We start from the raw sequence: 252,555 nt of genomic DNA on the forward strand, positions 1-252,555 counted from the left end.
CAGCAAAAATCCACTTTGCCTCTGTATTCACAGGTGCAAGCACTGAAGTGTTATGTAGTGCACAGAGCCCTTAACCCCTCCTCCAGCAGTGAGTGGGGTTGTAAATTTAACTTCATACAAATGCTGATGTGTTAGGCTGGATTAAGACCACAGGTCTCAGTACCTCTCAGGGTCAACTCAACATCTAACATGAAGCAGCTTCAGTCTACTTCTGCACAAGGCTCCCATGAGCAGTCCTGCCCTGGAATATATAGAAATACATATGGAATATAAAGAAATAAAGCAACAATGATGGCAAGTGTAGATTTTATACCAAACCATATCTCACAGTTTCCAGCTACTGTTACCCAGTTCAGGACAGAGCAGCAATGTCCCATGCAGCACTCCACAGCTCCAAGGCAGAAAAAAATGTAGCGTTTCCCTTCATAGCCACACTACAAACCAGCTCTCCTGGGCCAGGACTGCTGCTCTGCTCATGGCTCTACTCCCAGGAACATTCATGCAGACGAGGACAACTTTGCTGGACTATTTCTCATCCAGATGACTCTGGAATTTCTAAATAAGTATGGCTTAGTGTGCAGGATTACCGCCTAGTCTCAGCATCTTCTTTCATTTTAGCTTGCATTCTACTCTGAAAATGGGCAACCCTGAGATGCTGACAGGAACGACCTAGTGAAACAGAGAAGTGAAAACGAGCCCATGGCACCAAAGAGGTGCCTGGGGGAATAAAACCCAGAGGATACTGTATAGGTCTACAGGTTATCGCTTTTTTCTTGCCCTCCTCACAGCATTTCCCAGGTAAATCCTCAGCTACCAGCCCATAACATAATAAGCTTCTTTTTTTTTTTTTTTTTTTTAACACATTTTCTCATATTATTCTCATATTAACTTTGGCCACAATGAAGACTATTTTCCCTGAAGACCATTTTTTTCCTTCAATGATAAATATATTGAACTGAGTTTAAGCATTTCCAGTGAAAATATTTTTTTATTCTATTGTAGAATATCTTTGTTATATCACTTTCCAAGAAGCACTTCAGAAATGGAGCAAGGTACTATTGTTTCACCTGGTTTTTAAGCTTCAAGACAGAAAAATTACTGTGTTTGAAAGTGCTCAGCCAATTAGTTTGCAGTGTCACCATCACTACTTTTTGATGTGTATACAAATACAAGAAAAAAAAAAATCTTCAGCATCTTCAACCTTTTGCAGTTTCTAACTTTCTCTTAGCATGGACTTAGTGACTGCTGCTTCTGCCATTAGAACACTCAGAAGTCACTAGATCTCTGGAATTTTTTAAAATTTAAAAGAATTAAAAATTGCCATGTCAAGGTTTTTGCTTTCTTAGACTTCCCCATTGTTACATCCTGTTAGGAAAAGCAAAGCCAATAAAACAAATGGATTTTTATAGAAATATTCTTTAAATTGTGTTGAGAAACAAAATTCTGACAACACTGACATTTTTACCTAATCCTATGTTTCAATGAGAAGGAAAAAAAAAAAAAAATTGACGAACCATACTATTCTTGGATCTATGACTGTATTCCCAGAATTTAGGAATAACATTCCAGTAATTTTTTTCCCCCTTGATCTACACTTTTTTAGATATGGGAACAGCCTTTCCATCTCATGTGCAGCAGTGTGAGAAAACACCTAAACATACACTCATAGAGATAAAAATAAACAAGTTAACATTCTTTAGCTTGAAAAGTTTGCTATTCTCCAACCATTAAAATTCATTAAATATAAGGTACAATATTTTTAGAAGGAATTAGACATCCTTCTAGATAGAGCACTGAGGAAGGAGGTTCCTCATTGCTATAATGATTGATAGTGATAGCAATTAGAAACTATAATGGTGTTCTACACAAAATGTCACCTTTTTGAAATTATATTCTTTATCTGAAAGAAAAACTCATGCTCTCATGAAACCTAATGTCCTCATAGTGAAAAATTGTCCTCTTTTGTTCAATTGGAATCTCCCCAGGAGTAACCTGTGACCATTGCCCCTCTTCTTGAGGTGACTCCACTATCTTTGTAGCCCCCCCTTTAAGTACTGGAACATTGTAATAAGGTCTCCCCTAAGCCTTCTCTTCTCAAGGCTGAACAAACCCAGTTTTCTCAGTCTCTCCTCATACGGCAGGTGCTCCAATCCTCTGATCATTCTCATGGATCTTCTCTGGACTCTCTCCAGCCTGTACACATCCTTTTTGTACAGCGGGGACCAAAACTGAACACAATACCCCAGGTGCAGCCTAACAAGGGTGAGATGACTCTCTAAATTCAAAGTTTAGAGGCAGCTCTTGAATAAGACTTGCTTGCTTACTCTGAGCATCATGGAGCTCATGTTTCTGAGAAAGTGCCTTCATTTTTTGTGACCTTTTTCCAGGAATAATTTTTTGCTATATATGAAACAATGCATCACTATCACCTAGACTTTCCCTTACTTTCCCATCCATCTACAGAAGCCAACACAGAATTGTGGCATTGCTTAGCAAAAAGACAGGACTGAAGACAAAGTAGTACAAGAAGGGATAACAGTGTCACATTCAGTGTAATGGGCCTTGTAAGAGAGGCACTGGCCTTCCCTTAGGCAGACAGTCTGTCAGATCTATTCTTAGTCCTTGGGAAGTCCCTGGCTGATTGCTGAGATTTACTTGCAAAACCATACTGGGGCATTAAGGCTGGACAACAGATGAGTTTTTTATCAGCACAGAAAGAAAATTTTACTTCATAGTTCTCCATCTACAAAGCTCAGTGCAAGTTTAGATGTCAATGAAATAATTTTAAATAAATATGTTTATATGTGCAAATAGACTAAATAGGATACAATATGTTCAGGAAGGAAGTGTGGTTTGATAGCTGATTTTAAAGCCAGTTTTAGAGACCATAAGGAAAACATGCATTTAATTAACTCATTTTTACAATCTAAACAGAGTTAATTGGAGAAGTATGAACAACTGTCTATCAGTCAGAAAAAACATGCATAGAGCTGGTAGCCCATGTTTTCTTATACTGTAATTATGGCAATACACAAAAAAGGAAACAAAAACTTAGCCCCAAATCTGCAGACATCTGACCCAAAGCAGAACGTGTCAGCAGTCTTTCCCAAAGCAAAACATACTATTTCTTTAAGTACTAACACAAATACAAGAATTATTGTCTTCTTTGCAAACTTGAAAAATACCAATAGAAAAACTTGCTCAAGTCAACTCCTCTCAAAACTAAGGTATAGAAAATATTTAAGTACATTCACGCAGTGTGTGATGCCTGCATGCGGATACTTCAAACTCACAACACACTATCTGGTCAAAAGCCTAAGATGAGGAGTTAGTTATCCCTCTGCCTAAAAAAAGCCATATTTTCTCAGCCATTGGAAAAGCAAAGGAGACCATTTTCAGAGAACAGTAAACTTTCATCATGACTTTCCAAGGTTTTAATTATCTTGAGTAAACATACTGATTTTTATCTTCTTCGTATCAGGACTTTTAAATCCATGATGTACTATAGAGTAACATGTCAGTCTGAAGCTTAGCCTTCAACTCCAAGGGCAGATAAATTAACACTGGCACTGTTCATTTTAAGTGTCTTAAGTGGTCTATAAGGTTTAATATAGAGAAGATTGTGAAAGCACAAGGGCTAAACACCAAGGGACACTGGAGAAGAACCAAGAACTGTGACCTTCTGGATGTCTGACTTTGCAGACACAATTGTTTCAGTGGTTTTCTATTTCACACCTCTGGTTTTTGGTTGTTTGTTTTGGATTTTTTTGTCTGCTTCTGTCTGAAATTTTAATTAAGACAAGCTTTCCAAATGCTACTGCTTGGAGGTCACAGGAGAGCCTCCTTAGAACTCCTCAGATATCTCAATTTTATGTGTAGTGTGAAAGTAATGCCTTATACAATAACTCACAGCTAACTGCAGCTCTTCAAGGCCCCTTACAGATATGATGATCGTCAATAACCTCGTATCCTATGGCTTGGTATCAATTCTCTTCTCAGAGCTGACAGGAAGTATTGCTGAACAATTCTGGATGAATCAGTTTTACTTCTCTATTTTAATGTTTTATTATGAGTTTTGCCTATGTGTCTCAGCCCAGCCCCTGAGCCCTGCTGCCCAACCACTAGCAGATTATTACTGCCTCCTTCCATGGTTTGCTTGTTAAAAAGGTTTAAAAGCTAAAACACACATCTGAAAGCCACATAGTTTGTGTAGAAGAGCTAAAGAAAAAAAAAAAAAAGCAGGGAAGTTGTGAATTAAATATTCAAATCAATTGCCTTTTTGCCCTGTTTCTCTGGGTGAATTAACTTCCTTTTACTGAAGGGAGAATGTTCTTCCTCAGCTGTGCCTGCACTGAAGATGCTCCAGCCACCTACAGCAGTCACCAATCAACCAAAGCTCCTTGGGTTGCTCTCTTCTCCACAGTCACCAATCAGGTTTGTAGATAAGACCACCAATGGACAAAATCTAGAATTGGTCCTTGAAAAACCAGGAATGAAACTCTAACCAAGTTTGGGGTACATAAATACACACAGAGAGCGTTTGGAGTAAATTTTCTAAGTATCACCTCAAAAACTTGAGCTTTTGCTAGCTGGCTGAGGAAATTAAAATGCCAGATAGGATATGAGAGAACAGAGAATAGAAGCCACTACAGGAACTCTCAATACACTTACTTCTCATTAATAATTTTGATGATGATGATCTAATAACAATTTTGGCACATTTTATTGAAAAGTGGATTCTACGGGGTTCTAAGCAACCTTGGCTTTTATATATTGTGCCTAGCATTTTTCTCTAGCTAAGCTCAACTGCAATCCTCTGAGCTGACCCCAATTTCAAGTGTATTACTGCCCACAAGAATGTGCAGCCCCCCTTAATTTGACAGATGCAAATTTATACTTGTTAGTTATGGGTCATCTCTCTCAGGTTGGCACTGAACAACAAGAAAGCAATAAAGTGAGGAAATGTGTCTCATTCAGTATAAATACTTTGTAAAGCTACAGCTTCACAAATTCCTTTCTTCGGATAAATTGGGATAGTGTAAGCAATGGATGACTGTAAACAGAATCCCTCAAAGTCTAGGATGACTGAAAGATACCACAAGTGATGACGCATTTTGCTTTTAATCCCCTTCATCTGTATTCAGACATTTCTATTTGCACTGGCTTAATGGCAGCTTACTAAAAAGCACTGAGATACATACAACATCTGTGCAAGTAATACAACCACCGTGCAGACTAAAATATGGGTCCTGTTGTGGAAGGCTCTTCTATATATAAAGCAAAAATGGTAATGTGCCCATTACCTTAAGACTAGTTTAATGCAGAGTTGCCTGTGATCTATGGACATTTGCTTGCTTTTAATTTAGATCACACATGCTCACACTTAAAACCTGAGGAACAAGTGAGTGGAAATTTCTAGCACTGTGGGCTACAATGCAACAACAGATGGCTTTCTCAAAGAATAGCTCCCCACAGAATGTTTGGATTCATGAGGCAAGAACTGTGTTTTAACAGTTACTGATATAGCTGAGGATTTATCCCAAAATGCTGGATATCAAGGAAGGTCAGACCATACTGGAAGAATCTTGATTTCTGTTCTATTTTGCATTTTGTAAATTTATCCCTTTTGCTGAACTCCTGTAGGTGGTGGTGTTGGTACAACAGGTTACACAGAATTATTGAGGCCTCCCAGGGCAATGCCCAGCCCCCCAGAAGACCTTATTCTTCAAGGCATGCTGGCTTATTGCCAGGTTATACTTCCTCTAAGGATGGTACTCCTTATTCTTAAGATCTAAAATAAAATAATTAAATCACATTAAAAAACACATTTGCTCAAGAAACAGTAACCCTTGTGGTGTCAGAAGAGGTAAGGAGCAGAGTAGAAGCAGGATCTGTAACCAAAAGAGCCCCCATTGATTCTGCTACTCTTGAAGTTTAGCTTAACTTTCTTAAAATGATGAACATGTAATGTTGCTTTTTTAATACCTCTGTCCTCTGCCCTTTGTCTAAAAAACAAAAATCCACAAGAATTTGTGTCATCTAGATCCGCTTTTTGCCAAAATGTGGAAAAAACCCCACCAGATATTTTTAACTTAATAAAAATTACTTTTTATTGAAAAACAGAGAAACAGATGTTAGGGCTTTACTGAAGTGCAGATATGATTCATTTTGATGGAAAAGGTAATTGTAAAACTAGTAGTTCTGTTCTTTGCTCAGATAACTCCAGTTACTCAGTGTGGAGACAAACACAGAAAATGTGTTTATATAGAAATATTATAATGCAAAGCCACCTTTTCTACTTAAAAACACCATGAAACTGCTTACTAGTAACTGTTGTATGACAAATTGAACTAAGCTTCAAGTCCAGGCCATTAAAATAATAAGAAATGTCATTCCAGAGGAAAAAGCTACAACCAGTGATCCAAACTGCCATACAGATGGAAAAGGACTTCAAGAATTCCTTAACTCCTTGGGCAAGAGGAAACCCCAAAAAGAAAACCTCTTGGACAACAAGCCAACCTCAAAACCCCTTACAAAGCTTTAACAAGTGTCTCTCAGTCAGAGATGCTTGGAAAGAGAATAAATGAAAATATGGCTGGGGTAGAGTGTAGAAAGCAGGAGTCCAGGAGAGCTGACACCAGCACCCCCAGCTGAGAGGCAGATTCACTGCCAGGATCTGAGTTCAGCTCTGGGCAGTTCTCTCTCTTGCTCTTGTCACACCTGGTGACTCTCCAAGCCAGCAGTGATGCAGTGAATGCCATTTCAGGTCCCCTTTAGATTTGGCTGTCATGGGTGAGTCCATCCAGGGCAGCAGGCTGCTCCACCTCTCTTTCTTTACCTGAATGATAATCGTGGTTTCTGCTGTTTGCTTTGCTTAGCATTGCAAGTCTTGGTAGCTGCTGCATGCTGGCAATTACTTGTTCCAGCTAAATTTTTAATTTAGCAGGAAAATCCATTTTATTTGCCTTTCCTACTCCTACACCCTACACCCCCATCATCTGGGCAAGTTCAACTGAACTATTAAATGTCAAACATGGTAAAGATGAGGCAGCTCCACTGCCAGGCAGAATGAATCAAATGTCTCAGTTGCACTAGAGTAGGCTGGGAAATCTCTGTTAAAAGCCCACGCAGTAAATTTAGAGATGCTCTTTCCCCCTACTAATCAAATCAGTAGTTTGACAGCATAATGTCTGTGCCAGAATAATTCAAGAAAAAAGAATCATCCTCAGATACATTTTCATGAGACCTGAAGATTCACAGGACAAAAAAAAAGAAAACAGAGCCAAGTAACTACACGAAGCAGTAAATCATTATTTTAGGGAGTGTTAAGTAACTGTTAGATTTCCAAATCTCTGCCTCACACAGAAAAGGACTGCAAAGTCTATTTCTGGTAGCTTACCTACACTTTTGTAAAATCTAGTTCTTGTGCCTTAGCTGATAGAATAAAGCACAAAGAATGCAAATCTGGAAGAAAAGTGAGCTTAAATGTCAGATTTAGGCACATATCTCTGCCTGCCTGCCTGCCCCTCCCCAAAAAATTCCATTATTGAGGGGTTTTTTTAACTTTTGTACACATATCAGAAGCAAGCCTGGCACTCCCCCTGCTTAGAAGTGCCACATTCCTCATTGCAAATATGAGGTTATGGCCCACAAATGCTTACCCTCTTTAATAAATAGTTCAGCTCTGATTGGTGGTAATTCAAAATCTCTTTCAGAGAGAGAGTTTTCATAGTGAGCATAAAATAATGCAATCTGGTGCTCAGGGACCTGACACCAACATCACAAATGGTACTCAGCTAAGCCATCTGAGTCAACTCTCCTTCTGAATTACTGGAAGAGCTCCCCCTCTAGAAGCAGTAAAGAGCAATAAAAGAAATATTATTCTGTGCTTACCCTGAAGGTTATTGTGATAGCAAGTTTCACAAGCCCTAAATTCAGTTCTACAAAATGATGTCTCCTGAGGTGAGTTGCTATTAAGAAAATACTACAGAGTGTCTGCTGGAAAAGGAAGTCTTAGTTTGACATTCCTTGGGATCCTTGAATTCTTTTCACCCTAGATTGAAACACTGCCTAGGAAAGATTATAACACACATGCTTGTCACTACTAGTACTGAACTGCTGGATCCCTAAGACTTTCTGGGAAGCTGTACCCTATCCATTACAAGTAAACCATTCAGTAATTTCTCTTTCATAACCTTAGCCTTCTCTAAAGAAACAAATTAAATCATAGTTCAAACGTAAGCCAAACAAATCACTTGAAATATGAACTACCATAGATCATGCTGCTGTCACCAAAATTATTTAGCATTTACCCTTTTCCTTCTGTCTCATTAAGCCTGTTCTGTCTTAATAAGCATAAGACTATGATAAATTCTAAGAATAGCAGAACAATAGGAAAATAATATCCACAGATATATTCATGCATTCCCGGTTGTAATTTTTTCTGGCTTTCTTTATTCCCCTCTGGCTACTTTTCCAGGAACTTGAAGATGAGTGGTTACTACTCATGGAAACCCTGAGCTTCTGTTATTTGCAGAAACACTCACAGACTCTATGTAGAAATAAATTGTGCCTAAGGAAAACAATATTTTAATAATTTAGGGGGAAATTTTGGGGAGAAAAAAACAACACAGTAAATATATATCTAGGTAAGGAAGAGGCTCAGTCTGGTGTCTGTAGGCAGCTAACTACAGAGTGGACCACCACAGGATTTATTGAGCAAATAATCCATGATTATGAATTCACAGGTGCAATAAAAAAAATGCGTTTTACAAATTGAGTGGATACCTATGAACGATATCATTTACTGGGAATTAAATTCCAGTATTGGGTGGGGCTAGGTGCAGAAAGGAAAAATAAAACAAACACAACATAACAGAGCTAGGTGTAAAAAGTTCCCTGCAAACAATTTTCACGACCAATCACTCAGCTTCTAAACAAGTGGTGCAGACTTCATACATATTCACTTAGCCACAAACATGTTGTGTGACAATTATAATCAGGAAAGGGAGAATGCATCAGTTGAAAGTATTAAGGGAACAAATAAAGGAAAGCAAATCACTTCATCTCTGGTTTGCTAGATTGAACCTAATCCATCCAAATAGGCATGAAGTTGTAACCCTCCAGTGTCTGACTCTGAAGGGGCCCATGTGACTTTCTCCTGTCCTACCAATTTCAAGGTTCAGAAGCCTCCTCCTTTGCACACACCTGCACAACCTTCTCAAAAATGGAGACACTACTGGCAATCATAACAAAGATAATTAAAAACTTGTGAGCACCTGTACCTGGCTGTCTTCTGGGCTCTTAGGCATCATGAATACAAGAAACAGAAGCAGCACAGGAAAATACGAGTATCCACGGCCACTGTCCATTTTCCTTAAGGATATAATCTCTTTTGTACCACAGAATTTTCCTCGCTTGGTTTGACTACCATTTTCCAGTCACTACGGAATTACTGTCATGCTTTGAGCACAAATGTCTGACCAGCTTCTAAGCCAAAATAATATTAATCTCGAAGTTTCAGAAACATTAAGGCTAAAAAGCTCAAGTAGAGAAAGATGTCATGCTCTCCCATGAACAAGAAATGAAAAGAAGTCATAATTTACATTTACATTCTAATTTATACTTAGAATATGTTCAACAAAAAGAATGTTGTAAATTTTGCATTATATGTCGAAATGGACATTTTTTCCCCTCAAGTAAATAAAGTGTTAACTGACTACAGTTTTCATAAGCTTTGTGAATATATCTGTGGGGCTTGGATCCAGTTTCGAAATAGCTATAAATTACTGTAATTTGGCACCAATATTTTGTAAAGACAGAGGACATGTACAAATTTTATTTGCTGCAATAACCATTCAAGATTATTTTATTTAAGTGGCACCTATAATCTAAAACCTGCAGGTTCGATGTAAAAGACACCTGCCAAATAGAGTCTGATTTTGCCTTCCTGGGATGTGAGCCAGGAAAGCTCTACATGAGGGGGAGTTATGACCCAGTTTTGATGACCTTCGTGCACTAAAGAACAGAGCACACTTAGTGCTACCAGCTCTCATCATTTCAGCCTTGACTAATACTTTGTCAGAGACAGTAAACTATAGTTTCAATATAACTCAGTATTTAATGACAATTTGGAACAAATTCGCGAAATCTGCTTTCAAAGAGAAAAGATGAGTGATCTAGAATTATCAGCAACCACTTGCTAAACCAGGTTTCCCACTTTCCTGATACTATAAAACAACAGGAATGACAAATTGAACTTGGAGTCTGCCAAAGATCAGTGATACAAAGTCACAGTAATTTGGAAAGCAATTCAAAGCATTTGGATTAGATTCCACCAAATGTTGTTCAATAATGAGATTCATTTGGCTAAAGAGCAATGTTTCCTGTGGCAGAGGTACGGGTACCCCGGGGTGTTCTGGTTTTTTCTGGTTTTATCTTGTTTTGGTTATTTTTGAGGAAATCATTAGAGTCCATTTGGAGGTTATCCCCACTTCTTCAGACAAGGAAGCCCCTGGTGAGGTTCAGGACTTCCAGAGCTTAATGTCACCTTCGAGTCCTGCTGTCAAAGCTGGGCACAGACCTCAGCACCAACACTTTCCTCCCCTCCAGCCTTGCTTCTTGAACAGGGAATGCAGACACAGGCTGCAAACTAAAGAGTTGATTGCAAAATCAAAGAGTTGGTTTTGTCTACAACAGCAATATTTGACCTGGTCGTGGAAACTAAGACAATACAGGCCCCTCGTGTGGAGCCCTGTTAATCAGTTTTTAAAGTGTCATACTACTGATGGTAGTTGAAGCCAAGATGCCTACAGAACTTCTGTTGATTAAAGAGAGTCTTACAAGTGCTCTCACACACCAGTGGTCTCTAAACTAATTTAGCCCCATCCGTAGCACTTTCACATTGGTGGTGACTGCCCTTGTTCACAGAGAGTTATCACTTCTGAGGCAACAGCTGAATTCAGCAGCTTGCAGGCCTCCCTCCCACAGGTATCTATCTCATCATGGAGGTGATGATGAACTCAGAGGTGCAGAAGCAGGAAGGAGCTGCTGATACCAGTGCCTGACAGCTGTTGGGAGAATTTCAACTTTACACACAGAGCACACAACAACAGTCTTTCACCCCTCCCTTACATCAGCACATTTCTGGTCACAGAGGGCTGTGAGAGCACCATAGAACATCAAGGCATAAATATGTTGAAATGATTGCTCCATCACCCAACATCACAGGAAACATTTGCCCTAATTGTATAGATTCAAGTGCTTTGAAATGAGTCACTGTGAGACTAAAAGGAATCCACGTGTCAAGTCGATTGAGTTTGTATTTGGTTTTCTTTCCCCTCCTTTCATCTTCTTTAACATACATATGTTCAGCTGCTTGAGCCTGTGCCTTGCAGAAAGTGGCTATTACATGGTGAAGCCTCACCAACTGGATGAGACTGAAAGCCTGTGTGAGGAAGGTGGAAATGAGCTATGAAGGTGTCAAATTTGTGCCTGGAGCTGGAATATGTTAGTCTGAAGATGGTATGTTTGGTGAGAACACTTAAAAGCCTGACTGTTAGATTGCCATCAAGTGAGCAATGAGATTTTTTTTCTATTAACTGAGGTATGGAAGAACTCAAAAATAGTCTGTATTTGAAATATATGGAGTAATGGTGATATAGCCGGGGTTTGGTACTGGACTAAAAATTAGGTTGGCTCATCTTCCAAAAAAATGTAGTAAGTACAGTTAGAAGACTGGAAGGCTGCTGCCAATACAGCTCTGCTGGAAGAGCTGAGGAACTTCCTGAGTACTTTTGTCTAAAGCAAACAAGAGGCTTTCCAGGAAGTTCTGAGTAATCATCCAACCTTGTGGATAGCTCAGCAGCTACAGAGGGAAGAAACTGTCCTGAAATGGAGAGACAAAGATTTAAATAAACAAGAAAACACACCAGCCTGCTTGAGGAAAGTAAGAAGGAACAGACTTAAATGTGCCTCAGGAATTTCATCAAAGAGCAACTAATCCAGCGAGGCTCATAAGAGAACACCAAAATATTAACAAAAGCCCAGAGTTCTTAAAAGACAGCCTACTGACTCCCACAGACAATTTCCTCTGGCAGTTTCCACCAATGAGCCTCCCCTCCCTCCAGAATTTCAAGTTCTCCCTGACTGAGTGTGGGCCTCTTACAGCTTTTGCCAAATAAACCAGCCCCTGTTTTTAAAGACAAATAGGGGTATCTAGAGATAGGGGTGTCTTGTAGAGAACTACAGGAGACCACTCTGTCTCTAAGAATCATAACATAGAAGAATTAAGACCCTACAACCTAGATGATTTAGGCAGGGATCTCATCTCCACCCACAAACATCAAATCAACTCCTGATAACAATACTGCTCCACGAGCAGTTTTTCCACCCAAAGCAAATCAAGCAGTGATAACAATGCTATGACCTTTCCAGACAGGCAATCCGTCTTTTTATACTTTGGATTCTTCTGCACTAGGAGGCATCAAAGGGACTAAAATAAAGAAACAGAGAGAAGAAAGAGGAGAAAAAAAAAAAAGAAGAAAAAAAAAAAAAAAAAAAAAAAAAAAAAGAGAGAGAGATTTGCAGATCCAGAGAAAATGAGCCTCTTCATGTCTATGAATGGACACTGTGGGAATCTTAACAATGAACACCTCTGAAATTTAGTTACAACATGGATTTTTATGTTTATTTTATGTATATGCATCTATATAAATACCTGCAAACAAGTGTCTATTCATGTGCCACAGCTGCCTCCTTAGCTTTTAAAACTGTCTGTCTTCAGGTCTGTGTAAATGCCTCTACACAACAAAGGAGGTGAAATTAAATTCCTGGAAATTCAAAGGGGGCCACAGAAACAGCCACACACACCTCATTACAGCCTCATTACAGGTGTCTGCTGTTACTCTATCATTACATAAATTATAATAGCAATGTTGTAGGCTAGCAATAGTTTTAGGGTCACAGATACCACAACAAATAATCTGTTCTGAGGCCACCTCTAGCATTCCTCACTTAGCTATGAATATTTCCATGAAGACCCCATGGTAGAAACCTTAAGTGATGCTCTATATAGATCCCAGCTGATTGAGTTGCCCAGAAAGAGATTTGCCACACTTTAAGCTAATTTTGCCTTGTGTGCAGAAAAAAACCCCAAACCCAAAGAACACACTCTGTCTCTGAGATAGCCTTCTTTAATCTTTCATATCAGCACAGAGGTTTTCAGTGGTTTCTTATATCCAACTCAATCCTCTCGCTGAAGAATCAGACCCAGAGATGAAAGAAAAAGTGGATTACAAAGAAGAATTTAAATAGTTGTGTTCTGGCCCTTTTATAAATAAATACTTATGTTTGTGCAATGTGTAAAAATTTTTTTTTATTTTAAAGTGGTAAACAATATCACTGATTTTTGGTTTTTTAAGTCTGTATATTTTTAAAGATAAACTGATTCAGAAGGATACATAGTCCCTTGTTCAAGAGTGCCAGAAAACAGTTTTCAGGTAGATTGTTTGTTTTCTTTATTTTTAGACTTCTAAGGCTAGGTTTGCAAACAGATGCATAGATGACTACCCCAGCCCCATCCTTTCCTACAGCAGAAAAAATAAACAACCAAGGTTGAGGAGTTCTTCAGAGCAAACATCGAAACACTGGAGACAATAGGATTTTTATTTCAGATTCCTAACCAGGGCCAAGCTTGCAATCTGCAAAACATTCATTCCTGTGCTAAGGAGGAGGAAAGGACAGCTGTGTGTTAACTTCAATCTCCTCTGTGAAAACACAAACCTAATTTTGTGCCCTTTGATCCATGGGTGATAAAGAGCAGAATGACTCAAGACACCACTTTTTTCCACTATAGCTTAAAAAAAAAAAAAAACGCAGCAGAAAATAGTTACAATCTGCATGAATACTAACACCATAGCAGATGCAAGCATTTGCTAAATGTAACACTGGCCTTTCTGACCCTTCTAAAGTTGTATATGGGTTTACAGTCATAAAAATGCCCTCTTTTTGCACAAAAGTCAGATTCTACTCACAGGAGTTAACCTGAGGAAAAAACACTTCAGATTGTAACATAGGTCTGATTTTGGAATGGCAAATGCTGATATAATGTAGGAGAGTAAGCAAACCCAGTGATGTTGCTCCAGTACAAAACTGAAATCTGACTGGGCATCTTCCTTTGGACTCTTATGTCCTCTGCCTTATGCCACTAATTTGATAAACTGGCAGTCAGATAGTCAATGTCATGCTTAAAGCTACAAGAAAAGGAACAATGCCAAGACAGTTAGTTTCCTTCTCTCCAACTCGAGCTGGGATACCAAAACCTGTGATATCACAATCAGAACAGACTATGATCCACTAACAGCAAATAGCTTCATGGTGCAGCATCAGAGGGTATCAAGCTACACTCACTGTCAGGGCAGAACAGGGGGCAATGCTGTTCACAGTGTAGTTCTGTGAATCCCTACCTTCCAGTGCATGTCCATGTGACAGTGAGGATGAGCCAGGCATACTATCCTGGTCTGAGCACCAAGAGCATATACACCTTCTTCTCTGATGAAGCTTTTGATAGTATAAACACCACCTTGTATTTTATCTAGAAAATCTATTATTCAAGGATCACGAAGCATTTCTGCACACTAATCATACCCTGCAGTACCTGTGTACACTGTAAGGCATTACTATGCCCACTGTACAGGATAAGAAACAGTTCCAGAGAAGATAAATGCAATATTCTCAAAAACGTCTCTTCATTTTGGAAACCTTGGGGACTAGGCATACCCTATCTACAAATCATGCTGTAAGTGAAGTACCAGGTGCCTTGCTACCTTTGCTCCAATAGCAGTTTTAAAAGTGGTCACAGCACCAAGCCTGCTTGAGTTCAAGAAGCATTTGGATGACAACTTCAGGCACATGGGGTGGCTCTGAGGGTGCCCTACGCAGGGATAGGAGTTGAACTTGATGATCCTGATGGGTCCCTTTCAACTTGGCATATTCTATGATTCTGTGATTCTATGACTTATAAGAAAAAAAGATCCAGACTCTTCGTATGATGAGTCCTTCAAATTAAAGGACATTCTTTGACGCGTTAACAGTATGACTGCACTGAGAATGTATGCTGAGTCAGTGACAGAGCTGGAAATGAAATTTTTGGGTCCTCACTGCTTAGGAAACTAAATAGTTGTTTTTTCCTCTCCTGTCTGCTTTGGTAGGCATATGGATTTTATTTGTCATCTATGCTGACTGCCTGTATGACCCAACAGCTGGCAAACTGAGGCCACATTAGAAACTGAGTCCATAGTTTTGTCATTTTGATTTAATATGTTCATATAGAATTTGGAAAATAGATACAACACTGTTTTTCTCCTTCTCAAACGTATTTTAAAATATATTTGTGAGGCACAAAAAGTCTGTGCACAGGTAAGTGCATGTCTGCAACATATGCCATTTCCAACATCTGCTTTGGACTTTTCATTTCTATTGCTTTAGACACCCATTTCTACTAGACCTCTGACAAAGGCTATGAATAGGGTAGAAATATACAGTTCGGTAGAGGATCACCCAACAGGCCAAGGAAAAATCTGCTATTATGTAAAATCCTGCTACAGACTGCACAGAACAAAGTTTAATATTAATTCTTAAAAACTAAGCTTGCAGGTCTAGCATTTAAGGGACACTTTAGTGGCAAACAACCAGCAGCAAAAATTAATATCCCCACAGTACATTAGGAAGGAATGGTTAAGATTTTTTTTCTTTTAAGCTTACTTTCAGATCCTTTTTAACAATGCACACTAGGTTAGGAACAAATCTACTAGGACAGTGTGAGGATTTTTTATAATGAGTACATACCCCCTAGATTAACCCTTCACATAAGTGAGTCCAACCCTGATGAAAATGAACCCTGACAACTGTGCTCTATGCTCTGAAAAAACGGTCTGTGTTTAGAAAAACAGGACACCTGGTTACACAAGTGTAAGCAATGGCTTTACCCTTACAAAGTACATCCTGGAAAAGGAATATGCAAACTAACACAACCTAAGGGACCCCTCCATCACATTATGGGCCATTTACAGAGGGTCAGCTTCTGAAAAATGTTTTCCGATTGACATTTACCCTGAAAATCAGAATAACACACAGCTGCACACAGAATCTTCCAATGGCAAGCAGTCAGAAAAGGGCCTCTCTGTCTACCCTGATTACTTGAAAAGCGGAAAATGCTGCTTCTATCCACTCTCCTTTGCCTCTCCTTCATTTCTACTTGAGCCTGAGGCTTCAGTGCTTCAAAGACACAGAGTGGTTTCTCAAAGGGCAGTCAGTGCCACTCTATTAGGGTGAAGCTTTTAGCTAGTGGCAAGAGGAGTAATTCCTTCCATCACCTATGGTTCTGCTGGAGAGGAAGGCTTGACAGAGAAGTGCCTGGACACCAGCCATGAGCAGCAGGGGGAGAATTCCTTCACAGGAGGCGGGACACTGGATTTGGGTGAAAGTTGTCCCTACAATAGACAGCCCTGTCTGCAGTAATGATTCTTGGGGGAATGGAAGGCACACAGTGTGGGTAGAGATTCTATGTCCTGCAGGATTCCCTGAAGGCTGTGAGGGATATCAGAAGTGGAGATGATGGTGTCCCTGCTGCTCTCCTCATCCACCCAGGGGCACAACCTCTGCAGTCAGAACACTGCAAGTGGCACGGGGCTCACCCACTATGCTGGCTCCTGTTGCTTGTGTTAAAGATCATTTTGTCACTAGTGTCACCAAGGCAGGTAATTTCTGAAAGAGCAGACCATTTCCTAGCAAGGGGCTTGTTACTGTCTACATTGTGAGTTTCTCCGAGTGACCCATGATTTAAAACAGATGACATTAAATTCAGCTGAACATCTGACAAAAATCAAAGCCTGCAGCAGCAGTAAGGCTGCAATGGCATTAAGTAACTGGATAGCAGGATAACATGGTATGATTGCATCCTCACTTTTCTTGTTTCCTGTGCTGTAAGCATGCTGCAAAACTTTTTTTTTCTTTCTTTTTTTAAGCTTACTTCAAATACGAAGCATTGCTCCCCCACTGACCTGCATGTTCCCTTATTATGTACACTAGGCTGGGGAAAAATCTCACTAAAAGATCAGAATTCACTCATTATTTGTAATCTGGTAGCATTTTGTATCTCCTGCAAATGTCAACAGCTATGTAAGACTGCAGAAAACTAAGATGCTTGTACCATAGTTATTAAGATTATTGGAGAGAGAGGGCACAACTTTTGCACCCAGTGCAAGTTTCAGAGCCTGAGGCGAGACTTCTCTAAGAGCAAATGAGACTTGATACAGAATTGGACAAAAGTTGTAAAGAGGAAAATGAGGGAGAGTGCAGGCAGTCCATCATCTTCAAAATACACTAATATCCTGACATAATGCAAGTGCAACAGTTTAGGTGAAAATATCCTGTTCCACTAAGCCAGGCACTTAAAAAGCCAGCAATTACCAAAGATTTTTCAGTTATTAGCCTAGTTAAGATAACCGAGCTTCCACAGTCCTGAGCATCATTTTATAAACCTCTCTTCCATGATCCTTTCTGAGTTGCTACATACTCCCAGAATCCACCATCTGCTTCTAAAGTGGTAAATGGAAGCTGAAAAGGGAAACAAACTAAGAGATCCTAGAGTCTGGAGTGTATACTTGCACTGCATCACTGACCAAGCTTTTTTCCCCTTCCTACAGCACTATCCACTTTATGACATGCTTCACACAACTAAAAGGATAAGGACAACTCTGTCAATTTTACCAAAACATAACTGGGGACAGTGGGTGAGGGACCAGAAAGTATTAGTCATCCTTAGTCCAGTCATTTTGAACCCCACACTATGCTGAAGAAGAGGCTGAGGTCTCAGTATTTTCCACTCTCAGTTGTGTGAATGAATTAATTTTAATTAATATCACACAAAACTGCAACAACAAATTGTTCTTTTTCTTTTTAAAGTGTGCAGTTAAAAAATAATTGTGCTCTAAGAGCAGAGGACATTTAAATGTTCTTTCAGTTTTGACTGTCATTTCTTACTATGCCTCAGAACAGGGGTACCATTTTACTAAGCATGCTTTGACTTTTTCTCCCTGGACCAGATGTGTGACATGAATCTGACATTCCATCTCGGAAAGTCAGCAGCATTTAGAGTTATCATCTATATTTAAATGATGGATCAGATCCAGAAACTGAAACAGTAGATTTAGAGATGTGTGTAGCAATCTTCATTTCACATTATGGAAAATAGAAACACAATGACATTGAGTCACTCAGTGAAGGTCACCCAGCACATTAGCTGCATCCCCTCCTACTCATCTCTTTGATCACACTGAAGCACAGCTAAACAACAGTCTGGGTCACAGTGCCTGACCCACTGGAAAAGTTACCTACCACAACACACACTTCATCTGAGGCATTTGGGATCTGGGTCCTTAGTAACAAATAATCTCTCCCAACAGGAAGCACCGGGGAGGGGGAGTGAAGTGACCTAGGCTGTAGTCAAGACTTGTCAGCCTGATGCCTATTGACTCATTTAACATCCTGTCACCACCAGCATCATTGAAAGCCTGCCATTATTTTCAGCAGAGTAGACCTACACCCTTCATCCACCATAGCCATGTCCTGATACTTTTCCATCATCCCATAACACTTTCAAACTGGAGCACTGAGTGCAAATTACTCCTAACTTGGCACAAACAAATTCAATTATTTTATTTATGTAGAGAAAAATCGCCCATACTGATGCAGGTGGCTCAAGTCGATTTCCATGACAAAAATCCCACATAGAACCCTTAGAAATAGCTAAGTTAGTCTTCTTTCACAGGTGTTTTATTCACTGTGAATTTTTGTGAAAACAGTATGATAAACTCCCAGCCTGATAGACTAACAGAGGGATAACTTGCAGAAATTGTTTATTTCTGCACTGTTATCTAGTTGTAGTAATATTACCTTTCATTGCTTCCTCAGTGATGCTTAGATTTGTATCCTTCTGTGGCAGCAAACATCTTTTTTTATAGACATGGCTCTGCACCTAGGCTGGACCATACTTGGCTGTTACCTAGTCGTGTATGATGGGGAATTGTCAAACAACAGATCAGTTGGCAAAAGGGGTAAAGGGAAAGTAGAAAAGAATGCAAGTCAATAATTTATATCAAGGAATACACATGTGACTGCATCCTACTAGCTTTAATTTTCTTTTCTGACTTAAAAAATATATATAATGAGGGGCAGATGCTCTGCCAAGGATACAATTATTTTCACCATCTGAGAATCTGAGTCAGTAGGAGAAATTTAATAAAACAGGTTTGAAGTCAATTAATCACAGGTCCCATTACTCCACAGGAACAGCTATGCAGTGACCCTGCTACTGTCTGTACACTGAGAACTATTATCATAAAAGTCTGCCAGAAGAACGTAATAGGAATAATGTACCTATCTGCTGAGTTTTGTCCATGCTAAAATTATTTTCTGGCTACTTTCTTGCCTTCTTTACATGCAAAAAACTTTGCAATATGAACATGGATCTTGAGTTTTGTAGTTGTGCTTATTGAAACTGAAAAAAAAAAAGAAATTTTCAGTGCATTATCACTCCAGATACTTATAAAGCCAGTATTTCTTTTACAGACTGACTGTCAGAGCAGTGCTGAGAAAATGCAGATGTTAACATTAAACACCTATTGCTTATATATCCTTCCTGTCATAACCACCCGACTTAATGAGTTTCACCACAGATGAGGGAGACAAAACCCTTAAAATACAACTCAAGAGAGACTACTTCAAGGCATTTTCTAATGACTTTTAATGTGATTAGAACAATGCTCAATCCACTACCCTCATAATGTTCTTTCCAAGGAAATCCATCAGGAAGTTCCATGTTAAGACCACAGTATTTGTTTGTTAACCCCTCAGAATGTTAAAGGAAAACATTATTAATATTTATGGTCTGCATATGATCTTTCATAATCCAGAAAAAAAGTGAGAACGAGCAGTATGCCATCTGCTATTATTGAGGACCTTTTTCTTTTAGTGAAAAGGTACAAAAAAGTTGGACCAACAAAAGAAGGGAAGGGGAGAATGTTTCTGATCAATTAAGTAACTGGACTTGCAATTAGAGTAGCTCAGCTTCACATCTATCTTCACTCAATATGCCTCTGATGCAAACTCAGATACTAATTCTCTGTTGCTCCCCACTCATCCAAACTCTTCTCATGCATTATTGTTTTTGATTGGCACAGTCTTATTTGGTCACTGAGGCCTTCCTCATCCAATAGTGTCTTCATCAGGACCTGCTGTGCTCACCTGCATACTATTTGTTAATTGCCTTTTGCCAATTCATAATTCCCAAGACACTTTCTTCTCTTTAAACACCCACAAGGCATTTTTAAGGATGCTTCCTTTTGTTTTGACAGGGGTGAGGCTTTTTTCTTTCATTTCCCTTTTAATTTTTTAAAAGCCTAGGCCTGAAATAAACAAAGGGAGGTCTCCAGGGGAGCATCAGCCAACACCTCTTAGTCTTCCAGGATCACAGGTTATCCCAGAAGCAAGACATGAGTTATTGAATCTTGAGTCTTCTTCTGGGTGCTGATGCACCCTGGGTTCCTTTAGGGAGAGCTCCACTTCACTCATTCAGCCTCCTCAATACCCCTCATTTGTAGCCCCTGTGTAAAGACAACACTGGTGCCTGCTGGCTGGGGCACCTACAATAGAGGAAAACTGCCAGAACTCCTGACAATAAGACAGGTTTTAGTGCCTGATATTTTGGAGGATTACTTTAAAGGAAAAAAAAAAAAGCACTACAAACTATTTTAAAATAATGCTCAGTTCTTCTGTAATTCATCACTCAGCACAGGAAGCCTGAGAGACACCCTGCCTTATGAGGGGACTGCCTCTTTCTTATCGATGGTCATAACATCACAATGTGTCTGCAGCAAGTTTGGGTGTGGAAATTGTACAGGCATGACATAAATCACCTCAGATTTCCTAGCAATAACATGACCCCAAGGCAATATATTCAGTAAATTAAAAATAAATTACATGATGGTCTGATGCGACTTCAGCAGCCTCCATGTAAGACCTCGCCTGAGGGAGGAATGTGCCTTCTAGCTTTCCATAACAACTGCCTTTTTTAGAATGAGTTAATTATCTACAGATACTGTGTGTTTGGAAGACATAAACCAAGACCAGCTGATTTCCAAACAACTTGAAAATGCATGTCTATGGCTTGCCTGATACTGGTGCACAGTATACAAGTCTTGGTGACACCACTGCTTACAGCAGCCTTATTGAGGGGACAATAAGGATGGCACTGTAAAAAACTCTCAAAGAGTTTGGGGATGCTCACATTACCTAGGTGAGAGCTCACAAGTGAATAGTGAACTCAAAAACACTCCCAATCACACTTGCAGGAGGCATAAACCCCATTTGCATTAATTTCCAACAGTGTCATGGGGATTTCCAAGACTCTGAGCTCCTTCAAAACAGAGATCTCACCTTCCAAAGCAGCATGTAGGGTTTTCTGTTTGCATCTTTCAGCAAAGGAGATTGTGTACGTCAGCTAAAGAAATGATGGTGTATTAAAGATGAGCATTCAATAAGCCTGCTACTACATAATTAGTTTATTAGAGTGGAGGTAATTTGAACTGAGGATTTAAAATCATAGTTGGTGTCTGCATTTCTAAAACAGTCAAAATCTTACTTTCATAACTTCTGCTAATTTAGGTCAGAATGACAGCTTTAATTTTTCAATAGAAAATTAGTTCTGCTTTTTATAAAAGCATATCCAACAAACCTTCTAGAACGTAAACTACTTATGGAGCAAAACCAAAGGCAAGGAAAGTTTGGACTTCTGAGATTTCATATGTGAGCATTCAGTTCATTTCCATATCTGGTTTCTCAAACCAGGTCAGAGCTTCCTAAAAAGTAGAGGTCAGCTGTAAGAGAGACATATGAACTGAGTTGTGGAACTGAGATTTGCATGCAAAGTCTGCCCATAGCACTGTTCCTCATCTCATGCTTGCAGCTGAGCAAAAAAAAAAAAATCCACATATCAGCATCATACACCTGCTCTTCTTTAGTATGCATAAATAAATGTACATCTGGATTTTGATTTCACAGAAAACCCAGAAAACAAAGGATCATGAATTCATATGCTTACATTCTTTTTTTCTAAGATAGCTTACAGAGCCCCCAAAACAATATGGTGTATCTTCTAACAAAATTCAGGTGGTGTGCTAGGCTATGCAAAGTTGAAAAAGCTGAGGAAAAGCAAATAAGGTTCCACTTCCTCAGACCAAGGATAGATGTCAGTTCTACTTCCCATTTATTTTCCAAGGTTGTCTTAAAATTATTATGGATTCCTTTTTCAAATGTGATGTATTTCTCTGTTTCTAAGCTTTTATAGCAGTACCAAATTTTGAAGGGACCAAATTCAAAGTGCAGATTTTATTTGCTAAAAGTGGATAAGCCAGTAAACCTAAAGAAGGGTGTTTTCATTATTCTCATGACAGTTAATACATATCTTCATATAGATACATATATGGCAAACCAAAAACTCTTCCTTAAAAGCATAATTCACCTATACTCTGAAAATTCTCTATTAATATAGAGACAGTGGGGAAAAATTAAAGTTGTTAACATAGGGGTCAACTAGTAAAATATATTTTCCTGGTTTATGTTTTGATTTGGTTTTTTAATGTTGATTTTTCCCCTCTCATTAAATAATGAAAAAGAGTGAAGATTAAGCCCTTCCTGGGTCATATTCTTGAAATGCATCCTTTTCACTGAATCACAGAATGATAGGGGTCAGAAGGGACCTCTGAATGTCATCTAGTCCAGCCCTCTTGCTAGAACAGGACCCCCTAGAGCAGATTACACAGGAAAACATCCAGATGGGGCATGAATGTCTCCAGGGATGGAGACACGAAAATCTCCCTGATTAATTTGTTCCAGTGCTCTGTTACCCTCAGGTATTTTCTCATGCTCAAATAAAATCTCCTGTGTGTCAGTGTGTGACCATTACCCCTTGTTCTGTCACTGGACACCATAGAGAAGAGGGAAAAAAGAGGGGAAAAAAAGAGGGGGAAAAAAGAGGGGGAAAAAAAGAGGGGGGAAAAAAAGAGGGGGGAAAAAAAAGAGGGGGGAAAAAAAGAGGGGGGAAAAAAAAGAGGAGGGAAAAAAAAGAGGAGGGAAAAAAAAAGAGGGGGGAAAAAAAGAGGGGGGGAAAAAAGAGGGGGGGAAAAAAAGAGGGGGGGAAAAAAAGAGGGGGGAAAAAAAGAGGGGGGAAAAAAGAGGGGGGAAAAAAGAGGAGGGAAAAAAAGAGGGGAAAAAAAGGGGGGAAAAAAAAGAGGGGGGAAAAAAAAGAGGGGGGAAAAAAAGAGGGGGGAAAAAAAGAGGGGGGAAAAAAAGAGGGGGAAAAAAGAGGGGGGGGAAAAAAGAGGGGGGGAAAAAAGAGGGGAAAAAAAGGGGGGAAAAAAAAGAGGGGGAAAAAAAAGAGGGGGGAAAAAAAAGAGGGGGGAAAAAAAAGAGGGGGGAAAAAAAAGAGGGGGGAAAAAAAGAGGGGGGAAAAAAAGAGGAGGGAAAAAAAAGAGGGGAAAAAAAAAGAGGGGGAAAAAAAGGGGGGAAAAAAAAGAGGGGGAAAAAAAGAGGGGGGAAAAAGAGGGGGGAAAAAGAGGGGGAAAAAAGAGGGGGAAAAAAAGAGGGGGGAAAAAAGAGGGGGGAAAAAAAAGAGGGGGGAAAAAAAAGAGGGGGGGAAAAAAAAGAGGGGGGAAAAAAAAGAGGGGGGAAAAAAGAGGGGGGAAAAAAAGAGGGGGAAAAAAAGAGGGGGGAAAAAAAGAGGGGGGGAAAAAAGAGGGGGGAAAAAAGAGGGGGGAAAAAAAGAGGGGGGAAAAAAAAGAGGGGGAAAAAAAAGAGGGGGGAAAAAAAGAGGGGGGGAAAAAAAGAGGGGGGGAAAAAAGAGGGGGGGAAAAAGAGGGGGGGAAAAAAAGAGGGGGGAAAAAAAAAAGAGGGGGGAAAAAAGAGGGGGGAAAAAAAGAGGGGGGAAAAAAGAGGGGGAAAAAAAGAGGGGGGAAAAAAGAGGGGGGGGGAAAAAAAGAGGGGGGGAAAAAAAGAGGGGGGAAAAAAAGAGGGGGGAAAAGAGGGGGGGAAAAAGAGGCGGGGAAAAAAGAGGGGGGAAAAAGAGGGGGGGAAAAAAGAGGGGGGGAAAAAAGAGGGGGGGAAAAAAGAGGGGGGGAAAAAAGAGGGGGGGAAAAAAGAGGGGGGGAAAAAAGAGGGGGGGAAAAAGAGGGGGGGAAAAAGAGGGGGGGAAAAAGAGGGGGGGAAAAAAGAGGGGGGGAAAAAGAGGGGGGGAAAAAAGAGGGGGAGAAAAAAGAGGGGCGAGAAAAAAGAGGGGGAGAAAAAAGAGGGAAAAAGGAAACTGAGAAATACCACCTCGAAACGAGGTGGTATAGGCAGTCTATACAGTCAGCAAGTTGTATGAACAGACTTAGTAAGTCATTAAGTTTGACAAGGACCACATGATTGTTGCAGCTCACTAGGACCCAAGATTTAAATTGCTTATGAAAACTGAGAAAATTGGCAAAGTGTTTTGGTTCAGATTTGTAGAACCCCTCTTGCTTCTGCCTAGTATTTTAAGTACAAGTAGTGTTTTAAGTAGTAGGAATACCTCCTGAAAAACAGGCGTTACACAACGCGTGCACAGGAAAATCACACAATTCATATTGGAGGATGTGGGAACTCTCTAGCCTTAAGATGTACACAAAACCCACGTTCAGTAGCTTCTATGAATTCAACTCAACAATTCAACTTAAATGTTTCTGAGTGAAGAAATTCTTAAGCCCCAAAGGGCAAAGCTTTGAAATAAAACCTACAAATAAAGCTTACAGCAACAAAATGGGCACAGATCTGCTGTCCCTCCAGTAAGCGTGCACTCATACAACTTTTTTTTTCTTTTTAATACCGTATAGTTCTGAGTCTCTGCTATGAGAAAAAAGCAATTTTCCACCACTTGGCCAAAGCAAGAGAAAAATCAAAATGAGTAAATTTGACTTTCTGCACCAGTGGGCTCAAACCAATTCTTACCTCCTGCCTCAACAGTTTTTATAGGTGTTTGAAGGAGAAGGAAGAATGGAGTTCACGAAAGAAATAAAAGGGAAGAAACAGTTGACAGAGCTTGGAGACTCTAAGCACAATTTTGCTTCATAGTTTACTTTCAGGTTGATAAATTTAGCATCCAGATCATGAATTAAAAAAAAAAACCACAAAAACACACAAAAAAAGCAAACAAAAACCCAAACAAAAAAACAAAAAACCACCACACCCAAACAAACAAAACCAAACGACATATAAAGGCATCCATGTGAAGGATACTACCTTGCTAGCAGAATTAGGATCTGTTGCTTTAAGTGCTGGACAAACAAGTATTACCCTAAAGACTCTCAGGACTCAGTCTCTCTCAGTGCATGAGAAGTTGTTATAGCAGGAATACTACACCAGCCACTGGACTTCAGGCTTTAACTACATCTGACTCATTGCTATGTGAGAGGCCTCTAAAACAAGTAAAAGAATTTAAGTGTCCTATTTGAAGTGCTCTCTCCAACCAGACACCTGGGAAACATGGATTGCAGTCAGGCGGAACAAACATCTGGATGTTTGAGAAGAAGTGTCTGCAGATTGCATCCAGAAAATCAGGAAAAGAGAAAGAAAATGAAGCAGGGGGAAAGGGTGAAGAAAAGGGAGCCTGAGACAGCACCAACCACTGTTCTTCTTCCTGTGGTTCTGTACTAGCAAAGCAGCTGAAGTGTCTTCACCCTGCCACAGCTGAACCTGTCACACCTACAGCTGCTTTGATGCTGACAGATTATTGCTTGTTGGCACTGGTTAGATCAGTGCCTCCCTGTGTCAATTAAGATCACTCTGATATTAGTGTGTGCATAGATGAGCCCATCTTTCCTGTGCTCGTGGCTCTGTACTAACACCTGTTGATTCTTGTAAAACAGGGGCTCTGCAGGGTAGAGATTAACTTAACAGTGCCTAGTAGAGTGCAGCCCTTATCCCTGGCCATTATCACTACCACATATCAGAAAAGTGGATTATACTTCCTTTTCTGTGCAGACTTACTGTCTTTTTACCTGAGGCAAAAGAGAGGCTGGTCTCCCTACTCAATCACAACAGGACACCTCAGTGATTTTCATTTTAGCAGCCTAAAGAAAGTTCTTGAAAGCAACCTTGATCCCACTGAACTCAGGGCTTTCAGAGGACTATCATCTCATTCAGAGGACAGAGTGCAGTCAGTTGTATGCTATAATACTAAGGAGGCAGTGGGTATATTCTTTCCTCCCTCCTTCCCCCAGGCAAACTACTGCTTGTTCTAAGAGTAGTCAGCCTCTGGAAATGGTTTATCTTCTTAAAAAATGTCATAGTCCCTGGCTGATAATTTCTCCAGGAAGAACAAAAATTAATACACAGCAACAGCTTTTCTACCCAAGCTGCACAAGATTAACAGCTGTTTACAGTCCCTCAGATTTATTTTAAGGCTCCTTCAGTCAGTGACTTTTCATAATGCAACAAGTCTGCAGGACACACCATCCAGCTGTCCAGCTGCATCCAAGTCCACTGTTTATTTCACCAGACCATTTTGAAATATGGCAAAACCCATCCTTGTAGCATACAGAACTTATGGGTGTTCTTTAACACAACCCTCAACAGAAATCCTCTTGCAGAAAACAGAAATTCCCTGTATTCAGATCCAATCTGCTTAAGTCATCTAGCTGTAAAGCTGTTTTCAGTACTGCGAAAATCCAAACACTCAAGTCAGGCTGATGGAGCTTTAGAAGTCATTACTTTTGAATGTTGGGGAATGGCAGAAACCTTTGTCTCTGGTTGCCCTGTGGACTGGAATATCAGTTTCTGAAAGATGAGACATTCTCAGATTATTCCCAGAGGCTGGAGCACCTCTTCTATGAAGGCTGGCTGAGAGTGTTGGGGTTGTTCTCTCTGGAGAAGAGATGGCTCTGGGAAGATCTTATAGCAGCCTTCCAGTATCTGAAAGGGGTCTACAGGAAAGGTGGAGAGGGATATTTTACAAGGGCATGGAGAGATAGGACAAGGGGCAATAGTTTCAGGGTGGAAGAGGGTAGGTTTAGGTTAGACATAAGGAATAAATTCTTGACTGTGAGGGTGTCAAGACACTGGCACAGGTTGCCCAAGGAAGTTGTGGATGAGCCCTCCCTAGAAGTGTTCAAGGCATGGAGCTTTGAGCAACCTGGTCTAGTGGGAGGTGTCCCTGCCCATGCAGGGGATTGGAACTGGGTGATCTTTAAGGTCCTGTCCAATTCAAAGAGTTCTATGGTTACAACAAATTTGGAGACCTGAAGCTTCATGCCCAAAACCAGCCCAAAAATCTTAAGACCTGACAATATTGCAGCTTCATACTGGTAAATGGTGTTTAACAATGCCAATGTCAGCCTTCAGCAGAGGTATCAGTAACTTCCACAAGGACACAGTCATGAAGATCGCAAAGCCCTTACTCTCCTGTGCCCAAGAGAAACTACTTTTCTGAGTGGCTTTTTGTTTGTTTGTTTTTAAATTATTTCAAAAGCAGCAGGGAGACATAAATGAAAAACTGTAGACATCTCAAGTTTTGTTGCTGTAAGAACTGAATGTAGGGAATTTTTTTATATATTCTTTATCTCTAAGTTGGCTTTATTCTTAGAACAATTCCAAACACCTTCTTTATTTGTTCAAAGGAGATAGAAAAGCCTAACTCAAAGCTGAGTTTGAGGCTGCCCTGCATTTATCACCACTGTGATGCAAGCAGGACTTTACAGTGAATGGTTTCCATTTCACCCCAGAGATATGCTATGTCTGCTCTGTTGATAAGTTGAATATGCAGTCTTGTCTTCCCTAACATTTTTCTATCCATCATCTGGCAGCATGTAAACTGTACATTCAGTGAATTGTGTAATTTCATCAGGAATAATGCTTTACTTAACTGTGGTTTGGATCATTCTCATTTTAGCAACATAACCCAGAGATAAAATAAAAACTGATGGGGTATTAGCTGTAGGTAAGAAGGGAAGGGAGAGTACTTACCAGTTTCCAAACATGAGAAAAAGGGAAACTGGTACTACAACATGGAAGTGTGAAGATACTGACAGACTTTTTGTCAGAACTGAGAAAACAAGTAGTGTGCTTATGGGGTTCACAGATCCACTGGTGAAAGGAATTTCAGGGAACCATGCTAAGGCAAAAGCAAGGACACACAGCCCCTTGTGTGACGGGGAGAACAGTCTTCCAAATAAAGAAGAATAAACAAGAGACACTAGTGAAAGTTTGAGACACATACCCTGAACAAGGGTTAAACACCAGCCCTCTTCAGTACACCACAAGAACTTGAGGTGTCATGCCATAGTTAGAATTTATTGATCCTAAAACTGTTGAGGGTGGTACGTGTGGTTCTTGTGGGTAAAAATGTAGAGACAAGACAAACCCCTAGAACATATGAAGTCTGTTGGGTTTTTTTCATATATAACCTCTTATATCCTCATATATATCCTGATAAATCCACTCATCTTCTCTGGGCTTGGGAAGGACTGGCCAGCAGAAGGTACACTCATATATACAACTGGAAGGGCTTCCATTCCAACCTGTTCCCTCTCAGAGCAGTCTGTTGGTTGTTCTAGCACACATGCACTGCTCATACTGCTTTTTCAGCCATGATTTGTTTACAGCCTGCTGTATGACTTTGGATAACCTCTCTTTTCAGGAGTGTTGTCTTCAGAGATTTACAAGACTCAAGACCACATTACAGAAACAATATAGGATGCAGAAGACAGCACAAAGCTACAAATCCTGTTTTGACTACATAAACTATAGGACCTGCAGTAGAACTTGTTGCTGTTAATCACCTCTTTGATAGGATCATAAAATTCTAAATACACAAATACTTATTATAATAAAGAGTGTTCAGAGACATAAATAATGGGTCTCTAATTCCAATACTAATATAGACATTAAAAAGAGGAAAGTTAGTTCACACCTGGAGAAGCTCTAGAAGCCTTCTGTAGCTGTCCTTTGTCCTCATCTTCAACTTACAGTTCTTCATCTTGCTTCTACAAGATCTTTAAAGTGGCTTGTAAATGCTACTGCAAATAAAAGTGTAGTACAATTCCAGGTCCTATAAAACTTCCTCAGATTTTCAAATCCTAAAACAAGTTACATCTATTACCTGGCTCTCTTGCCATAATTTTATCCATCTTTAAATTCTTCAAGGCAAGAATTCCCTCTCACATATGTTACTTAAAGACAGGCAACCCCTAGGGAAGCAGCTATGTATACTGGTGGTGAAGCCACAGGTGAGTTAAATTGTTTCAGAGTCAGTATGGTGCAGTATAAGATGGGAAATGAGGACACCTGTGCTGGGTTCTCATCTCTGCTATTGATTCACTAAGATCCTTGGCCATGCAATTCCTTATCTATGTGCTCCCACTTCCCCTCCATCTCTAAGACTTCTGTCTTTATTCATAGTCATCTTTGTACAGTGCTTTCAGTGCTTTAGAAATACAAAATACCATTATTCCAGAGATGACAGGAAAAAAATCAGGCTCCTCTGTCATTTCAGTAAAAGCCAAAGCTCCTTTGAATCCAAAGAAAAAAAGGATTTTAACCTTTCACTCAAATTTACTTCTGCAGTCTGCATGACAATAAAGCTATGAATTCAGTATGTGTCTCAGCTTTTTGAAAGACCAGGACCTTTACTTATAAAGACTGGCCAGTAAAAATGTCTAGAAAAATGTATGTATAAAAGCAGGCTACTCTTTTTCTGTAATAGAAGAATCTCTTGACCTGAAAAGGGTTTTTCACCCTGAGCAGCTATTTTGCTTATTTCTACAAATCACTTCATAGCTTATTTCTTTTTCTGCTGAACTTCCTTCTTGCTATGGAAGTGTATGATTAGAGAGAAACTTCCAGCTTCATTCAAGATTTTAAAATAAAGAATCTATAATTATTTGACTGAATTCAATATGGATATAAGATGACTCTTTTTTTCCCCTCAGGAAAAGCATCTTCCCCATTTAATTTAAGTTAAACAGGAAAAATCTTAAAAGAGAACATCATGATGTAGACTGTTCACAAATCCTTTGAGTTGTTGTGCTGCCTATTCACTAAGGAAGTCTTGGGATCCAGTCCAGTTATTTTGCAGCCCTCAATTACTTCGCAACTGCTCTTCAGTCACATCCTTGCTGCTATTTTGTTGAGACTATCAAGCAAGACTGGAAGGCAGACAGCATCACATTTTCTCCTCAGGGTGAGGATGTGGCATATTGCAGAGCTAACCTCATTCAGACCTGCAGCAGACATGGGATGATTGGCAGAGACCATCTCTATACATCACTGACACTTCTGATACATAGAATCATAGAATCTGCTGGGTTGGAAGGGACCTCTGAGATCATCAAGTCCACCACAGCTGATGTAGTTCCAAACCCTTGAGAGTCAGTGAGAATGTATCACTGGTCACAAAGTTGGATTGGGCTACAGTATCTTTTAGAAGGCTAGGAGAAAACAAGCAAACAAACAAACCACAACACATATGGACAAAGAAGAAAGCTCTCGTTTATAGTTATTGCCTTAGTCCTAACATTCCTAGTGCATTCCTAGGCATTAATTTACTTGACAGGCAAGATCAGCCCAAGTATTGGTAGAATAGGCTATAGCCCAGGTTCATAAGCTGTTGAAGACTAATGTGGTCATGCTTCCACTGCTTTTACTAGTATAAACACCAGACTTGTGGCTGCCATCCCACAAAGAACAGTCTGTGTGTAAGGCAATGGAAATTGCTGGGGGAAAGAGGAGGAGGAAAGAGCTTTTCTCCCTCTAGCACCACTTCATAGATTCACCATACCACCCTCCTCAGCAGGAGCAGGAAGCCTTCCTATCTGTTCCAGCTCTTCTGTTTCTTACTTGTCATACTCTTCAATTTATCTTTGTGGAAGAAAAATTAAATGTTGCCTCTAGAGATGAAAGCTTAAAATCATCTCTGAATACATTTGTGGATTATAGAAAATGATGGTAGTCTTCTTTGAATGTTGTTAAAGGAGCAACATGGCACAGAGGTGGAAAGAGGCCATTCACAGACTTCATAAGCTAGGGAAAAATTCTCTTTGGATCCCAAAATATGTAACATTATAAAAGGGATCAAGCAAATGGAGAATCTGCTGATAACTTCTCTCTTTCACATAAAAAAAAGAGTACAAGCCTTCAAATGTTTTGTAGCTGCACCACAATACAGAAGCCATTTTGCTTCTACAGTAAAAAGACCATGAGAAAGCAATAGATCTTCCTTCCTGAAACCAGCCATAGAATTTCTGGGGAATGAGAGGAAGAACACTAAGATGACCTGATACTTATACAAATGCAAATCAACATGGCAAAGTAAGAATGAAAATAAACTAGGATGTGCTTTTATTTTCTGCTACTTTTGATCTAATACTTTATTTTTTTTCTGGTCATTTAGACACAATGAAGAAAACTGAGCAGAAATCTGAGCATTAATGACAGAAGAAAAGTTGGTGATGCCAGCTGATATTTTGCAAATTTTGTTTAAACCAGTTTAAAAGGTTCTCTTGCTCCTTACAAGCTCTTAAAATGCTATATTTTCCCACCAGGAGTGAGTCACAGCAGCAAACTACTTCACCACTGCTTCTCACATGCATCATTCATTAGAAACGGAACAGCAAAAAGTTGCCACTATTTCATCGAAAAGAATAGTGCATTAAGAAGTCCTCTTAAAAAGCAAGGATCCATTCCATTAGTATCTGCCAGTCATCATCAGCTATTTGGCAGTTCAGTACATACACTTATCCAGGACCAAGTCTCATGAACACAAGCCATCCCTCTTCCCAAAAAGCACACATGGATACTTATGACAGAAATCAGCCAGTGCACCAGAAAGACTTCTGTTGCCTTTCAAAATGAACTATTGTGATAGTGCTGAAAAGAATTATTTGTATTCACATAGAATAGTATGCGTATTTCTATTTTGTTTTGGAAAAGATGGTTCACTCAAATTTTGGTTTCATTCCAAAGTCAGAGCCTCTCTTGAAACGGAACCTCCACCCTTCACACAAATCTAATAGCAAGCACTATGGAACACTTCCACACCACAGTTTTGGTATTCCTATAGCTGCTGTCTTTAGGCTACTTAGTGCCTGTAGTTCTTTTCTTCTCCAATTACTAAAGGTTTTAAATCACGTGTTTTAATGACTTGCTGAAATAAGGCCAGGAAGAATTAGTAATTATGGTTCTCTTCTTCCCTCCCATTTTGCCACTGTACTATTAACATGTAATTAGGGGTCTAATTTTTAGTCAGGTGTTTAAAAAACCCTGAAGGAAAGAATTTTAAATTATTAATGAGACATTTTTAAAAGGCAAACTGCAGTAACTATGCCCTCTCCTACACATATTTAATGATCATAATGGTTTAACACATTATTCTTCAATTACTAAGAACAGGTTTGCAGAGAAAGTCAGTATTTCCTCTAATTAGAGGTACCATATTTCCCTTATAGCAATGATGGCCTAAAGATACAAAACTACCTTCACTAAGTGTCAGGCTTCAACACTGCATAGCAGAGGACGTTTTTCAAATGCAGAAAGGTATCATTATGCCTGTATAGGTACTTTTTCATTTCTGGTGATGTAGATTCTTCTTCTTAGAAGATCTTGTTATCAAATACTTGCTTGTAAGGCACTTAGTAATAATATATGTGATATAGAAACAGATGTGTTACAAAAGACATTCACACAGCCGTAAGAGGTGTTGCTTGTTTGATACCCTATAAATAGTTTGGCAGCTAACTCTTCTTTAGACTCTAGTGGCAAAAGTGAATTTTAACAGGGAATTACAAAGTCAGCTGATGCTTGCTCAGTGGGACTGGGCCTGTGTCCTGGTTTGGGCCAGGATAAAGGTGATTTTCTGTCTTGTACTTTTGCTTTCAGCTAAGCCTCTTGTAAGTAGCTGCACTTGCTGAAATTAACAGCAAGTTTCTCAGTCAGTGGCTGCTTCTAGAACTGATAACACTCGATGTTTATAGTTACAGCCAGAGACTGGTATGCAGAGCCAAAGACACTGCTCAGTTCTGAGGAACATTTTGCCCTCCGGAAGGAGTAAAAAAGTTCCACCTGCAGCCCTCCTTTTGGGAGGAACAGACAAAATAGATGCCAAAATTGACCAAACAGAGTATACCATCCCATACATATCATGCTCAGTATAAATTTGAATGATCACGAGGGTCAAACCCCTTCCTGCTCCTCTTCTTCACCTCTCCCTGTTAGCTTTAGCATCCTGGAAGGATTCCGTCTGTACCTCTGCCTGTGGTCCTGGTCCTGAATTCAGGTGCCAGCCCATATCTGTGTTCCTGCCTCCAGCTCCCAACTGCTGCTGACTCCAGGAGTCCAGCCTGGACTTTCCCAGGGCTGCCCTGCAGCCTGGGTGGTGATGTGAGAGTTATTGGGGGAAAGGGGAGAGGAACGTGGAATCAATTTTCCTGTATATATGTATATAGTTAGTATTTTTTCTTATTTATTATTACTGTTTCATTAAAGTTGTGTAGTTTAGTTTCCAACCCATAAGTCTCTCTCCCTTATTCTCTCTGATTTCTTTATCTGGGAGGAGAGGCAGTTTAATAGAGAGCATTAAACTCGGTTTAATTGCTGGGCCAGTGTTAAACCGTGACAGCCTGCTAAGTATGGTAATGCATGAAGACCAAAGTATTTCAGCCTGTGAGGAGAACACAAAGTTATGGGCTGAGTTACTTTGTAGGCTCAGAAAATTTGCTATTTGCTTGAATCACATGACTCTTCTTTCTCTCAATCCATCTAAACCTGTTCAAGTCTTTTTGCAAAGAGACACCAGCTAGGGTAAGGTTAATGGAACCTCACTTCTTCATGTGGACACCACTTGCAGATACACAGCAGATATCTCCTTCCATTAACAGGGGTTACAGGCTATTTTAAAAATTGTAGAATAGCCCCCCTTTTAATTTATTTACCAGGCTGAGACTGGTACATGGTTGAATCCAGACAGAGCTTGTTCTGCACCCTGATGCCATACTCAAAAATACCTAGAAGATAAAACAGAAAGCCTATGTTTTTCAAGCACCTTGTCATATTTGTATTTAGATAACATCTCGGGTCCTGAATTTCTGATTGTACCAAAACCTCAGCTTCTAGTTAAAAAGCAAGATGTTAGCAGCAAGAAAACAAAAACTTTGAAGTCTGTCTTTGGCTGAATGGATGCAAGTGTCAGCACATATGAGGTATAGGTAGGTGTGTGCTGCTGATTACAGACAAACCAGAACAATGTTAACCCTGGAAATGGATGCACAAAGCACAGAATACTTATTCAGATGGGTTAGACACAACCAGCCTGGCTCCAGAGATTGGCAATCATGTGACACCAAACCCAGCTCAAGATATGAAATTTGCAGTGCTGCTTTCAGACTGGGAACTCTTTATGGCACAGTACTGGATGGATTTACTAGATCAAATGTTCTCTGGCTTGAGGAATATGCTGTGTCTCCTTTTGCAGCAACTTCATGACTTCTGGCAGTCCTCATACAATATCTTGGCCCCTTGCATGAGTTCTGCAGGGTTATTATTTCCATATCCACCTCTCTCAAGCCCCTGCCAATACATCCCCAAGAGTTTCTCTGAGCACAGCAGTAAGAAAACAGGAAATAGAATCTATTCCTCTCCATAACAAGTACTGGAACTTACTGAAAGAATAGCCATTACCCTAAAGACCCCTGCTAGGATAAGAGGAAGATTTCTCTTTAAAACAGCTACTACCAGGTTAGAGCAGATCTGTGCCATTGAAGCAGGGTCAGGAACACTTTTATCATGAACAGCCTATGGGACCAGATGAGCATAAATCAGCCCTGTCTTCTTACCATCTGAGATCCAGCATGGATAACTGCAGAAATTAGGGGATTTCTTTTATTTTACTGTCACTCCTGCATATAGCAGCATGCTTCTTCAAGTGTCCCCTTCACTTACAGTGCCTATGAAAAAAATAATTCTTGATAACAATCTTACAGCTGTTTGAATGCTCAGAAGAAACAAACCAAAGTAAACTTATTCACTGAAGCAAACTCAAGAACTAATTGTTATGGTAGTATGTTATACCACAAAATTTATGAGGAAACCACACATTAGAGTTCCCAAATCAATATAAAAAGTCATTTAAGAAGGTTTACTAGCCAATATATACACTTGATTATGGGAACTGGTTTTGAAACCATCTCTGGAACACATGCCACAAGGTTCCAGTGGGGCCTTTCCTAAGTACAGGTCTACTTTATGCTTTTCTTAATAAACTGGATGATGAACAAGACAGTAAGACTATTAATATTGCAGGTACATCAAGCTGGGAGTGACTGCCAGTATGCTGGAGGATACAAATTGAATTTAAAATTATCCTAAAAAAAACAGCAAAAGAGAGCTCTGAAAAAAAAGGAGAATGCCATTCAACTACTAAAAAAATGTGGGTTGGCATGCTGAGACTAAGAAAAATTATTAGGCAAATGATAAGTGGGAATAAATGGGTACAAACTGCTGTAAGTTTTTTAGTGAGAGGATCTCAAGATCCAGATGGCTCAGAACTTCTAACACTCCCTCCCATAGTGCCATAAACTGGCACAAACAACCTCAAAGCAATCAATGTAGGGTAGATGAGCAGTCATCCCTATCTGCTCAACTACACTTTAAAGCATTAGGTTGTCAACAAATCCCTTAATTTACAGCCCCTGGTTGTTAAATATTTAGAGATTAAACTATGGTTGTTCTTGGTTTCTTCAGGAATACAGTGCAAAGCCTGACTCGTTCATAAACCTTTGCATAGTCATCAAGGCTTCAAAAAGCAATTAATCTCTAATCCCCACAGATACGCCATAAGGAAAGAGAAAATTCTAAGCTATGCAGCAGGAAATGATAGGCAGTATAGACAAATTCTCTTCTGGATCTGGACGTACTAAGATAGCTAGGCATTTGATAAAAAGATGAAATACTAGCATTTTTGTTTCTTCACTTTCTATATTAAAGAAATGCACCATAAGTAAAACAACCTGGCTTGCATACTGATTTATTTTGTGTGGTGACACAATTCCAGCAAAGAACTGGAATTCCTAGCAAATGGGAATTAAGGATGGAGTGATGATCTATTCATGTAAATGTGTGGGTGTTTGAGATCAGCACCAGATGTCATCTCTCTTCCCTGCTTCCATACTTGAGGCACCACATAACATACTAAAGACTAACGAAACCCCTCCCTCCCTCCCTGCCTGCTCATTCCACAAGCATGTCCTAAATCTTGTTCTTGGAAAGACAAGCTAGTAAAATATTAAGCAATAATCAGCAGATATTTTAATTTTTTCTCTTGTTCTCCTCCTGGATCCTAAGGTGTATTGGCCCATCCCTGAAGCAATGCACAAACTGTCTCATGTAACAAAGAATGGCCAGCATGTCCCATGTTCCTCACCACGTAGGTCCAGACCCATACTACTGCCCCAATACTACTGTAGCTATATCCTGCTGTCCTTACTTTCAACTTACTCTGGTGTAAAACATAGTCAGCAACACTATTTTTGCTTCATTTCCCTTCAAGCAAGTGCCAAGAAATCAAGTAACTAATTTTTCAGTAGTCTGGATTTCAAAGTTACACTTGTCGTGTCCTCACAAAGAATCTTTTTTCCTGTAATCAGTGCCAAGCAATTCCTAGGCACATTAGTTCAGAAGCTCACTGGGACTCATATGTGAAAGTAATGCAGTGCTTAATAATTTAGCTACAGAACACTGTCATCTCTGTAAATGTTTCCTGAAGTCCTTGATTAGTAACATTTATGTTGTTGCAATTAATGATGATCATTCTTAAGGGTTTTGTCAACATAAATATGACCTGTTTAAGCAAATTACTCCCCAAAAGCACAGATTTCAGTGGTGGATTTTGTTTGGATTTTTTTTCATCCTACAGATGTTTTATCTTGGTATTGGTCAATTAGTCAACATTTTCTGCCAGCCTCAGAGTAATCCAGAGTGTCTCCTCTGAGGTTTTGGCACAGGCATAAATGAGTAACACTGGAAATTCACTGAGAATCACAAATCTGTGTTAGCAGCTTCGAAAGGCTACATAGAGAAGTCAAAATAATTTTTTGTAGTAACAGTTGAAGGTATTCCACTATTTTGGGATGTTGTTCACACCACCTCAGCTGCAGATTTTCTTTCCAGGTACTAGCTGCTGCTGCTGCATTACCTTGAATGAAGAACATGCCTATCTAAATAAATTCAGCAAAATCCTTTAAGTGAAGGCTAGGAAATGCTCAAGTCTTTTCAGAACTGTAGCACTAACTGCTCACCCAAGCTCCCATTCCTGATTGGAAAAAAAAAAAAAAGTGAGGCTTACTGTGGTGGTTATTAAAGTTCATCATTCTACAAACTGTGACTCAAGCTTTAAGTGGAATCTTATTGTAGACATTAGACTAATCAAATAGTAAAAGGTATGATGCAAGCCATATATTTGACTTCTACCAATTTTAATATTACAAAATAAAAGGAAGAAGCTGATTTATCCAGAGCACCAGTGCTTAATGACCACCAGAAAGCCTTCAAGGAAGGGTCCCAGCCCTTCCCCCCCTTTCAAGTCCCTAGCACAGTTTTAACAGAGGAAGCATCAGAAGCACAACTTTTGGACCCATAGAAGTATTAAAAATATTAGTGAGATATTGAAGGAAATGGGATGGCAAATATTGCTATTGGAAAGTGGACATTATCCTTATTCCACTGATTGGCACATGCAAATCAGGAATATCAGGTGGACTTTCAGCTCTCAAGAAATGCTAGAATTTAGAATTTAGATAAATGCTGACATCTTGCCCTAGCCAAGAAACTGGCATCTAAGATAAATCCATAGCAATATAGCTCTCAGTCACCCAAACCTGGCACTGAGGTCATTAAAAGGCAAGGCAAAGTAAAAATATAAAAAAATAAAATAGGAAAAGTGGTGAAATGAGGCAACGAGGTGCCACTGATTGTCAGGGAGTGGTAATGAGCTTTTGTGAAGCCCACCTGTGCCTGATTAGGGTGGGGCCCCCACTGCGCATGAGCAGGATTAGGGAAGCAGAGGCTCAGCTCAGTCCTGAGGAAGCCAGCAGAGAGGTTGGCTGCTCTGGGAGTAATATCAGTGATCGAGGCGAGGCGAGGCGAGGGCATGAGCTTGTGTTAAGCCCACCTGTGCCTAATTAGGGTGGGCCCCAACTGCGCATGAGCAGGATTAGGGGGCCAATGAAAGGTGAGGCTTGAAGCACAAGCTCAGCTCAGTCCTGAGCAAGCCAGCAGAGAGAGTGGCTGTTCTGGGAGCAATAGCACTGATCCAGGCAAGGCCTTGCCAACCACCAAAAGAACACAAACAACAAATTACAATTGCCATTGTAATAAATGGTAGTTCTTCACAAAAAAAAAAAAAAAAAAAAAAAAAAAAAAAAAAAAAAAAGAGGGGGGAAATGTAGTGAAATGAGGCACCCAGGTGTCACTAACTGCCAGGTAGTGTGCATGAGCTTGTGTTAAGCCCACCTGTGCCTGATCAGGGCGGGCCCCCACTGCACATGACCTCTCCCTCAGTTTGTCAGCTCACAGACTTAGCATCCAACCTACTGTTAATTATTAAGGCCAGACTGTGCTCTGAAGAAAACCAGGGAGCTGTTAACTAAAATGAAACTAAGGGTGAGTTTGACATCTGAATTCTATCAAATAATGCTGTTGTAGTTTATAACCTTATTTAACCCAGCAGTCCAGCCATCCCTAGGGGACTAAGGGAGGAAAACATAGATGCATCTCAATGGCTTAATTTCATGCTTTGGCATCTTAGGCTGGACTCCTTGTTGGGTGTTTTAAGTTGTCAGAGCTGCACACAGAGACATTGCTCTAAATACATTCACAGCCTTGAGGTCTACTCAGTGTCCTACTCAATTTATTCCTGAAATCCGTACAAAATCTCACAGGCTTCAAGTGAAATGGGAGCAAACCACCAGCTGCTGATATTATCACAGGAGTGGTTCACAGTCACAGAAAGTAAATATAATTCCATCTCACTGCTGATCTATCTTCTTGTTTGTGCTGTTACCACCCTGCATGCTGAGCATGAATACATCATTAAGAGAAACTTTTACAGAGACTTATCTGATGAAACAAGAAACTTTTCACTCCAAACTTCAGCTGTCTTCTAGTTATTGCTACATTCTCCAGAAGAAATAACTGGGAGTTATTGATTAAAGAATAACAAATTAGTACCATTATGGCACATCAAATTCCTTCAAACGGCAAGTACAGCTTTAAAGATTTTCTCTCTCACAGCTGAACCCACCAGTTTAGATGCCAGAGTTACTGAATTTCCCTAAAAAATCTAAAAGACAGTGCTTTTCTGCATGTTTAAATACATGTTTTCCATTGCAGCTCAACACATTGGGCTATAAGGATTCAGTATTTCGACACTGTTTGGGACTCGGCTTTGCCAGAAACCAATTTGGAATTGTATACACCAACAGTAACACTGTACTCCAAGAACTGTGTCATTTAATTCCATCAGTCATTATGCTCATTCAGCAATGTGCACTTCCTAAGTGGCTGCTGCAGAGCTTGGTGTCTGGATCCAAGTAACTGTGTACAACTTAATAATGCAACATATCCTGCTGCTCATGCATTCAGCATGATGTCCAAATACAAGAAAATGTGCAGAGAAGAAATGGGCACAGCACTTAGGTAAAACAAATAATTCTGGGGTTTGTGTTTGGCCTTACAGAGCAACCAAACACTGGAGTTTAAAGTATATTTTGTTGATTGCTTCTGTCCCAGCATCCATGGTTTACTTTCATGCATCTCTGTATCTACTGGTTCAAGTGGGAGAAGAGGCTGAAACCTCCAGATGAGAGAATCTGCATATATGGGATTACATCCTGGTTGCCATTCTGCCTTTGCTTCTTTCCAATGATTCTCTGCTCTATATTCAAACCAGTACCTTTTTTACCATAGAAGCTGTGATATCTGCCTTAGTATTTCAGGATACAACTAAAACTTTTAGTGCAGTACTTTAAAAAAAGAATCTAAACACACGGACCTAGAACAAAGATTTAGCCAGGAGAAGAGCAGTTAATAGTACAGTCACTATGTTTCTATGATAGAGGAAGCAAAATGAGTGTATATCTCCTGATGATGCATTATATAAACAACTTTACACTCACTCATTAGTCATGTTTATAAGATTCCTTTGTTAGTAGGAGACTTCATGGCTTGCCCACAACAGATGTTTCAAAAAGGTCCCTTTCTTCTGTCTTCTAAATGCATAGGGACACACACGCTCAGAACTGAGCAATTCATCCAGTGATGTTTCTCATTAATGTCATCTTCAAAACAGTTCATGAGAGAAGTGCTGGAGTGGAATGCAAGAGTTACATTTGTAAGAAACATAATGAAATTCATGATCAATTCATAGATTATATTAATAAGCTGATTATTAGAAGGAAAACAACCTCATTTAAGGAAAGGGAGAGAAGACAAGACAGACACATTGCTTGTGTATATATATTTCTAGAAATAAAAAAGTAGGAAACTAACAAAAATGCTTAGACAATTATCTAACACCATTAAAGTGTTTGCATGTGTAAATGGAGGGAGATCCCAGCCAGCAATAGTTTACAACAATGGAGAATCCTATCTGTTTTTCTTTCAATTCTGGAATCAAAGAAACCTAGGGTGGGATTTACCACATAGGCACCAGTGCTGTAATTGAATGCATGAATCCAAAGTCTTGTGCCCACTCATTGTAAATCATTGCTTTTGTCCTACAAGAAATTCTGAGGTTTGTTTTTTTTTTTTTTTAAGATTTGGCGTACTATGGTTTTTTTAATTTTTACCATTATTTAAAATATTGGTAAAGTAAGTGAAAATTTAGAATACTTCTGGTAATGCATAAATAAAAATACTGTAACATTTCAAAACTAACAAAAATAATTTTGTCAACTCAAACAGAAAAGACTTGCTATGAACTAACTTAAAACTAAACTGCTGTTTGATGTTATTTTTCCATTTATTCTGTCTGATGCAGAATGAGCAGACAAGACTACACAGGGCTTTGGTCTATACATGAACTGACAGATGGGACCAAGGCAAAGGTAGAACACAAAACACCATAGATATTGTGGTTCATACAGAAAGCCCAAACCATGAGGTCATCAGGATTTCCAAAATAAAAAAACTCTATGTACTGCAGACAGCTCCAATGCTCTAAATCTGGAAGCCAGTTTGGAACCAAACTTTGCCTTTCTGTGATGTTTGGACTTCAGGCAGACCAAAATATTTCTTTTCAGTTTTCACAGCACAAAATTAGAGAAAATAATTGCTAAATCTTTTCTCCAGCTGCAAGTTTTCATTATATAAAGACTGTCAGACATTTTCCAGCCAGCTATAAATTGAAGTCACAGTATTTAATCCCATAATAACTTTAAAATACTGTAGTGTAAATGAAGTAGAATCCATAAAAACTTAATGTTTTATAATTTTAAATTGTCCTTTTATTCTAAAAGTAGCAGTTGTAAGTATATTAATGTTTAAATTGCAATTAATGTTGCAAGAAATATAGCAAACTTTGTAGCTCATCTAAGCCTTATCAGATCTTTTACAGTGACTTAATGGGCTGTTAATGAATCTCTTCAACAAGAATTTGATCATAAAAATGATGCTTTACACAAGATCTGAAGCTATGCAAGCTTATTCTACTGAAGATCTAGTTGAAGTTTCTGTCATGCAAAACCCTTTCCAGTTTACTGTGGCTCACAGTGTCTCAAATTGAGTGACTGAAAACTAGAAAGGAAGAACACGAACAGAGCTTTCTAAATCTGTCAAAGTCTGCTTATCTCAGGACTGGGATATTTGGTTTTCTTTTTCACTGTCTCTGTCCTTGGGTGAGTAACTTAATAGCTTTGGACTTCTAGAATTCCTCTCCATCTCAATCAATGTCTCTCATCCACCTTAAGCTCCAGAGATCAGGGATATGAGCATTTGTCAGGAAGTGTTTGTATGCCACTTAACAGCATTTGCATTCTTGACTCTTTTTCTTTGGCTTTACACCAGGGCCAGTCTTGTTTGATCGTGCCCCATCCTTACTTTAATATGAAATCTCAGGTGCTATAGTAACTGGAAACAGTCAAAGAACTTAAATGCTGACTAAGGGGGTTATAGCTCACATCTGCTCCCTCAGGGCATGTTGCAGCTCCCCAAGTACTATTTATAGTGCATGGAGTCTGGCTCTAACTTAAATGCAAAAGCCATCCAAGTTATTCACATCCATGAACTGTTCATTCTTCTCCTTGATGGTTACGTTGCAAAATGGTGCCACTAAGCTTAAGTCAAGCCTCAAAGTACTGCTGTATTCTTACATATAACTCGTGCTGCAAAATCTCACCCACCCCCATCTTTCTGACCCATCTACTGCATTAGTAAGCTGAAGTTGTTGTTCCTGTGAATGTTTGTAATGACTCTAAACACAGCTCATTTAGAAGCAGTGTGTTGAGACTGTGTGGAGATGAAACCATTAATCAGAAAACAAAACCAGATGACCAATAACAAGCATTTCACTAATGATCTGAAGTCCCAATAGGAATACCACAATCAGCCAGTGTTTGTGTATGTTGTTGTAAGCTTCCAAATTACTAGCATTTTGGAAGTTACACAAAAAAAAAAATTGACTCAAATCTGCTGTATCATTTACAGTTAAAAGCTTGATTTAATTATTTATACATTTCCCCAAATAAAAAACATGTTTGCTCTTTATTCAAGAGTCTCACTCTGGCAAAGAATATACTGGTGGTGGGAGAGTGGTTGGGGGGTATAGGGCTAGGTGTGGGTGTATGTGGTACAAATTTCAGTAAAAATAGATCTTCAACAGAGAAACAGTAGGGAGACAAAAATATAAAATTAAATACTGCAATTAAAGTTTGTAATATACAATGATGAGTGAAACCAGCAGAAAGATCCACCTTATGGGCACCTTCTCTTTTTTTGATCTCAGATGTAACAAACCATTTGTTTAATAACATATTTGAAAGATTGCTATCTCAAAGTATTTGTTTTATAGTCCACATTTCCAAGCTTTTAACAGATTTGTGAAGTACTATCAACTTTGGCTACGGTTTCTATAAATTTATTTATTGTTTGCTGTTGTAACTTGTATGTAGCTACTAAGAAAAAGCAGTAGATGATCCTGAAGTAGATCCATCTAGACAAAAAGGAAAAAAAACAAAAAAAACGAGAGAGGTAGAGAGGTCAGAAATCAGTGGTAAACATGAAGGTAAACATAAAGCATCACCTAATCACCTATGAGAGAAGACATGAAGTAGTAGAAACACCCCTGAATACAGCAAACATTAAATCAGCATCCCAAACAGGATGGAAGATCAGAGGATGTCATTCATCTCAGTAAGAACACAAAGTAAGAAAAATGTAAAATAAATATCCATAAAGTAAACTGTGATTACAACATCTGAACCTTGGAATATAGCCTGTCTGAGAAATAAAGAACATCAAAGCATGACTTCTGCTCAGTCTAGAATAAAGATTTACAAATCAGTCATATAAATCAGTCCATTTTTGTTTAAAAAAACAGATGTTTACATTTAAAATATAAAGTATTGAGTTTCAAACCATCTGTATGACAGTAATGCTACTTTTAAATCAGGTACATGAAGTATACATTATTTCCTACACTTATAAATCAGTCATATTCACGAAGCAATTGCCTGACTGGGAAATCATTTTCTTGATTAATAAATCAGGTGCCACCAGACACATTAATTTCTGATACGAATCATAAGTCTTTTGACCACTAGACACATTTCATAAATCAGAAACTTGGCATATACCAAGTGTTTGCAAATGCTCATTTATAAACAATTTAGCAAACCAATAACAGCACAGAATCTGCTAACACAGGAAAAACTGTACACACAAATATTGCTTAGGTTTTTTACAGATAGAGTTTCATTGTACCCTGTTATATTTTCCACTGTGTATTATATAAAGAGTTTGTAAACTCAAAAGTAGAAAACAATTAAATGCTTTTCATAGTGAATGGGAAAGGCAGAGAGGGGACAGAGGTGCTAAAAGAAGTTCTTGTTCCTGCTTTTTTACACTCCATACAAAAACTGAAAGTCAAAATTTCTGCTTGTTCTAAAAACTCTTGTGGATTTCTTTTGCCTCCTACCCATGATGTATTAAATGTATTTTAAAGATATTTTTTTAACTGCTATTATATGTGTGTTAGATCACTAGATGTCATGTAACAACTGCTGCATTATAAAATATTTCCATAAGAATTAAAGATAGGGTGATTAAGTTTCTCTAAGTTAAGGGGAGGATCTAATATGACAAACTGACCTTTTATGAGGTTCTCTCTCTCAGCAGAAAGTTGAAAAACTGTTCTTAAATTAAGAAGGACCTCTGTTGAATTGCATCCATTTAGCAGAATGAAGCCTCCGTTTGGTGCAAGTGACTTCTAAATAGTTCATAAATACAGCTGTGTAGGTGAGGGCATGTTCTGTCTTGTAAGAGGACAGAACTATAGAAATAAGTAAATGCTATCTTTGATACATTACAGCAGTAGTAAAAGTGTCTGTTACAAAGTTGTCAATTTGAAGTGTACCATAGCAATTCACACAGTTTGGAAGAGAATTTTTAAAAAATAAAAAAATTATACAAATCTAAAGACTATATTCTAAAAACTGAAATAAAATTTCTGATAAAGAAAAAAATCAATACTCTGTTATTTACAGACAAACATTTCATTTAAATAAAATGCTTGGGCTAACTTGAAATTATTTTCTTCTAACCCAATTTGGATGCTAACCTTGATAACTGATTATTTGTGCAGGCTCATTATCATACTGATATACTTCAGAGAAAGGACATGGGTGTCATTATAAATACTGAAACAAGTCAACTGGAACTACTGTGTGATAGAGGTAAAGCTAAAAATCAGCTTTGCGTCTTTAACACTTACTGCTGTAAGAAAACTAATAGTGGTGGGGACAACTGAATGGAGATGTTATTGCAGGTGTCACTTCTGCAGAAAGCTATGAAGTTACGTCTGTCACCTATGTTATGTCACCCGTGGGTAGCAGAATGCAGGCAAAGAGCCTAGCACTAGATTCGTAGACAGTGGAAGAATGTGGAGGTAACAGAATAGATGGGAAACAGATATCTGAAAAACAAGGGCCCACAAAAGAGTTGCCCATTAAGTACAATCAGTGTGCTTACCTCCACACAGAATTTAGCACATTCCAGGAAAAACATCTGCATGCCGTGGAACAGAATAGCTATTTCACAGCAGGATGCAGTAAAATAAACAGATTTAACCGGGTACCAGCTGGCAGTAATAATAGTAATTATTAACAATAGTGAATTTCTATGAAGAACTCAAGAGTAACAGTTGATATTATTCATAGAATTTTAGATGTTATTGTAATGGCCTGGGAAGAATAGCACTCCATGCTAGCACTCGAGATTAGGAACAGTGCAAGCTTTTGTCCACAATATAGACAAAATTGCATTTTACTGCTCAAAGATAAGAAAGCCATGGCCCATGACTCTGAATTTGGCTCTGCCAGGCAGGAGGGAAGGGATCAAAACCAGTGGATAGACACTGGACATACTTCCCCTCAGAGTTCTTTCCCACCACCACCATTTAACAGTCCCATCAGAGCAACAGAGGGCACAGTGTGGAGGCACAAGGACAAAATCACAGAAAACACACAATATCTACCTATCCTCGTGTAAAAAAACAAAACCAAACAAAAGAATACAATTTTAATTTGTCGTCCTGCATCTTTAAAAGGATGAGTTTGTCTGAGCTTAGTGTCATTAGCCACAGAGTGGACGTGTGCCATGCTACCTGTAGCCTTTACTGCATCATATATACTTCTCTTCCAACAGGACTGTGCCCAAATCCACTTTCTCCTCCTTTATCTCCTATCCTTTCTTCCCTAAAGGTGCTGTATAGTTCTCTTGCCTTTCACCATTTTTACTTTAGTCCTTAAATTTTTCACACTAAACGTGTTATCTGTTCAAGCAAATTAAGGACATTAAGCTAAAGGATGTTCAAACCAATGAGGTGCTGTTAAAGCTCTGGCTGATGCTTTTGAATTTTAAAATCAATGCAGAATGATCAAGCATATTCAATACTTTACATGAATCTATAGCAGCTGTATAAAATTTTTAAAAGCTTGAATTAATGGCCTGATAAAACTCATTTGTTAATTTAAGTAGGATTGGAGTTGCAGGGTAATTTGCTGAACATGTGGATTCTTAAAGAACATAAATCCCTGTGCAGAATGATTCAGCAGTTTCAGTAAGGATTGTCCATGGCCAGCACTGAAAACCCTGCCAAACAATTTGTGCTTCCTTTTTATGATTTAGAAGTGGTGGGTGTTTCCTGGAACTAATAATGAGATATATATTTTCATCTCTTCTTCACTAACTCAGACCCCTCTCAGATCATTAATAGAAAGGGGGGTGAGGGAGAGATATTAGTCTGAACTGCCTTTCAATGAGCTGGAGGGCTTTAAAATTATTAGTCAATTAATTCTCACAATACCTTAAGAAATTTGGTAACCATTATCATCCTTAACCTACTGCAAATGGAGAAAGCAGAAGTGGAAGGACTTATCAGAGGTCACAAGTTAACTGAGTGGGGGAATGAGAGACTTCTCTAACCAGATCTTTGACAGATCCAGCAGCCATTTCCAGGTATTAAGCCATTCTCTTGTGAATTTAGCAGAAATCTTGACACTAAATCCAAACCAAAGTGTTCATTCTCAACCACAGAGACAGAAAAAGACTCCCATTGACCTACATTACCTTGATTTCTTGATCAAATCAAGAAATAATTTAGTACCCCCATTTAAACGATGTGAACTGTCACAGGTATGTAGACTTTCAGTGAAGCCACAGACTGAATCTGAGTTTTCTGAATCTGTGTTTTTTACTGAAAAAAAAAAAAAAAAAGAAAAGCTAAGACTTTAAACAAGACAAAAGGAATGGTATCAGACACCATTAAAAGTTTCATTGAGAACATGGTTAAAGTAGAAGAGTAGGTTCATTAGGTAAAGCATACCTAATGTTAATAGAATTTTGAATTGAATAGTCTGGCAAATACTCTTCCACTGTTAGTGCAAAAATTTTGTGGGAACTTTTGTGAACACAACTGTACAGAAGAATGGAATAACAATTTGTCATCAGCAAGAATTTCTCTAGCAGTCAGGAAAAAAAACAACAAAAAAAACCCCAACAGTAAGCCAATCTAACTTTTAGAAAGGTAGGATCTTGAGAGGTTTGACAATGGTGCCATTTCATAGACAAATAGTAGCTCCAATCATTTATTTCAATGTTTGTGGAAAATTTGTTCCAGGCTGCAGAGGGAGTTCCAAAATATTTGTCAAAAACATTCAAAATTCAAATACTCAGAATTATCTGTGCTTTAGATAAAAGTAATTTCTAACACAATGAAAAAATACCTACAAACTTTTGAGGTTCTAATGGTCCCCAAGAAGGAATGTTTCTACTGAACCTACTGAAATTCAAAATTACTAGAATCTGCAAGAACTCCAAAGAGACTCTTCCTGAACCTCTTTCACAAGCTGAACTCCTCAAAGTACACCAAAAGGGTTTTGAAATTTAGAGAGAAGGTTTCACTAGAAAATATATTCAAAACAGGCTACAACAATACATATATATATATATATACACATATAAAAGCAGTATATAAATATCATAACCAAATATGCCTGTCTGCTAGTAGGAACGATTCTTTTTTCCAGATGTGCTTTATTTCCAACCATCAGTTTATCAGTTTCCTATGCTGCAGAAAAACTCTAGAGATCCCTTAGGAAGTCTATGAAAAATACATTTTCTCATCTCTGAGACCTGACTTTTACTCCCCTTGCTGTTTTTCCAGCAGCCTATTAGCTCCAAAAGCCAGCTCTGTGCTGGGTATACATGGATTAGGGACAGCCACACTTTCCCTGTCATTTTGGCTTTCCTCTCACACCTTAAAGGTACATTTCTTTCCCAAAGAGGTTTGCTGGACCCTATAGAAGATGACATCTCCCTTCCTTACAGAATATCACCGGGTCACAGAGGAAAAGTTGCAGCAAAAGAAACAAGGGGCCTCACATACAACCTCCCCACTGTATTGCCAATGCCTTTTTTTTTTTTTTTTTTTTTTTTTTTAAAGGAAACAAAGCCTAGTAACATATGACCACTGGTAACCAAATCATATATCACCTGCCACAATGAGACAAAAAAAAGACTTCAGTCCTGTTAATTATTTCTACTGGGCATATCTTTACTTTGCCATAGACTTCACTACTTGAGATAGCAGTACCTGGTGTATATACATCACACAGTCGGGTTTGCCTAAGGTAGTTAAAGATAAAACAGAACTGTTTAACATAGAGCAGCTTACAGGTTCTACAGAAACAGATACTTCTGACTACAGGCCTGAGAGCATTTTCTGGCTGCCACAGAAACACAGGGGAATTCCTCCAGCAGCAAGCACCCAGGAAGTATCAAAGAGCTAAACCTGTTGTAATACTGCTTGCATATGAGGGTGGTGAGCAGACCAAAAGCTCTGAAGAGTGAACTCTACCTCCTTTCCATTTATTATTGAACTGGAACTAGGTTACAATGCCCCTCTCAGCAAAAGAAGACTGAAGCCTGCAAAGTAAAGTGTTTGAATCACACAGGCTGTATCTCCATCACGTATGACACAAGTCTCAGGAAATGTTTATCATAACCTGCTGTTTTAAAGCAGGAGATGCAAATGGAGGAGTGGCTGGAGTTGCTTTTAGGCCACCAGCTGGGAAGCAGCAATTTCTGCATTGGAGAGAAAGTGGTGATGTTTTCACAATTCCAGAGCTTAGGTGGTGGACAAAGGAGGGAGCTAAGCAGCATGCTACCAATAACCTGAAAATTATTTTTTAGCAATATAGAAAAAAGGTCAGATTCAGAAGTTCCATATCCAGAATATCCAGAATATTCTATATCCAGAAAGTGAGGAAAAGCATCACCAACAGTGCTATAGAAGCATTTACACTGTTCCTTACAGTCCATTGTAACCAAGTAAAAATCAGGAAACTTTTCCGTGTGTCCTTAAAATGCATTCTTTGCTCTCACCACTGTAATTTGAAGCAAAACAATCCTACTATTTATGTAACTGTGTTCTATACACAAACTTTTGAGTACGTTATGGAAAAGTGAATATGCATCCATTACTATTGCCACATTATGAATCAAGCTTAAATATAATAGGAGCCTGGTTGCCAAACCACATTTGGTTTATCCAGCATACTTGGATAATACTGAGTTCAAAGGATCAGCAGCCAAGAGAAGTGGGAATTATAGGGACTGCTTATAAATGGAGATTTGGATAACTGGGACTTTACTGTGTGTAACCATATATTGCCACACAGTGTTACTAAGTATATAAGTTCACTTCATTACATAGTAGTTCTGTAAAACCAGATGTGGATAAGTGTCTCGCTCAGACTTCAAGATGAGTCTTGCCCTTCCAGCTCATCAGATTTCCCAAAACAGGGAGTAGCAAGAATCAACCAAATCAATAGCCAGATGAGCCAATACTGGGGAAAACCAACATTTAAACTTATTGTTAGGGATGAAACTGCTTAAAGCCAAATTTCAACAGTGTTAGAGGCAGAAAGAACTCTTCCCATGGCATCAAGTGTACAGTTTCACCTTTTTACCTTAGATGTCTAGGAGGTTTCAAATCAAGAAAATGTACAGGAAGAGAATGTAATAAAAAGTTTACATTTGTGAGAGATGGAAGATGCAAAGATGAAATTCTGCAACAGAAGAGGGAACCAAATATCAATGTCAGGAATTTATTAATGCATAATCTCACTTTTCTAAAGCAAAACATGGATATTGCCGTCACTCTTTCCAGATGTTTTTTTTATATATAAAACAAACAAACAAAAAAAAAACCAACCAAACAAACAAAAACAACCCACCAAACCAGCGAACCCTGATCAAAGACAGAAAGAGTCCCACAGTTAAAGGGATACAATAGAAGGGAAAAGAGTCACATTTTGATACTTCTATTTGCTGACAATGTTTTCATGGACGCCAATACTTTTCATTGGCTCCAATACCACTTCAGGGCTCCTTCACCCGGTCCCCCGTAGATGCTGAAATGTCTCTGTGTATACATAGCCAAGCACACAAAACCCAGCAGTACGGGCTGGCTTCCCAAGTAACCATTTCCTGCCTTCTATAAAGGAAAGCTACACACACAAGAAAGAGTTCCAGGGACTGGACCCTAGCCCAGTATCACCAGTTTGACCATGCTGACTGAAATGTTAGCATGTCAGCTGGCATTAGCATGTCATGTGCATGTCACTGACAGATCTTAGACCATGACAAGCACAAAATGTACCTGTATTTAAAACAAATCTGATAAAGTGCTTAACATTAAAAAAATGTTATTGCCTCCTGTCCTATACGTTGTTTTAACATTTTAAAGTTTTCCTTTACTACCTTCAAGGAGCCTATAATGAGTTCTAATTTGTAGTTAATGGCTAGATTAAAAATTTCTCTGATGTAAGTAGGATGTATCTGATGGAGTGGGGATTTTTATCTCTTTTCTTGAAAGTGCTGCAATGCTGCCAAATCTTCAATCTCTGTTCATAGTCACAGACATCAGGATTCAGCTTATTGACAGAAAGATCAGCCTGCTTTTTAATTCTTAATTTTTTTTCTTATTTCTAATTTTTAATACATAATAAGTATGGAAAATCCATCACTGAGTTGTATGCATAATTTTGTGTTCAAATTCTCTAATTCAGGATCATTTTCAGTAGCTCCTATTGTGACCTTATTTTAGCTTTATAGACTTTCACAAAGAGCTATTGAGGGTGGAAAGGATCTCTAGAAATTTTCTAGTCCTGCCCCCTTGGGTCAAAAAGGTAAACTAAACCAAAGCTGCTCAAGATGAAATCTTTACAGAAAGACACAGAACATCTCCAAAGACAGAAACTCTACAAATTGGGAACCAAGAAAGTGCAAAGGTACACTTGCAATAACTTTTTTTTTTTTAATTGTGCTTATATGGAATTACCTGTGTTTCAGTTCACACTTATGGACTCTTGACCTTTCCCTTTCACAGGTTATCAATGAGAAGACTGGCTCCATCTTCTTTACTCCCTCCCAAGAGGCATTTATGCACATTGATGAGATGCACACTAAGTTGAATAATTGAACTTTTACGTGTTCTTCTAACATGCCTGCTGCTCCAGTTCCTTAATTATCTTTGTGGATCTTCAATAGGCTTCTGTATGTCTATGTCTATGTCTCTGTCATACAGGGGAGCCCAGAAATGAACACAGAACACCAGGCTAGGGGTGGATAAAGGATGACCTCCTTTGACCTGCTGGTGATGCTCTTCCTAATGCAATCCACAATGCAGTTGGTTTTCCTTGCTGCAAGAGAACAATGTTGGCTTACATTCACCTTGGTGTCCACCAGGACTTCCAAGTATTTTCCTGAAAAACTTCTTTCCAGTCACTTGACCTCCAAAGTGTACTGACACGTGGGGTTATTCCTGCTGAAGTGTGGGACTTTGCACATCTTTTTGCTGAATTTCATGTGGTTCCTCTCTGCCTTCTGGCCAAAGGTCCCTCTTCAATTATTTTGTCTATTGATCACTCTTCCCAGTTTTCTATAATGTGTGGACTTTCTATGAGTACACTCTGTCCCATCATCTACTTAATTAATGAAGATATTACACCACTATTGACCTCTGGGATACACCACTACTGACTCATCTCCAGATGGATTTTATGCTCTTCTGGGCCTCACAATTCAACCAGCTTTCAACCTATCTCACTATTCACTTATCTAGGACTTACTTCATCAGTTTGTCTGTGAGGATCTTTTGTGAGACACTGTTGAAAGCCTTATTAAATCTGAGACAAAAGTCCATTGATAATCTACTTGCATCCGCCAAGTCAGTCATTTCATGCAGAAAGCTCCCATGCAATTCAGGAATTCCCTGGCACAAAACCATCCTGACTACTCCAACCACCTTCTTATTTCTGACATGTTTGGAAATGGTTACCAGAACGATTTGCTTCCCCACGTTCCCAGGATTCAAGGCAAAGTTGACTGGCCTGTAGTTCCCCAGATCTTTCTTCCTACCTATCTTCAAGACAGGAGCAACATTCATTCACCTAGTCCTCAGGAGCCTTCCCCTTTTCAGCACAACCTTCCAAAAAGCAAAAGTGACCACATCAGCCATTTTCTTCAGTGCATGGGTGCATAATATACAGTCCCATGAATTTGTGCATAACAAGTTTGTTTTAAAATGCGCTAAGCTGATCCTGGGCCACCAAAGTAAGTCTTCTTCCCTGTAGTCTTTCTCACTGGTCTCAAAGGGGTGTGATTTGTGAATATAAGTCTTACCAGTAAAGATCAAAGCAAAGAAGGCATTAAGTACTACAGCCTTCTCCATGCCAGTTGTCACCAAGTCCCCTTCTCCATTCAGCAATGTGGCCTATGCCCTCTCGGGCCCAATTCTCCACATTCTCTCTCTTCCCTGTGCTGCTGATATACCTGTAGGAACTCCTTCTTGTTCTTCTTAAGGTCCCTTTCCAGATTCAATTCTAAGTGTAAACTTTAGAATTTCCAGCCCTGTCCCTGCACATTTGGTCTCTATACTCCAACTGGGCCAGCCAACCTCTTGCACTTCGTGTCTACTTGTGTCTAATTTCATTGAGAGATCATGGTTCATCCTCACTGGCTTCCTGCCACCTTTGCCCGGATTCCTTCATGGTCTCTTGAGCGTGGAGACAGCAATCCTTAAGCAGAAAACAACAGCAACAAAAACCCAAGCAGCTCTCTCGGACTCTGTCTCACAGCATTCTTCCTGGGAAACACCTAAATCTGATCTTCTGAAGTCGGGGCATGTGATCCTGCCTTCGCCATGTTTCTTTACCTCAGAAACTTGAACTCCAGCTATCCCACGGTCAGTGCAGTCAAGGCTGCCCCTACCTTGATATTCCTGACAAGTTCTTCCTTGTTTATAAATATTAGGCCCAGAAGAACCTCCCTTTGTCAGGTCCTTCTCCAACTATGTCATGAGTTATCATCTATGTATTCCAGGAAACCTTCTGGATAGCCTGGGCCTTTCTGTGTTAACCCTTTGGCTGATACCAGGCTGGTTAAGCATCCCATGAAGAGTGAGGCCTGAAAACAGGAGGCTTTTTTCTGTTGTGTAAACAAAGCCTCTCCTATTCTTCCAAATTCCAGACTTTGGCCAAATGAAAAATGCAGGGTAAGTATTCAGTATTGAAGAGGTTCTTTGCTTTATAGAGCAGCACGTTTAGTCTGTGGTTCACAGAACCTTCTCCATGTCTTACATAATACAGATATTTCCAAGTATTATAATTCATATTTTGGGCCATGCACAGAGTGTAACTTGCTACCTTCACGTACACTGAGTACAAACCACAGGAGGGTTTTTGTGGATACCTAGTGGGAAGAAACTATTAAACTAGCCTAGCTGATGAATCATCTTTCAGTGAATATAGCACTCAAAACATGTACCTGACTTTCAAATGTGAAAATTTAACTAGACATCGGGTATGTATAATATCTTTCCAATCTCACTTGCCTCTCTCACTTTCATTTTTTTTAGCTGCAGAAGCTGTCCTACTGTGTGGTAACAAAATAACTGAATAAAGAATATATCAGATTTCTCATAATGAATATTTAGCTTATGTTATGGGTACAGACATCCTCACAGATATTTGGAAAATTTATAGTAGTCATCTTTTACAATCACCCTAAGACACCTGCTGCTTTGTAGCAGCTCAGAGAGTGGCTGTCACAGTCTTCTGTCAGATTAAAAGATGTAGTGGCATGTCACTATCATACTTCTCCTGGTTCCAGTCGTATTTCACTTCTGAAGTGGTTGCTGGCTAAAAAGAAGTTACAGGACCAGGGAATGGGGATGCCCTAAAGAATAAAGATGGATGTATTGTCCAGAGAAATCAGAAAGCCCTCCTTCCTCCAGATCCTTTTTGTTAGTTCCCCGTAGCCTTCTAAGGCATTAAGCTTAAAAACAAGTACCTATAGCAGAGTTTACATCAAAGTCTTCTTAAACTTTTGCATCAATCTCTTCCCATTCTTTCTCTATCTCCTTCCCAAGAGTGTATTTGTCTTCCTTCTTTCCTGCAGGCTTTTCTCTCTCTGCCTTTTCTTCTCTGCTGTTGGGAAAAAAAATAATTTTCTTTGCTCCGTTTCCCATCCCATCATCAGAGTTGTTAACAGCTCTACCAGAGCTCTTAAAACAGCATCCAAATGAGGCAGCAGTCCAGAATAGCAATAGCTCCTTCTAAAACTTTGGACATACCCAGTATTTCTCTTCTCAACATGTAGATGATAAAATTAGAATGGTACTGGTACTGCAGCTCTTTGCTGACAATGTCAGTGATACCAACCCACCAGTCTAGTGCTGTGTGAGAAGCACCTCCTGGTACCTTTCCCATTCCAGTTCCAAATTTAAGCCCCATAAAAGTGAAAATCATACAACCAGTACTGCCACTGTTCTGCCCAGAGCCAGCTTGGTGCCCCTTCCCTTTCTCCTGATTTTTTTGAATACTGGGGCTGGTGGAAGAGGCAAAATTGCACTCTGAATTATTTCAGTGAACATAGAAAAACCCCAAAAAATCTTTACATGATATTCTCAAGTTTTGCAAGTATTTCTCTTCCATCAAGTTTTCCTATACATCAACTCCAACAAGAGTACAGAAAACAACAAAAAATTTACCCTAATCACCTCCAAGTAGGAGACCTCTCCTCTATTAACATGGAGAACAGCAAATCCAGGCACAAGATATTTACCATGGGACAAAGAACCATCACTACTTTTGCTTATAACCAACTTCATGACTACCACAAACTCCTCCTTCTGGCCTAAGACTTCTGAGTAGTTTTATTTTTTTACTTATTTACTGAAGTAATTCAAAAGGTACAGAAGCTAATGGTAGAAGTGCTATCTTCCATTCTGGCTCCTCTGTACAACATTACACATAATTCCTAGCTACTTTAAAAGAGAGAAACATAGTTTGGCAGCTCTGGTACACTAATTCCCATGCTACTGTGCTTGTGTTGAGCAGCATACAATCAGAAAAAGAGGGCCTCCAAGAGGACATATGGCATCAAATGCCACCTAGTATATCTGAAAAAATTATATGTGGCTTTGAAAAAAAAAGAAATCACTCAAGTATATTGTTGCAGACAAGGATTATCACACTGTTTTCTCCTTTCTGCTGTTTATATATTCTCTTATTGCCTAACCTGCTTCAGCTTGTTTCCCTGTTCTTCCTTGAGGCTTTTATGTCAGTGCCTCTCAAGATTTCTGTAGCTTAAAGCTGAATTTCCACAGGGACCCAACAGGAACCAAACTCAAAGCCCTGCAATGAGCTAGATGCAGCTGTTACTAAATCCACCTTCTCTGTTGCTTCTCCTCCCCTACATCCCCTTCTTAGTAAAAACAATTTCAGATTCTGTAAGGTATTAAGTGCTTTACTGCAGTATGTTGCGTTAGGAGAATCAAAGACAACAATAGCCAGTGGCATCACAAAGAAATAAAACTGTCAAGTCAAGCAAGGAAATACAGACTTATCAAAATGATTTCTGAATCTTTTTGAAGAGTTTCTTTTTTCCATCTTCTACTCATGCTGCCGCAGGCACCTCACTGGAGTCTAAAGATGGAACCAAAAGCTCAACCCTCTCTGACTGTCAAAAGCAAACACAACATCATCCTTACCACCTGAAGTTCTTCACTTTATAAAGTACAGACAGATTTTTAAAAAGGCATTAAAAATTAACTTGCTTTTTGCTTCCTTTTTAAAGTATCTGCTTTAGGGCCATGTGGAAATCTGGAAAAGTTTATTCTTTATTCCATATCTACTAAGAAAGCAACTGATAAACAGATGAACATTAGATTTATCCAGTTTTATTCAGTTAAGAGCACTGTTTTCTTATTTGACATTACAAGGGCCAAATCTTACACTCTGATGCACTAGTGAAACACATGATACATTACTCCATGGATAGGCACACTTAATTTCTAACTACAAAATGGATGGAATTCGATCATGTACCTTTAAGGAACTTTTCAATATTAAAAAAAAACAACACACACAACAACAACAAAAAAATTAAAACATGGTTTGCTTCCTGAAAAAAAATTATTGTTGGTAGACTTGCTGCTAAATGGAAATTAACAAAAGACATAATTAATGCTATGATTTTACTTTTTAGCTGTTAAAACATACTTATTAGAGAATGTACAGTGCCTTTGTTCCAATTTTACCTATATAAACTCTTTGTTAAATGGCCTCAGGCAAGATGCTCATAATCTGACTTAATTTGTTCTAAAAGCAGCATAGACCTTCTCCACTTTAGTAAGAGCAGCTTGGGCTTTTTTTCCTCTTCTTGGTTTCAGTTTATGGATCAATAAAACAGGGAAATGCATGTTCAAACTGCAAAATCAAGGGCTAGGCAAATTTACGGCTGATCATTATAGCTACATGTGGTGTTTGTATAGTGCTTTGAAAATTATAAAAGATAGAGGCATTTGCACAGCAGAGTGTTACTAAATAACTATCTCAGTCTAATTTCAGATGTTTCTAATCTGTGGCTGCACGTGTGTTCATAAAAACAAAACAGAGCCCTACTGATCCTGCGGATTTACTGCTGGTAATTGGAGCCCACTGCCTCCTCTTACTTCTGCATTTCAGGCAGGGAAAGGAGGATATGAAAGACCTGTATTATTTATCCCATTAGTGACAGAACTTAAAGCAAAATCTGTTTTGATACCTTTTTCTTTAAAAAGGTGGAATGTGGACATGATGAGAAGAACCAAAACCCAGATCCAATGCTTCCAAGTGCTGGATCACAGAATGTTAAGGCCTGGAAGGGACTTCTGGAGATCATCTAGTCCAAGCTCCCCAGTAATGCTAAGGGAGATAGGATAATTCTAAGTTTCAATTACTAGTACCTCTGCTGTGTAGAAAGTCCAGGAAAGATCCTGAAATCACATCCTCTCACTCTTTCAATTTTACCAAGACAGCCTAAAATGGGCAAAGTGGGAATAGGCTGTAGGCAATTAGAGCTGAACAAATACCCAGAAAGCATTCGGGCATTCATGCAAATAAATTACATTATTTGCATCAACTGCAGTTGTTCAGGGGCATTTCCCAGGAGCTTATCAGTCAGTAATGCCTGCTTCAAAGTTTACATCAGCACCAGATACATCCAAGAAATGGGTGGCAGTTCCATTGCTCCCTACCAATGCTTTGTTGTGAGATATATATACAACAGCAAGAAGAGTCAATACCTCCTTACTAGTAAATATATGTCTGACCTCGTATGTTGCCTATACTACTCCTCACTTTTAATTGGAATATGATTCTGTCTGCATGTGTGTGTGTGTGTAATTCTTGAGCTCTGGCTCAAACCTTTGAGGGCTACCACCTAAAGAAGACAACCCTATAATTGAGCAAGAGCCTTCATAGCCCACAAAAACACAGCTCAAGCCTTCCCTTTAAGTGAGCCTTGCTGAGAAGTGAATTGACACTAGGTTGAAGTAGAAGACAGGTTTCAGCAAAGATAAGCAAACAGTCCCTAAATTCTTAGCTCTTGGTGGCAGCTGTGAGAGAAGAAAACAATGACTAACCCCTCCCTAAGATACACCTACACAGGAATTAGCAGGCAGTTTTAGAAAGGGTGTTCTATTACAGTACAAAGTCCTAATACACTGTGAACAATTTCCAATAGAAACTAGAGGTGTTATCATAACATGACTCATAAGAGAGCAAGCAGGACAAAAGTTCAAAAGATACAGATGAATTTGTAATGGAAAGAATAAGTATCAGGTTGCACTGAATTTTCTACCTTTATTAGAAATAACAATTTTCAGCAAGAGTTCACCGAATCATGCAGCTAAACCAAATATTTTAGCATACTTAAAAATAAAGTAGAAAAAATTCTAGCATGTCTGGAGAACAGATTGAAATCATTAATGTAATATAGAAAAAGAAAAAAAAAAGGGGTCAAAAGATGTAATTTATTGGGCTGTTTATTTCTTAACCTTGGTTTTGTAAATTTTTCAAGTTATAATTATGGAGATTCAAAAGCAGTGGTCAATCCTGTATAATTATTGCAGCAGACTGGTGTTGTGAAAACAAGTAAAATTGCATGAGAATGTATTCTAGCTGCTGTTTTCATGGTATATAAATAAAAAGCCACTAAATTGTTAGAAGTTAAAGCTTCAAGATGACTGTAAAAAATTAGTTTTTAATATATCAGCAGGTCAGCTGCATTTAGAAACATTTTGAATTTGAACAGCTTGCACTGATTAAGAAAAACAGTTTGGTATAATTACCAATACTCTGGGTGGACATATGTTTGCTTGTGCAAGCCCCTTAAAACCTGAATGACTAATATTAAATGTTGACAAAGCCAGGTCCTCCTTAAAATCTCAGAGTTTTACCAGTGACTTTCCCACTGGCAAGCTTAGAGAAAAACCAAATTATTCTTGCAAACCTCCTGCATTCAGAAAACTTCACTACTCCCATTCAGATGAGAATCTGTTCAAACTTCAAGGTGATTTGATTCCCATGATTATTCAACCTTATGAGCTGACCACAGCAGATGGAGTTCAGTCAAGAAAATAAAGCAGAGACTACATTTTGGGAATTACGTTGTCATTTTGGGAATACTTGTGTCATTAGAAGTTTCCTTCAGAATCTATTTCCCACACAATATTGGAGAGAGAAAAAATGGGCACCTTAAGTATTCACTAATAGAACCAGCTGCAATTTTGCCAGAGCTAGCAGGAATAATATAAGTATGAATAATAACTGTTCAGTGACCCTGCAACATGAAAATATACATATACACATGCAAAAATAATGTCCCCTTGAGATTTATACCAAACCTTCCCATTTATATCAAGTGCTAGGTAACAGTCCAATTTTAATGTGGGAAAGCAATTTTAAAGAGAACATAATCTGCAGACAGACATTCACAAAGTACCTAAAAATCAGTTACTAACTCTAAAGGACAGATTATCTTCCAGGATTAAAACTAATGTTGAAGAAATAAAGCAAAAAAGAATAATTAGAAATGTCTTCCAATTAGTCTATAAATTGTGGTCTTACTGGTATTTCTGGTGAAACCACCATCAGATCTCCATTGATTCAAAGATATTTTATGACTGAGATTTGAGGTATGTGCTCAGCATCAAAAAAAAAAATGTAGCAAACTTACATCCCCAGGAGATGAAGCCAGGAAAAAGTATGGACTTGTATTTCCAATATCCATTATTTTACTTTAATTGGAAAGCTGTTCTGCTAAGCTCTGTATTCAGTAGTGTGGGATTTTTTTGTTTGTTTGTTGGAGGTTTTTTTCCTTTTAAGAAAAAGAAAAAAGCTTATACAGCAGAAAGAATCTTGTTGTCTGGTATTTAAAGATACAAAATGTGTTTTTAGATTAAAAATATAACATTACAGACTACCACCACTACCAGTTTTGAAGGCAAAGACTGCTAAATATGAGATATAACAGGCCGAGAACAAGATAAGATAGAGAGCACTATCTACAAGCACTACCCTGAAAAAGTGGGTTTTGACACAACAGCAGTGGTGGGAAGCAGCAGCTCATGGGGGTGTTTTTACAGAATAGCTGATGTACCCATCATACAGTTGGCTCTATCACCTGCCACACACAGCCCTTGTGAGCACCCAGAAACAGGTTCCAAATTCTGTACATGCCACTAGCTGTAGTTATGTGAATATATCACTTTATTACGACTGTCTAATATTTTGAAACATGTTGTGTCCTGGGACTAATGCACCTATGTGCTGGAGGTACAGAATAGCATTTTACAGAGATCACCCTTGGTCTGCAGTGCTGCTTGAATTTACTATTGCCAGTTTTTGCAGACTTCAGAAAAATTCTGGATGCATGTCTAAAGAAGGCACATCCTGATTTATTCCCACTGCTTAGGGCCTCAGATCTGCTCCTGCTGTATTCAGTCACACCAGAGACAAGAAATGAAAATAGGTTGTAGCTGGTGTTCAGCATTACAAGCAGCTACTTTTCATGAGATGTGAATTAGCACTGGGGACGGTGATTATTTCTGCATTACAAATACAGAAACAAGACTCCCTGCTCAACACATCATGTAGATGGTAACAATAGAAGCAAATATATGCAATCCCAGAATCTACACAAGTCTGTAGTTAAGCCAGTGCATGAGCTTGTATTGCTCTATGAGGATTAGCCTTGGGCATACAAGACAAGCCTCTAACTAGTTTAATTTGTGCCTACATGTTTACTAATTTATGAAACATTTATGCCTACTAGCCCGTTTTATTTTTCTGCAAAGAAACAAAAGGTATCCCCTGAAATGGCACCTTTCCACCAAGACTCCTTCCTTTCATTTTGTCTGACACAAAATAAGACTCTTAGGACAAGGCTTATCAAAACCAGCATATCTTAGCTAAGGCCACACACATACAGACTCATAGGAACTTGTTACTAAAGTGTGTCTCAAGGAAAATAAAATTACACAAAGTACAAGAACAAATTCACTTCTATTTGCAAGGATTTGTTTGCATATACACAATACTTCCTAAGCACTACTAAAAGGAAGATCCTCCCACTTAGATGAAGAAGAGGTTTGAGACCACCTAAAGAACCTGAAAGTGAACAAGTCCATGAGACCTGATGGGATTCATCCACAGCTTCTGAAAGAACTGGCAGATGAAGTTGTAAAGACATTGTCTATCATATTTGAAAACTCTTGGCAGTCTGGTGAACTTCCCACTGACTGGAAAAGGGGAAACATAACCCCATTTTCAAAAATGGGAAAAAAAAAAAGAAGGCCCAGGGAACTACAGGCCCCTCAGTCTCACCTCTGTGCCTGGCAAGATCATGGAGCAGATCTTCCTGAGGGCTCTGCTAAGGCAGCAGATAACAACAGGGTGGTCAGTGAAAGCCAACACAGCTGCACTAAGGGCAAGTTCTGCCTGACCAGTCTGGTGGCCTCTTATGGTGGGGTCACAGCCTCAAGTGGACAAAGGCAGAGAAACAGACATCATCTACCTGGACACTGTCCCACATAACATTCTGATCTCTAAACTGGAATGATATGGATTTGATGGATGGGCCACTCATTGGATAAGGAACTGTCTGGATGGCCACACCCAATGAGTTCTGATCAAAGGCTGTGTCCAAATGGAGATGTGTGATGAGTAGTGCTCCTCAAGGGTCAGTGCTCAGACCAGTGCTGTTTAACATCTTTACCAGCAACATGGAGAGTGGAATGGAACACACCCTCAGCAAGTTTGCTGATGACACCAAACTGTGAGGTGAAACAAACACACTGGAGGGAAGGGATTCCATCCAGAGGGACCCTGACAGCCTTGAGAAGAGGACTCATGCAAATTGCATGAAGTTCAATAAGGCCAAGTAAAACGTTATGCACCTTTGTCAAGGCAATCTCATGCATGAATACAGGCTGGGAGGAGAAAGGACTGGGGACAGCCCTGAGGATAAGGAACTGGGGGTGGTGGTTTAGAAGTTCAACATGAGCCATCAGCGTGCACTTACAGCCCAGAAAGCCAAGAGGGTCCTGGGCTGCATCACAAGCAGCACAGATAGCTGCTGAAGGGAGGGGATTCTCCCCCTCTGCTCTGCTCTTGTGAGGCCCCACCTGGAGTACTGGGTCCAGTTCTGGAGCTCCCAACATAAGAAGGACACAGGGTTCCTGGAACATGTCAGAAGAAAGACACTAAAATGATCAGAGGGCTGGAGCACCTCCCCTGTGAAGCCAGGCTGAGGAAATTGGGGTTGTTCCCTGGAGAAGAGGAGGCTCCAAGGTGACCTTACAGCAACCTTCCAATACCTGAAGGGAGCCTACAAGAAAGCTGGGGTAGGGCTTTTCACATGGGTGTGTAGTGAGAGGACAGGGTAAATGGTTTAAAACTTGAAGAGGAGAGATTTAGGTTAGACACTAGGAAGAAATTATTTAATTTGGGGTTGGTGAAATACTGGAACTGATTGCCTTGAGCAACCTGGTCTAGTGGGAGGTGTCCCTGCCCATGCAGGGGGTTGGAACAGGATGATCTTTGAGGTCCCTTTTAATCCAAATTATTCTATGATTCTACTTAAGAAATCCTTTACACATTAACACTCCTTGAGGTTGACTATTCTAGAAAGGAATTTTAAAAAAACCCAACCCTTCAATATCTTGAATACACAGTGACACAATAATTAAAGCTAAACATGGAAGACAATTACCCTTCAAATTACAGTAATTAAGAAATATTAACTCTAACTAATATGATTGTCACACTTTGACACAAGGAAAACACTATTTTTCTCCAAGTCTAAATTTATCCTTCCTTTGTTTTGAAACCCTTTGGAAAGCAATATTAGGATGGCTGCAGTTACTGTATTTGTCATTTTATTTAAATATTAACCTTGTTCCTATTGTTATACAAACAGAAAGCTACATAAACATAGATAGATTGGATAGTCCATAAAACCTAAAAGTAGGCAGGTAAGGTAGAAGTTATACAGTGTTCCAGAAGCATTGCCACACACAGCTCAAATTGCAGTTGGTGAGACTCTTGCTCCCATTTGAGATATTTAAATGTGTTCAATGTCCTCTATCCCAAATCTTTGCAAACAAATAAAGAGACTTAAGCCAGTTCCAGCACTGATGAAATAACTGCTGTGGTCCAAAAAGCTCACATTAATATACAGCTATATGATATTTACAGACTAAGAATGATAAACTCTTGCATGCTCTCTTTAATATTCTACCAAAAATTTTAAAAATTCAAAAAGCATCCACGGTAGTGATAGCAACTTTTTTCCTCTCAGCACTATAATTTTTTTGTTAAGATTTTGAAATAAATTTTTGAAAAGAAATTCAATTTTATTACTTAAAACTAGCCTATTCCAGAATTAGCAAAGGACAACCAATCAAATGATGATAAAGCAGCATGTAAATCCAGGGTACTTTAAGAAGAGGTTCTAAAATAAATATCTTGAAATGACACATCTCATCACTTTTCAAAGTATTACTTCAAATTGCCACTTTTTTTTGCCATATGGTCTAAACATCCATAAATTTAGGTATTCAAAGAATTCTACAATCAAAGAAAAGTATTCTACAATCACAACAACAACAACAAAGGAAAGGTTAGAATCCTACCTGGCATTGCTCATAAAAATCTGTACTTCACAGGTCTGAACTTGTGGACACCTAGAAAGAGAAAAAGGAAGATAATAGACTAAATACTTAATCTCCAACAATAAGACTAGTTAAATCACATGACGAAATCACCTAACGACTGAGTTTAGAAAACAAATTACAAAGACCAGGAGAAAAAATCAGCATTTTGTATATTGTTGAAATTACTCTACATTTTTACCCACTTAGTTTTGCTCCCCTCCTCCAGTCCAAGAGGTTATTTATCTCCACATCTCCTACAGCAATTTAGCTGCTCAAGTTAATAAGCATGTCACAAATAAATAGAAAGGTATTACTTAAAAAAATGTACTTAAGCTCAAAGACAGATCCAAACATTTGGAACACCCATAAGGAAAAAAACTGATTTCACATTAAGACACATTTTCCACACAAGCTGTTGTCAAATCTTAACACTTAAGAGTGTTCATCTGGCTCAAGCCTATTGCTGTGCACTTGATCTGTTTCAGAGGTAAAACAAAAAAAAACCCCAAAAAACCCAAACAAAAAAAAAAAAGAGTTGGGAATCAGTCCAAGTAATTTTGCTGAAAATAAATAAGGTGAAATATAAATAAACAAAATAATAAAAGAGGCATGTTCCACTCAACAATACAGAAATGCTAACTTGTCAGCTTCCAAAACGTTCTCGTTATATCCACTGAAGTAGCACTACCAAGCTCTTGCTGCATTTGGAACACACCAACATTTCATTCTTAACATAACTACTTCATGTAGTCTCCAAAACCATTTCACAGAAGTTACAAAAAATAGGAAGAACTGATAAGCCACTAGAGAGCATTGAGTCCATGTCATTGTCACAGGAAAGCAACCAACAGCAAAAATAACTTAAGCCTCAAATACCCCTGGTATTACAGTCCTCACGTTCCCACATTTCCTATAGAATTCCTTACACAGCAAGGGCCAGATGAACCAGTACCAGAAGATTTCATTTAACAAGGGTGGAGCCAAGAGACCTTAAGGAACAGGGCTCATCCATCCAGCTTCAATGTATTCAAGGTCAATTGATTGCTTTTTGCTACCAATGGAAATAACTTGAGAGGAGCCTTAGTGCTTAGAATTGACCTAATTAATTAGCTCCAAAAAGGTTCACCAACATCATGCTTCTGTTAGTCATTCTATGAGGAAAAAGGGCTAGATCTGATTTGAATTTGTAAAGCTTGTGTGCAATAATAAACAAACGTATCTCCAGTTTTATTCTCCTTAGTGATTTAGTGACAATTTGGAATGTGAGTGCAATACTTTTTTTAAGTTTTTTGGCTTTTCACTTTAATGCATGTAGACAAAAAGTGCACACCTCTGCAAAGAAAAAGCAGGAGGCTTTCATTTTGTTAAGAGAGAAAGACCAATTCTATTTTGAGTAAGCCTTACATAAAACTCAGACCACTCAGAGTACCAACTCACTTTTTTGGCTATGAGGCCCAGTACTGGCAATGCTGTCTACACAGATGATTTCTTAAAATTGTACCATGTGCAAAAGATTTGGAAGTATTCCACTCCAGAGCAAAACAACTGGTTTACCTGAGTTTCCTCCATATAGTCATTAGTAAAAGGATTTTAGTGAGTAATCATGAAAGTTGGAGAAAAAATTACATTAATCCTGCTAATAGAAAAGTATTTCTCCTTGCCTTCCAGTAAACTGAATTCTAAACACATTAAAAAGGTGAGAAAATCTATTCCTCTGTTCTGCTGAACTCATCTACCTTGTATGCATTTAGAAAGAATATACTGAATTCTTTTCATTTCAATGATACAGATTAAAAAAATAATTTTTCCCTGTAATGTCATGATGATCTTTCTATAAAGATGCTCTATTATCTAACAGCTTTCCATGCTGAACAATGAAGTTTGGTACATTTAAGTACAAAATGCTTTACACTGCTTTTAACATGCTGTATGCTGATTTCTAGAAAGTTACATATTTTTCTAGCATCCAAATGAAACTGTGTGGTAGACTAAACAATCTGAGGTTTGAATAGCTCTTCTCTGACTACTCTCCTTGCTGCATAAACATGCTGAGTTTGTTTTCCATAATCACCACCTATCTCAGCATTTTTATTCACTTTTAATGGCATGGAAATTAAATTTAACCTGGACACAAACAGAGAGGTGTGTAGGAGACAATGACTCCTAAAAGCTAAATTTAGATCAACAGATGTGACTGTCAAATTTTGATCTCCTATTGCTCCCCTTGGAAAGTGAACATAGCAGTTTCTATTCCATATCCATAGAGGCAACTTAATGCTTTGGTACATTAGATAGTTTACATCATTAACTGTCCTACTTTAAATTTTTAAATATATGAAGTAAAATATTTTCTCATTCCTTTCTGAAATCAGTTTAACATTTTTTGTTACTATTTTGTGTTAATGACTGCCAGTGGTACTTTTTCTGATCCACAACTGTTTGCCTTAAAACAGCACCTGCAACCAAATTCCCCTACCCTGAGCTACTACAAATCTTAGTTCTTTATTATTTAAGGGTGAAGGTCAGCATCTATGGTCAGAATCTCAGTGGTTTCTATGCATTAATTTCCAAAGGACTTAGATGAATGTACACAGATGACAAATCGTAGGAGCAACCTTTAAAAATCTGACCCTATGACCTCTGTCTACACTATTTATTTAGGTTGCACTCAATCTATATGCATAGAACCACATATCCTCCTGGTCCTTATTCAGTCATCATTCAAGTCAAGCTAAAATCTATGGTCTGTTTTTTTGTTGCTTTTTTGTTTTTAACATGCATGCATTTTTGTTTTGTCAGGACATGGGAAGATTGGCTGGCCTGGGGTAGTTTGTGTACAACAAGGTCTTAGACTGCACCTGAAATGTTTATTTTTCATCTAGATCTAGAAACCGAGGTCAGAGTCTGCAAGTTCAAAACCAGTCTGTAATGACTCTGGTCCAACTGATTTTTGTGTTCCTTACATTAGCTACTCTTTCACCTTTTCTTCAAATACTTTCTTTTATATTTCTTCATGGGTAAGCAAGCTGGGATAAGTAAAAACTCCTTTCTTCAACTCAGAAAGAATGCTGCTTTTTGTTTCAGTGAATAATACAGACCCTAACAATTGAAGGTAAGCAGTGCTCCTTCTGTACAGAGTAATTTTGTTTCCCTTTTGCAGCTTTACAAGGATATAATAAAAAAGCAAAGGCACAGAACACAGTACCTGAAGCACAGGCTGCTTTTTAGCCTCTAGCATACTACAGGCATGAAATTATCATTTCAAACACATATAATATATATAACATGAAATGCTTCAGGATGCTCTCCATAACCAATTGCCCAGAATGCCTTGCAATCTGCCAGGGGCCAGAAAAGCATGACCTTCATTTTAAGATTGCACAGCAACAAAAAAAAAAAAAAAAAAGATTTAAAAGTGAAACAAAAGAAAACAAAACAAACCCAAAAAACCCTTAGAAGTTAATTTGACATGTTAGCATTATTTACTGGTCTGGTTTTGTATTCAGTACTTAATCTGTCTTTAGGGGGACATATAATCCCCAATGAATGGTCAGTTGGATGACTGACAACATAATTTTAATACTCTGATCAGTTTGGTAAAACCAAGACACAGAACAGGACATTGTCACCAGAGCAGACATAGATGCTCTCTGTTGATTCTCAGGCTAATAGCTCTTTGTTTCACCTTAAAAGGTTAACTCCACCTGGTTTAGTATATTTAGTATGTATTTGTCAACGTTTTCCTCTCCAGTTTCCAAGTGGGAGTGCAACGTGTTTTATTCTAGCATTATATCAAAGCGTTGATTCTAATGATTTTTCTTAATGCAAATTTCTAGAGCAAAGAGAAGCAAGCCAGCTCTGCCTGCTTTGCATCAAAGGCAGGCAGCAAACATATGTAGTTGAGAAAAATAAAAAGGTAGTAACGTTTTCAGAAAATTCTCATTGTTCAAAAGCTTTAAATTGGTTGAATCCTTACATTTAAGTTAGTCAATGTAAACTCTGGTTGCATCACTGAACTTGAAGCAGTGACGCAGATTTGTATTATTCCAGAGCCTCAGTCATGGTTTATATTGGCACTGCCTCTAACTACAGGCATGAAAGAGAGAAGTATGCCTTCCTACTTTGTTTCTGGCTTAGGGCAATGAATGTCACTGAAAATAATTTGTCCTTTTGGCTGTTACTCCTGAGTGGCACTATGCCAGCACAAAGCAAAAGCTGTGGAAACAGCTCTGTATGCCTTCGTGGTCATGGAAGAATTATGCAGAGAATCTATGCACAGGGAAGCTGTAGGTAGATGTTTCCTTTCTGTGTTCAGTGGGGAGCAGGGAGAGAGCTGTTTTTTTGAGCCTTCACAGATAGAAAAGCACAAACATCCAACTTGAATCCAGGCAGCTATAATAGAACAGTTCAGTCTACCACAAAAAAAGCTTTCTGAAACCTTGACAGCCATTGGAAGAGAAGGATGTTGTATTAATGAGAAATTACATCTAGCTTGCTTTTGTTGTTTTTCCTGTTTGTTTCACTGTAGTGTCTTTTTTTTATCCTAATTTCAAGAACAGTTTCTGCATATGTAAGCCTTTACGTGTAACACAGGGCTCAGGAAGACGCCACTCGTAACATTTTGTATCCTTCACTCCAGTTAAATATACAGCCAGATAGAGGCTTTCATGGTCCAGGCACACAGAGGACAGTGGAGAACTCCTTCAGTAGCTCTAATTTCAAGAATTTGGTAGCAAACTACACAAAAAATTCAACTGTTGAGTGTGGGTAGCATGTTAATAGGGATGCACCTTAACCTCGGCAGATTCCATTACTATAGCAAAAAACCAAAGTGAAACAAAAACAAAACAACAAACAAAAAATCCCACCTAAAACCAAAACCAAACCAAACAATAGTCTAGTTCCCAGTTCTTCTTGCACAAAAGTTGGCAAAGATTAGTACCTTTGTCCATGAACCCGACTTTTTCTCTAATAATACCTATTTCCCTGGTCATTTCACCTCTTTAGGCATGCAAAAGTTCCCTCCCCTCTAACAAAAATAGCCCTGAAATCACAGAGGGGAAAAGCCATAGCTTACACTCTTTCCTGTAAATTTCCACTCCAGCTCCTTTTATTCTTTGTGACTCATCATCACTTAGTACTTCACTTGCCCTACAGCTTCTGGAACTCATGCAAAAAACTTCCCAAACTTACACTTAGACCACTTGCTGATATCATAGACACTTAAAGGGCCACTTCAAGCGGCAATTTGCATGACCCAGTGTGTACACCAAAACAAAAATAGCTAGTGATGGACCTGGGGGAGGGAAGTTAAGTTTATAAACCATGCTTTCTATTAGTACTTTTCACCAAATATGTGATATTTTGTAGCAACTAGAGTAACAAATGAGAGGCAACACAAAATAGCTCATGGTACCAGAAAGGCCTTTATTTTATTTATAAAATTAAGATTATAATGGACAGAAGTATTCATAGCCTGCAACAATTTAAATGTCTGTGTCCTGGTTTGGGCCAGGATAAAGGTGATTTTCTGTCTTGTACTTTTGCTTTTAGCTAAGTTTCTCAGATAGTGTGTGCTTCTAGGATTGATAACACTTGATGTTTATAGTTACTGCTAGAGACTGGTGTGCAGAGGCAAGGACACTGCTCAGCTCTGAGGAAAACATTTTACCGTCCAGAAGGAGTAAAGAGGTCCCACCTGAACCCTCCTTTGGGGAGGAACAGACAAGATAGATGCCAGAATTGACCAAACAGAGTATTCCATCCCATATACGTCACACTCAGTATAAATTTGAGGCATCACGAGGGCCGAGCCAAATCTTTTCCTGATTTCCTGCTTCCCTTCCTTCACCCGGCATCCTGGAAGGATCCTGTCCGTTCATCTGCCTGTGCTCCTGATCCGTGCCAGCCCATATCTGTGTGTTCCTGCCTCCGGTTCCCGACTGCTGCTGACTCCAGGAGTCCAGCCTGGACTTTCCCAGGGCTGCCCTGCAGCCTCGGTGGTGACGTGAGAGTTATTGGGGGAAAGGGGGGAGGAATGTGGTTTCCATTTTCCTGTATATTTGTATATATTTAGTAATTTTACCTGTTTATCATTACTGTTTCATTAAAGTTGTGTAGTTTAGTTTCCAACCCATAAGTCTCTCTCCCTTATTCTCTCTCCTTTCTTTATCAAGGAGAGAGAGATTAATAGAGAGCGTCTGTTATTCGGTTTAATTGCCGGGCCAGTGTTAAACCGTGACAGTGTGGCACTCAGGACAACTGTGACAGCAAAATAGGATCCCTATATCATTTTAAGGGAATGCAGTCAATTTCAAAACATGGTAGCATCTGGTATAGTAGTGAAAGTCTTAACACCAGGAGGCACTGAACTCATTGAAGAACGGATGAGTACAAATCTTATTAGATAATAACACACTTGGCTGCAGCAAAGATCCCCCAGGCTTCTTCAAGAAAGGAAACTCAGGTTTTAGGCTGAAGCAATTGTTTTTAGAGACAGAATGGAAACAAATTCTTTTTAACCTAATGTCCATTTTAACAGCTCTAAAGGTGAAGAAATTGTTGACTGGTCTGTTGAATCACATTCCAGGAGGCAAAAGCCTTGATCATGTTAAAATAAAAAGTATGTAAAAAGGTGAGTAAGTAAAAACCAACAAACTTTACAATGTGTCCTTTTAATGGCAAGAGAGAGAGAGAGGATAGGAGGCTGCAGATATATAAAAGGGCAAGATAACTTCCCAAAAGATACTTCATTGCTACAAAACTACTTTATTTAGGGCATTCCTGTCATTGCTCACTATTTTGCAAACCACCATAAGCTAGGCATGCAGAGCTATGAAGCATACAAGTAGTTATTCGGCATGTTTCTGCAGATGCAAACTCTGTGAGTCAGAGATGCCAAGATAAGAATTAGGGACTCAAGATTGTGGCTTAGGATACACTGTACCCCATGGAATTTCTGCCCTGTAAGATACCTTGTTTTGGAAATACAGACTCTGTGGCCTCCTGACTTTTAAAGTATGTAAGTTCTCATCTCATCCTCTACGTTGGGCTTAATATCTTGGTTTCAGAATAGTCAGTCCTAGGCAGCCCCAGACACGCAAATATCAGAGTTTTGGTTGAGGCTGCCAATTTTAATAACCAGTTGGAAGAATGAATTTGCTTCTGCTGTTTGGGTGTTTAGGAGATACACTTCCAAGGTGTTGCTTTTGCTGTGTGACAATTAGGAGTTTCTTTTAAAAGTGAATTCAGTAATAACTTGAGTCAGCACAGGATAAATGTGCATGGATAAATTTGCACATGGGTTACTGCATCAGTCATTACATAACGTGTAATAAAATTAGGAGAGCTGACAATGCTGGTCCTTGTGTAGTAGGCAGGATTCTACTTTTTTTCCCAAAAATAACACAGTGTTCCCTATCCTCAGAAAGTATGATATAAGATGACTTCTACTAGGTAAAGAAGAATGATCCATAGGTTTGTAGTTCATTCCCCTCTCTGTAGAGATTTAAAGTGAGGTTTTCTAACAATTCATTTGTATTCCTTGCAATGATAGAGTCAGTATGATAGAGTCCTTAGATTTTCATACGAGGAAAAACAGAACTATGGATTCATTGTCTAGCAAAGGATGACTCAAGGGGGACTTTTTTTTTATTTTTAAAATATAGTCTTTAAGTCCTTTGAGGTTTGGGCAAAGCAGAAATATTAAAGGGGAGAGCAAGAGAGAAGAAAAGACTTCAGGACATTCTTAAAATCAAGTGCAGTTGCTGGGCAGTTGCTAAACAGCTGCAGTATTATAGGCTGAAATGGCATTTGAATAATCAGAACCATTAATCTATTATTTTTATTACATTGATGGAACTAAATCAGATGGAAAATTACAGATTAGGCACTTCTATTATTAATACTGGTTGAAGAGTATTTTCAAAATAGAGTAAAACTTGAAAACCATTACATACATGTAATCACATTACATACGTGTAATCACATTACATGTATCTGTACAATTTTAGTACAGTAAATACTATTATTCAGAAGCAAATAGTTAAGTAAGTCTCTAGGTTCTTTCACTATATTAAACCTAATATAGTTTAGAAATCAACCTCTGAAATTCCATCTCAGCTTGACTGTTTTGATTTACAGAGATAGTGATAAAATACTTCTGCTGCTTGACTTACTCCTATTCTGCTACAGATGCAGTCTGCTAGGCAAGTTTTCAGATTAGGAGCAGCCTAACCTCTCTGTACACCAAAATGCTGTGGAAAAAAGTATAAAGCTGTTAAATTGGAACGTTCCAGGAAATACATATAACAGTCCCTACTAGCAAAAACTTTTTTTGCTCAGCAAGGACAAACTCATGCCCTTATACAGTGCTGTGAGTAACTTTATTTCAAGGAGATAAAGCTTTTCAAAGTGCCAAGTGAGTAACTCACTCTCATGGCTAGGAGTTCTGTCTGGAAAAAAACAAAAATACAGGCCCAAAGTAGTAATAGCATTGCTGCTTTCTGTTCCTGTAAATGTTAAGGAGGAGCCAAAACACACTCACTCACAAAAACCAGAATAGAAACATGTACCACATGGGAATTAACCACCTTGCAGGACAATTCCAAACACTTCAAAGTTTCAGAAATTATGCAACCGTCTACATAAATGGAAGTTTTATTTTATATGTTCAGAATGAATCATTAAAAGCTGGAATAGAAACAGGGTTACTTAAAATACATTAGTATGGATTATAATGGCAGGACTCATTAATTTCTCCTGTCTCCTCTTGTTGTTCTCCAGGAGCTCTTAAAACCATAAATTCTGGTCAAATGTGTTCAATTAGATTGTTTTATTAAATGAATTAAATGTTCACATAGTATTATAAACCTATATAGTTCTGGCTATGATCCTGAATTTAAAGAAAAGTGGAATAATATGTTATAAAGTGTATAAAAATATACCAATACAGACACAAATGTTTAAGTGTCTCCCAGTCCTCAGGATCTTACAGCCAAAGTGATTGCACAGCTCCTGATTGTGAGGGAGTTAAAAGTATTAATAGGTGACTCAGTGACTTCTTCATGCTGTCTTTTCCATCACAAGCACTACTAGAAACTTGTACATGGTACTTATTTAGGAGGATTAACACACTTTTTACTTCTTCATTACAATTCAGAAACCTAAATTCATGAGCCCAACTCCTTCCCTCTCTTGAGAGAAAGAGGCACCTAAGTCAGCTGTCAAAATTAAGCATGAAATTACCTCCCTACACTGATACTACCAACTAATAAAATTAGCTAAGAACATCAGTACTGGCATACAAAGCATTTCTACCCACAGTTCAGTAGCTGTACAAGTCTGAAAGCAAAAGCTGCTGTATGTTGAAGTGGTCGTCAGTGTTTCAAGTGAGCAGTGGTTGCTATGACAATGCTGCCATGATGTTTTGCATGACCTTAGAAAAGAGTCCAAGGATTGAATAAATACTGACACCAAGCTCTTCTCTCTCCCAAGTAAGTGGTCTCCAAAGGTCATGGAGAAATCTTACTTGTGGAACAGTCTGAGAAAATGCAACTGCAGCTGTCAATCTGCACTGTGAATAACCAGAGGTTGAATTTCAGCATCCCAGGTTGTCAGCAGCATTAAAAATTATACTGCAGTAAAACAAAAAGAAACCCTTTGTAAGCAGCTTCATGAAGAATGCTAAAGACTGAACACAGATTTTTAGAATGCCTTAATGTTTGTCCTGTTAGTTAAGGACATTGATGCTTCAAATTCCCATTCCTTTTGTGAGCACATAGGAAACATGAATTCTCCTGCCATCATTTTGAAGCCAGCTACAGAACTAAAAAAAATAGAGGGAAGGCAAGCAACAGGGAGGAAAAGAAGGTTTGCTGTTAGTTTTATCCTAGTATACAAACACGTACTTTTCTTCATGCCTGAATTTGGAAGGAAGTCCTTTTATACTCAGCATGCTTCCTTACAGCATTCCCAAAGAAGAGACTGTTGGGGAAACAGTTCAGAAATACACAGGTTGTGAGCAATCCTGACTTACTTCAATTTAGGCCACATTGGGTTAATGGTTATTGAGGCCTAGTTAGAGGCTTTCTGAGAATGAGCTACTGGGAAAGAGATAACTTAATTGGCAACAGAGGAGGAAAATAATTATGTGAGAAGAATCTTTCCATGAGAATGGTATGTGTAATTGGAATACAAAGCCACCTGCATGATAAGATGGTGTAAACAAGACTTCTCTATATAAAGTGAGTGCAAGTTGTTAATAAACGATTTCATACAATCATATTGATGTGCACATGGAATCCTTAAGCCTCCGCAGACTGTTTTCCCATACGAGACAAAGAGACATTTTTATAGGAAAAGCAATATCTATATTTTCCATGTCTCATCATGGGTAAGGTGATACTGGAGCATTAAGTACTCCTGGAAAGCAGCAATAACCAAAACGTCTGTTGCACAGTTGGGTTCCTTCACTCACCTCTCAGTCACAGAGACACACATGTTTTTTTTTTTTTACTGGATGACCAGGGGAGATTTGCAAAACTCACCTCACTGTAAATCACATTGACATATAAATCTCTAACAGGAACCATCTAGCAAAGAGCTAACACTATGTTTACCTCATGTTCCTAATCTTCTTTCTTTCCTCGAGATGTCAAACCTGCAAACACATTTATGATCACCTGCCTGTAAGTGGCCCATCATAGGTTTATGTACACAGTTGGAGTATATCACATAAAACTGCTTCATAAGGGTAGCTTGTAACACCAACTCATGCCTTACTACAAATAACCTAACAGAAAGGACTCAACAGCATCCTAACTCCTATTATTAAAGGGAACCTGTGGCCCTAAAAGTTTAAGTCACTCTCAAAATTAACCACAGCTGTCTTATAAAATCTGAGGCAAGATCTTTAAGAAGCCCCACTGCCAGAGACTTATGAAATTATTTAGAACTTAAATGTACAAGGACTGCAATATTTATTAGGAGCAGAGAGCATGTAATGTGGTTAAAGAATAAGTACAATTTCCACAGCTGTCAGAAAATTTAAGTTTTTCAGAGTCTGTAAAATATTGCATATATTAATTTTCATATGTTTTAAAATATAAGCTATACCTACTTTTGGTGTTTTACTATCACTACTTTCTATCATTGAAGATCACAAGTCACTTACCTTCATCAAGTCTTAGAATTCCTAATGCAATAAAATTAAGAGCTTTAAAGTATTTGCCTGTTAAGCTGTATAAATCTATTCTGAAAATATGCATCCATGAGGAAATATCTTCTAGCAGGCAGGACTGTGATCCAAACATTTGGTGGGTCAAATTAATGGAGAAAACCATGCACAAGCTCATTCCAAAAGCATATAAATAAATAATAGAAACCATCTCATGCTTCTGAAAAGAATTCCTCCATCTGTTAACAACCTATTTAATGTAAGCATTCCAGGATCTGGAGCCCATTTTAAAGTAGTCTGGCTGGATGGTAGTCAAAAACTTACATCTGAGGTACTTCCCAAAAGTACAAGTTATAGTGGTCAATATCCCAAAAAGAGGATGACCAAAAGGGACTATCAATGACCAAAAGGAGGACCAAAAGAAGATGACCAAAAGGGACTGCTAGCTGATGTAGGCTCTTACTCAATTTAACAGAGGCTATGAGCTCTGATGTAGAGAAGGTCTGTTAATAACAAAAGCAGCAATAGCACAAAAAATAAACTAATATGGAAGGCTTGATAAAGGAATAGAATCTGTTAAGTGACTATGTGTCTGAATACCCAAGTAAAATGCATTCTTTAATACAATGTACCTCCTTTTAAGTGAAGCATGTTCGTGGTTTAGGCTGCACTTGCAACAATTCTTCCTGCAAACTGGATTCTCATCTGACAGAAGCTCTTTAGAAGAGTTTATAGGTTATAATAATTTATAACTAGTGAAACTTTGTCAGTTGGCCTCAATATGTCCTCCTACACTTGGAGATTCAGTATCTTAGTCTTTAAATTAAATGCAACGCAGCAGAATTGAGAAGGAAAAAAAAATCCAAGATAAAAACAATTTAATGACTACTCTGTTTCTTCCCCTGAGTTTATTTCTGTTTCACACTTTTTGTGTAGCTGTCCTAGGAGATTTTTATAGTTTATGGTAAAAAGCCCAAACCCAAACACTTTTAGCTACATACACGACTAGGTACCTAAGAAAAGATTTTCTGCAGATTTCTGCAGATTCTGCAGATTCATCTGCAGATGAAAGCAAATACCTGCTTTCATCACAGAACATAACTGGATGATAGCCAGCATTATCCAAAGCCACTTCACAAAAAATGCAGAGACACACAAATAATAAAAAAAAACACTTCATACTCCCAAAATACCAAAAACCAACCAAACAAAAAGTTGTCTCAAATCCTAAAAGATGTGAATACACAAATATCCCCCAGAGAACTTCAATAAAATAAGGATCAAAATTCTGTACCAAGATGGAAAGACAGTAAATTATACATATCTATAACAAACACTACTGACCAATGCATTTTTCCTGCTGCAGTTCAAAGATAATACTGAAAACCTGTTACCATTAGTGAAAGCACTGATCTTTTGCTGGTAATCAGCTTAAGGCTTCTTTGAAAGTTTTCATTAAATGTAATACAGCTGTGACATGTATCCACAGCTCCATACCTGTAGAGATTGTGTTGCATTATTTTGCTCTGGGATTCCTAATGGCTAACCCTCTAGGTCTTCCTTTTCTTAAGAATTTGGTAGCTTTGGCCTACTTCAGCCTCTTCAGTGTGAGTCCTTGGTGAGGGAGTTGTGCTTACTTGCTGCAGGATTTCTTGCAGACTGAGGATGAGATCTTAGAGGTCTTTTCCAATCGTGAGAATTCTGTGATGCCAGGTATACAAGGAATCTGAGCAGTTGCTCAGAAAGACAAGCCTTTGAAGCAGAGAAGTCCTGAATGACTAATGAATGCAGGCACACCACCTCTCATCCGAGTAGGATACCCCAAAGGATTGTTTGCTGAGCGATGCCAAACTTTTGCCAAACTTCTAAGTGTTAAGTGTTTACAAAGAAAAACCTTTGCAGGTTTTCTTAAGAAATGCTTGCAGAGATACTTCAACGGCTGATAAAGTAAAAAAAGAGTTCCTTAAACTGAATTTGTAACTTTAAATAAGACATTTCTGTATGCAAAAAGTTATTGTGCAATAAAACAGCCATATGGTGAAAAAGCACTAGGATATAAGGGGAAAATAAGGGAAAATAATACTCTGCTTATCAAATTATGAATAAGCTGTTTAAAATGAAAAATCTGCCATCGATGTACTCTCTTAATCTGTATTTTGAACAGAAGCCAAATTCAGACTTCATACTGAAACAGGATGAGTTGTTTCAAATTTGCCAGGGCCAAGCTCTTAGACTGTCATTACTAGATTTTGGGTTAGATGATAAAATTAATGAGTTTGGGGTTGGGTTTTTTTTTTTTTTTTTTTTTTTTAAGCTTTCTACTCTTTTAATCTGACTCAAAATCAGATCCATAAGATATGACTCTTTTAGCTCTGGTTTCATCACAAATAAAAATTTCCATGCATGGTTCAGAATCCAAACCATGATGAATTTTAAGGAACCAAAACTTGCACACAGTTTTCTGATTTTGTCCCACTATTGTCACAAAGCAGAAGGCACTTAGCATTTTAACACCCTAACTTCTTGTTCCAGTATTCCCCAGCTTGAAGCAGGTTGTGCTTAATTAAAATAAATCATAGAAAAGTGCACAGGGATTGCTAGTTATGCTACATATGCTAACCTTTATTGTGAAGTATTTTTTAATAAAAATTTAAATTACTGAGAAGTTTCAGCAGCTAAACTTTTGTATTTTGCCTGATTGCCATTGTTCAAACAAAACCATCTTTGTCATATTTCCTTTTTGTGAAATACAAACTGGCAAAGGAAAATGATTACTGGTGGATGTTCCCAGTACTGTTGCTTAGGGGTCACATTTGCATAAGCCTTCTAAAACTTGATGATTGTTTTTTGTAGGAAAGGAAGTGATCAAATTAGCCACAGACCATTTGTTTCTCCTGTTAATAAATTTAATTTCTTATTGATGTCTAAATATATTTTAGGGTGGTGAGGTATGGTTTTTTTTTTTTACTTGCTAGAGAACATTGTCTGCATGTCTAAGTAGGTATTCTATCATTACAATTATCGGTGCAAAGATATAATTTTTCTTCATAAATTATCTGTTATTTCAGACACCAACTTGAATCATCTTGGCAAAATAAGTGATGCAGCACTTCTATTAGGCCCTTTGAAGGAACCAAGGCAGACAAAATGTGAAGTGACAAAATAAATTGATTATATTAAAAAAAAAAAAAAAGAGGTTAAAAATCAAGAGACTTATGTTCTGCAAAGTAAAAGTGTAACACAACAACAGAAGCTCAGTTGACAGCAAAACTGCCTGTGAAATAAGAGGAAAGAAAACTAATTTAAATAAACCACAGAGTTATCCTTTAGCAAAGCAGCTTGTGGAAGTCTCCACTGCATTTAAGAAATCTCATGATCTTCGATTTTCTTCAGTCCAGTTCCTGTTGATGTATCTTATGATCTGGTTATGAATAAGTTCAGAAAAAAAAAAAAAAGGGAAGTCCCTTTATAATTCTTTACTCTCTACCCAAATTTTGTGCTCAAGCAGAGATGAAAAGAGAACTTTTCTGACTCTTCGCCCTCTTTTCAGTATAGATGGGTTGGAATACAGCTGTACAAGACAGCTTCAATTCACTTCTGCTGTCTGTTTAGATTAAGAAAGACAGTGCAGCTCATGAGAAAAGCAGAAAAGGTTACAGCTGAAGTAAGAGGCAAATTACTACTACCATGCAGCAGGAAGGAAACAAGAGGAATTCTGACTCACAGGTGTGTCTGAGTCAGTGTTTCTTGTGAGGACAGCTGTGAGAGGTGGTAAAATTATGCATTTCCCTTTGCTTGGGTTATGATTTCAAAACACAGCCAGTCATGAACAGCCATTGTCATTACGTGTGTCCCTCTCCCAGCTGCAGCAGGAGGACTTGGAAACTCCAGGACTTCATTCCAAATGCTTCCCAAATGTGTAGGATAAAAAAACAAGCTCCCTCCTCCAAGCCCTATATTTACCATCAAAAATTCAGTGGAAGTAAAATTTCGTGTTTTATTATATTTATGAACAACAAGTTGTGGTTATAGTTTCTGGTTATAGAGAGGCCCATCCCATTTCATTGCTTTTGCATTTCAAATGAATTGCCAGTTACTGCCTCACACCCAATATTGCTTCTTAATTCTGAATTACCATCACAGCAGCATATGTGTTTCTTTCACAGAGATAATTACCACATGTACTGCAGTGTCAGTTCTGTCTGAAAGGAACTACATGTAAATTTTGGAAGCTTGTTGAACAGTAATTTCATTTCCACTTCTGGTAGACACTGCTTGTAGCACAGCCTTATTTTCTGGCTTTAGCTAAAAGCAGATTTTTAAATATTACTACAAGGGATTCTTTTAGTCTTCTGCAGAGGACAGGATTGTGAGAACTACACCTTTCCCACAGAAGTTGAAGACTAACAAAAAGTTTTACTAGTACAATAAAGGCCAAGTGATTACAACCTTAATATTCTGTTTCCTACATGTACAGAGTGTCAAATAATTCCCATTATAATACAGTTGCTCTGCATTTTGATAGTCTGATCCTTTTAAAAAATTAACTCTTTCTTGTTACTAATGACTTCCACTTAGTTCAAACTTGACTCAGAAGTATTATATAAATATTAGAAAGCTTTTACACATTCTGCTAAAGTCTCTCGTGAGAGAAGTTTTGAGCCATTCACTACAAAGGATTTCTGCTATCAAAGGGGCATGAGTTCACCTCAAGTATCAGATTCTTCCAGGTCACTTGAGATCTACCTTTCATTGAAAAGTATCCAAGGACACTCTCAGCACTTAGTGACTATCAAGCAGAATAACTTTGACCTCCCTCTTTTTCCTCTGTATGACAATGTACCAGGCAGCCTAAGTACTGTCATGCACTCTCAAGGCAAGGAACTGCCTCTTAAAAGTCATTGGAGCTCTTTCCCAGAGGAAAAGCCATCTAGTCTTTTTTTTTCTTTTTCTTTTTTTTTTTTTTTTATTGTGAATGGTTTGCTGCACGCTCACTTTTTTTGAAGGACAGGCACATGAACAGACAGGAAATGCATCTGGAGCAAATGAAGAGAAAAGATCTGCTCCTGGAACTGGGCCTGATGCCAAAACAAAGCATCAGGTCTTTAACCAAGCATCTCAGAGCAAAGCATAAGCAGAGATTTCCTATAACACAAGTATTATGTGCCCACTCTACAAGCAGCAGCATTTCATTCTTAGGAGTAATACTACTTTTATACTGAACAATGATAGTTAACCAGAATACTCAAAAGCACTTTTGACCTGTTATATGTCATACAATCTGACCAAAATGAGATTTCAGAGCCACATGAACCATCTTACTACATACTATAAGATATTAAACAAGGATACCATAAAACTTACACTGAAACTATTGTGGAAAATAACTCCATGTACGAGAAAGCAGTAAATGCTGACGAGCTGTGCTTTACCAGTAACTGTTAGTGATTTATTACAAAACAGCTGTGTTGAGACATTTAAACTGCCCCCTTCTCTCCTCCCCCAACCTGTTGGGTTTTTTGGTGTTTTTTTTGTTTTTTGTTTTTTTGTAATTCATTGCTAGCTGTCTGTTACTAGCTGGAAAGAGACTCTCAGTTCTGCTTGCCTGCTTGGCATTTAGCACCATTCTCCACCCACACAGCCTACTCAAAATGGCACCCACACTGGAAATTTTATGCTTTTTCAACCTCTATTTTCCATCTGTATCAAATTCCACAACATTCCAGCTGCAGTTCCAGAAGTCTGCTAACTTTGTTTTCATGCATGCTCTGCTCTTCACACTCATTCTCCTTTCTCTTCTTTTGCCCTCCTGTTAAGATGGACAGTTTAAATTCTAGCATGCCCCATCTAGGTTAAATGTTAAACGGATTGCATCCAATATGCAATATTTAAAGAAACAAATAAAGAGAGCAAAAACAACTGAAAAGATAAATTTTGGCTAGTTCCTGCCTTCAGCTTTCACCAAGGTTGGGAATTCACAAGCTAAGCATCTGAAAGAATTTTAAAATGTGTACACCACTGGAAGAAGCACTGCAGAGTTCCTCTAATTTAGTGATGCACTTTATCCTTATCTATAGGTGTCATGAAAACAGATAATTAAAATCAAAGACAACAGTTCAGTTTGGTATGCATACTGCGAGAAAAAGCAGCTCTTTGAGTTCAGGACCATCTTGTGTTCTCTTCCCACAACAACTGAAAGAGACAACGCTGCTAAACAACAAAACTCTCACCTCCTTCATTCCCTGCTGTTTGGTGCTGGGTCCCCTCAGGCATAACATCTCCCGAGGATGCCTTTCACGGGCATCCACTTGGAAGCACACCTATGCAGAGTTACCAATCCTGAGGCTGCTTCCCTTGGCAAAGAAGTCATCTACCCACACACCTGCCTTTCTTATGGAGTAGCAATGCTAAGGATAGTAACTTAGGAAACCTCTTGGCAGCCCAGAGGAAAGGCAGAAAAAGCACTCCTGGAAGCAAACTTTGTCACAGTGAATAGAAGTGAAAAACTAATTTCAGAACTAATTCGTTTTGAAAAATAAATGTTTTTTCAAAAGAACAGGAACACAGCAGACTAGCAATAGGATGGTCAGTATCTAGGCTTTCTAAATTTTTGTTATCAGCTATGGTTTGCTTAAAGATCCATCACCCATAAAATAAATGGATGAATTTTGAAATGAGCAAAGCAGCTTTGTTCCAGGAAATACTGAACTCATGCTAGTGGAGGACTGCAGACTTTTAAAGAAATAGTTCCCTGGAGCATTTCAAAATGGACAAGGCTGTGTTGCCAAACAGCAGACACAAGCAGATAGAGAGACTTTTTTTGTTGTTGCTGTTTTCCAAAAACTCATGGGGTTACAACCACGCTGTCCTGTGGCAGCAGCAAGTAAGAATACACAAGACAATCACCTCAACTCAGGCAACCTATTTGGAAGCTCTTTCAAAGCTGTGCAGCCAGGAAATGGAGTCAGACCTGTTTGAAAAACAGTTTAGAAATGGCATGGCTGTCCATCCATTTCTATTGATAACCACACTTCTTCGTATGTTTACATCATATGGATTTCAATAAACCTTGCCTTCAACATGAAGATAATTACTTTGACTTCATTTTCTGAATTTAACAGATATTTTGCTGTGACAGTTTGCACTCATATTTATAGCATTTTTTGCCAATGCCCAGGTGCCTAGTAAACAGGCTCATACCCCCCAAAAAGTGGTAGATCCAGTGTCACACAACAACAAGTAATCATCTCATCAAAATCCACAGTGGCCATGCTCTACTATCCATTCCAGCAGACTTCTACCATTCCAGATACTTCTGTATGGTACAACACCTCAGCTCTGCACACTCAGTTGTATAAAAGTATCTTCCACAAGTGTGAAAGGCTTTTCAGTGCCTTTAAAGCTGAAGCATTTGCATTGGCTTTAGGAAATAATTAACAGAAGTATATGACCTCTTAAGAGACCCATCTATTTTGGAAGCTTACTACACAGAAAAGGAAAACACTAAGTGTTTGGCATTGAGAAGGATGCTACAGTAAACAGAATAGATTAGATTTTCATCTGAGGTGCCCTGAATAGTCAGTTTTCTAATACCAAGCTGATCTGAAATACTCAGAGACAGCAAACCTTTGCAAAGTGAAGCTCTCACACCATGGCTGTTCACCATTGCCTCTCAGTCCACTACTAACATGCATTGTATAGCACTGTAGCAGTGCTATACCCTAGAAAGGTGCTCCAGATGAATGCTGTGTAGAAAGGTGAGCTCAGTTCTCCTATTTTTTCTTCTTTTCCAGTAGACATACTGCTATGAACCCAAATCCCTGTGAAGACACAGAGATAAGTCCATCCACAGAGATGTCCTTAGTCAGAATTAAGTATTCTGCTTCCCTATTCTGCAATAGGAACACAGTAGCTGCTATTCAGCAGGTGTTTAATGTCATAATCTAGTTCAGTGAGCAGAGAGCTCAACACTTCTGATTCTGGCATAGGAGATTATGGGGGGTAGGCAGGAAGATGACAGAGAGTAAAGTAAAATCTTACCCAGAATTTTTCTGAAAGCATCAGTAGGAGCCTGGAAGGGACAATTTCAACTCTCTAATCTGCTTTTGGGGGTGAAATTTCTTTTTTTGTCACCTCTGAAAACCAAGTTATAAAAGAAGCTCCATATAGCTTAACTTTCTTCTCTGTCTTATTTGTCCTTCCAAACTTTCCAGTTACCAATATGCAAGGTTAAGGGACAAGAGCTCATTAATCTGTGTGGACAGTAGGACCTAAGATTACAACTGAACAACTGTATTTGCTTTTTTGTGATATGCAGTATCATTATCACACTGTAAGCAAAGGCCCCTGGGGAGCCGAGAGGAAAAAGGCATAGAAGAAAGAGCGAGCAAACAGTGACAGAAACAAAGGGCAGTCCTTCCTTCTATGCCTTTTCTAATACTTCAAAGTGGCTTTACAATTTTAGTGAAATCTCTTCTGAATAGTTTAATTCTTTATTGGTGAGTCTAATAGATTATTTTTTTTCTTAAAATAAACAGTAAGAAAATACATTGTTTTTTAAAAAGTTCACTTTGATAGGAAATGGTTTCCTCTTGTTCCTTGGATAGTCACATAAAACAGGCTTTACTAAAATAACATGAAAGACAAGCTAAGAATGATGGTGGGAAATAGAAACTTAAGAGCAGAGAATCATAGGGTGGCTTGGATTGGAAGAAACCTTAAAGATGACTTAGTTCCAACCCCTCTTCATGGGCAAGGACACTTCCACTAAACCCATTTGCTGAAAACCCCAACCATCCTGGGCTTAATCCACAGCCTCCCTGGGCAACCTGTGCCAGTGTCTCACCCTTCTCACACTAAATAATTTCTTCCTAATACCTTAATATAAACCTACCCTCTTCCAGTTTAAAACCATTCTCCCTTTTCCTGTCTCTGCATGCCCTTGAAAAAATTTTGATCCCAGCTTTTTTGTAGGCCCCTTCAGGTACTGGAAAGCTGCTATAAGGTCTTCCCAGAGCCTTCCCTTCTCCAGGCTGAACAACCCCAACTCTCTGTCTTCACACGAGAGGTGCTGCAGCCCTCTGATCATCTTTGTGGCCTTTCTCTGGACTCACTTCAAGGCTTGCATCTCCATCTTGTTTTGGGGATCCCTGAACTGGATACAGTACTCCAAGTGTGTGTGGGGGGGTGTTGTCTCACAAGAGTGGAGTTGAGGGAGAGAATTACCTCCTTTGCCCTGCTGGCCATGCTTCTCAATTAACTGCAGTTTAAAAGCACATGGAAAAATTTGATGCCACTTTGAATGGACATGGTATTTTCTGATCTGTGTAAAAATTATGTATGATCTGTAATTGGTGAAGCCATTAAGGAGAAGACTGGGAAAATCTAGGAATACAGAACCTTCAGGACACAAGTAAACCTTCTCACTTTAAAAGAAAAAGATCTAAAACTCTGCATAGTGATGATTTCCATTCTTAAATAATTTCTGTGTTTCTAAACCACTAATTTCAAAAGTTTTCAATGATTTGCTATTAAGATAAGTAAAGTTTTTTTAATGTTTAACTTTAATGGTAAACCCATTGATTCCATTCATCCCAGTCATCATGCCAATACTATGCAGAGCAAGGATAGAATGTAGGGCACTGCCACTATGAGTATTTATAAATATATAGTTTTCATACACTGTTTAAATAATTTTCTCTTTACTGTAAGTTATCACACTACCAGTCATCATAAGCTTACACTTTTTCCCAATTCTTTGATTTTCCTCTTCCATTCACCCTTCTGCAATAATTATGACTGTGATAGATAGTTAAAAAGACCATTTCTTCCCATCACACCAGCTGTACATGAAGATGAAACTGACTAATATGGCTGAATGGGTGAGTTTTAATTCAAAAAGAGTAAAAGCTAAAACAGACTGAGGCAGTTTTATTTTAAGGAAGCCCCTGGTGTCCACTTTGAAAACAAACAAACAAACAGCAAAAAACCAAAACAAAACCCAAAAAACTCATGTTGAGAATTACAACCAAGCAGACAGGATTTAAAGCTGCTGGGAAAAAAAAAAAAACCACAACACTTTGGAACCAAACATGTCTACTTTCCTCAGGATAAAGTTATTAAGATATTAGAAGTCGCTTAAGTTTGTTTTTCTAGTCCTCACACATATACAAACACTCACATATATATATTTCTTAATATAGGCAGAGAGGTCCCAACCAATGGAGAATTTCCTATAGAAGTCACCGACAATTTGCAAACATTGTTTTATACCTGTGCTGCTAACCACTCCTGAAAAGCTCAGTAATAATTCAACCTTTTAACTAGAGTCACAAGTCTGTATTTTTAAGCAGATTTGAATCTCAACTTACTGCTTACAGCATCTTCCCTCTGACTACTCTGTAATTATTTTTCCTCTTCTGATTCCTTTCTTCCTCCTACAGAGGTCATTGGTACAATTGCATGTGAAGATACTACACACTTCTGCTAGTTCTGCCTTTACAGTAGCACAAGAGGACCTGGAATTAAACACTTTTTCCATTAGGATGTTTATGTAACCAGTGCATTCCTTGAAGATTTTTAAAAGGTTCTCTCTACTGTCTAAATGATCTTTTTCCAAGTACCTTTCCAATACTTCAGTTGTTTCGCATTCATCCATGGTAAATTCTGTAAATTTTCTTCATTTATCCCAAGGAGGTTTCTGAGTAGTTTCCATGCTATATTTCTGCTTTTTGGCTCAACTGACTATACTTCTCATAGACTAATCACGTTCAAAAGATTTAAAATACAACTGGCATAATTTAGTCAAGTGGAAAGAAAAATATAGAAAGCCAATGAGTCAAGGCAAGCGAGTTCACAAGAGAGTATTTTCAGCATTGGCCAAAGGAAAAAAAAAAAGATGCATGTTATAATTTTTTCCCTTTACAAAGCAGTTCATGTTTTTAAAATATTTTAACTGCCAGGCACTCTATCTCACACACTTCACTGTCCTTCTAAAAGTACAGATCTGCCTGGTTTCCATAAAAGCCACAGTAACCTACAATGCCAGTGCCAGCAAGTTAAAATAGATATTCTACCTAAGCAGAAGATATGAATGTCATGCAGATGTAATGGAACAGACACTCAGCTGAACTAAGCCAAGGTAACACTGTGTACTTTATTATGTCATGAAACTCTATAAGGTTATGAAACTGGGATGAAAAACTTTGGGAGTAAGGTCTCATTGAATTTAAGAGTAGCACCCTTTATTTAGGGTGTATGAAGATAATTACTTCTGACATTACACTGCTGTAGCAGAACACAGGGTTATGAAGAAAGGGAATAATAATCCCCATGCATCTCTTAGACTTGGCAATGAGATTGGGAAAAAAATGGTTGCCAACCAATCAAGCAACCAAACAAAACAAAACACCAAGAAACAGGCAAAATACTACACTTCTGTATATTGACAAATGAAGAAAGTTCTGAGCATATTCATTTTTAATCTTGTAGTATCCATCTCCTTCAGAAAACGCCTTTAAAAATTCTCTGTTGGAAGTCCTGAGCCAAGCTTCAATCAATCCTTCCAGCACATGGACTCCACCCCCTGGAAGCTGTACAGTCTCCTCACCTGTATTACTGAAACTGTGAAACTTGGCAGCTAAGAAGCAGGTGCATTGGATCCTTGTTAACATCATGGAGAGAATCTTTCAGAGGTTCTGCTCTCTGCACATCGACCCAATTCCCCCAGTGCTGTCTCTTGCCTCAGCAGTGCAAGTGAGCCCTCCCAGAGCTTGTCACCATTTATCATTTATAGCCTTGGGTTAGAAAGAATGATCCCAAAACATAGCAGAAGTTCAAACTCAATTTATATAGTACAGAAGAACCGAGGAGTTAATGAATCCATTTTGGTCCCCTTTAGTGTGACAAAATTTACATGAGCTGCACAGGGAAAATAAATAGTTTGAGCCATGTATTGATGGCATGAGCAGCGAGCTAGTTCCAAACAACTTCAGAAAAGTAGGCACAAGCAGATGAAAGCATCCACTGTTTTCAGAATTACAGAGCAACTCTGCACCTTAATGCATCTTCTGAAAGAGAAACCTTCCCACTGTGTAAGTTTTCAGAAAACACCAAATACTGCTTTCATAGGATAAGCCTTATTTTTCAAAGATTCACGAATCTAACCAGATTACTGTTTATTTTTCAAAATTCTGGATACATTGGTTATATGTAAAAGCAAAACACATGAAAACATGAAACACAGAAATTACAACATACAGGATTTTATTTCCTTGAGCCTTTTTTGTAGGCTTGGACAACACCATCAAACATTAAAACCTCAGTTGCTGATACGCCCTTCTACCAAAACTTAGTCAAGCACAAGACACTCTCCAAGCTAACACATAACAACATTTCATAAGAAAACCTGTAGTATCTAGACTACCCTTCCTTCATCAAGAGAGAAGGACAAAAAAAAAAATAAGATTAACTTCAAAATTGCAAAAATGTAGGAAATATCATGAGGTCTCTTTTATTCCTATCTGTATAGAAAAACTGAAGAAATGTTTTCACTGAATATGACTGACTCTGTGCTGAGTACCAACCACGTACTGTACCTGGTGCTAAAACCTGGTGCTACCTTTAGCACCTGTACCTGGTGCTAAAATTATACCAGCTGTTCAGAGATACAAGGCTTTAATCATTAATACTTTATTCCCTAAAAAAAGAGCACTGGGACACATTCTGGCTAATTTCTGCAAGATTACAATAGATTTCTAGTAGGCTAAAGCCCATGAGAGGCTGTCGCTGAGCATGGATGACTGCTAGCTAGGTAGAGAATTGTCTTTAATTATTTATCTTCAACTCTGATGAAGTAAGAGTTAGAAAAAAATCAAACTACTTAAGATGACACTTTTGGTTATGCCTTACAGGGCTACATTTGAAGGAAAGTTGCAAAATTCTAGATACTTTAAAAAAAATTGTGACTAACAGAAAGGAGAGAGGAAAACACTGGCACAACAGGCCTACAATCCAGTAAATCTGGTGTTGCATTTACTGGCAAATGACTGATAACTGAACAAAATAACACTGGGAAATAGACCTGCTGGGAAAATATATAAATAAGGAAATAAATTAGATCCTCTGTAATAAAGTCACTTTTATGCAGTGTGATACAAGGGTGACAAAGCTTGACTGGACACTTTCTGATTTCTGCACAATGGGGGCATGCACATAGAATGAGACACATTGAAAACTAGACAGGAAAACAACAAAAAAATCAGCTAAAAAGGTTAATTCAAGCTTCATTTCATTATTAGTTTTACTTTGACCTCTTTATATTTCATTTGACACAACATGCCTGAATTTGAGACCTAATGGAACAAACATTATAATATGCCATATGATATCATTAACAGAATAATGAAAAAGCATATTTTGATGTACTATTTACTGCTGTTCAAAATATGACTGGTTAAAGCAGTAAAATGAATATTTCAGAAGGCAAAACTCACTTATTTCTCTCCCCAGAAGTCTAATTCACCATTTGTCATTTTCCTATTAAAAAGAATAGTCTTGTAATGAAGAAGAAAAATACAATCACCAATTGCATTATGTAAAATGAGCAACTGATGCACAAATCTTGTAAACACAGTCTGAGAATAACTGAACGTACTGAAGCATTCAGCAAATAATTACAAATATCAAATGTATTCACTTTATGTTTGCAGATTAGACATGCAAAAGGTCAAAAATTTCTGAGTACTATTAAAATAGTGACTTGCCTTACAAAGCATATGGTTTACTTCCTGTTCAGAAAAAAAACAACTTATTTTAGATGAAGGTAAGCAAGCAGGGAGAAAAAAAGAAAAAAAAATAAAAACCAACCCAACATGTTAACACCAGTCAAACACAAAAGGTTTCTTTACTCACAAGCAAACTATTATTAGGACTTGAAGCATACAGAAAATGCAAGATACACCATGAATTCATAGCCAAGGAGACGGACAGGACATTAGGAGCTACAATAGTAAGTGACGCAGAAGCAGAAATTTAAGCAAAAGTATAATAATACTTAAGTTACAATTTCTTAGCACTGCAGGATTTCCCTGCTTAACTACAAGGCACTTGCCTTCTAAACTGAAAACACTGATGCTTGCTGTGAAAAAACCTGTATGAAAGCATTTCATATGAATATTTCTATTAAAGCTGCTAATAGTATTGTTCAAATCTCCACTAATTGAGGTTACTTTGAGCTGCAGAAGTGCAGAGGAAGTATTTTCTACACTAAACAAAGTTCAATAGACACAGGTTAATTTCCTGTCGAAGTACAACTACTCCAGAGAAAGATGGCAATGGATAGTCCCTAGCAGCTTATTTTACAAACATTTATTACAGTTGGAAACTCTTAGAAATTCCAGTGAAAGCAGAGATATTCAAATAGAAAAAGATGTCTAATTCTTGAGTCAAACAAGAAATCCCAGTTGTATTTGGGCAGGATATTAAACAGGATGTTGGAGTTAGATGTTGCTGCTATTGTCTTATCAGACTAAGATTAGGAAGAACTAAGATCATGGCACTCAGCAGGAGCAAGGGGAAAAGAAAAAAAAAAAAGATATTGACATTGATTATTTTTATGCTACCACACAGGTGGAGTAAATTGAAGAGGTAGTGCTAAAATGATAGGACTTAGTTAAAGCCTTTGCACCTGCTCTGGCAGATGGATGCAATTTATAACAGAAAAGAAACAGAAGAACTCAAGTAAAATTGCTCCTCGAGGATTAGGTTGTTTTAAAATTAAGCTGACATGCTTTTTTAATACAACATAGTAAGGCAGAGATGTGTTTTGAAGTGGGCTGTCTAGTTTACAACAAACAAACTCATTAGCGAGGTGAATAGAGAAACACAGGCCTGGCCCCACTATTATTTTCCAAGCTCATTCTACAAACAGAAAATGTATTTTCTAATTGCTCACAGTCAAGCAAGTTGTTCTGCTGCATTTTTCATAGAAGACAAGATGGTACTTTAGTTGATTGGCTCCTCCTAGTGCGAATGGAAGACATGAAAACATAAGCCTGTGAGCCTTAGTAATACTCTTGCCACTGTACTTTCAATGTGCCTTGCAAGCAGTTCAGGTGAAAGTCAGGAAGAAGCCAGGTGAAAGTGAATTTCATTATTTCAGGTCCAACCAAAATTAACCAAGATGAAAGGTCCCATGTTACAGTATGTGCCTGTGTGTGTGTGTTTACACATACGCACACGCTCCAACCATATCTACACAGAGTTATTATGGTCATGATGACCCAGGCACATGCTGAGCTGTGGTGTTAAATTATTAGGATACTCTTTAGTAGTTTTTGCCTGTGTCAGCTTTTCCAAACAAATGCCAAGGAGGTTCAGGGTTAGCACCAGTCAGGCATAACTTTTTTTTTTTTTCCCAGAGGTTTAACAGCACAGTGGGTTAAACTGTTCTATCATTCATGTCTCAGGTGTGAAAACCTTTTTTTAACGTCTAGGAACCACTAACAAAACACAGAAAAAGTGGGTGCTTTTGAGTACTTGATGACCATCAAAACCATAATCTAATAGAAGAAAAATAGCGGTAGTGAGCTAACTAGATTAAAATCTGCCAACAAACTGAACAATTATCCACTACAGCAGGAAAAGCATCTATTATCATATCAACTTGAATTATCAGTGAGAGAATTCTGAGCTCCACAAGATGATTGGTTTTGCTTTCTGTCTCTGAGTTTGCTTCAATAAAAGAGGACTGGAGGATAGCAAATGTCACTCCAGTCTACAAGAAGGGCAAGAAGGAAGACCCGGGTAACTATAGACTGGTCAGCCTCACCTCCATCCCTGGAAAGGTGATGGAACAACTTGTTCTTGTCACTATCTCCAGGCATATCAAGGACATGGGGGTCATCAAGAGCAGTCAGCATGGTTTTATCAAGGGTAAATCATGTTTGACTAACCTCGTAGCCTTCTATGAGGAAATTACTAGGTGGATAGATGATGGAAGAGCGGTAGATGTGGTTTATCTTGATTTCAGTAAAGCATTTGACACCGTCTCTCACAGCATCCTTGTAGATAAGTTGATCAAGTACGGGTTTGGTGATCAGGTAGTGAGGTGGATGAGGAACTGGTTGAAAGGAAGGAGTCAGAGAGTTATAGTCAATGGGGCAGAATCTGGTTGGAGGTGTGTGACTAGTGGAGTCCCTCAGGGGTCGGTACTGGGACCGGTGTTGTTCAATATCTTCATCAACGACTTGGATGAGGGTATAGAGTGTACCCTCAGCAAGTTTGCTGATGACACTAAGCTGGGAGGAGTGGCTGACACACCAGAAGGCTGTGCTGCCATTCAGAGAGACTTAGACAGGCTGGAGAGTTGGGCAGAGAGAAACATGATGAAGTTCAACAAGGGGAAGTGTAGAGTTTTGCATTTGGGGAAGAACAACCCGATGTCCCAGTATAGGTTGGGGGCTGACCTGCTGGAGAGCAGTGTAGGTGAAAGAGACCTGGGGGTCCTGGTAGACAAGAGGATGACCATGAGCCAGCAATGTGCCCTTGTGGCCAAGAAGGCCAATGGCATCCTGGGGTGCATTAGAAAGGGTGTGGTTAGTAGGTCAAGAGAGGTTCTCCTCCCCCTCTATTCTGCATTGGTGAGGCCGCACCTGGAGTATTGTGTCCAGTTCTGGGCCCCTCAGTTCAAGAAGGACAGGGAAGTGCTTGAAAGAGTCCAGCGCAGAGCTACTAAGATGATTAAGGGAGTGGCACATCTCCCTTATGAGGAAAGGCTGAGGGAGCTGGGTCTCTTTAGTTTGGAGAAAAGGAGACTGAGGGGTGACCTCATCAATGTTTTCAAATATGTAAGGAGTGAGTGTCAGGGAGATGGAGTTAGGCTCTTCTCAGTGATGACCAGTGATAGGACAAGGGGTAATGGGTGTAAATTGGAGCACAGGAGGTTCAAGTTGAATATTCGAAAAAATTTTTTTACTGTAAGGGTGACAGAGCCCTGGAACAGGCTGCCCAGGGGGGTCGTGGAGTCTCCTTCACTGGAGACATTCAAAACCCGCCTGGACACGTTCCTATGCGAAGTGCTCTAGGTGGCCCTGCTCTGGCAGGGGGGGTTGGACTAGATGATCTTTCGAGGTCCCTTCCAACCCCAAGGATTCTATGATTCTAAATATATTGCAATCTACTTTAACAGTCACATACAATGGTGGCTTGCAGCTTAACAACCCTCAAAACCATACATAAATGGCTTTTTTTTTTTTTTTTTTTTTAGAGAGAGAGCTTAGCATCCTTGAGGGCACTGTACAATAATAACATGAAAGGATTTTCCTATTTGCTCCACTTTAATATTCTTAACAGCTATTACAGCTGACTACATAATAATTGGATATGGGGGGGGAGGGTATAATACATAAGCCATTGTACATTTCTAGAATGGGCTCATGAAAACGTATTTGAGCAAACAGCCCTGGAACTTAAACATATCTGTTGTTACAATAGTTACATTTGTTTGTTTGTTTGGGTTGTGTTGTGGTAGTCTGTTTTCTTTGGTTTTACAGAACAGATGGATGCAGGGCACTGAAACAACAGCGGGTTCCAGTGGCCCTGAGACCTGCAGCTTCCCTGCAAACAGGGACCAGCTGTTTTTTGCTGGGGCACTGCATACTCCTTGAAAAGCATGACCTTCTCAGAGCTGGGACATTAAAATGCTGCCCAACAGCTCCCCACCCGATGCTACACCCCTATGAACAGTTGCCTTTTCATAATATGGTGCATATTCAGTGAAAACACCAAGAGATTGATTTGAAAAGTTACAGGATGCTGGGATAGTCAGGGTGTTGTGTTACGATTAGCCAGAAGTCACTTCATATCAACTCCCTTGAAACAGCTGACTTAAGCTTTTACAAGCATTGTTACCATATAGCTTAACTCAGCATATTGTATACTGTATTAACCTTTAAAAAAAAAAAATCATACCATGCAGGAGGACACTATCCTATCTTATTTACGTGGCTATAAATAAAACCTACATCTGGCCTTTTCATTGTTCTCGTGTTTCAGTGTATTTGGGCAAAAAGTCACAGTAAAAAAAACAAGCACAAATGAAAACAGCTTCCAAACCACATACATTGACTGACTGCAGAAAATCAATAATATTGTAATAGTTGGTGAACAAAGAAACCAAGCCAAAACATCCTTCTTGCTTTCAGCCACTGTCAATGGCTCTTTGATGCAATTCATTCAAGAGCAGTTTCATTCACAAAGCTGCCTAACTCCTCCAGTGGAGGAAGAGCCATCAGCTAAGCAAAAAAAAAAACAAACCCCTCAAAAACTCAACAAAATAATAAATAGTTAATAAATAAGAAAATACTGCAATGGATAAATGTAACAGTTTAATTTTAATCTTGTTTCTCTACCAGGCAGCTGGGCTTGGTCTATGATTTTGCCTTTCAATAAAATGCTCAAATCTGACTGAAATCCTTACCTTTTAAAGGGATTTAGAAGTTCAAAACAAGGCTGCTTTCACTTTGTCTTGCCTCCCTTATCATATTCTAATTCAAATCCACCTAGACCCCTTCATTTTCATTACAGGATTTTTACTAAATCCTTACAGCAGTCATCCAGACATTGTTACGTGACTGGTTAGTACCTCAACTAGGTTGAGGATCAGCCTCTGGACTGTGAATTCCACAGTCTGTGGAATTATCAAAATGTGTCACATCAGATTTACCTCGTTTCCATTCTGTAGTGTTTTCATACAGTGTTTAAAACACTTATGAACAGTAGATTCAAACTGTTGTGTTCTTAATAACAGTAAAAAGCAAAATACGTAGTCAGAGAAGTCACTAGTAAGAGAACTTTGGAGGTATTTTAACATAACATGAACATAACTTGGGGGCTTTAATTACATATTAAACTTACCTATATACCCAAAAGATTCTCTTTCCCACAGAAAATTAAAGTATCTGATTCAGGTTTCTGCTTTGAATCAGCCTGTGGTCTCTCAATGGACCTATACATAGCAAATTACCTTAATTTAGGATGGATGTTACATAGCATGAAGTTGGGCAGCAGGAATACCCCCTAACATATAATGATGGTTACATTAACATGCACAGAAGTATTCCAGGTGGACAGTGCCTTCAGCCACCACCCTCTCCAGGGCCTTTTATGCTTATGCACCCCATAGATGCAGTGGGCAAGGTAAATCCTTATGTTCTCCACTGCTAACAAGCAGATGCCTCGAAGTCCCAACCCACAGCAGCTTTTTCTGCTCTTCCTCTCTCAGCCTCACCTCTCAGCTGTCTTCTACCAAACATCCCTATCCCTCTGCATGCTTGAAACCACAACAGCAATGCTGTGTCCTCCAGTCCTGTCACAGCATGGCAAAATAAAGCTTGACCCATCTTTAACACCTCTTCCACCTGCCTCTCCCAGTCGGCTTGCTTCCAACATTGGAAGGTTGTAGCCAGGTGGGGGTTGGTCTCTTTTGCCACATGACTTTCAACAAGACAAGAGGGCATGGTCTTAAGTTGTGCCAGGGGAAGTTTAGGTTGGATATTAGAAAGAATTTCTTTATGGAGAGGGTGATCAGACATTGGAATGGGCTGCCCAGGGAAGTAGTGGATTCTCCATCCCTGGAGATATTTAAAAAGAGACTGGATGTGGCACTCAGTGCCATGGTCTGGGAACCGCAGCGGTAGTGGATCAAGGGTCGGACTTGATGATCTCTGAGGTCCCTTCCAACCCAGCCAATTCTATGATTCTATGAACATATGTTCACACAGCCCTCTGGGGACCATAATTCCCAAAATATCTGTGAGTAGTGCACAGCACAGATAACTACAAAAAAACCAAACCAAAACAAAAAACAAAAAAACCTATTGGAAAACCACTCACTTTCACCATGGAGCTGGCTATTCTCTTTAATAACAAAACACATATATAGAGGGATGAAGGGAACCAAGCTGCTGGCTCCTGCTGGCTCTGCACTCAGATGAATTGCAAGACAAAATGACTCAGCCCCAGACAGCTACCAAGCACAACTCACAGATCATAGCTCTTGGCGGTGTGTGGAATATGAAGAGAATGACATAACAACAATGAAAACAAAACAATTGAGAAAAAAACCTTACAACAGCTTGACAAGTTCAGGAAGAAAAAAAAAAAAAAAAAAGTCGATCCTCTGCTTTCTTCACAACTGAAGAGGAGGCAGAAAAAAAAATCAAGCAGTCACTATGAGTCTGATTTTAAGACAAACTCCAAAAGAAAAAAGGAGCTGCCATAGAGGAGTTTTAAACCAGCCTTTAAAACAACACAGGGGAGAGAGTAATTTACAGTGCCTACAGGGAAATGAGAAGCTTCCAACATTCTTAAGGCAGCTACCTGCCAGTTCCTATTTCAAAGCTACATAGGAAGATATTAGGGATATGATTTTATTGTTGTGTGTGTGCTGAGGTGTAACAACACGTTTTTAACAAATGGGAAGATACCAGCACTAAAAGTACTCATACATAACAATATAAATAAAAGGAACACTGATACACTTTAGAAGTTTTTTTTACCCTTTTTCCTGACTTTTAATGAAAAGCCAACAGTCAGCAAAAGAGAAAAAAAAGGCAACCATTTAAAAAAAGCCTATAGAAAAGAAACTGCTACAGAAAACACAATGATATTCAAAAACTCCAAACTTAAAACCACTCCTCTAGTGTCTTCAGAAAATAGCCTCAAACTTTTAAGTGTTGTATTTTTGTTTCCTTGTATGATAATTAATTAGAAGATTAACATTTGCAAAGCATAATTATTCCTTGGAACGTGTTCAAAAGACTCTGAAGTTTTGTACTTAGTACAGGTAAGCTGCCTCACTCTTTCCTCTCCAGCATTTGTAGGTAATACACAAATTTGAAGGAAACTTGCCCTAAAAAAACAAACCTAAACAAAAAATACTTATCACCCACGGTTTAGTTGCCAGAAAGTGCTCATAATAAACATACAGAATAAACCCCAGAAGGTGCTCATCTCAGAGTAAACATACATAAAGAAGCACTTTTAAAAAGTGCTTACATGTTCCCTCACCACCTTTCAGAGCAGCAGGGGAAGCCTTCCAGGCCTCATTTGCTTCCTGCAGCTCTCCAGCCTCTTTCCAACATGGAAAACCTCAGCACCTGCTTCACAGCAAACCTGCTCCCCCCTCATCATAAAACAGATATACAGAAGGAAAAGAAGCTCCTGTTCTTTATAGCCAAAAAAAAAAAAACCAAAAACAAAAAAAGAAAACCAAAACCCAACAAAAAGACCCCCCAAACAAGTAAAAAGAAAACTTAAAAAACAACAAAAAGCCCCAAATCAAACCCCAAAACCCCACAGGCTCTCAGCAGCACAGTAGAGAAGCGCAGAGGCAGCACACGTCAGGAACAGCTACTGCTTCTTAAGGCACCCCAAGTGCCGGAGCAGGCAGGGGTACCCCAACTTCTCCCATAGACCTAAGGAAGGAAAACCTTGCTACAGCTCCTGGCCGTATCCTTAGCTCCTGAGAACCTTACAGACCGGCAGGAGCCAGCAAACACCTCCAGACCAGCCACCCCCCTCCCGCCCGAAGCCCCCCACGCAACCCCTCAGCCTCAAGCAGGCGGGGATGTGCGAGGAGGCGGGACCGGAAGCTCCTCCTCCCTCCCTCCGAGCTCAGCCATTGGTCAGTTCCCCTGTCGCTCCCACTCCCCGCCAGCCCCCTCCCCATCTCCGAACCCTTCTCCCGGCCGACACTCCGCCCCTTTTATATCCCAAAGCTCATTTGCTTCTAGGCACATCAATCAAACGCAGATCCTCTTGTGATTGGCTGTTCTTAAGCTTCGGCTCCCGCCTTCCAGAAGGGGGCTGGGCACTGCCCCCCCCTCCCTTTCTCCTTCTCCCTCCCTCCCCCCCCCTCCCTCCCTCCCTCCCCTCTCCCTCCCTCTCTTCCCCCCCCCCCCCCCTCCCTCCCTCCATGCCCGGGCCGCATGCGCGGGGCTGGGCTGGGTGTTGCCCGGGGGGGGGTGGGGATGTTCCGTGGAGAGGAGCGGCCGCCGGAGCGCCGCGGGGAGGGGGCGGGAAGGGGTGCAGGAGCGGGTCCGCCGCCGCCGGGAAGCCAGCCTCACTTTCTAGGCGTGAGGGGAGACGATAGCCAGCCGGGGGCTGCGAGCGGTGCCACGGACAGACCTGTGCGTGTGCATATATCTGTATCTCTCTCTTGCATGTGTCTGTAGGACTCTCTCTCTCTCTCTCCGTGTCTCTCCACACACGCTCGCACATACCCACCCGCGGGACGCGCCGGGCTGTGGGTAGGGGCAGGGCGATGCGGGCGGCAGGGCAGTAGCTCCCTATGCTTCCCCGCAGGGCAGCGACCGCCCGCCCGCCACCAGCGGCGGGAGCGGCGGCGCCGCAGGGCAGAGTCCCGCGGGGCGGCCGGCGTGTGCGCGAAGCCCGGAGCTGCGATCGCCCGTGGGGAACGCCGGCGACCGCCCCCGGCGCGGCGGCCGGGACGGAGAGCGGGATGCGCTCCGCCTGCCTCCTGGGGCAGTGCAGCCCTCCGCCGCCGGAGGGAGGGAGGAAGAGCCTCGTCCGACGAGACGCTTCGCCAGGGCTCCGTTCCGCCGCCCCGGGGCTGAGGACAGGGGGAAGCGGCCACCGCGGGGGGGATGTGAGGAGTCTTCAGTCCCCCGCCTGCTCCTGCTTGTTGTCGGCTGCTCCTCTTGCCCTTGGCGCTCAGCCGCTCGCTCGGTGCTGGTCTGTACGTATGCGTGCACCGGGAGCCCGGTCCCTGCCTGCCTGCCCGCCTGCCCGCCCCTGCTGCCTGGGCGCTCGCCTGCCTTGCGGGGTCCCTGCCTGCTGCTTTCGCTGCTTTTCTGCTCCCTCTCCCTTCTCCTGCCTTAAACCCCTCGCCGCGGCCGCTGCGCGTCTTCCGCTTTTGTTGTCTGGCGACGGGCGTGTGCCCTCTGCCCGCCGGTGCGGCGGGGTCCGCCGCGGTGCGAGCGGAGGGGCCGGCGGGGGAATGAGGAGGGGGGGGTGAAGCTGCGTGAGGCTGGGCCCGGGCCCTGAGGCAGCCGCTGTCGGGCCCCGCTGCTGTCGGGTTGCGGGTTCCCCCTCCCGCCTCCCGGTGTTGATGTTGACAATCAATCCGGGATGGCTTCTGCCAGTGTAAACTCGGGCCAGGTGGGTTTACGCAGCTTGCCGTGAAAAGTTAAACTTGGTTCCTAAACGTGCCCTGGTCTTGCCCTTTCCTGCCTGTGGAGGAAGTGTTACCTCGCTGGCTGCGGCGAGTTTTATGACAAGATGTTTTGGGAGCACCTTGTGAGCCTGTGTTTCTCTGTCCTTGCGGGCAGCTTGGCTCCCAGATGGCCAATTCCCTCAACGGGCGGAACCCGCGCAAGGGACGGATCCTGGGCTTCATCGATGCCATTCACGATGCTGTGGGTCCCCCCAAGCAGGCAGCTGCCGACCGGAGAACTGTGGAGAAGACCTGGAAGCTTATGGATAAAGTGGTGAGTGTCTGCTTTCGTCTGTATACGCAGTGGAAAAAATGGGGCTACTTAAATAGGTACGTGTGGGGAAAGGGTGTCTTCCTGCATCTCTGACTGATCTGCTGTTTGTGGCCCGAGAAATAAGGGGACTTATGTTTTAGGTTATTTAAGCACCATTTGTATTTATTTATTTTTTTTTCTTATGGCCTCTGGCTGTGTTTTTTTAAATCTTGGTTTGTGGAGGGAAAACAAATGTGTGTGTTTGCCTTGGGCTATTGTTATTTTCAGATCCTTTAAAATGACTCAAACTTGAAGAGCTGTCCTAACAGAAAGCTGCTTAACTTAGGCTTGTAATCACATATTCTGTGTTAGCCTGCAAAGGAGACCTCTGAAGTATGAAACTTGGGTTAAGCTAATTGTCCTGTGAGACATGCTTATGATGGCAACATTGATACATTTGTGCTTTTAGGAATGTGCGTGGGGACTGGGAGATGTCACTCTTGGCAGTTTAGTAAACAGATTAGTATGGCACGCCTAACTTTTAAGTGTGTGTTCTGCATTTTAATGATTTCTGAGTACTTAGGCTCTTAATTTTGAAACTAGAAGTACACAGTGCTGAAACTCATTTTTCAGGAAGTGGAAGGACTGAAGTTTTTTAGCTTTTACAGTTCTCTCCATCAGCCTTATATATTTTGTTTAGTATTATACAAAGTGACAGCTTGTATGATGATAGGTTACCTAGGGGAGTTCAACTTAAGAACAGTCCCACTGTAACAGGTGTAACTTAAGGAGAAATTGGCAGCTCTTTTGCATATTTGAGACTTTCCACTTGAAACTGCTGAGGAGTGATGGTGACTACTTGTGAGCCTTGGGTCTGTGTGGCAAGAGAGTTGGAAGTTTTTAACTCGGTGATTCTTCATGAATTAGTGCAACCATTTGCTTTCCCTCTGGCTCTGGTAAAATGCAGATGTTTAACATTTCTTAAAGTTCATAACTACTTATGCTGATATGGTGGAGATAATTTCATGTTATGTGTCTTCACAAGTGGTAGTTTCAAAGTATTTGATTGAGTCTTTATAGGCTTTTTGATGCTCCAAGAATAGCATCTATGTTTCCACCACAGTTTCTGATGATGATTATAAATCTAAAAAAACAGCGTTGATATAAATGGTTTTTAATCATGAAGATGTTGTTGACGTTTCCCTGTTAATCATCAGGATGCTGTAAACAGTGAGCATCTTGTAGTAAGAACTACAAGTACATTTATACTTGGAATCAGGCTTTCTTCAGTAGAAGGAAGTTTTTGGCTTGAAAACCAGGAATCTGGTTCCTTGCTGTTGAAACCCCATGGGAAATGTACTGCTTAATTCCTCCATGTTGGGCCACTTATAAACCTGTATGATAAGGTTGCCCCCTTGTCAATTTGAATATTCATGGTCACTAGAAAATCTTAAACACCCCCTGCTTGGACTTGTTGATTGCTTTTACTTGGCTGATCTATAGCCAAGTCACTAGTAGTAAGGCCTGTTCTTTCACAGTCACTGGAAAGCCTGGACATGGCACTGTGCTTTCTTTTTTATTTTACTGGATAAGTGTCCTCAATTAAGCTGCTCTCAGTTAATCAAATTTTATTTCCAAATTATATTAAAGTATACCAGACAAGATGATGTCACAGTGTGAGAATGCTGTAGCTTGCTGCTTGAGTTTTTAGCGTTTGGTACTTCTAGTAAAAGGTTGTGTTTTAGCAAATTTAACATGGGGGCAAACAAATTGAAGTCTCTTAGACTTATGTGATAGCAGGCACAGGAAGGTTGTTTTCTCCTCTGCCTGGATCAAAACCAGAAATAGAAACCTGCCCTATTGACCATTGTTTCAAATCCTGTTTCTGAAGACTGTCCTACAACTTAATTCCATGGTGGGTCACTGATAAAATTAATACCTACTGGAGGCAGTAGGCTCTGCAGAGTTGGTGGGGTGCCACCCGTGGTATGATTGTGGCTGTGAGGCCTATTTTGCTTGTTGTAATAACAGTCATTATCCTTGTTTGTTCTTTAGCTGTAATAGCCACAATAACCATCTTTTTGCTGCACTGAGGTAGCTGAAGTTCTTCCCTGTTCTAAAGATGTCAGGGAAAGGGAGAATGGAAACAAAGCAAAGCTATTGTCTCAACAAAAGGATGACAGAAAAGCAGTCTTAGAAATTAGGGACAGAGCTAAATAAGTTCTGGTTTACATTTCTTTCTTTGCTTCTTTCTTTCTTTCTTAATTGTTCCTTTCTTTCCTTTCTGTAATTTCCTACTTTGACAGATGAGATTCTTTGTATCAATTACTTGTTTTCAACAACAAAGGATTAGCCAATACCACAAATATTGCTGCTCTGTGAGGTATATATTATGTCAGTGGTTTTATGGTGTATGTAAAAGTTCTGGCTACTTGGATACCATGCTGACTTCTCTGTGTAGAAGTGATTGAACGTCATACTTTGGATTGTTCAGATTTTGTGGCAATATTTGTTTGTCATGGATTGATGCATCAGCTGCGAGAATAGGCAGAAGGTTGCATGGTTGCAATTCTATTGAAGTATCTTCTCTTTTTAAATTTCTGTCACCAGTTTGAAAAAAAATCAAGTATTTTAAAGAGTTCTTTAGCAGGACAGAATGTTGGGATAGTACTCTTGGTTAGAGCCCTTTTTGTAGAAGTTACTGTAAGGAATATCCTTGCAGGGAATAAAAATAAAATTTTGCTCTAAGCAGTCAGTGAATGTGAATTAGCTCCATCTCATATCTGCATCTTCCTTATTATACTTCGTCCACTGGGATCTGTACTTTTTGAGCCTTATTGGTATGTCTTTTAAAAAATTTACAATGGTAACTGCATTATTAAAGTGACATCAACCGTTGGCATCAAGGTCTAGTTCCCCTGCTGCTTTTCTATGGGTAAACTGTAGCTTTACCACTAAGAATCAAAAAAAATATTTTGTTTAATACCTTTGCAGTGCAAAGGGTGATAATTTTGTGGTTTGGAAGGCTAGCCCTGCTTTCTAGTGCTATCATTGTATAAGCAAGTTGAACATGTATCTCTGAACTTCTGGCAAGCAGATTACTGTTTTAAAAACATGATGTTTGGTTTAGAAAGTTCATTTACTGTAAATAAAAAAAAAAACTTTTTAAAAATATCTTTCTTTAAGATATGCATAGACTACATGGAATGTTTTTGCCTGAGCTTTTTAAATGTGATGATTTTAATACCTAGAAACTAGCCATGTATTATTAGAGGATAATGGTTATCTTGAGAACTTTAGGAGAGGATGCCTATTATGTAAACATAGGAGTAGTTAAGATAATTTACTTCTCGGGCTATTTAGAGTTGGCAGTACTATTATGCACACTTTACTATTTTGGGTTCCAGTTTTGTTTTGTTTTTAACAGGATTGTTTCAGCCACTTTCAATCACTTTTCAGTACTCTTATGCTTTGGGCCTGAAAATAATTACATTTTCTACTGTGAAGATTAACAGTGTTGTCTGAACTGGGTGCTCTGTCATGGCTCACCCATATTTGACTGTATAAATGGGGATGGCAATTTGATTTGCTATTTAATAATTACCTAAGAGCAAATTAAAATGAATATCCAAAGCTCACAGTATTGACTTAGTGGGTAAAAGCTGTATTACCTCTGTAACTTAGCAATGTGGTTTTCTTTAAATTAACATTTGTCACTATCCAGGTTTTCAACAGCATCTAAGTATACAGTGCACAAAACAATGTGTGCATTGGTTATTCTTTGCAACATTTAATGTCATTGTTACATTAATGTTCAGCTTTCCAATTCAGTAAAATGTCATTGTTCCACAAAGGATCCGGAAAAGACAATCATCAATCATAACTGTGGTATTCTTTGGTGTATTCCCTTCTGAAAGTTGATAGGAAGTTTTTTGTCTTTTACACGTGGTTTGTGGAAAAAGAAGAAAAATTTAATCAGAGAAATGAAAGCTGATTTTTTTTTTTTTTTTTTTTGTAATCAGAAGAAAGTATAAGTGACCCTCCAAAGTCAGCTGTTCTTGTGCACATGTGTAGCATCAGCCCTGTTGTTGCTTGTTCCTCCATTATGGAAACATATGGCACAGTTGCAGTGTGGTAGCTGTTGAACAAGCACTTAGTGTATTCTTAGCTAAAAAGATTGATGATGGATCACCTCTACTTATATTTTGACCAGAAGGCTTCTTTCAGGAAGAAAAAAACCATCTTTCAGTGGAAAATAAAATGCATTGCATTTAATGTCATTTCTGGCAGGGGGCTTATATGATTAGGCAGCATAATGTTCAGATTTCATCTGTTTTCTTGATTAGCCCCTTCCTCTTCAGAATGCATTGTTGGTAACACTGTGTGTTGTGGTTTGCTGCAGATCTCTTATGTCCTCTTAATGCAGAGCTACATCTAGGCTGGATGGTGCCAAAATGTTTTCCTTGACTTTTTTTTGTACTGCATGGTAGAAGAGACTTGTTCAGTAGCTGGTTTTGAAGTGTACTTTTGGAAGAGTGCAAACACTGGTGCTCTGATTGTTCTGCTCCATTCACTGCAGCTGAAAGCACTGTTCAGCGGATGTCCTACTCATTAGATACTTGCAGTGTTTTAGCTGTGGTACTTTCCTTCTATTGTCTCAGACTAGCATTAGGTGTTTAGATTGTGTGAGGGCTGCTATACTTTGCTTGAACAAAAGTTCTTTTGTCAAATGGCTCCAGGGCTTTCAACTTCATTGTTTGCTTTAAAAAGTGAATAGAAGATAGTTTTTCCTAAGAAATTAATTGTCTTAATACAATAAGCATCCACTACCCTAATCTCTGAAGATGCTAGGGAATAAAAGAATGCCTTGTAATCTAAGTCAAATATCTTAAAAAATTCTATGCAGTGCTATTTGTTTTGTTGGGGAGGAGGGTAGGAGAGAAAGGGGGTTTGGCTTTTTTAATCCATAGGCACTAGAATCAACTTGTCTGTAAGTTTCTGAGTTCGCTAGATGTATTTCTGACAGATTAAGGTAATGCCTTAGTTCTTCACAATCAGAATTGTTTCTGTCATTCTGAAGTAAATGCTTGGATTAACCCTGAGTGAGGTAGTGAAAGGAGCTTAGCTTTGTCTCAGTTTATCTCAATGAGAGAAAGACATTTCTTTCTAACTTGGTGATTGACTGCTTCTCATTTTTTACACCGAATGCTTGCTAAATATACGCATACTTACTTTCAGACATAACAATGCAGAAATCATGCAGTGATGTGATTCATATCCGCTCCTAAGGTGTTGGTGAGGGTTGCTTTAAGTGCAATATATGGGATATTATTTTTGGTTGGGGTTTTTTTGTTTGTTTTGTTTTGAGTTCTGTTTTATTTTGGAGGGAAGGTCTGTGTGCCACTTCTGGTGTACTGGTAAATCTTTTGCGTCAGCAGATGTCATTTCTTATTGCTTACTTTTAATTGTGAACTGCTGTGGTACGTGTCAGGACATCCTGACTCTGGAAAACATATGGTTTACCAGACATCTCTTTACAAACTTACTTCCTTTGGACTGAAACCTTGTGTACTCTATAAAGTGAAGGAAGCCTTGTAATCCTTCACAGGATCTCTGACTTGAGCTGAACACCAGCATTTTTTCAGTGAGAATGCATAGGACTAATTAAGCTGTACTATAGAATTTTTCTGTGCCTTTCTTAAAGGTTTGTTCTGGAGTTGAAGAGTTTCATAATGTGTTGAATTTATCTCTAAATTCAGCAGAAGGTGAAGCCTTGTAAACCACAATGGCCACAGGATCCTGTTTTGATGTGTATGGCTGTATGTCATGATACAGTACCGAAGATGACTTTCTAGAGTATCTGAAAGAGAAACTAATTCTTCTTGGTAACTGGATGTTACTTTTGCATGGTTGAATAGATTGACTGTTGAAAATATACTAGCCAGCATAGGGGAGTTATTTTTTTCCTGTTGTTTTATATTTGTAATGGTATTTCTAATACATACAAAACCACTTATATTCTGCTTGTTGGCACATCCAATTGAAGTTACTGACTTCAGAAAGATAACTAATAGTTTTTTGATAGTGAGGTTTAAATTGGGGTGCATAAACAATTCCAAATGATTGCAGCCTTCTTTGCTCTTGTCTGCTCTTCTTGGTTTTTTGTTTTCTGATGTTTTTTTTTTTTTTTACCCTTGTTGCCCCAGAAAGTTGGTTTTGGGAGGACATCAGTCTTGGTTCAAGTTTTCACTAAATCAGAAATCACAGAATAAAAGTTCATATGAAGAATGTCAACATTATTCTTAAAGTTTTTAACTTCTCTCTTTGGGGTTCCAGTTCTTCTAACTCTGCTACAAAAAGAAATTTACATATATTTCTGTATGCACGTGTAAAATTCTTTGCTGATGTTTCTAAAATCTCATTTAAAATTCTAGCTGTCAGCTTAACTTCAGTATAACTAAAAAAATATGTTTAATCTCATTCATAAGTCTCTCATTAGATCCTTTCTTGATCTTCTGAGGTGATACTGTCACCCAGTCTTCACTTAGGTAACTTTTCAGGTGTCTAAACCTTTCAGATTGAGATATAATTCACAGACAAGTATAACATCATGCATCAATCCAGTCACCTAAAACTCTCATCCAGTTGATATTCTATGTAAGTTCAGCTTTGTTTTTCTGACCTTCAAAGAATGCCATCATATCCAACCATTAGTCTTTTAAGACTGCTGCTGCAGGCATCTCCTAACCCATGGCATGGACCATGTTATTCTTTTTTTTTTTATCCCGGTAAGCTTCTTTTTATGACATGAAATACAAAGAAATTCTTCTCAGTTTCAGAGTGTCTTGCTGTCTTGCTCTTGCAGTTATTGACTGCAGTTCCAGGCTTCTTCACCTGGTGAAGAGACGACCAAATTTCTTTATGCTTTGGTGTTTTTTTATTTCCTTCCAGCTTCTTCCTCTACTTAGGAGGAATATGAGCCATTAAATCACTCTCGGTGCTTTCCTTGAAACTTTTCTCTGCTCTTTATAGCTAGAAATGCCTGACTTCTACTGCCCTGGACTTCTCTTTAGTATGGTGAGAAGTAGTGTGTTGATGTACTCACATTTGCCTGCATCAGTCTTCTATCTTTTCATTTTCTGAGACTGTAAATTACTCTGGGAAGGTGTCTGTTCTACACCAAGTCAGAAGAGTTCTTGATAAATTACATGTTTAGTAAATGGAAGAATAATAGAAATTACTAAAATAACAATGGATCAGCAATGGAGCTATTCCAAATGTCATGTTTTAAATAGTTTTTGAATGCTGTTAATATTTCTGGAGTGGTTACGAGTTTGCACTGTTCTTATGGTGCTAGACTTTTATTCTAAAACTTTTTAGTGCTTGACTTTTGTCCATTTTTCTCTCTTCACTTTTATATGACTGCAGTTACTTAAATCTAGTGAGTAGGTGTGGTTTTGTGTGTAAATTTCTGAAGGAAAAAAAAATTGTGTTTCCTTCACTGTTTGTGGTTCCTCAAGCTCTGTTAGTGGAAACCATCTTAAGGCAGTGAATTTCTTAATGGTGCAGAATGGGTCAAAAATAGTCATATAGCTTGGAATTTAGAGGGATTACTGTTACAGGATACAAGTTTGTGGCTATCCCCCCTTTCCCTCTCTCAAAAGGCTCAAAACTGGACTTTTTTGAAGTTGATACATGAGCAGGAATAGGAGTCTGCTTTCAAGCAGTATTAAGATGCTTTTACAGCCTCGTTAGTTACCTCAAAAGAATGTCGGAGTCACGAATATATAATGTGGTGATCTCCAAATGATACTCATAAAACTTACATACCACATGGACTTAATTTTTTTCATAAGTATTTGCATATGTACAGCTGCACACACACATGTCTAGAATGTGTCTCTCTGCATTGGTTTAGCTAAGCATGGGTAGCTCAATGTGATAGCACTCAAGAACTACCTGTTAGGCTTGGTCCCTTTTGCTTTATAGACCATTACAGAACAAATTACTAGAGAATTTGTGTAGTTAGAAGATAATTAGTCTAACCTTGGGTATCTTCAGGATGCAGACCCAGTACTAAATGATTCCAGTGGAAATTAAATTTAATTAATTAAATTAATTCAAATAAAGGTGTTTAACTAATCTGAAGTGTATTCTTTAAAGTAATACCTGTGATTTAATTATTTTTTGTGCCACTTAGGAACATGATGATTCCAAACCATTAATACATTATCTATTACAACCATGAACTGGAAAACATGGAGTTTATTTCCTGGTTTACAGTATTTGTGGGTATCTTAATTTGTTGTAAATAACAGCTTTTGGACTACTATCAACACTCAGAACATTTTCATATGTGTAGACCTCTTAAACCTAACGTTCCTCTAGGTTCTGACAGGTTCTGGTTTTGGTTAGAGAAAAGAGGCAGACAGATGATAAGGTAATTTATAGAGTCAGTTCTCTGTAGACATTTAAACATCCCTAAGGAAGTTCACCTGCAACAAACACGTGTACAAAGCTAATGCTCTTGGTATGAGTTGCATCCTGTGTTTTGACATTATACTCAGCATGTCAGGCAAAGACATTCTAAATTTTAAACCAAACCCTCAAACTATGTAAGTAAGTTTGTTTGCTCTTTATAGATGTGACAGGATTAAGTTAAATTCTGTGTCCTTTGAAATTAGAGACTGTGGTGGGATTTCATAGAATATAATTGAAGTAGGTTTTAATTCTTTGTGTCTGGATAGATAAATATGCTTGCACCTATTAACTGTAAGATGTCAGAACAGTTTTCTTCCCAAATATATTTCTTGTCTTTTACATGTTCTTGTTTTTGCTTATAGGTAAGGTTGTGCCAAAACCCAAAGCTTCAACTTAAAAACAGCCCACCTTACATACTTGACATTTTACCTGACACTTATCAACATTTGCGACTTATACTAAGCAAATATGATGACAACCAGAAACTTGCACAACTCAGTGAGAATGAGTATTTTAAAATCTACATTGACAGTCTCATGAAAAAATCAAAACGGGCTATAAGACTCTTCAAAGAAGGAAAGGAAAGAATGTATGAGGAGCAGTCACAGGACAGGTAAGTGGAATATTTAAATATGAAGTATATTGTCTGGTCTGTCTGCTTTTTTAATACTGTTTGCCTGCAGCCATTGCGTTTGACATTTTTAATTATTTAAAGAGCAGAAATATTTATTGTTTGGATTCATTGACCCCGCAGGTCAATCAGTAATTTGCTGGATTTGTTCCATCGTGTGCTCTTATCTATCACTTTGTGACCTTTAAAACCAAGTGCATTTCCTTCATAAAACATTAATTTCATTGTAATTACTTGTTCACAGGGCCTTAAAATATGCAGTTTCCCCTCAGGCAGAGTGAGTGTGACTTGGATTGAGATTGACCTCCCTTACCTCAGTTCTTAGAACTGTTGGAGCCATGATGGATATTAACTTAGAGCTTGCACAAGAGATGAAATGGAACTAAATAATATTCAGTTTTTTAGATACTGTGTGATGTTAGCATAAGGTGATGATAATGTTAGTTTGGTGCTGAGAAGCTGTTTGAGAAACCTCATGGATTTCTGGTTTGCTGTGTTTCAGTTTTAATACCAGGGGTTAATGTCCGCTCCATATGTACTCTTAGTGATGAGTGAAGAGTTTTTTAATATTAGATGTTATTGCCTAGTATTGTAATAATAATATTTCAAGAAATGTGCAAAATCTGCAGCTTTGTTTGGGAAGGGTTACAGCAATGTTGTGGCAAATAGACACTGCCATGTGTGGTATATCTTTAAATCTATTCAGACAAATGATATGATGCTGTTTCCAGAGAGTCCCCTTTTTAAAGGAGATAGTGGGGAACAGGAGATGGAAAGGAATGATAGAATAGAATGATAGATAGAATGGAGGATTGAATCCCTGCCATTCTGTCTGCACCTGAGATCAGAGGCAGGGCTGCATTATGGTTTTACAGATGGTGAAAGTCTTGGTAGAAGCAGTGGAATGTCTACATTCTTGTAAATGTCACTTCTGTGATGTTTGATTTTAAACAAATGTTCCTTCCAGATCTTTAGCAATGATTATAGCTATGCAGGGTACTGTGGGAATCTCCTGTATGAAGCTTGCTTGACACCCAAGGCTTTTTTGTTAGTATGTAAAGATTGTCCTATTTTAAATATACTTGGGGCAATTTGCCTAGGAGGAGCAAAATACACTGTATTTTAGTGATGAGTAAAGATTTTTAATGAATGGGGTTTTTTGTGTTTGAATTCATAAGTTTGTAAAGGAATGTTTTAACTGTAGATGCCTTCTTAGCAGAGCTTCTGGAAGAATTTTTCAGTCCTGAGTCTGTGGGTTCTTTTTTAATATCCCATTTGGTGTATGTAGAGAAGTCATAGTGTTGCAGGGGGGGGGAAAAGTTTTATGGTAAGGGAAATCTGACATAGTTGCATTCCTGTAAACAGTTTTATTTTCTGTAAACAGGTGATTTTCTTAGCAACAAAGTCAGTTTCAGTATTGCTTTTTCAAAGTATGCTATATGCTTTGTGTAGTCATTCAAACAGTGTCTTAGTAACTGTATTTGGTTGCTAGAATTGCTTTCTTCTTTCCAATTACCCACTGAATTTCCTGCATAAGGTGACGGGTAATATAAGCAAGTCTTTTCTGAAACAAACAGTTTCTGAAGAAGGTGCAGTTAGCATATTTACTGTCATTTGGACTGTTCTTGTGAGATGATTGGAATTGAAGGATTTTAAAACAGAACTTAGTAATCAAGTGCACTGAATCACAGTTAACTACTTTGGTTTCTCTGAATTTGAATTTCAGAAAGATATCATTTTCCCTGGCTGATGGACTTTGAAGCTTGAGGAAGGATGCACAAGAGAAATGTTTCTCCTGTGCTAAAATTATTTGTGTTTCCTATACAAACTGCATTCTGACACACAGTCAAAATGCTTAAACAAAAAGAAGTAAGTGTAAGCATTGTTCCAGCAGTTCATGCCATTTTAAGTTAAAGTCTACATCTCTGTAACTTCAGAGTACCCATCGTGTACTGGTGATGTTTTATCTGTACATGTGTCCTAGTTTAAAGTTCAGGTATACTTGTTTGCTGAGCACTATGACAAGGTACCTTTTTGCAGTGCTTTAACATACTTAATCATATTAATCCTTGGCATGTCAGTAAAAGAAGGTAACATTTTTAGCTTCTTTGCTTCCAAATAGGCCTGCATTAACCTAAGTACATTATTTGTTAGTGTTATACTGCAAACTAGGAGTGATCATCTAAGAGTTTCAGAAGACGTTTCTAAAATGACAGTCAAATTGCAGTGTAGGCAGTTAAAAAAAACCAGGCATTTTGACAACTGGCCTGTTTCTGTATTTCTGGATAAAAGATCATCATACAAAAGAGAAACTGGCTGCAGTTTGAAGTAGTCTGTGTATATATTTGGTATACTCTTAACCTCTTAGGGTCACTGAATCGTCTTTTAACTTCTTTACAGTGATGGTACCTTTAGGAAGCAATACCAATATGCATGTGATGCTTACTAGTCTGATGACACCAAAATTGTGAAATACTTTTAGTTAATTTTAGTATGAAATAATACAGTATGCCAACCAGATTATGTACAAACAGCTAAAATAAAACCTCACACTTTGATGTTGCCCCTCTATCCTGTGTTCCATGTAAAACACGTGATAGCCATTTAAGAGTAGATGGTGCTGTCATTCTGTTTGGTGTGGGATAAGTCTGGCTAAGCAGAGAAAATGTGGCTTACAAGTTTGTTTACTGTGTATTAATTGTATCTACCTTCTGCCATTTGGTAGTTAGAATAAAATTGTCCTCTTGCTTAATAAAATAAGTGACAACATTCTAGAAATTCCATAAGCTGTACTTGGGAGATGCGGCACAGAAGATTGTTTTCTATGTATGAATCAATATAAAGATCAGGTTTTTTTGTCAGAGGTTATACTTTTAAAAGGTTATTAATAGAGACTTACTAAAATTACTGCCTCAGGTACATCAGCCCTTAATAAAAGGCTGTCTGTGTCTTTGAGGACCTGAGGCTAGGTTATTATTTTGTGGTCATCTATCTCCTGCCTTTGTTTATTGGAAAGTAGACTAAAGCTGGAAGGTACAATTTCTGTGAAGTCCCAACTTTTTTTTGTCTCACTGCATTCCAGAATTATGCATCCAAAAAAAAATAATTCTAGACTGTTAGTTTTGTCAGACAAATATGTTAGCCAGGTGTAGAGATCAAGTCCATAAGGTTTTGTGACAAGAATAGAAGAGGAATAAAGTGGCAGTGAGGAGATGGCATTTGGATTCATCCAGGATGCTGGGCATGTTCTTTATGGCAAACACAGTCATTTGTTGTGTGAGCTTTCCTGTGCTTATCTGTAAGTTGTGTCCTTGGAAGGATATGTCCTTGAGATGGAACTTGTTCATTGTCTTAATATTGCATCTGTTCTGCTGTATGCCTTTTATATCAAGAGAAGAGAGAGTGTAAACCCAGGATGTCTGCTTATTTCTAATAGTCTCTTAAATACTGCTTGGTTCAGCCAAAGTTAGTTGGCTGCTTGACTTTAGGTGATGTTACAGAAGTGGAAAAGGAAGGCAAGATGAAAAACATACATTTCTTAAGTAGGGGGCAGTAGAGATGAAGATGTCAAGAGGAGAAGAGCTGAGGTTGTTTTGGGGTCTTTGTAGGAAGAGGTGTGCATGTAGGGAACATCCAAGTCAAGGAAGTCCTTCAAAATTATAAGATCCCACTCCTGTTCCTATACAGCAGGTCTTACTATTTCTCTTGCTCAATACAGGCTTGTAGATTTTACAGTTTGCTTAATTATTCTGTTAGTGCAGAATTGTTACATTCCCTAAGTCTTCTAGGGATCTTTTATACCTGTGGTTCCTGTGATAGATAAGGTTCTCCTTTATTACTGTTCAGGTTGATTAGTGAGTTGATAAAGTATTCCTTTTCCCGTCAGTCTAGGTTGATAACCAAGATCAGTTTAAGGTTCTTGATTCAAAGAACTTGCATATCAAAGTACACAGGATTCTTGATAGACACCTTTAACTGCTGAAATTTTTAATCCATTTCCTCATTATTCTCATTACCCAGATTACCTGGGTAAGCATCAGGACGGACTTGAGAATGTCAGCTGCCACATGGTAACATCTGCTTATGTAGTTCTGACCTGCAGTGAGAGGTGGCTTACCATACTTCTTTGAGTGACTTCATCTTGTACCACAGAGCTGCTGCTTTATTTACAGGAAATTAGGAAGTTTATAATTTAGCCAGATTTGTAACTTGTTTGTGTCTCCAGGCAGAGATTTTATTGATTGAGAAAAGGATCAGGAAGACAATATTTTTAATTCATGATGATTTTATTTGGTCAAGTTAAGATTGTTTTGTCTGATGGTTTTCAGTGTTTGACAAACAGAATGTACAGATTCAGGAAAGTATGATGATGTGATTTGTAAACCCCTAAACTTAAGGTATGCTAATATGTTTTAGAGATCAAATATATTGGTAATATATGTATAATATATATATTATAATCTTGCAAAAACTGTGGCAAAAGAATCCGTTATCCCTTTCTCTGTTATTTATTTACCTATATTTTTAGATGGTTGATTTGCTATTTTTGTTTGTTATTTTGTTTTAAAAAAAACACCTTAGTTTGCTTGAAAGCATCTGCAGACTCACTGCTGGAACTCCTATGCTGTCCTAGAAAAGAGAGGACATTTTCTCTGCCAATGTATAACCTAAAATACAGCAATTGGGAATGGAACTTGGCTACAGTAACTGAACTCTAAACCAGAGCCTTCTCCTGAGAAAAAGGAGAAGACTAAGGAGCAGTCAGTCTCACCTCTGTGCCAGATAAAATCATGGAACAGATCCTCCTGGTATCTGTATTAAGGCACATGGAAAACAAGGAGGTGATCAGTGACAGGCAGCCTGGCTTCACTAAGGGCAAGTCTTGCCTGGGGAATGTGGTGACCTTCTACTACAGAGTTACACCTCCAGTATGTATGGGAAGAGCAACTCGTGTCCTCTCTCTGGACTTGTCCCACACTGTCCCACATGACATCCTTGTGTAAGATGGAGAGACATGGATTTGATGGATGGATGGACCACTTGATGGATAAGAAGCTGGAGAGAAGGTTGCATTGAAAGAGAGATGATCAGCAGCTTGGAGACCAGAGACAAGTGGAGTTCCTCAGGGGTCAGTTTTGGGTCTAGTGCTGTTTAACATCTTTGTCAGTGACATGGGCAGTGGCATTGAGTGCACCCTCTGTAAGTTTGCTGATGACACCAAGCTGTGTGGTGTGGTGGATTCACTTGAGGAAAGGGATGCCATCCAAAGGGACATTAACAGCTTGAGAAATGCCTCAAGAAATGCTTGGGATCTCAAATTCTGCATCCAGATCTGGTGTACCCACCATTAAGGACATAGATCTGTTGGAATGAGTCCAAAGGAGGGCCACAGAGATGGTCCCCAGGAACTGGAACATCTCTTCTACAAGGAGAGGCTCAAGGAGCTGGGATTGTGCAGCCTGAGGAAAAGAAGACTCCGGGAGGACCTTATAGCTGCCTTCCAATACCTGAAGGGAACCTACAGAAAGGCTGTAGGGAGACTTTCCATGAGTGTCCAGCAACTCTAGGAGAAGGGGAAGGAGTTTTAAATTGAAGAAGAATATGTTTAATTTGGATATTAGGAAAAAGTTCTTTAGTATGAGGGTGATGAGACTCTGGCACAGGTTGCCCAGGGAAGTTGTGGCTGCCCCCTTCCTGGAAGCATTCAAGGCCAGGTTGGATGGGGCCTTGAGCAACCTGGCCCAGTTGAGAGCCATCCCTGCCCATGGCAGGGGGGTTGGATTAGGTGATCTCTAAGGTCCCTTCCAACCTAAGCCTTTCTATGATTCTGTGAAAGGGAGAGCATATGAATTATTGGATGGGGTTGCATAAGAGAAAGAAACAATACTTTTTTTTTTTAAGGTTTTATGTTATGGTGAGAATTTCCATCATCTTCTTTCCTCCTTGTTCCTCAGATGTGATGTAAAATCACATGTGAACCAAAAAAGCTTTAAGAAACCCTTTGTCACCTGAACCACATGAGTAACTGAGTTTTAGTGCTAATTTAGTGAAGCACAAGCCATTTGCTATTTTTGGTTCTAGTCTAAATTAAACAAGGAATGTTAAACAAACACCCCTTTCAGACAAAGAGACTCTTGTTGCAGAGGGCAGGTGAGAACATGCAGAGGTTACAAATAGTAGGGCAGTGTTATGACAGCTTGTTCTCAGCATGAATGCAAACAGGCTGTGTGACAGCAGTTGTAAGGCAATATTTAAATTTTGCACATTTTTTATCATCTTCATTACTTGGGGGAGGATATTGCCAAATGAGTACAAAATATTAGTACCGAAGTAACTTCAAGGCTACTATTTATTCAGATTGCAGAGGAAGACAAGGATTTTTAAACCACGAAATATCCTAACTGAAAAAATAATAGCTTGTCAATTGATGTAATTGATTTATATCCTTGATTCACATCCAGTTGGATAGAAGGAAGGCGATGTGTGTACTTGTTTATCTTCTGCTTTTTACTCTGTTACAAAATGAGGCAGCATTTGCTGTGTTAGTGCAAGGTCTCTTTTAAACACTCATACAAGTAATAGGGTGTTGACAGTCACATCTGGGAAGAGTTCTGCTGATTGTGAGGGAACAGACACAGTCTGATTTCTTCCTTGTTGCAAGAAGAAAAGGTGGTTATCTGAAAAAAACCAGAGGGCTCTGGAAATACTCTCTCAGATTTGGCAGTTGGGATATTAGTAGCCATTCTGGGTTTGGAACATCTCGGTTTTTCACCTCCCTTCCCCATGCTTGTCTGCATGGGCTCCACAGGGAACAGCTGTGCTGGTGGAGGCAGGCTGGGGTTGCCAGCGGTAAATAGAGCTATGTTCTAAGGTGTGATAAAGCCCAGCTAATCACATCCAGAGAGCAACTCAAGGATGTCCTTGAAGAGCAGACAGCAGTGAGTCTTGAAAGTATTGTGTAAAAAGGAAGGCTCCTCTTATGGGACCTGAAAGGGTCTTTTCATTGGTCACTTTTGAACGCTTGGTTAATTTTTAGAAAATTTGGTCTTTGCTCCTCTGTGTCAGAAGTGTTCTCTATAGAGCAATTACTTGTTTTACAGTGTCTTAGTTATAAGCCTTCTGATGGCAGCTACTTACTGTGCAAGAAGCAGCACAGAAAAAGCTTTTAGAAGAAAGTATCCATTTTTATGAAGTGTATCTAAAGATATGAGTACCTATTTTTAATTTCAGGTTATAAAAATAAATTGTTTCCTTTCCCTAATGTTCTGTGGCATTGTTTTTCAATAAAAATTAGAAACATGAAAGAATGTAAATCTGCTTTTATTCTATAAAGAAATGAAAAGGAAGTTGAAAATAATTGCTTTCAAGTGGTATACTTGATGTTTAGTTAATAGAAGCTTTTTGTCTGCCTTTGAAAGTTAAGTAAAGCCAGTTTACAAAACCAGACATAGGAATAGAAATAGTTCTTGTGTCCAAAGAATGCTCAGTCAAAATTTAGGCTAGAAGAAATCCTTGGTATGTATTTAAACCTGTAGTTTCATTAACCTGGGAATGGGAATGTAATCTTAATCTGAAAAGGTATTAAACCATATGTTTTGGCTAACACAGCTGACAGAATTCAGAACAAAACATAAAGAATGAGATATTGATGGAGATGGTAGTAGATGGAAATACTAGTTTAGTTGGTTGAAATTTATAGTGCAACAAAGAGTACCTTTAAAGTAGTTTTTAGTCATTTGACAAAAATCAGATTCTCTTCCTCCTTTTCTGTTCTTTGCTTCAATGTTAAGTGGATTTACTTTTGTCATCTTAAAAATGGGACAAAATAGTGTAATTATTTAGTAAGTTGCATTCTGGGTACCTTTTATGCTTGTTGTTTTATCAGTGGCTGCATATCTAAAAGTTAACTTTGTCTTTACAGATTATAGGATAATATTATTTGTGATCTAAAGTGAGGCAAAGCTTAAAATATTTCTAATTGATATTGGAGGAAAAAGAATTAGTAGTTCAAAAAATAAGTTTGCTGGTGCATGCATGAAACAGTTTTACTTGCTGACAAGGTGAATATTTTGGCATGTTTTTTATACTGAACCATTCAAAATTCCTTCACAGAATTTTGTCTGAGAGCTACCCCAGGAATATCATGTAATTGATTTGGAAGAAAATGTGATATTTATATAGAAGACTGTGCAACTAATTTCATTATAAAAAACCCCAACCAAATAGGAGAAATAGCATACAGGAAGGTCCAGTTGTAAATTGTACAATCCTAACACATAACATGATTTTAAAAGAAAACAGTAAGCAATTTTTATAGGAGGAATAGAACATTCTGGGGAACCATCCAGGTGACTGTCATCAATGTGTTATTTGCAATGCAGATGAATTCAATATGTTTTGAATTTTTCTGTTTTGAGGACAACCCAGGTACATTTAAAGGATTTATTATTGAAAAATAATGGTATTTGTCTTTAGCAAATGTTAAACATTATGTATTTTTACCATATTTTGCTCGGATTCCCTATGTCAGAATTAGAGCTTTCATGTTTTGTAAAGGAAGATCTCAACCATAATCTATTACCTAATGCTTTACATTGTTGTAAAATGAAGTACATATTGAAGAAGATTCTGACTTGATACTTGCAAAGATCTTGACAGATCAGAATGCTGGTGAACAAACAGTGAGTTCATTTCAATAAAAGTTGGCCAATATAATTATGCCTGCACTGTTTTCCTCGTATGTCTGATGTAAAGGTAAATTTAACTGTATTTCTTCCTAATGTGATATAATGCAGAAAACTGCAGGAGAAACATGAAAGTAGCAGTCATGTAAGAAACAAGCATTTTTTAGGATATTTATAATGACAGATTGTATTAAATGGTAACATGTTGATTGAGTTAAATTTAATTTCTGTGTAGGTAAGGTTGTTGTGGTCTCTCTGTAATAGTATCTCCTGATCTCCTGTATGGGGACTTTGATATTATTTTTTTTATATTCTTGAATGGTCAGATAGCACAGATGCAATTTCAGCATAATATCTGATGCACCATATATATCAGAAATCCATTGTGCCCTGAACAGACCACCTGATATGTTAGGCTTTTGCTTCATTAACTGACCTTTGGCAAGCTCTGTGAATGTACAGTGAAAGAATTCTGTTGGAAAAAGCAAGTTAATTCTAATTACTTTTCCCCCCCTTTATTTGATAGTATTGTGTGCTCGAGATTTGAAGCAACAATAAGTAGGAAAATTATTCCTATTTTCTGTAGCAAAGCCATGAAGATTACCTTACCTATTCCACGATTCTTAGGTGAAGCTGTCACTAGTAATAGGTCAAGCCTTAATTTTTTTCTGTCTGTGACACTGAACAGAGGAGTACAAAGAAATAAAATCAAGAACCATATTTCACTTTTAATATTAGCCTGTTTCCTCTACCTTGCAGAGCATAAATGTCTCCTGATAGGAAAATATACTCAGTAATAAGCTATGGAAGAGGTATCAGCTCCTGATTTATTGCTCTCTCTTCTTCTCTTGAGCTCAAACCTAATGTATGGTGTAGTGACTGTTTATATTGATATGACCAAAAGTCGAAAATACCTAGATTCTCTCAGCAATTGCTTGGCATATTGCAGGACTGGATTAGACCCAAGGTACTGTTGACAGAAAGAAAAGGATCCATGGGCTTGTTTGCACATGAGTAAAAAAGTGTCTCTTGCAGAGCCCGCCTAGTTATATCTGGTATAACTGTATCTGGTATTTGTTGAGTAACTTGTTCAAAGAACTGCAACTTGAATACTTACTAGAAAATCTGTGATCACTTCTGAGCTTGCATTGAATTCTTAACAAATTCTAGTTTTACTTACACTAAGAAACAAGCCATATTTTAATTAAATTTTTTCCTTAATTCTATTTTTTTGGTAATTTCTTAGACTCTTGCCAATCTCTTTATTCTAAAAAAACTTGCTAAGCCCTAACACCTTCCTCAGCTCTCTCTCAGAAATATTGCTGCCTTTTTAAGAGGAGATAAATGCATTTCTTAGTTGTCACTCTTAAAATAGTACACTTTGGGCAATACTGTATTGTTTAAAGGGTTAATACCTGAGGAAAAAAAATGCCTCCTTTATTATAAGTTAAAGGGTGTTAGTCAAGATGGAAAAAATTATTAGTATCTGTTTTCAAACTGTTTTCAATTGAATTTGGTCCTTAGCCAACAGAATATTCTGTGAATGTATCTTGGTTGATTCTGAGTCATAAATGTCTGTCATGGGAAGTATGAAATGCAGGGTCAGAGTATATCTAAGAGAAGACTTTTAATTCTACCTAGTGTTCGAGTGCAAGAGTGTGTAAAGGTGGAAAGACACAGCTTCAGATTTTTGTATCTCAACATTTTAAGCAGGTTTATGGGGCTACAGTTCATTAGCCATTATGTAATTTTAAAAAATGAAATTACCACAATACTAGATGATTTTTATTTGGATTCAATATCAAACACCCTGCACACTGTTCTTTTTGGAGAACACTTAGTTTTTACAGAAGAAAAATCAACAGCTTCTTAAAATAAGTTTTAAATTTCAGCAAATGAGGTGTGTAAGCCTTCCATCAGTTCACTTAAAGAAGAGCTGAGAAAGTTGTATTTAATACAACTAGAGGTCATGTGTGTTTAAGGAAGATACAATGCAACAAATAGAGCCTGAAAACATTTCTGTTAGTTGTTGTTCAAATATGCAGCCTGTTGTAAATTTCTGAAGTGGAGGTTAATGTCACAACCTGGTAACCTCTTTTCCAAACATTGTTTGATGATAGAATTGGTGGAAATCTCTGTTACGGGCATCTGCTCATCTAATATAGTAGCAGTAAAAGGAATATCCGTGTTAGAATTTAGCTTGTTTTTATCTGTTTCCAAGAATTTGTTTTTAAAATACTGTAAAAACCCCCAGTGTTTTCGTAAAGTAGTAGTGTTCCGATTTTCAGCTCTAAAACTCTAGAAGTACATGTTTGGTTGCTAGGTTATCTCAGTAATGCCAGGTGGATCATAATTAGCAGGGAATATTGGTATTTTTGTTAGAACAGAGCATGGATGCCTGTGCTTTATTTCTATTTAAGTAACTTTTTTACTTAGATTCTATGAAGTAATTTCTGTCTATTAAGTATTAGCCATTAGCCATAGTGCAGCACTTTTGGGTTTTCCCTAGAATAAATAGTAGTATTTAGTGTTCTGTGCTTTTTGGCTATAGTAGCAGGGTAATGTTGGATGACAGGAGCACTGATAAAGGCTTGTGTCTGTTGTAACTGTATATGAATTTTTAATCTACTTCATAGCTGCATCTCACTGACAGCTTATTCCCAGTGGCCAATGCTTCAGTGTTCTTACAACTTGGTGATACATGTTCTGTGCTGCAACTGGGAAAATACAGAAAATATGGCATATACAGCCAATTTTTTTTGTCTAGCTGAGGAAGTCCTGTGTCAGCAGGCTGAAATCCTCTCCCCATATGCTCTTTGTAAAATTGGCTTCTTTAAGATAACTTAAGACTGGAAGACTGTTGCATTTTATTTTTTTTTTCCAGAACTCTGCATATCCTTTTTACTCTCTAATTCATGGCTATAGCAAATACACAAAGATTCAAAGCAAAAAAAGAAAAAAGTACATAACATCCTGTTCATGTGTTTCCTTTTACTGTTAATCCCCATAATTAATGCCCTATGTGGAATGGGGCTCTAATCGCTTACAGAGCACAGAAATGTAGAGAGTGCTCATCTGGGAGGTGTTCAGTAGTATGGACCACTGGTGACCCAGTTGGTTCCGAGCTGTCCTCCAGTCTGTGCATATGTAGTTCCATTAACTACGTGCATATCTGTCTGACAAGCTGGTAATGATTGTCTAGAAGGGACTTTTGCCTTATGGAATTGTCTAAGTGCCACTGAGGAAGAGTAGTTTGCGTTCTCTCATTTTTCTACTTTCATTGGAAGAGAGGAAAAAAAAATGGGAGAAGGAAGCTTTTCTGTGAGGGTGGTGAAGGATCATGGGCCCCAGCAGTCACTTTGAAAATAATACTTAATGAAGTCCAGTGCTGGGAAGAGACTTGTTTAAACTGCCCATAGCAATTTTTTAGTTTCTTAAAGAAAGTGTCCATACAAAATGCTCTTCTGAAAGGCCTGAGGGTTTTAAAGGGTTTTCATTGATTTGTGCTCGATGAATTTATTGTTACGAATGTGAAACTGTCATGGGCAACATAAAAGAGAAATGCAGTTTTTTAGAATATTAAAATGTTTTTTAAGAGGACAGACTTGAATATTTGTTTTAAAAATTGGTCCTTCAAAAATCTGTCATTTCTGAGAATGTAGTTTGTTACTGGAGTGGATGACTGAAAGGAGTTTTGGCATAAATGCTTCTTTGAAACCTGTAAGCTTAACCTACCCAGCCACTGGAAACACAATAGCCATGGAAGAAATGAGTTGCTAAAATATTAGAGAAATAAATTAGCTTATGTTTACTTAACATAAAGCAACCAAAGGGCAGCACCCACCTCCTAGTATTTGTCATAACATAGTAAATATATCTTGTTTTTAAATGCCTCCAATATAATGGAACAGAAGACTCCTGTCTGTTAAAACAATTTGACACTGAGTTTAGGAACAGCTGTCAGGAAAGAAAAACAAGTGTGAATGTGCTATTCCTCTGTTTATTTACACTTCTTTTTCAGGTAATCCTCTGCTCTGTAGCAAGTCTTTCGAAGGCAATCTTTTCCTTGGGCAATTGTTTGTTCACGCTTGTTTTAAGCCTATTAGGGAGTTCTGACTGCCTTATGCTTGATGTGCATAAGCTGGGGCTGGGGGACAATAACAAATAAGCCTTTCAGTGAAATCAGCTGACAGCTGCAAAGACATTAAGTTATGGGTATCCATGGAGGTGATGTGTAAAATGCATCTCAGGCTGTACCCTTGTGGAACACCAGTTCCATAAATGACATTCATTTGCTGTATAAGCAGGAGGCAGATTTTTCATCACTGGAACCTTGTGTATTGTTTAGCATTGCCAACAGAAGAAGAAGAATTCTTAAAGGACATGTCATGTACTTTATACATTTATTCCATTATACATGGAAGATTCTACAACTTTCATGTGTTGTGGCTTTTCATTTTTGGTTTTAAAAGTTTAGCTAAGATAAGAATCTGGCGCAGAAGAAAATGGAAAGGTAATGGTTATTTTAGTATGACTCCCATATACTCTATTCCTGGATTTTCTGTTTGCTTTATGTAGCAGCAGATGGTTCATCTATTGTTTTCATTATTCTTTTGGGAGTCTCACTCTCTGTAGTGGGTGTGTGCTTTAGCAAAAAAAAAAAGGACAACTAAAATAAGTCTCTTTGTAATGGATGCAGTTCAATTTATTAAACTGCCTTGATGACCTCAAGAGTTCTGGCTCTTAAGATTTGTTTTTATTTAAATGCTAAATACTGTGTTTGAGTTCTGTCAGCAAGGTGGGGTTTTTTCTTGAACTATCAAGAGTAGTTTTGATTAAAAAGGATTGTTCACTGTCATAAGCAGTCTCCTGTGAAATGGCATAATTTTACCATATGCTTTGGGTTTCGTTTGAGATATTATGAATAAGCAGGACGAGTGCTTTCAAAGAAGCATTCCTGCTGTCCCACATCAACCATGTGGGCTTTCAGTTAAGCTTCCCAGGAAGACAGCAACATATGTGTACACAATGTGTGTATTATATTGGCGCCCACTCACAGTGTAAAAGATGTGTCAGCATTTCCAGAATAATTCCCTGTTTTAAGAGCCTTGTTTTGGCCTGCATATGAAAGTTGTCTCTGTGTTGGGACTTTGCACACAGTCTCAGCCATTGTAGTTTTCAAGTGTGAATTTTTGCCAGGTGAACATAAGCTGAATTAAATTAATGTATGAACATTGAATGGAAGATCTTGAGGCATAGTGTCATGGTAGACTCTTTTTGCTTTTTAAACTCTGAACCAGTACCTTATTATTAAGTGAATTGAAGCTATAGTGGATGCTTCTATTTTTGAATAATTGTAAGAAATTTTTAGTAAAATAAGGTGGCTTGGTCTTGTGACTGCTGCCTAGTCTAAAAAGCGATGATGTTTTTCTACTAATTACATTTCAGTATGAGAAACTTAATTTCACCAAATTTCTTTAGGCTGATTGAGATTCTTTTTATCAATTGTAATAGTCTAGAAGAACTGATATCTCCATTACGTGCCAAGTTATTCTCTTTTTTATATACTGAGAAGCAAGTTAAGTCTGTGGCAGGTTTTGTTTTATTTACACTGCATTCCTCCAAGCTGTAACATTTTCTGAAGAGACACTGTTCATAGAAAAGAAAGTCATCTTTAATACACACAGCAAGGCAAACTGTGTGGCAGGACGTGCTCATTCTGTAGTATGTGGGTGGGTGCATAGGAGCAGAGTTCAGACTGGATTTTGAAGTCGCCATACTTCTAACATTTAGTTTGTGCTTAAACAATAAAATAACTTGCTACTACAGTTTAAAAAAAATTATATTCCATAACCAAAATGTTGTCATCTTATAAGCCTAGGATTTGCTCATATGTGATTCTAATTGCTGAAAAGCAGTTCTTATTTGAATGAATGTGGCTTCAACCCTGTTTAGTTGAATGCCATCTAAAGCCCTCCATCTTAACATCAAATGGTTTTGTAAGTAAGCCTCTGTTTGAGCAACACCAGGCCAACTAGACAAGCCTGCAGTTTGAAGATAAGCAAATAAAGTTTCTTCCATGTTTTGAAATCCAAGTTGAGAACTTGGAACACCTCTGGAAAGATTTCTCCTGTGCATCTCTGATAGGAAAGGTGGGCAAGCAGGGCATTCCTGTAAAAACAGTTCTGTCCTGCAGCTCTACTGGTTGTGTTAGGACATCCCAATAGGTGGTTCCCGTTTCTGCAGTGGTAGATTATTTTTCCAATTATTGTTTAGTATTGAATGAATCCTCATCATTAGAGGAAATAAAAGTGCAATATATCAACTTACTTGCCTAGAGACAGAAAATAGTCAAATATCTGGCTTTTTAGTTTATATGCTTCCCTTAGAAAACACCATTAAGTATTGTACCCATAGTAAAGGAATATTGAATCTACAGCAAGGTGAAAGTTCCTCATTCTGTTCTGAACCCCCTGTTAACACACACCCATCAGCCAACCAGAATCCTCATGCCTAAACTTCAGAGAATCTTCCAGAACCTGAAATTTTTGACTACAAAGAATGGGGAGTGTAGACATTGCATGAGCACAGCATCTTCATGAGCTGGATAAGTTAAATCCTGAAGCAAACAGTATTGTAACTATTTTGCCTTTTTTGGGGGTGGGTAAAGGTTGCAGGGGAAAAAATGACCAAGGTGATGACCTGGATGTTATCAGGTAGCCAGCAGAGCTCATGGCATTTTAACGTGCGTGGGTACACAATCCACCTGCCCTCTGATGAAATGAAACACCTTAGTCTCAGTTGTGTTTAATGTTAGTCCAAGAAAATTCTGTGGCTGTGATGTAGTCTGCAGGTGATTAAGGCAATAAATCTTTTGTAACACTCTAAATTAGGGTGCAATGAATATGCATATGTGATCAGCATATATTATGTTCTGTGGTAAATAACTTTTCAGGTTGACGTTCAACTGAAGACTCAGTCTGTTTTCTGATTTTATCCATCAGCAAAATGTGATTGTATGCTTAATTTATTCATGGCTGTAAATGCTTCCATCTTCACATTAGACTGCTCTTATATCTAACTAAATTCCTGTGTCTTGCACCCATTCTCATATTTACATGTTTCCTCTGAATAGTGCACATCAGAGATGGAAACAGCATGTGGTAACCTAATAAAAAATAATTTCTTCTGGACCTTTAGTCTTCAAGAGACTATCTAAAATACTAGAAAAGTGATATATGCACGTGCAAGTATGTGAGGGTTTGAAAAGTTTATGGGGGTTTGAGAGTTATTTAAATTCCTTATAGATTTGATTCTGCTTAACAAACTGTACTTGATAGCATACTGGTTTTATGTATCAGTTTGGCATTTTTCACGAAGACCGTATATTGTCTGGATTTAATATTATAGAAAGAAAATATACTCCATTCAAGGGTAACTAGCTGGATGGTAAAATACAAACCCATTATGGAAAAAAGGAAAAAGAAAAAAAAAAAAGTTGTTCAAGTAGCCTTGGATTTGTCATATTTCTTATTTTTCTTCTAGTTTTATTTCTCTATGAGTCCTACATGTCCTGGAGCTCCTGTTGTAATAGTTCTGCCTCATTTTTATGATTAGCTTTCCCTCCCCATCACAGTGTCTCTAAAGTGCCTCCAGGGCTGATTCTTCCACAAAACCTGATTCCTCTATGAATTTAGGGTTAATGTATGGCCTCCTGGGGAGGAAAAATAATACAGTTAGCAAATAGAGCTGTCTGTGACTGCAGTGTTATAATGTAGTATTACACTGCCAGCTGAGATTTTACATACTCTTTAGCTTGTAAGGGAGAGGTACTAATGCTGTCCCATCAAGGACTGTTCAAACAATCACATGCATTTAGTGCAGATAGTCTTTCATCTTTGGATAATTAGAATAAATTCTATTTAGCTATTTAGGCAAATGTTCACCAGACCTTCACAAAAAGCTTACTTTATTCTTTTCAATGTTGTTAATATTTGAGTGACTGTTCTATTTGTACAGTAGTTTACCTCTTCAAAGTCACATTACAAAGGGTAGTAAGATTTTTATGCTCAGAGAGGTTTATTTTTAACAGCTGCACTTTAGCTGTTTAACTTAGATACTTGATTGCACTGGGAGTTTTGCTTTGCTTTTCAGTTCAGTATATGCCCTGTCTAGTATAATTAATTTATTTGGAAAAGTCTGCAAATGAACCATTAGAGAATAGCTACTTGATGCAGCCTAAATTTTTGCTTTACAAATCAAAACCTTTTCTTATGGTTCCAGTTGTAATAAAATAGTGTTAAGATATTAAAGCTGAAAATTGACTATTTGTGAAGTGTGAGACAAAACAACATCCCGGAGATGACTTCTGAAAAAAGACCAGTTTACTTCTGCCTCTCTGAATTTAATGCTGAGTTAGGATGTATTACTTTTGGATTTGTGCTACTCTTTTGAATAACAATTTAAAAGGTGTTAGGGTTGGCCAGGGAGGGCTAAACTTGTAGGGTAGGAGTGAAAGAAGGGGAAAACACATTAAGTCCTGACTGATGCATGCTTGAATCTCTTTAAGTTTGTGGCCTGTGACTTTTTGGCAAAAACAGTAAAAAAGAAATTAACAGCTATTCTGTTTTCTGTTGTAAAGTTATACATTTAGTAGTCCATGATCAGTTAATTTGTATAAAAGCAAGCAGGTCCTCATATTCCCTTTTCTCTGAACCTCTTTTTATAGTTAGAGGCTCAGTCATTTAGAGTAGTTTATCAAATTTATTAAGGAATTCACAAGGAGAACACACAACGCTATCTGTGTGACTCAACATGTCTCAATTACCCCTTGCTGTATGTGACCTCAGTGTTTTGTTACTGAAAAATCAACATTCTCAGTCAATAGCTTTCTCCAAGGAGTGTTTCAACATGTGTAATTTAATTTGATTCTATTTTGGTTTATGGTAGCTATTTAATGTGGAATTTGTGGGTAAATAGGAGAACAAAGGAAGTTTATCTACCTCTGTTAAGTCAAAGCCAGTTGAAGGGTTTGAGTGTTCTTCACAGTGAAGAACTAGAGATTTATTAGATGGCTGAATGCCTATTCAAATTTAATTTACCCACAAGGAAAGTTCTAATTTGTCTGGTGTTCTTTTTTAACTTAAATAAAGTGGCATAACTGAAGTGTGTTTCACTTTCCATCCCACACCACAAGTTTCAAGGGGAATGCTTAACAGGAGATGTCCAGAAATCTGCACACTGAGATCCTGCCTGTCTGAACTGCTGCATCTGCTGCTCCTGCTGTCATTGCATCCAGTAACTGTTAGGGCATGCTTTTGGAAGTCTTTGTCTTCTGGTTGGATGGATAAAACATGTTAGTCTTCAGGGCAAAGACAAACTTGGTAACATACCTGAGGAATATATGCATCACAGTTTGGCAACATGCACTTTTGCTCCTTTGAAAGGTGGAATTACCCCAGTGTATTTGAATTAGGAAAGTATCTGTAATACCGAGTGAGAGGTCACTACATTAGGCATGTACACAAGTCAAGCTTTTGCTTTTTTCCCCACTTTTTGTGGAACTGTTTTGAATTGGAAGACAGGGGCAAATCCCCCCAGCTGACACAAAGACTTGTAACAGAGAGCTACGTTCTATGGTTCTTGGTTTATGTTATTTATCTCACTGTTGGAGGTACAGTTGCTATAAATTCTGAAATTTGGTTTGTCAAAATAGTTTTATAGGATTAAGTCTCTTGTTTAGATGTCTCATAATTATTTTAATAGTATTATATGAGGAATTAGTTTATGCATATCAAAGTTACATACATGTTATCATGCCTCTATCTAAAACTTAAAAGTTAAATGCACATACCAACTTTTAAAAATAGTATTTTAAAATAATTGTTGCACTGTATCTTTGAGACCTAATACATAATCATAACTAATAATGTTCATCATGTAAGTAAGGGTTCTGAACCATTTGCTTCCCACTCTCAACACCCTGTGGCTGATGTGTTTTGCACACAGGGCCACCTGGTAGTGTTGTAGAAATAAGTAGAAATGGAATGTTAATAATATTCCTAGCTTTTATATGGTGACTAAAAGCATTTTTGCAGCTTATTCAGCTACAAGTAGTGGAAACCTAGATACAAGAGGTGTGAAAATAATTTTCTTAAGGCTATGTAGCTTTTTCATTGCGGTGCTAGAAACAGCGTCCAGATCTTCAGACTCCTGTTTCAACTTCTGTATTACTGAATCATGCAAATGATTTTGTTACTTCCATACTTCAGTTAGAAAGGGGAGGGCACATATATTTGGGTACAGATATTTGACTTTATTTGAACCCCTTTCTAATCTAAGGATTTGCTGTAAGACCAGGACAACTTTTCATGGAGGAAATAGAACAGATCATCAGATATAGAGTAATTAGTACAGATGAGCTTTTCACATGGGTGGTTGCCAAAATGGCTTAAAAACTCTTTGGCATTGTCTAGTATCATGCATACATACAGTGGATATAATGTATAACAGTAGAACCACAGCACACAACTAAATTCACCTGAAAAGTTATATTTTTCTGGTTTTCTTTCTTGAACCGAGCGAAGGTAAGTATACTTAATAATTTGTTTAACTGCTTGGAAAAAAAAGGAGAAGAAATTCAGTATGTTCTGCAGTAACTGGAAAATAGAGCATTTTGGAGTTAATTTTATGTAGTAGAGGTAAGATAAAATGTTTTGGCAGCAAGCTGAGCAATAGACATTAATGACTCACTTAAGACTTTACCTGTATTTATACTTCTGCTTTTATATCTGAGTATTCAAATGTCTACAGTAATTTTTGTTATTTTTTATGGTGTCATTTTTATTTCCAAAGCTCATGCTGAATTTTGTCTTAATCAGTACTAAATGAAGAAATATTGTTCTCAAAAATGGTCTTATCCTAAGAACAGAAATGGTTCTCCCTTCATTGGCTGTTGTTACTGTGCTTGCCAGAGTGCTGCGGCATCTCATGTTGAGTGTCTCCATTTTCAGTGGAGAAATGCTCCCTGCTGGGTTGCAATTCCGAAACAGAAAAGTTGGGGATACACAGAATCTAGTTTTCAGGCCTGAATTCACACAGATCCCCTCTCATGGGAATCTTACTGCTCTTTTGTGAGTTGATACTCAAGTACCTTTTTATATCAAAAATTGTCTTTCAGAGAAAGCAATTGTATAATGCTGGGGAGTCCATTCTCCAAATTGACATCTTTTCAGACTTTAATTTCCCATGGTGATGCTGGTGTTAGGACTTATAGAACTGAGAATCACAGAATGGGTGAGGCTGGAAAGGACCTCCACAGGTTTAACCCTTCTGCTCAAGCAGATCCACCAGCAGCCAGTTGCCAAGGGACTAGAGTGTAAGAAAAAAGAAAGGGGGAAAAAAATATAAAACTAATTAATTGTTCAAGCTTGGGAGAAGGTCCCTCTTCTGCCTTTTGGTTCTTAGGGGGAATATGTGTATGAATAGGTGTCCTCAAATGTTGTCAAAAATAGCGTTTTAGTCTGTAGCAGCTGGCATCAGATAGAAGTTTTTTATATATATATATATATAGGCTATGGTTTCAGTTTAACACTTAATGAGTATGTTTCACATAGACTGATGTGGGTGAATTTAAGAGGATGTTGTGCATTGATAACAGATTACCTGTGCCTTTTCCCCAGCCCCTCTCCCTCTTTTTTTCCTGTGGAGTGTTTTGGGGATTGCAGAGGATTGGATAATGCCTTCACTGAATGGTGATCCATTTCTTGTGTTAATAAACATGGATGATAGTAGCATTGAAAACACAGACTAGGTAACATCTAGATGTCATCTAAAGAGACAGGGGAATTTGGGCCTTAGTTTCACATGGCTGGAGAGGAAACTGTCCAGCGACATTTAGATTGGGTGTCTTACAAGTAGTAAGTGATACTGGAACAGAAGAAACCTAACGTGGGAGAAGATACATTGAAGAAATATTCTCTAGAGATGAGCAAGTGGCGCAGGCAGCATGACTTCTATTTAGTCTTTAAGCTGTAGTAATTGTGGCTCTAACATTATTCCGTGTTAGAGGGAGGAAGGCAGATAGTGTGATGCAAGGTTACTTGATTTTGCCTGCTAGTTTGTATGTATGTTTTATACAGAAGAGTGTATGCAGTTGGGCTGCAATGGAAGTGATCATAGGTGGAAGACCAAAGCCTTACCAAAATGTTATAAATAGGTAAAAAACTAGTGCAATTTAATTTTTTTTTTCAGCTGTGGAGTGGACACAGGCTATTGGGCCTTCTTGGTCTAAAATCAGCCTATGTCATTCTAAATAAAGAACAGAGAAAGATCTTTGAGATACAGCAACATGTCTTTCTTCTCCCTAGTCTAAATAGGGAATAATCATGGAAGCAACTTGTAGTCTAGATGTGTATCAGGAGAGAGCAGGGTTAATAAAATTTAAATGGGTGTAAGAAAAGGTAGAGTTGTGGAATTTTTAAGAAATCCTATGACATTTCATGGAAGAGCATGTCTGAAGCTGTCAGAGCTCTGACTTTAATAATACTGTCCTGAAGTCCTTAAAAATAAATTCTGTATCCATGTTGAAGGTGAATGTGGCCTTAGTGATGCAATTTGCATTTGCAAGTTTGGTAGTAAGGTCAGTAAAATAATGAAAAGCTGGCTTTAAATTTGGGGAAGCCCATCTGGATGTTAATTTCCAGGATACTACTTTTTCACTACACCTTACTTTGTGATCCTTTTTAATATGGCAAATTGGGGTTTTAGGCCTCTACTGACTTTATTGCTTTGTATTTGCTACAGGGTGCTCTTTCTGATCAACATTTAGAGATACTGATATGATACACCCATATGTTTTTTGCTCTTTGTGCTTGGACCATTGCCAGATGTGTCTGGTTAAGGTCTGCATGCATACACATTATTAACATGCCTGCTCATGGTGGAGGTCACATGTGCATGTGTATATATAGTTACCTGGCAGATTCATTTTACCACATAAAGAATTTTAAAGCAAATGAATAAACTTCACTGTGGACAAGTAATATGTGGAGAGAACTAACTGTTTTCCAGTGAAGTGTGTGCAACTTTAAATCAGGTTCCTCTTTAGGTGTTTGGGTGTTGTAAAAGTTAATATATTGATTCCAGACCACCATAGAAATTGCTTGGAGTCAGCATGTGTGAATCTTAAGTCTACGTTAGAATAAAGCATCTCAAGTTTAAGTTTTCTTTTAAAAAAAAAGAAAAAAATCCACAGAACATGAGCATTTGAAGATAGTTAAAATTTCAAATGTAAATGTTATGTTTATTTTTATAAAATGCAAGTTTAACTTCTAAACTTTTAACTTCTGCCCATTAAAAGCTCTGTTTGAATAATCATGACTCCAAATCTATAGCTGCTATTGAGTACATTTTTTCTATTCTAATCTTCAAAAATATGTCTGTATTCCTTCTTGCCATAATAATATCATATTTTCTTTTTACTTAGCTTTAACTATTATTTCTGTGATATTGAAAGCAAGCTGTTCTGTAGGGTGAAATAATTTTTAAGGCTTTATGAGGAAACATAACTCCTCTAGCAATGGCATGCAGTTCTAGTTTAACGCTTTTTAAATTTAGAGATTTTGGTATATTAGCCCATCTGAATGACTTTGAAACTTGGAGTGGTTCCTTTAGCAGAATTCTCTATTTCTTGAAAATTTGTCATGGTTTGGGAAGTAGAGTATTTTATTGCCACTGTACCTCCCAGAATACTTTGGTTTTTTAAATCAGTAGCTCCTTCACTGGCTTCATTCTGCGTCTGAGCTGGATGAGTGATCAGCATGACTGTTTGTAGAGCATTCTTCTGGCAGGGCTTTCCTCTTAGGCTACAGAAAGCAGGCCAGTCCATTAAGTAAGCTGTAAGGGCGTCCATGCCTTGAAATGCATTTAAAAAGTGAGAAGAGATTTGCATCTGACAGCACCATCCCCACTCTTTCTGAAACTTTTTTCCTAAATGCTGCCACTGAAGGGCTGGCTCAGCACCCACAGATTTTGGGGACACTGCAGCATCTCTGCCTCCCTGAGGATATTCTTATAAGTCATTTTAACATCATCTGCAGCACCTTCTCCATAAGCATTTACCTCAAGTTGATGCTTATTGCATTTTCATAATTTATTACAGTTTACTGGCAAATCATGTTGCCATTGATATTCTGGGCTGTGAAAGGCTTGTAGCCAGTTTATGGAATCTAAAACAATTATTCCTTCAGCCGAAAGAGAAGGCAGCTTTCAAAGTCTCCTGTGTAGGCTCCAAAGTTATGCCAAACAGCAGCACACAGCAAGTCAGTTTAACAACTTCTGCCGTCAGAGGGGTCATGGAGCTCAAAAGAATGACTGTCCTGCTTCTGCTGAAAATAGTAGGCAAGTCTGTACTTCGCTGTAACAGCTGTTCATCTCTGTGTGTAGTGCCAGTAAAAAGAAATATTTGTCATGGTCTGCTTCCTCCCTGTGAGATGTTTGGATGAATTCTGCAAGCACAGCAGTCTGGACTGCATTTCAAATGCTGTTGATTAAATCTTGCTGTAGCAGGGGCAGCCCCTTATGGAGCTGTGACTGAGTGTGTGCTGAGCAGGAGCCCCTCCACAGTTCCAAACTTCTTCTCCCCCAGCAGACCTTCAAGACAAAAGTAAATGGACTACAGTGTATGGCAGGGTATTCAGGGTGCTATGGCAGTATGGAAGTCTTGCACACAGAGGGATTTTATAGGTTTCTAACTGTTTCTAAAGAACTGTTTAAGCGTAAATTAATAAAACACCTCTGTAAGGCTTGTGAGTGAATTTTCACCTTTGCCAACTGTAATGTAAAAGTTTATAATCCGTCAAGGTTTAACCTTTCATTCCTCCTTTCACTTCTGGGGCAGCTCTTTCTGTCTGTAAAGCTGGTTAGGTTTTTTTTCTGTGTCTATAAGGAAGTGTTAATGGAACTTTGACTGTATCCTAAGTCAGGATGTTTGTGTCCTTGCCTGACTAGCATATTGTTACAGGCTTTCAGAAACACAAATAACCAGTTTAGTCTTTATATACAGACAGTCACTTCCAAAAGGGATGCTTCTGTTTTGCCTTTCAAGTTAAAGAGGTGCTTTTCTAGTGTTCAAAGCCAATAAGAATTTTTTGAAATTGAGGTCCATCTTTGTTTAGAAGTCTTTAGGCGTTCTTGTTATGGTTTGTACAGAGTCTAACAGCCACAAGCCCCAGTTTTGATTGAGGCCCTCTAATTGTGCTACATTAACAGAATAAATAGCTTCTGCAGAAAACAGGTGGTCTCAGATATTTCCCAAAGTATTTCCAGTTATTTCAGGGGAAATCTTTTCTTGGAGTTGGGCACCAAGTTGGTCTTTGTGCTAGGATTCTTCGGGAGCACTCCTTTGCTACTTTGTCCTTTGCTGCCTTATTTTGCAGTCTGAAATTTTAAAAACCATTTAATTTTAATTTGGCTTTCTACATTAGATTGATTAAAGGAGGATTTTTTTTAACCCAGAGTTACTGTCACTTTAGGAATGTGAGTTATGTCCCTGATTTGAAGCAGTCACTACATGTAAGAACTAAACTCAGAAGGTGAAATTCTTAAGTACAGTGAACTGGCTTGTCAGCCCTTCTCTAAGATTATAGTTAATGTATCAAAATATTAAAAGAACTAATACTGAAACAAGAGAAACCCCAACTTTTTCGTGGTTATTTCCTGTCTCTATAGGAAGGACACAATTGCAGGATCAGTGTTTATACAAACTTTTGACTGAATATATCCCACATCCTTCAGGAAATGAGAGAGTTACTTTGATTCTGGAGATCTGCATGAGATGGTACCTCAGGACCCCTTTTGTATAGATGCATTTGGGTACAGTTACATCATACTCAGCATTATATATTATCAGTACATACCATTTATGTACCAATATTTCCCCATAAATTGGGACTCTTTAGCTCTTTTTTATTTTACCTATACATTGTGTAATCTCAAAGCTTTTTCTGCCTATTGGCTTTATCTATTCCTGAATATTAAACTCATAATTTCTACTATGGCTTCTGTAAAACCTATCACAGTAATGTCTAGTGCTTTGCAACAACAATTTTTATTTAGAGCATTCACATGAGGCTAGCTGCTAGTAGGGAATTTGAAGGAGTAACAGTAAAGGTGAGTGGCTGTTGATTAGACTTAGGTCTCAAGGTTTCCACACCAGCATTAGTTGAGTCAGAAAGAGACTTGTGAATGCTGGGTCACTTTCAGAGGCAATCTGGTCTGTGTCCTGAATGAGCAGGAATCTGTATGATCTGTTCTGCTGTGCTAGACCTTGTAAAAAGCTCACAGTTAGAACAGCTTTTGATAGTCTTAATTTTAGGTTAGTGACTTCAGGGGTGGTGGGGAATTAGTTCCTCTTCTTGAGCCCTGCTTTAACTTCACCTGAGGTTTTGTTTTCTAATATAGGCATGTTAGAATTGGGGGGGACGACGACCCCTTAACACACTTTTCAAAGTCTTGTTCAACTGAAGTAGAGCACTGTTGTAGCCTAGAGAGAACTGGGGAGCTAGGCTGGTGGTATGTTTAATGTTCGTCTTTGAATGATGAAATAGTGGAATAGTGGAACTGAAATAGTGGAACTGGTTATATAGAGCTCTGAGGTATGGCCCAAAGACTAGTTTTGTCTTGTGAGCTGCTTAACCAAATGGCAGGAAACTACCAGACACTACCAGGTAAGGAAGTATTATAAACAGGAGGTACTTCAGCTGCTGTAAGATGCATTTCTTCACTGCAGTCATTGAAATAGTAAGGAAATGAGACCAACACCCACCTGGCTACAACCTCCTTTCTACAACTCCCTGAAAGGAGGGTGTAGCCAGGGGGGGGTTGGTATCTTTTCCCAGACGACTTCCAACAAGACAAGAGGGCATGGTCTTAAGTTGTGCCAGGGGAAGTTTAGGTTAGATATTAGAAAGAATTTCTTTACCAAGAGGGTGATCAGACATTGGAATGGGCTGCCCAGGGAAGTAGTGGATTCTCCGTCCCTGGAGATATTTAAAAAGAGACTGGATGTGGCACTCAGTGCCATGGGCTGGTAACCGCAACGGTGGTTCAAGGGTTGGACTTGATGATCTCTGAGGTCCATTCCAACCCAGCCAATTCTATGATTCTATGAAATGTACAATACATTCTGAAATGCAGTTGCTGCTGTTTTGCCAGAGCACCGAGTAAATACCCATCTTTACCCATGTCAAGTGACTGCACGAGGATGTAATGTTGCTTAGGGCACTTTGGGTGCTGCCACTTATGAGCATCTTTGTTGCAGTTGGTGCTGTTGACTGCTGAAGATCCCCCTCCTGTACTTCCTGTCTGTTCTAGGCCTTGCTTTGAAATTCTTTTTTCCAATTGACTTTTCTCCAGTGATGATTTTTGCTTCTGGAAGGGAAAATTTGGCTGCCTAAACTGTTAAATCTTTATGGTTGGTTGATACTACTCTCCGTGTTTATACGGTCAGACAACTGTTACAGATTATTCCTTCTGATATTAATAAGGGATTTATCATGAAGTACTACATCTTTTTAACATCACAGGGGAGGATCAATCTGGGAAATTAATATAAAACATTGCTTAAATATGGAGCAGGAAAACCTTTGATACTACTAACAAATGTGGTATATGGATATAGAGAATGTTTCAGAGAAGTGAAGCTTTTCACATGTGTCATAACTGCTCTTTAACTTACTGGCTACCTTCTAAGAAATGTATTTGAAGTATGTTTGTGTAGGAGGTTCTATTTTTATATGATCTGGCTTTTAATTTGCTAGGCAAAGAAATCAGTGTTCCATTTCTGTATCTGCTTACTGGTCAAAAACAAATGAGTTTATGCTTCTAGAGGAGAAAGTAAAAAAAAATTCTCAAAAATAGTTTTAAGGGAGAAGAAAAGATTTCCCATTTGGATTAATATAAAAATTATTCTAGTTAACTACTATAAATTAGAGAGGATAGCTTAAAAAAAACCTGAAGACTGGCATACTTAGATAAAAAAGCCAGATGACCTGTCTTTAACCATTCTACTACAATTTTGAAATAGGCTATATGTTGCAGTAAACATCATCAATCTAATAAACAAAAATATTAGGCCAGTTTGTTAGCCTTTTTTTCTCCTATGTCTCTTGAAAAATTCTAATTTTATAAAGTTAAGACCCAGTAAACTAATGATAAAGTTTTGAATTCCTGATGCTTTTTTAAAATCGCAATTAGAGCCCTTTGATATTTTATAATTTTTTAAAAAATTGTATACAAAATGAGATGAAACTGACATTTTTATGTCTAAAATGGAATTTGGAGTGAAAAGTAAGTCCCCATTCCAAGGTATGAGACTTTCAGGCAGAGTATCAGCAGTAGGAAAAAAAGAATGCTAGACTTGGGATTTGTTCCTGGGAGAAAACATCTACTACTGTTACTGTAAATATTGAACTTGATAATTTTAGGCAGAGGAAGTAATTGAGAAGAAAACATTTAGAATTCTTGGCATGCAGCAAGTAAATTAGTGAATGAACAAACTGGTGGGTGATGTTTCTGAGGAGCTCCCAGGAACAGGTTGACTACCACTGAGAGCTTTGAAATCTGTAATCAAGAGAAGGAGGAGAGGTAAGGCAAATTACTTGTGGAAAAGAAAATCATATCCCTTAAGTTAATGGTGTGAACTACCCAAGAGATGTCATAAAGATCTTAAAATATTGTTAAATAACCTGTTACAAAAATAGTTTTGGATTTGTCACACTTTCTACATCGTGGCAAAAGCTGCTGTTTTCACAGATCTGTTTCCAACTTGCAGTACTAATTTACCCTGTAGGAGTTTTCATTTTGGAGTCAATGAGCATGCATGTTGTGTTCTATGTAGTGGAAAGTTCCTTTACCTTCATATGTTCCTCCAGGGTAAATACATCATGTGGTTTTACAGCAAACATGGCAGATTTTTCATGACATTCCTTACAATGAAAAGATATATTAATAGTATCAAAATATTTTGAAGAAATGCAATTAATGGATGGTAATATAATACACTATGAAATATCTTTCCTGTATGTGAAAGAAAGACATTAGCAAAGGTATTTGTGATTCTAATTCCTGCTTGGTTTAATGTTAAATTGGGCTTCTAACCCAGTGTTCATAAGCAAATTGCATTTGAGGTGTACAACTGCAATGAGAGTGAAATTCTTAGTGATAGAAACTGCTATCAAGAAAGGGTGGATAGCAGAAAATCCTTGCTTTAATGGTTTTCTTGAATGCTCATGCATTAATCAAATGCATGTAATAATCTGTACCTGTAATAATCATCAATGCAAACAAATTCAGTATTATTTTATACTTTGGATGCTGATGGCTTTCACAGACTTACTGAGTATGGAAGTAACAGAGTTTCCTTGTTTTTCTGTTATTATATTATTATGCTTAGGAACTGTTGCCAATAGCCTTATGTTTTTACTCTCTTTGACTTGTTTTAAACAGGAGTGGAAACACTCAGCTCTATGATGTGAAAAAAAAACCTTATTGAAACAAAATATTACAGCTACGGTGCAGTAAAATATTTTAGACTTGATGATAGTATTGTGGCTAATTTTTTCATGATCTTTACCTCAAAACTGGTGAATACATAATATTTTAAAATCTGTGCTAAAAAATGGAGGGTGAATATTCTGACACACAGAATGTTGCTTCAGCAAGCTATGTATGTGATTGTACAATTGAATATCCAATATTATATGCAATCCATTTTCCCTTAGTCTCATGCTTGTATATATCATATGGAAGGAAAAAACAAGCGTTTTACAAACAATTACATCTTTACAAAATATCCTTAGGATTTCCCTTGTTCTGAAAATCTTCTTTCTAATTGATCTCAGAAGTAATTTGTCTTCTCAAGGTTTGGCCAGATAGTTAGAAAAATCTCAAAATGATCATGCATTTGGGAAGCTTTCTAATGCTGATACCAAGTTTAGTGCTCTAGATAAAAAATAATTCTATGCTTGTGCTATGATTTTAAGATGTTTGGTGTATGATTGGTTTATGTAAGGTTTTTTTGCAAATACCAAAGATACACCAAAACAGATGCAGATGAGGAGTAAGCCCTGTCAAGCTATCACTGTTGAAGGATAGGGATATTAGCAATAAATTAAGCAGTTTCAATTGTGAGTATAAACCAGACATGTCTGTGCTCACTTCTTACAGTTCTCTGCCTCTTCTCACTCAGACCTCCCTCTGTAATCGTAAGAGTGTGTGCATCTGATGAGCTAATTTTATGTTATATCTCAGCAAAAAGAGTAAAGTTCCAGTACTTGGTGCTGTTTTGCCGGGTATTGTTGCAGTAGTATTTAATCTGTGTTTAAGCAGTAGCAATAGTCCTTTGGTAGCTGAGTCACAAAAGTGAGTTAATTAACCTACCTCGGATTAATTATTTCACAGATTTAATGAGATGAGTAGAGTGTGAAATTACTCTGTACAATTTTTCATATAGGATTTCTCATGCACTTTGTCTAAAATGGGAGCAAAAATCTTTAATTTTTGCATGTTCTACATAGAAAAAAAGACATTTTCAAGTACTTTTAACCATTTAATCATTCCTTGAAAGATAACTGTTATTGTCAAGACAACTTATTTACAGGATTTCTTAAGGTCTTCATGTTTCTAAACATTCATTAGGACAAATAATAGAAGTATCTGTAAATATGTTTTTATATGTAGTGAACAGTAAAAAAATAAAAACATGCTTGGAAATTTTTGGGCACAAATCAGTAAAGCTCAGATGTTCTGAGTGAGAACTGTGTGCTCTGGATGCAAAGCCACTGCAGTTTAATTCAGAAGGTGACTTTTGATGCAATGTTTAGTACACTACTTAGGCAATATAAGTGCAATGGTGTGTATTAATGTAAAGCTTTAATCATACCTAACAGTGGAACTTTTGTGGAAGTTCTTTGCTATAAAACTTCTAATAGGTACTCTTAAACTTGGGGTATGGTGAAGTGTTGCTATTGTTTTTTCAAGTGAGCTGTCATCTGAAGGGCCCTGAAAGGCTGTTTTTCAAAATCTGTGTGCTTTGTATGTGATGGAATTTGCTTACAGAAGGTATAGCACACTGTTTCTGATTATGTGCTGTCTACCGTTTCATAATATAGCTAATTAATCAGTATCTTGAAAGTAAAATGGTGTTCATTCATGTGTTGAAGGAGGTTTTGTTGTTGTGTGATGGAAGTTGTGAACATTTCCAACAGTGTAGTCTGACTTCTTGGTCATTTCACTGGAATAAAGAAATCAGTTTAGGGCACCAATTTTCACTGCTAGAAAAGATAATAATCCAGAGAACAGAGGCACAAAGAGAAATAAAATATTCTGGGCAGTACAGAATCTGGAAAACAAAAATTAAAAAATAATTTGAAACTTTATTAATAAAAAAATCTACTGGCACAGAGATAAGAGTGTCTCCTTACAAAAGTGTTAGAACAAAAAGGATTTAATTAAACTGATCAACTGCTTTATCTCATCTGCTTGTAACTTTTCTCAGTGCCCTTTTTGGTGTGGATTACCTCCTCCTCTTTCTGCTCAGCCCATTCTGTCAGATTGTGTAATCTTTGTCGTGCTGGTGAGCAAGCCTTCATTCCTGGGAGCTCTCTAAACTAATTCCATCATTAACTGCTTCTTGCTTGCTAAGTACAGTGCTTCATTTGTCACTTGCAAATCCCTGCACAGCAGAGCAGCAAAAAAGGAGCCGTTTAATTTATGAGACTTTTTTGTTAACTGGCTCCCATTCTGCTATGTTACACTTCAGCAAAGTGGGAAGATAATTATCCCTTTGAAGAGGAACAGTGTTTCAGTTGATGCTTTTTGTTTGTTTATATGCATATAAGGTCTGTGGCCATTAGCATTGAAAGAGACATAATCTAGCAGTGCATTTGCAGTCAGTACCTTCCTTGCTCAGCAGAGACTATGCACTGATGCAGTAGACTTGTTCAGTGGTTATTTTTCACAAATGCCACTGTGAAAGACAGAAGGGAGCATCTTGGGTATCTTGTGGTTTGTCATCCCTGTCATTCAGTTTCAGAGTGGTACATTCTGAGGAGGACAGAGTGGGGCCTGGGCCTCTACAGTATCTGTGGAGAAAGTGGATGTGCAGAGCAGTAAAAGCTTCAGAGCCATTTTGATAGTGGTCCTGACTTGGATAGGTGGGTTTCCTTGCCTTCAAATTTCATTACTGCCTTCTGCTTGAACTGAAGCCAAGCCACAAAACCACGTTTGGGCTCTCAGCCCATTTCAGGCTTTACCTTAATAATATTAAATGTAAGGAAAATTTTGTAGATGCCACAGATTGTGCTTTATAAGTAGAATGGGAAAATGAAAATATATGAAATGTGTTTTAAATACATGAAGTCAGAAGTTAAAATTTTATCTAAAATGACAGGTAAAACTATTAAGAACAGGCTCAGCTGTTATTAAAGAACTTGAAGCTGTTTAAGTGAATAAGATGGGGAAGGATCTCAGTCATGTGAGCAATATGCTGAGTTAGTGTCAGACCAAAAGTAGTTATTCACTGAAAGGTCTTGGCAATTCTGTGAGCATTTACTTCTGCCACAGCAAAAATAGTTTGCAAGAAATGTTGGATTGGGAGGGTGGGAAAAAACTTGTACAGAAAGTATCAGAACTTCACCTTTTCTTAAACTGGTAAATTGCTACATTTTTATTGGTAAATACCAATTAAAAAATAGTGTGGTCTGGCTCAACTAGCAGGGCAGATGTCTGTCTTCCATTCTTGATGGTTTCTAATGGGTAGAGAAAGGGCCTGGCATGCAGATTTTCAGCCTCCATCTAGTTTCATGTCATGTCAGCCTCTTGGACCACTTTGGGTAAACCTGCTTTGACTTGCTGTTGCTCTGTTTCCTGTTACTAAAATAAGGATGATGGCAGGGCTGCTCTTGTGAATTTTACAGAGGATACTGACAGAAAGAAGTAGATTTTCATAATGTGAGTTTTTATTGTTTTAGTATAAATATGGTATAGATAACCATGGAACATAGCATGCATTATGTAGTTGATTTTTATCTGGAGAATGTGATTTCCATTTGCCTCATTCACAGTACCGAAGTGTTTCTTTTTTAAAGCAGCTAAATGAGATGTGTAATTTATCTTAAAAAGCCTTCATAGGCTTGCTTTTATAGGTCACATATTTTACTACTTTGTTGTTATAGGAATGACAGTCTACAAAATATGTGTTTCTGTAAAGATTGCTTTCTTATTGCAAACTGAAAATGTATTGGGAGTTATTTATCAGCTCCAAGGGTGAAATGTTTGCTAACTAAAGTAAACCTGAGTAAAATTACCCTCTTAATCATGTAGCGTAGGGTAACCCTTTCCCACTTTGTCAGAATTATTCTGCTTCTGATCATGATGATTGCATTCCTGTTCAGGGATGGAGAAATCAGAAATTTGTAAATTTTGCTTATGGTAAGCAAAAGGAATGGAGAGATGTGTGGTGTAGAACCTTTGGATTTTGCTGTTTTGGTTTTATTTCCAGATAGGGAAGACAGGGGGAAATGATATTCAAGTGGTGGCTATTTGAGCCAGCAGTGTGCCCAGGTGGCCAAGAAAGCCAATGGCATCCTGGCCTGTATCCGGAACAGCGTCGCCAGCAGGTCCAAGGAAGTGATTCTGCCCCTATACTCAGCCCTAGTGAGGCCACACCTCGAGTACTGTGTCCAGTTCTGGGCCCTTCAGTTCAGGAAGGATATCGAGGTTCTGGAGCAGGTCCAAAGGAGGGCAACCAGGCTGGTGAAGGGACTTGAGCACAGACCCTATGAGGAGAGGCTGAGGGAGCTGGGGCTGTTCAGCCTGGAGAAGAGGAGGCTCAGGGGAGACCTCATCGCTCTCTACAACTCCCTGAAAGGAGGGGGTAGCCAGGTGGGGGTTGGGCTCTTTTCCCAGGCAGCTCTCAGCAAGACAAGAGGGCATGGTCTTAAGTTGTGCCGGGGGAGGTTTAGGTTAGATATTAGAAAGAATTTCTTTATGGAGAGGGTGATCAGGCATTGGAATGGGCTGCCCAGGGAAGTAGTGGATTCTCCATCCCTGGAGATATTTAAAAAGAGACTGGATGTGGCACTCAGTGCCATGGTCTGGTAACTGCAGCGGTAGTGGGTCAAGGGTTGGACTCAATGATCTCTGAGGTCTCTTCCAACCCAGCCAATTCTATGATTCTATGTGTTTTCAGTACCTCTGTTTCAGTGTTGATATAAAGCTTACATTTGTTATGTGTGGAGCTTTTCTTGTTGCTGAACTTTATACCTAGTTAAAGAATGGCATACCAACCAAAATTTTGTAGCCATCAGATTTTCAGATTTTCACTTTGTATCCTCTTGCTGCTCTTCATGCAGAGTAAAACTAATAACCAAAAACCCCGACATTTTCAATATATTCACTGCTTAGTGAAGGTGAACTTTGTTTCTCTGAAGAGAAGCTCCACTATTGATTTCTAGAAGTTGGAAAGACAGGTATTCTTTGCATCAGTTTTAGTGATTTTGGGGGGAGAAGTTAGGTTTTTCTGTATTTGGTCATTGCACAAGTGAATTATAGGCAAATATTGATGCTAGTGCAAGAATAAGTGGGAAGATAACCAAGATCTTGTTATTAATTAGAATATAAGCAGAAGGAGATTTGCTTTCTGTGACTTGCTAACTCTCCAAAACCATTTGAAGCTCAGGACTGCTTTTGGCACTTACAAAGTGTCTGTATAGATCTATACAGCATATAGTTTCAGGCTGGCCAATGAGCATTTGCAAGTCTGTCTTCTCTATTACTTCAGGTAGCTATTTGTGTATGTCCACAGTGGTTTCTGCTTGCTGTTTTCTCTTGCTGCTTTGACTTGGCAGTGTTTCTCATGCACTGGATGCAAAGCAATTAAGTGCTAGGCATTTGAATTTTCTTGGCTGCAAGAAAAGGCATTCAGTTTTTTTCTCAAAGAAAAAAATAAACCCATCTGTCTGCACTTCAGCAACCTTTGTAGAGCAAGAGTACATCAGTGTTTTTAAATAGACAAGAAAAAGCCACCCCAAATGTAAAACTTTACAGGAAAATCTCTCATGTATGAAAAAGTAAAAGACTTCTAAATGGAAAGAACTTGCACAAACCACCACTGACTAGAGTTGCTCTAGCTAAGTGTCTCAAAATTTCCATTAGGTACCTCTGTTTTGAGAGGTTTACTTGATAGTAAAATTGCAAGGGGGAAAAATTGCTCACATATTAGCTGAAAAAAGAATAAAAGGGAAAACTCAGTTTGGTATTCTGATTTTATATTTAAAGAAACCAAAAGCCAAAACCCCAAACCAACCCCCACCACTTAGCACAAAAAAGCCCAACCAACCACCCCAAAACCTTTATTCCTGGTAAGATCTGTGGTTGGGCTATTTTCTGGCCTGAAATTCTTCTGTTGGAAAGGAGGAGGAAGGAGAAGAAAAGTAATAATTTGGCTAGAGATGTTACTTCTTGGTTTGTCCCTACCTCCTCCCTTTGCTGAATGACTTGGTTGAGCTGCTGGAGGGCAGTGCTGGTGAGGGGGACTCTTGGCATATGCAAAGGTGGGGAGGGGAGCATATGGGAAGGAATGTTGAGAAGAGACCTGTTCATCATCAGTTCAGTCTCCAAAGGAGTTAAGTTATGAAGCTGCACCTCAAAGTATAATTACATTAAAATATATATATGCAGAAATATGCAGATATGCAAGCTGCAATATATGCAGAAAGGAAGCTACAGGTAGATTTTAACATTCCATTTTGAAACTTTAATAATGACATCCAAAAAATTGTTTCAGGAAGAATCATCATTGAGAGTTTTGATGTTTTTTTCTGATGGATTTGTGATTTTACTTATTTTGTTTTTTTCTTTCCCATGTATAAAACTGTCTAGTAGTTGTATGTACATGTTTCATGAAGGGTGTGTTGCTTCGTACAAGGTCTAATTCTGACCCTGTTGAATGGGATATAGTTTGCTACATGTCCACTGGGGCAACCAATTTTGGTATGGAAACTACTGTTTTATATTAGGAAAATTTGTAACAAGATGTTCACGAGTAAGGAAATCAGATACAACTGTCAATTTTGGGAAGTTCTTCAATTTGTCACTTTCAGAGGACATGCTTGCCCTAGTAGTTTCATTTGAGAAAAAAAATCTTGTGTTAGTGATGTGATAGAGTTCAGTTAAAAACAAAGTAGGTAAAAAAAATTTCCACATTTTAAAATAGGAAGGGGATGCTTTTGATTTTTCTACCAAGTGGTCTCAACGATGTTGGATAGCAGCATAAAAACCTAGCAATTCTTCATAAGGTTTCTTTCATCCTACAGGTGATTTTAGAATATGTAGCATTGTTCTTCAACACTTGAGTTAGATTAATTTAAAAAAATATTAGATTCAACTATAATCAAAACATACAATTTCTAAGTGTAGGCAAAGGAGAAATTCTTTCTTGCAAACTCTCATGTTTTCATTGCCACCTTTCCTGTAAAAACAGTAGGAGTGCTTGTAATTCAAGAGGACTTCATGAAGTTTGACATTTCTCCCTTCTTAGGCTAGGAACTGGTCTGTCTCAATTTAGAGCAAAATGTAATGCCATATAAATCCTAGAATATCTCAACCTTTATCGAAACCTGATGTTTTCCTTCTGGTTTTGATATTCTCATGCATAACATCTGATAACTTGAGATAGAAACTACAGATGTAATTGTATTTATAGCTCTGTGTATTTGTGTCATAGTTACATTCTGAGATAATGTCGTGTTTTCAACAGATGCTGAAGTGACTTTGTGCTTTTGATAATGAATATTCAGGCTTTTACACTGTAAGATTTCTGGTACGTTTTTATTAGAAAAGTTGCATGTCAAATTGTTTCTTGCTCTCTCAAAAACACAAGCTATTCTTCCCTTACTTTTCTTGCTTTCAGTTGCTGGAATTCACAACTGAAATATTCTTTACTCGGGAGGATTGTTACGAAAGCTTTGGTTGAATTGCTACTAACTTTTTATAGGTTAGCTCAGATATCTCTAGGTTTTCTTTTTTTAGTTGACCAGGTATTTAGAAATTTGCTAAGGTTTTTTGTTGTCTTGTTAAAAATGTACTTTTGCCTTCTTCACTCTTAACCTAAAACAGAGGAAAGAAGGGGTTAGCTGTGTCCACTACAGGATATAGCAAAAAACTGTGCAAAGATTTCATTTTAACACCCTATTTAAAACCAGTCACCCTGTTGTGACATATGGCAGCCAGCTTGGAGACCTATTAACCCTTTAGTTATTTACAGAGTAATCATCTTTTGTGAAAGAAAGAGCAAAGGCTGTTTGTGCTGAGTTCAGGGCTGAGGAGGAGCTGGTTGTTCTCTCCAGAAGTGGAGCCCTTCCCAGGCTGTGGCTCTGTTTGTAGTGAGCCCAGTTCTGCCTTTGCTTTGAGGTGCTTTGGTAGCACAGAAATGACTTTTGGTTAGTGCAAGGGAAGGCTTTTTATTCCTGAGGTGGCAAAAGAAACAAGTGCACCTGCAGATATATGTGTATGTAGGTATATATGTGTAGTCTCCTACATGTATGTGTATATGTATAATCTATATATGTGTGGTGTTCTTAGAGAACAAGTGGTATACCAGAAGGAACTAGTTTATTGGTTGCCTACCTTACTCCTACTTGTAGGAGTAAAATGTGTTTCAAGTCAACTGAATAAATGTTTAAATGAATACAAATAATATAAAGAAGATGCTGAAAGGCAGAGATGAATATGGAAGGCTCGGAGGGGCATATAAAGTTAGAAGTGTAAGAAAATGTTATTTTTTATATAGTGTGCTAATGTGACATTTATCACACAATTTTACCACCTAGAAACAGCATGCTATTTTTATGATGTGGGCTGTGGATAAATCCCACCATGTTTTATATTTATTCTTGTTGTTATGGTTTGTATGAGTTTGGTACTATAAGGTACTATCCTTCTGTGTAACGGAGGATAACCAGTGTGATTGTCTTTTGTTCTCTTCAACAAAGATTTTCGCCAGGCTGCACAGTCTCCCCGGGGGTAAATGTTGGCGCAGGAGGGACTGTAAGTGCCCCTTCAAGTATCCCAGTCCCCATCAAGTATCAAGAGCTGTGGTTCTTACAGAGCTTCAGGAAGCCCTCCCCTAATCACCACCTGAAAGTTTTTCAGACATGGAGACAGCAAATCCCAGGAAACCTGTATGGTCACTGAAGCACTGGCTGAAGAATTCTTAAACAGGGAAAATGAAATATTTCGTAGTCAGAAGGAATGGCACAGACACTGATTAGATCCCCAGACCATTCTCTAGATGCCCTACCTGGAGGACCTTGCAAGAAGCCACTGCATCTCTGCCACTGACTTGTGTTGTCTTTAGCACTATTACACCTGATCCGGTCATCTGTATGGAGACATCCACCTAGAATCAGAATCTTGTATCTTTCTCTCTTTAGAGGGACCTTTTAGATCAAAGGAATTTCAAAGGGTTCAGGAGCAGCATTTTTTTCTTTTTCTTTTTTTCCCCTTTCTTCTTTCTTTTTCCTTCTTTTTCCTTTTTTATTTTTTTTTTCTTTTTTTCTTATTGTAGGTTTTCAGTGAGCCTTGCTTCATGAGTTTCAAAAACAAGCCCATAGTGAGCTAGGTAGAAGTAGGCCATCTCAATATAGCTCCAGATTTACAGTGGGATGAACTTTTTTTAACTAAGACTTGTTTACAGCAGCATCCATTGAGCTCTATGAATTGACTGTGAAATTGCTTCAGTACAGCTTGAAAGCAGGCTTAAGTTTCCCGTTTACAAGTGGCATGGATGTTTTTATTGAATGCTTCCAGGATTTCCCCCTCCAGTTCCCCCACACAGCCTTGATGATAAAAATAAGCATTGTAAGTATTTAAATACCCATTGTGCAGCCTTGGCTGTGGGCTGCAGGGTGATGAAATGGTGCTGTGTGGTCATGGCATTAAACATGTTGGCCTGGAGTCATAGGGAAACTGCACCTGTGCACTTCCTTGCAGCTGTACAAAGTTGGAATTGATGACATTTTGCACTTGATGGTGTTGAATTTTGCACAGGTGTAGGCATGGAAAGATAGAACCTGACATGACATAGTCAAGTCTCCAGCCTGCAGCAGCAAGAGGGCTGTGACCTCCCAGCTCCTGCTCAGAGGGTCACCCACTGCAATGTTCATGTTCTCTGTTTTGACTAATTAAACTCTGTAGTTGGACTCTCAGCTTTCTTCTGCAGGAAAAGTGATCCCTCTCTTGAGCAAATTGCTATTGCTTCATCTCCACCCAAAATTACCACTGAGCAAGCTGACAGTTTAGATCATCTATGATTTATTTACCAGTCCTTTTTTTTTCCACAAGGAGCTACGCTGTTCCAGTGCCATTTTGCTTAAACATGCTTAAACACTTAAATGAAGCCAGAGTAGACTGTTCAGATTTAAATATTTTGAAAACACTTTGCTGTTTCCACAGTTGAGGTTCTTTGAGTAAATACAGCAAATTGAAATTGCTGCTTAGCACAGTCTTAATTCAAAATTATTTACACGGTTCCTAACGTATACTAAGGTTTTGCATTTGGAAGTAAATTACTTTCATATTCAATGAAATTAAAAGATTCAAATCAAATTTAATTTAATGCTTTCTCCAAGATAGTTATTTAAAGCTAGTATGGGATGTTGATGAACAGCTCCATGTTAGTGAAATGTTGCAGTTATTACTGGACTCCTTGCACTGAACTGCAGGAAGATCAAGAAATGGAAAACTCAAAAGTTTTTCTTCAGATACTTGTACATTTTGACTAAAATAATTTTTTTAAATATACTGAGGTCTTACTTGAAACAAAAACTCTCTCTTGCTAGTCATTTCTCTTCTGTTACTAGCAAATGAGCTTGTTTAGAATCATATAGGCAACTAAGGTGACTAAATTTGGAGGACAATATAAAGTTCTGAAAGAAATAGCATTTATTTTTCACTCTTCATTTATACCTTTTTATCCTTCTGTAATTTTTCAGCTTTCAAAGAGTTTTATAGTATCCTCCTGTATTCCCCACCTTTAAAAACAAACAAAAAATTTTAAGGTCTTTCTGAATTTTCTTTTCTGCCCTTTTTCTCACAATAGTTTCTATAGTTCTCTATGTTTTAATTATCATCACTCATGGCAAAAAAAAATGTTTCTTCTGGATGCCTGATCTTTTAATATTCTGAACTTAAGCAATGAGTCACTGTGACATACCAGCCAGGCCTCCTAATCCTTGGCCTCTTTGGAGAAGTATTTGGGAATTTTTTATGTCCAGGGTAAGAACATGAAGCAGTACAATTCTTTCCCTTCCCAAATGTTTACTGTGATCTGGTGGGATTTAGGCTGGTATGACAGCACGTGAGTGCAACGCACTGGGTGTTTCATGTTTTGCTTCAGCCTTTTCCATGGATGAGTGTTTTGTAAGAGAACACTGTGTGCTAAATACTACTTTATCTTCCTTACTGAAGAGGGGGCTCTCCCTTGTGGAGCTGTGGAATGTGGCTTGGTGGGTGGGAAGCAAGAAGCCCCAGGAGAACTATTTGGCCTTTGCCTCTTCTGTTCCCCCTTTCCTGTCTGTCAGTCACCTTCTTTCCTCTCTCTTCTCTGGGAGCCAGATGTAAAATTTACTTTCAGCCATTAGGGAATAGGAGGAGTGAAGAAGTACTGTGGGACTTCTGATGGAAAATGGTGTACAGGGCCTTGCTTTTTTCTGGGAAGGCGGCCAGGGAGAGGGCAGACAGTGTGCGGATGTGGGGCACGAAACCTCTCAAAAACAGCTTTTGCTGATACAGATTGTGATTGTGTTAAAGTTGGGTCCAAAAACTTCTTTAGTATAACTGTTGTAGTCAGCTATGATAGTTCTTATTTTGATAATGGTTTTTGTCGGTCTTTTCAGCAGATAGAGGCTTTGTAATTTTCTTTTACTGTAGGTATCAAATGATACCTATCAATCTCAAGTATTTGTTGTTGTAACTTGGATGTAACTGACTTAAAACAGTATTTCAGCCAGTTCATTTCACTTATGTAGAATGAAAACTAGTAGTATGAGTGGTTTCCAACACCAAATATGCCACATCAGGTGGAGCTTTTTGTCATGGATATTTCAAACCATGCCAAACCTCATCAGGCCATCTGCCATGGTAGCTGATGCTCTGAGCTTCCCAGAAATGGAAGGAATGCACTTACATTTTTTTAGTTCTGTTTCCCTTCAGATCTAACAGTCTCCCTATTATTCTTAGTATAGAAGGGCAGTTAAGTAAATGCTATGCTTTGGGAATCGATGTTCCTTTCCTATCCCAGGATGACTGAAAATCAGGAGTGGGAATATGTTTTTTTGACAATGAATATTTTATTCTGATGGTTCTTCAGAATGTATGCTTTTTTTAAACTTTAGCTGCAGCATTCAAAATATTGGAGAAATGGAAATGTTGGGTTTACAAACTAAATATAATAGATAAAATTTCTTCTAATCTTAAATAAGCAAGACATTGCTGGAATATGTAGTGCAGTGACTTTAAGATGATTCGTGGAAAAAGAGTGGTTTGAAATTTACAGATGGATCTCTTAGTATCCATAGATTTTTGTTTGCTTACTTCAACTTCAGAAGCAATTATGTGTCTGCTGCTTTCTGTGTTTTTACTTTGTTCTTACTTGGTTTTGTAGCAAGATCTGGACTCCTTTGGTGTTTGATGGAAGAATATTGTTGTCCTTAGTTTTATGTTCCTGTTTCAAATCAGTTTGTTTTCAGAGGCTGGTTGATTGTTCTAGGAATCCATAATCACAGAAAGTGTTTACTTTTGCAAGTAGCAAGTAAACTGCATTGCTAGGCAAAACTGCAGAAGTGTTTAGTCTCACAGGAATAAAAATCGGGTGTGACTCTTAGAACCTGCATGCCTTAAAAATATGTTTTTACTGGAAGGTCTTTTAGTCTGGTTTATTTTGAGTTGTGGTTGTATTCATGTGTTTTAATACCTTGCTTGTGATAAGATACAATAGTAAAATGTGCAGATTTTTCATACTGCCACTGAGAGATTTGATGTGTCCACTCCATCTGTGGTATGGTAACTTATACTCATCTTCCTTGGGCTATTGCCCTCTACAAATCTATCAATCTAATTTTAGGAATGTTATCTTATTTGGCTCTCACTATTAAAGTTGATTATCAAGGAAGACATCTGTGATTTGACTTCACCATCAGCTCTCTTAACACTACTCACTTCTCCATGATGGCAAGTACCCTTTTAGGCTCTTGTTGCATTTATCATTTTAAAGCACAGCATAGTGCTCTGCTCCTGAATGACCACAGAACTTTGGATCTTTGCCTAATGCACTGTTAAAGCATCACCTGCCCCTTCTCACTGCCAGAGTTTGCCAAGCCACTCTTCCTATGGAGTGCACAGCCAGACTTGTGATATATTCTGGATTCTGGGCAAACTTTCAGTCTCTATTAGGGGGGTGAAAAAGAATTATTACCAAGTTGTAGAATGCTTCCCTTCGCTAAGGCATCCAAAATTAATTTGTAAGTTATAAGGTATTAAAGGTTTTGTGCAATCAGATTGTATGAGGAGTGAAGTGGTCTTAAGAACTTTAAGACAAACCTTTAATCTGAATCAGTATGGCCATTCTTGTTTTCCATGGCGAGTGTACGTGCTGATACTTAAGGAAGAATAAATGGGGCAAACATGCATAATGTAGTACGTTCCCTTAATATTCTCCCAGCCTTTGGGCATTTTTATCTCGGGGATTTCCTAAGCCTGTTGTGCTTTGTTACTCTAGTAGCTTTCAATGAAGATGTTCTTCCAGGTGTTTTTCCGGTCTCCTCAAGCCTATTTAAACTTGCCTCCACAGTATCCTTGGGCAACAAGTTCTGTGGATCAGAGATTTTTTTGAGCTTGTTTCCTGTCAGCTTCATTTAATGTTCTAGTTACTGTCAGACCTCATCCGTCTTCTTACATCAGGTTTCCTCTGAGGTTACTTGTTGAAGGTGAAGGGTCCCAGTATACTTAATTTGTCCTCATTTTGAAGCTGTTTCTTCCCTTTGGTAATCCTTGTTGTCTTTTGATATATCTCTAATATATCTGATTCTTCTATATCTGGTTTCCTGAGAGGTGTGATTTGATGGCATGTTATGTTTTATTTTGTTTTCTGATCCTTTGATAATAATTCCTAATATCTGATGTATGCTTTTCTTGCTGACTACACTGAGCCAGTATTGTAATGAAATTATCTGTCATAATCCAAAATCTTGCTTCTAGGTGGCAATGGTTAGCTCAGAGCCTGCCCTTTTGTACATCAGGTCAAGGCTATTTTTTCAGATGGATTGTTTGCCTTCACTTATACTGAGCTCCATCTGCCATTTTTGTTGTTCAGTCACTGCAGCTATTGCAATTCTCTGACAGCCTTGGAATAGCTGTATAAACAAAAACTTGATCACCTTGCCGCTTTCCTGTCAATGTGCTGAACAGAGCAGGTTCCTCTATAATTCAGCTAATAGTAATACTATAAGCCTTGACACCTGCTGTTTTCCTTTTTTTGTAGCCTAAGTATTTATTCGTGCTAGACCCATCCTGCTTAGGCCATGGCTATGTAGCTTTTTTAAAAACCATTTGATTATCTGACATACTGAAGTGTCCACAAATGAAAATATCTTGTTGAAAGCAGTGGGGGAGGACCCATGTTCATAAGTCTAGTCATTGAAATAGGATAGGCTTATTAATGTTGAAAGGGGAAAAAAAATTAATGGCCAAGTCAGGTTAAAAATTTCTTCATTGGTTACTGCACTTTAGACCAAAATAGAAAAGTTTTTCTCAAAGAACTTTTTGATCTTGTTTGTCTTCTTCCTTTGCTTCTTATGGGAGATGAGGGAGTGAAGAAGCAAAATGCTTTATTTTAGTTTGTACAGACAACTTCTGTTCTGAAATTTTGACATCGTTACTTCCTGAAAATAAAGATTCTCCTTTAGAGGACATTTATTAGACTTTTCATAAGGTCTGTGCTGTATTTCCAGTTGTTGCCAGATTGTTCCTCATTGTCTTGTTAGAACTCTACCGACATAGTCCTCATGGGCTGTAAGTAGGTATAACATCATGAAACTATGTCAAATAACGATTTGGAACCACATATTTGATTTTTCTTTACTTGCTATTCTGTGCAGATAAAGTTCCTAACACAACCTGACAGCAGTGTATCTGATTTTAAACGGTTTATGGGTATGCAAGAGGACAGGAGGCTGATTGTCTGAGTGTATATATGCAAGTGTATAGGATAGGTTTGTATTGGTTTCTGGCTAAAGAAGGCAACTTTCATTTTTGAAAGTCACTTTACATTCAGTAAATAAGTACAGCAATTATTCTAAGACCTATATACAGTTTCAATACTTGGTGTATTATTTTGTGTGTGTATTTTTGTGCTATGTGCACAGTGTGACACTGATTAGCTATGTGACAGGGATTTTTTCACTAAACTGAACAGCCTGCATCTGAGAACTAAGTAATGTTGAAATTATTTTCAGTGTATGATTTCAGGTGGATCTGATTAGAGTGCATCTGAGGAAATTGGATTTTTTATTATATGCTAGGACTTCAGTAATTTTAGCAGTTGTCTGAGATTTGGTTGGAAGGCTGATTATTGGTGGGTTTTTTTTGGTTATTTAGCTTTAACTTGGATTTCCATTTTGGTAAATACCATGTATTTTAGACCACATTAAAAACAACCCTTAGAATGCTTTAATGAGAGAAGCTGCCTACATGGAATCTTATTTCAGGGCGTAGAGTAAAAATTCTTTTGACATATTTGAAGGTCTGTGAAAAAGTTTTTATGAAGATGCAGAGTTGGAGGATTTCTTTACTTATTTAATGATGATACATTTTACAGGGAGATACATGGGATGAAGAGGGTTAGTTAGCCATAGAACAAAAATATAAAAGCAATGATGTAACTAAGGCTAAAAAAAGTTAAATCCAAGGACTTAAGAAAAAAATTGAGTTCTAGGGCAAAATGTGCATCTCAGTATTGTATCCTGAGCAAGTTTTAGAAGCACCTCAGCCAGGAAAATTCCCTTTTGGCCAGTCTCTATGGAATGTTGGAACAGCTTGTTGACTTGCACTCAGTGGAAATCATACGTGCCATAGCATAAGCACTTCTGCAGGTTGTGGCACATTCCCTGATTGAACACAAGAAAAAAAATTCACTATAAGGACAGTCAGACATTGGAATGGTCTCCCACAGGAAGTGGTAGATTCCCCCACCTTGGAAAGTTTCAAGTCTCAGCTTAATATGGTGCTGAGACATCTCATGCAAACAACGAGATTAGAAGGGTTGCACCAGATGATCCATGAGGTCCCTTCCAACCTGATGTTCTATGATTTTAAGATAGTCTAAAAAAAAAAACCACAAACCCACATCTATTCAGATTCCTTATCTACATCAGAAGATCTGACTAGTGAAAACAGTAAAAATGCTGTTGCACTTAATACAGCTAACAAAAAAACCCCAAAACAACAACAACAACAAAAAATTCATTTGCTATATAAAGAAAGCAATTTTAAAATTGAAAAGGTAAAGATCTCGAGAGAATTGAAGATTATGAGAACTTAGATTATGTCTGTGACCATGGCTGGTTCCCTTTGTGACAGTCTCTAAATACAGTATGAAATTTTTTTATTCCATGGAACTGTTGTATGGGTGGACCTTAATGCACAGAGTAATGTTTACTCAGCAAGCAACCATAAAATATATACTTTTGTTCCTGATGTTTTTATAGTTTTTCATACTGTTTAAGTTATTTTCTAAAAACAGTGGTAGTTTCTCTTGGACTTTCCTGTTGCTCTGCATTATACCTTTTAATTCAAGTTTTGATGAGGTTATGTTTCCATCTATTTCTTAGCATCTGCCTTCTCCAGCGTGTCTGTCTTTGCCATTAAATCAAATGGCTTGTCTTCCTTTCGGAGTTTGCTGTGGGGCTTCAATGGGAAAAATGGAGAATTTTCTTATCCTTTTTTGTGTGGAAAGCTCACTACTTAAAAACTGGGTTGTTCCCTATAGCTGTGCAGTAGCTCAGACTTTGGTTTTGTCTGTAAATGTCAAATGGAGTTTAATAAACTGTAGGAGCTGAGAATTTTCAATTTTATTTTGGTCCTTCTTGGCTAAGATTTCCCCCATTTTCATCATTTGGCCAAATTTGTGTAAATTTTCACTAGGAGACACATATGATTCAAAGTGTATTTCCTGTTAAATATCAAAATTGGATGTAGGTACTTTAGGATAATGTGTATATATATATATATATATATAAAGACATACACATATTAATTTGCCAAATGTCTTAATATCAGCAAAAAGCATTACCAGTCCTGCTTTCAGAAGTGGCTAGATCATGTTGCAGATTCTTTCCACAGTCACTGAATGTGATGAAAACAGAAGGCCTGAAAGAGTTTAGATTAAGTGTTTGACAGTCAGAAAGATTTGCCTGCAGAAGAAAATACACTGTTGCAGCATGCAGTAGGTTTTGAATTAAAAATTATGTACTTTATATCATATTACTTATATAACTTTGTATTGCCTATCACTGAAGATGGCTGTTTCTGTGGAGTCTCTTTTTAATTTATTTCACTTAGAAAACAAAAATAACCTTTTTTTTAAGATGTGGTAATATAGTCTCTATAGAAAATTGCGAATGAACAAGCGCTCAACACGTGTTTTGGAGTATTTCCATTGAAGAAGATGACACACCATAACTCCAAAAACTGGAGTGTAATCAGTTGTTTGCTGCTTATGTAGCAGGCAGACCTAGGTACTAAGAGATTAACTCAGGGTGGTATTTACGACGTGTATTTTCTTGGTATTAGCACCTCAGCCACTGAGTTTCCTGGAGCTGAGTGGCAGCAAACCAGATGAAACACAACTCAGAACTAAAACTCTTCCCTGTGCTCCTTGCTGTCAAGCATCCAGTCACACCAGTACCTCCCTGTGCCACCCTTGGCCTTTTGGCTACTGCCACTGGCTGTGACAGGAGCTGTGCCAAACTCAGCCTGGCATCCACCCTTTCCAGAGTCACTTGAGCTGCTCTACATCCAGAAGTGTCCTGTTTTAGCAGGACCTGGCACGGATCTGCTTTAATCTCTACCTTCACAAGGCTTATGGCAGTAGGGAAACACCTGCTGAAGCTATCAGTTATAGTTTAGTACACAGACAGTATAAATTATAGTCCTGAGCACACTTTGGAGTGAAATTCAAGATGTTTACATTCCTAATAAGGTACTAAGGAATTGCACTGATCACACCTTTGCTGTTAACAGACTGCTTATTTTGGTAGTGTTCTTTTGACTGTTTCTTCCTCTGGAAGGAATAGTTTTGAAAGAGTGGTGAAGGCATGATAATTGCTTCTTCCTTGTTTCATATTAATTCACTCCTGTTTTTAAGAAAGCTTTACATATTTATGTATTCAGTGCCTTAATTCAGCTTCTCAAAAAGAGGATTTACCCTTGTTCCTAGGGATTTAGGACAACTTCTATTATAAATGCAGATATTTGGCTTTACACTTAAGTCAGTGTTCAGTTAATGACATTGGATCTTGGTAGACAAAGGCATCTACAGGAGGAGGATTGATACTGATACTGATGCTGATTGATATTGATACTGATGAGTGGAACCATTGTGGAAAAACCACTGACTGTTGAAAAGTAGCAAATAAAACTAAACAAAGCAGCTCTATTTTTAAATCTCTATGTGTATCAGATTAAGTATCTTAAATCATCTATTTTGTAAGGATGATATAGTAGTTCAGTCAAACATTTGTGTAGTAAAAATCAATAAATCTATTAGCTTGTTGTTGATGTTGCTGCTTAAAATGTTTTAGGGTTGACTACCTTTACATAGTATTTTTATGTGTAAATATTCAGATCTGATCTATTCAAATTTCTTTCTGGGAGTAGCATTCTCTACATAGTTTTTTTTGTTACCTCTGTCCTTTTGCATAAGTAGAGATAAGTATTTATTGGGAGAATTATTAGATATTTAGCTTCTCAACACTTTTTTTTTTTTTTCATTTTTGCAAACTTGCATTCTGGTTTATGCAGACAGTATTTCCTTTGTTACTTTAACTCCTGCTAACACCCTTTGTGTTTTCGTTTCATGGTTAGATTTTGTACCTCATACACCTAAGTACTACTGAGAAAAGATAATAAATGGCTTTTTGAGTACCTTGAGACATTAATCTCTGCTGTATAACTGTCCTTTAGCCAGAAATGGAAGTAGTGAAATTTTCAAAATGTAGGTTGTAAAGCCCAGGTGAAGAGAGCTATTCATTATTGCTGCTGTATGGAGTGTTTGTTAGCAAAAAACTAATATAATCCTTCGGAGGAACTTTGCTTAAGAGTTGTTGGTAGGCATAACAGCATTCTGGCTTGTAAGTGAAAGATCAGAGGGAGTAGTGTGAGGACAGACTCATCAGTTTGTAGTTTTAGATTTGGAGAGACCCTGGCAATCTTCCTTCTTTTGTGTTCATATTCCATGTTCTTTACTAAGCTGTATATAGTGTTCATTCTTTATTTTTACATAAATTGGGCAGCATATAGAAACAAATGCTGATAAATAGTTTTGAAAGATGGAGTGAAATTTTGAATTCATCAAGCATTGCCTTCTTCCATTTTGATATTCTTCTGGTCTTGTAAATATGAGAATGAAAGGAACCAGACTTCTGGTGAAAGTTGGTGTATCGATGTAAAATGACTTTTAAGCAAAGGAAAAGATGGAGTTGAATTCAAAGTGACACTGTGATCAACTTTTTACCATACATCCTTGCCCAAAATCTACCATTTTCTCTTTTTGGTATGCATTGGTATCCATTGTGCACTGCTGCAATAGATTTGCACAGAACTCCTTGTATCTGTCAGAAAGAGGCTGATGGGGAGAGAGACATTCAAGGAAGGCTGCCACGTTCCTACTCATAAGTGCAATTCCTTCAGGATTCAAGGAAAAGTAGTAGTTGCCTCCAATGCTTTTCTTAAGGTTTTATACTTGTTTTTCATGTTGAATTTAATTATTGGCTGAAACTTACCTTGTTTAAGGCAATCTTTCTTTTACTTTTTTTATAAATTTTTTTCCAGGGCTTACAGATGAGGAATACTAAAGCACAGAAAATTAATGTATTTTTCGGTGTTCCTTCTGTGAGTCAGTGACATAAGTAGGAAATGGAGCTCATGCTTATTCTTAGTCCCAAGAACATTTCATCCTTCCTTGGTTCCTGAACAATACCCTGTCCTTATATAGCTTTAAAAATAATTATTGCACAGACCCAGAGTTTAGCTGATTGCCAAATGTGATGGTAAATGTTTGGGTTTTTTCTTAACAGGAGTGTTGATAGGAATCTTTGGTTTCCTTAACTTCCTCTGAAGTGTTAAGGAGAACTCTGTTGGTAAGATTGAGTGTATTCCATACATAGTTTTTGAAAACAGCAGGATTGGGGCTGTTTTGTGTTTTTCTTCCTATGTTTACTGTGGAAGGGGAAGTTCTGGGGAGGAAGGGGGACAAATGAGTCAGGGTTATATTGGATTATCAAAAGTGAACTGCTAGCAGTGTATATAATTTTTAGACATGTTCTGGAGATCTTGAGAATTTCATGTTTGCTCAGAAATACTTTTTTTTTTGCCATGATTTTGTGCATGTAACTTTGTGCCTTCCTGTCTGTGTCACTTGTCAGTTGTTAATGGCAGAAGTATAATCTCTCAAGAGGCTTTATGGGCAGCTATAAAGGATTTTCCTCACAGTGGCAAAATACAATCAGGAAACAATTTGGAAAGGGCTTTTTTTTCACAGAATGGAATCTTGGAGCAAAAAATATAAGTGCTGAACTCTGAGAACAGAGTGGAAGAGCTTAGAACATGGGTCTCCCTTTCCCTCATTTGTACCTGAAGCAGGACTCCCTTATATCCCTCTGAACTGGGAATGTATATTTTGCATTATTCCTGTGTTTTACTGCAACTTGAGTGTATGGATCAGAAATCTGTTTTGAATATAACTAATTCTTTGAAATGAGCTCAGTACATATGCTTTGGGTTTTGAAGCTTTTATATTTAGGGGGGATGGATTTTTAAAACTTAAAATAAGTAGTTCACCTTATGAAGGCATTTCAAACTTTCTTTTATCTTGGTTAATAAGTAGTTATGATTTGCAGTTGTGCTAGCTAACAGAGCTGTCTTTGTACATTTATTCTAGGTAAGAATTGTAGAGAAATTATCTGCTATATAGCAATAGTTTGGTATACTTTTGTGTCAGATCTATCTGCAAAATATTCTTAGTTGCCAAATGGAGTTTAGTCTATCTCTAAAGAATGTTTTTCTGTGCCAGAGTTGTTTAGTTATATATTATAGTCCTGAAGAGTTGATGTGGTGTTTATTACACGAGGTTGTTGTTTAGCAAAGCCTGTCTATGTGGAAACAGAAAGACTGAACACTTACTGGATGCAATGAAGAAGGGAAACCTGGCAGTAACCTGATTTTTGGAGTGACATAACTTTGGAAATACTCTGACTTCCTTTCTACATTGTATTATTTCTAGTAATATTTGTAGTTGTAAAATATTTACAGTAATTTTCATGGGAGATAGTAATACACAAGCATAAACATAGAAATCTATGCAAACAGTATATAAGCAGGTTTATGCATTTCAAGTTGTAGGAGATCTAAGTGCCTATTGCTAGAACAACTTTGTCTTGGCCATTATTTGTGAAACCCAGTAATTATGAAGCATTAAGGACACAGATGTATGCTTTGCTTTGTATATTTATGCATATTCTGATTCTGTCAAGCATATTTGGAGCTCTCTGAGTATTTTATTCCATATATCAGGCAGTAAATGCAGGACGCAGGTGTTCTTCCCAAATCTTCACTCTTCCTGGTGGCCAAAGGGAAGTGAAACTGCCCAGTTCACCATCCAGTTCTGTTTGCTCTAGACCATAGTGTCTTCTATAAAGTGAAGTTAGCTTTCATACAGTCATTACAAATCGTCACAGCCAAACCTTACCTGTGTTATTGCATACCCATCATTATTCAATTTTGGGTTTAATAGATCCAGGAAGGTCTATAGGGCTGCTTCAGACTTTCTACTGCCAGCTACCTCTGCTCTGGTTTTGGCTGGGAAGTTGTAGTATTTCCCTCATTAAACCCTGTTTCAAATCAGGTATAACTGGGTGTTTGAAAAGTCCTTTAGTTAGGAAGTCTTTGCAGCATTCTCTAGCCTGACCCCCATCCCCAGAGTTGAAGAGAAAATTGTTTCAGAATATCATTTATAGTAAAGAATAGTAGTTTCTAGTATATTGTAGTGTCGTATACTGTAGTATAGTAAAGAACAGTCATTTATTATAAAGTAAGCAAACTCAAAAATCTTGTGTTTAGGCTTTACCATCTGCATTTAAGAAAACTTGCTGATGAGGGATAACTCCTAAAGAGAAATTAATTTTGAAATCAGGAAAATGCCTCCTCTGATCAATCAGAAGATATTTACTGATTCGATAGACCTTTACAGATTTATAATTAAATGAAAAAATCAGATTTTTGTCTTTATATCTTAGCTGTTGTGGAGTTGGTTCAAATTGTGTTGTTTCTTCAGTAGATCTGTCATGTAAAAACATGTCTGGCAACAAATTGTGTTCAGCAAGGGGTTTTAACTTTATAGCATCAATTTGAATTGGGGAAAAAAAAGCAAAAGCTAAGCATGAATCATAGAAAAAATGCCAAGCAATAAGTACTGAGTATGTTGCAAATAATATGGAAGAGATTTAAACTATGCAACAGATAAAATGCTGTTGATATAGCATCATTTGTTGTGAAAATATTCTTAAATCATACCACAGAACATACTGTATTGTGGAGAATGATCATTTTGGTTATATTTTGTGTAAAGGGGCAGTCTTACTTGATTTCAGTATCAGAAAGATAAAGTTTTTCTCATCAGAGCAAAAACCCATTCACTCTACAGAAATAAAGGAAATGCTTCTGCTCTGTACCAGGCATAACAGAGCCCAGAAAATCCCACCTGTAACCTGCTCCAGGTTACCAGTGAAAGTATATTATAATTATAAACCCTGAAGGCTGGTTGGTGTGTCATTAAAATAATTGTTTCTTTCTAATTGGGATAGCATTTCTTTGAGGTGTATCTCCCATACCATTCCTTAAGATACCTGTCCCCTACCAGAGTCTAGTGAGTCAAATGTTCTCTCTAGAGGGTTTTTGTTCAGTTCTGTGTCACTGGACTCTCAGTACAATTGTCCCCCTGCCACTGCAACAGTTTCCTTGTGACCAGAAGATCCTGGGTTATGGTCAGAGGTGTGGACTGAGCTGATAAAGATTGATTTCTTTACAGCCTTGTGGTGGGAATAAGCCCTAAAATAGGTGGCCCAGGTCGGCCAGTTCTCTGGCTTCCTTATGATTATTCACCAAAATGCCAAAACTGATGGCTTTTTTTTTTTTTCCAGTAAGTAGGTTTGGGTACTTTGTTTTATGAATGGAAAATAAAATGTAAAATTTTTGACATAGCTTTATATGGGGGGAGAAAAGAGTCATTCTATCTTAGAAAATGGAGCCACACAGACTGCCAAGTGGATAACATGGAGTATGTTCTTCTTGAGATGCCTTGAGAAAGCCTTCCCCAAGAGAGCAAAAGTACATGTGCTAAAATGAATAGACATTGTCAGAAGAGTGAACTGCACAGGTAGGCAGAATTGGCCCACCTTGGTGGTATCTCTGCATCTTGTGTAATTCTTGAAAGCCATTTTTGAAATCAGTGAACTTTGTATCTTGGTCTCAATAAGTTTCTGAGGTCTGGTATCGCGTTAAGAACATCTAAGCAGAATTGGTATAATACATACTTTAGAATTTCAAAGAAAAAAAAATATGAAAGTGAAAAGTTTTATCATGATTATTTGATACCAAAAAAGGACTTGACATGATTGTCTGGTATAACAAGAATCAAAATTAAGGAGGAAGCACAGCTACCATATGAATGGTCGAGAACTTGCTGGTTTAAGTTGAGTATACATGCAGTTTTGAATGCTCAGTTACAGATGTTCTAGTTGGTTTCAAGTTTCAGCTTTGCAGTCAGGTAAAAGAGGGTATCTTAATTTGATATTTAAACTTTTTTTTATTTATTTACAAGCAAAAAATATTTTGCCTTTTTCATTTTAACCAACTTTTGTAATGAAACAAACTAGTTAGTTGCTGGCGCTGTTCAAAGAGAATAGGAAGAGCTCTGTGATGTAGAGACAGCCATTTGAATCCGTGTCTATGCTGTACATTAGCTTTCCAGCTCCTACCAGTTTTGGTTCTGTTTACATACTGTGTAGCAACAGAATCATGTAATGGTTCCCTTTGGGAAGAACTTTAAAGACCCTCTTGTTCCAATCCCCCTGCGCCTTCCGACACCTCCCATTAGACCTGTCTGCTTAGAGCCCCATCCAGTCTGGCCTTGAACACTTCCAGGGATGAGGCATCCACAACCTTCCGTAGCAAACTATTCCAGTGTCTGACCACCCTCAAACTGTGAAGAATTTCCTCGTAATTCTAAAATTGTATAATCTAAATCTACCCTCTTCCAGCTCAAAACCACTGCCCCTTGTCCTGTCACTCCATGCCCTTGTAAAAAATCCCTTCCCAGGTTTCCTGTAGGGCCTTTCAGGTACGTGGAAGCTGCAACAGGGTCTCCCCAGAGCCCTCTTCTCCAGGCTGAACAACCCCAACTCTCTCAGCCTGTCTTCATAGAAGAGGTGCTCCAGACCTCTGATCATCTTCCTGTACCTCCTCTGGACTCTCCCCATGAGCTCCATGTTCCCCTGTGGTGGGGGCTCCAGAACTGGACACAGTACTCCAGATAGGGTCTCAGGACAGCAAAGTAGAGAGGGAATTGTATCTGGTGAGCAAGATGTGTGTATGGATGCATGCATCCAGATACATCCCCCCTCACTCCCCTCTGGGTAAGGAAGTGCCCTATATGGCATCTGTACATGACTTCATCCCTTCGTTAACTGCAGGGCTCAAGCCTCACAAATCCAACAAGCTCACCAAGTAAATTTTTACCTGAAAAGAACCCCTGCAGCACAGTACATTGCTAATGTAGAGAGAGACATGGTGTACCAGGCAAGGGGTTGCTCTGTTCAAACTTGCACTGAATCATGTTCACATCTCTCCTGAGTGCAGGAAAATTCCTGCTTAATCTTGGGCCTAGGGCAGGCTGAGGAAGAAACATTAAAATAGCTGTTGCTCACTCTCTGCATCAAGCTTGAGTTCTGAGGGATAAAATAATAAAGAACATGTGTCTGTGATTAAAGTACAAAGGAAATAGGAAGGGGGATAGGAAGGAACAAATCCAAAAAATAAGGAACAGTTGGGCATGATAATTGTAGGCATCTGATTATGCTGGAGGAGTTGAAGGACTGAAAGAATTATCCCTACAACCTTTCTGAATCTTGATGAACCCTGTGCTCATCAGGGGTTTGTTTGTTTTAAATCATCTGTTTTAAAAATAAACTAGCAAAGTTTTCTTGGTAGCAAAATCTGTAGTAAAATCTGCAACATAGCTTCCACGTGAATCATAAAGTTCACATATTTATTTGGAGTAATTACTGCTTCATTACTAAGTTGAGTGTTCTTTCACGAATGTCCCAGGTAATCTGCTGAACTCTGGGGGTTTTTTTGAGACTTTGAGCATTCTGAAAGGTATTTGGTATCCATGTGAAAAAAATCTTACTCTTTATATCTGGCTAGGGTCTTATTTATAAGTTTGAATTAATTTAAAATACTTTCTGTAAGTGTAGGAAACATGATAAAATTCTTATCATGTAAATTTTTACACTTATAGGAAGTATTTAAAAAAAATATCAAACTATATTCTGAGGTTTTTACTGTGGGGTTTATTGTTTGTTTTTTTAATGTTAGCTCTCTAATTAGTATAAGTTTCTGCTGCTGCAGTAACTGGGGTTGTTCAGCCTAAAGAAGAGGCGGCTCAGGGGAGACCTCATCGCTCTCTACAACTACCTGAAAGGAGGGTGTAGCCAGGTGGGGGTTGGGCTCTTTTACCAAACGACTTTCAACAAGACAAGAGGGCATGGACTTAAGTTGTGCCAGGGGAAGTTTAGGTTAGATATTAGAAAGAATTTCTTTACGGAAAGAGTGATCCGTCATTGGAATGGGCTGCCCACTGAAGTGGTGGATTCTCCGTCCCTGGAGATATTTAAAAAGAGACTGGATGTGGCACTCAGTGCCATGGTCTAGCAACCGCAACGGTGGTTCAAGGGTTGGACTCGATGATCTCTGAGGTCCCTTCCAACCCAGCCAATTCTATGATTCTATGATTCTATGAAACAGAAATGCACATGCTTAATCTTGATGGAGATCAGAAATGTATCTGAAATATGCATCCGAGAACCCAAATCTATTCTTTTGCTGAATGGTATGATAAATATGTCCTCAAAAGTGCACGGAGAACAGACTGACGATTTGTGTTTACCTGATATGTTTTCAGTTGAAAGCTCAGTTTTTTTCCTTGTGTGAAACACTGTTTATTACACAAATATGTAGGATACACAAGATACTGAGAGACTGATTGAGTGTATTCAAATTTAAGGATTGATGTGATTTTTTTTTTTTTTCCCTCTTACATTTACAGGAGAAACCTAACAAAGCTGTCCCTCATCTTCAGCCACATGCTAGCAGAAATCAAAGCTATTTTTCCAAATGGTCAATTCCAGGGTGATAACTTCCGTATCACCAAAGCCGATGCTGCAGATTTCTGGAGAAAATTCTTTGGAGATAAGTAAGTACTAACATTTTGCAAAATCCTTAAATCTTTCTATTCATAAACATGAAAAAAAATGATATTTGCAGACGTCCAAGTGATACCTCTGAGTATGTGAGTGGGCATTTTGAAGGTATCTTGTCCAAGTTTTTAAATTAGCTGAAATCACTGAATTCATTATTAACAGTTAGGTTGGGGTTTTTATTGCTTTTCTTTTTTTTTTTTTTTTCAATCTTATGAATCAATGAAAAGATTAATAAAATGTGTCTGCAGTTCTGTCAAGAGCACTTAAAAATCAATCCTAAGTTAGACTACATTGCATGAAATTTATTGGTTTCATTCTAGGGTGAGGGTAGTAAATTGTATTCATAATGTACATTGCAAATCATGTCCTTTCATATTAACCATACATTCTGCAAACCGTAACTCTAAAGTCTGAATTAAGAACTTGATACTGGTCTCAGGGGGAGTATGTTTCCTTTTCCCATATTTAACTTTCTAACTACTACAATATTTAGGGGCTTTTAAGTAATTGAAATAATCTTTTTTCCTACAACTCTACTACCTATAGCATAGTCACGAGTACTAATGTTTTCTTATGTTCAAGTTCTGTTACATAAAGAGAGAATAACTGGAGATAGGTTGCAGTGTTTATCAGAAGCAGATTTGGCAGACACTTATTGTTCAAGTCATAAAATTGGTACTAAGTGTGAGCTTCCAGATATGTGATTAAAACCTTGTAGAAAATGCAATATTGAAAATGTAAAAGCAGGCAGGCGTGAGTGTTGATGGTTTTGGTTGTTTTAGGGAAACAGTTTTCTTTATAACACAGATATAGGCTATTAGAAGATGCACAGCTTCATCATTTTCTTACATGGAATGTTTATTAGTGTAACAGAGAGAAGGAGGCAAGAGGTTTGTATGTTTTTACAATAATGAAACAGTCAATACAGTCATCAAGGCTTATTTTGCACAGTATAGGCCATATCAAGTCACAGAAAGATTCCTGCAACAATCTGTTATGTTTTCTGAGCAATAACAGCTCTTTAAAACAAGTTTTTCATTCTTTATTTAAAATAATAGCAAATTAGGTTGGCACTTTAGGGTTTTTTTAATTGCAAATTAATTTTTGCAGTGTGAATTTTCAGCAGTGGTTTCACATCTTTTTTTTTTTTTTTTTGTCTTTTTTTGGTCCTTTTTTTTTTCTTTTTTTTTTTTTTTTTTTTTTTTTTTTTTTTTTTGCTAATCTGAAAGCATGTAGTGCTAGCTTCGAGCTTTCTGGTTCAAGTTTTACATCATCTGGTAGCTTGAGTCTTCGAAGAAATTTCTTTCCCATGTAAATAATGTTAGAGTAGGATCAAGTGGTTGTATCAGTTTTTACTGTTAGAGGAAAGGAATCTGACCATGTTAGCCATTTTAGTTTGAAGGTGATCTTCAAAATGCCCACAAAAGTTCAAATAAAGGTATCTGAAGGATTAATGAAGCTTTTAAAAAACATGTCAAAAAACCAAAAAACAGCCTTGAAAAAATGATTAATGATCACATTTTGTTCAATGTTTATTTCGATCTCCTGTTGGCTTAGCAGCTCTCAATTTAAATCTCTGTGGTCCTCTTCTCTTGGACTCTGTCCTTGAATGACCTGTACCAGCTGTCTTGATTGCAAATTGCATTTCTCTTAGTGGGGTTTAAAGATCTCATCTTCTGCAACTTGCTATTTCTTTCTGTCATTTCATCTTCACCAGTTTCATCTGTTGCCTTGTTCACTGTCATGTTCCTCTTTGCACTTCTCTACTAATGTGTACTTGCTGTGTGAGATTCAGGTGTTTCCCTTGAAGTTTGTTTTCAATGGTCCTGCCAGTTTCCTTTGGGAGGTGACACAATAGACATTTGAGGTCTCAGACAGTAAGGGTACTGTACCATATTATTAAGTTTTTAGCAGAACAAGGTTTGTAGGAAGAATTTTTCAACTGCATTGGTACAGCTGAACAACTTGGCTCTACCCTCATCTTTTTCTTGTTCACACTTGACTCTTCTTTCCTGACTCATCCCCTGCAGCACTTCTTTGTAATCCTTTTCAGGGCACCAGAGCTCATGTCATGACTTTTTTTATGCTTTGTTTTTTTTCTTGCTTATGTAAATTTCCTCATAAAATGCAACTTTAAATATGAACTCTCAGTACTAACCTTTTGAGCTGCCTTCCTCCCCAACATTAACTTTGATAGGTTTGGAGTTTTTTTGGGTTGTTGTTTTTTTGGTGGTTTTTTTTTGTTTGTTTTTTGTTTTTTGTTTTTTTCTTTCTTTTGTTAAAGCATTCATGCACCAGAAATGCCTGAGAACCAAGGCAATTTTGGGATGTCCAGCTCATTACATATGTAACGTTGGTCACCTACTGTAGCCTGGAAGTTTTTTGATTTCTGTCTTCTCAGATGCTTTACTTTCAGGTTAGGTAAATAACCACTGTTGTTAGTGTTCATAACTCTTTTCCAATAAACTGAAGCTGGTTTAGTTACCTGTCTTCAAAGTGTTGAACAGCTGATCTGGGGATAGGCAGCCTTGCTGTTATCTCAGGTTTAGTTAGTTGTGCTTAAGTAACTTAAAACATGTAATAGCATGTGTGTCAAATAAACAGATGAGAAAAAGGTTTATTTGGCATTATGGTTAATCTCTTTGTTAAACAAAATGCCTGAAGCTTTTTAAACACTAATTACTTTCTAATCCTTTTAGAAGTATATGGCAAGAGTGCCTGTGAGCTACATCTTTTGCAATGGGCCTGTCATGACAAATTAGTGTGTAACTATACTGGTACCACTTCCTTGGAAGTAGTTTTTTAATAGAAGCATAAAGATTTTGGGTGTTGCAGGCAACTGATTAAATCTTTCTAACCCGACCACCTAAAGATAGGCCCTTAGGACTATCTGAAACCTCCAGCTCTGGTTAGGTATGCAGTGCAATGAAGAAGGAGCACAGGGAGGTTATGTATTGTATGTTCCCTGGCTGCATTTCTATTTTACAGGGCAAGCCTGGACTTCTCACTTGTTTGCAAAAAGCAGCTCTTACTTTGAGGTCATTAGGTAATGCTGCTCAGGATTAGCACATAAAGAAAAAGTTGTGCTGTATCTTGGCTTCTTATGGGTAAACTGTAGCACAAGAAATAATTCTGATGCATTGTTTGATATCATTGGAAGGAGGGAATTGGAACTCTTCAGATTAATTCAGGATTATTTCAGCATAATATTATTATAATTTTCCTAAACGTAATGAATTAGAAGCTTTTATATAATCCTTTCTTTTGCCTTGCATTCTTTCACAAATTGTCTGAATACCAAGAAGGAGAGTAATAGCCATCCATGTTTATAAGTTGACTTTTTGGTGTTAAATTTTTGAAAATGCAAGCTATACTTTTGTTTACAGAAATCAGTATATTATAATTTGCTGAGGAATAAAATCCAAAAGATACAATTCACAGGAGTCCAGTTTGTAGTTTAAAAAAGAAAAGAACCTGTCGGATTTCTTTCCCTGCTCTTCCCCAGTTGTCAGGAAACTTCTAGTTCTGTTGGTTATATTTGTCTGAATTTGGCTGCAGAATTGTGCAGCCAAAACTAAGTTTATTCGTCCTGTTTTAAGTATCATAGGGTTCAGTCGTTCTTTTTGTATTTAAAGCTAGTCAGGTGTACATTCACATGATTTCAAACTCAGCAAAATAAATGATTAGGCTAAGTATTTCAAGTCTGATGATGACACATCTTGCTGCTCTTTAAATTTCTGTAGGAAGCACAGAAATGAAGGTCAGCAAGTAATTTGAATGGCTCCATCAGAGCAAGGTGCTAAGGCAACTTCACATGTTCTTGGCCTTCAAACTACTGCATTTCTGCTCCATCTCCACAGAACTTCTAGATGTAGCTAGAGAAGCTTGGGTGGGAGAGAATGCTGTGGTGCTTGTGAGAGCAGCAGGTAAGTTGATCATGGAAACTCTCACCCATCACATGGGCAGAGTAGGATAGTCAGAGCCTTTACAATTGTGAGGTATTCCAGAATCACTTGTTTCAGTGAATGGGAAGCCTTGGAGGTGACGTGATGTTTGGAAAGGATCTACAGAGACTACTGAAGTGTTTAGGTTTGTGTAGGGTGGATTGATAAATGAAGATGGGAGATAGAGATTTTCACTATCTGAGTGAAAGGAGAATGTGGATGAAGAAAGAAAGGGAAGAAACTGATTTTTCTGCAAGGGCAAATTAGAATATGTATCTAAATTCTGTATCATTCTGTATCTAAATTATGTATCATTCTGTACTGGACATGGGTGGGAATATAGTTATCAAAGATGAGGAAAAGGCTGAGGTATTTAACACCTTCTTTACCTCAGTTTTCAACAGAAAGACAGGTTATCCTGTTGACAGCAGGCTTCTGGAGCCTATAGAAGGTGATAAAAATCTAAACAGCCCCCCTGTAATATTGAAGGACACAGTCAGTGACCTCTTGAGCTGCTTGGACCCCCACAAGTCTATGGGACCGGATGGGATCCACCCAAGAGTGATGAGGGAGCTGGCAGAAGAGCTCGCCAAGCCTCTCTCTATCATCTACCAACAGTCCTGGCTCACGGGGGACATCCCAGACGATTGGAAGTTGGCGAATGTCACGCCAATCCACAAAAAGGGCCGGAAGGAGGACCCGGGAAACTACAGGCCCGTCAGCCTGACCTCAGTGCCTGGCAGGGTTATGGAGCAGATCATCCTCAGTGCAATCACACAGCACCTGCAGGATGGGCAAGGGATCAGACCCAGCCAGCATGGGTTTAGGAAGGGCAGGTCCTGCCTGACCAACCTGATCTCCTTTTATGATCAGGTGACCCGTCTGGTGGATGAGGGGAAGGCGGTGGATGTGGTCTACCTGGATTTCAGCAAGGCCTTTGACACCGTCCCCCATAGCATTCTCCTGAAAAAGCTGTCAGCCCACAGCTTGGACAGGAGCACCCTGTGCTGGGTTAGGAACTGGCTGGAGGGCCGGGCCCAGAGAGTGGTGCTGAACGGGGCTGCATCCAGTTGGCGGCCGGTCACTAGTGGTGTCCCCCAGGGATCAGTATTGGGCCCAGTTCTGTTCAATATCTTTATCGACGACCTAGACGAAGGGATTGAGTCCATCATCAGCAAATTCGCAGATGACACCAAGCTGGGAGGAAGTGTGGACCAACTCGAAGGCAGGAGGGCTCTGCAGAGGGACCTGGACAGACTAGAGAGCTGGGCCGATTCCAACGGGATGAGGTTCAACACGGCCAAGTGCCGGGTCCTGCACTTTGGCCACAACAACCCCATGCAGCGCTACAGGCTGGGGACAGAGTGGTTGGAGAGCAGCCAGGCAGAAAGGGACCTGGGAGTCTGCATCGACAAGAAACTGAACATGAGCCAGCAGTGTGCCCAGGTGGCCAAGAAGGCCAATGGCATCCTGGCCTGTATCAAAAACAGCGTCACCAGCAGGTCCAGGGAGGTGATTCTTCCCCTGTACTCAGCGCTGGTTAGGCCACACCTCGAGTACTGTGTCCAGTTCTGGGCCCCTCAGTTTAAGAAGGATGTAGAGGTCCTGGAACAGGTCCAAAGGAGGGCAACCAGGCTGGTGAAGGGACTCGAGCACAGGCCCTATGAGGAGAGGCTGAGAGAGCTGGGGGTGTTCAGCCTGAGGAAGAGGAGGCTCAGGGGAGACCTCATTGCTGTCTACAACTACCTGAAAGGAGGCTGTAGCGAGGTGGGAACTGGACTCTTTTCACAGACGACCTTCAACAAGACAAGAGGACACAGTCTTAAGTTGTGCCAGGGGAGGTTTAGGTTAGATATTAGAAAGAATTTCTTCACGGAGAGGGTGATTAGGCTATGGAATGGACTGCCCGGTGAGGTGGTAGATTCTCCGTCCCTGGAGACATTTAAAAAAAGACTGGATGTGGCACTCAGTGCCATGGTCTAGCAACTGCTCTGGTGGGTCAAGGGTTGGACTAGATGATCTCTGAGGTCCCTTCCAACCCGGCTAATTCTATGATTCTACGATTCTAAATTAAGGGCTGGGTGAGGTCAGCAGTGCCAGATAGGAAGCCAGCATGGTTTTGGTGTATTGACGCTGTTAAGGAAGCTTACAGAGAAAACCTATAGGGAAGATGAGGGAATAGAGAATTTTGGATTTGCTTTGTGAAAACAAAATTGGGAGCAAATAAGAACTTCTCAAGGGCTGAATGACTGGAGTATATGGAGAATGCAGAATAAATTGACTCAAGCTTTTTACAGCATGGCCAAGATCAAGAGTTTAGGTTAAGATCTATATCAAGAATGAACTTGATAGTGTCAAAAGCAGGAAAGCAGTGAAATTGATTTCTGATTTTTTAGTGATTACTACAATACAATTATTGGAAAAAATAGTTTTAATGGAGTGAATCTTCACCCATGGTTTACCATTATAGATGCACTGAAGCAAATGGTAGTTAAATGTACAGAAAAAAAGTATTGTTAAATGGAACTGTGAAACTGTAAGGCATGTAAGCAGCAGTTACATTTGTTTACAGATACTTTAGTAGTCCCCAGTGGGTTGTTAACATGCATATAAAACATAACCTGATAGCTTCTTCATTATCCACATTTTATCACTGTGTAGTGCTTGGTGCTAGTTTCCCCTGTTTCCTTGCTCATTTTAATAGCACCTTACATATTTTAGTATCTTTCTGACCAAAAATGAGCAAAATAGCACTGGGGGTGATTCTGGAGAGTGGGTGAGATGACCTAGCTGATCTTTCCAGCCTCTGAATTTGAAAGCTGCAGTGAAGTCATGCAGGGCTTTGTGACTGTTGAAATCGGTGATTTGTGGCTGTCTTCATCTTGTAGAATGAATCAGCAGGGAAATGTCAATGATCTTAGATTTTCAATTCTCCATAGTTCTGCCATTTATTTTAACATTAGAGGTTTTACTCTTCACTGTGGGACCTTAAAAAATTGAAAACGTTTCTGTTACTGTTGTTACAGAAATTGATTTCCCCCGCTTTCTGAGGAAACAGAAGTTCTTTCATTGCAAGGGTCAAACACACTACTATTTTAATGATCTGATACTTTCCCCACTCACCACCAGCTGAGACCCAAAATCTATTTATTTTCATGAGAATTTAGGAAAAATGTGGCTATTGATTTCTCAGTAGCAGTTAAAACCGGGTGTATCAGATTGATAGTCCAACTTTTGAGTAGTTGTGGTTCTACTGTGGTCAGTGCTTTTTGGCTCAGGATAGAACAGACATAGCCTCTGTGGCTTGGGTTCAGAGAAGAATCAGTAAAACAGGCAGACCACAATGTGCAACTTAAATTGAAAACACGTAGCTGTCAAAGTGAGGCTTCAGATAAGCCACACCTTGTTTGATTCTCTTATTACCTGGTTTCTTGGTCTTGCTGCTGATCCTGCCCAAGAGCTTTACTTTTGCCTGAAGAGTGTGAAAATGTGGACTGAAGAGATGGTTCTGGTCTAGAGAGCTTCAAATCTGAGTAAGAGCTGAAATGTGAAGGGAAGGGAAAGATAAAGAGAGATGAAAGAGGAAGAAGCAGTGATCCAAGTGCCATAGCCTTCATCACTATCAAAACAGGTGTTTTGGTAACAGGAACTTCTAAAGAAGTAAACAGGGAATGGGGCTTTAAGAGGATGGATCTTCTCTCTGCTGATCAGCATCAGGGAAATGGACTTATTGGTACCCTTGTTTAAAAATTTCAGCTAGATGCAGATGGCTCATTCCCTGGGTGGTAGTGAGAAACAATCTCCCTAGGTCTTTTTTATATTACAAAAATGACACACACAAGGTTTAACAAAAAGGTAGATAATACTATATAGAAGAGCTAGTAAATGGAAAGCTGTAAGATATGATAAAAACCCAGAAAAGTACAACAATAATCTTCACAACTATTCTCACTAAGAATAATGTAAAATTGCATGTACAAAGGATAAAGAAAAGAAAGTTGTAATAGTTGGCACACAGAATTGTGAGACAGGAGAATAGATTTTCAATGGAAAGGCAGTATTAAGTATAAAAGCATGGGTGTGCTTTGGATTTGTTGAGATCAGAGATCATAGTTGGAAGCATAGATAAGCATATATCGCTTGGAAACAGAATGGATCCCTTGTGGAAGTACTGGCTTGCTGTCACTCCAGTAATATCCATTTATGTGGGTTGAGAAGTGGATATGTTTGGTGATATATTGTCGACACTTCATAAGACTCATTTTATTCTTTACCTTCTCCTTTATGATGTTAGATGAATCTATATTTGTTCTGCATTATGTCACTATTTAACAATTGTACTGGCATGATGTGGCAGAATTCCTTTTTCCCTTGGGACTGAACTTCTCAAGCCTTCTGTGCGTCAATTGTTTGTTCTGTAGTTCAGAAGTAATGAAAACATGTGGCCTTTCACTTAAAACTGAAGCAGCAGTCTTAAGAAATGCTCTGTTCAGTGATGATAACCAAAATCCACATTGCTCACTGCAGACTTGCAAAGAATGTTGTTTCTATCTGGGTCAGTATTTGCTTGAATATTTTTGAGTTTGCTCTGGGCACAATTATGTCCTTTTTATGTTATGTTTTCTGGCAACATTTAAGAGTCTCTTGCAGACAAAAATGTTCACTGTAAGGGTAAGTTACACAGGTATATGTTTACCCTCCTAGACATATTTGTGGTCTGCTCTGGTTCAAATGGGACCAATGTCACTTGACATTCCAGCATAGCTGCATCTCTCCAATCTTACTGAAATGCTGTACTCTGCACACTCAGAAAATATTTGCTTCCTTTCCAGGTTTATTTTAATGTCTTCGACTTGTTAATAATGCAGCAACTTTCAGGGAGTTTAAGAAAATCCTGTGTGTACATGATCAGGGTGGAGGGAATGGAGGACCTAAATTTCTCTACTATACTGCTTGAAAATCACATGCTGAACATTAATCCTTCTACTTGAGGCATATGGAAGTTGTGTGGATGGTGTTAAATATATTTGAGATTAAAGTGACACTTCCTTTGAACATGTCAATAAAGATAAATAATAATTATATACCATCTTATATGAAATATATTTTTAAATGCTTGTAGTTCGATTGGGACATTTTTGAACAGAGCATTCTTCAGTTATGCTTACTGATGTTACCATTGCAGAAGAAATGTGGAGAAGTATCACCATTTGGGGAGACTTGGGGGAGAAATGGCATATTTTAGGTTTTTGAAAGGACTCCCCAATTATTAAAAGAGAGTCTGTTACCAAATCCCTGAGTGTATCTGTTCATAATGTGTGCTTGTGTAGTAGAACTCTTAACTAGATAGTGAAAGATCCTAGTTACTAATTGCATCTAATGAACACGCTCTCATGGGGAAAAAAACCCCAAGAAACCAAACAAAAGCAACAAACCAAAAACCCAACCAAACACCACAACACTTTTTTTAACCCCATTTCAGTGTGATTGCAGTGCTGTAACCATTTAGGGTGGTTTACAATGAGAATGAGAACACATTTCAGAGCCCTGGTTACAGGAACTAAATAAACTGTGTCTCAGCTGGAGTCAGGGGTGCTCTGCAATGAGGGGCAACTTGCCTTAACTACAGCTGAATACCTGAAATACTGAGATGCTGCACTTCCTAAAGCTAATTTTGCAGACATCTAATGTTACCAGGATGTCAATTCACATCTTTCTGATGAGCTGTAGCAGAGCTGACTAACTCCTCTCCTCTTAGACATGTGCCCACAGGTCAGCCTAATAGCATGAGGCGTGTACAGAATACCTGCCAGCCTTTAGTGCAGAGTATCATTAAGGCATGATGCAGCAAATATTACAAGGACATTGGAAGTATTTATAGCAGAAAACTTCCATGGTTCAAGAGCTGAATGCTTCTATAAAGGACAATTTTTTTTTTTCAGTTTAAGTGTATATAAAAATATATACTTACTTTTAACTGCAATCAGAGCATGCTGTTAACTAAAACAGTCCCACTCTCAGCCTTCTTTACATCGGTCCTGTTCCCTTCTCCCTCCCACTGGCCCTACTACCTCCCCAAATGAAAAACAACTCTTCAGATTTGAATAACAAAAATGTGCTTTCAGAGACTACATATACCCTAAAACACAAGTAACATCAATGAAATGTTAATTCAAACAAAAACTCAACTTTCCAGTAGATACCCTCTTTCACGTCATCACTGTGGGAAGTATTCTCCATAACCCCCTCCTTCATCTCTGCCGGAGGTGGGTGTTCCTCAGGGTGCCTCAAAGGTCACCAAATCTCAGTGCTGGAGGAGCCAGGAGGAGAGAGGGTTGCAGAATCCTTTACCACATGAAGGCTCTGTAACACTCTCATTTTGAGTGTGCTGTCTGCAGGATCTGGAAAGAGCAGGGTCTCCATTCGTATATACAAACTGGAGAGAGACATAGAGGCAGAAATGATCCCTGGCCAGTGCTGTTTCAAAGTGTTTAGGAATGATGGCTACAGAAAATGAACTGCTGAGAAACAGGAGTTAATGGGCTGCAATAACCAATTCTCATCTTTGTTTAAGACAGCAGGAGATAAAAGACTTATCCCACAAAGCTGCGGGAAAAAAATCTGGTGACTTGAGTGTATTTTAAATCTGGGCCACCACTTTTTCAAGCAATTGTTCTTGGAGAAGTCCTGCAAAATAAGTGGAGCTGTTCTTTCACTAGCTAATCACCCATTTCTCCACATCTGCTTCCTGTCTTGGTTGTGCTCTTAAAAACATATGAAGACTGTTTTTTGGTTTTTCAGTTGGTGGTGGGGGTTTTGCCAGTGAGAGATGTTGGTGAATAGATAGTGAAAGATCCTAGTTACTAATTGCATCTAATGAACATGCTCTCATGGGGAAAAAAACCCCAACAAACCAAACAAAAACAACAAGCCAAAAACCCAACCAAACACCAAAACACTTTTTTTAACCCCATTTCAGTGTGATTGCAGTGCTGTAACCATTTAGGGTGGTTTACAAAGAGAATGAGAACACATTTCAGAGCCCCGGTTACAGGAACTAAGTAAACTGTAGGCATTTGAAGTAAGACAACTTTAGCAGCGTGACAGCACTGATGTTTTCAGCTTCATTCTCTGAACTTGAGTGCACCGTTTTGTTCTGTCTTTACCATAATCAAAATTTGATGTGCATTCTTTCTTAAATGGCATCTGATGTGGTATCTCTCTTCAGCTCTTTGTGGTTTCCTGTTTTTCAAACAGAGATGAAAGTATCTGCTGAGATCTATTAAACGTCACATTTTATCTTTTATGGCTTTCTCCATAGAAGCCTCCAAGTAACAAGTTGATTTCTTTACATTTATAAATTTAGTGACTATCTGATGTGGTAGAAATACAGGAGCATGTCTTTAATGTTGAAGTTCAAATTACCAATTGTTTTCATTTCAATTAAGGATTCAAATTCATTTCATTTCAATTGAAATTCATTTCAATTTCATTTCAATTTCAAATGTTTCAATTTCAATTTCAATTCAATTGTGGGTTTTTTCTCCCAGTACTGTATTACTGTAATACAGATATCTACATAAGAAAATAAAAACTTGAATAAAAACTAAAAATAAGGCAATCTGAACTAATAAAAAATGTCAAGAAATATCAATGAGTTTGTGAGGCCTGTCTTTTGTGATTTTAGCAGTTACTAACAAAATTTTGCTATGGATGTGTGAGATCTTTTTAAGTGCTGAATTTAGTTATATGTTGGCTAACAGTTATGGGCTGACTGTATTTTGGTTAATTGAAATATTTTTTAAATGTCATATTATCAACTGTCAATGTCAGGAAGAACTTTATTAAGAAAAAGTTATGGCTTTGCAGAATTTGGATTTGACCTTAATGACAGGAGAATAATTGTATCATTAGACAATGTCTTAGAGCTTTGAGAGTGATAAATAGAGCAGTTTCAAGTGATCAGCCTCATCAATCAGATCCCAAATACAAGAGTTTGGCAAAAAAAGCTAATTGAATTACTTCAGACCATGCAAATAAAAACTGGATTTGACAGAACATGGCTTTGAATTAGAGACAATAATTTTAATTTCTTTCTGTTCTAATTTTCCACCTTTTCCCACATTCACTACTGTCTGGAAAAGTGTTCCCCATACTGCAAGAATGTGTGAGGGTGAAGATTGGAGAAGATGTATTTTCTGTTATTCATGTAATTGTCACAGGGTACGACAGGCCTTGGACAAGTACTGGGGGTATCTGGCTGATAGCTATCTCATTACTTGACCAGTGTTTATGAGTATAGCTATAAAAATGTAATCACAGTAAATATTACATTCATGCTTGTGTTTCTGAGAAGTGAGTCTGTGAAGTAAGGAGTATTTTACTAAGCACAGAGCTGGTCCTTTACACCGTCTTTGCACACACTTGAGAGGGTGTGATGTTGGTTCCTGTTGGTTCCTGCGTTTGCTTGGTAGGATATTTCAGGTTCTGTAGTGTTCTTTTTGTGGTCCTCCTAAGGAAGCTAGAATATTTATGACTGTAAAATCAATGACACTTTTTTGGATTGTGTTTAATGGATGGCAAACTGTTCTTTCGTTTGCTTATGCTCTTTTCAGCAAGCTGTTTTCAAAATATTTGTTGTCTGTAGAGAAACCAAAATAATATTCTACTTCTTGAAAGGTTCTGATGTTTCAATAAGGTATCAAATCTTAAATATGTGGGCTTATTAAATTTATTCTTTCCATCCCTCTCACAGAACTATAGTGCCATGGAAAGTATTTAGGCAGTGCCTTCATGAAGTTCATCAGATAAGCTCCGGTTTGGAAGCAATGGCTCTTAAATCTACTATTGACTTGACCTGCAATGACTACATTTCAATTTTTGAATTTGATATCTTCACTAGGTTGTTTCAGGTAAGATTTGAAAACTTTAGATGTTTGTTTGAATTTGAGAAGCCCAGTGTCCCAAGGCCAGTAATAAGGGATCAAGGAAACAGATTTTTGGAAAAACTAAAATAATTGAAATATTAAAATTGAGTAATAAGTTATGCAAGTTTTAGGAAAACTGAAAATGTCCAGCAACCACAACTTTCTGCACATATTTAGTATGATTACACTGTCTTTGTGTTTGCTGCTTACTTATTTTTCACTATTCTTAAATGAATTCCTAGAAATGTAGACCTTTGGGTACTTATCTGAACTCTACTTTTGTTTTCATTGTGCTTTTGGATCTATGTATACTTACATGAATTGTTTACTCAAGCACATAACAAAAATTGCCCATGACTACTTTTTGGGCTAAATATACAGGTCTAACTATTCTCTTTATGAACAAATTTTTGCCATTAATGCTCTGTTGTTTGTTTACAGTAAGGGACTGTCTTTTGGAATTGCATTAATTGTGTTATTGTTAATAGGTAATACTTATCTCAAGTCTGTACGTCTATGTGTCTGTTAACCTTGTATCCCTTATGCAAAACATATTTGGGGTATTTTAGGCAATACAGAAGGCTTTGCTGGGGTTGCATCCTCTTAGTTGTATTGATTCTGAATTTGCTACTTTAGGTATTGCTTTTGTATAAAGGAATCCTCCAGCTATGCAGCCATTTACTTGATCATTTACTTTCTTTACTTTGTACAGTGATAAACTGTTGCACAGCCTCAAGTTTCATCAGGGGAGGTTTAGGGTATTAGGAAAAATTTCTTCACTGAAATGGTTGTCAAGCAGTTAGAGACATGGTTTGATGGGACTTGGCAGTATTAGATTAATTGGCTCAACAATCTTAAAGGTTTTTTCCAACCTAGATGTTTCTATGATTCCTTGAATATTCTTTAGACTGTTGGAGATAAACTCAAAATGCCAATTTTACATTAAATCCTGGGCCATATGGTTGTTCTATCCTCCATGTGATTCTGTGATGATCTGTGCTTAGCTTTCTTGGGTTTGCTATTATGGGAAGGGATGGCATTAAGAAGTTGATATTAAGATTTGGCAGGAGATGATTAATGGTTTCAGTTTACAGAGGTTTGGTTTTGATAAACTCTATACTGAGTCAAAACCTCATGAAAGATGAAAATGTTATAATGTTAGTAATCTTTCTGTTTAATTTAACAACAAACATTGGTCAGTTATTAAAGCACAGATGAGTTATGGAAGTTTGGTTAAAATATTGAGGGTTGTCTTTGAAACATTAAACTAGAGAATTTAGCAAAATCTTCTTTGCCCTTTATGTGGAACTTAATACAATTAAGGATTCCTGTCTGAACAGTCCTGGCTTGGGATCAGTTTCTACTCTGTCAAAGTTTCTCCCTTTAATTCAGTATTTGGGAAAATAATATGGTGTTCAGGTTAGTTTAGTAATCAAGCCAAGTCTTTATCTAAGACTTGACTGCAAAATGCCTGAGGCCCGTTGGCTGTGACTTGCATCACTATGAAATATGATTATTTATGGTTTCTTTCTGGGGGATTTTTTCCCCTAAGCATTCTGCTTATGAATAATAATAGAGTTTGGGGTGTTGTTTTCTTGTTTAGTTGGTTGGTTGTTTTAATCTGTACATCAAATATCACATTAAATGAGAATCTGAGAAGTAACAGTTTGTTCTAACCCTATGTGGGGGTCCTTATAGATTGCATTAAATTTCAGGAAAGAAACTTCACATTATATGTGCCTTCTTCTGCAAGCCAATGGTTGGGTTTTTTAGCTTGTTCTGCAAGCCAGGGAGTATCTTATTTGCATCAGTTTCTTCGTGAGACTGTTGTCATTATGGTGCCTTGTACTAGAAAAAAGGGGTCAGCAGTACTGATACATGTAAGGAGAGAAGCCTGGATAGGATTAACTTTTAATTTAACAAAGAAGAAAGAGATATTTTGCCAAACATACAACCAGCTGATGCAATAGCTGCACGACTGTCGAAGTGAACTTGCCCTGAACTTGGTCTGAGAACCTCTCCCAGAGGCTACATTTTACTTCACCAGTTTTTAAACAGCTCCTGTAACTATGTGCATACACCCACGTAGAGAAAATCCCAATTGTTCAAGTAATCAAAATACTGTTTAGCCAACTGTGGGTTGTGTTACAGAGAAGCTATGTTTATAATGATGCTTATTCTCAGAAGAAACCACGACTGCTTTGTACAAAAGTGAAGCTGCTCCCCCTGCCTCCCTGCTGCAGACATGCACAGCCTCAAGTGCTGTGTTCCCTGGCCAGAGATAGTTAGGATGGGAGAATAGGTGGATGCTTTGACAGAATAAAATTTCATTCTCTCACTGTTAATATGTCCTTTTATGCAAAAATATTTTTGTAGAGAGAAGGTACAAATCTTTCCCTGTGTATCATTGCTTCTTTTGTAAATGTTTGTGTGTACAAGGTAGGGTGGGAGTTCTTGCCCTCCAATTTTTCAGACTTACTCTCACATAGTAATAGTGGGATACTCCACAGGGAATCCAAGCATTTGAGAAAGATAAATACTTTTTCTGTCAACTTAGAAGCTTGATTCCTTAACCAAGGAATTTGCACACTGCTTGAATGTATTTTATAATGTACTGTAGTAAGCCTTTATATTACCATGGTCCAACAAAACTTCAAGGTATTGGAGATTTCTGCTTTACAACCATGCACCTGAGGAACACAGCAGGAGGAAGAACATTGTGTTTTGTGAAGAGAGTGTTGTTGTGGTGAAAGAGTCAACTCCCTTTTCTCTCTTTTTAGGGCAACTAAAATTTTTCAGCCTCCTGGTATCCATTTTTGGTGAGGGTGTGCAGAGAGGAGCTAGCAGGATGTGGTGTTGCATCTAGGATAGTGATATTTTTTCCCTCCTTTCTTTAGGACAGATTTGAAAACTTGAGGTTTCTTAGGTCTTCTCTGTCAAAACCTTACTGTTCTGTTTCATGTGTCTGATTTGAAGAGGTATTAATTTTAAAATAAAGCAGGCTTTCATCCATGTTTAAGTAGTGGTTAGAGTTTGCCTGGGAAATGTAACATATCAGTCTCAGGCAGAACTCTTTAGATATTCTGCTCAAGTGTGTCACACAACCTTTACATCTCTGCCTTACTGGCCCTTAGAAGTCCTTTCAAGAGAATTTTCAAGGCACACAAGCCTCCTCTAGTCTTGCTTAACTTTACCTGCCTTGATCTTTTGACAAATACATAAAAAAAGTTCCCAAATCATTCAGAGGCAGTTTCTTGTCTCCAAATGCTGGCCAGGAATACTTGATATATTTGTATAAATCCATTACTTAAAAATCATCCTTCATTTGCAGTAAAGGACTTTTCTGTGTTCTTCAAAGTAATAGTGTATCAAGCACTGAGTTTTCTGAAGCATTTGCTACTTGAGTCAGCAAAGACTGTGACAAAGTGCTGTCAATATTTGGTTTGTTTTCTGGCTGTAATGCCATTATGGTAGTTGAAGAAATCAAGTGCTAAAACATAAGAAAAGGAAGGACAGCTAGAATTAATGGCTTTATTAGGCTTCATTTATTAGTGTTACTTATCATTAACTATGGAAGTGCCTGATGACCTCTCAAGAATGGGCTTGATTGGGTTTTTATGAAACCGTCATGGAGTTATACTCTGCAGGTTCTAACTAAACATGATGCTTAGTATTTTATGTAGATAAATATAGGAGATTCATTAAATTCAAGTTCTTCAGAATCTCTGTCCAAAAATTTATACTTGATGTTCCTGGAATAATTCTTTTGAAGGAACCCTTGTAGCAAAACTGATTATATAGCACTGTCTTTTGTACTATTTAGACCTTTGCCAAAAGTGTGTATTTTTCAGATGAAGCTAAAACACTGTATGTGGCTCTGCTAAATTGAGTTTTATTAGAAATCTGTAACTGCCTGGCTGCATCAGTTTAATTGTTGTTCTTCTTTTTTAGCCGTGGGGTTCCATCTTAAGGAATTGGAACTTCTTAGCTGTGACACATCCTGGATATATGGCATTTCTGACGTATGATGAAGTGAAAGCAAGGTTGCAAAAATACAGCACTAAGCCTGGGAGGTAAGAGGTTTTGCTGGTAATTGCTTTCCAAATGAACTTGCTGTTTCAGAAGCTACGTGATTATTCTAGGTTCACATTTCTAGATTGCATCTTTCTTGTCACTGCAATATTGAAGAAGTTTTGGCTTTTGTGTGTGTGTATGACAGAGTAGTACTAGTAGGTGTTCTTAAATATTTGTGATTTTATTTATATCAAAATATATGTTTTAAAGTGTTTAATACTAAAGCTGGGAGCTCTACATTCAGAAATTGCTGACCTTCTATGTTTTGAGACATAGGAATTTTGTAACCATGATCTGCTTATTATGGCATCATTCTTCTACAGTGCTATGAAGCAAAAAATATTTTAATAACACACAAAAGTCTAAGTACAAATCAACAGAAAAAAATGAAAAATATATTTTTTTCCCTTTCTTCTGAATTAGGTACAAAAACAAATGCGTTATTGAAAGCCATATTAGAAAAAAAATTGGTTTTCAAAATTAGCATTGAACAGTTTCTTAGCAGTAAATTAAAAATCATCTTAATTAAAAATCATCTTAACATCATTCATGTTAAATTCATCATTCATGCCTAAATTATTAATTTAATCAGTGCTTAGGTGTTCCTTTTGTGTTATTTTCTTTGCCAGTTATGATTCTATATCACAGTCTCTACACCTAGAAAAGGAATCTGTCAGATTTGGCATTGTGATGCATAGACTTTTAAAATTATTTCTATATGTTCCTATACGTACTCAGTTATTCGAACTGAACTGTTAGCATTTTTGCCAGCTCTATTGTCCTATTTTTTCCTTTGGTCAGATTGAAGAAATAAAGATTTTTTAATACAATTAATCCCATATTACTTAATTTTTAGTTTTCAAATTTTACCTATGAAACTTTTTTCCCCAGGGTCTGCTTGTTTAACTTGGCTTCAGGATCACATAGTTGAAAGTGCATAATTTTAAAACTTAGAGAAGCCTAACACCAGTTGTATCCATGTTCTCTGCTTGGCTTCTTTTGCTTCTTAGTAAACAATATACTTTAACTTGTTAAGTTACCTGACTGGTCAAGTGCATATATACAAGAATCTTGTGGTTCCAATAGCATAATATTAATTTTTAGCTTGGCACTCATGAACACTTCTGTGGAAGACAGGTTGATTTTGACAGTGGTTGCTATACTTAGTATTTTCTCTATTATTGGTTCTAGTGCTGTGATTATAAAAGAGCAGTCATAGCGAAATTACCCAAAGTTGTCTTTATGTTCTTTGAAAAGAGAGTTACTTTTAAGATAATGTTCTATTGCATATGAGAAAATTAGTTTCTGAATTGGTTAGGTAAAATGCGGGAATGTGAAAGAGCAGAGATGAAGTGAAATTGGTTCTTTTGATTTATCTAAGCGTCCTGGAAATTACAAGATTGTGTTCAAATGAACAGTTACTGCTTCAATATCATGTTCAGTCTATTGAATATTGTGCAAGCTATGCCAAATGTCAGGGAGGCCAAGATTTCTCATTTTAAACAGTTTGGCAGGAAATAAAACATTGATGTATAATTAAGAAAAGCTGCTCTGTAGTACAAAATGGAGTTTGCAGTGTTTCACTGTAGAATGCTTTTCTGACTTAGATGTTTACCTGTAAGGTGGTGTCTGACATGAAAGGGACAAGAAATTTTAGTAAGAACAACTAAACGCCCAAATACTCTTGCCTGTAATGTTCCTTTTCCTCCTATTGTGCTCCCTATGTTATGTATGCTGCCACCTATCACTTGTGAAACACAAGTATTTCAATTTAAGTCCAGTTGGGTTCTGAAATAGAAGTCTGTCCTGTTCACCTCCTCTGGTATACACAAGTGGTAGGGGAGCAGTTCCTAAAATCCATCATTCATATTTCTGTTGCATCCAAAGGTTTTTTTTCTGTTTCCCTTTCCATTTACTGGCCTGTGTATGCACAAGAACGTTTGTGCATCTTGTAGCTGTAGATACACTGGAGAATACACTGGATACACTGGATAATACACTGGTCTTGAAAAAGTTTGATGGGCTGTGTGTATGTATGTAGTAGCACTTCACAGTGCATGTGCAGCTTTCACTTTGAGAGCTGAAAAGGACTCAAATGAAAGGTTGAGGATGGGGTGCCACTTCTACCTTATTTCTGCCTGTGAGCAATTCACAGTGTAAAAGATACAGGTTTATTTAAAGTTATACAAAGAACATGTGGCAGAATTCAGAATCTGACCCAAATCGTCAGAGACTTTAATTCAGTGTTTTTATCCAGAGGTCATCCTTGTTCTCTTCAGTTGTTTTGCTCTGATTAACAATGATTTTTTTATTCATCCTGTTTTTTTCAAGCTACATTTTCAGATTGAGTTGCACTCGGTTGGGACAGTGGGCCATTGGATATGTTACTGGTGATGGGAACATTTTGCAGACCATTCCTCACAATAAGCCTCTATTTCAAGCTTTGATTGATGGCAGCCGGGAAGGATTGTAAGTAGGAATTCCTATAGTCACTGTAGGTATGCAGTCCTGATTTCCTTGTTCTTCTTGTTCTTATATGAGTAGTTATTGAAGATCTTTAAAACAGAGAATCTGGATATGGTGTTTCCTTTGGAGTTTAAGAACCATCCCTTTTATTCATTTGAAAAACAAGTGTTTCCAGGTAATTCCAGTTAACCAAAGCCATATCTCACAGCAGATAAACTCCAGAAGAAAATAAAATTGGGCAGCTGTCACTTTGATTCCTTCACCCCTCCACAGTAAGAGCCCTAAATGCACTTAAGCTTATTGAACAATTACTACTGCCAGTTACTCATGTTTCTAACTTCAGACAATGATTTGAAAGCTATGTAATTGCTTTTTTATATATTGTGCAGCCAGAACATTTTCCAGGTTCTAATAGTTTACTGGAAAGATTTATAAGAGAATCTAAATTCACAGGGTGAAGTAGTACATTTTTACTAGGTTGGCTTAGGTAGCAGACAAATTTTGGTGTTAAAATCTTTTCACTGGGATACATGTTTTCATATATACATACATGATCATAATGAAACAAAGTAACAAGCAAAAAAAACCCCAAAAAAACCCCCGGGGAACATTGATCAGTCTTCAAAAAAAGCTTGACAAACCTGAGAAGCCCTTTATAAACTTGTAATTTTTCTCATCATTTGCAGCCCAGTAATTTTTTTTCCAGGTGTGGTATTTTCATATTTGTAATAAAAACCACACTTATATTGGCATTGATTTTACTGGACAAAACCAGAGCAATTACTCGAACTGAGCATATTTAATGCAGAGTGAAGTTTTTGCACCCTACATAGTTATAACTTTTCTCACAGTGTGACATAACATGACTTTCAAGAAACTGTCCGTATTAGAGCTAACATAAATATGAATGTAGAACAACTTTGGGTCTCTGTAATATCATTTAACCAATTATTACTTCCTCACATGATTGAAATGCTCCTGTTAAAGTCTATTCTGCATCTTGGATTCTCACTGTGTTATTTTTGTCATAATATACACAAATTTGTCATAATACACATATAAAATATTACAACATGCATTATATATATCAGAATCCACACAGACACATACAAATGTATGTTATCTTTCTATTCTACCCGATTACTTAAACTAGTCTATAGAATCACTGAGTGGAGAGATCACTAGGAACATATTTGCAAGTACAAGCTCACTGTGCAATGAATATTTTTTTGAGCTACCCCCAGAAAGTTATCTACTCATCAGAGCTCAAATGCATCCTGATAGCAACTGTGCATGTGATGTCAAAACCTTTCCAGTGTTTTTATAAATAGGCTTGACTATGTGTCAAAATGCCTAAGTAGCAATTCAGTTCTACCCAAAAGGTAAGAAAGGTGGCTGAGAAAAGATGATGCATTTTAGGTAATGCCTACTCTAACTTACTCTGCCCCTGTGAAATGTCACAGGGTATTATTTTGATAATGAAACTAAGTAAATGTGCATATAACAATCTTTTTGTGATGCAGCTATCTGTTCCCAGATGGACGAAGTTATAATCCTGATTTAACAGGATTGTGTGAACCCACACCACATGATCACATAAAAGTCACACAGGTATGTTGCAGAGTTTGTCAGCTATTTGGTAATCTGCACTTCCCTTAGTATCTTCTCTAATATCTATTCTGTGATAATAAGCTTTTGTTAAAATGTGAGACAAATTAATAATTGAAAGTAAATTGTTGATAGAAAGGTTTACATCAAGGGCAGGTAATAATCCTTTAAACTCAAGTCGAGGCTGATGTCTTGGGAAGTTTTGTTTATGCTAAGTCTAAGCCAAGTGAGAAGTGTGTTAATAGTTATGAAAGATTTATTCTGATATGTATGTTACAGGTTTATGTAGCTTTGTGTTTCCTTGCTAATAGCAGATGAGATTACAGAAATAAAATCAACATTAAATGATAGTTTTGAAGCCTGAGTAGGAATGGTACAGTTTGTTGACAGGTCCAGGAGGAAATCTGTAGTTCATATATCACAAAGATGTTGGTCTCTCTCCTTTCTTCTTTGTTGTGCAAACTAAAAGACAGATCAGGGAAAAGCAACAGAAATAAATAAGTGCTTTTAGGAGCTGCTTTGCAGAGAAAATGGAGAGTATCTAGATGTGTCATTTTGTAAAGTGATAATGTGATAATCTAATGTGCAGGTTTGATATTCAAGTAATAAGAAGTAGCCAGAAGACAAATGCTTGATTTAAAAATTGTGCTGAAACTAACACTAGAAGGTTAAAGTATACTCTGTAGAGCATTTTTCCTGACAAAAGCATCTGGAAGACTTTGTGGATATGTTCCAAGAAAAGACATCAAACTAGATAAAAGCCATACTGTTTCAGGTGGTCTTCCATTTCTAATCAGAGCAGACTGGATGACCTGCTGAATATCCTCTAATTGTGGGTGCTCTATATGCATTCCACCCCCAGAAATATTTTAGGAAAGAAGTATTGATTGCCATTTATAGCATTATCAGGAATACCATTATGAAAATACCTATTTCCTAAGTGAGAGTTCCAAAAAACAGTAACCTGAAAAAAGTCTGAGTACTTCCACTTATCTGACTTTCCTCTTCTCCCTTCAGTTTTAAAATGGTACTGCAGGAGTAAATGCAGAGATACCAGAGATATTTGTGTGGCACAGAATTATTTTCTAGCCCTATGTCCTTACTTTTCCTCAAGGAAATGGAAAGCAGCTGAGACATTCTCAGTGATTACCTTGTTCTTCACAGGCCAGTCATGTTGTATTGTGAATTAATCCAGTTGCTTCTGAACTTGTAGTTATGAGGACACCATTATTAAATTCTGATGGTAATTTAACAGAGTCAGAGCTATGTGGATGCTGCCTTAAATAATATATAACAGCAGTAGTTTAAAGCTGTCTGCCTTGCTGCTTGAGCTATGAAAAGATTGTATGAATGTGGCTGCAGGCCTGGATTGCTGCAGATGGATTCTTTGTGATAGCTTCATAACCATCTTTAGTACATACTGACTACAGCTGCAGATATGAGCTGTCTCCTTTTTTTTTTTTTTTCCTCTTAGCCTCATGCCCTCTCCCTTTTCTCTGCAGTAGCTGTAGATTTTCATGTGACCTGGATTCTGCTTATTTTAATATTTTTTATTTTTTTTTCAAGACTAAAAAACTTGATTTCTATGCAAATGCATTTGATTGCCAGTTCCCCAACAATACCTGATTCTAGAAAACTGTTCTGAGCTCAATTTTTATCTATTTATTCCTCCTGAAGGTGGTGTTCTACCTTCCTGTCAGTCTTGTAAGGATTGATGTACTGAATGATCTATGCAGGATTGTTGCCATGTAATCCTAGGAGGGTTATTCTTGGCATACTTCACAAAGGTTGTTTTTTCAGTTAACCATATTACCATACTACATCCTTTTTTGTAGGTAGGAAAGCTCTTTGCTTGTCAGTTTTCAGTCCTAATACTTCTGTTGGTCTTAAACTCACACCTAGAAAAGGAAATCTCACTTTTTTCCCATCCATCACTTACTTTCTCACTTACAACCATGTGTTCATTATCTTTCTCTTAGCTGCAACCAAGGAATAGTGGGATGTATGCCTTCCATAGTAGTTACATGGGAGAAGTCTGTAGGAACCTAATAGGCACAGATATTTTAAACTTGTTTTTAACATGCATTGTAGTATACTACAGATCTGAAGAAGAAGAAAAATTGGCTGTTTCACTAACAATGTGTCTTTTAAATAGTTCAGTGGCAATAGTTTACTTGGTATGTGGGGTGGAAAACAGGGGACTCAGAAATGTTTGTCACTACTGGTGCTTAAGTACATTATTTATAAACAAATCACAGTGAAAAAAAATAACCACTTGACTTTTTTTTTGTTACAGGAGCAGTACGAATTGTACTGTGAAATGGGTTCCACCTTTCAACTGTGTAAAATCTGTGCTGAGAATGATAAGGATGTGAAGATAGAGCCTTGTGGACATCTCATGTGCACTTCTTGTCTTACAGCATGGCAGGTACTGTCATAGTTCAGTTAGTAAAAAAGAGGATGGATTCCTCTGTTCCATCCCTGTTTACAGTGTAGTTGAATGTTTTACTTTTCCAGGTACTCAGTAAGAAGGTTCAAGGACCTGTTTATTTAAAATTATCAACTTTCTCATTTTTTGGACCAAAATCTGTTAAAAATAAAGTGCCAGGAGTCATTAAAATCTGGACTTGTAGGCTTGCCAAGACCATTTGCTGAAATGCTGCTAAGTGGAAACTATTTCCTGAGCACAGTATCCACTCAGACAGTGAAAGGTGGGTGTTTGGTGCCAATTCAACCATCCAGGTCACTTTGTGATGTATTCAAAAGGCTGGAAGGAGGACAGGTAGCAGCTGGGAATGGATAACTGACTAGACAGTGGTTTAGAAGGAGACAGGATGTTTTTGGTGAGAGGATTCCATCAGTAGTATAAATCATAAAATGGTCTGTGGAAAAACAAGCTTAGGATTCTTGTGTTTCACGTTACTGATATGTAAAGCAATAAAGTACCTAGCTTGAGGTAGTTGTTAGGGAAGGAGATGGGAAACCACAATCTTCCAGTGTTACTTGCAGAACATCCAAAAAAACTCAGACTTCCTGATGACACAGATTGGTGAGTTTTGTCTGTCTTGTTCATGGACGTATAAGGTCTGTGGGAAAACCAAGGATTGGTACCTTTTGTTCAGTGTGGTTAACAAGCATTTGACTTAAAAATTAAAAGGAGAGGTAGTTTATCCTTCCCCTAAAAGGTACTTCCCAAACTGAATCATTTCTGCCTTCTCCCTGCTGCCCGTTTACTCTTCTGTATCTGTATTTTGTTGGGAGAAGTAAGCATCATCCCATTCTCAGGCAGTTAGGCATCAGTCCTTGGTTACAAATGTAGTGAGAAGAATGAAAAGAATCCTTGCCTCTAGTCCATTTTTGACCTGATTTGCATTGAGGTCATCTCAGTTAAGGAGTTTACATCCTCATAATTGGGATATAACTTAAAGTACTGTAGTTTTTCTTTTCATATTCCTAATTAAGGAATCATCATTGGCAAGCCAACACAATGTCTCAGAAGCATTATCCAAATTTTTCTTTTATTAGCAATAAAGCTTGCTGGAAAAGGAGTATTCTGTTTCTGATTCTATGTTCTTTCTGAAATCTGAGTTTTATGTCCCAAAACCAAATCTTTCAAATTGCCCATGGATCAGAAAATCTGAGAAAATTCCATTTCAGGCACACTAAAATAAGAATATTAATTTCACCACTAAGGAGCTGCTGATCTGAAACAATCTTTCTCATTTCAGGGGTAGGCTTTCTCTGCTCTTACCCTTTCCATTGTGAATGACAAACATACAGGTCTGGCTGTGTTAACCCTTGACTTAAAAAACCCTCTGCTTAGCTGGAAAGACTGAGCTAAAGGGCTGAAATCTCTGTACATTTGATTGCCATGTGTCTCATAACATGGCAGCAACGTGTAGCAACATGTTCCAGTTTTGCACCAGTGATGTGCTCTGATTTTGGAGGCTGATGAAGCTAAGGTCCTTAGTATTTTGGCTAATAGATAGGGATCCAGGAAGAGGACAACAACTTTGGTCTCAGATAACCAACATGTTTGAAAACATTAAGCTTCATCAGAACATTACTGCAACCAGCTGTAATCAGCCAGGTATATTTCGGACTTGATTACAAATCTAACTTTTGTATAATTAGTGAGGCAATGAAGAAATATTACACTGTAACAACATCAGCTGTTGCAAGGTTCTGGTGGGCTAGTGTTTAATTGGCACTATAATGGCTCATTAGAGATGCCTCAAGAGGTCTAATACAGATGTTTTCATTAAGCAGAAAAAAAATGAATTAGCAACATCAGATCTGCATAGAATACTAAGGAAGATTCAGATGTTCACCTGTATGGAGATTAGCCTCTTAAATAAGACTTGGTTTAACTCTTTCCTTTTTGTATTATACAAGTGGAGTAAAATGCAATTGTCTTCTACAAAAATCCTTTCTCATCTAAAAAGTACTGTTTCGAAAAGCATATGGGCATTTGTGCTGCATTGTGAAGTTGACAGCAGTTACTCTCTCAATTTTCTAAATAACCATTCTGTGGGGATGGATAAGCATTGGTATTTATGTAGATATCCCACATCTCAGTTTTAATTTCCCAGTTGTATTCATACTGGTGCATGCAAGTTTCTGCAGTTGTGATTTGGCTTCCCGATAGATTTTGGTAAACGTAGCACTTTGTAAAAGAAAGGAAGGAAACTGCTAGTACAGAGCTTTTTGACATCACAGATACAAGAAAGCCTTGAAAATCTAAAGCTTTATGTCTTTGCAAGGCTGTTTTTTGAAAATGAAACTCTGTATGAAGAAGTGAGGATGTGATGGTAATTACTTCAGTGAGCCCATATAATCTGGAGGCACTCTGAGATGTAGTAAGTGATGTTGACTAGACCTTTCTAATTAGGATGCAAGGCTGTTAATTGGAGTTTACACATATCTTTCAAACAGGATGAAAAACCAGTGCTAAGTATCCAAATAGATATGGCTGTTTTCAAAAGACATCATTTATAGTTATCTGGCTTTTGGATACAGTTTTTCCACAAACTGTAAAATCATTTGTCAGTTCAGTAAGACTCACAAGTATCAAGGTAAAACTAATTCTAGAAAAAAATTAAAGGTGTCCTTACGTCTTAGAAATCAAAAAGCTGTGCTTGATTGATGATATTCCAGCACAGGTAGGTTATTTAGAATAGTGCTTGAATCTTAGAAGCTGTCTGTCTTCCCGACTGCAAATATAACAAAATGTGATTTCTGAATTCAGGGTGAGTTATCAGGATAGCTTCAGGATAGCTTCAGGGTCTCTTCTGGATGTGGGGTTTTTTTTGTTTTGTTTTGTTTTTTTACATTGTGCCAAATGATGTAAAAAATACTTTGTGCTTGAAAGAAAAACTTCTCTCTGATACTTTTATTCATTAGTAGCCTGAAATCTACTCTAAAGGCTTTTTGATTACTTCTGTTGAGGAAAAAAAATTCTGAAAGGAGCAAAAGGAATGGAAATATGTCTGCTTGAAAACAATTTAAAAAACTATACCTCTTAGAAATTATAATTTAAATCATTCTTGTTTCTGATAACATGTGAAAATAATTCTGCTTTACATAATTTATTAAAAATTCAGTAAAATCCTGGTTTGTCACTTAAGCATGTAAAAAAATGTTTGTAGCTTTGTTGTTTCATGTGCATATCACTGAGTGGTGGTAATGTTGCTGCCATGATGGAGTGTATATATGTTCTCCAGAGAATAAGAACTGCATGCCTTAAAGCTCATTTGCATTTTTAATTTAAAATGAAAATATATACTTTGTATTTAATAAAAAAAATATATAATAAAATGCATTGTCTCTGACTACACACCCTGCCCTTCTTTCCTCTGAAGTAATAGAAAAGTTGTAATACTAAAAGGCAAAGAATTACTTCCTGACCTTTGATACTAAGACAATTACAATTTTGGTCCTTTGTAGATATAATGGTTGTATCTTTATTAGTTATTTGTAAGTGCAGGATAATCTTTTGAAAAGAAATAGCTTGAAAGGTGCAGTCATTTTATGAGTCTGTTTCCTTTTCGCCACAGTGCTTCTGTACAAGCACTTAAGAGACCTGTTAAGGGCATCTTTGTGTAGAAAGTTATGACCTACTTCTAAAATGATTTCTATCTTTTATTTCTTAAAAATATGTCCTTTTTTTCTCACTGTAGGAATCTGATGGCCAAGGCTGTCCATTCTGCCGCTGTGAAATCAAAGGAACTGAACCAATCATTGTGGATCCCTTTGACCCACGGGATGAAAACTCCAGGTGCTGCAGTATTATGGATAGCTTTAGTATGCCAATATTGGATTTGGATGATGATGATGATAGAGAAGAGTCTTTAATGATGAATCGCTTGGCTTCAGTCCGAAAGGTAAATTCAGACAGATAAAGCTATACATTTGTCAGGGAAGCTGCCTGTAACTTTAAAGAGGGAGAGGTTGAACTTCATGCTCTATGTTTCAGCTAATCACTGAACAGTTCTTGGGCTGAAAAAACCAAAATGCATCAATACTGCAGCAATAATACTGAAGTTAAATAGGAGAAAAAAAATAATTCCAGATTCTCAGTTTATGTGAACTGGGTTAACTGTCTAAAATGGAGGAAGCATGAGTTCACACCAGCTGACTGTCCTATTCAAATTACACTGTATGGACAATGCCCAGGACTTTGTGGGGGTAGGCTTTGGGTTTTGTGATGTTTTTTGTCCTGAAAGCGCTCTATGGTAAATTCTAGGATCGTTTCTGATTGCAGGAGATTTTGTCACTTCTAAGTAAGCACTATAATTAACAAAAATTTATTTTATGTTATAGATTTCATTCTTATCTTTTAGCCTGGAATAGATATTGCCATAGTCTATACAACACTGGATTTTACAGTGCATGTTCTATATTTTACCTTAATACACATATTTCTGATATCCTTCCTGACCTTTTAAGTCATATGAATAATTTTTATGTTGCACATATAATACAACATGTCCTGCTCTTGGGAGCAGTTTATCTGTCATGCCTGGACTTGCAGTTTGCAGCCTGACCTCTGTGAGATAGTCCTGAAATGATGGGCTTTTATGAAACTATCAGTTCCACTATCAGGCAAAAATGCATTATGATTTAATAAAAAAAAAAGGAACAATAGGCTTTACTGTAAGAGGTTTTGTTTCAGTATCCACCAAGTGCTTGACTGCTTTCTTGTTTTGTGCCATTCAGTTCATCTTTCAGTGAAAGAAGAGTACTAATTATCTGTGAAGTTTAGGAACACTGTTTCCCACTCTTAAAGTCTTTACTTCACATTGTTGAATTATTGGGTCACCAGGTGATTTTTAGCTGCTGTTTTATTCTTAAAACTGTTACCAATGGTTGTACAGTGATGCTGGTAACATACTACCTGTGTAAAATATGGCAGTAATTATATACACTTGTTAGTAATACATTCACCAGCCTAGTCTGCTTCTTTTAATCATAATTTTTCCTATTAAACAGTGTTTCTTCAGAGCCTGCTAGAAGAAATCCTTTTTTCCTCTATGACATTATGTAGAATTTTACTCTTAATTTTTTTGTTTCTTGTTAATGCTGTTGATATGAACCTGGTACTTCATAGTGTCTGTGTTGTAGTGATATGATTTGTTGAAACAATGGAAGTTAGATGACTAAGACAACAATTTAGTTCTTGCAGCCAACCTATTGTTATTTTGTAATCCCAGTGTGCAAGGTTTTTGGGTTTTTTAAATTCTTATTTTATTACAAGGGCTGTCATATGCTTTCTCAACTTAAAGATGGCAATACCTGAAAAATCAAATGGGTTGACTTTTGTCTCAAGTCACCTGGCTAGGCCAGTTAGTATTCATGTGAAAAAAATGTGGCATATCTGAATAGTAGTGAGCTGAAATGTTAAACTTGCTGGAAGAGGAAAGTTTCAAGTACATAAAATCCTGACTGTGGGGCCTCATGATGGGTTGTGGAAATACTCAAATCAATCCTTACTATCCTGGAAACCTTGTGGCTAGGACACAATTAAAGTGTTTGTAAGCTGATACTACCAGTCTTCACTGTCTTTGTGACTTGTACTTGGAAATATATTCAGAATGCAAATAACAGTTTTGGAAACATTCTTGTTGAAGCACTCTCAGTCAAGTCCATCACTGATTGAAGGGCCTTGTTGTGTTTCTAAGTGAGCTCTTGACAAAATAGAAGGCTGAGAAACACTCTTTGAAATGGTCAATAAAGTGTAAAGAAGATACAGGTTTGTTTTTTTTATCACCTGCTGTACCTGTATGAATTATGTATATAAGTTGGGTATCAGAAGTACATGAATTCTACAGTTTATCTCTTTGTCTCTTGTAAGATGTAAGAAGTACCTGAATTAAGTCCCTGAGGGACCTCAGGCTTGAAATTGCTTTAAGGAAAAGCAGAATTGAAAAACTACGTAGTCATTCTTTAATTGAATGAGTAAATGGATATACTTTAAGAAAAATATATCATCCTTGCTAGGTGTTGTGGATGAGTCAGAAGCAACAGCAAATCAGCTGTAACAGACTTTAGAGAAATCCACTGCATTTAGTCTGTTTATCTCCTCATCGAGCACCTTTTTTTCTTTTTTAATTTCTGAATTGTCTTCAGATATTTCTTCATGAAATAAAGATGAAGAATGGTGCCAAAACCTCTGTTAACTGTCTCATCACTGAGAAATTTCCAGCACCATGGTATCAGATTAGCTAATGCAGCTGTTGCCTTCAGTATTACATTTTCTCAGCTCAATACTGTTTGTGCTAGCCAGGCACGATGTTATGAAATGCACATTAAAACAAACAAACAAAAAACCCAAGCAGATTGCAGACTCAGGTAAATGTTAAAAATGGCTTTTTTCATTTCTAAAGGGAGCATTTGAGTCTCTAGTAGGCTATGCTTATTATTCCATAATACTAAATATTTTATTGTCTCAATGAATGAAAAGTTATATTGTACCAGATATAACTTGACACACTTATTTTAAAGAGACAGTAAGAAAATAAGGAAAATGGATAGTGCAGGAGTTCTTGCTAAAAGCAAATAATTTTTAAATCATAAGTGATAATATAGCTGTTTAGTCCAAATAATATTACATGAAACATATGGTAAGACCCTAGCCGTATAGGAGTCTTGAAGTGAATTAACATTATCTGAAAACACTTTCTTCTAAAACTAGATGAAGTAACCTTGTCTGGGGAGTTACTGTCTTCTCTAGGATTAATTTCCTAGCTGTCTGTATACACCAAAACCCGACTTTGATTCAGGCTGTTACTTTGAAATAGTTATAGGAAAGTGCCAAAGCTGAAAGCTGCTGTTTGTCATGATTAGGCTTCTTCCAGCAGATGAGTTGGGTCAGATTTAACAAATCATGACAAAAGACCTTGGTTCTAAAAACATGGGAGGACACTATGTATTTTTCTCAGGGATGACTGATAATAGGACAAGGGGCAATGGTTATAAACTGGAGCATAGGTGGTTCCACATAAATATTAGGAAGAATTTTTTCACTGTGAGGGTGACAGGGCACTGGCACAGGCTGCCCAGGGACGTTGTGGAGTCTCCTTCCCTGGAGACATTCCAAACCCACCAGGATGTGTTCCTGTGTGACCTGCTATAGGTGATCTTCCTCTAGCAGGGGGGTTGGACTAGATGATCTTTCAAGGTCTCTTCTAACCCCTAACTTTCTATGATAATTCTATGATTCTATGATTTTTACTCCTCCTCCTCCTAACTTCCATATTATTAAATTTACTTTTTTATGGTAACAGAAAAAGGCTTGTATTACATAGTAATAATATTGGTAATTTCTTCATTTAAAATGCAGGAATATTTGGGAAAAAGAAAAAAAAAGTCAAATATGTATGTAGGTATTCCCTTCAGCTGAACATTCTTAACTCTCATCTGTACAGCTCATTTCCTTCGTAATGTTACACGTGTTTGTGGGAATATATTAAAATCCTGCCACACAAGAGAGTCCTTAACTGGTTGATTATTAGTGTTTGAAAGAGGGAGGAAGTAAATGCTGGGAGGCAGTGTGCCTTAACTCACTGCCCATAACATGGTTTGTTGATTCCCTTAGGTGGTGTGGTGCTGACTCCCAGCCTTAACTCTCCCTCCTTCATGTGCATTTTCTTGGGTCAGCAAAGGAAAGATCACATAAAGAGTAAACCTGTCTGTGTAAAAGATGTTTATAGCCTTTGGTTTTAAGCGGTGTTATTTTATATCCTCATACAAAATTTTAAGTGTACATTATACTAATCTACTTAGGTCACAATTTATCCTAAGAAGAAATAACAAATATGTGGCTTACTCTTACATAACTATAAGTAAAGAAACTTCAGGGAATTGCTTGGAAATGGAAAGTCTTCTTCTGGTGTAGTTCTACTTGAACCTTCTTTAGATGTCTCGTTACACAATTTATAAATTACAGAGTTTGTTCCAGCAAGACAGAATCAGAATAATATTCCTCAGTTACTTGTCAGCTTTTGTGCTGAGTATGCTTTTCATATGTGCATATCTGGAAGAAAGGCATCTGAAGCTAAAACTCTCAATGCAATAGCCTGACTGCTAATATTTCCATTAGAAAAACCTCCACTAGAAATTGCTTTCCATGTCAGAAGCAGTCATAGTCTTGAAGTCACAGCCACTAGTGACAGTGATACCTGTATATGCCAGTGCTAAATACATCTGATTAACTAACACAAGTGTGGTCTGCTCTGCCCAAACTAAGTCACAGCTGCTTTTCCCTTGGCAGCAGTCATGCCAACCAGATGAATTCCGTGTTGTTACGAAGGAGTCTGTGTTCTTTTCCTTAATTACATCTTTATTGCACAGGTCTCTGTGTGTTGCAGCAGAGCCCCTTTGTATGCTGAAGGTCTGTCTTCTGTCACTGCCAGTTCATTTATATCAGTTTGTGTCTTAGTAGCTTGCTTGTTTTTGATTTATGCCACAGTGCTGCTCTCATTGCTGCTTGATTTCCGATGAATATAAAATGCACAGAAATCTCCTGTAAGTGACAAACAGAAAACTTTTAAGTCTCTTCATCTTTAAGGGAGTCTGCTAAAAAGAGTATGTTATGTGTATATCTGTTCATGGCCTGGCATCCATATGAAGTGCAGACATCTTGTTGGCCTCGCTGTCAACAAACATCAAATGATGCAGCTAGATACATTGGATGGGGGTGGGTAGGAAAAATATGGAGTTTTTTTACTATGGGAATATGATGGCAATCTGAATGCTGAAGAAAATATCTGTTGCTTTGTAATATTTTGTTTTGTTTGTCCTCTCCTTAATTTCAGTAGATCTTAAGAAGGAATCCTAATTTTTTTTTCTCCCGAAAAGCACCAAGTGGTGAAATGGATTAACCAGCCTTGAAGGGCAGAAACTGCTCTTGCACTGAGCTATTTTCCTTTTTTTTCCCCTTCTTTGTGATGCGTAGGTTCTTTAACAAGTTGTCCATCATCAGTCCTTTTTTAAAAAAATCTTATAGCATTGTGGCTGTAGGCAATAGTAGTTCAGGGGACTGAAAGGTTATTTAACTGTTCTAAAACAAGGCATTGCTGTAAACTTGAAGTCTTTTCACACATGTAAGACTTTCATCAAAGTTTCCATTTGGCAGCTGTGATTTCCCATTCATGAAAAATGGTGGGTAGAGATAGCTAAATACCAACTACATGTGAAAACAGAAGTTTATCACATAAATTAATCTCTTCTTTCAAAAGGCTGAAAACCATGTCAGGCTCTAGGAATCTTGAATTTTCTCATACATTTTTATATTGTTCTAGGTTTTTGTTCATTACCTACTACATACTACGTGTGTCTTCCAGCCACTTGTATCTATAAAATTGAAAATAACATCAGTCACCACTAGGTTTTAAATATTAATACTTCCATGATTTCTGTGTCTGATGGAGCTGGACTGGTGTTATGGCAGAAGAACTGTAACATGGATGAAACCAGTGGGATTACTGAGGGTAGATTGTATCATTTTGCCTAGTGATTCTGTAGAACAGAACTAAGAGAAGTTTGTCAGAGAAACAGTGGTGGATATTCTTAAAATGCTGTCACTACAATGTTCATTTAGCTCTGGATTTACACAGTGGGACATAAGAGACTGTACGTTACCCTCTCTGGAAGTCAGGTTATTTACAACATTAGTACATCTTAAATTCCAAATAAATATTCCCTGTCCAGTACTCTGTGTTTGGTTTTTTTGTTTTTCATGTTTCCAACTCCTGCTGTAGCTGTAGGATTGTTTCTTAGATCTTAGCAATTTTTTGCTAACTGAGACACAGTATGTTGTGTGACACCTAAAATTTAGAGATTTATTATAGCAATGTATTTTAAATAATAGTATCTTTTTGGAAGTGAGAGACCTTGCTGTATACTTCTGTGTCAAGCAATTTGGGAAATTCATTTTCTCTCTGATGCTGAAGACAAAGCATTGAATGTTTTTATAGCACATGGCTCTTGGTTTTGAGAAAGGTTTGATGGAATTGCAACTAAACTGAAAATATGCTATTAAATGATATGATGTTTATTATGCTATTTAACTGATAGATGCTCTCTGTTAAGGAAAATGATATTTCATTCATTTTATAGTAATTTTATAATTATGGTTGTTCAGGCATACTTGTGAGTTATATATGTAACTTAGTTATTTAACTTCCCATAATGTTCAGAGAGTCTTAAGCACCTAACATTAATTCTTGTGTTTATCCTAATGGACTTCCAGTCAAGGTCAGGGACGTTCAAAAATCAAATGAAGCAATGAAAATTTGAGGACTGTGTTAAAGCCGTTTAATATGAACAGTATTACTGCTGCTTTGTGGAAAGGAGAAACTGAGAAGCTTCTGGTAGGCATGAAAAGAAAGAATCTTGAGTTGCTTGCTCAATCTCTGAAACTGTAGTTATAACACTGAGCTTCCATGTGTAGACCAAGTGGTAAAACACATTACCAAAAAAAAAATAATTCTGGCAGTTGAACTGAACCTCAGCCTTCAAGCTTTTCAACCTCCTCACTCTCTCATTTTTCTTGCAATGCTGTCTAGTAGCTCCTATTTCTGAAGGAAATCTAGTTGAAACCCCAGCTGTATTGGATAGAATATTAAACTAATCTGTAGTGCATATGATAAGGAGTCTGTATACTAGATTCTTTCCCTGGATCTCCTTTTGAATTTATGAAGGTTTCAGGCTCTTCAACATAGTCACTAGAAGTAAAGAAAGGCACTGTTTACTATTTTGGTTGTTAAAGAACTTCCTAGTCCCATCCCTATCTTATGAAAGGAGACCAAAGGTTTCTATCAAAGTGATTTAGCTTCAAGATGGGTGCCATTGAGTTGACAGATTTTTAGCAAGTTAAATAGCAAATATTCTAAGATGCCTCAGTGCACATGTGGCCCGAGTCCAATACTTGGGTGAATGTCTTCCAGCTACACATGTCTGCTGTTGGGGAAACCACAGAAGAGCATAAACCCCCAGGTTTGCTTACAGTACTCTGTAAGTAAAGTAGCACTAGTTGCAAAAATGGGTGGAGCATGTACTGAGGATTGAAATCACTCATTCTGATAAATTTGAAAGGACAAAGCAGGGAAAAACTACCATAATTTATCACTTGGGAGAGGATGTTAAATGTATGTGTCATTAGATTAATATTTGCTAAAATAATAGTTGTCCTAAAATTATTTTTGTAAGTAAGCAAATAAATTAGGAAAGAAATAACTGCTATGCCTACCAGCTTCTTGATGATTTTGATTTGTAAGTTTTCAGAAGACAAGAATATTCAATCTTCAATGGAAGTATGATTTGAAAATGTAGTTAACAGAGAATATTGTAGGCTCTTGCAAGTCACATATAGAATTTTAGATGGACTGTTCTCTGTGAATAAAAATGTCATCAAGAGTAGCAATATTTCAGTAAAATATCTACATTTGTTGTTTCCTTTGGTATGGCAATAACTGCTTGTTTTATAAATAAGTTCCTGGAATATATATTCTTATGCTTGCATCACAATTTAACATGGAACTTAGTTAACTGACTTCTTTTTCAGTAACCATAAGCTGAGCACCTGTAGTGTCTGTTAATTAAGAGTAGCAGGGTAAGTATATAACATGTATCAGATGTTTTAATCATAGAATGAAGATTTTATACTAGGTCATCAGGTAAATATTAGTAATATTATTTTTATCTCTCTTGAAGTGCAATGAGAGGCAGAATTCCCCAGTGACTTCTCCGGGATCTTCCCCACTTGCACAAAGAAGAAAACCACTTCCAGACCCCTTGCAGATCCCACATCTTAGTCTTCCACCTGTACCTCCTCGTCTGGATCTTATTCAGAAGGGTGTAGCACGGTCACCATGTGCCAGCCCAACTGGATCACCTAAGGTAAGTGTTACTGAAACATTATTTATATACAAGCACTGTAAAATTTTATTTGGTTGTTTTTAAGGCAAGTATACTTTCTGGTTCTTGAAGATAGATTCTTATAAAATTTTCTATGTGTATTTTCTTTTTCAGGAGTATGCTTTGTCCAAAAGAAGTTTAAATCCTTGTAGCTTAGAAAAACTTTGATTAGATCCACATTGATTATGACTCTTACCTCCCTCAGTTGACTTTGGCAAATGCCTTTCCCTTTGCATAAAACCTTACATAGTCAGATGTTTACAGCTACATGTGTTGATCAAATGTGACCTCTATTTGTCTGATTATTATATTGCACTTGGTTGTGGTCAGAATTTTAAAGACTTTGGTATAAGGGTTCGGTTCTGGAATAAACCTCTCTTCATGAAAATAAATAGAAATGAAATTTTCCTGAAAACAGATTTTTCTTTTCAAAGTCATTATCTTATGCAGATTATATGTTGTGCCATGATGATGATTCTGCTCAATTTCCACAGTATTCTTACAAGACAAGTATGTTCAGATACCCTGCTTTCAAAACCTCAACTGGAATATATTAGGACTCAGTTTTCAAGGGAAATAATAATGCCTCTATAGATAATTGTGTGTTGTGTTTTGTGAAACTTATGATACTAAATAGTTAATGATTTTTGGGTGGATAAATATGATTCAGAAAAAATACTATGTTTGCTTCTTTGTATTTTGAGTTAGTAATTTTGTTGTCATTGCCATGTGAGAGAGGGAATTAGATTTACATTTTGATTTTTAGATAATGATCTCAAGTTCAATGCATGACTTTGGAATCTGTGTGCTTATAATAATCCAGCATGAAGTATCCTACCTGTTTTCTCAGGTTTTTACTTCAAGCTTGAACATAAACCTCATTTTAAGATACTAGTAGTTTATAATTTAGATGAAGAAATAGAAATCTGAAAAGTTTCTTTAAGCCTCTCATCACTTTTTATATTACGCTAGGGAGCGTATAACACATTGAGGACATATGTTGAACATTTGTCAAATCCATTAAAAATTAATTTGGCAGTAGCATAATTTTACAAAGCTTATGTCTTCTAAAAACAAAGTCAGAAAAACCATTATCACTGCTTTAAATTTTTCATTAACATTATTTTGAAAATGATAGTGGTTTTTTTTTTTCTATGGAACTTTTCCTGGAAGGAAATATATGTAATTTTGAGGGGCAAAAGGAAAAATGAGAAGGGGGGGAGTTAAGGAATAATTTCATACTTAAATAAATAAGATTTAAAAATGAAGAAGACAAGTAATCCTGCTGAGTCTGGCTACAAAAAACTCTTCTCTTTTTCTGCAATGGAAAACTATAACCTCTAAGCAAAAAGTTGAACCTAACCATTATATGCCTGCTTTGACAGTGTGTATAACTATTTTTCTTAAGGAGCAGCTAAATAAAACATTTCTTTATTTAACATACTGCCCCATTTATATGAACAGTAGTCCTGTGGGTAGAATAACTTTATTTTCAATCTAAGTAACACTGGAACTGCTGCTCAAAGAATAATTGTGGGCTAATCTATGAAGTGAGAGCAAATACGTTTCTCGCTTTAAAACTTTAGTAGCCTCCAATTCTTCAAGTAGTAATAATATGCAGGCTTACCAAAGTCCATCAAAATTATACCTTTCAGGGGAAATCATCTTCCTTCCATTTGTTATCATAGCTAGTGGTAAGAGAAAAACATCTTGTGAAGACCTGGCCCCTTTGTTATTTTGTAACATGATGGTAGTAATTCACTCCTAGTGAAAATGTTTTGGCTCTATTAGATCAGTGCTCTTAGAAATTATACAGCTACCTGTATAATTTGTTTGTTGTTTGGTTTGGTGTTTTGTTTTTTTTATTATTATTATTATTATTCTGGTATCTTGGTTTTCAACTTTATAAGTGATGCAGAGGATTCTACAATGTATACATACGGGTCACATAAATCTGCCTCACTGAGCTTTCTTTTTTCCCATCCACCTCCTTTGGGTTACTCATGCAACAGTGGAAATAGGGCTATGCTTTCTGAAGAGAGGCCAGGTCGTCTGCAGAGTGCAAAGACAGTAACATGAACTGTTGGCAAGTACTTCTTTGATGCTTTGAAAAGATGTCAGTGAGATATGTTAAATCCATATGTTAAATCCATACTTGATCATGAGACAAACATGCATGTCTTATATGTAACTTTTGTTTTTTAGTGGTTTTTTTTCTTGTGTTTTTTAGTCTTCTCCTTGTATGGTGAGGAAACAAGACAAGCCTTTGCCAGCACCACCACCTCCCTTACGTGATCCTCCACCACCCCCACCAGAGAGACCCCCTCCAATCCCACCAGACAACAGGATAAGCAGACACCTGCATCATCCAGAAAGCGTGCCTTCCAGAGACCAACCAATGCCCCTTGAGGGCTGGTGTCCCAGAGATGTTTTTGGGGCAAATCAGTTGGTAGGATGTCGAATAGGGAGTGATGCTTCTCCCAAACCGGGACTGACTGCAATTTCAAACCTAAATGGAAGGCACAACCGCATAAGTTCTGATCCAGGATTTGTGAGGAAACACAGACGTCATGAGCTGCCTGCAGATGGTGCCAAGGTATGAAAAGAGCTGAATCCTAATTTGATACCTTACTGCAGTTTTCTCTTGCATTGGCTCAAGTACTGTTTGTATTGATCAGTGTTGATCTGCTGTTTCTCAGTCTTTCCTGATTATTATTAATAGTAAGCTGGTAATAAATAAATAGTTAAATACTGTCCTTTGCACATGAGGGTCTAAGTTACAGTTTTAACATGAAACTTTCAAAAAATGGCTTGGAGAGAGAATTACTGATTTGCTAATTAAAGATTATATTCCTTTAGCAAATTATCCATTGTTGTTAGTTTTATGGCATACCAGGTCCACTTTGGAAGTGTCTTAGTGTAAAATTGTGTATGTGTTTGCTGATGGAAGAGTAGATGTTCTATTTACCCTTGTCATAGGTGAGATGAGGACTTAGTAACCTCTTCAATCTTTAATGTGTGCAGTATGTACAGATGATGTATATAAATATACTTAAGTTGTCGGGTATGTTGTGTGCATTAACATAAAAAGCTAAATATTCAAAAGGTCAATTGTGGTGTTCGTCACTGAAGCATTATTTTCAAAAGAGCATTAAATTAGTAATGATGTTCAGTATACTCTAATGGAAAAGATCTAACTTGCCTTGATCCTAAGAAAGACAAAACAAATACATCCAAAGCCAAACTAAATGTAGAACATTCATTGTCTCTTTACCACTAGGTATATGTGCACCATCCTTGAAAGTGCTCAATGGCACAATGCCGGAATTGCATTGTTTGGTTAGTTATTACCATCAATACTGTAAATCTTATTTGGGGTAGTTAGCATTGCATCTCTTTTTCTTTGTCAGTTGTCTATAACTATGGTGTTTCTTCTATCAAAAAATTGAAAGATTGTTTCTATGTTAATCAAAAATATCTGGGGAAGAGAACATGAGGGAACAGTTCTAGCATTAGGCAGCGTCACGCAACTTGCAAGACTGTGTACAGTGGGGAGATGCTTAGGTTTGAAAAGAGGTCAAGTGATGATGGTCTAAGAAAAAAGTTCCCCATTCCACTCTAATCGGCTTTATCAAAGTTTATCAAAGTAATTCATAGAACAAGTTATAACTCAAAGCTGGTCCTTCATTTTTCTTGAAGGCTACATAGCTTGTGCTAAGGATGCATTTGTGGTTAAGTCACAATAGTTAGAAATCATCAATTTTTCTATCTGCTTCTCCTAAACTCAAAAGCTATTTAACCTCTTTGTCTCCATGTTTGGTTTTTTGGTTTGGTTTGGTTTTTTTAATGGATGATCTGGTTATTTTGAAAGTATGTTATTGAAATTCAATTAGTGTTGATAAGAACATGGACATGGATAATGAAGGGTGCTTGAGAAGCCTATGATATTATATATACTTGTACTTTTATCAGCATTGAAACAGAACACAGAAATTTTACCTACAACTAGGCTGTTGTTTAAAGTGGCTTAATAATACAACTTTTCCTCTGATTATAAAAGGATACTATGTTTATTATCTTCATGTAGCATTCCAGTTGTGGTCTGCTACAGTACTGAAGCTGATGGAATAACTTCCTGATGCAGAAGTCTGGAGTAGTAATTTGTGTATTTTTTTTTAACCAAATGCTGTTTGAACTGTCGTCCTCAGGTTATAGATCTAAGCCATTTGGTTAAATGGAGCAACTGACAATTCTGAATTACTGTATGCACATTCACAAGTGAAATTACTAGTTTTTGACCCTGATTCATATATAAAATGTAATTCAGTCTTGCAATTGCTAAAAGCCCAGAATCGGGAGGACAATCCTGTAGGCATAGGGTATATTCTAGCAGGCACGCTATCAGAGTTTTTAAAACATTTTAAAACATGTTTGGCATGCTGTGCCTGTTGTTTTCTCACTCTATTTATCTCTCTCACTTTGATCGGTTTGCAATCTTGAAATCTTAATTTTCTCCCAAGCAGTTCAGCTGTAACTTGAGTCCATCAGTAACAGTGATGTGGAACTACCTCATTTGGTGAAGTTTTAGGCTAGTATGTTCTACAGCACCCAAATGGGGTGAGCTGAAGCAGGTAGGAAATAGTCACCTCAGATTACAGCTCTGTTGTGTGAACTCCTGGCAAAGCCTTTACCCATATTCTTCTTAAGGTCTATTTTTTAATACCTAGTCAATGAACATCTGTGATGATAAACAAGAGAGCCTAGTTGTAACTAATGTGCATTTTTTAGGTCTTTTCAAATGGTCATCTGATGAATGAAGAATACGATGTCCCTCCACGGCTTTCACCCCCTCTTCCAGCTGCTTCCATCATCCCTAGTATAAAGTAAGTTAACTTTGTTTGTAAAAGAAGTATGTTAATAATGTTAGGTAACAGCACCAATTCTCTAGTGCTAAAAGAATAACAGAAAAAAAGAAATAAAATTTATATAACTTGTTGAAACATTTTCCATGAACTCTAAATGTGACTTTACAAAGGAAAAGTAAATTGTATTAAGAGGGAGCAGTTCTGATGTTAAATGAACATGCTACATTTTTAAAAGAAGAGAGAATAAATCGTAGCAGAACTTGCTCACAGGCATTTGGCAGTGGGAGCATACTCCAGCTGATTTTGCTTGTACTACTACAGAACAAGTATGGTAAGAGCTATTTATCACAGGAGATGGGAGATTATAAGGAAAGTACTAAGAGTAAAGAGCATTTTTGTGCTTTCTGCCTCTCGTTTAGCCCTTCTTGCTGGACTGTCTAGACACTGAGCTTTATCCAGGGTTCACACTAGCATCCTTTCTTTCTTGTGTCTAAAAACCAACCAAACAAAAAACTTTTATAGCAATTTTAAAGAGAGTTAACCTCCCTTGATTCCAGAATATGCTTTGGGAAGTGTTCTCATTTCAACTTGTGGCTAGTATTACTCTTCCAGTAGTATGGCTGTTTATTTGGTACCAAGATGATACTTTGCATAGCAAGTATCTCTGGACCCAGAATCACACAGGGTGTTCTATGGAACAAGAGACTTAAAACAGAAAGCTTGGAAGTGCTTTAAAGGAGTGTGTCAGTTTGTTGTGGTTTTGTAAGGAAATCAGAGCCTATCACAATGTTTGATATCATCCCACAGTTTCTTTCCAGTGTGCTCCTTGTGATTCTTGCTGTTAAATGAAATAATGGAGCAATTAATACATACTAATACTCTTATTAGTGTGCTCCATATTTTCAGCACTTTTTCCATTTTTGTTCAGTTAGTGGTAACATAAACAACAAATAGATTTCAGCATTTTGTTAATATACTGCTTTTCCTAAGCACTACACGGAAGGTGTAGTGGAGCACTGACTTTTTCAATTCAGAAGCATGTGTTCAGGTGGAGTAATTGCTGAGTTGACACTCTCCATGTTTACTTTTAATTCAGAAGCAAGTTTTAGAACATTATCCAGACATTTTTGTAACTGAACTGTGAAGTAACCTGATTGAGGTAGGATATCCCAGGAGTACCATTTGGGATCTTGTGTCATCAATCCCCTCTATAGATTGATCCCCTTGGATTGCATTTTCTTCCCACGATACTGTTAAAGTCCTGGAATTCTCCACACCCTGTCAGTCATAAAGAGAAAGCAGCAACTCTGGACAAATTAAAAGCTTTCATATTCCAAAGCAAACTGAATTATGAAGAGGGGAAAATTTTTATTTTTCATTTTTTTGAAATAACAAGGCATTCTGCTTGAAATAACAAGACATTCAAAATCCCATTTTTTAATTCAGATTTTAGCAAGTGTAGCCCAAAATCAAAGGCCAATGTATAGATAAAACATACAGTGTTCATATCACAAGTTGTTGTAGCAATGTAGACAAACACAAAATCCATGCCAAACCAATACAAAATCAGAATGCATTCATTTAGCTTGGTCAAAAGAAATACTTTCATTAACTGAATAAAATTCATTCTGATTAAAAAACTGATATATTCCAGCCAAAATATGATCTTCATACTTCAAAATTGCTTTATAGCACATAAGTGTTTTCTGTGAGAACATCTATTTTTGAGTACATAAGGAGACATGCAATTGCCAGAACCTTTTGTATCCTATAAATACATTACGAGTGTCCGGTTGCTTTGACGAAGTTGAGGGGGAAAGTAGCACTGAAAGGTAGTTCTCCTCTTGCATCCCTTCAATCTCACTAAGAAACTTTGAATGTGAAACCATAGTTCCATTAAAGGCAACTGTGACTTGGAAATCCTGATTCCATTGAACTAAATTTTTGGCATGGCATTTGTCCAGAGGTGTTAGAAAAAGCACTGCTGACATTCAGGTTGTAGACATCTGAGAGGTGATGCTCCAGAGGATGGAATGTGCCTTTCAGTCATACCTTGACAGGCCAGTGAGTCTGGATGCTTCAGCTGGTTTGTGGTATTTCCCATTGAGTTGCAGGCTTACCCTATGACAAATAAAAAATTGTGTCCTCTATGAATGAAGGTGAACTGTTTCATAAGCACTTTGGTTTTGAGGATAGAGCACACTGAAGGGCAGTTGGCAAGTGTTGACTTGATCATGTGGTCCATATAACTTACCGTTTATAGAACAGAGTTTGCTTAGAGCCCTTACAAGAGTAAAGCTTTTGTCTGCAAGTAGTAGCAAGTAGTACTTTGCATCAACAGAAGAGTTAATGGTAAGAACCTGATGTCTGTACTGTGGATGTTATGGGGCAACACTTCAACTAGCAGTATTCTTGTCCCATGAATGTGGATAGTCTGGAGCAATTGGATCATATTAGGGACATCCTTGGAATGTACCATGTATTTTAATTAAACATGGAAAGTATTCAAGGTGTGTGCTCCTCGGTGCAAATCAAAGCATGGTACATGGGGAGGTTAAAGGGAATCAGTTCAAAAGTGCAGTCCTGATCCAGAATGAAATATATGGACTGCAAGTTCTTCATGTCTATATTCTGTTAATCAATTTACCAGTAAATGATGGAAGGGGAACCTTTCCCTGAAATACTTCTAAGTACGAGATGTCGGTTTCCCCAAAGTTCTGTTTGCATCTAAGCTGGACATTAAGTGGCTCAACAGCAATTAATGCTCCTATCTCTTCCTGTTTTGTGTTTGGCCCTTGGTGCTCCGTAGAACAAAAGATGAAACCTTTCTATTCAACAAACCAGAAAATACAAGGTCATCGCTCACCAAAATTAATTACGACTTTCAGTTTTAGAATATTTTCACTTAAGGAGGGGAACCACAGACTAAATAACTGCAGTGGACTGGTGGGTTTTGTATTCATCTGTGTACAAGTCTTCTAAAGATTTAAGAGCAGTGAGGTTTTCTAAAGTGCAATTATAGAAAATTTCAGCAGCTTGATAGATACCCAAGTGTTTCATGTGTTTGCTTATGGCTGTGTTCATCTGTTTAGTTACAAGAAATCTGGAATGTTTGTCCATTTATCTTACTAAGGTGTTTTTTGTAAAGCAAGAGAGTTAGAACAATAGAGATGTAATAAAACAATCTGATCTTGAAGAAACTTTAGTAATTTTGGAGAAGATGAGATAGACATCTAGCAGAACAATGCAAAAGATGTTTGAAATCAAATATCATTACAACTGGAGTAAATTTGAAGACAAATACTGATTTCTAAAAAATACTCAATTACCCTTACAAGTGGAGTAAATTGGAACAGAAATATAATTTCTAAAAAATGTAATTTCTGAAATACTAATAAAATATAAATAAAATACTGATAAAATAATAATAAAAGTGTAGAACCATTTTAGGATCCTAGCAGACTATTTTAGCTATATGTTAGTATGCTAACTTTTCTGCTGCTTTACAAATTAACAGTGCCTTTCAAATATTAATCACATAATCATGTTTGCAACCTAGGAAATATTTTCCTTATTTTAAAGGTGGGGAAAGAGAGACTTTACTAGTTTAGAAGGACTTGCCTAAGGCTACATGGTATTCAGAAGCAGGAAACTTGGAACTTATGTCTTTAATAATAGCTCTAAACCAGTAACAGTCTCTCAGCAGTGCAATAGCATTGCAAAATTGAATTTGGCACTCACTCCTATGCTGTGAATTAAAAGTTACCTACCTTTGTTACAAGGTAGGTTCCTGTGCCTATTGGATTAATAAGAAAAAAAAAGCAGGGCTATAAACTAGAAGAGAGGGGGAAAAAATGGTAGTCATCGAGTATAGCAAATTTATTTAGTCTGTAAAGTAAGTGTACTGTAGTCAGTAAGTAAATCCTCCAGCTTTCCTCTCTGAAAACTGTTTTATTAGGTAGCTGGTAAGACCTGCTATTATGATGCTGTACCCAGTTCATGTGATGATCTGGTTCTCAGTTTTACTCTGTAGTTTTCCTTTAAAAAATGAACTTAATTTCCAGAATAAAAATCTCTCCTATAACCAGCTTCAGATAACACATTCAGAGAAGGGGGGGTTAATTTTTTTCTTCCCAGTAATAGCCTCTGAAGAGGGCTTCAAATACTACCAACCTACTTTGGCCAGTATTGGGCATTCTGTATTGATCAGTATTGGACTAGGTGTTTATATTTCAAACATTACTACCTACAGAAGCCAGAAAATATTTTTTTTTATTGTCAAAAAACATAGTTTTATATATCTAGAACATCTGAATGATTGCATGTCGATAGAAGTGAGAAAATGAGAAAAATTGTTCTGTGTGAGGCTTTTAGCTGCCTAGCTCAAAATGCTACAGTGTTCTCATTGTCCCAGTATATTTTTATCATCTGTTCTTCAAATGGCCTTACAGCAGTGACACAAACCTCTCATCCAGCTAAGGATTCAAAGATGGAAAAAGCAATTTCACACCGCATTGCTGCTTGAAATTTTGCTCCCCCTACAGAGGGTGGTTGAAAATTGCAATATAGAGTTTGCAGTTCAGTGCCATAAATCTTGCCTGTGTCTTTGGCTAGTATGTCTTTACAAAAAAAGTTGGATACCCATCTTTAGTGAGCTTGTTTCTGAAGTCAAACATATATTCCTGATTGAAGGAAAGAGTATCTGACAAGTTGTAGTAGTGGAGAGCTCTAGACTTAGAATATATTCAAGCAAAAGCAGCATATAACCTCCCTTCTTCTGCTGTTCTTTTTCTTGATATATTCGTTTGGTGACTGCCTAGTACTCGTTGTTTGCTTACAGAGTTACCTGGATGTTGTGAAGTCATGTGGCAGTCTCCCGTCAAGTAGAAGTTAGGTTTTTTTTTAAAAAGAAATCTTGTATCTCATCATATTCTCCATTATGAAACTACCTGTGAATAGAGGTTGTAAAGTCTGCCTGTTTCCTGGGCTTCCACTGCTTTTAAGAAGTTATTTAAATCACCATCTGGGGCGACAATTAAAGACAGTTATTGTTTGAAGTAAAAATAATTTAAAATAAAGGCAAATTCTAGAAGTTCAATAATGTCACAGCTGGAACAAGACTTCACTGAAAGGATGAATGTCCACTGCCTCACTGCTAGATGCTGTTTGCTCTGAAATAACTTCTATTTAGTTCTTTTGATGGGTATGAACAGGTTAAGCTTTTTTAGTGTTTATTGTGTACTCTAAATCTTTGCAATTCTGTTGTGCTTGCTTAAAGTACATGTTTAACTCTTAAATCAGCTGTATGCATTCTCAGTGACAAAACCCCCGGTAATCTTACAAGTTTTAGTTTGAGATGGTGTTTTTGTTACCTTGCATGTTGCAGAGGTATATTAAGGATGTTTAGGCTAAAGAATATTTTCTGCATTATACTGAGGTAAATTATATTAACAGTTATAGCAAAACTGATACTTTTCTCATCTCCTTAGATGTCCTGTTGCTTCAGCAAATTCTCTGTCTGATAAATCAAGGGATCACGCAGATGATGATGAATACAAAGTTCCTTCTTCACACCCTGTAATACTGAGCTCACAACCACCTCATAGTCATAATTTAAAACCTCTTGCTCGGTAAGGTCATTTAGCAGACTTGAAGAAAACTTACTTTACAAAAACTGTGATTTTTTTCCAAAATTTAACTAGTGTAATGGTATTGCTTGCTTGCCTTCTAATATTATCTTTTCAAGCTTGGTTTATTTATGTCTTTGGTTCATTTCACCACCACAACCTAAACCTGTGATGTTCACTTTATTGTATCCCCGTTGTGTCTGAACACGGTATTTTTTGCTTTTGAGTTTTTGAAAATTGTCCTCTCACAGTCCTCCAAGTAAGAGACAACGTGCAAGAAATTCTGTACACTCTACTTGGTAGAGGCTGCACACAATATTTTTTTCCTATGGATGAACTTTTTCAAGGTTATTAAAAGAGACGTATTAAAATTACTGCCTCAGGTACTACCCTTACTAAAAGGTTGTCTGTGTCTTTGAGGGCCTGAGGCTAGGTTATTATTTTATGGTCATCTGTCTCCTGACTTTGTTTATTGGAAAGTAGACTAAAGCTGGAAGGTACAATTTCTGTGAAGTCCCAACTTCTTTTGCTGCGTTTCAGAATTACATATCCAGAAGAAATAAAAGCTTTCTAGACTGTTAGTTTTTTCAGACAAATATGTTAGCCAGGTGTAGAGATCAAGCCCATAAGGTGTTAGGACAAGAATAGAGGAGGAATAAAGTGTCAACGAGAAGATGGCATTTGGATTCATTCAAGATACTGGGCATGTTCTTTATGGCAAACACAGTCATTTCTTCTGTGAGCTTTCCTGTGCTTATCTGTAAGTTGTGTCCTTGGAAGAATGTCTTGAGATGGAACTCATTCACTGTCTTTTAATATTACATCTGTTCTGCTGTATGCCTTTTATAACAGGAGAAGAGAGAGTGTAAACCCAGGATGTATGCTTATTTCTAATAGTCTCTTAAATGCTGCATGGTTCAGCCAAAATTAGTTGTCTGCTTGACTTTAGGTGGTGTTTACAGAAGTGGAAAAGGAAGGTAGGATGAAAGACAGATACTTCTTAAGTAGTGGGCAGTAGAGATGAAGAGGTCAAGAGGAGAAGAGCTGAGATTGTTTTGGGATCTTTGTAGGAAAAGGTGTGCATGTAGGGAACGTCTAAGTCAAGGAAGTCTTGAAAAGAAGTCTTACAGTCTTGAAAAGAAGTTACCTGGGTAAGCATCAGGATGGACTTGAGAATGTCAGCTGCCACATGGTAACATCTGCTTGTGTAGTTCTGACCTGCAGTGAGAGGTGGCTTACCATACTTCTTTGAGTGACTTCACCTTGTACCACAGAGCTACTGCTTTATTTACAGGAAATTAGGAAGTTTATAACTTAGCCAGATTTGTAACTTGTTTGTGTCTCCAGGCAGAGGAGATTTTGTTGATTGAGACAATCAAGAATAGGAACACAAAGGCAGACAATATTTTTAATTCATGATGATTTTATTTGGTCAAGTTAAGATTGTTTTGGCTGATGATTTTCTTGTTTGACCAATAGAATGTACAGATTCAGGAAAGTATGTTAAAGGCTCTTCATAGAGCCAATTTTGGCTGTTGGTTAACACTGCACAGATCACTCTTTGTCTGTTAGTCAGCATGGCAACCTTCACCAAACTGAATTGTGTTTGAAGTTGTGATATTGTGGTGAAAGTTATTTCCTCCTTACAGTCCTGTTTTGCAAGCATATTATGTAGTTTTTGGTCTTTAGTAAATTCTGAGCTGAACAGTTAGACTATGTGTACCAGCAATCTGTTCTCTGACATGATTTGTAAACCCCTATGCTTAAGCTATATTAATATGTTTTAGAGATGAAATATATCAACTACTTTATTTCAGTCGTGCCAAAGCTGAGGCTTTGTGAAGCTTTTTGCTTCACTAGTTGTTTTGGTTGGTTGTTTGCCTTTTTTTTAAAAAAAAAACACCTTAGTTTGCTTGAAAGCATCTGCAGCGTTGACTCACTGCTTGAACTTCTTTGCTGTCCTAGCAAATCGAGGACATTTCTAATGTTAATGTATAACCTATAATACAGCAATTGGGAGTGGAACCTAGCTACAATAATGAACTCTAAACCAGAGCCTTCTCCTGAGAAAAAGGAGAAGACTAAGGAGCACTCAGTCTCACCTCTGTGCCAGGTAAAATCATGGAACGGATCCTCCTGGCATCTGTATTAAGGCACATGGAAAACAAGGAGGTGATCAGTGACAGGCAGCCTGGCTTCACTAAGGGCAAATCTTGCCTGGGGTATGTGGTGACCTTCTACTACAGAGTTACACCTCTAGTAGGTATGGGAAGAGCAACTGGTGTCCTCTCTCTTGTCCCACACTGTCCCACATGACATCCTTGTGTAAGATGGAGAGACGTGGATTTGATGGATGGATGGACCACTTGATGGATAAGGATCTGGAGAGAAGGTTGCATTGAAAGAGAGATGATCAGGAGCTTGGAGACCAGAGACAAGTGGAGTTTCTCAGGGGTCAGTTTTGGGTCTAGTGCTGTTTAACATCTTTGTCAGTGACATGGGCAGTGGCATTGAGTGCACCCTCTGTAAGTTTGCTGATGACACCAAGCTGTGTGGTGTGGTGGATTCACTTGAGGAAAGGGATGCCATCCAAAGGGACATTAACAGCTTGAGAAATGCCTCAAGAAATGCTTGGGATCTCAAATTCTGCATCCAGATCTGGTGTCTCCACCATAAGAAGGCCATAGATCTGTTGGAACAAGTACAGAGGAGGACCCCAAAGATGATCTTCAGGGGATGGAGCACCTCTGCTATGAGGAGAGGCTCAAGGAGCTGGGATTGTTCAGCCTGAGGAAAAGAAGACTCTGGGGGGACCTTATAGCTGCCTTCCAATACCTGAAGGGAACCTACAGAAAGGCTGTAGGGAGACTTTCCATAAGTGTCCAGCGACTCTAGGAGAAGGGGAAAGAGTTTTGAACTGAAGAAGAATATGTTTAGACTGGCTATTAGGAAGAAGTTCTTTAGTATGAGGGTGTTGAGACTCTGGAACAGATTGCCCAGAGAAGTTGTGGCTTCCCCTTGGTCTAGTTGAGAGCCATCCCTGCCCATGGCAGACAGGTTGGATTAGGTGATCTCTAAGGTTCCTTCCAACCTAAGCCTTTCTATGAATACCATTTCTGCAGTTCATCCTTTTATCCCTTAGGCTGAGGTTTTCTGAACCCAACAGGAGATTCAACCCCCACAACTCATGCAAATTTAATAAGAGAACTATGTGAATGAAATTCCTGAAGTTAGCTATGAGAACCTTAAGCTTCTCATTTTGAATAATTCATTTCAAGAAGCAAAACAGTACTGAAAAATACGTGAATTAACAGTTGTATGTAAGTACTTGTATCCTTTTGTCCCACATGTACTGTGCCTTTCTGGCTTTTCAGGCCTGTTTTACAGCATATTGTCTTTGTGCTTCTCAGGAAGAGAACCTTTTTTTAAAAATTTGGATGGAATCTTTTGCTTTTAACATATACTAATATATGACCTTCAGACTGTCACAGTTCTGAATTAATAACGGATTATGGCAAGGAGAGTTGGAACTTAGGAACATGGCAGCTGAAGACTGTATCATTCCTGAGTCTTTGGCTCAAAAAAAAAATAATAAAAAAATAGAATCTAAATGTCTCATGTTAAGAGTCTTGGAAAAAATAAGGGGAAATTCCTTATTTTTCTTGCATGTCAAAAAAATTATTCTAAAATCACGTATTTATCTAAAAAGTTCAGACACTTCTGCTATTAAGCAAAAAGTAAAGAGATATTGCACTTCGACATATCCAAGGAACCAGTACGGCTCAAGATGTTTGTTATCCCAAAAATTGCCAGTTACAATTTTTACACCTCTTTAATCAGAGCTTTAGAATAGATGGAAAAAATGTTAAGTCCTATAACACCTTGCATGCACACTAAAAACTGTCTTAGAAATGCTGATCCATCCCTCACTGTGTAGATACAAATATTACATAGCAGTCTGAGCTTTATAGTCTTGAGTATTTAAATTCTTATCTACCCTGTGAGACTTAAAAAAAAAATCAGTGATGAAGAAAACTCTCACTATTGGCCAACGAAAAAAATGAGAAGAAGAAGAAAAAAATAATGAAGTCTTTTTTTCATATGCCATTTTATATCAGAGCGTGTTGAGCTTCTTCATCTTTCTGTACCATCCAAAGTAATCTGATAGAGGCTGAATTGCTCTAGAGTTGTACTGACTGTAACCTTTCTTAAACATGAAGTCTGCAGCATAACAGAGCAGTATGTGGACTTACTACCTTATTTTAGCAGCTTCTGAGGGCTGTGTCTAGGTTAGTAAATAGAGTGGTGCAGGAGTGGGTCTGTAGAGAGGACCAATTGACTCCTAGGACTCCACATTCATACTCTATGTTTTGGGAAGTTTTGGATTCAGGGTAGCTCTAACATATCCTGTGGCTGGAGTACCCTTTAGTAATTGCAGCTCATTGTAAGAACTGCTGCTGGACATCTTCTGAGTTAGCATCATGCAGAAGAAATTGAGTTTTCATGCTCCGTGACCTCTCTGCAGTATAAACTCAAGTGCTATAAGTGGGGATGAGCTGTGGAGATTTCTTCCAATTCAGGCATTCTAACCTGAAATGCACCCTGAAAGATTTTTATGAAACAGCTGGAAAACTAGAAACTTCTCATTTTTTCCAATATCTCCTTTTGCAGAAAAAGAGAGTTGAGTGCTTTCCATTGGCTGATACAGGATTTCACTAGGCCATTAGTATTATTATTAGAGGCTGTAGATGGGAAGCTGATTTCAAAGTATTTTTTCAAGTTTTTATTTTCTAGATAGTGTACTTGGTCTTTCACTTATGGTGGGTGTTTTGGCATTAATCCAGGACTTATGACAGAGAATATTATCTCAGTTTGCCATTCAGGTTATGCTGTGATTAAAACAATAAGCCCTTATTTTTTATTCTGACAAGAATTTTAACTTGAAACAAACCATTCTCCTAAGCATTAAAAAAAAAAAAAAAAAAGCCATTGAATATTTGTGTATTATTATATGTGATGTTCCATATACTTAAAATGTCTCTTCTTATCTAATGTCACTGTTTAGATGTGAAAGCTGAGATAAAGCTTTCAAAAAGAATCTTGGTTCTGGTTGATGCTGTGTTATTTTAATGCACACATTTTGTTGTCATGGGGAGACCAGTGTCAGTAAATGCTTAACTTTCAGGATAATTTAGCAAAACTGTTAACAGTTTTTGTAATTGTCATGAATTATTAGCACTACTCACTTCTTTCTGCCAGTATCATTTTCTCTTACTTTTTTCCTAAGTGCTGCTTCTTCAGTTCTTGGTTAGTATTAAGAGTGTTTAGTAAACTGAAGAGCCTTCAAAATTTCTTCTGAATGTTTTGTAATTTGGGAACTATGTCATTCCATCCTACCCCCAAATCTTTATTCCCTAAAAGTCTTTGTTCTTTTACCATAAGCTATGACAATGCTTACAGTTTTCAAAGAATAATAAAAAATATATTTACATTTTTATTTTCTGCCCAACAATTGTCTGGTTTGTTGCAGCTGGTAATCTCCTCCCAGGCATGGGACAAGCTCAGAAATAAGAAATGGAGCAAAAGAATTTCAGAAAGAATTTTCAACCTAAGTAGGCTATTATTAGGGGAATCATACATTTACATTTCCTAACAAAGGAAATAAGTCTTTTCCTAATAAAACTTTTTCCAAAATGAAAAGGACAGAAGGCTTGTTTGTTAGTACTCATTTGCTGCCCTTTCTTTCTGGTGTTTACTGTTGCTGTAAAGAGGTGTAAACATGATTCATAAACTGATCACTTAACTTGGCTCATTATGACCTGAAGATTTCTAAAGTGATGCTGTTATCTTACTGCCTGTGGCTGGTAGATTATTGAAAATGCAAAATAGATTCAAATTAAGGTAGAAAATATTCTTATTGAGTGTATATGCTGGGGATTCAAAGGAATTGTTACATCCACTGTATTTCAGAGACTGAACCAATCTAATTCCAAAGACAGAAGCAACACTTCCTCTACCACTTCCCTAGGGAAATCAGTTTGTAACAAAACAGCTCTTACCATTAGATTTTTTCTGTTTTGGCTTGTTTTTTAAGTCTTGTAATTATTCTTCTGTTGATTTCATTACTTCTCATTATCACTCTTGGGACCACAAACACAATTTCACTTCCTTTTCTCTGCTTATATATTTTTAATTATTCCAGGCTTTTATGCATTCCTCCTTTACATATGGCCAGAGCTGGTAGATTTATTAATATTTGTACTATTGGTAAAACCCAAGATCTGAAACTTTAGCTGTATATAGCTCTAGCAGAATTGCCAGTATTTAGTAATAATGGTGTATGGTAGGTAGGGATTTTTGTTTTCAACCTGGAATTGTTTAGTGTGGTGGTCTTATCCAAAGAAACTCTGGTTCTTTTTGAATATGCAGGGTTCACAGTTCTAATCACATGAGTAACTTCCCAGTTCTTTCACATTTATTTTAATAATACTTAATATTATGACAATACTTCTCTATATTTTTCCCTGCAGTATTTGAACAGTCATCTTAGAAAAACAGTCTCAGATATTTTCTGACAAGATTATAGGCAACTTTGTTTGGTTTAGAAGGTGTTTATGTGCAGTTTGACACTGTTATTAAATTCTGAGAGCATATTATGCTTCCATTTTAAATAAGTTAATAAACTGTTGTGGAAGTATCACTAAGATTCAGTTTTCTGATACAGAAATCAGTAGGTACCTGCAAAACAGACTTTGGCTAGTTCAGGTTTTTTTTTTTACTCTTCAGCTTTTTTAGTTGAAATTTGTTATTCCTAGTGGTGTGTTGTGGAGTTCTGTTTGGGGTTTTTTGATAGGTTTTTTGTTTGTTTGGGTTTGCATTTTTGGTTTTATTTGGTTGGTTTTGTTGTGTTTGGGTTTTTTGGTTTTTTTATTTTATTTTGTTTTATGACACCTCTGTCTACTTCAGCATGGATAATTACAAAAATCCACATATCCCTACACCATATTTCTGCTATGGAATATTCAACAACTGGGAAAGCAAACTAGGATTTTTTCTTTGACTTAACTTTGTGAATGAACTATTAACTTGAGCTCTAAAGTGAGGACTATGTTTAGTGTTCTTCCTCTATCTTACATCACAGCCTTGAGTAAATTATTTAAGCCATGTCAGTATCCCACCAAGAAAGCAGTATAATCCTTCCAAGGAGTTTTATTGATGGTAAACCTAGTATCTGCTCTCAGTGAAAAAATGTGAAGTTTAATTTTTCCCTTCTATATGTAATGGACTGCCAGATGAAGTATTTGGTCATTCTGGCAATTAATATTGAGACAACTGGTTGATTGCTTGCTGTTTAATGTCTTTCTTCAGGGTGTGTGAGAATGGTCAATGTGCTGGAGTAACAAATGGGACACACAGTAGTGCTTCCGAGATGAAGAAATCAAAACATCCAGAGTTAGGTATGTTTTTATTTTTCACTATTTATCAAGAAAATCTACACTACACTGTTCGAGGGGTACATCAAGAAAACATTCACTTCTTGTGGTTGTGTCATTCAGGGGATGCCTGTGATGCACCTACTGTTCCAGTACCTTTGCCACCTGCACGACCTCCTACCAGAGACAACCCAAAGCACAGCTCTTCACTCAACAGGACACCCTCTGATTATGATCTTCTGGTGCCCCCTTTAGGTTGCAGACTTTCTGCTGATTACATTTCGTGCTTAACATTGCCTAGATGAAGCAAATGCCATGTTTATTTACAAACAACCCATGTTGAGTATGTAAAGTGTCTCATACAAACTATGGGCTACATATTTTAGTTGTAAGTCAGTATTTCTGTCAATGATCTTAACTTGGTATCTGTCTGTAAGCTGTCATGCAAGACAGATGAAAAAGGTGTACTAAATCTGTATTCAAGCTATAAAGAAAAGCCATTTCTCAAAAAACGTATGTTTTCACTCCTAATATGATCATTCAACTTTAATGCAAGAGTTGAGGGTTTTTCCTGTTCTATCTTAAATAGTACCATTTCTTTTACCAAATATGAAGAAGAATGCCAAAGAGATGGTATTTAAGTCAGGAAAAACAAAATTAAATTAATAAACTTTTTTTTTCTCCTAGCAAGGGACAGTTCAAAGCTTACTGCTGCCTACAGTTACCAAAAGTAACCTTTTCCAACCCTGATTTCAGTTATTTTTTCCTATGAAAAAGTCAGTGAGCTCTGCATATACAGTGGGACTGTGCGTGGCCACCACCCACACCTTCATTGACAAACTCAGCTGCATGATTGTTAGATAGTAGTGTATATACCATCAGCCAATTCTCTGGTTTCATAAAACCTTTCCAACATTTGCTATAGAATTGTAGAATTATTTGAGTGGGAAGGGACCTTGAAATCTCATCTAGTTCTGACCCCTGTGCCAAGGGCAGTGACATCTGTTTCTAGATCAGGTTGGTCAAAGGCCCATCCAGCCTGGCCTTGAACACTTCCCAGGAGGGGGCATCCATGCTCTCTCTGGTTTCTGAAATGTTCCAGACCAGAGGGAAGAGTATATAGAATTGAAAGCAAGAACACATAAAAATCACACTGCTTGCTAACCCTGGTCCTGTCTGCACTTCATTAATGTAAGGGGTTATTTTGCTGAGCCCTAGAAAATTTATTTTTTATCTGGGGTGAGAGCTTTCATACAGAAGTTACAGGTAATGAATAGTATAAGTGTAGCAGATTCAATGTAGCAGGATTGTTGTTTGAATATAAATATTTTTGTTTAGCTATCGAAACATAACTGTTAATCTGCAATGACACTCAATGGAAGTCTTCATTTTAATCTAGTCTTTGCAACTGAGCTGCTAAAAGTAATTTCCTCCTGCATCCCAGAAAAAAAACCTCAGCACTGCAAAAGGTCATTTAGAACATGTTTTAAAAGAGGGTTGTACAAACTAAGAGTAAGGGTACAATTTCTTGCTTAGAGTCTCTCAACTGCTAGATAAACCCTAGGAGAAGCCCTCTTGGCAGCCAGAGAAAAACAAATGTTAAGCTTCGCTCTTTATTCTACTGTTCTTAATGAAGGCTTGCTCATCTAATAATATTCTTTTTCTGAAATGCAGGTGAAGATGCACTTGATAATTCACCCCCTTCACTACCACCTCCACCACCACCACCACCTGCTCGGCACAGCATGATAGAGCACACAAAACCTGCTGGCTCAGGAAGCCGACCTTCTTCAGGACATGAACTGTTCCTTCATTCTGGTAGGAATACAAAAGAATGAGTATTTTTTTATTTAATTTTCCTATACCTGAAGAAGTTTATTTATTCTGTGAGAAAGCTGTCATTGGGCTTCAGAAGTTTGTTTTGTCTGTACCTCATTAAAGGAAATATTGTAAAATGGGGTGGGTTTTTTTAATGTTTGAGATGATATAACTCAGAATATAAGAAGGCCTAACTTTACACTATCACAAAGTAGTGAAATAAAGTCAGTATTTCTCTGCCAGGCTAGAGATTCTGGGAAATTGTGCTTTCTTAGTAAGACTTTCTACTCAGGAAATGCCAACTTTTCTGTTGTTTGCTGTGATACTAGCCTGTATCCTGTTAGGAACTCCATTTTTTTTTCTATAGTAAAGCAAAGTTCATGGTGTTACAATCTCATGTAATTTATAATTTGGACCCTGTGTGAACAAAGTCCAACATCAGCGGGTTGGGTACAAGCAGAAAGGCTTGACAACTGATGCAGGCAAAGGGATACAACCCAGTGAAGATGTGGCAAATGTGTTGCAAGGCAGAGAGGGAGTGAGAGAGAAAGAAAGAGAGAGAGAGGGGTATCACCACCCATGGATCCAGCAGCATCCAGTGAACTTTCTTCTTTGGGGTGGCGATCCAGTTCCAGACGGGGCAAAGTTCTGGTGCAGGGTTCTGGGTTGGTGCTAGGCAGCCAAGAACAAACGCCTTGGGTGTTTACATGCCCCTGAGTTTCCCATCACTTGGATGGCTGACCCAGACTCTGGGAATCTCACCCCCCATTGAAAGGACCAAGTTATTGTTTGAATGTCCCAAGGTGGTCACTCGGTTTGCCGGGGGTGTCAGCTCATGGCCGGGTCCATCTGGGTGTGAACCCCCTCATGATTTTTTTGCAGTCAGCGTGAGTTGATGCCCCAACATTCCATTTGCCAAATTGTCATCTGAGGCAAAGGAAGATTCCACTGAAGGTACTCTCACACACAGAGTTTATTTCAAGTTGAATCCTGCAGAAAAACTAGAAAATAAGGGAAAAGAACACCCTGCTTTATTAGAACTTCTGTAAAATTTTGCTGCATAACTATATTAATTGTGAATACAGTTGCAGGTGCCTGTGGTTCATAACATTTTTGATAAGTCAACTTATCACCTGTCACTCCCTTTGAATGACACCAACAGTTTTCAGTCAGGTATTTTGCTTGTAAAGCATATAAAAGCTTTGGTCAAAATTTATGAATTTTGTCTTTGAGTTGGAAAGTGTTTGTCAGGTTCAATTGAATCCATTTGCTGCAGATTACAGTGGGCTTTTTGTGAATTCCACTGCATACGTGTGAAGTTCATTTTTTTTCCTCTGTGGAAGCTTCCAAAGGATATTGGTCTCCTAAGTTTGTGTCCCAGGGATATTTCCAGGATTATCTACCTTTTGGTGCTGTTAGATGTTTTCCTTCTCCTGTTATTCCTAGAAGCCATATGGAGACAGATAAATATTTTGGCTACAGAATCACAAGAATGCCAGAACGTAGATGACAGGGAGTCTTGTGCAAGGCTGTAATGGGCTGAGAGGTTCTTGGGTGTCGTCTGGCTGACCTTTTGTGAATGATAATAGCTGTGGGATGAAAGTGAGCTAGTTTAGGCTGAACTGGAAAGACCCTTTATGGAATGTTTTTCTTATTCAGTCTAGGCTAAATGGGTGCTTCAATTTTATCATCTGGTGCAGAAACACACTAACCATTCAGTTCTGATGAGAATGGAAAGGAAAGATAAGAGCCTTCACACAAAGATGCACTCAAGCTCTGTTGATCTTCAGGCAGTTTCCAGAAGCATGTGGAGTTTTAAATTATTAAGTGCTATTTCCAAATAACCTAGGAAACATCACTGACAATTTAAAAAAAAAAAACAACATTTAATAGCTTTTAACCAAAATCTGGAAAATGTATCTACAGGCATGAATTGGTTTTTGTATAGTGAATAACAAGATTAATGAAGCTGCTGCTCTAAGTGTATACATCTCTGTAGGTAAACATGGTTGTGTGGATTGGTCTTTTTTTATTCATATGGTATTTCTGAAGTCATATTACTTGCTTTGCATCTTGTCAAATGGCTGTAGATGATTAAAGATGAGGTTTTGATGACTGGTTTTCATACAAATCTTGGGGCTGATTTTTCAGCTATCCCACCAGAACCTTTCAGATTAGACCACTAATGTCATCAACAAAAGCAAAAAGTTTCACTTGCTTGCAAACACTTAAAAGAGTCCACCACAGAAAGCAGGTCCAGGATGATGTTAACACTTGCTCAGCTGTGTTCGCAGTCCTATTGACTGAGAACAACAAAATGCACCTAGTCTCAGCATTTAGCAGTTTAACCACAGACTGTAAAACTGTATGAATAGGAAATCTGCCCTGCAGTTCTTGTGAACTGCAGAGCCTTGAAGCATTACCAAACCAAATAGCTGGGACATTTCTCATTGTGCTGCTGCAGAGTTTTGCAACCTCTTCCAAGTTCTTCCAGGCACAGTCCTAGCAGTGTTAGTGTTGGGGAATTGAAAGGTATCTCATGGATGTAAATAAAAGGTCAGTGCAGTGCAGGATAGACCATCTTAGAGCTGCGCTCTTGTTTTTGTCACTTGAAGTCATAGTTGTGTGTCTACTACGTAAGTATTGAATTTGGATATATGTGTGCATGTACCTCTCTATGAATTCATTCAAATGAGGCTATTTTACATTATTATAATTATAAATTATAATTATTCTAAGATAATTTAATATATTATCTAATACAGATAAAATAATTTAATAAATTATCTAATTTATCTAATAAAAAATTATTCTTTTTTTGTTCTCATGCAACAGATCCTCATTTTGATCCAGTAACTGGTCATGTTCCCTTGCCACCTGCTCGCAGAGTAGCTGGAGAAAATGTTAAAGCAAACAGGACATCTCAAGACTATGATCAACTTCCTCCCTCTTCAGGTAAGGTTGAAAGCTGTTCTTGTAGAAAATTACAATTTTGTGATGCAAAGAACTTTCATCCAAAAAGTTCTGTAAGGTTTTTGTTATTTCGAGCAAAAGATGGTAAAACTATTATTGTTTTACAAAAATATGAAATCATCAAAGGATAATAGAGATTAAAGATGAGCAATAAAGGTAAAAGTGGCTAGCTGTTGTCTGTAGATATAGATATTATGGAATCAGTTTCACCAGCTGGCAAACTTAATCCTTATATGAATTTGTGTTCCCTATTTTTTGAAAATGGTAAATACTTCTGCCACTTTAAATGCTCACAAGAGATCAGAAGACCTGCAGGAACCACATGCATCTCAATTCTATCTTTTGTTTCATTGTCCCTAAAGTAAAGAAGAAAAAAAAGTAGCTTCTCATTTTAAAGCGTTATTATTTCCTCATCATTTTTGATAATACATTATCTGAAATTGTAAAAGCATTTAAAATAATTTTTAATAAAACAACAAGAACCAAAACCAACTGAAATTCAGTCTTCCACCATTGTTCTGGGTTGATGTGGTGCCTTTTGTGGTAGCAGGGGAGGAGCCCCTTCCCCCTAGGATGCCTCATGTAAGTCTCTGGAATAGCTCTCCCTGCTCCGAGATGCCTGGCCCTGCCTTAGGCCATCAGTGAACAAAAAAGTGCCCCTCTGCAATTGACATAATCAAGAAGGGGAAACACAGGGTAGTTAAGAGCAGGGCAGAGGAGAGGAGGAGCTGAGAGAAGGCAACACTTGGAGAGAGAGGACACCACCTGAGGAGAGCAGTGCTGGAGCAGAGAGACCAAGGGCGGTGAGGAAGGATGTGGGCAGCCTGCCCTGGAGCAGTTCACTCCTGAGGGGCTGTGCCTTGTGGGAGGGACTCACAGTGGATGGTTCATGAAGGACTTTCTGCCGTGGGAGGGACCCCACGTTGGAGTAGGGAAAGACTGTGAGGAATCCTTCTCCCTGAGGAGGGAGGAGTGGCAGAGAACAACCTGTGACATCCGGACTGTGAAACCCCCACTCCCTGTCCCCCTGTGCTGCTCGAGGAAGAAGGCAGAGATGTCGGGAACAAAGTACGAAGGGCTCGGGAAGGAGGGAGGGGTGGGGGGAAAGTATCTAAGCTTTGGTTTGGTTTTTTTGGTTTGCCCCATTTTGATTTGATTAATGAGAAATTACATTCATTTTTTCTCAAAGCTTGAGTCTGTTTTGCCCATGAGCATAACTGGCAAGTGAAAACCTCCTTGTCCTTTTCTTGACCCACAAGGTTCTGGGTAGATTTCCTTCTCTCCATTCCCTAATGGGGGAAAGGATTGAGCGGCCCCGTGGTCCTTTGTTACCCACCGGGCTCAAACCACGACATTGTCACTGATTACTCTGTCAGGGCTTAGCAGTTTGGGCAGACCAGAAAACCGGAGAGCAGGATTATTCTCTATGACCCCCCATCCTTCCATGCTCCCAAGGGAAGATGAAAGGGGAATAAGGATGAAAGACTTAAAACTTGGAAAACAAAATGGAAACAGAATTACTAGAACAGAGAAAAGCAGTAACACGTGGGATAAGGAACAAGGCAGGGAAGGTGCCTGAGGTCCCCCTGTGGCAGGGCTGACTCAGGAGAGGGCTCCACAGCTCTTCCCAGCACCCTCTGGACGTGGATGCTGAAGAGCAGGTGGGGAGCTGGGGGTAAAGGAGCACAGGGGAAGAGCAGCGGAGAAAGGAGTGGGAGAAAGAGAGGAGGGGCAGGGAATGGGGGGGAATAAACTCCTCTGTGTTCTGCCCTTCTCAGAGGCTGAGAGCCCTACTTTAGTTCCTTGTCCTCAAACTATGATGCCTGGTCCGGTAAAAATTCGTTTGCCATAGAAATTTTGCTTGTGGTTTTCAGGCAACACAAATAGCATTTAAAAGACAGCTACTCAAATTAATTAAGATAATTGTAAACCAAAGAAAAAAGGATTACCTGTATTTCAAAGTACTTTCTCCAACTCAGGCAAATCTTTTATTTAGATGTGCATGATATATATGCACACCTGGGGCATATATATGAGGAAAGAGGAGGATTGTTCCACCCGCATCATTTTGCTGTATGGGTAGACCACGCAAATAGCCAAGTGATGCTTTGAACCATTATTTGTTCTCTGGATAAAAGCAAGCTGTGTGTGAGAAATTTTCTACTGTATAAAGAAGTAGAGGGACTTATTTCTCTTCTAGTAATCATTATTCTTCAATTGCAACAATCACAAGTGGAAAAATGATAAATTTTAAAAGTGCCATTACATACCTCTTTCTCAGAAACACATAGTTCATCTGTGCTGTGATCTAGGAATAAAATTTTTTTTTTCCAGTGTAAAGTACAGGGAAATTAAAGAAGCCTGAAGAGAGTGCTGCAGATTTTCTAATGAATAGCACATTTGAGAATTAGAGGGACTCATTTGGTAAATAGTAGCACTTTGGGGAGAATACCTCTACTAGTGTAATAGTGTTTCTCTTTTTTTTTCCTGTTGCTTGGAAAATATATTTGTATGAGTGTTTTATATGTGACACTGTGAGCAATCTGTTTGTCTTACAATGTTTACCTACCTAATTTATGTAGGGCATTTTAAAATATTTTGTAATACAAATAATGAAAATTATGGAACTACTTTTAAAGCTATGAAGTTTTCCTGCAATTCTGCAGTAGAACAACTTCTAGTTTTCTGAAATTACTGCAAGATGTTTGCTACTTCAGGTCTTGGAGCTTTCTTATGTCCCTTTAATAAAAGCTTTTCTATCTGTCTGTTTCCCATAGCTATCTTCTAAAACACCCACATGTGTAGGCTTTAGGTATTCTAAACCATGATATACAGTCAGTATATCTAAATTATATACAGTAAGATATTCAATTTAATTTCAATTAAATTTAATCTACATCATAGATCATGCCATAGTCTTAATTTGGAAGTTATTTTTACAGTTGCAGTAATTCCATGGAACTGATGAGCTTGAGGATGAATTGGCTCACCTTCATCTGTGATTTAAAAAGACAGTGTAGAGATGTAACTCTGTTCAGAACTTTTGTTTTTGCATTTATTCTGAAATAATCAGTTCACTCAGGAATATCTTCATTTCAGCCCTTTTGTATGGTGATTCTGTGAACTAGCTGGGAAAAAATGTAGTTCATACTAAAAATCTAATTATAATTTAGCCACTGGCTCTCCAGAGTTGCACGGGGAGTCCTTTAACTTCTCTGCTTCTGGTTGACTGTTTTTAAGATTGCTGTAATGATGTTCAACTGAATCATTATCATGTAATGAGAAATTTATTCCAATTCAGCAACATATTTAATGTTGAACACTTAAGAAAAAGTTCTCAACTATGCACCTAACTATCCCAAAGGCATAGTTTTTCAAACTTCTTAAAGACAACTTTGAAAAATTATTACAAAATCAGCAAGAGAAGGAGACACTGCTAATGGCATATTTTACCTGAGCACAGCCAATGATACATTGGAAAGCTATAAGAAAATTAAGCCTCTAGTTATGGATGTCTGCTATAATTTAGAGAATTAAGTTGTTCTGTAAGAAATGGATTCTAATGGCTAGTTAAGTGTATCTTTCTGCTGCCTGTTCACTCACCTGGCCTCATTAAAGCTCTTACATGTAAATTTAAATCCTTTTACGTGGAACTTTTTCTGCACTTTCTAATCACTTACTAAATGAGCCTGTCTCTGCCTTTATACTCACCTATTACCTAAGGGTTTAAGGTGTTAAATTACAGAAATGTGAGTGGTAGAGGAAGCTTCTTGATGTACAAACTGTTAATTTAATTAGACAATTAGAAAATCTATTTGAATTTTTAGTTAGGCATCTGTGGTGGCTGAAACATCAAGGAGGCTGGGAAGGAAAGTCCTGTTTAAATACCTCTATCTCAGTGGCCAGATGGACATGCAGCTTAGGCTTAGTATCTTTAAGCTCAGGATCCAATGTGATACCTAGCTTCAGCTAAAATTCTGTGTGGATATGAAGATATTGAAAGAGATATCAGCACTTAAAAAAAATAATAATGGAAATTGAGTTAGAGGGCTAAAGATTTTAGAAGTATCTGTGCTATAGATAGATGTCACTGTAGCAAGAATAAAATGCTTGTGCTGCAGTTCTGATGACTGAATTAAAAATGACCTTTCTAAAGTACATGATTGCTTAAGAAAGTTTGTTTGGAAGTTTCAGCAAAGTAAAGGTTTAAAAAGAAATAACCTCAGTTTCTTGCCTGTGTTAGACTGGGTACAGAAAAAAATATCTTGTGTAACACACACACAGAAGGATCCTATTCTATGCACAAGGACTTTCTTCTGTACTTCAAGTGCACATAAAAATGGAAAGTTTGAAAATTAATTCTGTTTCATCCTCTATAGAAGTAAAGTCCTTAACAAAATAAGCATGTTAAAACAGTCTGAAGTGTTTGTGAAAAAAAAATATTATTTTTATCATGATATGATGTTATTTTAAATATAAAGAATATTCTTCTGTTAGAGGCTTGAGTTTTCTAAAACAGGTGAGATGAGATGTGTGAACTTGTTTCTGATTTGGTTTTTAGTTAACAGGGACATTTCTTGAGGTGTAGTTAATTTCTCAAACATGGTGTGTTTCAAGGATCTTCACACATTCAGAGCAGATTTGGATCTGCTTCAGGTGTGTTTACTTTACTATAATCTTTAGCATCTGTAACAATTCTTTTTCATCTTCAGAGAGGAAAAAACCATAACAAGTACAAAGTAGCCCTTACTATCCGTAGGCTGTGTCATAACTATTTGCAAGCAAAATAGGCAATGGAATTAGAACAGAATTAATCTTAGCCCTTTTCTATAAACTTTTAATCAAATTACACTCATCCATTTGTTATCTTGATATCACCATTTTGTTAAAAGTACCATTTTATTATCTTCTGTGAATTAAGAAATGGAATCAAAATTTATAGCAACACTCTTGATCTGAATGCATGGAAACTAAATTGGGAGAAAAATGTACGTTGGTCAGACGTTTATTAATGTAAGCTGTTTTCATTCATCTGAAGTGCTTAATGCACTTGATTGCACTCTCTATCCAGTGTTATGATAAAGTAGCATGTTCTAAAATAAATATTAGAAATAAAACATTCTTTCATCACTAGAAAACTGCCTCTGAAGTACTTTATGCTGTAAAATGCCATTGCAGTCAGTGCAAGTAAACAGGAAGTATCACAGCCAGAAATTAATTCAATTTATCCTTCAAAGTCACTGTTGATGGAACTTTCTAGAACCCTTTTTTGAAGGATTAAGACTTTTTTTTTTTTTAATATTTTCCTCTTGAAAAGTGTTTTCTGCTCTATGCCTGCTTGTGTTTAAGCTTCTTATTGTGGAATCAGTGAGGATAGAGAGAGAGAAGAACCAAGAACCAAGTTTACATGAGCAGAAAACTCTTGACTCTAAGGAGGTTAGCAAGTTTGGATCTTAATTTTTTTCATCATCATGATTCTTAGCACCAGCACTAACTCTGAGGATGGCCTTTCCATAGAAGAGGAGGAAAGGGGAGATTTAAAAGGGCACTGGAGAGGAAGGACGGTATTCTGTGGTTACCACTGAAAATAATGGGAGTGTTTTTTAAAAAAGAAGTTATTCCTCCGATTATCCATAACTTCTATGCATCAAATCAACTGGAACTGACAGAACAGAATCTGCAAAATGTACCAATAAGTGAAGGTTTTATCCCTCTCTGGAATCTTTGTTTGGATTCTTCTTCTGCACTTCCTCTTAAATCCTGAACAAAATTGTGATAAAATGTGTTTGGTTTTGTGGGTTTTGTTGGGTTTTTTTGTTGGTTGGGGTTTTTTATTTCTTCATTTTGGGTTTTTTGGTTGGTTGGTTGGGTTGGGTTGTGGGGTTTTTTTGTTTGTTTTGTTTCATTTGATTTGGGTTTTTTGGTTTTGTTGTTGGGTCTATTTGGTTTTTTAAACAGACAAGAAAAAATTCTCGAACTATGGTGTTAGAGTTAAGCATTTTATAAATTTTGACCAGCAATGTACACCATCTTTGTTCTTTCATTATGCTTTCTTTTTCTTCCAACTTTGTATAACGTGCAAGTTTCTATAATTTTATTAAAATAATGTTTCACAACATTGTTTCCATCATGGATGTTCTTGAGGAATTCAGCTTCTGTTGGAATTTTAAAACGAGATGTAGCATCAAGTTAAAATTTATCTGTGTTTCTTTGAAATTTTACTTTTGAAACTACTACATGAGGCTTGACCTACCTACTTTAAGTCAACTTGTAATGATTTTTCTCTCCTTTATTTGAAACAGATGGTTCACAAGCACCAGCCAGGCCCCCTAAACCACTTCCTCGGAGGACTGCACCAGAAATACACCACAGGAAAGCTTACAGCTCTGACAGTTCCACGGAAAATGTGGATGCTAAAATTGCAAAACTTATGGGAGAGGGCTATTCCTTTGAAGAAGTCAAGAGGGCACTTGAAATTGCCCAGAATAACGTTGACGTGGCCCGTAGTATTTTGAGAGAGTTTGTCTGTTTTCCTCCACCAGTCTCCCCACGTCTCAACCTATAGCAGCATCAAGATATTCTTGGAGCTTGTGAATTCTACCTAGAAAAGTGTGGACTGGGGAGTGAGAGAAAGAAGAGAATGGGATATTTTTTTTTCATCCTTAGGAGAAGGGTGTTTGTTTCCAGCCGTTTATCAAAGGCTCATGGCTGCTCTGATCAAGACTTACAGATATGCTGAGGCTTATGTATTTTTGCTAGCCATACTTTTTTAAATCAGGGTTGAACTGACAAGATATTTAAAGAAGTTTACTTCCCTAGAACTTTTAATCTGTGAAATGCTTTTTCTTGTTTACAAGTTGGCAAGTTACAGTTTTCTAGTTGACACCTCTACTATGTTCCTGTTCATATTCCTTCCTACTTGTGGTCAGTTCTGCTGTAGCATTCCCAACAGTTTCCATGCTGACCACCCCATCAACTAGATCATCACTTCCCAGAAGTCCTACGTTTGTTTTGGTTTGTTGTTTTGGTTTGTTTTGTTTTCTCTTACAAGATGCTTTAATTGTGTTTTTTTGCATTTTAGCTCATCAAATGCAAAAAGTATGTGGCCTTCACTACTGATTTTTTTTTCTTTTGAGGTTCCTTTGCTTTTGAGAGGAAATATCTGAATGTAAAATGTATTATTCTGTCTATGAACTGCCTTTTTAAAGGTATTTTTGACAGTAATGTTGGACAGCTTTCTGTTTAACATTAATTCCATGACCTGTAGTTCTCAAGGTCTTTTATACACAGTTTCCACAAAAAAATCCCAACCAACAAATAAAACACTTCGTGCAGCAGTGATACTGAGTTCTGACATGTAAAAGGTCTTTCAAATTTGAGTAATTGCAAATATTCAAAAATGTAAAATGCTTATAATAAGACCATGTTCTGATTATACACACATGACACTGGTGGTTTGTGGCCTAGGTAAACTGAGGCATGCCAGAAGAAATCTTTTTGAATCATGTTAATGGTATTCAGGTAAATTCCAGTTCTAGCTTCTGTAGAGCACAGTTAATTTTTTTGTTTGATTATCCTGTGGTTCATTGTGGCTTGGATCAGATGGTATTAACATGGAAACTTTAAATCTTCGATGCACTGTTAATTTCTAATGCTACTGTAGCAATATTTTTGCAAAGTTCTTTAGTAACTTCCTCCTCTATACACTTTATTATTCTCAAATATGTTTTTAATACCCAAACTCATTCACTGACTTTCTGGCTGCTTAGCTGGAAATACCCTTCTGTTTTACGTTGTCAGTGATAACTTCAGGCTTTGACATTTTACTTTTGATCCCAAATTGATGCAAGCCAAATTGAAACTCTTCCCAATTTTAGAAGGGAGAGAGAGGAGAGAACCCTGTTCTCAGTAGACATAAAGTTAAGAGTCCAAATATTTCCAGAATATATCTTAAGATGGCTGCTTTCTTGTTCATTTGGTTTTGATTTTTTTATGAATCCTTAAGCTATTTTTTTAATTACTATTGAAAAGGTAAAACCATGTGGTAAATAGGATATTTTTCAGATTTTGAGATCTGACCAGTAAATGTGAATTTTCACAGGGTGTGACGATGGGTGCAAGGTATATATTTGTTGTTCCCTTTTAGCTGTCCTTCACTCAGAGGAAGTGGTAAAAGTTTTATCACTTACAGGATCAGCAGCTAATGCATTTGTTTTAAAGATTATTTTTTAAAGACTGCAAATGGCTGAATTACAGGTGTCCAAATAACGGGGAAGACCAGTGGAAATTTCTGTGATATCTCAAAATCCATTTTTTCATCAAAGAATTTAGTCTTCAAACTAATTAATTACATTATTTCGCATCACAAATTGATATCCTTTAATCTGCTTCAGTGATAAAATATGATAAGGAGAATTCAGGGCATAGGGAAGAGTTTCTGTTCCATTTTCAGCAAATGATTCTGAGTTTATGTCCTAGAAAAGGGCATTTGCAGCTTCCTTTAAATGTTCATTTATTGAGTACAACTTATGAAAAGTTTTGCGGAAATTATATTCTATGTTTTTAGTTGAAGTAAAGCTCTTTTCTCTGTTCTGGGGTAAAGTTCTGTGTAGTCTTGAACCCTCTTGTTAATTTGGTTTGTTTACAATATCAAAGACAATTCATGCTATTAAATTAAGCAGTGATTGGACTGAAATTGCTTCAATGAGGTTCTGACATGACTGCCAGCATAGCAATGATGGAAATGAAAAAACACTTTAAAAGGATGAGCAAACAGTCTGCAAATTGAGTTTTGAAACTCTGAATTATAATGGAGAACTCCATTTTCTCATTTTTATGCAGCAGCTTAGTATAAATGGCAGCCCGGTGTCTAAAGGAGAGGCTAGAACTGTTGTCTGATAGATTAAGGTTTTAATTTTTTTTATTTTTTTTTTTAGTATGTGTTAAAAACTGATTGAAAAGCAATACTCTGAGTGGTAACTTTGAGAGTTCCATTAATCTGTAAATGAGTGTGTTAATAACACTTCTAAATAGTGGGATGTGAAGACTGTTTTAAACCTGTTTTGGTTAATAGTTTTAAAAGTCAAACAGTGAAATTCCTTTGCTAGAGGGTTGATGTTTACTATGCAGGAATTAGTAGGCTTAAAAGAAATTAATCTGGCTGCAGTCTTACAGTCCAGTTCTCTAAACATATTTTAGCTTTTGAAAGACTTAAGGGTTTGAGCCTGGCATTGTGTTCTGCGCATATGTAACTAAGAAAGACTGACTTCAGTGAGAGTACTTGAATAGGAAAAGTTGGTTAAACTCAGAAACATGTGCCACTGTATTTCTTCCAATTAAATGTCATTGTGGGCTTCAGACCATCATTCAGACCACTCCATCGTCTGTTGGTCTCACCTTTTGTCTCCTTTTGGCTAAATCACTGCATTTTAAGCAAATTGGCTGAATCAGAAGCTGAGCAAAGTAAGTGGACATCAGCAACATGGATCTTTTCCAAAGGCTATGAGTATGAAAGAATTAAAATTCTGATAGAATAAATTAATTTAATCTGAGCCACGTTAATGGCTTGGCTGGAACCCTAGAATGGCCACTGGTAAAATTTGTTCATGTTCAGTATCTGAAGAGTGCATCTGGCACAGCTCTTTTCATAATGTGAATTTAGAAAGTTTTGTACCAGGATCATTTCTTCTGTTACATTTCTCTCATTTTCAGCTTGAAGCTTTACTTTGCACTGATGACTCTGACCTGAAAGCATATACATTTGTGTCTTAAAGCTTGACAAATTTTGAAGCAAATGAACACCGTATTCTAAGCAAATTCAGGTACTACCTGTTGACCTGGAAATCAGCGCTTTTAGGAATGACTTCTTGAAAAAAGGACTTCAGTAGTTTCCATTTTGAAGGATTTTCTTTCAAATAACTATTTTATCTGAAAATGCCTTTTATAAACTTGTCTAACATGTGGCAAACTTAGTGATGTGTTCAATTAATTTATATTTTATTCAACATTCTTTTTAAATTTTGGTTATTATGTAAGCTCAAGTTCTTTATCTGTTCTTTTAAGGTATTTTATAAAATTAATGTTAACAGAATATTGGGTTGGTCCGTGATTTTTCATGACTCTGTCTCTGTTACTGAACATTACCACATTTCATATGCTGCTCTAGGAACACAGCCTATTCTGTGCAGGGGTCTTAGAAACCATTTCTTAATAATAAACCACAAAATTGAGGCCTTGCTCTAAAATACAGTGAGTCATTCCATTGAAACATTCAATTCATATCTCCATACACTACTTCATTTCTAAATTTCACTAGGGAAGTATTTTTGGAAGTATTTTTAGAATGTGCATGCAACAGCTGTATGGCTCCAAAGTGGTGACCATAGCCCAACTGTACAGTAATTTACAGGATTTTTTCCTGAGTGAAATTACAGTTACATCACACAGATGTTTATTTAACATCTGTGCATTTACATTGTCAAGCATTGTACTCTTCATGTAAAAAATATTTTAGGAGTGCAATGTAGCGGGAGGAGCCATTCTTGCTCCTGAGGCTCGACGAGCTGCTGGTCTCTTCCAGGACTCCAGCCACCACACAGCGCTTCCAGGGTAGAAGTGTAGCGGGAAGAGCCTTTCTTGCTCCAGAGGCTCGACGAGCTGCTGGCCTCTCCATGCCTCACACCAGAGTGAGCTGAGGTCTCCTGTGGGTGTGTGTCCCACCTTTATTGGCCCCCTGGTCTTGCTCATGCCCAATAGGGGCCTGTCCTAATCAGGCACAGGTGGACTCACACCCACTCTTTGGCAACTCAAGGCACCTGGTTGACAATGTCTCTCTACAGTGCAAAATGCTTTTTTTCTATTACTGTATTCCAGCATTCTGGAAAAAAGAAGTTTAGAAAATCTCAACCATCTATTAAACAAGACAATACAGCTATTACTATTTAAAGTCTTAACACCGTTCCCTGCAGGTTGGATTAGACTTTCAGTGATGAGATTTTCACAGTATTTTCTTCATCTGTGTTAAATTCTTGCCCATTATATAGGTCACTTGTCATATTAGCAAGCAGGGAGGTGAATTGTGTGGTACACTTGTTCATAGTACTGTAGCTGCCTGTTTAATTTTTTACTCTTCTGATGTGAAAGTCAGCTATCCCTTTATTGTGTTATACAGCTGGATGTTTGAGGAGTTTTTGCTTGATAGACCCAGTCAATAATTCTGTACTTTTATCATTTATCAGCTCCATTTATCAGCTGCAATGAGTCTCCATTAGCAAAATGATAAATTTTAGATTTTAGAACACTGTATTATTTTGGCACCTAAACATTCCATTTGTCCTTAGACAATTTCATGTCTAGCAGGGAAAATTCATATTAAAAATAAATCTCAAATCATTTAACCTCATACCACGAAGTAAATCTTAAATTTGTGAAATTTAATCCCATAACCTTCCTGGACATCATAAGGCCTCAGATCATATGAAACAAAAGCACAAACCCATTGAATACTGAACTTCTGACTGAAGCTGCTTGCATCTTACCTCATGTATGAAGGAATCAACCAGTTCGAACAAACACAGCAATATTTGTTTGGAAAATGTCAGCTTTTTAAAAGTGCAGTAACTTCCACCGTAGCCAACAAGATGGGAGAGGAGTACAGGACTACACAGAAGATAATTCTGTCCTAAGAATCCAAGGCCCTCTATTGTGTTGGCATAAAAGATTTCTCTGATTTGAATTGCCTGGATATCAAGTGCAAACGGAGTATTTGGTAAGATTATTCCAGTCTTCACTTGCAGTGTCCTTCCTTCCTTCTCCAAAAAGTCTTTTAAAAGACCTGCTGGTTTGGAACATTGTGCCAGGGGCTTGGCAGCAGTGGGAAGTGTGAGCTAGTGCTCTGCTCAGAATGTTTTTTTGATGCTGGCAGGGACAGAAGTGGAAACACCTCTGCTTAAAATTAGCTCTTGTTTTTCAAAGGGTGTGTGTATGTACATGTGTGTGTACATGCCAGTCTGGTGAAGCATGGAGGAGACAGTATTCCAATGGATGACACCCTACAGAGTTCAGAACAAGGCTGTGGTATCTCTGAAAAATATCTGCTCCTTTTAGACATATGAACTACATCTACAGAATAATCAAACTACTGTAGTCATCATGCCATCCAATGGGCAGTTTTTTCTCCATAGATAGTTAGGGAGGTGCTCAAACTTACTCCAAAATATGTTTTTTTCTTCCGTGTGTCTAATGATTAGGACACTGAAAATAAATTTTCTGTAGTTTTCATTAGACCACATTTTTGCATTTTGTAATTTGCTGATTAGGTATCACTGAATTTCAAATGCTCTACAAAAACGAGTGAGTCTACATTATCAATTCATAAATACCTCAAGGCTGGCATAGTTTTCTGAAATTATTATCTTGCTTGGACATGTGACTTTCAGGTGTTTCTCTTGAATTTTTCAGCTTCATTACTAAATCAATATGATCCATAAAAAATGCTTGGACTGTTACTTCAAAATTTTAATTCTCTGTGCTTTCTACTATGACTGTTATCAGCAGTACCTTTATTATCTTTATTATTGTACACTGAACTTCAGATTCTCCTGCTCTCACAAATCCCAGCTTGGACCAAGTTCAGCCCAGCCTTTGTCTCACAGCAGACACATTGCTTCCTTGGTATTTACTTCTTTTCCTTCTAAGACTGTTTTTCTTCTCTTTCTCCCACCCCAAGTCTCTTCACAGTGACATCAACCACCACCTCATCCTTCATCACAATAGAAACAGACACTTGGACAGTTTCCAATCTCAAGTTGTGATCACATCTGTATTTTCTTCTGTAATCCCCCTTATGCATTCTGCTAGGCTTGTCTCAATCATTATACAGATTTTCCATACCATATCTGAATGTGTTTTGTGAGCACAGTTGTCTAAAATGGATTCAGACTTCTGTTTTCTTTGTTAATATCACTGGCATTTTTTTTCCTGATCCCTTCTCATCCTGGAATTGTTCTCTTGTGTTTCATGATTATTTTTTTTTTTTTTTTTTTTTTACATGAATGGAGATGGAATCCACTGCTTATTTCCAACAGATCTATGTTCTGTTTTTGAGATGTGAAACCAATAAAGAGACCCTCTCCTAGTAACAGCCCTTCTTTTCTAGATGGCTTGTATCTCGATTCTCGTAGTAAGAAACTTACAAAGTTTGTCCAACAAGCATGGTTTGTTGCTCAAAAAATCACAGTTATATTTGATAACTGCAGGTACTGAGTGAGGTGCAGGTTTATAGGATAAATTTTATAAGATGTGTCAATGAAATTGAGAAGTCACTTGCAGATAAATGCAACTGATTACCAGGAGTGGCTGAGATAAAAGATTGACTCTATACCTTTGATGTCAAGGAAATAAGTATCATGTAGCTTGAAAATTCTGACTCAGAAAAGGTGAAAATGCAGTATCTGAATGATTCTACAGGTGGCCATTTATTCTTCATTTATCAGGTAAGCTTGCTTACACGTCAGTTGTGATTATGGTAATTTTGTCATTTTAGGTAAACCAGTATTTGTGAGTAGTGCTGCCTGAGCAATATGCATTATAGTTTTCCCAAAATCTACCTGAAATGGGTGGGTTATGCAAAATAAGGCTACGGACCCAAAAGAGATCCTCCAGAGGTAAGACAACCAGATGGTGAAGGAAGGGTTGAGAATATAGAAGCAGAGTGATCAAGGAGGTGCTGAAGATGGTGTGTTAGAACCATGATTTATTTTGGGGGAGCAGGAATAGTGTGATGACAAGGGGATGGAGAGGGGAATGGAAGTGCAGAAGAAACACTGAGTGGGAAGTATAGAGTGAATCAGGTAAGAGAAGATGGGTAGGAGTTTGGAGCAAACAACAAAAGAAGTGAAAAATAATGTGACATTTGGGAAAATAGTGTTTCAGTGTGGTTGTAGGAAGGAATTTGAGCTGTAGTGTGCAAGGGTGCACTGAAGCCGGGGAAACAAAGTCGACTGGGGGGCACAGCAGCACAGTCTCCTGGAAGGGGCACTATATGCATCCATGTCTGATTTACAGATGAAGTGCACTGTAGTTAATTCCCATATTTTGGTGTTTATCCTCACCCTACTACTTCACCCTCACCTGGATGCGGTCTCTGGCACAGCTTTGAAATTCTCTGTGGCAAACTAACATTCTCATGTGTTTTGCCAGTGGCTTAACGTGTGGTGGTTTCCAGGTCCCTCAAGGCTTTTCTTACAGTTTTGAGGTTTAGTTCTACTGTGTTAGCAATAAACAAAGCTGGCTTGGAGTTAAACATATTTGTCTTCAGGCATTGGCATCCTTTCCTCTGATGTGTTGCAGTTGCTGAATGAACAGTCTGAGATTATGAGCAGAGGCAGAATCTTAATTTTATCTGTGCTTTGATTTTATGACATTAGATGCTGGCTGACCAGAGCGCTGCTGCAGACTGTGAATCTTCCATCAAACTTGCTCTTGGTTCCCATTTTAACCACATCCCATAACCATTCTTAAGAGGCTGAAACCAAATTAAAATTGTGGCTTCATTCAAAGACAGTGTGGGCATGCTTTTTGTGCTTGTGTAACTTGCTGCATTCATGTAGTACCATGTGCATAAGGCTGTAAAATTCAACCTATCCTGTGAAACCCATGTCACTGTCATGCTTATTTAGTGGTTAATATAATTTGCCTTGTGAAACACACAAGGTTCCAGTGTTGGAGTGCACAGAATGAAGGTTAATTTCTTGCTAGTAGCAAGTACAGCATTGTAGGCTAACAGCTAATGTACAGAGGCTTCTGCTGATGTATGAACTGTCTTAACAATGTGAATTGATTTTCTTGGTTGGTTGAGCTGAAATTTATTTTCCAGTGATCTGCCCTTATAGGACCTTGTATTATTTGGACTGTATCATCATTGTATTTGAGCTCTCTCCATATAATATGGATGCCTCTTGAGACTGCCTGGTCTTCTTGCCTTCAAGACTGTAACAACATCTGTCAGGAGGGCTGTGTGAGATGTGTGGAGGGGGTCTGGTTGGCTTATTTGTTGATGTTTGGGGGATAAAAGGGATTTCAGGAGAAGCACTGATTTTTATTTCTTCTTACATTTCTTTTAGGAGATTTTTTTTATAGTGAAAAAGCTTTTATCAATCGATTTAGGTTTGGGGAGCTATTTCACAGTCCTTAAAGAAAAGAAAGTGGTGGTAGTTTCTTTTCTTTGCTGTTCCTGGTCTATGTTGAACAGCAGCTTTAAGGAAGCCATGTATTCTCCAGATTTAATTTTTTTTCTCTTTGGTTAATCAACAACTAAGAAAACGTCCACTCTTTGTATAGTTTTGAAAATTATGCCAATAGTTACACAAGAACAAGATGGACAAGACGTTCTCTATCTTTTAGTGACAAGGAAACAGGGGAAGGAGGGATGTGACAGAGTTGCCTGCAAAGGAAGAAAATTACAATAAATTAAGAATATTTTCTTTTTTAAAAAGAAGAAATTAAATTCATTTCATAAACATTCTTTCACTGGATGTAAATGAGATGTAATGACGTAAATAATATTAGCTAAAACACAAATTGTGGCAGATAATGACTTAATAATCCTACTTAATGCTGCTATAAATTAGCAGCAATTCGCAGATAAAAATAATAGGCCTTTTGTTTCTATTTTATATTATAACAAAAACTGTGTTTAATTATAATTTAAGATACAAAACTATTCATAGAATTAAGGGGTTTTGAAACTGGTAGTGGTAAAGTTCACCAGGTCTTGCAAATGAATGAGTAAGCAAAGGAAACCTTATTTGTCATTCTGCAGCTTTGTATAAGAGTCCAGTTTTGTTAAGTCTAGAACATGTTGAGACCTTAATACAGCAGAATGCCTCCTCTTAAGTCTTGGGAAGACTCATAATTCATGCAAGTAACAGGATATATTTAATTTGGGACCAGAATTTCGGGTTACAAGAATGTCATTTTAAGCCTTACCTAGTAAGTATAGTATAGTTCCTAGTATAGTTCCCACAATATTAGGGGTTATGCTTTATCCTGTATTGAGTGCCATCCACCTACAGTTCAGTTACACATTCATTTTTCCTCCATGCAACACTTGCAACAGGCTATTCTTGGAAATGGAAGGTTTTTGGGTTTTTCTCACAGTGAAATCTGGTTTTCACAGATTTCCAATGCAGTGGTGGAAATAATTTACCACCTACAAAGCAGTCATGCTCTGATAAGGCTTTGTGCTCACCATCTTGGCATTAACACATACAGCCATCAGGCATGCTGAATATTGTGCCTGCACAAACATAATGTCACTTGGAGGCAATTGGGATACCTCAGTCTCAGGTGGTCCAGTTTCAAAAGTGACTTCCTGAGTGTCCAGGATATTTTAAGATTTCTTACTAGGGGCACTTAGTTATCTGTGCACCTAGAATCAGTAGCTGCTATTGGCATTACTATTTATATGTATTTATCTAGAGACTGTAATGTGCACTTGGTGGGAGTTCCAGTGTGTAGAACACAGAAGCAGGGAACCCCTGCTTAGGGGTCTTTTGCTCTTATCCCCTTGCCCACCTCACCCCTCCCCAAACAGCTGACAGGGGATTGTGAACCATGCGGCGATGCAAAGCGCTGCATAGAGAGAGCATCCAAAGCCAACCCCACCAGTGCCTGCAGCATCCAGCACAAGCAGAGCCTGAGGCTTTGAGCAGAAAGTGATGTTCACCCTCTCACACTCCTAGTGTCCAAGCTAGACGGAGGGAGCATTCTCTGAAGGAGAAATTGTCTGCTTTAACAGAAGGCAGAGGAAAGTTTTGGGTACAATGTAAGGTATCACAGTTAAGTTCTGTCTGACTACAATGATGTCTCTAAACTGTACAGGTTTGGAACTGGAGAGGTTTAGAAATATCTCCCTGAACTGTAGAGGTTTTATTTTCTGTGGTACAAGTAAAAGTTTGTGTGAGTTTTGCTGCTCAAGAGAGACAATTTATGTGTATTTCAGTCAGCTTAAATAGAAAGGCACATCCAGAGACTGCAGAAATGCGTGGGCCAGGCCGTCCAGCTGGGTTACGAATGCACAAAAGGAGAGCACTCCTCCCCCATTTGTGTAAGAAACTCGGGAACAAATTGGACAATGCTTCATTTGCATGTCCCCTGAATGCCACGTAGAGAGAGGGAGACCCCTGGGAAAAACAGCCTCTAATGAGCTTAGAAATACTTGCTTGATCGCTGGGCTGCATGTCAGCTAATTTGGAACTCCAGTGACAGTGAGCTTTCTTGGACTGGAGAAGAAGAAAGAAGGGGAAAGTCCTTGAGACCTTGGCACTTCTTTGCATTCTGCATTTGCAGCATTGAATTGGGCCTTATTCAAACCAAGGGATCCGTTTCACAAAGCCGTATCCTGACCGGAGGAAATGTTGCTAAGACTTGCCTTTGAGTTTAGAGAGAAACTGTATTTTGAGACTGAAACTAAAAGTATTGGCCAAAGATAATGACAGGATATTTGGCTGTGAAGGTTTGAGGAGAGGTTGAGAATTTTCTCATCCCTTTACCTTGAAGTTCTTTATCCTTACACTCTGTTGAATAACATGTATGGTTTCTGATATGTTTGATGTGTTCCCTGTACCCTTGGGAAGGGGGGACCTGTTTATTTATGAAAGCCCTATCAGACTAAGTCAGTCAAAGGAAGAGTAAAGCCATCATGGGTTCAGCAGGAGATGTCATGAAAAGGTCAGGTGAAAATAATGGTATTTTTCCTCCCTGTCCTGAGAGAACAAAATTCTCTCTGCCAAGGGACAGAGCATTTCATAATATGGGTGTCTACAGTTTGCTCCCTTTCTCCCTTAACTTTTCTCTCTCTGTAATTAATGTTCTCTTCCTATTTCTCCAGATTTTTTTGTATGTGGTGCAAGTAGCAGTGTTGTCTGCATTCCCACTGTGATGGAATACAGTGTCAGAAAAAGTTCCTCATGAAGCCCTTGCTGTGCTGTAAGGAGGAACAGGAATACAAAGCTGAGTAGCATAAGAATGGCCTTCTGCATATTAATGGTGGGGAAATAAAAGGAAAAAATGTTTAGAGGGAAAGGAAGGAAAAACCTTCCTCTTGATATAGTATTGAAGCTGAAAAAGAATAAAAAAAAAAGTCAGTATATGTTCAGTGCAGGAACAATTGGGTTTGCAGTTATATCAGAGGCAGATGTACCTTGCTAAACATGACTGGAGTAGCACTTGTTAAAAGGAAGAATCAGGTATCAGTATTTCCCCTTCTGCACAGTTCTAAGATTAACATCTTTATCTTCACACTTACACATGCCACTCTATACTTCTTAGAGACAAAAATCAGTTCTCCTCTAATTGTAATATTTATCCCCATGTCTGGGTATAGTAATGCTCATTTTATCACTGTAGGGATTGTGCAAATTTAATTATATATCTGGTTTTTTATTTGCTTTCAAATAGGGTTATGAGACTGCACTATGGTTAAACGCTGCATAAGGGAGGAAAGTGTTCTTTAAAAGCAGATCTAAACAAGTCTGTGTCATGGTTAAGGGATCTCAATTTTTGTTCAAGCACTCAGGACTCCAGCTCTTGCAGCAAGTTTCTGTTTCTTAGGCTTCTATCAAAATATTTGTCAATGAAAGCTGACTTCTATCTGCCTCACTTCTATTGATATAAAAATCAAATAGATAAAAATAAGGTACATATACCAGAGACCTCATGATTTGAAATGAGAGTTAAAAGCTGATGATCTGGGCTAAGGTCCCCAATAGCCATGGAATTTATGCTCAATGTACATATATTTTTTGTCTCTTAAGCTTTTTCCTAATACAATGAAGCAAATTTTTGCTTCTGATTCTACTCTGTTTTTTCTTCAACCAAACTTCCACTGCCCTAAAATCAGGAGTCTAACTGCAGAGATTCCCTTACCCCTAAAAAAAATATGGGGCTCCATGAGAAAGAAACTGTCAGGGTGTTGATAGATAAATGCATGCTTTTAAATGCAGATAGATAAATGCATGAGCTATTTTTCTTATCTTTGAGAGGTTAGAGAAAAAAAAGAAATGAAAGATATGTTACTATAGTTCTTGGTGTTTATCCATTACAGGACAAACACAGTGGTGAGACAAGAAGACTCCATTGAACTAGATGCTGGAAAACGGAAAATACAGAATAAAAAGCCAGGTCCTCTGGCAGTAATTTTGTTCCTAATGAAAAGCAGAAACCTATACTAATGTTGTATGGTAGTACAAAACAGCAATAAGACAAAGGAAAGCTTATGAAGAAAGACAGGGGAGTACAAGCCAATTAAGATATTAATGGGTGCTGTTTCTTATATGTCAACTGTGAAAGGTAGCATGGGAATTTGAATGAAGAAAAACTTCGTATGGTGTTGAGATTCCTTTGCAGATATTTGTGAAATGCAATTAGATTGAATTTGCAGACAGCTGAAATATGGCAGTAGAGGAACTCTCTTACTTTTATAAGCCCTTATCTCTCTTAGAACCTGCATTGTGTCTTGAGTCAGGTGCACATTTTAAATATACCCTTTGACTCTCTTCTCATGGTATGCTGCTAGGTAGCTCCCCCAACTTCTTCAGTCTTCCTCTTCACATTTTCCTATTAGTTAATCTTATTTATTTTTCAATATTCCCTAGGCTTCTCTCAACTTTTTTGGTTTTTCTTTTTTTTTTTTTTTTTTTCTCATTTGGAAACTATTCTTCTGTCATTAAGTCTTTCCTCAGGAAATCTTGAAATCTTGTGTTTCCACCCTTTCTGGCTATTGCAGCCTAAGCACTGTATTTGATGAGAGCTTGTGACCCTCTTTTTGAGCCAATCCTGGCATATCACCCTATGACCTTCCTCCTTTACAATTTCCATAGGCTAGAAACATTCAGCAACATTGTTTTTCTTCTTTCTTGCCACTTTGTTCTTAGAGAGTGAGTACCTGTCACCTCATTAGAAGCTGTTCCTTATCTCTCCATTCCTCAGCTGTTTGTGCCATCCTGAAGTGCCTGGCTTTCTTCCACTGCCTGACCAGTTCTTTTATGTGCAGTCTTTTCTTGTCTGGACAGTTAAATACTAATGTCATGTTGAGAACCTTAATCTCTTAAATGTGTCAATGGGTTGTCTCTTTAGTATTTGGCAGTAGAAGAATCATATTTGTCTTTATGTGTCTATGGTGCTGTCAGCTTTTCAGTGGTCTCCATGATGCTGAATACTGAGGCCTTAATGTCTTGAGTGTCAGGTCATGAACACATGAGATGTCTGAAATTAAGCTAAATAGACTCTTAAGGGAGGCTGTGAGTTGTGGTAAGATGCTGAGATGTCAGGCCTTGCACCTTGTGTTTGGGAGCAATGGCTGGATGATTTCAATTTTGGAGGTGAATTTTTCCAGAGTTGGAGGACGAGGGGACAGATGTTTGAAGTTTTTGTTGGCACGACAAGCTCAGAGTACCAGGGCTGGTAGAACTTTAAAAAGGGTGGCAGGGGAAGGTGAGGGCCAGCAACAGCTTTCAGACCTCATACCTTCTGTCTGGGAGCAATGACAGACAGGTTCAATCCTGGGGGTGAATGTTCCCAGAAATGGAGGAGGAGGGGATGGATGTAGTTGCTGAGGGCTGTACAAGCCCAGTGGATCAGGTCACTGCACTGTGTTGACTCCAGATGAAGGCTGCTGTTTGAAGCAACACCCATGTGACTGCTTTTATCAGCCTGATAAAAGGCCTGAAGGTTACTTGAAGGGAGGCTACAAAGCTGTAGTGCAATTGCTGGCTGGGTGAGGATTCCCACATTATTCCTTATGTACAAATCATGTGCTTACCTTGCTCTTAGCAGTATGAATCACACCTCCAGGAATATCATAGAATTGGCTGGGTTGGAAGGGACCTCAGAGATCATCGAGTCCAACCCTTGAACCACCATTGCGGTTGCTAGACCATGGCACTGAGTGCCACATCCAGTCTCTTTTTAAATATCTCCAGGGATGGAGAATCCACTACTTCCCTGGGCAGCCCATTCCAATGCCTGATCACCCTCTCCGTAAAGAAATTCTTTCTAATATCTAACCTAAACTTCCCCTGGCACAACTTAAGACCATGCCCTCTTGTCTTGTTGAAAGTTGTCTGGCAAAAGAGCCCAACCCCCACCTGGCTACACCCTCCTTTCAGGTAGTTGTAGAGAGCAATGAGGTCTCCCCTGAGCCTCCTCTTCTCCAGGCTGAACAGCCCCAGCTCCCTCAGCCTCTCCTCATAGGGTCTGTGCTCGAGTCCCTTCACCAGCCTAGTTGCCCTCCTTTGGACCTGCTCCAGGACCTCAATCTCCTTCCTAAACTGAGGGGCCCAGAACTGGACACAGTACTCAAGGTGTGGCCTCACCAGGGCTGAGTACAGGGGCAGAATCAATCACTTCCTTGGACCTGCTGGCGACGCTGTTCCTGATACAGGCCAGGAGTGGAGAGGCACTGTGGTGTGTGATCTGATGGTGATCTTAGCCTCTTATTAAGGCAGAGAGTTGTTTTTGGGGCTTTTTGTTTGTTTGGGTTTTGGTTTCTTTTTTGTTTGTTTTTTTTTTTTAAATGAAAATGCAGCTATTAGCATGTCTTGTGGATCCTAGTAAAGTATGGTAGCCAAGAGGGCTCTGGTGCCAGCTGTTTTCCTGAGATGAGTCAAAGGTAGAAATGATAGAAACTCATCTACTTGGCTTGGTGATTTTCTCCACAGTGACTATTAATAACATGTAGTTTCACTTTAAACAGGAGCCCAATGAATTATACATATGCAAAACAGCTTAAATGTGTAAGCCCAGAGAAGAGAAGGGGCTGATTTTTTTAGACTGAGAAAGTAGCAAAGTTTTTATTACGTGGGCTTTTCGTTTTTTCCCTACAATGATTTTCATTCATTTTTTCAGCAAAGCTTAAATCTTCTAATGAAGAGTGATCTGTTTGTGTGCTTTAAAATGATCCAGTTTTTACCTTGTGTAACAACTTGGTTGTTACTCAACAGGGAAGTGTTCCAGCTGGTCACTGCTATTTAAAGAGATTGTTTGATGGGGTGCCATCTTTTCCCCAGGATATCTGTACTATTTTAATTTGCTTTAAAAAAAAAATATTCCTGTGCATTGTTTTTCTGCAGGAGGGTTGGTATCTTGACTCTGCTCTGGAAAAAAAGAATTTGCTTTAAATGTGCTTTAGAGAGAGAGGATCAACTCTTCAGCTGCTGTGGCTTCATCTGTCTGCTGCAGAAGCTGAGTGCTGTCATTCCTGACAACACAATGTTCATATTACCTGCACCCTCAGTAATGGGAATCTTGGATATTTTTTGATATCTTGGATATTTTTTCTTCTCCTTTTGTCTAAGAACCTGTGCCAGTCACATGCTTAAAAAAGACTGGAAGTCACATGGCTATCCAAGTATATGGCCATGAGATAAAAATGGGAGACAGTGATCAAATAAAACAAAGCTGGAGATGGAAAGGAGGTAGAATTGCAGCAGCAGTGATGATAAAGGCTAAAACTATGGCTAACATGGAAAGCTGCCATGAGAGATTTATAGATGTAGAGATGCTTTCAGTGGAATTTAATGATAGGCAAAAAAAGGCTTCCACTGGAAGACTGATTCTTTTTGCTTCACTTCCTATCAAGAGAAAATCTAGCCAGAGAAGAGGCTTTCCAGGACAGAGATGAGCCAAAAGTTAAACAGGCAGGAGACAGAGGAAGGAGAAAAGTAGAAAGAGTCTTTCTGTTTGTGAATTGTTTTGTCAACAAAAGAAGAAACAAGCAAAAAGTGTCCAGAAACTGGCCCATAGGTGGACTCTCACTTCAATGCTGACTTTCTTCTATTCCTTCAGCTTTCTCTGTGTGAAAACTTTCCCACTGGAATTCAGAAATAGTTGAATGTGTGGATAGTGATTTCTCCCCTTGACTTCAGAGCTGCATGCAGAAGACCACTACTCCATGCCTGTACAGACAGAGAGGAAGAGAGAGGGGATGGGGGTTTGGAGAGAGCACAGGGGAAGAGGCTACTTGGAACAGTGCAGAATGGTCAAGATTCATTATCCCAGCATATAGGCTTGTGGTTCATATTTGGATCCCCTGTGTTGTAGTGGGCTCAATGACAGAAGCACTCTGGCTAAGTGGAAATGAGCCTCTTGATCTGAGACACTACAGGCTTTTAGGGATGCCAACCATTTCTTTTTCCTCTTTTCTGGAGTGAGAGTTGCAGTGTCACATGCTCATTTATAATAAGGTCTCAGGTTATAGAAAAAGGTTTAAATTCTCATGGATTTCAGCTCCATGGTTCAGCAGATATTTTGCAAATCTAGAGAGCCTAAATCAAGGCAATGTGGATTAAACTGTCCTCTGATTTTCCAGCTCACTATTGGAGGGTGTTTGTCAATCTAGAAGTCTTGTACAGCCTGCAAAATATTGTCTTTTATTAAAATTCTTTTGAAGTCCTTATCTATTATCTCAGCATTTTGCAGAAGGTATGATTATGTCCCCAAATATGGTTGAGCAAGCTCTATTAAATGGATGACAACTTCCAGTCCTCTTCAGTAAGTAATGGTTCAATTTCTCTGAAATATTTTTTTCCTATTCCATTTGAGATCTCAGGCCAAAGAGCAGTATACGTTTTTACTAATCTGAATTTAAATGAGGAAGACAGCTAACTTTGATTTGCTTCTGTTCTTCCCCATCTACACAAAGTGGCTTGTATTAATTGTATTAATAAAAATGGCATTAAAATAAACAAGTTTTTAAAAGGTATTTGACAGCAATATTACCTACAAAGTTGCAAGTCATTGTGCCTGAATATTAATTGCAAGTTGTCTAAGACTTCAATAAAAGCTCAAAGGAATGACATTTTTTCATCTATATGTTGTTTTTAATTTGGAAGGTTCCCTTCTAATGCAAGATGTGTCCTGTACTATGGTGGTTCTCTAATCACAAAATGCTTTAATTTTGATAAATTACCTCTAAATGTTTTAGATCTACAAAGATTTGCAGTCATTAGAATGATATTTTTAATACTTTGTTTCCTGAACTACCCATGGTGACATTCATATATCATCAGATGCATCATTCCCCTTCCAAAAAAAAAGGAAAAATAATCTGTATTGCATGCTTATCTTTGTTGCTAAGTGGCGGAGGGACCATGTTATAATTTATCTCACTCTAGTCAATGCTCCCTTTTTTTTGTGGGATTGTGCTCTGATGAAGTGCACATTTTTCAGATGTGTTCAAAGCCCTTCAGCTTCCTCCCCCACCCCAAATAGTAGCATTGGCCCAGAAGGAGTGGCAAGAAAGTCACCTTGTCCATTCTGAGTGCCTGCCTATGGAAATTTGAAGTGCACAATAGAATTCACCAGGCAATCTTTTCTGTGTTCAGTGTTTCCCTCTCCATTTCCTTCTTATTGTAATGCTTCCTTGCACATTCTAGTATCTATTTCCAGTGCAGAATATATATCAACAGTGGCTGTGCAAAGCAAGAAAAAAACGTTGAGGATGTTAATCTCCTATAATTTCCCTAAGAAAAGGACCTTTCCTTTTCTGTCATCCTTGTGTCTTTCCATGTCTGCCCTTTGCAGAGCAGCAGATATTTTCTCAGTAGTGTTTTACCATCTTGCTGATGGTTGCTGCTGTGTACTCAGCTGTGATACCTCTCCTGTGTTGTTTTCCCTATCACCAGCCTTCCTTTCCTTCCAGTCTGAATTTTTACATTTAGTCTGTTCTTTCAGATCTGTCTTCTCTCCTCTCCTTTACCCACTCCTCGGTTTTTCTCCAGGCTTTAGATCTCTCTCTTATTTTCTGGAATGCTTTTCCTCCACCTTTGCTTCTTGTCATCTGCACCCCTGTGCTCCCTGATGTTGTTGCTCTGTGGCATTTCCTCCAACCTTCCCTTCAGAGCCTCTCAAGGTTTCCTCCTTACCCCCAGCCACCTCATCACCAGCCAGATGGGTACCAAAGGGTAGGAATCTCCTGATGGTGTGCCAAGCAACAGGCTGCTTGCCCTCCAAGGCACCTCAGCTTTAGCAATGCTTTGGTGCTGAGAGAGGCAGGAGAGCAGAATGGAGCAGAGCTGTCAGTGAAGTAAGTGGTAGCTGCCAGCTGCAGAGGAAGCAGCAGCAACCTTGCCTCCCCAGGGATGGGTGGTTACAGAAGCAGGCTGTCATCCAACACATGCCTCTCTCTGGCAGACACGTGTGAAGCAGGCCTGGAGCTCCATCAGGCAGTGGGACTGATGTAAGAGATGCTAAGTGTAGCCTGGAGTGCCTTCTGGGATGCAGCCTTGCCTTTCCACAGGGTTTGCTGGGCTTTTGCTCATCCATTTTTACCCATTATTTAAGAGGTGACAAAACCCCTCCCCATCTAAACAAGATAGTAGATCTGTACCACCTCTTACCAGTGTCTGGTTTTAGGCAGTGAGCACAGGAGGATCCTGATGTGAATAACTGGGAGGAAAAAAAATGTTTCCTTCCTGGGCAGGCTAATAATCAGACCATATTAACAAGTAAAATTTGATTAGACTTCTGATTAGGGAAGAGTAAGCCTGGAGTTCGAAGCTTATTGTGTCAACAGAATAGATTAGCTTCAGCCTGATGTTCTGCTTTCAATAAGAAACTAGTAATAAAATTATACTGTCTGACTTCCTCATGAGGTTCTGAATACGAGACAGAGCTTTGAGAAAATTGCTAAATACCATAGGATATAGCACTAGGACTTAGATAACAACTAAGCAGAAGACTATCAATTCATTTACTTGCAATAAAAAATAATAATGAGGAAGGAGAGAAATAATTGTATTTAATGAATGAGGTAAAACTTGTGTGTTTGGAAGAATCTGGTAGGTTACTGTTATGTGCCTGAGGTGACCACTCAGGAGGGCAAATGTCCCAGCTGAAGGGCCCTGAGCTCACTCTTGTACAAAGTTTTACTTCACAGAACACAGTATCATAAAAAATAGCCAAACCAGCCAAGTTCAGTGATGAAAAAAAATCCAAAACTATTCTGACAGTTGAACCTTTTTATTGGAAAATATTAAAGTAAGTAATATCACCAGCACCTCATGAACAGGCTCATTATGTGCAAGAAGCTACTGCCAACATTATGTTACCTGGAATGGAAGTGGAGTTTGGGTTTGAACTCAGAAGGGGAAAATTTTTGTAGTTTTTTTGTTAAGCCTGGTTACTTTCAGACAGGGATTACAACTGGCTAACAAATCTCCACATACTAAACTGTTGACATTTTGCCATTCAAACCAGAATCACAGAAATTCAGTGTATCAGCTGTTAACTGTATTGTAAAGTCCTAATGTATGGCAAAATATGAATAATGCTTAGCTTAACTTTCTTATCAGAATAGGATTCAGGGACAGACAGTGTGATTAATCACAGCCTGCTGGACACCAGAGGGAAAAGAAACCTATTAACACTGCCTGGCTCTGCGGGTGCTGAGACTGTACAGAAAGGAAATTATCTCTGACGTGAGGAAAGACCGACTGCTAATGCAAAAAACAAAATTCCACCTGCTGTCAAGAATGATTAGAGATCAGAAGAGCACATTTTTGATGATTGCTTGATCTTTGTGGCTATTAAATTTAACCGTCTACAGTCAAACCCTCGTTAATATTAACTGTGATACCTTACGTTGTACCTAAAACTTTCCTCTGCCCCTGGTTAAAGCAGGACAATTTCTCCTTTGGTCTAGCTAGGGGGAGGAGTGTGAGAGGGTGAACATCACTTTCTGCTCAAAGCCTCAAGCTCTGCTTGTGCTGGATGCTGCAGGCACTGGTGAGGTTGGCTTTGGATGCTCTCTCTATGCAGCGCTTTGCATCGCCGCATGGTTCACAGTCCCCTGTTAGCTGTTTGGGGAGGGGTGAGGTGGGCAAGGGGATAAGAGCAGAACATTTCTGCTACCTCTTTGAATTTCAGCACTGTGGCTTTAAACAACTCATTTTCTGTGCCACATCACAGACAGGCTGCCTCCCTCCACTGCACAAACGATTTGCTTGGCCGCGACCTCTGTGGATTTTGTCCTCCCTTGCATCACTTGGAGTTAACCTATGGGAGGGAGCCAGATGTCCTGCTGGAATATTGGTTTTGTGTTCCCAGGAAACCTGCAGGTAGGGCAAAGAGCACACCGAGGGCAATGCTTTGTAATCCATCAGCTATGGGTGCACAGGATGGTGTCTGCAAACAGAAAGAGTCCAGAAACATGAGTTGCTGTCACATGCACACTCCTCATGTGGGGGGATAGGTATGTTCTTGTATGTAACTGTTAGTGGTATCAAGGCTCAGGTAGAGCAATTTTGCCTTAGAGGGCAGGCAAACTAATGGTAAATGGTGTGAATCAGACAGCTTTGGGAGAGTTTGTCTTTCAAGTGCACCTTCACTTAGGTAACTGTACCAGTAATACCTGATAAAGCTGACATTGCTTTAGGATTGATATCAAAACCACCATATCTCAGTATAGATGTATCAGATTTGAGACCAATGAAGAAGAAGTACTTGTAGAAGCAGGTTGGTCATTTGGGAGGGGACTGGCTGAAGGAAAAGAGATATGAGGGGGGAAAAAATAGATTCAGAAAAGGAAAAACAGAAAGTAAGATAAAAATCAGGTAAAGAAAAAAGGAGAGCAGATTTGCCAGCATTAAGAATATTAATTTTTTACAGATGTTATTGTAACTTTCCCACTGTCCCCAGGCCACCAGGATGCCTCACCATTGGTGAGTTCACCACTTACTACTGGGTCTGCTTTGTAAAGGCCTGGATAGTGTAGGAGGAGGGTAGAACCAAGAGGGAGAACTTGCACCATCATGTGAAGTGATGTGGGGAGAGAAGGGTGGCAGGTTTGTATTTCAGTAGTGGTTCTCTGTAGTTAATAGGATTTAACAGTGATAGGAAGTAGCTTTGTAGCTGTGTGCAAAAGCAAGCCAAATAATACAAATTGCTAACAACAGTCTGCTTATTACTTAGGATATTTGATTTATTGATTATTGGTAATGTGTTAATTAATCAATAAGCATTTTTATCCTTATCAGTTGTGTCCTAAGCCTGAAATGTAAAGGAGTAGAGTCAGTCACTTAGGTTATAGCCTAATTCTTCTGCAACTGGACCTTGCATGACTGCGTTTGTAGAACCAAGACAGTAAGGATATGCTGTAAACATATTTTAAATAATAGCCTGATTCTTCCAACGTTTAGGCTGTCTTCCACAGTACTCTGCAATCTCCTGATTTCCTCCTCAAAGGTGGAGGAGGAAAAGCTATTTAATTTAAAAGCTATTTTATTCCCAGTTGTAGCTCATTAGTTCCTACATGGTCAAAATTGTCTTGATCTCTCACATGTCCTGGTAAATACTTTGTTTCCAGTTAGTTTGAGATTATGGTACCAGTTTCAGAGCTGGGACAAAGGGGTTGAAAGTTTTTACTTGTAACTTTAGAAGCAGCTTTCCAAATCTATTTGGCTACTTCATAGCTGCAATTGCATACAGGTTTGGGGTTTTTTGGGGGTTTGTTTTTTTGTGAGTAACCTCTTGTTTTTCCTTCCTGTGAAATTCAAAGATACAGTTTTAGTTTCTTTTTGAGAAAATTCTCATCCGTGAGTACCCTTTGAATCTTCTCTAATGATTCTTGGTCAGCTTTAATGTCTTATGAGTCATTTCATTATTTGTTCTGTCTCAGTTCCTTGGTTTCTGACAGTTTCTCTCTTGCCACCTCTGTCCTTCAGTGTTAGTTTTTGAACTAGCCAGAATTTATGGTCTGTCCCATGTGGATGAGCATCAGTGATACACATAATGGGTGTGCTATTTGTGATCTCTTCACACCAAAATTCTCTTCAGGATAGTGGAAAAAGAGAAGCTGTTTTCCTGCTTAGAAATTCTTCTGCCTTTGCTGTTTACTGCAGCCTATGTTCACTGTTTCTTTAGCCATGCCTTTTCCCTGCACCCAGCCAGCTGACTAATGGCCGTGCCTTGTTTTTCAAGTGGATTTGTTAGGGATGGTGAATAAGGCATTTTTATGCTGATTAACTTATTATACACATTTTATGTCAAGATCCAGTTGGATGAAAAAAAATGAGTACATTAAAATGCCATTTGGGAAGGTTTTATTAGTTAATAATACCTTGAATACTTTTCATGTAAATGTATGCAAATATTTTTACTTTGAAAGCTTAATTATTGTAATAAAGACAGTATTATGTACAAGGAAGCTGTGAGGAAGCTGAGCTATCTGGGTTTGGTTGCCATCTCTCTTAAGAGTTGAAGGGGCTCATCCTTCCCAGCCTGATTATTTTCACAGATCACAAGATAGGTTTTTTTCTCTTAGTTCATCTGTGAACTCTGAGATGAATTGTACTGATTGGAGAAATGCAAATGTTTAAAAAGTTCTCTTGTTCCCTACTGCTATGTTGAAGCTGGATTAGTTCTTCAAAAACAACTGCTCCAGCTGCTTCTGCTGGTTCAACCATTCTGCCTTCCTTAAAACTTTGGAAGCAAATATAACCTGCTTAATTCCCTTCCTTTGCACACATTCTATGACAGTTAAAGTTTGCTTTTCAGCATTTAAATAGCTCCTACTGCAAATGGAACTAGATGGATTTGTTAACTTGTTGAATTTGGCTCTGCCCAACCCTATAGATGCCTCCCTTTCCAAAGCTCTATAGACAAAGATTTAATGGCTTCTTCTGTTGGAGCTGAAGATGGGTGCTCAGGGTAGCAGTTTTATAAAGGATAGCTCGGGGAGCCTTGGGATCCTGATCCATTCTTGGTGATAGCTATCAGCACCTTTTAGCTGATAAAGATGTGTATGCAGAAAAGGATACACACACAATGAGGAGAGAGCAAATATTTAAGTAAGAATACTGCACTCCTGAGAGAAAGGTAGAAATAGCATTAGGATGGAGCACTGCAGCTCTCTCAGGACTACATCCTTGGAGGGTAATGATCAGAGCAGCATTCCCAGCTTACTTTTAGTGAGTTATGCCATTATTTTCTGGCAATTTCACTCTACTCATCTCTCTCTCCCCTTTTTGAAGGACCAGATGATTGATTTTTTTCAGGCAGAGGCACTGTGAAAGGAAGTTGCCCACAAATGTTACTTGCTCGAGGGTTTCTAGCCACTACTGGCTTTTGTTTCCAAATCTGTAGTTCTTACCTCTGCCTTAGTATGTGTAAAAAAAAAAAAAAAAAAAAATTAGTGAAAAATCTTTGCCTTTCCACTTGTGTTTCTGACATATTTTGGTCTAGGAAAATCTGGGATCCATCACTGTGCAGAAGACATGGAGCAAACCCAGAGCCCACTGCAAAATGGATTACTTCAAGGTACAGCAAGTAGGAGTTACAAAGACAACGCACACAGAATTGGAACTACCTTCAACACACTGGTAATCTTGCTAACTCTAATTTTATCAGAAGGTCTGTCTGATCTGATTTCCATATCCTACTTATTTCTGTTTAGTAAGTGTAGTCACTTTGGCCAGTTGTTTGTTGTGTGTATTTGTTTTTTTTTTAAATTCATGGAAATAAGTGGGATCTTTCTTTATTTGGAGAAATAAAAGCAGACAAAGCTTTAATGCCAGCATTATTGAAATTGAATTTGTGGAAACATTTTTGCTATATATGAGGTTTTATTTTACTCTTTAATTAATTTCCTGAATTTAGATTCAATTATGTTCTTTCTTTTAAATGTATTCTGTCGTCCATGCTAGTCCAGCTCTTCTCATTAATATGTAAATATTAATGAAATCTTGGGTCTGGTGTGCAGATATTACTGAGCACTTACAATACAGTAGGAATTTGTATTTACTTTCTAGCTCTGGGGAAAACAAATTGTCATGAGTGATGTACCTATGTAGATGATTACTTGACCACTCCAGTGAGAATCTCAGGGGAAAAAAAGGATTAGGGTGCTGTTTGAGGTGAGGGAAGCATTGCTTCTGCTCTGGATTTGTAGTTGGCCTCTTTTAATATATACATTACTGTACTGAGAGTTTTTCTGAGTGAGGTGGAACGTAGGTTTGTATTGAAGGAGGGACTGCTTTTTCCTAGAAAAAAAATAAATGGGTAGAAATGAGTAGAATTTAATCTGTTACTTCTTAAAGCGATGGGGTGTTACTTTCTTCCCTCTGCTTTCTCAAGTCCAGGGCTGGGGAGTATGCAATAAACCCTTGCATCACAACTGCATGGATTGAAAGGTATGAAAACAGATCACATCCTTAAACATAGACTTGTGCTGGCATTCCAGTAGAAAGATTCCTAGAAATATTTAACATTATTCTAGTTGTATAAGTGACAGGAAAATGTTTAACCAAAAAAAAAAAAGAGTGAAAGGCTTAGGCACACTGATGCTATAGGTGTATGTTAGAGTATTGCAGTTCAGCTTTTGTAGCATGGGTCAGGTTCTGTGCAGTTTTTAAAAATGAGGGAACTTCAGAAGAATGGATACAAACATGTAGAAGCCCAGGGGCAGTTGTCTGTTTTGTTCCACCCCTGACCCCCCTCCCTGGTTTCACTGCCCGTTTTCTGTTAAAGTGCTGGGTTTTATTTTGAGGTGCGTTGGCATTTCTGAATTAGGTGTCCTACAAATGAACATATGATGGTGAGGGCAGCAGAGAATCAATGGATAGAGAACAGGAGATAAGGAAAGAAGCACAAAAACTGGGAAAAGAGGGCAATGGAGGCCTTATCTGTAACACGTGGGGGAACAACAGAACAGGAACATTTTGGGGGCTTGGGGTGTGGTGTGGTCGATGAGAGAGGTACATTACTGTTTTCTCACTAAGGAACAAAATTTCCCAATAACTTGTCAGGCTCTACCTTTTCAAGCTGAAATTCACTACTGCTTCAAAGTGAATGCCTTGCCACTAACAGAATAAATGTCTCTATTTAGAATTTAAATGAGAAAAATGTATGAATTACAGGACATTTACAGAGTTGTGAGCAGCCGGGTGAACTGGAGCTTTAGTCTTATTTTAAAAATTGACTTTGACATAGTTTGATCATAAGTAATAAGTGTAGTTTCTGATTTTCTGATAATTTGAAATGTAGCAAATGGTTATTAAACTGGTGTGATGCATTACACATGAAGCATGCAGTTTCAGACGGTGGGTTGGTTGGTTGGTTTGTTTGCAACCTGTCTCCCTCCCTTCCAGCAGGCAGGGCACCATGAGGGAAGGGGGAAGTCAGCCCCACTCAGCACTGCCTAATGCCAGTGTGAGGATGCTCTCCTTTTCCAGAAGAATGTGGGAGTCCTTGGGGGGTCAGTAGAAGCAGGTTAACTGGAAGTGTTATGTACCTCTTGTGTTTCCTTTCATCTTCTTCTGCCTGAAGGAGAAATGTGATTGAAAATCCTGTTTAGGGCAGTTCTTGGAAACAGACACAGGGATGGGGATGCAGCCTTGTAAAAATAAAACCCAGAAAACGTTTGCACGGATGTGGTTGACACAGGAGGCCATGATTTCATTTCCTATGTCACTGCTTAATCTTAGCTGAGATAACTACATACATATGGCTGGCTAAACATGAAGTCAACAGGAAGGTATCCAGCTACATGTGGTACTACTAGTAAATTATATTTAACTGGAACAGCCAGCAATTGAGGATTAGGTGAATATCAGAAGCTCCCTGTCAAAATTTATCTTAAAGAA

The 252,555-nt window shown here is 38.1% G+C and overlaps 1 protein-coding gene across 1 annotated transcript; it reads left to right on the forward strand.

Moving 5' to 3' along the window:
• Positions 1 to 96,701: 96,701 nt before the first annotated feature.
• Positions 96,702 to 227,371, forward strand: CBLB (Cbl proto-oncogene B). Its single transcript, XM_030469215.1, has 19 exons — positions 96,702 to 96,799; positions 97,961 to 98,119; positions 106,942 to 107,192; positions 161,610 to 161,756; positions 174,463 to 174,619; positions 178,586 to 178,707; positions 181,040 to 181,177; positions 182,698 to 182,785; positions 185,079 to 185,210; positions 188,962 to 189,165; positions 196,997 to 197,182; positions 199,431 to 199,796; positions 201,989 to 202,083; positions 207,555 to 207,695; positions 215,061 to 215,149; positions 215,249 to 215,380; positions 216,800 to 216,943; positions 219,779 to 219,898; positions 226,219 to 227,371. Exons 2-19 carry the CDS (start codon positions 97,973 to 97,975, stop codon positions 226,479 to 226,481), a joined length of 2,922 nt encoding a protein of 973 aa, XP_030325075.1. The 5' UTR covers positions 96,702 to 96,799; positions 97,961 to 97,972; the 3' UTR covers positions 226,482 to 227,371.
• The last annotated feature ends 25,184 nt before the right edge of the window (positions 227,372 to 252,555 follow it).

The sequence above is a fragment of the Calypte anna genome, chromosome 1 (genome assembly GCF_003957555.1).
Source record: "Calypte anna isolate BGI_N300 chromosome 1, bCalAnn1_v1.p, whole genome shotgun sequence".
Classification (NCBI taxonomy): domain Eukaryota; kingdom Metazoa; phylum Chordata; class Aves; order Apodiformes; family Trochilidae; genus Calypte; species Calypte anna.

Bases quoted from the DNA above. Each gene is read 5' to 3' on its own strand.
- CBLB (XM_030469215.1), top strand. From the start codon at position 97,973: ATGGCCAATTCCCTCAACGGGCGGAACCCGCGCAAGGGACGGATCCTG. The intron at 207,696-215,060 runs GTAAGGTCATTT...GTCTTTCTTCAG, and splicing joins AATTTAAAACCTCTTGCTCG to GGTGTGTGAGAATGGTCAAT. The intron at 215,150-215,248 runs GTATGTTTTTAT...TGTGTCATTCAG, and splicing joins ATCAAAACATCCAGAGTTAG to GGGATGCCTGTGATGCACCT.